We start from the raw sequence: 288,358 nt of genomic DNA, 5'->3' as shown, positions 1-288,358 counted from the left end.
AGCCTGGTTTGGGATGTGGGGTGTCCCCACTGGGTCCCTGGCTGAACCGTGACCCAGGCAGGAGGCATGAAAGAAGTGAGGCCAACAGCTAATTACCTAACCGGCCATCCGTCAAGGCCAAGTAGGTGGGCCCACTCTCCCATACCCCCTTGCCCGATAAGCACACAGTACACCTCATGTCCCCGAGCGGTAGCCTGTCCTTTTACGACTTTCCTTTTCAAGCTGTCTTGGTGCTCTTTGTAACCTGATTTCACTTCTAAAAACATGCTGTGGGGGATGAAACGCCCAAAAGGAATCTGCCCCAGCTCTATGCCACCATCTCTCGCCTTTCCAGATGGTTCTAGCTGCAAAAGCTTACCTTCTGGGCTTTCAGGTGTGTTGATACTCTGCCTTGAAGAGTTGCTGTGCTCTGCGTTCCCCCTATCCTTAGTCCTTCAGAAATCCCCACTCCCCTCTCAGAGGGACCCTCCATGCATGCACTCTCCAGCACAGGGCTATTTACTTTGTCTCCTGGCATCCTGCATATTATCACTTTGAAATCCCAAACCTGAGAATCATGTCCTCTTCTCTTAACTTTAGGGAGAGAAAACCGAGACTTAGAGAGATCACTCAGTACAGAAACAGAATTCTAACTAGGTGTGTCTCCTAATGTTGCCCATTCTACAATAATTTCTCCCTAAACTCAATCCATAATTTTTTTTAAAAAAAAGCATTTTCTAGCTTAAGAAAATAAATAGATGCCATGAATTTATTTTTAAAGCAATGCAATGACATTCTTGGCTGCCTATCCAAAGATCTTTTGACATCTTCCTTCTTCCTAATAAAATCCCAACTTCACTTTCCATTCCACGTAGCTCACGTCTCTTGGGGACGCGGCTCCCACCCTCAGGTCAGTGATGGGACAGTCTGGAAGGAATGACCCAATTCCTCTTGTCAGCGACTGATGCAGAAATGGGCATAGTGACCCAACTCTGGCCAATAAGACATGGAGAGAGATGTGATGGGGATCTTCTGAAAACTTTCTTGCTCTTAAGAAAGAACCACAAATAGTGACTCTCTCACCCACCGAATGTGAACAAGGAAGCCAGCAGCCACAGTTACTACTGGCAGACTTCCTGCCGTAAGAAGAGGAGTTAGAACAAAGCCAACACTGCAAATGTCACAGAAGAGGGACAAGAATAATGACATCACTAAGGTACTGGATCCACCAACCCTGAAGGCAGCCCTCCACCTCTGGACTTCCTGCCTAAGAAGCAAACACGTTTTCATATGGCCTTAGCAGATTGAAGTTTTTGATTCTTCACAGCCGAGAGCAACTTTAACTGAGGCTGGGATTTGTCACATCTCCTACACCCACGTAACGGTGCACTCACCATTCACATCTTGCATGATGGTCAAGAGACACCACATAATCCTCAGTCAACAGACAAAAGTCGGGTTTTGAAGGTGGCAGGTTTTGTGAGGTGCATTAAAGACGGCTACACATTCTTTGTCATTGGGAGGTCATTGAGAGACCGAGTCAGTTTCCCCTTCTCTGGAGTCTGGGCTGGCCGTGGGGCCTTTTGACCAACAAAATGCAGTGGAGTGATCCTGGGTAGCTGTCAGCCCTGGACCTTAAGATTTTTACAGCTGCCACCATGCCACATGGGACACTGTTTCCTCAGAGCCCAGCCACCCTCTGACTACCAGGCTATGAAGAAGCCCCAGCCAGTCATAGTGAGAGTGAGAGAGACAAGAGACACCCTATGGAGCAGCACCCAAGTGCCAGACGGGTGGTAAAGCCTTTTCCAATACAGCCAAGTGAACCCCATCAGACACCATATAGATCTAAATAAACACCCGGTTGAGCCCTACCAAGTTCATGACTCACAAATAAAATGGTTGTTGTTTTAAGCCGCTGAGTCGTGTGGCAGTTTGTTGTACAGCAAGAAATGACTGAAAGGATAGGAAAATAGAGAAGCTCCTTTTTCACAAGCCTCAGTAACAGAAACAAAAGACTTTCTGCTGAACCCTTGTTTATCTAGAAATTGCATTACTCAGGACACTACTCCCTGAGTGCCTCAGCTAATCCTGGTTCTCAGAATGTGAATGTGTGACTTTATAGGAGGCTGTGTATGCATAGCCTGCGAATGTCTGTGAGGAAGGATGGTGCTGTTCTACCCCCTTCCCCTCCCTTCTCCTCTACCATAAGCAGATCTTGGGTTCTTATCAAAGTTTTCAAAACACTACAGAAGACATACAGGGGAGTGTTCCCCAACCAAGGGGAGCCCACTTTCTTGGCCTCACCAAGCCTTCTCCATCTACACACGTACACATCACGTCCCCTAAGTGTGAGTTCTGACGGAACCTGCCAAGTCACTGTGCGTGGCTTGGCAGGACAGCAGTTGTTCAAGGGTTTGTCCCATAAAAAGTCAGAATTTGAATTAGCCACCAGTTTCTTTTTAAGCTGAGCTGACGTTTTGAGCTAAATTTATTTTAACTAGGGATTTACGACAGGAAAGGAATAGTTCTAATTAAATAAGTATTAGCCTCAAACGGTGTGAATAATGACCCATTGGAAGTTTCCCAGTCCCCTAATAGCTAATTAACAGCTCATAACCGGGTTCCCTTTGTGTCCCAAGGCAAGTGTGAAAAGGAGGCCTTGACTGATTAATGAGATGGGCTCCAACCAGATTAAAAATGAAAATTGGCTTTAAGGACTCCAGACCTGCAAAGCCCCTCCATGTGGAAAAGACGGGATTATTTTTAAGGCATCCTGGGCAATCACTGTGGGAAAAGAGAGTGTGCAGCCAAAGGCATTGATCTGTTAACCACCCTCCCTGTGACCCCTTTCACAGCAGCCTGGAGGAAAGACAGACGGGCTGCTCTGAGGAAAATGGCCTCATCCTTGTCGTGAAGGCAACGACGGGGTTTGAGGGGGAAAAGCCAAACAGCCTTTGGAAAGCCCCGCTCTTCCTCTGTCGTGTTTGTGGTTCAGATAAATATTAAGGCAGACAGACAGCAAATTAGAAGCCAATAAATACCAATTTCCATCTCTGCGATTCTGTATTACAATGGGTTAGAAACTCTTCTCCTGCCGCCATCACTGAAGACGGGCTCTTCGTTATTGAGGGAGCTTGTGCTTGGCTTTCCGGAGGCAATAGTAAGGCTGTAGCATGTCGCCTCCCACATAACACTTTCTCTGACGCTTACCAGAAAATGTTTTGGAATAGGGCAGTTCATGGGCTCTGGAACAATACTGCAGGCATTTTCAGAAGCCCCTTTCTGCTGGAGAGAACCACCTGGGTCCCTTTGGATAGTTGTGGTCACACTGGCTAAGCCCTAAACAGGCCCCTGCTTTTACCGCCACCCCCTAGAAACTTTAAAATAGTACATAGAGCCCATATCTATTCGCCCCATAAAATTCCATTCAGTCAGGGCTTGGGAATTGCTTTCGGTTAAGGTGGGGAGGGCAAGCAAGGGGCTCCTGTATTACCATGAAATGTAAACTCCCCTGTGAGCCGCCTGCCCACGCTCACCCCCCATCTAAACTGCGGACAGGATCAAAGGGTGTGCCAGAGCAAGGCCTCACCCGTAAGGGTGTTGAGCTGCGGTCACCATAGAGCAGTGGTGGATCTTCATCACACAGCTAGCCTGCAAAGAGCAGATTACACGTATAAGGTGGAGGAGAAACACCTTTCAGAGTTTATAAGTAAAGTTTATGACCCGCCATAGTCAGGAAATGGGATGCTTTCTCTTTTCCACATAGATTGCCACTGTTCAAAGACTTGGGATTATATAGAATTTAATCTTGATTTGATGATTTTAAAAAGGCATTGGAGACTCTGTAGTACTTTCATTTCTTCATAACAAACCTTATCAAAAGGTAAGAGCTAATTAATAGGGAGATTAAAAGCTTTCATATGCATCCCAGGAGATCCCTAATCTTCCAGTATCTCCAGTTTCCTCCCCTCCATCTTACCATGGCAAGGAGAGAACCACAGCAGGGTTAGACAGTCATTTTCCCTCTCCTCTGACAATATCCCCTCCAGTCTGTGTACCTCACTTTCGTCTACCTGGATCAAAAGATGGATCAGGAATCAAGAACCATCAGAACTTGTGCTGGACCGACGGCACAAAAGACAAATCCACATCCAAAAAGCAATGTGTGGAAAATACCTGGCCTTTATTTAATCCTTGCAAGGCTTAATGCCAATCTATTTGGTTGACTGCCAAGAAAGGTGTTAACTCTCAAGGGATGGTGGAGACACTAGAAATCAGTTAATTAACCCTCTCTCAAGGTGAACAGAAGTGCTCTCCTAGGCTAGAAAGAACCTCATTTTCTTCTAAAACTGTGACTTAGGACTGACACTTCAAATTGTCAACAGTAATTTGGGAGGTGGGAATGTGTCTCTTTAGTTATTTTATTCAGTAGCATGTACTGAGCGCATTCAGTAGCATGTACTGAGCGCAGAGTTCTGTCTGCATGAGTTTCTGTGGGCAGATAAGGAATGACAATCATATCGGCCTTCAATTAATTGATCAGGATAGGTAGGAAGTTAGGACCAGCACAGATTACATCGTAAAGGATATTAGCAAGTCCATACATAACAAGTAATATTAGTGTTGTGCATGCATGGGGTAAAAACGATTAAAGAATAGCCATCTCTTAACATTTTAGTTAAGGTCAAGGATGAGAACATTTTAAAATAGTGTATTGGAGGAAATGGTGGGTGAGGATTAACAGCAGAAGAGCAAGCCAGTAAATTCTGTACAGGGATTGGCAGAAAATTTGATAGAGTGAGAACATTTAAGAAGTCCATGGCTTTATAGCACATGAAATGAAGAGAAAATCACAGTATTTAAAGTTCCAAAAGTAATGAAGAGAAGAACAAAAAAATCAATAGCATTAGTATACAAAATTGGAAAAGTCATAGGGAGTGGGGAGACAGTAGGAACGATCTGATCCTTACCCTTCATAGAAAGAAGACAACAGATATTGTCCAAAGTGAAGAAATCAGGAAACAAAACCACTAGCATATGATTTAGTTATAGAGGTAACTACCAGGACAGCTAAAATTATCAATCGTTGTAAGAAGGGGACTAGGAGAAGAAAGGAATCAAATAAAAATTGATGATTGTCATTTTGAATTTTGCTGTACCAATCGATATTTCACCGTATGTGGGTATTGCCTTGATGATTTATAATGGGCAGTGGTGGGCCCTGATATTCCTAGTATTTTTCATGTTTTTATCATCCCCCTATGATGACCTTCTAGGTATGCTAGGTATGGCCGGCGGGGCGGGGGGGGGAGGCAGTAACTCCTTCAAAATTCAGTACTTAGTAAGAAAAAGAGAAGCTTCAAGTGTTCTTTTTATATTATTCCTGCTAAACAATCCCAATATAGGGTGCCTCATGCCTGACAGTATATTTTTGAAGTCTTTACTCTTATTTACTCTTATTTCCCTTTTAATGGCTCTTGGTTATGGCCCAATAGTAAAATTGGGCACTCTCATTTAGAGCAAAATCAGCAGCATTTTCTGTGGGACTTGGAAATATTACCATTCTAAAATCCTTTATCCCATTAGAAAAACAAATTCAAAGTGACCCAGAATGTTCCATTTTCTGGAGGTCTGTAAAGAGTTGATCTGATGTTTGTTTCTAATCTTTTTCTTAGCTCCCTCCCATATTATATTCCCAGAATACAGAACAGAGTAGAATTAAATAAATAGAATTACAGAGTAGAAGAGAACAAATAGAATTCTAGTATTTAGGAGTTAATTTTAAGGGTCATCTTGTCTAGCTTCCTCATTTTAAAGATGAGCAAACTGAGGCCTCTCCTCGTCAAGAATATGAACAAATTAGTAACTTTAAGCTCTTGCAGGGAGGTGATACCTACAATTCTGTTCCACAGGTCCCTTTCCCCTCCACCCCAATGAAATCCTAGGAGAAAAAGTTTTTAAGAACAGTAAAAATTACCTTCGCAAGAAAGAGGTGAGTCACGTACCAAAATTTCTCTCCCACCCATCACTTCTTATGCACTTCATCTTAAAGCATCACTTTTATTCTGTGAAGGAAAAACAGCCTTTAAGGGTCGGATATTCTTACTTCAGTCAATGTGGAAAGGGGGAGGTGAAAAAGGAGCTCTCCGAAGATAATCACAATGAGAACAAAAGCTTTTCCAAATTATGCAATGCATTATAATTATGCCATAAAATTGCTCTTCAGCTGGAGGTGTCAATGGAGAGCATTACAATTTTTAAATAGTTCTGTTCTTTGATGGGAATTCACGAACATTTGAAATGTTCATGTGTGCGCATACATATTTAGGCAAACCATGGGGCTATAAGCATTCATCCAGAGCTCTGGTGTCCTTCCCACCCCCCACCCCCCCCACTAAAAATAGAAGAGAAAAACAAAACAAAACAAAACACCCCTCCCCCCAAAAACCCAACTGTCTAGATGTACTGGCCAGCATTGCCCTTATGGTGGGTTCCTTGAGGGAAGAGAACCATAGCCCTAAATTCAACACATCTGAAGATCTCCAGGATTTCCCAAAGCTATTTGATTTGAATTTATTTACCCTAAGCTGTCTGTCCACCTGCAGATAAAGCCCACTGAGGAATAAGAAGGTGAGTGTGCTCCATAAGTGAATGGAAAAGAATGCTAGAAGCAGAGGGATCGATGAATGAGAAAATGCAAAGTATTGACGTTAGCTACGTAGCTCTCTGAGCACAGCTTCATGCTGGACACTTTGGGAAGTACAAGAAAGCAAAGCTGTTTCTTATCTGTAGAACGGAGGAAGTCAGTGATTTTAGCTACTGGCTCTTGCCATGCCTCTAACAGGAGAGTCATGATTTACAAAGACTCTATTTTGAAGGGTTGTTCTGTTTTAAATTCCTTCCCTAAGATCTCCCATTTTCTCCTCCTTGCTTTAAGGTTTGACCAAATCAACAATTTGCTGTTGTTAATGTTTTTGTTCTTATATATCAGGGGCACCCAACCTGGTCTCACGTTAGAATCCCCTGGGGAAGTCTTAAAAAAAAAAATCTTCCCCCACCCAACTAATACCAATTATATCAGAATCTCTACATCTGGGCATCAGTTCTTAGAAAAGCTCCCTCACTGTTTCTGATGTGCAGCCATGAGCAAGAACCCCTCCTGTTATAAAGAGTATAACAAGATTCTGTAGAAACTTCAGTTAAAACCAGTTTTGCCTATTGATTCAGTCAAAAGTTCTGGATGTGTGAACAGGCCTTGTGTGGGACATGAAATTAATGGTGCCTATTCCAAGACCTATAGATGTCAGTGGATGAATCTAGGGTCCATAGAAAATTCCAGAATTTTCAGATTTCAAGTCTGGGGCCGTTTTCTGTTACGGGTAATGCACTCTGATTTGTCTCTAGCAAGCGCTGCATGTCTACCCCATTATGTGGTTTTCTAAGACAGTCTCTTGTCAAAATCTTGTCCCAGACTGACTACAAACTTTTCCTTTCACAATGGCCCTGGAACTCTTTTCGTAAAATAGACACATTCTAGCCAGATATACTGGTAATAGATATAATGGATCTCTACCCAGTGGCTCAGTTTTAGAACAATTTAAATTGGCAATTGTTTGCTTCCAGAAGAGGGACAGAGCTCATGTGGTATCAGTTGCTGCCTTCAGTAGCATTTCTCTCTCTACCTTGCCCCTGCAAACTGAGTCTGCACTGAGTGTGGGGATGTAAGACTCTGAGATCAGGCAGGGGCAGAGGACAAGGAGAGCAGTGCTAAAGACTAGGGGCAATAGCATGGAATGGTGGCCCATTCTAGGGTGAGTGGCCATGGAAATCGGGACTTTACAGACTTATAGTAGAATCTTTCTTTAGAATATAGTATTTTTACATATATATTTCTAAACACATATGAATATGTGTGTGTTATATACAATTATATATATATATAATTTCTTTGAAAAATGTATCAGGGTTCTTGGTTACACTCAACAGAAACTGATGCTAACTTAACAAGAGTAATAAATTTTTGGAAAGATATTGGGTACATCAGAGAATTGACAGAAAGGATGAGAACCAGGCTCAGAAGATATAAGCAAAGCATGGTGCTTTGCCAATGCTATCCCTTCTAGACACTTGCTGTCACCACGGCAGGTCCCGTTGCCATGGGACGCTCATCATGATATTTGCTGCTGAGCTTGGGGTTCTCCAACATGTCAGTATCCCCAGTTGTGCCATCAGGAGTCGGTGCCTTTGCTGAAGGCACATCAGAGTTGGGAGCATCAGTAGAAACACAGACAACAGATTGCAAGTTCTTTGAACAAAAGGAACATACCACGTCCATCTCTCCATTAAAACACTGCCTTGCATAAAATGGTGCTCTATAAATACTTGCGAATTTTAAAAATGAGAAGAAATGGGGCGCCTGGGTGGCTCAGTTGGTTAAGCGACTGCCTTCAGCTCAGGTCATGATCCTGGAGTCCCGGGATCGAGTCCCGCATCGGGCTCCCTGCTCAGCGGGGAGTCTGCTTCTCCCTCTGACCCTCTTCCCTCTCGTGCTTTCTATCTCTCATTCTCTCTCTCTCTCAAATAAATAAATAAAATCTTTAAAAAAAATGAGAAGAAATGAACTAGCCTGACATGTCATGACATGAGATGACATGGATGATGTAGCATGAAATATACAGGCAACACATGATGAGAAGCAGACTTTTATTCCAGAATAACCTCTATGGAAGAATGTTAGTCTTACCTCTACAACTTAGGAGTTTCAGACAATGGATAATCATTTACTTCATCTAGGCCTCAATTTCTCCATGGTAAAAAAGAAGCATAATAATGACCCTGCCCCTGTCATAAGGTTGTTTCAGTACTAGGCAAGTGCTTTGAAAATACACATGCCATACTTTATAACTCTACGGAATATAAGTAATTTCCTACTAAAAAGCACAAGTCGAAGATCCTCAAGCAGCCCCCCACCCACTTCATAGCCTCAACCTAGAAAGACATCGCCTGTCTTAAGTGAGTGTACATGCTGATTGCTTCCTAACTTAGGGACGCAATGGGGATTTCTTGGGGAAGGTGCTGAGCTAGGTTGATGTGGGCACCATGAAAGGCAAAGAGTGAATGAAAACTGGGGCAATTTGCAAGAAGCTTATTTCCTCTGGATAAAGTTAACTCCTTCATACATGCTACAACCCACACCTCAACTATAACATTCAACCTGATAACTTGACTTCTGCAGAAGTCTAGCATTGAGAAGAAAATAATCTAGTGTATGTACTATATTTGAAAGGCTACAAAAGTCATGAACTGGGGCTCCTTGAAGACAGGGAATTTCTCTTATATATATATGGGTATTTTTCTCCCAAGCACCTTAAGTAATTTCTAACACATGATAAGAATTTAGCAAATACTGCTGAATTAACCAATGAATAAAGAGTCATGCACATGTGTAGTATGATACAGTACCATTTCCTTAGCCCAGGCTGCCAGTATGCTGTGTAAGGGACCACATGGAAGCTGTGAAAGAATGGGCTCATAGGTGAAGAATAAATAAGAAAACAAAGACCAAGGGAGCTCCTGTCTCCAGTCTTACCCCTACCATCCTCAATCCAGTCTAAAATGTCACTCTGCACCACCACTGATACTCCTGTGCATTAAATCATCTCTAAACGCCAATTTAAAAAGAAACAATTTCCCCTTCATCTCACTTCTTCCTGGGAAGAAACTTAAGTACTGCCTATTCCCTAGGGTTATAAGAGCAGAAGAATGGAGAATATTTGCAGCAGATAAAAAATGTCTTATGACGTCCTGCATTTGTATTATACCTGATACTTTTTTTAAATAGACTTTCTTTTTTAGAGCACTTTTAGGTTCACCACAAAATTGAGAGGAAAGTACAGAGCTATCCCATATATCCCTCCCCCACACATGCAGAGTCCCCCCATTTTCAGCATCCCCCACCTGACTGATACAGGTGTTACAATCGATGATTCTCACTCAAAGGCCACAGTTACCATTGGGGTTCAGTCTTGGTATTTTACATTTTAGGGTTTTGGACCAATGTATACTTGTATACAAATGTATACCTTATACTTTTTCAAAGTATGTTTACCATACCATTGCTGAACAATCCTCAAAACAAGCTTATGAAGGGAGTAGGAATTTTGTCTATGTTGAAATACACAGACGAGTGAAGTGACTTATCTACCATTATGAATGGAAAGAGCCAAGACAAGACCCCATGTCACCACAGTAAGGGGTCTTTTAACCACTGTCAGTCATTGTCTATGGTTTTACTGCACACAGTGATGAACTTAGGTGAGTCTGCCTTCAATCACCACACCAGACATGAAAGCACTCAGTTAGGCACAAAGGCTGAGACTCGGGCCAAGGAGAGCTACTTATAAACAGATTGCATAGAAAATGCTATTTCTGAATTGCTATTTTGGGGAGGGAAGCTAAACAAAATGTAATTTCCCAGGTTGTTTTGCATTTTTTTTTTTTTTTGTAAACTTCATCAGGTAAGATAATTCTGTACCGCAGAAAGAGCTAGAAGTAGAGGGGGAGAAGAGAGAAAGGGAGATTGACAGAGTATAAGAATAGAACATTCTAATTAAAAGCAATAAAGTGAGGATCTTGCAAGGCTTTAAGGGGGAGTACCTTCCTTGAAAAGAGATATAAATTGAAGAATTCAGAGAGAAACAATAGATGTTGGTGTAGGAACTTGACTTGATTCTTGTGGTTTTGTTCACATGTATCACACTAGAAATGCTAGCCACTCGAATCATCTTAGGATTATTGACTCAAGCTTCATGAAAAAGGTGACACAGATAAAGAAGGAAAGAGTTAATGCAGGGTCACCAATCCATCAGCAGAGACCGACAACATGGTCATCTCAACCTCCAAGGAGTTACTGACAATTTGAGAAGTTAAAGAGAGGAAGCACACAGGAACAGAACAATTCAAGCCAACAAAGAGTCAAATGCCCAAGTTCCCCAATAGGGGTCGCATATACTGCAAGGGAGGGATGACCCTAGGATCTTGTGCCTAGACCAGATGCCACACAGTCATGGTCCTGAGGGAAGAATGGAATTCTCACAAGGAGGAAGAGTTGACAGTGGCTGATCTGCTTTCCAATAATTGTGACAAATGGACTTCTGGGTCCCTACTTGGATGGATTTGTCAACTAGTTAGTAAAGACTGGGCAATGTAACTCTCACGAAGTGGACAAAAGCCACGAAATTTTCTTTTTGTAAACTAGCCATGGGTTGAAAATAATCTTAATAACTAGCACAAATTAACCACAAGAAAATGGCAGGGCTGACATTTCCATCTCTTCTGGAACAAGCTCTTCATCAACTTCAATAGGAGATAGACTTAAGGATGACCTTTTCAGATCTGGCAGGGTGTCAACAAATTTTTGAAATTATCAAAAAAGAAGAAGTATTTGCTGATGAGAACAGGAAGACATTACAATTAGCATAATATATTAAAATATTGTTTATTTCATTTTTATCTCATCTTTTAACATTTCTCTCATTTCTGTAAAATGTTTTAGAGCAGTTACATGTATGTGGTTTAAAGAATCAGTAAATGGATGTTATCAGAAGATGCGCTCAGAAACACTCTATTGGTATTGGTAGGGATATGAAAGCAGAAAGGCAGAGATCACTAGGTTAATAGTGAAGCGGCAGAAACTGAGAAGGAGATAAATCAGTTGGAGCCAAAGTCAGGAAGAGTTTCACAGAATTTGGATTGGAAGGATGGGGTTGCAGAAAGAAGTTAAGTCCAGAAAAGGCAAAAAGAGTCAGCAGGGGCATAAAGAAAAGAATGTTAGGTAGAAGATGGGACTGATCTGGGGCTGACACTGAAGAGAAATAAAAGCACAATAGTTCAGTTGGGGATGTAACTGCCTCCTAATAACAGGAAGTCAGAAAATCTAGACTTTTATGTCCAGTCTCACCTTACAACTCTCCCTCAACTCTGTCCTTCCATAACCTCAGCTGCCTCCTATAAAAAGAGCCCCACAGGGGCACCTGGGTGGCTCAGTTGGTTAAGCAAAGGGCTCTTGATTTTGGCTCAGGTCACGATATCAGTGTCATGAGATCGAGCCCTGCCTGGGGCTCTAGCTCAGCACGGAGTCTGCCTAAGACTGTCTCCCGTACTCCCTCTGCCCCTCCCCCTGTGCTCTCTCTCCCTCTCTCTAAATAAATAAATATTAAAAAAAAAAGAAGATAGCCCCACAGATCTGTTTTGATCTCTAGGCTGGCTTTGCCAGGTGCCTGTTGGTTATCTCCTCAAATCTTTGTGACTCCCCAAATTCCAGAAGTTCAAAAACTTTCAACAGCCTGAAAGAACCTCTTCACCAACCTCAATCTTCCAAGATCTTACCTCCTTACGTTTCAATCAAGTAAAGGGAGGGATCAGTTGAACTAGTATTTATTTATTGTTCCCAAAGCTACATTTTACATCTTTTTAAGGAACTAAAAGCAATTATTTCCATCCACGTTGTTGCAAATGGCAAGATGGAACTAGAGGGTATTATGCTAAGCGAAATAAGTCAATCAGAGAAAGACATGTATCATATGACCTCACTGATATGAGGAATTCTTAATCTCAGGAAACAAACTGAGGGTTGCTGGAGTGGTGGGGGGTGGGAGGGATGGGGTGGCTGGGTGATAGACATTGGGGAGGGTGTGTGCTATGGTGAGCGCTGTGAATTGTGTTAAGACTGATGAATCACAGCTTTTTCCGGTAGCGGAGGCTGGAGAAGACACGCAGAAATGGCACCTCGCAAAGGAAAGGAAAAGAAGGAAGAACAGGTCATCAGCCTTGGACCTCAGGTAGCTGAAGGAGAGAATGTGTTTGGTGTCTGCCACATCTTTGCATCCTTCAGTGACACTTTTGTCCATGTCACCGATCTTTCTGGCAAGGAAACCATCTGTCGCGTGACTGGTGGAACGAAGGTGAAGGCTGACTGAGATGAGTCCTCTCCCTATGCTGCCATGTTGGCTGCCCAGGATGTAGCCCAGAGGTGCAAGGAGCTGGGCATCATTGCCCTCCACATCAAACTACGAGCCATAGGAGGAAATAGAACCAAGACCCCTGGACCTGGGGCCCAGTCAGCCCTCAGAGCCCTTGCCCGCTCAGGAATGAAGATCGGGTGGATTGAGGATGTCACCCCCATCCCCTCCGATAGCACCCGCAGGAAGGGGGGTCGCCGTGGTCACTGTCTGTGAACAGGATTCCTCAAATTACTGTTTTCTGTTAATATATTGGCTTTGTGTGAGCTAAAAAAAAAAAAAAAACAACTGATGAATCACAGCCCTGTACCTCTGAAACAAATAATACATGTTAAAAAAAAAAGAAGATAGAAGGAAGGCAAAAATGAAGGGGGGAAATTGGAGGGGGAGATGAACCACGGGAGACTATGGACTCTGAGAAACAAACTGAGGGTTCTAGAGGGAAGGGGTGTGGGGGGATGGGTTAGCCTAGTGATGGGTATTAAAGAGGGCACGTATTGAATGGAGCACTGGGTGTTATACACAAACAATGAATCATGGAACACTACATCAAAAACGATGTAATGTATGGTGATTAACATAACATAATAAAATAAATAAATAAATAAATAAATAAATAAATAAATAAATAAATGCAATTATTTATTCAATAAGTATTAAGTACTATGTGCCGGGCACTAATAAAGGCACTCAGGATACATCAGTGGAAAACAACAGTGGCAAGAACTTCTAAATTTGAGAAGATAAATAAATAAACCTATAGGTAAAATGAAATGTCACGTCCACCAATTAACTGATCTTTGAGAAATATTTATGACATATTTAGCAGCAACATCTTTTACTTTATAGGGGCAATGTGCTGGTTTTTTTGGCGTCCAATGGATCTGGATTCAAATCTCAGCTCTATCACTAATAAACTTATCCTCTTTAGGCAATTCACTTTAAGTCTGTTTTCTCATCTGCAAAGTGGGCATAAAAATACAAAATTGGGGCACCTGGGTGGCTCATTCAGTTAAGCACGTGACTCTTGATTTTAGCTCAGGTCATGATCTCAGGGTTGTGAAATTGAGCCCCCTCCCCCCACCATGGGCTCCACCCTTGGCAGGGAATCTGCTTGAGATTCTCCCCCTCTCCCTCTGGCACTGCCCTGCCCATGCTCTTTCTCTCTCTCTCCCAAATAAATAAACCTCTTAAAAAAATACAAAATTGAGGTATTATAGATTTCTGTGAAATAAAATCTGTAAGCGCTTTATACATAGTTGGTGCTTAATAAATGCTAGATTCTTTTTCTTTAATAAATATGCTCCTGTTGGTTTCACTGAGAAATGGTATGTGTGTGTGGATGCCATACAAAGAAACCAGATTGAAAGGACAATTTGGGTTGGAAGTGCTGAGAGAAGAAGCCCTACCCAACCACTGCTGTCTCCTCTATGGAAGCTTCTCAACTTCCCAGTCAGAATTCATTTTTCTGGACCCACAGTATTGTTTTTAGACCACAGGGACTGTCCCTGGGGTGATCTCTATCTCCACCTCTACACTTTTTGAAGACAGTGTCTTGTGCTTCGTGTTCCCTTCAGCGCCCGATACAGTGCCAACCACAAACATAGGCCGGGTTGAGATCAGGTAGCAATTGAACACATCAGTGAAATATCCTGCTCACTCTACCCTAGTAAGACATTCTGTATGACTAGAGGAGAGAACTGTGGGATGGGCTCCGTATTAGTCAGCGTGGGTTGTCATAACAAAACACCAGAGACTTAAATATGGCTGTTCCTCTGTGTGTGCAGGGAGTCCTTCCTCTTAGAAGGACACTAGTCCTACAGGATTAGGGCCCCACCCTTATGACCTCATTTGACCTTATTTATCTCTTTAAAGGCCCCATCTCCAGTTACAGCCACACTGGGGGTTCTGGCTTTGACATATGAATCAGGGGGTTGGTAGAGAGGGACCATATAATTAGGCCCATAACTGATCCCGAGCTTTAGTTTTTGTCTACAGAGAGAAATGTTAAAGAAAGTAGGAGATTTTTGGTCCTTGAACTCATGAAGCTCACATCTATCTCCATCTATTGAGACGTGAAGACAGAGCTAGAAATGAAGAGAAAGGCAGGAAATAATGAGGACCCGCCGATTCTGCCAATATGTAAATTATGTCACCAAGATAGAAAAAAACATTAATCAGGGAGTTAGGAGTTCAGCACTAAATGGCAACCAGGCCAATGACTTACAAGGCACTCATCTCATGCAATGCATCTAACCTCTTTTACCTGATTTTCCAATCTATAAAATGAGGTTAAGATTTCCTGCTGCAAAAATGATGATTCTGTGATTCAAAAATAAGGCAATATTTTCCATTTTAAATAATCTCCTTTCCCCTTATTAATGTCAGCACACTATCTTTGAAAATATATCTGAACTTGGTTATTTTTTTATTGTTTAACGCTTGGGATGAATTTGCTCCCTAAACACAGGCAATGCCTTTGTGTTTACTTTTGTTCCTTGCCCATATCGAGTATCTGAACAGAAATTGTTGCTCTTGTCCCAGAACAATTAAGAAGCTGCATCTCTGATTTCTTGTCAGAGGAAGGAAAAAGAATACTGCTCCCCTGTGTCTCCTATTTGAACCTCACCTACCTGAAAATGTGTCTTTCTGGGCCTTCCCCTCCACAAAGCGCAACATCGAGCTCCTTTCTATCCCTGGATATAATTTGAATTTACTTCACAACAACAAGCCAAGGTCAAGAATATAGTCACAAGTCCTGTTCACCAAGTTTTCCACCTCTCTGCTTGACTTTTGGGTACATTGCAGAATTGCACTTCCTGGTCATTTTGGGATTGGGTGTGACCAGGAAACTGGTTCTAGCCAATGAGGGGAAGTGACTCGTGTCACTACTGGGTCCATCATTTAGTTGTGAGCCTGTCCAGAGTACTCTTCTCCTCTACGGTGGTGACCACCAGTGTTTCAGACAGCAAACTCTCTCAGATTGGATCAGAAGCAAGCCTGCAGAGCACTCTCTACATCCCTCCAAATCCCCTCTTCACCAGCCCAGGTTGGATGCATACCCAACTTTTGTTGGGTAAAACCACCAACATTTAGTCTATCCTGACTAATAATGACAGCTACATTTCTGACCCTTTCCCACGTTCTTAAAAATCTCCTGAAGGATAGACTCTCCACCTCGGACACCACAGTCCCACACATGGTTGTTCAAGCATATACAACTAAATTTTACGAGAGAAAATAAGCTCTGAAGTTCAGGAAAAACATAGATATTCATGTAATTCAGTGTTTTGGATCCAAATTTAAAGTGCTAAAATGTTCCATAATTTGAGGGCCCTTGTTCTAGACCTGCACTGTCCGACATGATAGCCACTAATCACGTGTGCTATTGAGTACTTGAAATGTATGCAGTTAGTGCAAATGAGGAACCAAATTTTTTTAAGCTAATTTTAATTAACCCAACATTAAAATTAGTGTAAAATATCTCAAATATTACTTATATTGGTTATGTGTTAATGGTAATATTTTGGATATATTGAGCTAAATAAAATATATTCATAAAATTAATTTTACCTACTTCTTACTTTTTAAAATGTGGCCACTAGATGATTTAAACGTATATATGTAGCTCACATTGTATTTCTGTTGAATGGAGCTGGTCTGGAACCTTATCTTCATCCTCAGGGTTGCAATTTCTTTCTTCGAATCCTGATCTATCTTCCAGTCCCATGTAGACTGTGCTGTTAACTCCCTTTAGTGACTAGAGGAGCAAGGTTTCCCCCCAGAAATCCCTCCTTGGCTAGGATTGAAAGGAGGGTTTCCTCTGTTTCACCAAATCCTGAAGAACTTCGCCCTAGGAATTCTATTGTGTGGTTCTCCTCTCTGGGGCCCAGAAGCCCTCTCAGTCCTGCCGATGGGCCCTTCCCAGCTCTTCCTCCTGGGAAGGAAGGTTTCCTGTTTCCCTGTGCGTCTTTTTCTCAGAACTACCACCCAGATTATCCTGCCCAGACATGATTCCTGTTTGCATGCTGACTCTACCACTCTGAGACATCGCCATAATCGTCTCCTGAAACAAGGAAATTACAGACCCCTGTGTTTATTCATGTTTTAACCCTGGGCTTCTTGTGTAATGCGGGTGGGGGGAGAGTGCCTGTCAGTTCACCATCGGGCTTTAGGAAAGAGCGGCATTTATTCTCACCTTCTTATGAAGAGATTTGACTTAATCTACTGTTTTCCTTAAATGGGTCTCAGAAAATAGGATTCTCTTGGATGCATTTCCCTCTGTCAGAATGGCTAGGGAGTAATTCTGTTAACCTTAATGTCACAATCTTGACATTCAACGACATCCATTCTGGCATCTGTCCACAGATTTCTCCTGAAACTCTTATGGTCTCTTGCTCTTCATAGTGAGAATTTAAAGGATCCTGAGTGCTTTAAAGTCAGGTCACTAGAGTACTCTTCCAGAATCTGTCAGAGCCTAGGGAGGAGCTAGCATGTGAAGGCCTGGACCCCTTTTGTTACCCTCCTTTGCATCAGACATTTATGTGGGCTTTGGTCCTTTCAGAGCTGCCCCTCTGAATGTCAAATAGCTGACCCAGTCTCACATTCTTCAAAGATAGTTAGAAAGGTACCGCCACCATGGCCTATCACCTACCAAAGGCCCACTGGAGGTGGTTATCATTTCTGAAGCCTGCAAAAATCAAACAGTTCTTCTACAGTTGCTCAGACAGCCACAGAAAAACTCCACCTCCCTCCCCGACCTAACTTCCTGGCCCCAAAACCCAGAGTCTAATCACTAAACCAATAGTTTTAAGGTTGGGGTTTTGACAGCTACAGAAAGCCAGGCTGCAAGAAAGTGGCTCCCAGACAAGGGCAAAGGAAAATGCACAAGAGGGCCTGTGGGTTTACTTACTTACTTGTAATCTGCTAGTTCTTCTCATATGAATGCTGCTTTGCATACATTTTCAGTTTGAGTACCTTCTCACTCCAACCCTTGAAGTTACTTAGTTTCAGGGATTAAAGCCAGGGAGTTATCTATTTTATGAATTAATCAGCAGGGCGAGTCTGAGTATACCCTTTGTGGCTTCTGTTCCAAACTGAGGGTCCCAGAATACAGTGGCCGACCCAAGGCAGAGATTCAGATCCAAATAGATCGCCCTATGCTCCCGGGCCACACAAAATGTTGAATGTGAATAAGTGAATGAATGAAATGGATGAGTATTTTTATGTTGAGGAGTATCACCAGGCTTCCGACCTAAGCACCTTGATGTAACTTCATACTACACAAATCTCAAGACTTGGAGGCTAAAGCGACCCAGCATGCCCGGGATGGATGGGCTCGGATGGCGTGGGCCCTGGTCATTGCATCTATGTGCCAGTTTCACTCAAATCAAGGTCCTTTGCCTGTCTGCACAGGAGTGTAGGAATCCAGGTCGCTTAACAGGGAGTGTTTTATGCATGTTTTAAATGTGTTTAGGGCTGTTGACTGCTGTGTTTTTGCATACATGTGTAGGTAGCCATTCATATTATTTTAGAATCTAGAGCACCCTCTACCCAAACTATCTCCCATTCATGAATCCCTGATGCCTGTCATGCCCCGAAGAGCTATTTGTCTTAAGGTTAAGAGTATCCCCAGAAGGAATCATACACAAAAGCTCATTAATTATCTATACTATAGATGCCTCTATGGTATTTTTCTATACCATAATGCGAATGCATTCTTATCACTACCCTTTCTAAGAGCTACTTTGAGAGAAGAAAAAACAGGTTTAAGGGACCTGGTGCTGCAAGTTCCCCTGCCGTCTCTGCACCGGGCCCGCTCTGGGTGGAGGGGAGAACTGGAGAGGCCCGGAGACAGGGGAGTAAGTGAATTGGGCAGCTGGGGAGGACCCCCAGTTCTGCTTTCTCTTCGCTTCAGCTTGCTTACTGCTGGAGCGTTGAGGCCAGACCAGGGAAGGTTATCTTTGTCAACTGGAGGGGAAGGAGGTGTGGTTTTAACTTCAGCTTCCTTTGCTTTTTGAGTGCAGTTCTCACAAGTGTTCGCTTGCTTTGCCCGTTGGAGTTGAGTAGTTACTAACTGAGCCCATGTATATTGCAGCAGAGAGAGGAAAAAACTATCCCTTTGAAGAGAAGGTGGGTGAAAGAGAAAGCCACATTAAACAACGAGCCAGTGTTAAATTTGGGTTTGCTCCTATTTGTGAGAGGTTTAAAAATACCCTGGGCCATTTTCTGCTTTTGCACTTTTTTTACCTAGCTACTTGCCCCATTTCCAAGCAGCCCCATGTAAAGGCACTTCCTTTGACTCTCTTACACCTGCCAAGAGCTTTGATATCATTCTCTGAAGGTTCAGGGGCTCTAGAAACTCCTGTTGGAAGCTTGAAGACTCTGGCCCCCGCTAGTGAAGAAGATCTGAATTCAAACATGACAAACGACAAAAAGAACTATCCATCCTGCCCCACCCACCCGACACACACCCCAATCAAACCAAACTAAACCCACACTCAAGGGGTGTGTCTCCCAAGGTGCTTACTCAAAAATAAGTTGATTTAATTGTTATTTATGGGAGAGTTGTGGAGTGCACTCATTTGATGGTGGGGTGGGTGGGGGTATACAACTGTCAAGAAAGTATCTTGATTTGTTTCTGACAACTGAGCAAGTTATGGAGCCATGGAGCCCTTTGTGGGAAATAAAACCCTTCCTGCGTCCTATTGGAATGAGTTCTTAAATACTGCACTCAAAATGAAAAAAAAAACAAATGGGAACAGATATCAGTAAAGAGTGGGTAAAATATAATACGGCATAACCATAAGTGGAAAACAGAACAGTTGCAAGAAAAAAAAAAAAAACCCAGAATGAGGAAGCTCTGGGGGCACTGATATGGAACAATTACCAAGAGATATTATTAAGTGACAAAAAGTAAGATACAGAACAATGTGGGTAGTCTGTTACTATGATTTAAGAAAAAAAAGTCTCCTCTAGTTTTTTCACACATGGATTATCTAGGATCCACAAGGGAAGATATTCTATACTGTCTCCCAGAACTCCAGAATGTCCAAGCCCCAGATCCCCTCAGAGACCCGTCCACTGAGTGCTTACTATTTGCCAGGCACTGTCTTGAACAAATACAATCCAGAAATACTCAACATAACAAACAACCCATAGACACTCAGCTATAAAAGCCCGTAATCATTGTCCCTCTTACTTTATCTATAGCCCCATCCCCTGCCAAACTGCCCCCTGCCTCTCCAACATACTCATACTTAGGATTATTCTGAGGGAAATCACAGACATATCATTTCATCCATAAAGATTTCAATATAAACTTATAAAACCTTGGGGACTAGGGTGTTAAACCTAACCACATTATCAGTGTTATATCTCCAAAAATGAATAGTTCTTTAAAGTCACCAAATATATCCAGACCATGTTCCCTTTCATAGGATGACCAGAGAAATTTGAAGACTAACTAGATTTGCACATAATTTTTAATGTTTATTTTGATTTGTTCAAATCAGGATCTAAACAGAGGACAGTAGCATCTGTTTGATATTGACCTTAAGGCTATTTTCAACTAAACGTGGTCTTTTTTTTTTTTTTAACGCAGTTGTTGAATAAACTGGTTTGTTTGACCTTGGAGTCTCACCTTCTGGATTTGGCTGATTGCATTCTCACGGTTTTGTTTCAGTTTTGTCTATTCAACTTCCTATGTAAATTGATGTTCGACCTGGAAGCTGAGTTCGATTCAGATTTAATCTTTTTACAAGAATACTTCATAGCGGGTGTTGAGTGCACCCACTGGTTGTCTGTCTTTTCGTGGTATTAGCAGCTATTGATGGTTATTACCTAGATCCATTATTTCCATTAGGAGTTGTAAAATAGTGCTATCCCAGTTCTGTCATTCGTCCTTATTAGCTGGAATACTCCTATAAAGGGAAAATTCTTCTCATTAACTACTTGCCTACCCTGAGATAGAGTTGGCTCCTGAAAGGAAAGATAAATGCTTAACTTTCTCCTTCTACTTGTGAGTAATTCAGGACACTGAGTTGGTCCTTCACATCCTCCAAAGATGACCAGTTAGCTTTAGTTGGCTCCTGAGAAAGTTTGACACAAGCCTAATAGTCTTTGATAACTTCCCTGCAATCTAATATGACAAGATACCAGGCTCTTCTTGTCCATTTTCTGCCTTTAGACCTGGATCATCCACTTCTCCAAAAGCCCTGGTTCCTTTTACTGGGAAATGTTCTTTAGATGCTATAGTGTGGACACAAGTGGTGTTTACTGCTATTGGGTTGACAGAACCAGGCAAGAAGTATTTTTTTAACACATCATAAATTCATATCGTTATTTTTAAATCAACTTTCGGATTACAAGACTTTGCTTCTGTGATTTTGTATCCTTTCTCCTCTTACGTGGCAAATCTTAGTTTCTAATCTCTTTAACATCATCATTTATTTGCTTTATACTATAATAGATGTAACCATTTCAGGGAGCACTACAGACAGTGCCATCATTAAGTTGTTTGTTGTTATTGTTTGTTTTTTTTTTTTGCAGTTCTTTTTATCTTCACAGTTTATCACACTAGGGCTATAATATAGTCATATGATCATTTTAAATAACTTTTTTCTTATTTTAAGGAATTGCTTCTTAAATTTTGATTTAATTTTATCATTATATAAGACATTTACATTGTGCCAGTGTTATGTCTACAAAGCAAAGCACATTCAGAAAAGTCTAACTTCTATCTCTGTCCTCTTTACACTCCTCCTTCTTATTCCTTTAAGTAATTATTTTATTTATTTTATGGTTCTTTAATTACCAGCAAGTAAACACACATACCTCATATCACCCTTCCTTAGATAAATGTTAGACTACTATTACACTTTGCCATCTTAATTTTTTTTTTAATAAATATCTTATTGAGCTGATAACTCCATGGCAGTATATAGAGATAACCTTCCTGTTTATAGCTGCATAGTGTTCCACTGGGAGGGCGTACCACAGTTTATTCAATTAGTTTCCAATCTTTTACTATTATAAAAAATTCTACAGTGTATAGTCATATGTAAAAGTGTTTTTTGTACTTTTCCAACATATTATTAGGATAAGTTGCTAGAAGTTAGATGACTAGGTCAAAGGGCAAATGCACATGTAATTTTACTAAATATGTCAAATTCCCATCCGTGGGATCTGTACCATTTTGCATTCCCCCAGCAACGTATAAGATTTTGCCTATTTCGCCACAGCCTCACCAACAAAATATATTGTCAATCTTTTACACTTTTGCCAATCTGATAGGTAAGAAAATTGTATCTCAGTGAAGTTTTTGTGTGTATTTCTGTTATTAAAAGTAAGGTCTTAAACATTTTCCTATGTTCAAAGACCATCTTCCTTCCTTTTTCTGTGAACTGTCTGAGATTTAGAGCACCGTTCTTGTCTTCCCAGGACCTTGCAGCCCTTCTTCCTGGAGGAGAAAAGCAGTGTGAAAGTCACTAGTTCACACATACAAGCGCTCTGCTTTGCACAGAAGGAGAATACACGTTCACACCTGCTAACACATACACCTGGTCTTTGTCCAGCACAGATCAATAAAGATCCCTTGTACCTTTACAGTGACTTCTTGTGCAAAGTCAATCTAGGCACTTTCTAAGTTTCTTGTGGGAATTTTATTTATCTTTTGCACTCTGTGAATTCTTAGGACATTATCACCTACTCAGTAAACATTAGTGGCTGCTTATTTATTAATTTTACTTGTTCAGCTATCAAGAATCCAGTTTCAGCTGCCATGCTGCTCTCACAAGCAGCAACAACAATGAGAGAAGCCAAGAAAATGATTCAAAATAAACATTTCCCATGCTTTATCCCCTCTTCCCTCCAGTCCCCCACTGCTGATCATAAATGAGTCTTTTTCTACCTTTAGAAAAACCTGTAGAATCTGGAAAGGGCACTGAAGGGCTAAATGAATGATTATAAAACAAATTATACATTCTGCCAGGAGTACAAGAGACCTGGGACAGAATTTCAAATGCTGACTCTTTTTTAATAGGATGCTTGTTTAATTTGGGATATTACATATTCTAGTTGTGAAATGTGTTCCCTAAGCACTTTTTATCTTTGGCTATAAATGATATTCCTTTTCTTCCCAATGACGGTTTCTAACTTAGTAATTAATTTTCATTCCAGCAGACACTTATCCTCACACCCAACTGAAGTAACTATTTAAAAAGAAACCCAAAATATAGATGTCTTCCTTAAATCCAATTAATATTTAATAAGTGCCTACTAGATGCCTGATAGTTTCACAAACACTAGTTGATTAAATTTTCTCCTAGAGTAGTTGAGTTTTTTTCAGTAAACATTTATTAAGCACCTACAGGTGCCAACACCCTGCCAAACGCTGGGGATATAGATCAGTCAGGATAGACTTGCTCATATTGTGGTACCACACAAGCCCGCATCATAGTGGTTTAAAACAGAGAAAGTTTATTTTATATTCATGCTAAATGTGCACCATAGGTTGTCTGGGGATCTGTTTGCCATCTTCATCATCCTCACTCTGGGATTAGTTTGACAGAGCAGTCAGTACCAGTATATTGCCAGTCAGCCAAGAGAACAGCCAGAGTATTCTAGAAGGTTTCCAACTGGCAATTCACTTTTCTGGCCCAGAACTTAAACAAATCACTTTCACACATAAATCATTGGCCAGAACCAGTCACATGGCTTCAGAGGGATCAGAAGTACAATCCTACCACGAAGTAGAGAGTTAGAAATAGTCAGTGACCAGCATTAAGGACATTACAGGATAGACAATTAAAATGACATGATTCTTGCATTTGTTGGAGCAACCAATCCAGTTAGGGAGACAGACATACACAGAAATTTTCTAACACTGTGTGCTAAGTGCCAAAATTGAAGTCTTCAAAAGTGGCTATGGGGTCCAGAGGAAGGGTGGTGAGTTCAAGGTGGGAGGTGTGGAGGGTAGCAGAGGCTCCCTAGTGAAGGTAACATCCAAGCGAGTAGTGCACATCAGGTAGCATCTAGCAAGTGAAGAGAGCAGGGGATGGGTTAGCCCTCTAGGCAAGTGGAGCCAAGGCAGAGGAGAGAAATAGCACAGTGTATGGGAAACAATAAGTAGGGTTGGTGCAACATTGCTGAGTGTAGAGTGCTTGACCAAAAAGGACAGTGGAGAAGACTGTAGCTATAAGCAGGAACCAGGTCCTGTCATTGCAGGGAGCTTGAGCCTTAACCCAGGAAAGAGGGAGCCATGGAAGTATTTTAAGCAGGAAAGTACTATGGTCACTGTGTCATCCCTTAGGACATACAGTCCAACGTTATCCCTTAAGTTCTTTGGAAATAAAAGAAGCAAAATTATGAAACCAACCCAAATTTGATCAAAGCTAAGAAGTGGAAAGTTACTGCAAGGAGACAGAATGTTTCAAGCCTTTGCAGACTAGAACCTCTATTAATCAATCTTAAGATACTTGGAAGTAGAAGGAATGGGGAGGTATTGTTCAGCCTTGAATACCTAAAAAATGACATTCACAGACTCAAATGTAGACTCTGCCCATCCAGCTCTGTCCAGACAAGAGAGAAACTTTGCAAATGGACTTGGAGAATTTCCAATCACATTGCCAAGGTCAATCCAACTATGAGACAGTTGCCTCAGGTGTTATCAGAGCCCGATGCTGTGAAACAAAATCATTGTTTAGACAATTCCACTTAGTGTACTTTGGTATGCATTAAACAAACTTCCCCTTAGGACTTTTCTTCCAATATTCTATAAGTCTGAGAAGGTGTCCAACAGCAGGAATATTTAGGTCGCTGAATACTTTTTGCACTGTGAATTGATTTGCTATCAAATCAAAATTTTGAGCCTGAAAGATCTAGGTCCATGGTAGAATCATCAAGATCATGTCGTTCTGTAAAATCCTATAAAAAAGATCTGTTATATCTTCTTCCCTGGTCAACAAACTGACTCTGAATTACCCATGGACATAAATCTAATTCATCTATAAATGTATTTTTTGTTCAATTTTTAAAATATGAAATATTTCAAATATACAAAAGTACAAAAATCATATAACAGCTATCCACACACCTATGACCAGATTTGCCTGTTGATACTTTGCTATATTTGTTTTATTTATTTTTTAGAAATAACAGGACCATTGTTCCGTGTTTTCAAATGACATAAATATAGTATATGCTCCTTTTACAACTGGATTTTTTTTCTTAACATTAGCTTCAAGAGATGTATCCATTATCAGTATATGAAAAAATAGTGTATTCATTTTTTTTCAAATTTTATTCATTTGTTTGAGAGAGAGAGAGAGAGCATGAGTGGGGAGAGGGGCAGAGGGACAACCAGACTCTCCGCTGAGTGCAGACCCCAACATGGGGCTCAATCCCAGGATCCTGAGATCATGACGTGAGCTGAAGTCATTTGCTTAACCAACTGAGCCACCCAGACGCCCCTAGTGCATTCATTTTGTCCAAATTTTTATTTATTTATTTTTAAAATTCCAGTATAATTAACATAGAGTTGCATCTTCATTTCAGATGTACAATATAGTAAACAGAAACACTAATTCGAGAAGATAATATTCACCCCTATTTTTATTGCAGCATTATTTACAATAGTCAAAATATGAAAGCAACCCTAGTGTTCATCCATAGAGGAATGGATAAAGATGTGGTATACAAATACAAAGTGATATTACTCAACCATTAGAAAAGAATGAAATCTTGTCATTTGTAACAACATAGATGGATCTAGAGGGTATAATGCTAAGTGAAATACTCAGGGAAAGATAAATACCATATCATTTCACTCATATCTGGAATTTAAGAATCAAAACAAATCAACAAAGAAAAAAAGAGACAAAAAACAGACTCTTAAGTATAGAGAACAAACTGGTGGCTGCCAGAGGGGAGGCAGGTGGGGGGATGGGTGAAATAGGTGAAGGGGGGTAAGAGTACATTTATTGTGATGAGCACTTGGTACATTCATTTTTTTTTTAAGATTTTATTTATTCATCTGAGACGGAGAGAGAGAGAGAGAGAGAGAGAATGAGCAGGGGGAGAGACAGAGGGAGAAGCAGGTTCCCCGCTGAGCCAGGAACGTGATGTGGGGCTCGATCCCAGGACCCTGGGATCATGACCTGAGCTGAAGGCAGATGCTTAATGACTGAGCCACCCAGGCGCCCTGGTACATTCATTTTTAACTGCTGTTTTATAGTATTTCTCAATCCCAACTCACATTAGAATCTCTTGGGAAACTTTAAAACAACTGATCCCTGAGATCCACCCCTAATCATTTCACTCCAAGTAATCAACTTTTGTAAATGCTACAATTGCCCTTAAAATCAACATATATTTTCTAATTGATGCATATAGGGTTTTATAAAATCCATCAGATCTACTATACTAATTGTATTAGTCAAAATTTCTATGTCCGAACTTGTTTTTTTTTCTTCTTGAGCTATCAATTTCTAAGCAATATATGTGATTAAATTTCCTACTGTGTGGTTGCTGATTTATCAATTTCTCCTTGGAGCTCTTCAATTTGGGGGTTACATACTTTGATACTGTGTTGTAATACCTTTCTCAAAAATTGTTCCTTTCTATTGCTTTTTATTGTAATAGCCTTCATTTATGATAATGTGTGTGTGGGGGGGGTGTTTTAAAGTCTGCTTTATTTGATATTAAGCTTTCTTTGTGTTAGTGTTTTCATGGTGTCACTTTCACCAGCATTTTATTTTCAACTTTTTGTGACATTGTACTTTGAAGCCATCATATATCTAGATTATAGAATTGTGGGGGTTTTTAAATATAATCTGAGCCTCTGTATTTGAACTTGTGAATTTAGCCCATTTACATTTATCACGATTACTGATCTATTTGGCTGGATCTATTTCCATGATTTTATGTTGTGCTTCCTATTGACCCTTTTCATTGCTGCTTTTGCTTTTCTTGAATTCTTCTGGACTTATAGTATTTTCTACTTCCTCTTTTCTTCTGGTTTTGAAGTTGTTGTTTTTTTTTTTATTTCTATATTTTGAGGATTACTCTTAAAATTCTACATACATGATTAATCAACAAAATCTAAATTTAACCAATATTTCTAATTTCCTCATACATGATAGAAGAACACTAGAACTTTTAAATCAGTAAACTCTCCTACATATCATCATTTCCTTCTACTTTACTTCCACCTTGAAATTACATCCCTAGAGTAGTCATCATTTTGTTGGGCTGTTATTGTTTATATCACTGCTTGACAATTTATCACTAAATTTTACATCATTTATTATACATTTTGAATTCCTGGACTATGTGGGCAATATAAATTTGGATATCAAGCCTATGCAAGGCATAGGTCTGTAGTTTCATTTTCTCAGGTCAGACTTTTTTTCACCAAGAACCATATAGAAACAGAAAAGTTTCCTTTTAGAGTCTTTAGCCACTATGTAGATTTTCTCCACTTTGTCTTTTCACCTGAGATTACAGCGTCAGCCTCTGAATGTCCTGGCTTTTGCAGATACATCAAATTCACTCTCCACATCATGTAAACTCTAGCTCATTTCACATACTCTAGTCCTACAAGCCCAAGGCCCTGGTTGCAGGAACCCATATTCTGCACCCCAAGGGCAGCCAATGTCCATTTATAAGCTTACTGATCTGGTTTTCAGATAAATGATCTGGTTTTCAGATAAACTTCAATAAATGAAGTTCCCTCTTCATTTCTGGGATCTAGGGATTTCCCTTTTTTTTTTTTTTTTTGTAGGCTCAGATATAAATTTCAAAGAATTTTTAAACATTTTATTTAGCTTTTCTCAGAATTTGTAGTGGGAGAGTTTCAGGTTCTCTTAGTCTGCTCTTTTTTCAGAAGCCACAGATTTTCTACGTAGTTGTGTGTGTATATATTTATGTATACATCCACATATTTGTACATGTTTTCTATGCTCATGTCATATATTTTCTGTATCTTCTATATGCAAGTATGTATGTTTATATGTAAAATACATATATAAATAACACGTATACAACATACCTATACAACTGCGACAATGACACAAAAACTCCCACAATTGCAGCAGGTCAAATTTCTGTAAAAAAACTCCTTGTTATTATATAATGATCTAGAATTGCTCAGAGTGGTTTTTGTGTCTCTGATTGAACCTTGACTATTACCAAATTTGCTTCTGGGAGTGGTTTGGTTGGTTGCTTCTAAATGCACTGGAGGACTTGGAGAAAGAAAATGATGAAATCAGGGCAAGTTCCCAGCTCAAGATCTGCATTAGGGGCCCAAAATATATGACTTCCCTAATAGAATTCTTTATCTCCTACAGCCTTAGGGCCAAGATTTCCAAAAACCATTCTTGCAGGTGGCTGAATTGTGATGCAAATTGACTTCCCTGTCACACAGCTTCCCCCATTAGAGTATTATTTGGCAAAGAGTTTGACCTTGAAAATCAGGATGGGATTTTATGGGTAAATTCCAATGAAGCTGGGCAACTTGAACCCTTGAACTCTACTGAGCCTCCTTTGCCAGGAGAAGCAGCCCATCAATCCCTGTCTAAGGAGGTTAGTCTCCTTTTGTGTAAAGAACCTGTAATTACCTCCCCTGAGATATTTTGCCTTGTGGGGAATTGCTGATCTTCCTTCAGACCTAATCCTACCATCTCTTACTGCTCCTAGAACTAGACTGGAGTCCCAGAAGACCCAAGAGAGCAAGATACAAAGCATGAGTCATGAGGAGGTACAATAAATACCAAAAGAATTTAATGTTTTTGCCAGTTTACATCAACAGAAATCTAACAACCAATTCCTCGACTTGAGCCAGCTCAGACCCAGAATCCCTTGAATAAAAAGGGGTCCCCTTGAATAAGAACCCTGCTACACACACAATGTATATTGTAAATCTTCCTAACTTTCCCCAAAGGCACCTATGGCCATTTATCAAGGCAACTACATACTGGAGAAGGAAAACTAATCATACTTTTCAAGGATTACTGGACATTCACTAATTTCCTGGAGATCCAAAGCACCACTGTGTCCACTAATCAGAGTAAGATTTTATAGGAGATTGAGTGATGAACAGAGTTTTGACTCAAGTCTGTCTCATAGCAGTCACAGTGACCTTTGACAAAATCATCATTGTATGCCCCTGAAATTTTTGTGGTTGTTATATAACCTTAGTGTGGCAACAGGTAACTGATATAATTGATTAAAGAAAATGTAGGGTGGTTAAATTCAAAGGGCCTGATTTTAAGATGTGATTAAGGTGGCCTTAGCCCTATTTACAAATAATGAGATTAAGGGGTAAGGGAAAAAAATTTACTTGTGTAAAGTCACAAAGGATGATATTAGAAAGTGTCCCATTGTTATTCTCTGGTGTGATGACATGTAAAAGTAAGGTGTAATCATATTGCAGAGAGGTTATCATACCACATTTAACTAACAGACATTTGCAAAGTAGGTGGTAGGATTTAAAAATTATGTTCTAACTTCCTTTACATTTTGCAATAAGCTAACTACCATTTGGCCATCATGTTAATGGTTGGCCACCCCCATCTTGACTTCTCTGCTTAGTATCTCACAGAATGGTTATAACTATAATACTACTAATTTACTTTATATGAAAACATCCCCCAAACTATGAGTAACCTTTCTTCTTTAAGACAAAGTAGTAGGGTCCAAGTGTAGCTGTGTGCTTTGGCAGAGTAAGGGGCCAGCTACAAGGTACAATTTTCAAGAGCACAAGAAAATCAACTTGTCCTAACTGAATTCCCCAATTAGATTCCCTAAGTATATACTTACTACCATTAATCACCCCTTGGGTTCTTATAGTAAAAGGAGCTAGTAATATTCAAATATTCCTTGAGAAGTGTAACATAAAATGTAGGTATGAAAGATTTTCTGCTACTTGGGTAGGTTGGGGGGAAAGGAAAGTATGTGGGGGAGAAAGGTCAGGTCCGGTGATGGGCAACCCCTCTGCTTGGAGTCAGGCAGACCTCCAAGAAACTCCTTAGGATGGAGCAAGGAAGATAGAAGCAGTTTTATCTACTACTTCATTTGAAAGAGGCAGGTGCTTACTTCTGGGAGTCGGAGTGGGATATGATCAATTTCAAGGAGCAGGAACAAAAGTGGTAAAATAGTAAAAATACTTAATAGATTGGAAGTTAGGAGACCTAACCCATGCTAAGTTCCCACTTGATCCCAAATAAGCTGTATGACCTGGGGTAGTCACTTCACCTGTTTGCCCTCACCTCATCCCCAAAGTGAGACACTTCAGAGGACCTTTCCTGCTTTCATGTACTGTAAAAAGTCTCCTGGAGGAAAACCCTGGAGCTAGACAAAAAACACAGCAGAATTTTTTTTAAGTAGACTCTATACTCCATGTAGGGCTTGAACTCACAACCCCAAGACCAAGAGTCACACCAATTGAGCCAACCAGGCACCCGTGGTTTTTTTGTTTGTTTTTTAATCCACACAAGTCCCAAAGTCTAACTGCATTTTGTGAGTACAGTTTTTGTGTTTAGCGCTCAACAACCACATTCAGCACTAACAGACCCTGATTCCTTATCATTGAGGCCAATGTGCACGTGACTCATGGGGTCATTGCCATCACTGGTATTGGCAGGCCTTGTTGACTTAACGGCACTGTTTCCAAAGAAGATCACCGCGAGGCCATCTTTGCTGTGATAGTCAAGGTAACAGGTGGTTGTGGTTTCAGAATGGGTCTTTGTACTCAACCTCTCCCTTACTCAAACTTCTCTTCAAGTCATATCAGTCTCCTAGATGATAGAAACCCTGAATCTTACTACCAGCTGTAGAACTTGCCACTTCAGATCATACCAAAAATACTGTTTCTAATCTCTTTGGTCCCAAGCTTCAGAGTTCATTTACCAAAGAGGCCCACAGCAATCTATAACCCCCTATCTTGGAGAAATAGCTATTATATTGCACCCTCTAGCTGCTGTCCAGTTATCAAAGGTCTTTGTAAATTCTTTGCAAGTGCTGATTAATTCTCTCAACAGACCCGTAGGGTAATTTCTGTAATGAAATATGACAAAACTGAGACATGGAGAGCACGAATTGCCCTTCACTACATCACAACTTGGCCTGAGATTACATCACAAGTGATCTGATAGGATCCTGTGTCTCATGACTCTTAAGTCTCTCACGTTTGGAAATCCCTGATCCATTTACAGGTTTCCCAAACTCCATCTTCACTGTTAAGAATATGGAGTTTGTAATTCTGTCAGACAGATGTGGACTACACCAATCTTATGAATATTTCACATTAACAAGTATCTATTTAGGCTTTGTTGAGCATACTCCCACGTGCAAAAAACACACCTTTGTTCCAACATGTAGGCATAATAATCAGTCTGCAACACCTCCCACCCTTTGACAATAACATGACTCCTCCCAGCTAATACATTAATGTATAGACAATGCCAGATGGATCCAAATTTTGCTAGCCCAGCTTGTGACTTCAGAGTGAGGAGAAAAGTCTTCCAAACCTGTCCTATTTGTAATACTCATTTTAATCCATATTTCGTGGTAGAAACTGAAAAGATTTCTCAAGAAGCCTTTGCCTTATTTCAACCAAGTTTTCTATAGGAAACCTCTGAACTTCATCTGAGAGTTCTTTTACCAAAGAAACCCACAGCTAATCCATACTCCCATAACTTTGGAGGAAATGCCTGGAGTGGAGTCAAAGAGAGAAAGAGAAATTATCTACATGTATGCAAAGGGAATGTTCTCTTGAAAGCAGGGTGGGACACCCACTTGAGGCTCAGTTGTACCCCCGCAGGCTTTTGAACAGTGGATTTGCCCAACATCGTATGGAGTAACTTGAACTTTTTCCAAAGATCCAAGAGGAATGAATAATGAGATCTGCCTGGAAATGCTTTAATCAAGTTAATCAACGCTTCCAATCAGTGGGCTTCCTGGCTTAAGGCAGGCATAAGTCTGCAGTGGGAGACTCTCTCCTAATACATTCCCTTGGTAAACAGAGAAGTTGTTTCAGGAGATAGTCTCAAGTTTAAATTGATCTTCTCCTTTCATTATCACTGCCTGTGCCCTAATTCAGGCCCTTGTCACATCTCATGTGGACTCTTGCAAAGTTTCCTGCCTGGACTTTGGTCTGTATTCTTGCCTTCTTTAATCCAAGCTCTGCACTGTCACCAAAGTGTTCTACCTAAAATGAATTGTTCTTTGGGATCCACAGAATAAAATCTGAACTCTGTAACTTGGTTCTCAAGGCCCTTCCAAATGTAGCCATGACTTGAATTTCCGGTCTCATCTATCATGTCCAATCTTCATGTGCCTTTTCTGCTGACATGTCTAAGGGGACAGCATCAGTCATTTATTGCCACATTAATTCTGTGTCACAATCACCCTAAACTTCATGGCTTGAAACAACAATAATTTGTTCTCAGGCTCCCAGGTTTGCAAACTGGCAGGAGTGGCTCTGTTAAAGTGTGCCCTTTATGGGGCCCAGGCTCAAAGGGCATCAGCTACCAGAACAGTTGCTGCCCGCTCCTCTTCATGGAGGAATATGGAAGCTCCCAGGAATGTGGGCAGAAACACGTGATACACCTTAAGGCCTAGATGGCTAAGAATGGACATACTGTCATAGTTGCCCAATTTCCTTAGCCAGAGCAAGTTACACGACCCAGTTCAACATCAATGGAGCAGGGAAATATATTCTGCCTCTAGTAGGAGAAACTGCATTATTATATAGCAAAGGGCATTGATGAAGAAAAAGGCAAAGAATTGGGAATGACTATATATTGCTGCATAATAAATTATTCTTAAAACAGCAGATATTTATTATCTGGAAGCTTCTGTGGATCAGGAATCCAAAAGCAGCTTAGCTAGGTTGTTCTGGCTCATTGTCTCTCATGAGATTCCAATTAAGCTGTCATCCAGAGCTGCAGTTATCTGAGGCTTGACGGCTGACAGAGGCGCTTCCAAGCTCACCCCATGCTTGTGGGCAGATCTGATCTCCTTCATGTGGACTCCCAAGGCCACCTGAGTGTCCCCACAACTTGGAAGCTGGCTTCCCCCAGAGTAAGTGACCCCCAAGAGCCCCTGAATTTGATCACTTACACTCAGAAGTGATCTTTTGTATTCTATTGGTCACCCAGACCAACCCCCTGACATAGTATGAGAGGGGACTACATAAGGGCTTGGAAACCAGCAGGCAGGGATCATTGGGGGCCATCTGGAAGGTTGCCTGTCCAGTTCTGATTTACAAGATCTTATTTAGTTGTCCCTATAAGCTGCCAAACTCTTTCTACACCTCCGTTCTACAGGGTCTAAACCATTGTAGCAAGCCAGGGTAAAAAGCAGTAGCACAAAATTCTTTGTCAAATCCTGTTAGTTTTTACCAAAAATGGTAGCCATAAATATCAATGTTTTTCATCTTTTGGCTTTTTTTTTTTTTTTTTTGCATATCTGTCTTCCTGTCCATAAGCTTATTTCACGCTGGTGCATCGTACCCATTACTGCTATTCTCCCTCCCCCAGTCAAGCAGATGAGCTCTCAAATAGCACTCTGTCTTTAAACCTTTCCTGGCTCCTGCACACCTGCGCCATTATCCTCCTACGTCCCCACAGCACTTGGTATGTCTCTTGATTAAAAGCCCTTAGCCCACTGCGGAGTATTTATATTCCTCTCAGTCTGCTTCATTAGACTGTGAGGGTTCCAAGGCCCGGTATTTGGTGTGATAGCAACTCAGGAAGAGTTTGAAGAGAGCTTGAGAGGGAGGACAGAACACAGGGCCAAATCCCAACAGGCTTTCCAGACACGGGTTTCCTACCATCTGCTGGTTGAGCTCCTCCTAGGTGCCAGACAGCGTCGGATCCTTTCATAGTCACCCCTCGTTATGACCTTGCAATAATCTAGCACGGAAGAGTTATTTGGGGAGGATTTGGTTTTCAAGCTCAGAAAAGTTAAATAATTTTCCACAGAAGTGGTAAAACCAAGATTTTTTTCTTGATCTTACATTCCAAACCCATGCTCTTCACCCCCCCCCCCCCCCCGGCCCCCCCCCCCCCCCACCGCCCGGCAGCCTCTGTCTGGAAGAGCCCCACTGCTTTTACTGTACTGAACAGTGTATTCACTACCTACTAGAACAAGTTCTCTCACTTAGTCATCTAGCTATGTCAGTCCCCGGAAGTCGTTCCTCAGGCTTTTTTCCTTGACTGATTGTTCTCTCTTCCCTGGTGCCTTGACTGGGTTCCAAACCCAGGTAAAACCTTGAAGTTTCCTTTTCATCTGAGAGAGTGAGCTGTATCTAGAGGAGCAGGCATATTACAAAGGAGCCTAGAGAAACCTGGAGGCCCCCCCCAACACAGGCTGGCAGAGCCTAGCAACAAAGCCCAGCCCTCCCCCAACACTCCCCCACAAAGGCGACTGGGGGAGGGCTGCTCCCAGCGTCTCCCTGCACATATCCATCACTGGGGTCAAGCAGAGAGCCCTGTGGGCTTTCACATTTAAAGGTCACACCTCCCAGAAAGTCGTGAGGATGAAAAAAAAAATGGTATACATAAAAGCATTAAGAATTCTTTGAGAGAAAACAGCAATATAAACTCAAGGTAGCATTAGCATGTTTTTGGAAATCACAGTTTGTGTTAATTTCTTCTTTTACCAGTCAGTTACTACTGGTAACTGTGCACACATATAAAAATAAATATGCACATAAATATAATATTAATATTTTTAAAGTATAAATTAAATCATGTCACAGATATGGGAGTGGGGGTGTGTTGCAGTCTTTTCTTTCTTTTTTCCTTTTTCTGGCCTTCTCTTCCGCACGTCCTCCCCGCAGACTGCTAAACCTGATAGGCATCCTTCTGGATCTTTTCCTCCACGCTGACATGCACAATAGTACGTATATTGAGGATGGGTCATTACTTATTGGACAGTAATGGAAATTCTATTACACAAGCTTTCTAGCATCTTGCATTTCTCAGTCAACAATATGTCACAAAAATCCCCCCAAGTCAAATGGAATTGTCCTAAATTCTTTTTTCAAAATTTTTATTTTTTTTATTTTTTAACATTTTTATTTATTTATTTATCCATTTATTTGCAAGAGAGTGAAAGAGATCACAGAGGGAGAATCAAACTCTCTGCTAAGCAAGGAGCCTGATGCAGGGCTCAATCCCAAGACCCTGGAATCATTACCTGAGCCGAAGGCAGACGCTTAGCCAACTGAGCCACCCAGGCGTCCCTAAATTTTTCTTTTTAAAGTTGTGCAATATGTGATGGTGTGATGGGCCCACACTTTTTGTATCCATTCCCTTCTTAACTGGCCCTTACTTGTCTCCTGATTATTTTAGCAGTACAAACAAGGTTGCAGTAAGAGCTACAAGAAGAGCTTCACATTTGGTGTTTTACTTCTGTGGAATATATACCCAGGAAGGGGATTGCTGGCTGGGAGGGGATATATATTTTGGTTCTTAGAAATTGTTTCCAGTCGGGTGGAACGAAGGAAATAGCTTGTTGTTACTGGTGCATTTCCCTGAGTGAGAGTGAGCACCTCTTCAGGTGTTCGTTACCATTTTTATTTTTCTGTAGTGAATTGCTTTTCCATTTCCTTTGCCATTTTTTTTGTTGGATGATTTGTATCTTATGGATTTATAAGAGCTCTTCAAATATTACAGAGAAAATCTTGCTCTGTCTTCTACATTGGAGCTATTTTTCCATATTTATCATTTGTTTCTGGACATTACTCATGGTCTCTGACTTCGCTGGTGTTTTGTATACATATGTATACATTTATATATTCTTTCATAGTGTCTGGTTTTAGTTAAGAAAGTGTCCTCTATCCTGGATTATTCATGAGGTTTCTTAGATTTTATTGCATTTTTGGTGGGGGGTTTTTTGCATACGCATCTTTAATCCATCTGAAATTTATTTGATTTTTGAACACGATATAAGATCAAGTCTAATTTTATCTCTATCCAGATGAAGAAACAGTTGTACCAGCACCATTTATGTAAAAATCCATCATTTCCCCATTGAATCACCTTTGAAGTATATTAAGTCATCACATATACTTCAATTGTTTTCTAGTTTCCTTATTGTTATGCTTGTCTATTTCTCTATTCCTAAGACAACATCATATTTATACAATTACAAATTGTTCTGATGTCTGGGAATGCAAATCCAACTCTAGAAAAATCCTCCTTTTTAGTCTCATTTTTAAGCTATTTTTGGACATTTATTTTGCAATGTGATATTTAAGATTATTTTATCCAATTCCAAGGGGAAAATCTATTGAGATTCTCATTAAAGCTTGATTAGATCTTTATACTAGGCTTAGGAAAATGTATTTATAATTCTAAGTCTTCTTCTCCAAGAACAAAGTATGCCTTTATAAATCTCTTATAATTGTTACTGCTACTGAGAATGGATTGTTTTCTGCGTATTTATTTTAGGTGCTTATGGTAATATGGGGAAAAGCTCATGATTTGTATGCACTTATCTTATACATAACCACCTACACAATCCTTTTATTCATTCTAGTATTTTTTTCTAGACACTAATTTTCCGAGAATACAACAGCAGATCCAGCAAAAGGGGTTATTTTTTTCTTCTTTTCCAAAGTTTATACAAACTATTTCATTTTTTAAAACATCACTGCACTCACTAGAATCGCTAAGCCGATATTAAGTAGTTAATATTGATGACAAGCAATCCCATCTAGCTCCTGATGTTTCCTGGAATGGTTTTAGCAAGGCTGGATAATTTTGGAGAATGACTTTGTCCCTCTCCAGAAGCTCACTCCCTAAATACTCTTCACTTGCTGAGAGCTGCCCAGGGATGTCCCGAGAGACAGCTTGTTACTGCTTTCCTATAGGTCCATCTAGAAGGGAGACTTGGAAGAAGAGGTGACCAGAGGGAGCACCAGGAGTGGTGGGAATCCTTCTGCCTCCATGGAGGAGGGCTTGCTTCATGGAGCATCATCCTTTGAAGGCCAGAGCACATGAAACCATGTGTGCACTAGTAAGAAATGCTTCAGCTGCCCCCAAAGCACCGGGCGTTCCGCTGCACCCAGTTACAGGATCGCTTTCTTTCTATCAAACTCTCCTTCTCCTTGTCCCAGACCAAACTCTTCATTCCACACACCTAGGCAGGAAAAGCCTGGCCCCAGGCTGCCAGCTCACCGCAGATTTTCCCTTCCATCACACCACAGACTCCCAAAGTCCTACCTCTGCTTCCAAGTGAGACCCACTGGGAGTGGGCTTCACAGGTCTCACTTCAGACACCTTACTACAAACACACGTGTAGTGTTACCTGGCTGCTCAGGCAGATCATCAACCACCGTAAAAGAACTGAATTCCTGGGACAGGGGCTCTCAACCTTGGCACCACTGGCACTCTGTTATGGGGTGCCATCCTGCGCACTGTAGGATGTTTAGCAGCATCCCTGGTCTCTTTAAATGCCAGCAACATCCCCATTTCCAGTGGTGACAATCAAAAATATCTCTAAACATTGCCACAGATTCCCTTTTTGGGGGGGTAGGGTAGGTGGGTGCAAAATCATCCCAGTTGAGACTCACTGCCCTAAGCTCTATTGACCTGAAACACACGACATAGATTTGCCAGTGTATGAAAGAGCTCATTTGCAAATCATTGCCTGTAAACTGAAGCATCTGTCCTTGTCACTTTCAATTTGAAACTTATTTGAAACTACTTCTTTCTTCTATTCAAAGAGCCTTAATACATATGGCTTGCTTCTCTTGATTGGCAGTCATCCAGGCCTCTCGTTGAAGGATGATGGCTCAGAGAGCCTGAAAGTTAATTTTGTGTGTGTGTCACAGTGGGGTCAGTTCCCATCAATGTTATCTATTTTTGGTTGCAAGAGTAGGATCATTTTTATTTAGCTTGCTGGTATATCACTCAGCATGAAGATACATGTACTTCAGTTCCTATTGACGATGGCAATCAAATATGTGCAGCTTTCAGAATGGCAATTTTCAAAAGGAAATTAACTTTCTCCTGAGCAGCCTGGCACTGAGTTTGGCTGATGACATCCCAGTAAACATCCTCCAAACAAACTCTCAACTCTAGAAATGAGTAGGAGCTATTTATATGTAAAAATTGATTTTTACGTGGGGAGGTCAAAAGAAAAAACAAGCTGAGAAAAAAGTCAGCAAGGAAACTCCCCTTCACCCAGCATCTTGAAGTGAGGAACCGTAGGGCCATTCACCAAAATGGAAAGTCTGCGTCACTATTACTAATGGAGGGATGATGTTTCGGGGCATTTTCAGCTTGTTGAAAATGTCAGCTCATTTCGTTTGACACAAACACAGACTCCATTTAAAATGTACAAACCTGAAGACTTCGCCTTAAGATTCAGGAAACAAAGGGATTTCAACTAGGATCTTGGAAACCTCAATCAGATGACAAGTATCCTAGCAACAGGGCTGCTGGTAAAAGGCTCTCTGCCAACTGTGAGGTTTCCCATTCATAGGTCTCCATGTGCACGTGCATGTACAGTCCCTCGGCATTCTGAAAGGGGGTCGTGGCCCTGGTGCTCTCCTTTCTGCTAAGGAAAATCAGAAAACTCCTGAACTGGGCTTGGAGGAAGTCCAATCTGAGCCTGGAGACGGGGTAGCAAGCAGCTCCGAAGGCAAGGAGACAGGGCCCTGAGCGCAGCAGTCCTGTATGGGCTCTGCAAAGGCAAAGGTCGGCTCTTGAGGAAGTTGAGCTGTGTGGTTGGTAGCCGCCCAGGGATGACAATCTTCTTCCCAGTCAGCCTTCCTGAGCTGTGTGTCTCAGCTTCGGCCATTTACGGCTCCTAACTTCACTGAAATTTAGGACAAAGCTCAAGGCAAACAGGAGCTGCTGGTTGATGAGGAAAGTGTGGCTCTTGGTTCCCAGAGGATTGGGACAGATCTTGCTCTCGTTTACGACGCCACTGATCGGGGCACCCAAGTCCTAGGATATATAGATGTTGTTAATCTTGACGGGGTACCAGTGAACTCTGTAAAGAGTAAGGAAGGAAATCTATTTGGCTTCTCAGGCCATTGGGTCTCAGTCGCTACTACTACCTAGGCAGCCACAGACAATATGTAAAAGAATGGGTGTGGCTGTTTCCAAATAAAACCTGACTGACAAAAATAGGGGTGGCCCGCCGGCCCTCATTTGCAGATTCCTGATCTTGATGAAAAACATCAAAGGTAACTAAGTCTCTCCATCTGAAAAGGCCACTCCTGCAAATCTCTCCTTGTCTGTTAATGCTCTTCCTGACCCCAGTCTCCCCCTCTCCCAACAAATATCTTCCATTGCTGACAAAAGTATCTTCTTAGAATATGCAATTAACCCATCACTCCCCACCTTAAAAACCTCTCATAGTATCTCAGTGCTTAGAGTAAAAAAATTAAAGTTCTTCAATACAGCATTCAAATCACTCCACAATCCAAGGTGCCTTCACAAACGCATCCTGAGCTCCTACCTTGGTGGCCAAGGTACCACTCCCCAAACATGCCAGGCACCCCGTCTCCAAACTTCATCTAGACATGTTCTCTGCCTTGTGCAACCATCCCCACGGTCTCCACCTGTCAGTCACTCTCACCCTTACGCTGTCACTTGAAATTCACCGTCCCAGGGACACCTTTCCTTTCTGCCCCATCTATGTGAATTGTCCTTGCGTGGGCTCCCACGGCATGGATGGTATCCCTCTCTTAAAACAACATGCCTTGAATTAAAGTTATTTCCACTTGCTGGCCCCATTCAAGAAATCATGTGCTTCCTGGTCATCCCTTGTTTATCTTGATATATGCCACCGTATGCTCATTTCCATCATTTGATCATTCACCCATTAACAGATATGTTTTGCATACCCACGGTGTGTTTTGTGATATTCTCAGTGCTGGGGAGACAGCCATCAACTAGACAATGTTCCTGCCCGCAGGCTTAAATGGCAGTAGGGGAGGACAGATAGGAAGCGAGTGAGCAAGAGAGAAACCGACATGTAAGATCATTTCAGATGGAAATAATTACCACTGAAGAAACCACACAGGGTAATTGCTTAGGAAGAGCGAGAGTCTGCTTAAGCACAAGCTACTTTTGCTGCAGTGAACGGAAGGCTCCCTGGAGAGGATGCTATTTGGACTGATACCAGGTATCGGGTATCGATGATAAATTGAATACGAATGATGAGAAGCAACGATTTGTGGCTCTGCACAGAGGAAGCTCTGTATAGAGAAAGTACCTTTCAGTGTCCCTTAAGTAAATGATCAATGAGAATATTCCTATAAGTAAATTATAATATGGTTGTTAAAAAATTAGGTCAGTACCTCTACACGTGCATATAGGAAAAGATATCTAAGATTATTGTTAAGTAAAAGTAAAAGCAACTTGCAGAAGTATGTAAAAGTTTTTTTAAATTGAAATTTAAAAAAAAAATCAGGGGCATCTGGGTGGCTCAATCAGTGGAGATTCTCACTTCTGATTTCGGCTCAGGTTATGATCTCAGGGTCCTGGGATCGAGCCCTGAGTGGGGTTCCGTGCTCAGCGGGGAATCTGCTTCTCTCCCTCTCCCTTGCCTGTTCTCTCTCTCGCTAATAAATCTTTTTAAAAAAAGAAATTAAAAAAAATCTTATGTATACACATTAATTTACAAAATTTCTGGAAGGATACACAAGTGAAAGTTAAGAGCAATAACTTCTAGGGGTGATGATGAAAGGTTGTGGTACGTTTGCTTTCTATTTTATACCTGTGTGCACAGCTGGAAATTTTTATAAGCATATATCCCTTCTAAAATTTTACACACGCACAAAATCAATTTCTCACAGAAAAAAAAAATTTCCTTCATGAAGCCTTCTTTGGTGTTTTCAGTATAACTTATGGATGAATTTTTCCCGACATACTGGGAAAAAATTCTTCTCATTCTCTTTACTATTAGTGAAGTTTTCGTCCCTCTCTCCTCACTCCCAATGGCAAATGTCCCCGTTCACACACACACACACACACACACACACACACAGCCATTCACTCTCACAGTTCACCAAGGGCACCTTTTTTGAATATACCATTGTGTCCAGAAGTACTGATTGAGATTCACTATTCTAAAGAGGTGAGGGTTGCCAGACAAAATACAGGACCCCCAGTTAAGTTTGAGTTTCAGATAAACAGTGAATGATTTTTTAATGTATGTCCCAAATACTGCATACTAGGAAGGTATACTAAACAATTATTCTTTGTTCGTCTGAAATGCAAACTTAAGTGAGTATCCTGTATTTTTTATTTGATAACTCCAGCAGCCCTAAAACTGGCACGTGCCCTAAATAAAAGTTGTTCAAATCTTGAATGAAGGACATTAGTTCTTCTCCGTAAGCACTCCCTCCACTGGGTTGGAAGAACAGTGGTGCATTTTTTCTAAATCTTGACTCTGTCTGAACCTAGTTCCCATGGCTCCCTTTTCATTGCTTTCTCAAAAAAATAAAAAAAAAAATAACTACATAGGATAGGGCTTCATTGTATGCTTTAGTGTTGATCCTATTGTCCTTCCTTGAGCCTTGTCCATGTCCATGCTGACATAGAGAGTCCAGCAGAGAGAGCCCTTGTCCTTGTACAGATCCATGTCCTCATGACGGCATATCCAATGCCCCAGAGCCAGGACTCTGCTTTCCTTTGGGCAGTGGGGCTAAGCTCTGATGGCACCCAAGAAACTTTTTCACATATTCCTGCCCTAGATAAATGAATGCAGCATCTGAAGCAAAGGGGCCCAGTCTTTAACATGTTCTAGAGTTCCCCAGGTGATTCTAAGGTACAGACATCCCAGTGAGCAATTGCCTTAGTACTATGCCATCTGTACCCCACCCTCAAGCTTTCAGTCCTAGAAAACAGTGCCTTTCAAACTTCCGGTGCACATGGATAAGCTTGGGATGCTGTTAAAATGCAGCTTCAGACTCCATAATTCTGGGGTGAGGCCCAAGAGTCTGCACTTATGACAAGCTCCCTGGTGTTGCTGCTGCTGGTCCTTGAGACACACTCCAAGGAGCAAGGCCCTTAAAAAAAAAAAAAAATGCAGGATGAAAACACCTTGAAACCAAAGTCATGGCCACTTTATCCTTTATAATTCATATCAGAAGCAGAATAAATACTGTAAAATGAGACCGGTAATAAAAACTTTCTCTGGATCCGCAACGGTCCTAAGACGGGCACCATATGTGCACTACGGTTTCAAGTCGCAGCTTCTCTGGATGCGCTTCCTATCTGTGGGAAGCTAACGAGAGAATAACACTGGTTGGAGTTCCAGCACACAGATTTTTCTCAGATGCAAATAGTCAGAAACCTCGGGCTAAAGCTTCCTGTCTCAGGGTCATGAAACCCCCAAAAGATTGGTCAGACTTAGCTGTGGAATGACTTCACTCCCAAGTGTTTTCAAGTAGGAGCGACAGCACCTTACTTTCCATGTGCAGTGGACAGGGGTGAGACGCACGGGTTCCCTGGGCAAGTCACAAGTCACCCCCCTTCTCCCTTAGATCCCTCAGGTAGCTCTTGTCAAAGGGAAATACAAATGGGCCCATCGATGAGATTATAGCTAAAGTGTTTTGTTAGCCCGGTGCCTGGCACATCAGCCACGTTAAATCTTTGCTAGCTATTGGTACGGGTCCCCCTCTATTTATAGGTTAGATGGAAATGTGAGCCTTGATGTCCCTTGCAGAGAGAAGCTGAATTGTTGCAATCGAGTACCGCACACACCCCGAAGTCCTGCTGTCTTCTGCTCTGGCTTTTGCTTCTAGCCCGAGTGAAGGATATCAGTTGGTGCCCACAAAGAAATACGATAATAACTACATCAAATCGGCACACACGAAGAAACCATATGAAGCTTGAACGCAAACAAATCCCAGCAGGTTTTTCTCCCACCTCATGGAAAAGGCAGCTGGTCTTGTGACCAGGGCTACTTCCTTGTAAGGCCACGGAAGCGAGAACTAGGGACAGCTTGCATTACTCTGTGCGCCCTTTATAGGAGCAGAGCCTTACCGTGTGATGCTATTAGTGGGGTCTGCAAATGGCAGGGGAGAGGAGCCAGTGAAAAGAAAAGTGCCATAGCTTTTTAATATGGATGAGAAGCTGCCTGCTCTCTCCTAAGCTACTGGGGAACAAGAGTAGCAGGAACTTGGCCATATTTACAGGTAGTCTCTGGAATAAAGGGCAGATGGTAGAGGTGACGTTGTTCAGAGCCATGTTGCAGTGGGAAACCTCCCAGTGTTGAGTCTGGCTTCTGGGAGACAATCCCTGATTTGTTTCGGCAAAGAGACAACAAAAACATAAAAATAGCAGATAACCCTTGAAATGCCAGTGTCGGCCCCTAAGAACCGCTTCCAGAGATGAGCAGTGGGTGGACTTCCAGAGACACAGATTTGGATTCTAACTTTAGCCTGGACTTTCTGAAGCTGCTCAGCAGCACCAGGGGAAAGCTTTGGTGTGAAGGTGGCTAAGAATAGCAGCTCAAATCAGGCTGTGGAATTAGAGGAGTCTCGATCAGTCACACTGCCCCCCCTCCCCAGCCTCAGTGGGACATGAACCTCCATAATGCTGGAGAGCTGGAGCTCTGGGACAGAGCTTAGACCCAGAACAGTGACAACAAAAGCTGACAGTTGAGTGATTGGGACTGTAGGCCTTAGGCTAAGCGTTCCACGTAGATTGACTCATTTAAAACTCACCCAAATACTCAAGAGTATCACCACCTTGCAACTGGGGGTATTTATACTTAGAGATATCCAGACAGTCCGCCAAGGTCACTGAGCTGGTTAAGTGGTAGAGCTGGAAAAAGAACAATGGAGTTCTGGGAAACAGGAAGAAAAATGGGAAGAAGTGGAAGATGAAGGATCTTGAGAAGGAGGGCAGACATTCAAGTATAGAAAGGGCTAGACAATGGGGAGATGCTTGTCCTCTGGCTCCGTGAGAAATGAAGAGGGACTTCGTACACTGAAGCAACACCTTCATACACTTAAGTTAGATTCAAGGGAAAACGAACAAACCCCTGGGTTGTGAAAATGTGTGACATAGGATTCATTATTGAGGGACAGTGAGAAATCTGCTAAGTTAATTGCAAACACACATGCACAGTGGTTTTATGTTTCTCCAGGTACGATCCACAGAACATTAGTTCTTGAAGACATTAATAGGTATAACCAAATGCATCCAGGAAACACTGTGCTAATCAGAGTCAAGCAGGTTTCCTGGCTGGAGGATCTCTAAGAGCTTTCCGCCAGCAAATCTATATTGTGAATCTCTAGTAGTAGAATATATAGTAGGGAGTATCTCCCAAACGTACTTGACCAGAACCTTTTTGCAAACTAGTCTTTCCTCAAATACACATGGGTTTTCTACAATGATTTCATTTGGAACTTTCTGGAGGCTGGGGACTGGCCATGCCCTTCAGAGAGCACTCCTGGTGCTATGTTATCAGCATACACATTACTTAGGAGCTGCTGAGAAATACAGAATCTCAACCCCAGTCTTGACCTACAGAATCAGAAACTGCCTTTTAACAGTATGTCCTGATGATTTTTTTGCAGATTAAAGCTCGAGAAGCTCAAAATGTCTTCAGGCCTCAGGATTTGGTTATATAAAATTTCATAGCACCAACAGCCTGACATCAGCTGTCTGCTGCCAAACAAATCACCCCAAAATGTACTGTGTCTTGAAATACTAATGATTTATTTCTCATGATTCTGTAGGTTGACTTGGCTCAGTTGGTAAGTTCTTCTGCTTCAGGTGGCATAGGCCAGGGTCAGGGACTAGGCTGCATTCATGGGCTGAACTGGAAGATTCAAGGTTTCACTCATATATCCAGTGCCCCAGTGCTCCTCCCTGGGTTTCTCTACATGGATAGCTTGGGCTTCCTCAAAGCACACTGTTCTCAGGGTTTGGGACTTCTTACATGGCAGCTGGCTTCCAGGGAGGAGGAAAGAGATGCTGCCAATTCTATTAAGGCCTGGGTTTGGAGGACCTAGAACATCACTTCTGTTGCATTCTATTTGCTAGTCAAAACAAATCACAAGGCCGATTAGATTCAAGGGGAGAGAAAATGGTTTACACCTCTTGAGGGGTCAAGTGGCATGCATACACGAGGAGGGAAGGCATTGGTTGATGGCCGTCTTTGGAGACTATCTATCATACCGGCCCTCTTGGATAATATCAGATGCCGTGCATGAGCTCTCCCTAAACTCTAATAGCTTGAAAAGTGCTCTGGTGTATGTCCTAGACTGGCTCTTTCTCTGAAGTAACCAGGCGCTTCAACCCATTTTACAAAAGGAAAGCTATGTCCCACCCATGAGGCCAGGAGAACAGAAGATCTAGCAACATATAATCTATTTCTGCCTCCGTTGATTTCCCAAAAATCTCTTTTAAAGTTTGCAGCAAGAAGAAAAAGCGGTTTGGGGTCTCAACCTTAATGACCACTTTTCTATAAATTGGTAAGAGACAAGGTACTCAGTTTCCCCAGGAGTTCATCAATAAAGGCAAAGAGCGGCTTTTTCTCTTACTTATTCCTCTGGGAGCTTGGAATAACAGGCATGCTTTTTGTGCGTTATGTTCTAGAAGCTGTTACTTATAAACTAAGGCAATGGGGTTGATGGTCAGCTGGGCTGAGAAGGGGAGGGAAGAGAGAAAGAAGGTGGGGAAGGCAGAGAGGAGAGAAGATGGTTAAATAAGGAAAATAAGAAACAGTGATGAAAGAAGTGATGAAATTAGGATCACAGAATCCCAAACCAGAAGCACAAACTCATTTCTCCAGCCCTCTCTTAAATCATCCGGAGACTAAGGCAAAGTCGCCAGAGGTGGGACCAGAACCTGGCTCTTCTGATTCTCAGAGCTTTTCTTCCTCCATATTTACCTTATTACATTGTGATATTGAGGATTTTGAGAAACTCTGCCTCCACGTACAGCTGTGACATAGCACCTTGTGCTGGGTGGAACTCTAAATATTTAATGTTACGAATCTAGGTAGTGATGATAAGCACAATCATATCAGTATTAGCATGAAGGTTTCTGCAGGCCCCTGAATAGTTTTCAAAAAGGGAAAGTTGATGACAAGGGCGACAGCCAGGGCGGAGAGCCCTGTAAAGAGCTGTGGTTTGGTTTTAGTTTAGGATTCCTCTCACTTTCAGTGCTCTCATTCCATCATGGGCTTTTCTCCCTGCTGGCTGCTCTGTGGGATGCAGGTGGTTGTCAGGAAGACAGAGAGAAATATCTAAAAACAAATGAAAGCATGATCTTCAGCCGCTCAAGGTCAATGGCACCGGCACCAATCTAACTAGTGGCAGCTCCTTGCTGTGGAGCCGGAATCCAAAAGAGGAAGGTCTCTGGAAAACACCCGGCATAGAGCATTCTATGAATTTTTTGAAAAATACACAAATAACCCTTCCCCCTGCTCCATCTCTCACAACACAGCCCTGGGCGCAGAGGAGACGCTTGAACACACAAAAGGAGAATCACACACACACAGATACAAAGTGGAAAAAATAATAATAATGCCTTGGTTCCTCTATTGCCTGCATGTTCAGTTCAAAGGAGATCTATTTTAAAAGCTAGGAATGTCCCGCCTGAAACTGTTACTGAAATATCCAAGAACTGATACTTCAGCACTCGCTGGGTGGTTGCGATCAGTCTGCAACGTGTGGGGCGCCTGCAAAGTAACAACCGGTAAGCACATTAAGCCAAAGACAAACAGAAGTAAGAGCTGCTCCACATCTCCCAAGGCAAAGAGATCTGAGGACCATGCTGAGCTAATGACACCTGCAGAGTCTGGAAGTCCCGGACTTGGTGGAGAAGAGGAGGAGCCAGTGAGAGGATCTTTAATTCCAGGTGGAGATGGGAGCAAAGGAAGCTCTGCCCGCCCCGCCTCCGGACTGCGGTCCCAACCCTGACCTGAGCAGGTAGAGCCCTATGGCAGCCTCTCACACCTTGACTCACATGTGGGAAGGAGAGTGGAGGCTTAACAGAGAAGGAGAAAAGGCAGGGAGTGAAATTTGCTTTTATTAAGAGGCAAACATTCAGACATCCAAGCAGACAGTAAAAAAGGAAACCCAACTTGCAGTACGCGAGATATCCAACACCTCAGTTCTGACCCCTTGAAAACCGGTGGGTTTTATCCAAGGGAGAACTCTATGAGGCAGGAATGTCGATGTACCTCCTTAGCACTTCCATCTCTAAGACCCTCTGCTCTCGCAGTCCTCATGTCATCTCTTCTGAGATAATGAGTTCCTTGAGGGCAGGACTCAGGTCTGTTTCATCTCTGCATGTTTCAGCACGGAGCACAGTTTTGTGCACAGAGAGGTGCTGTTTGTTGGGCGGCTTAACATGGAGGAATGCTAGTCCCATAGACTTTCCCCATTCACTCCATATTTTACTCCACAGCCAGATTAACCTTCATGATACATGATTCTGAGTATGTCCTAACTGTACCCAAAACTGACCACGGTTCCATAGAGCACACAGTTTATCAAGTCCACTGTCACTGGCTGATGGGCACGCCCAGTCTACCGAGCCAGCCTTGTCTCACACCTTCCCCTTTAAACGCCCTCTGCTTTCCGCCCTCTGTCTGCACTCTTCTTGGTTCCCAAACATTCTCGATGCTCTCCAGTTCTGTCCCTTTACTCACGACTTCCTTCTGCAGGAGGAGTCTGGACACTTGGCCCTAAATCCCACCTCTATTAGTTCATTAGCTGTGTGACCTATGGCAATTTTTTTTTTTTTTTTTGCCTGCTGAGTCTCATTTTCTTTTTTTTAAAGATTTTATTTATTTATTTGACAGAGAGAGGGAGAGCACAAGCAGGGGGAGCAGCGGAGGGAAAGGGAGAAGCAGGCTCCCCGTGGAGCAGGGAGCCCGATGTGGGGCTTGGTCCCAGGACCCTGGGATTGGGACCTGAGCTGAAGGCAGACGCTTAACCAACTGAGCCACCCAGGTGCCCTGAGTCTTATTTCTTCATCTTTAAAATTAGAGATAATATTAACCTTGCAGAGTTATTGTACAGAGAAATAAACAATTAAATAACATCTGTGAAAGCATCAGCTATTGTAGGTGCCCGAGAAATGTTTGTCTCTCCTCTTTTGGACCCTTTAAGTTTGAGCACATGCTGTAGGCAGAAGAGCCTCTCCCTGCACCAGACCTGAGCAAGTGGGTCTGGGGGACATTCAGGCAACAGTGAGGGAGGATCCGTCTTTAGTGAGCCATAGGGAAGCAAGTGGCCAACAGATGACACACCCGCATGTCCCTACACACAAAATCCCAGCAGATTATCTAGCCAACGTCCTCTTTCAGAGACAAGGAAACCAAAACCCAATGAGGAACCAAAGCTGGACTCCTGTCTTCTGTTCCTTACTTTTCCCCATGCCATGAAACAGAGCCAAAATTCATTGAACCGACCAGATGCCCAGGAATGCCCCAGGCCGAGGCTGGAACCGGAATCCCAGGCTACAGACCTTCCTCAGAAGTGTCTGGTTCATTGCCTTGCTCCAGACAGGCCTGCACCTACGACTCACTCAGTGCTTACTGGGCTCCTACAAAATGTTAGGTCCACACCTATGAGGAGAATGATAAAATGTCTGAGATGGACATCATCTTGTTCCAACTCACAACCCAGCTAGGAAGGAGTGATGTGTTCAGATAATTGCCACACAGTGTGGGAACTGCGCCAACCCCACACTGGAACACCGACGGACAGAGAGAAGCTCCCTGGTAGAGCAGAAAAATCTTCACAAGGGAGACAGATGAGTTAGGCCTTGAAGAATAAGCAGGTGAAGGGTACAGGTGTTGGGAAGGGCATTGTGACTGGGTCACTGATTTTCACTGTGCCAACAATTATAGTAGCATATGCAGGAGGTGAGGCCACACACCTGTCTGGTGGGAACAATCCGGCTCCGTGAAAGGTAGCCAAGGACTATCCCAGGCTGTACCAGGCTCAGGAACATTTTTGAGCCAAATGCCAGGTACCCAATATTATTCCTAACATATTTGTTTTACACAGATTACTTCCAAGGGTCCCTCATCACCTCCTTGATTGCTGGGCCTGAAGTAGGCCTAGGTCAAATAAATCCGAATCTCAGATTTGGGAGTTTTCATCCAGAAAAGAAAAGAAAAGAAAAAAAAAAAAAAAGCCCAAAGCAAATGGGAGGTCTCTTAAGTGAGAAATAAGTGGGTAACCTCTCAAAAGAAAAGGTATCGGTGCACAACCAACTGGCTGGGTCCTCCAGGAAGCAGACATCAAGACCAAGTTAGGGATCAGAGAGATTTTTGTTTTTTTAAAGATTTTTATTTTTTTTAAAGATTTTATTTATTTGACAGAGAGAGAGACAGCCAGAGAGGGAACACAAGCTGGGGGAGTGGGAGAGGGAGAAGCAGGCTTCCCACTGAGCACGGAGCCCGATGCGGGGCTCGATGCGGGGCTTGATCTCAGGACCCTGGGATCATGACCTGAGCCGAAGGCCACAACAACTGAGCCACCCAGGGACCCCAGGATCTGAGAGATTTGTTGGAGGTGAGACCGTGAAAGAGAAAGAGGAGAGGAAGCAGGAGTGGGTAGGGAAAGGCCTCCGACCATGACAGAGGCCTGACCCCTGTGAACAAGGTAGAGGGCAGAAAGGAGGATTGGGTAAGAAGTTCAGGTGCAAAGACTGGCAGGAGAGATGAAACACCCGGCTCCTGGGCCTCACCGAGCTCGGTCTTGGCAAGGGCGGCCTGGGCAGGGCTAGATCGCTCCCAAAGCCCAGGCGGATCCCCAGGGAACCTGCCGCTGACAGCAGGCCTCACCGCAGGTTCTCGCTGCAAGAAAAATCTCAGCAACACATCTCCATGGCGGCTGCACACGCGCATCAGCCTGGAAGAAAGGAATTTAGAGGGGAATTTACTATGCTGGTAGTTAGAGACTTGTTCTGATCTTAAGATACAGTAATTGTAGGCTCTTTTTGTTGGTTAATTATCGGTGTCTGTCAGAGAAAACTCAAATCGCTAGCATTTATGACAGGCCTGGGTTGAGGGTAAAGCTTTGGTCCTGGAGTTCTTACTTAGTTCCCTAGAAACCGAATTCTTCGCTTGAGCAAGCCGCTCAGCTGTCTGATCACTAAATGGAAAGAAGGATAAGTCAACGCTCTCCGCCAGAGAGCGAGAATGGAAGAGGGAAAGAGGAGTGAGCTACTAGACCTGAAGCACCAGGAGTACAAGATCCCATTGGTCTTTCCCCCCAGTGAATGGCTCGCTGCTCCTAGTATCTGGCACATGGAGGCCCTTACTAAATATAAGATGAATGAATGAATGAATGAATGAACAGATGAATGTCACCCACCACTTCCAGATAAAACAGTTCTCTCTCGCATTTGTCGCTCCTTGTGTTGAGCTTCTCAGACATGCTCATTTTGTTTTCTATATTTTTTACATACCACCCTATACCAACTGGGGTTCAGCAGGAGAGGACAGAATCCTTTCTAACTGGTTTAGGCAGGAAGGACTTCATTTCTGGGTATTAAATGGCTCGTAGACTCTCTCGTTGGGCGGGCGGAAGAAACGGACCGTAGGTCGAGCTGCAGGGACAAACCCCCGAGGCACACTACAGACCCGGCCCAGCCCGGGCACGGCGGCTCTCTTCTACAACCCGGAAGCTCCGTCCGCCAGCACCCCACTGCCGCCGCAGCCATCAGGAAGCAGCCGAGTTCTGGAACCTTCCATGGCCGCCCCCTCTGGATCACACCACACCTGCAGGGATACCAGCGAATGTCCCACGCGCCTCTCACCCCACATGAACGTAACAAATAGACTCTGGAAGGGCCAAATGCCCCCACGTGCTTGTTGGTCCTCAGACGCAGCAAAGGCATGGCCCCTGCTGCAGGTCTGTCTACCAAATCTACGTGAGCGCCACTGGTGGGTCAAACTTGAATCACCTCAGGAAGCCTGGCTTCCAGGGACTTGAGAAAAATGTCGTGGTTTTGTTTGTTTAGTTCCAGCCTCTGCGGGAGATCCAAGTGGAGCCTAACGCAGTGATGGGCCGTCCCACCACAGCGCCCCCGTGAGGAAACCGCGGAGAAGGGCTCATTCCCTACCTCCTGTCTGTTAGAACCCAGGCGCCTTGGGGCCAGTCTGAAAGGAGGGTTGCCTCCTCACTTGTGAAAAGATTGTGAAAACAACTCATGCGTGCATTTTCTAAGGAGACAGAAGAGCAGGAATCATTGATCGTTAGTTGTCTTCCACAAAGGGACATCCTCTGTGGGCTTTGGCTCCCTGGACCCTCTACCTCATTCAGAATGTCATGTGGCCACTGATATCACCCTGTGATTGTGACTTTTGTGAGGTCAAATAGTTAACGATCCTAAATACTTCATAGCAACCCCAAACCACAACTTCTAGGTTTGACTTTCAGTGCTCTTATAACTTCTGTATCTCCATCTAGGGAGTTCTGGTATCATCCTCATTACCTTGTTGCCATTATTGGGGAAAAACACCTGCCGCATGTCAAGCACTGTTTATATATGTAATAGGCACGTTGAATAAGTATAACGCACGATGTGCCCAAAACTGTTTTTGTTTCCCATTGTCCCATAATGTTTTTTGTTCAGTGGGTTAACCTCCCCTGTCCTTGGATAAAAACCCTGGCAGGTGTTTGGGCTTTTTGGCTCCCTTCTAGGTAATAGCACAGTATTGGAGTCACTTTAAGTCACAAAGACATTCTCATTTTGGTCACAATGATGTCTAGTTCCATGTAACAGTCAAGAGGCTGAATTCTGTTTCCATGGGCCAGCCTCAGGCTGGACGCCCACAGTGGGGAAGGAGGCTTGACACTTCAGCTCTCGTCTTCCTGCCACAATCTTGTTCACTCCCTCACTGTCAGATCTAAAGGAGGGGATAGGACCATACTTACTTGACAGTGGCTCTCTGCTCCCTGAGCCTGGCACGTGGTTCAGGCTGGTGTCCTGGGTCGGAGAACTCTTTCTCTCATGAAGTGCTTTTCTAGTTCTTCATGGTTCTCATCTGTCCTGCAGGCCCTTTTGACCTGGGGAAGGCACTTCAACTCTTGGTGGCCTCTTCCAACTCCTCCCTCATCCCCTGGGCATTGGGCATTGGGCCTCTGGCTCTTTGCTGTGCGGTTTCTCCTGTCTCTTGAAACAGGACCGTTCTACCTGGATGCAACCCAAGGTGGCTCCACCTCACGTCTTTCCCAGGTAGCTTTTGTCTAGTCTACAGGAAATGCCTCCCTGCCCTGCACCGATCTTGATCTGACTGAGGGGCTGAGAGACAGGAAACATGTCCTCAGAGCTACTTCTTCTGTAAAGCTGCAGAGGGTACGGAGGTGGTGGGTTTTGTTTTACACATTCGTTCGTAGGTAATAACTGTTGTGTTGGTGTCTCAGTCAAAACAGAGGCAGGAGGGGTCCCACTGTAACATCCTGCAATGCATGGTTGCTAAAGCCCTTCACAGAGGGTTCCTGACCCTCCTTTTAGACAGCGAGTTCCTCGGCAATAGAAACCATGCTTGCGTCATTCCCCCCCCCATCATTATCCATCCCCTTTGCATCCTTCAAGATCCAGCTCATTCTTTACTCCTTTGGTGAAGCATGAAGTCTTTTTAGATCTTTCTGACTGGCTAACGTTTCTCAATCTTTCATGTTTCTCAAGCTTTCACATGTCCCCTCCATGTGTGCCTCCTCCATGAAGTCCTGATCCGCCGGCATGCCCCCCAACACAATTGCCTCCCTCCTCGGAGCTCCCTTAGGACCTTTACATAAACCAATTATCACATTTTGTGTTGCTTTCTCCCCCAACTCTTTGCCTTACAGAGTAGCCTAAGACCTCTTCAAAGATAGCACCCATGTCTTAGCCAGCTCATACCTCTCAGTCAACTCCTACCGTACCATACTTAGCTCATACCCCTAGCACCATACTCAGTCCACTGAAGGCAATCAATTTACACATCCAACACGGGCTTATGGAGCAAACACTGAGGACACCATGGTGAACAAGACAGACAAGGCTTTGCCTTCATGGCGCTTGAAGGAAACTAGAAACAATGGCAGCACCCCATAGAATTTCCCTCACTGAGGTCCTGGTCTGTGCTGGGCCCCTTGCAGGTGCATCCCAGAAAATAGGCACAGTGAGATTCTCAACTACTAAACATGGAAGCCCAGCACACTTCTAAACAGTTGCCACAAATACTGTTGGAAAAGTCTGACCTATTCCCCTGATGTGGATTCACCCATTCAATGACACAGTTTATTCAAAACAAGGCCTGTGAATGACCTGAAAGTCTAATATCGGGGGCTCTTTTACACTTCATGAGAGAGCTTATGCTCTCCAGAGGGATGTGGCCCTCGCATGAGTCACCTGAGCACGCACACTGCCCAGGCTTCCCCAACAAATGACACCAGTTTGTGCATGCAAGAAGGGAGAAAAAAATACGCTCCCATAGCAGATGTCCTTGCCCTCACTTCTCATAAGAGTATATAGCTTATTGAGGTTCTAGGTTATGGGACTACTGTTTCGTTGTATTTCTTTATGTGAAGTGGGGGAAGGACAGTAACAATACGGCAGATCACACCTGAACATCAGAAATGAAGAATATCTGAGTCTGAATCTATAGAGCTAACAAATTCTGGGCAGCAAACTCATTGACAGCAACAGTCTTCTCATAGAGGGTGCCCTAAGGGCCTGGAAAGGACCTTCTATCCAAAACACATTTCTTCCCGCACTCTCTACCACAAAGCAAGAAATTCCCACCATGGAACTCTGCCTGAGGTAAGATGTTTCTAGAAGCTCCGCGTTTACATAGCCATGAAGGGCAGTAGACATCAGAAACTCCAATGACAGTGATTGATGATAGTTTCCCAAGCCCTAAATATTTTGATTCACGGAGCTGTCAGAGCCCAAAACACTATAGGATTTTCTGTTGCTTTTTCTATATTTGTTATAGAATTTACTCTGCATAGGTTCCATTTGTCAAATGCCTGTGCCTGATCTCAAAGGACACAGGATTGGGGAGACCCGACAAGGGAAAAGTTGACAGACCATGTCCAGACGTTGGGTAGACACGAACAAGAGCAGTCCGAGGGAGGCAATGCTGTGGGAGACCAGGCTCTGGAAGAAGGGATGCCTCAGAAAGACAAACTCCACATCAGATTCCGTGCACAAGCTGCTGGTTGCTGGGAGCAAGGGAGGCAGAGTCCTGGGTTCAACATAGAGTTATGTATAACAAAGGCACATGGCAACTTTTTCTTTTAAAATCTTTCTAGTTTCTCAGAAGTCTTCCTAGCTAGGACTCCTCTGTCCTGCATAAACCTTTCTTGTAAAAGATGGTGTCAGTATCACAAACCCAAGTTGTGAGTCAGCCGAGCTGCCAACTTCCTGGAGGCCATCACCAAGCATGAGGCTGGCTCAGATTGGACAGAACTGGCTTTTCCATGTGTCTCAACTCAACCAGCTGATCCAGAACTTCCTTGCAAAGATGAGGTGTCCCTTCAGCAAACACCATTGGTCTTCTCCTTACATTTGGAGCTGGGTTTTGCTTTATAGCACTGACAGTGGAGGCCAAGAATAGAAATGAGACATCCTCAGAGCTAACTAGAGGTTACCTAGCTTTGCTACCAGGACCAGCAGGAGTACTGCTCCACCTACTTTAGAAGAGACTGCTGCAAAAAAAAAAAAAAAAAAAAATAGGCCAAGACGATGCTGAATCTGCAAATGTCAATGCAAATTTTCAGCCTGACACTCTGCCCTCGTGGCTCTCCCTTTGGGACATCCTGCTCCTGTTTCATAGGTCTCCTTATTTCACCCCCCATCCTCTGCCCCTCAACAGGTCACAGAGAGCCCAAATTCCCTGCATTTGCTCCTCCTGTTCCCCTAGTCTGAAATGTTTCCCCCTTTTGTCTCTCTCTCACAGCTTCTAAGATCCAGGTCTAATTTTCAACCTTCCATCAAAGTATTGTTGAGAACCCCAAACTCCAGAAATTCTAACTGTACTTGTAATCTATAGGGGCAATTCCAAAAGGACAAAACAGAAGTTTCTAAGGAGATTTTTAAATATTTACTCAGACTGTATTTGAAATTTGGGAAGTGAGGCTAGAAAACTCTGTCTTTTGTTTTTGGTTTTGGTTTTGTTTGTGGTTTTTTTTTAATGTTCCCATAGACCCTCATTTAAGAGCCATTGGACTGTAAAGAAATATGTCTTACTTGACACATACTATCAAATAATCTTTCAATTGTTTTGAGTTTGCTATTTTGTTTTTTCTACGAACCCATTAGCTCCTCTGGCCAGGGCCAGGGCTACACACACACAGGCGCACACGCACACGCGCACACACACACACACACACACACACACACACACGCCAGAGCCTTATTAAGTACATGGTGAAGAGAATATAAATAATTCTTGCTAGATTGCCACACTTGATGAGGAAAGAAGGAAATGGAATGGTGGGAGAGCAAATTATTTATATTGTCTTCCTTTTGTTGTGATTCTATGAAGAACAAATCCTGCACATGATCTAGACCATTCTCTCAAGAGCTAGTCTTAAAAGGGGAGGGTTGTGGCCAAAATCCAGATCACTGAAAACACCAAATGCTAGTGAAGATGTAAATTAGCAGGAATTTTCATCCATTGCTGGTATGAATACAAAATGGTGCAGCCACTTTGGAAGACATTTTGGTAGTTTCTTACAAAACCAAACATGCTCTTACCACACAATCCAACAATGGCACGTCTTGGTATTTACTCGAGTGAGTTGAAAATTTATGTCCTCACAAAAACCTGAGCATGGATATTTATATCAGCTTTATTCATAATTACCAAAACTTGAAAGTAACCAAAATGTCTTTCAGTAGGTGAATGGATAAATAACTGTGGTACATCTAGACAGTGGAGTATTATGTGGTGCTAAAAAATGAGCTATGAAGCCATGAAAAGACAGAGGACACTTAAATGCATATTACTAAGTGAAAGAAGCCAATCCAAAAAGGCTACCTGCCATATGAGTATAACATGACTTTCTGGAAGAGGCAAAAAAATGGAGACAATAAAAAGATCAGTGGTTGCCAGGGCTGGTGGAGAGGGATGATGAATATATGGAGCAGCGGATATTTAGGGCAGTGAAACCACTCTATATGACATGATAATGGTGGCTACATGTCCCTATTAACTTGTCCAACAGAATGTACTACACCAAGACTGAACCCTGATGTAAACGATGGACTTTGGGTGATAGGTCAATGTAGGTTTGTCAAGCTTTAACAAATGTGGTAACAAATGTACCACTTTGGGGGTATGTTGATAATAGAGAAGGCTATGCATGTGTGCGGGGAGGGAGTATATGAGAAATCCTCGTGCCTTCTGCTCAATTTTGCTGTGAACCTAAAACTGCTCTAAAAAATAAAGTCTATTTTTAAAAAGCGGGGGAGAGGGTAAGTTATCTCTGTACCATATGACAACCCATGCATTCCCATCAAGTCTCACTCTAGTAAAAGGAGGGTTATGATGAGGATACAATGCTGGTATCTTATAGGAATGGAAATTAAGGAAAGTCAGACCTCAGGAGAACCGAAAAGCCATCAGAACGATTAATAATAATGATAATAGTTACCATGTAGTGAGTTCTTAACCTGTGCCAGGCATTGTGCTAAGCAGTTCACCTGATAGCAATATTCCTACTTTACAGATAAGGAAATTGAGTCCTAGATAAGTTAAGTAATTGGCCCACTTTCATAATTAACAGAGTCTAGATTCAAACCCCAGCCTATCAGACCCCAGAGTTGAAGTGTTTGATTGTTTTGTTTTGTTTTTTTTTCCATTTCTTAGTATCCTGTGACTTTTTCTTTTCTCTGGCTTTCTCAGTTCAAGAGTTCTCTCTCCTTCCTCATCTATTTACATGTGACCCAAAATGGCTACCTCTTCCCCAGAGCTTTTAGAGAGACTCTTATCTCTAGGACTCCTAATTCACTTGAAAAAGTATGACCAGCCAATGAATTGGTGGGCTTTGAGACGGGTATCCTTCAAGGATCCAGTCCACTATGGCCGATTGGCTCTTGGATGGATACCTGTTGGCTCACCCCCAAGCTACAGGTAGTCCAGGCAATTTGCCTTGTGTGTCCATCATACCAGGACATCACTTACTATCCTTGAAACCAGAACCCTGGAATGCACGTTGTAAACCTGGTCCTTTCCTCACATATAGAATCAAGCTAATAATGGTACACCCCCATGGATTTAAAGGAGGTAATCTAAGCCAACTGTAGAGAACAGCGCATAACAGACAGTAGTTGCTATGAATGGCATTATTATTCAAGCCCTTCTACACATACTCCTGTTCTGGTCTTCAGGTATGCTATGCCCTTGACTTGCAGCTTTGTTTGCCTGACCCATCCCTTTCAAGAACAATTGTGTCAACAATTGCCAAACTTAAATGTCCCCGGAAACAAATCTTTTTCTAGTGCAGGTTTGATAACACCCTTAAACAACAGTTAAAAAAAAAAAATCAACTGAGTAAATTTGAAGATCTAATTGGCTTTATTAAATGATTGAATCCAGCAGCATCCATCCCTTCTAGTAATTAGAAAGGCCCTCTGAGGAGCTGTACAGAATGGAAGGTTTTCACAGGCAGAAAGAGGGCGGGGCGAGGAAGGTATTAGGAAAAGAAAAGAAAAGAGTGCTTCAGGCCAGTTCATCTTGTGGGAGGAAGGGAATGGCGTGGGTCTTCTTTTACAGATTACCAAACAAGCGCAGATCAGGAAATTTCAGATAGACTGTTTAAAGATTATATTTCTGGGAAAAGGCTTGGTTTGCTGTAACGGGGCAAATAACCCCATTTTGGGCCCATTGTTTCTTTTCCCACACAACAAAGGTAGGTGATTCCCAGTCTGAAAATGTCCAGGGCTATTATTCTAAAATGACCCAAATCAATGCTAGCCTTTTTCTTTGGGAAGGTAGTTATAAAACCAGGACCTTTTTTTTTTTTTTTTTTTTAAGTAGGCTCCATGCCTAGCATGGAGCCCAACACAGGGCCCAAACTCATGACCTTGAGTTCAACACCTGAGCTGAGATCAGGAATCAGATGCTCCACTGACTGAGCCACTCAGGCGCCCCACAAAGTGAGGTCTTAAAGGAAGAAAGCTGAGTTCACAGAAGTGATAGGCAGAAATGCCCTGCAGCAAACTCTGCCCCTGAAGTCACGTTTTGCTCCACTGGTCCATTTAACAAGGAAACGATTAATTAATGACCGTGAATAACAGAGGAAAATGTTGATCAGACTGAGCTGATCCAGACAACCAAAGTGACTTACGCATTTGCATGATATCCCTCACAATGCCCCCACAGCAATCCTGGGAATTTAAATATTTCCAGATGATTGCTATGAATCTTAGCATAGTTCTTCTAGAATCAACTCAAGCAGTGCTTCATACAAAATAAGCATTCAGACTCTTGTTGACTTGGTAAAGAGTAAATAAGGAGCAAAGAGAAGCAGTGCTGCCATGAAGTCTCATCCAAACAAACCAGATAATGGATTTCCCAGCCCATATATCATAACAATTACCAAGTTACATTTATGTTATTGCAGATTCCCCCTTTCATAGTCCCAACTATCGCCTTGCAAGCAAAGTCTGTTATTATTCAGTTTTACAGAAGACAGAATTGAGGCCCAGCAGCTTGCTACTACTTGCCACTGCTAGTAAGAATATAGGATGGAACCCCAGTCCCCTGACTCACGTGTCAATTCCCTGCCCCATGATGGCTCTGTGGTGTGCCCTGGTGAAAGCTGTGGAAGGAAACTTCCAGATGGTGAAGTCAACTAACTGGTTAAGAAATAGTCAGCGTCTCTTAAAGTGTGCTCCTTAAATCCCTAATGTGCCGTGACACTTCGAGAATAAGCTTGGGAATTACTGCTCTCCAGAGATCTACCTTGATGTATATACCACATCTGAGACTCTGAGCAAGCAAACCTACCACATAGAAACATGTACAACATATTAACCCTGTATTCCTCAAACTTCTTTGATCATAAAATTCTTTGTGTGTGTGTGTGTGTGTGTGTGTGTGTGTGTGTTAATATCTCACAGAGGAATATTCTTTGGAAAATATTTTAGATTATGTTAAAAACAATTATTGGGGGACATCAGTAAATTAACTAAAAATTATGCCTCATTCCATTTTGCCTAATCCCTAGTTTCTTAGGCCCTAACTAATTTCTAGAAGCAATACTAATTGTAAGGAACATTTCTGGACATGCAACATGCTATTAGGAAGTGTATAAGGAGGATGAAACTTTCAAAAATTGAAGTAGGCTTTAGGAGGGAGATTAATATAAAAATAGAGTTTCCATCTCCAACTTCCTGGTGGTCTACAGAAAGTCCAGGAGTTTCTTCATTTTTCTTCTCTACCTGCATAACTTTCACGTATCTACAGCTATGTCAGTGGTGTGGGGAATAAGATAGTTCTCCTTCTCCTCCTCATCTTGTGGCTTTCCCCACAAAGAGAACTTTCTCTAATTTGAAGGGAGAAAACTGTGGCTCCTCAGAGAACAGCATGGTATATGTAAAGTAGAAAGGTCACCCTGTGGTTGCCACGAACAATGATTGGTAGCATGAAGGAAAAAGGGACTATAACTTGCATGCCTTTCGGAAACCTTTATCGAGAGTCAATTAACCAACCAACTGAAATCCACTGCACAAACAGAGTGAGCCCTTCCATTATCAAACTACTTTCCAGGACCTTCTTGTCAGTGGCTGCATGTTTTGTTTGGAGGGGAGGCAGATTACGCTCAGAGACCGGATTTGTCTTTCCAGCCATTGGTTTAACAAAGGCTCACTGCGGACATTTTGTAAGCTAACAGTATACAGGATAATGTCTTTTAATAAGCCAAGAAAGAAATAACCCTCCAAACCAAAGACAGATTAATCACACTATTGTTTCAGGCAAGGAGTGATGAAAGGAATAAAGTCCAAATTTGGTTGAGGTGTGCCTCAACCCAGAGCTGACGTCCAGCTGCCAATGCAAAGGGAAAAGTGCGCTGTTGCTAGAGCATGTCGCTGCGGAATGACGGAGCCGGTGTCCATGGGCAAGGTGATTTTTGTGGGGCCACTTCATGGCTTTTGCCTCTGTTGGTAAGAGTCACCTTTACTGCTGCAGGAGGTAATTGCCCCAAGGTCTTCACAGAGCTATTTAGATCAACGAAATGTAGTCTTGCCCGGACAGGACATTCTCTGACGGTCCTCACAAACCCTTGATATTTATAGTATAAATGTCCCCTTGCTTTTTCATCTGTTTTTACTGAGAAGCCCACCGTGGGGCCCTCGGCAGCTGAGCTACTACTGAGCTCTTATCAGCTAGAACAGATGAAACTGTGCTCACTTCGGCAGCACATACTCTAAAGACTGGAACGACGCAGAGAAGATCAGCGTGGTCCCTGCACAAGGATGACACGCAAATCCGTGAAGCGTTCCACAGAGCAGATGCAATGATGACAGCCTCTCACAACTTACTTCATCCTTACATCAAAACAACTTAACTTCTAAACACAACATTTTTGTTCGCCTTTGTCAAAAACAAATGAGTTAAAACAGCCTCTGAAGTCATAGCAAGTAGATTTGAAATCTCATCAAACCAGTACACAGTACACAGGCTCCCCAGTTAACTACTAAAGCAACTTCCCTTGAGAGGATTAATTTTGACTCTTCTTGGCCCACCCCCCACCCCACCTTTATATCCAGATTAAGTCGCTGAACCAAATTGCCACATTATGGCACATATTTCCCTCCCCACCTGGGGGAAACACAGGAGCCTCCTCGCCTGTGGCCATTTCCTGAGGCAGCAGTGTTTAAGATATTTTCTCATCCTTGGCTTTCCCCTGGGCCTGGCGTGGGTTTACCCAACTGGCTGCTTTCTGCGACATTGAGGTTTCCTTCTTATGTGATCCAAAATGGCCTCCCAGAGACTTTCCTCCTACTCGGGTTCTCATGTCTAAGGTTTCTTCTTCACCCTCAGGACACGTCTCTCAGGAAACAGCCTCAAGGCTTAGGACGACATGCCCCAGAGGTCAGCCCCTCCTCCAGCCCGCAGCCTGTGGGCATCACTTCCTTAGTGGCCTCAGGCCTCTCTCCACAAACAGGGTTTCTCAAGAGTGGCAATGGGTTAGCACCTTCCCAAGCGCTAGCTGGGAGACGGATGGGGGAATCCATGGCCACCACATCCACCTGCCCCACCCCCGCTATCTCCCAGCACCGCTGAAGCAGAGCTTTCCCAGTGAGATTGTGTGCTTCCTCATAGCTCCCCTCTGGGAACTTGGGCCCTGGAGCGGAGACCAACCTGCTCCTCATCATTCGGTCAGAATGTATGGCCAACACTGAGCACTCTGGAATCACCTTCCTGGGAAGGCCAGTGTGCTACTGTTCTTTTCTCTCTCTCCTGCTCAAAGCAAGAGCAAAATTAACTCTCTAGGCATTCCAGAGCGAAGCATTCTTTCTTGAGGATTTTAACCACAGAAAATGGGCAGAAAAAAGCATGCCTCCTCAAATGATTCCCCTTCTTAGCTGCTTGTAATGTCCTTTGTGCCATTTACATCACTCTACCTCGGTGAGAAGTGATACTTTTCTTAAAGGTTAAGAACAACACCTTTAAATAATAAAGTTATTTAAATAATAAAAGCAAACACGTGTGAAATACACACAAGTGCTTTATAAATGTTAATGTTTACATTGTATAAATATAATCCATTTTAATAAACTCACAGAACAATGCTATGAGATAGTTACTATTATATCCCTTTTACAGATTGGAAAACCGAGGAAGAGAAAGGTAAATCCCCTGTACAGCCAGTACAGTGAATGGGAGAGCTAGTGTTACTTTTTCCCTCCATTGCGGTGGGGGCAGGGGGGGGTGTTGGTGGGGCTCAACTCCAGATACAACAAGGACATGTGGGGATTTAGGGCCAAGGAACAGAGGGAGGGGTCAGTGGATGGAACATTACTAAGAGGAGACATCAAGGCTAGGGGGATTCTTGCTAAACTGGCTGATAGGCCCAAGGCAGGCTGAGGACCGAGGGGGAGGCCTAGTTGAGACGAACCTGACTAAAGTTTGGTCAAGGAGACAGTCTTGTCAATACATGTACACACACACACACACACACACACACACACCAGGTCTGCCCTCTGGCAGTCCTGCTAGTGTTATTCTTCCTCTAAAACTTGGGGGCGAGTTAGTAATCAGAAAACTTGAGTTCTAGGGCACCTGGGTGGCTCAGTTGGTTAAGCGACTGCCTTCGGCTCAGGTCATGATCCTGGAGTCCCGGGATCGAGTCCCGCATCGGGCTCCCTGCTCAGCGGGAAGCCTGCTTCTCCCTCTGACCCTCTTCCCTCTCGTGCTCTCTATCTCTCATTCTCTCTCTCTCTCAAATAAATAAATAAAATCTTAAAAAAAAAAGAAAACTTGAGTTCTAAACATTGCCTCCCTTTGCTTTCCTTCCGTTCCTTGAACCCTCAGGATAAGTAAGGCTACATCAAGCAAGCATTCTCCTCTTCACAGGACACCTGGAGAATGCACTTACTGGGTGGTGGAGAAAGGCAAGAGAGCAGTCCTGTGGGGTCCCCGCCATTGGCACAAGGTCTGGCCAGGCCCCGTCAGGTAGAGTGCTCCAGCAGCGGCAGGGGGCAGGAAGGTGGAGCAAGCCTGTTGCCCTGCACAGGTTTTGAGGAGAACCTAATGCTCATTTGAACTGGCTTCTCAGCTACGTTACAATGTTCCCAGAGGGGACAGCAGTGCTGTGAAGTATTTCCTGTCATGATCTCAGACAAAGGACGTCTAGCCCCCCTGCAGATTGAAGCACGCCCGTCAGGTCAGGAGAAAAATGTGAAAAAAAAACTTTGAAACGGGCAAGATGATCATGTCTCCTTTCAGTGGAATGCTACATATTGTCTGAAGGACCCTTCCAGGGTGGTCAGATTCATGAGAGGTCTGTGCCTTTCTTGGTCTTCAATGATTGCGCAGCTCTACTTTTTCACTTGTGGAGACCTGAAATTTGATGCAAATGATTTCTGTCCATGAAAAAGCAAACGAATTTGGTCCCGTGAAATTACAATGGATTTCCACCCTGTGGTACAGGTTGTCTTTGCTTCCAGGAGCAAGTGAAAATCAACATTTCTGGTTGCCCATATAAATGACCATCTTTGGCTTTGCCTTTGAAGTAGTTGTACTATCTTCCTAGTTCTCTCAGTATCAGTGAATTAAATAAAATCTTTGACATGTGTTCATTCTACATTTGTATGGGAGTGTCACGCTTGTACTTTTCAAACAATTACTCTCTAACAGGAGACAGTCCACAATTTGATAGCTAACAGTAAAATCCTTTCTCACTCTTCCGTTCTCAGCCGTGACCCTAAAATTAGACGAGATGCCAGATCACGCTGCTTCTCCAAAGGACTCAGCTTTAGAAGTAAGTAAATGAAGACTTAAAAGGTTCCTCGCAAGGGGGACTAGGACCTCATCAGCCATGTTTAATTCACGGGTAAAGACTGCCTGGCTCACTGGGGTTGCACGGGGGCTGGCAGGAAAATACCGACCAGCAGCACCTGGCCGAAGAAAGGGTGGGAAGGGTGTGTCTGCAAGAATACTGCATGTACGCTGGCCCTACACTAGGAGAGCTTGGGCAAGATCTTTTAAAGAGAGGGGTGCACAAAGCAGAAGTGCCGAGAGCAGGAGAGAGTTCTAACTTACATCATTTAAGTGATTTGAGAATTGGGGATTCTTTAGCTGATGGAGTCTCACTTGTGTATTTTTGCTCTTGTGGCTTGTGCTTCTGGTATCATACCCAAGAAACCGGTGCCATAAGCAGCGGGATAGCATTCAGCCTTAGAAGGAAATCTGGCCATATGCAACAATTCTGATGAACCTGGAGGACTCTATGCAAAGCAAAGTAAGCCAATTATTTGGAAGGACAAATACTTCATGATTCCACTTAAATGAAGTCTTTAAAATAGTCAAACTCATAGAAACTTAGAGTAAAATGCTGGTTGCCAGGGGCTGGGGGGAGGGAAAATAGGGGCTTGCCACTCAATAGGTATAAAGTTTCAGTTACACAAAATGGATAAGTTCTGGAGATGGGCTGTACAGCATTGTCTATAAATAACAATCTCATACTGTAGATTTTAAAAATTTTGTTTTGTTAAGAGGGTAGATCTTGTTGGGGAGCAAGAATGTCCTGCCACCTTCAAGGTCCTTCTAGCTGGAGTAAGAGTTAAATTAACATGAGACAGATTCACAAGAGAAAATCAAATTTAATAGTGTACGTGTGGGGGATCCACATAGACATGGAAATTCCAAAGACAGTGAAGCAAAATAAGGCACATGTGTCATCCTGAACTAAGGAGAAGTGGGGGGGGGGGTCTGGGGCATCGGTGGAGGGGACTGCAGTTCACAGGGCAATGAGAAGAGCAGATGTTTGGTAATTAGGTGTTGTCTGGCCATACAGGTGGGTCACTCAGAGAAAACTGATCTGTGGTAATAATCATGATTCTGTGAAAGACCTCCAGTTTAGATGTTTTTATGCAGTTAAGGGAGGGCCCAAATTTCTCTTGAGCTGCAGGGTCTTGATTGCCTTCAGCTCAGAATAACCTACATGCCACAGTGACCATTTTGGGGTGGCCTGCCCTTGGCCCTTACAATGTCATGTTACCACAATAAAGAAAGGTGGAAGGAAGGAAGGGAGGGAGGGAGGGAGGGGGGGGGGGGGAGGGGGAGAGGGAGGGAGGGAGGAAGGAAGGAAGAAAACAGATATGAAACCTAAAGAAGAAAAGAATTGGGGGCTCTTTAAAATTCCAACTTTTCTCTGCGATGTTATTAACTCAACCAGAACATGGCTGTAATGATTGGGGGTAGGCACTGACATTACCTGGGCAGCTACTCCATTCCTTGCCCCCGAATTTTGAGCTCTTTAGTTGTACTTTTACCTGAGAAAAAAGGGTCAGAAGCAGTGAGCTGTGAGTGGTCCACCATTGCCCAACCTCCACGCCTCATTGCCCCCTGGCCTCTACTCCACCCCACAGACAAAACCAGACCAGAAACACCACCACCACTACCACAAGGAGCCTCGTGTCATTAAACAATGAACAGAAACGAGCCCAAAGAATCAGCTGGATTCCTATCATGGTCCAAAGACTTACCTGCATTAGAATGACCTGGAAAGCTTGTTAGAAATGCAGATTCCCATTCTCCACTCCTAAACGTGCTGAATCCATTGATGATTTGTAAGTACTTGAAAGTTTATTTCAAACATCAAACATCAAAAAGAGGGGAGCGTGTTGCTTATTTTCTCTGTGGGCCTTAAAAACCAGCCAGAGCAGAATCAGAACTGAGCTCCAGCTAACCCACCATACAGGCTTTCCCAACCATGCCCTGCTGCCTCTCAGGCACAGTTAAGGTGGAGAAATGAAACTAGCTTGATAAAAGTGTTTTGCTGTTCACCACCTGTTTATCATTTTCAAACCATCTGTTCCTTCCTGTGAACTATTTTGGCTATTAAGGCACTAGGGAGTGGTGATTAGAGCTGGATTCTGGACCTAGAATACCAAGCTTTTTTTTTATTTATTTAAATTCAATTAGCTGACATAGAGCACATCATTAGTTTTTGGTGTAGTATTCAATGATTCATTAGTTGCATATCACACCCAGTGCTCATCATACCACGTGCCCTTCTTAATGTCCATCACCCAGTTACTCCATCCCTCCACCCCCCTCCCTTTCCACAACCCTCAGTTTGTTTCCCGGAGGCCGGATTCTCTCATGGTTTGTCTCCCTCTCGGCTTTCTCCCCCATTCAGTTTTCCCTCCCTTCCCTTATCACCCTCTGTGCTACTGCTTATGTTCCACATATGAGTGAAACCATATAATAACTGTCTTTCTCCAATTGACTTATTTCACTTGGCCTAATACCCTCCAGTTCCATCCATGTCAATGTAATGGTAGGTTAGAATACCAAGATTTAAATTTTGACTTTGCCATGGGGCACCTGGGTTGTGCGGTTGGTTAAGCATCTGACCGTTGGTTCTGGCTCAGGTCCTGATCTCCTGGTTGTGAGATCAAACCCCACAGCAAGCTCTGCACACAGCATGGAGTCTGCTTGAGATTTTCTCTCCCTCTCCCTGCCCCTCCCACCTGTGTGCGCACTCTCTCTCTCTAATAAATAAATGAATCTTTTAAAAAAATAAATTCTGACTTTGCCACTTCTGAGCTTTGAAACCCTGGGGAAGTCACTTAACTTCTCTGTGCCTTAGTTTTCTCATGTATAATTACAGTATCTCTTCTATTGTTGTTGTGAGAGGTATACTAATTAATACAAGTTGTGACAGTTTAAGTAACGCAGGTTGTGTGAATTCAAGTAAGAATGCATGCAAAGAGCCTAAAGAAAGCCTGGTATATAATAAGTGCTCAGTGAGTAATAACTGTCCCTCTTATGATTATTGGCTTCTCTCCTACAATTATTTCTTAAGGTAAGAGGAGGGTTGAACAATTAATTTGGCTATCATGGTGAATACTGAGAGGCAATGATCCTGCTACATTCTGAGCCCACTGGCTTAAACTCCTTCATTTGACCACATGAGTCAAGGTCACTGACCTTGAAGTTCTGCCCAGGTGCAGGTTCAGTGAGGACTGAGCTTGGCTGGCACAGACTGTGTGAGGTAGGGACATAAAGGGGCATCCAATCATGCCTCTGTGACTGTGAGCTATGTCCTTGTTGGTGACTTTTCCCTTGGTTGGCTTTCAGTAGGATTAAAGGTGTGCTTTCTTATCCCATCTCCTGACAAAAGTCAGACAGCGTCTATTAAGACAGGGCAGGGCTCCTTGGGTAAGAACAGTTTGAGACATTCCCCTCCCACCGGGATTGGACCTTGTTCTTACATACCTCACCCCAAGCTCTCCTCCTAGATCCTGGGGAAGAGGACTTTCTTAGGGTGGAGACGAATGTCGGCGATCAGTTCTGCGCAACTGCTGCAGAGAAGGAAACGAGCCTCTTCTTAGGCACTTACAGCGTGAATCTTGTTCTTTAAAAAAAAAAAAAAAAAGGATGACATCGAGAAGTGGCAACTACCAAACCAAAGTCTGTCGTTGAGATGAAGAGCAGGCATGACTTATGACAGAGCTGAGTGTGTTGCAGTATGCCCTAGAAATGAGAATCACTGTAGATCATTGTTCTTCTTGCTTTCAGGAGAACTCAGGAGACTCAGCACGCACCCTGGGTTGGAAAGTCATGAAAACTGCAGCAGCGTGGCGTGCTACCGCGTTCAGTGTCACAGAACCCCTGGACCACCCGGGGGCAACACAGATTGGTAAGCATCACGAGTCTCCCGACGTGCTGCCTGCTCCGTGAACAACCAGCATTTGTTCCCCGGATGCGCCGGGCACTGGAGGCCCACAGGTCACCTATGAGCACCGCTCTGCCTGGCCACCAGCTGTCTGCCTGACTGGGAGCGAATACTGCAATTCTCTCTGAAGTTCCATTTCTTCATCCGGGACACGGGGAGCCAAATACTTAAGTATATTGGTTAGGATGCTTTCTTTGGGCATCAGTTACCCAAGAAGCATGACCTGAATGCTTTGATAACCAGGGGAAGGGCCAGCTCATGGAACAGCAAGTGCGCAGGTATGCCAGGAGCCGGGTCCTGGCCTCCTCCCTCTGCGCTGGCTTCCGTTACAGCTCTAGAAATTCCAGGCAAACATCCAGACACCACAAGGTCCAGAGTAAGGAAGAGGGATGTCTCTTTCTACGTACCTCTCTTGTCATCAACGAGGAAAACTTCGCCCACCTCCCACCCCGCCCAGCCAAGCTTTACTGGGGCCTCTCGGGCTTAGACAGGGTCACATGACTACCTCTGAACCAATCACTGGTGATGGATGCCATGACTGGTTTCTTCACCCCGCGGCTGAGGGCCGACTCACCTTCCCCAAGGACAGGGTGGTAGGAAGACAAACCTAAACAATAGCAGGACTTTGCAGACAAGGAGGAAGCCGGAGCCGGCTGGGGTGTAGACAACCGACAGTGTTTGCTACAATGCCCTATCAAATTCTTACGATGAACAGATGAGATCGTGGATGAAAATGACCCACTCAGTGCCTGGAAAGTGGGAATAATAAAATAGCAGCTGACATTTTTGAGGACTTACAATGTGCCAGGCACTTTACATGCATTCTCTGTCCCCTGAGGTAGGCACCACTAGTATGCCCATTTTACAGATGAGGAGACTGGAACACAGGTGAGTGAAGTAACTTGACCCAGGCAGAGTGTACATCTAAATTCAGGCAGTCCGACTTCAAAGTCCTACTCTCACGCCTTCATTCTCTAAGATTTCCTGCACTGGAATGGTCGTCAGATTCATCACCCCATCTCTTCCCTAAGCTCAAGAACTGTGTAACTTTTGAGTTCAATGGGATTCACACCCATGAAAAATTTAAAAACAATACAGTACAGCAGCTGATAACAATCTTGGTGATATAATAGAGGAAAAAAGTAACCAACCAATGTGCTGAGCATAGGGAAGACAGTAGAGGGTGATGCCATCAGTGAGGAAAGCAACAGGGCCTTGGAGGAAATGAAGAAGGGGATGCAGTGGAGAGCATGCCAGACAGGGGTAGCAGCTTGTAGTTCTCAGGAGTAAAAAGCTGCTCTTGGGGCGCCTGGGCGGCTCAGTCGGTTAAGCTTCTGCCTTTGGCTCAGGTCATGATCCCAGGGTCCTGGGATGGAGCCCTGCGTTGGGCTCTCTGCTCGGCCAGGAGCCTGCTTCTCCCTCTCCCTCTCTCTCTCTATCAAATAAATAAATAAAACCTTAAAAAAAAAAGCTACTTGTATGTGACTTGGGCGAAGGGAAGTGGCTTTGGAATCGACTCAAAGGAGTGGGGAAGCAGAGTAGGACTCCAGCCGCATTCGACTTTAGGAGAAACTTTGAAGGCTGTTTTACTCATGAAACTTTGGGCTCATGAACTGCATTACAGTGGACCTCCTGAGTCATACAGCTATCGTGCAAGGGAAACCAAATCCCATCAGTAAACTCAAGAGTTTTCCTAGTGTTCTCACAACTCATGCCTGTGAGCTCCAATACAAAGCATTGTAAACTTCCAAGACAAGTTTGGCATTGATGGAGAAGGCCTGGAATGCCCCCTATCCCCACCCCTCCCATCATGGCAAGATCTCCTGTAGATGTGAGCTGGATGAAAACAGGTGCTCAAAGGGCGCCTGGGTGGCTCAGTTGGTTAAGCATCTGCCTTTGGCTCAGGTCATGATTCCAGGCCCTTGGATTGAGTCCTGCATTGGGCTCCTTGCTCAGCGGGGAGCCTGCTTCTCCCTCTGCCTGCTGCTCCCCCTGCTTGTGCGCTCTCTCTCTCTCTCTGACAAGTAAATAAATAAAATCTTAAAAAGAAAGAAAGAAAGAAAACCGTGCTCAAGTTCAAACTCAAGGTAATTTTGCACATATCCTCATCTCCCCAAGGATTACATCCCATGCCTGCCGTTTGGGGGCCCAAGTATTCTGAATGACTGGAGATTTGGACCCAAGCCTTACATCTTATGAAGAGTACCTTGAATTTCCCATTCAGAGAGGGCACTACAGTGTCAAACACTAGATGGTATTTCCCAGAGGAACCTAATTTGAGGCAGAGGATTTCTCTTTATGTGTTACACCTTTCCCTGTAGCACCAACTTTCACACCAAGAAAGCATCTCCAAGGACATGTTCTGGGCAGGGTTTCAGGTTATATTCTGTTCTCAAGTTGATGTGTTTGAATCAAATCGCTATGTCTAGATCCTATTTAGAGTTTTGTCTATTATCAGGTCTTGTTTATCATCTTTCACTTAATGTGCTCTTAAAATTACTCCCCAAATTCCTCTGCAATCTGATACTTAGGCAACAGGTACCTCTCTAGGTTAGCAAAATAGATCCAAGTTGGAGAAGGATGGTCTTTGGTGTCAGAGATGGAGTTCAAATTTGCAGCATTATTGCTCACCACTGGGTGCCTCTGGGGCCAGGACTGAAGTTGTGAAGCAAAGCCTCCCCCCCACCCTCCCTTACCCCCACCCGTGCAATATGGCATAATGCTCCCTCCTGGCAGGGTGGATAAAGTTAAGGGAGGCATCGTTCATTGTTTGGCACATAATTGGTGTTTTAAATGTTAGTTTCTTGCCCCCTTCTGTCCTTTTCCCTTTATGGGGAGGGAGGGACGTTCAAATGCAGTAAAAGCAGAAGAGAACTTGGGTAGTTTGCAGGATGCTTGATTTTGCTACTGAGTTGCTGTGTGCCTTGGGACAAAACCTTCACCTTCTCTAGTTCCGTGTCTCTCATCCACAAGAAAAGGAGGTTGGATTTGATATTCCCAAAGTCACCTGTATATTTAGAATTATATTTTTATTCTGTGCTGTCTACATTCCCCAAGTTCTGAGTCACAGGAATTTCCCCAATTCATCTGTCACATCCAGGCTCCCCACTCATCTCCCTCCAGTGGATGTGGCTTGCAGGGACCCCTCCTACTTCTGGCCTGTTTTGAATCGGTTGCCATCTAAGATTAACAAGTACCCACCGACCACTTCTGGGGGTGGGGCACGGGGAGGGGTCTGGCAGGGACCCAGCGACAGTGATCTCAGCATGGTCTAGACTGCTGGCAGTTCAATCAAAGCACCTGATAGCAGAGATGTCAGTGGAAAGGAATGTGAGGTCACCTTGCCCTGTGGTTTACAGACTGTGTGTCTCAGAGACCTGAAGTTTCCTCCAAACCTCTGGCTGCGGAGGGCCCGGGGAGGCAGAAACAGATGGGCCCAGCCCCACTCCACCGCATTGGGTTCACCTCTGATTCATTTGCTTCCCAGTAGCTGCAAAAGTTTCTGCTGGCAGAGTCTATTGGCTGAAAAGAAAAAAAAAAAAAAAGAGCTTGAAAGCCACCAATTTCATCTCACCCTTTCCTTTTACAGATAAGGAAACTGTACTTCATACTTCAGAAGCCTCAGAATGATTCCTATACCCTTGAGATCCAGCAAATCCACTTTCAGGTAAGTTATCTTGAGGAAGTAATCATGGATTTGTGAAAGCTTCAGGAATGTTCATCATACTATGGCTTAAAATGGAAAATTGGGAACCCCAGCAAGAAAGGAGTAGTTGAACAAATATTGGTACATCTCCAAACATGGAATATGGGGAAGTCCCATATATCACAAAAGGAAATTACTTATATGGAAAAAGTGCTCATGATATATTGCTAACTGGAACACACATATGCACATGCGCGCGCGCGCGCACACACACACACACACACACACACACACGTTCAGCCTCTAATATCTCCATTTGTGTCATAGGAGGACTTTGTAGGAGCCTCCAAATGGGGCATCATTGTGCCCATGATCGTCTACCGTTGACCTGTGGCATGTCCCTTCTCTTGCCTACTAGCTCTCTCTCATGCACGAACTCTACCACTGCCTTCAAAAGAACGAGCATGTCCATATCACACTGTCCTATCCAGCTGCCCCCCCCATGCTTCCATCCCTAGTGCATGGGAAATCTGCTGGGTTCTTGACAAAAGACGTAACTCTGAGCCACATTTTTTTCCTGATCCTAAAGCAGGCTTGCATGTGCCCAGAGGCACGGAGTCTTTTTTAAATAGGTCTCTCCATTTCTGGCCATCACTACCTCTCCAGCCAGTCTCAAGTCCAATACTTCAGCCAGAACTAGAATAGACCTCCAGAACCTTCCATTCTCCCCTTCTGCTTTTTCTTTTCTCTTTTCCCACAAAACAAAGAAATCTCCTCACTATTCCTCATATTATAACAATAACCATTTGTATGTACATAAGGGCAGACAAAACAGCACAATGTGTTTTGAGGGTGGGAAGGTGTGATAGAATAGCGGACCCCCCAAAATGTCCACGACCTAATCCCCGGAAACTGTCAGTCTGCTGCCTTACATGGCAAAAGGGATTTTGCAGGTAGACATGAAAGATCCGGAGATGGGGAGATTATTCTGGTAGGCACAGTGTGTTCACAAGGGTCCTCATAAAACGAGGCAAGAGAGACAAAGTCAGAAAAAGGTGATGTGGCAATGGAAGTTAAGACCGGAGTGCTGAGCTGTGAAGATGGAGGAAGTGACCACAAGCCAAGGAGTGCCAGTAGCTTCTAGAAGCTGGGAAGGACTCGCCCCTGGAGACTCCAGAAGGAACATGTCAACATGTGATTTTAGTTTTAGCCCACGAGACTCAGTTCAGACTTGTGACCTGCTCACTGGTGAGGTTATAAATTTGCAGCCATTTAACTCACTAAATTTGGAGTAACTGTTATAGCAGCAATAGGAAATGAGTAGTGGACCTTCAGGAACAGGGCTGTCATGCCAGGAACAGCAAACCATCCTACTGTATACGGTCAGGGCAGAGTAAGAAAATTTTTTCCCCATCTATATTTTATACCTTTACTAAAATGAACACACCTAACTTTTGTAATAAAAAAATGAAAAGTTGCTGTCTTCAAAAAGAAACGTCTGATGACCCATTGCCTGACAGTGCTGGCAGGGAGCTGGCCCCGGGGTCAGGTGTCGGCTGCGGTGGGGAGGGGAAGAGTTAAGGAGAGAGCCCACGTACAATCTGGACCGTCTGTAACACCCCTTGATCTACCCAGGGCAACAAGGTCCAGGAACTCTTGAGAGATGGCTAAAACAGGACTCCAGAGTGCCCTGGCTTCTCCCAAAATGAACTGAGGATGAGTTTAGAAATGAGCAGGCACAGGAAGGAAAAGGAAAAAAACTGAGAAAGAAAAAATCCACCAGGGAGGAAAGAGAAAAAATACATGAAAGTGAATCCTCAGACACTTAACGAATCTATATGAAGGAGGCAGACAGAGCAAAGGTCAATCCACTGGCTAGGCTGAGCAAAAGCATGGCATGGAGGGATGTTTGCAGCACCTTCTCTCAGCAGATTCTTTGGGGTTCCTCCCATCAGGACATCCATCGAGACCCTCCCAAGAAATAGCCCTGCCTGCAGGTTTTTCCTAAAACCACCAAAATATATCTGTCACATTCTAAAGACCACTGTCAAACATTTAAGTCAATGTCATAGGGCAGAAAAGAATGAGGTATATTCTAGAATTGGCTCTGCCCAATAGAAATGCAACGCAAACCATATATGTCATTTTTAATCTACTGGTGGTCACATTTGAGAAATAAATAGATGAAACCAATTTTTATAACATATTTTATTTAACTCAATATAGCCAAAATATTATTTCAACACATTATCAACATTAAAATCATACTAATGAGATATTTTACATTCTGTATTTTTTTGCTAAGCCTTCAGAATTTGATGTATGTTTTGCACTTAAAGCATATCTCAAGGGTGCCTGGCTGGCTCAGTTGGTACAGCATGCAACTCTTGATCTCAGGGTTGTGAGGTCGGGCCCCACACTGGGTATAGAGATGACACGAAAAAAAATTTTTTTTAGATAAAGTACATCTCAATTTGGACTAGCCACATTTCAAGTGCTTACTAGCTACATCTGGCTAATAGCTACTGTACTGTAAATGCAGTTCTAGATTAAAAGAAATTAAAGAAACATAATGACCAAAGTCAGTGAGTGATTCTAGTTTGGATCCTAGTTCTAGAGAAAAGAGCTGTAAAGATATTCTTAGGGGAATTGAGAACATTTGAATAGGACTGGATAATGGGAAAAAAGGGACTGTAGACTTGTTATTAGATATTATTATAGAATTATTATTGTTATAAATGAAAATTATGGGTATGTAGGAGAGTGTCCTTATACTTAGGGGATTAAGGCTGATGTATTTAGGGGTAAAGTATCATGATGTCTACAAATTATTTTTTATTTTTATTTGTTTATTTTTAACAATTTTATTTATGTGAAAGAGAGAATGGAAGCACAATCGGAGGGGAGGGGGTGCAGAAGCAGAAGGAGAAGCAGACTCCCCTCTAAGCAGGGAGCCTGATGCAGGGCTCAATCCCAGGACCCTGGGATCTTGACCTGAGCCAAAGGCAGACATTTAAGTGACTGAGCCACCCAGGCACCACTACAAATTATTTTTTAAAAGAAAGCAAGCAAATAGGACAGACTGTTAATAGTTGTAAAGACTAGGCAGAAGGTAGACGGATGTTTCATGTACTCTTCTTTCAACTTCTCTCTCTGTCTGAAATTCATAATAAAAACTTGGGGAAAACATATCCATACACATCTGCTCTAGACCACATTCTAAATAAGGACAATTTATCTGTTGAAGGCCATTAGTCTGCTGAATTAATTGTGCTAAAATATTTTTTAGGGTAGAATATTTTATGGAGAAAGCAGCTTGGTTAGTAGTAAAAACACTAAAGGTGAAGACAAAAGACCGAGATTTTGGTTCTAGGTTTACCATTTACTAATTCTCTAACTTGAGCAGCTCTTTTTTTGAAGTCTTCAATTCATACACGTAGCCATATGTATTTGGCTTTTTCGATAGGAATTCCAGGCCTTGGAGCCAATGAGTGAGGAAGCTACTTCTCTTTGGAGGAACCCTGATGATATCATTTTGTTTTGTGCCCACTTGGCTCATTATGCTGGTATCCTGGAAAGAGAAAGATTCTCCGAAGCCTCTGTCCCCAGCCACATGCTCCTGAGCTATGGCACCAGAACCTCTGCCTTGCCCAGGTGGCACCCTATTGCTCCACCAGCAAGAGAGGGATGGGCAAGCTGGCTTAACTGAGAGGTGGAAGTGGCTTTGAAACTATGAAAATGCTAAATAATATCTGGAAGTAGAAATACCCCAATAATGTGGGAAGGGGTTATCCCTGTGGACAAAGAACACTAGACTGCCACAGAAAGAATCTGTTTTGGAATAGTGCCCATTCATCCTCCAGCACCGTAGTCAGTGTAAGATAAAGACAAAGCAGGTATGTCGTGTCCCCATCTGTCATTTTTAATCAGTCTCAGAGGAATGAGGCAATTTGCCAGCATCAAAGAAAGAAAGAAAAATAAGAAAGATTCTACTAACTAGAACAAAAGTTCCCAGAGAAGTTTCACATGCCTGTGTTCTCCCTAAAAACTGGTTGAATTGGATTTTTTTTCCCTCATTGCCAGAGTCGGGAATATAATACGGGCCTCTTATACTAAGCCACAAACCTCAAAACTCATTTATTATCCCCAAACATAAATCCTATGCAGATGTAGAAATAACTATCTATCTCAGAAATTCTGTTCTGGTGGGTTCCATTTTTTTGTTCTGTCAAAGATCTTAATACTTCTGATGAAGTTACACGGGTCTCTGACTTCCCTCTCTGTTTTTTTTAATTTTTTTTTTTTTATGCTGCAGTCTCTCTTTTACTTAACTTCAAAATTCCAAGATGAATTCTTTCCTCTTTTCTGTAGGTAACTTCAATTGCCCTTGCTCCCTTCCCTGGGTCTGCTCCCTTAAGCTCCTTCAGCACTGAACATCTATCAGCATAGCACACATACCTGCATGGGTGTACACCCTCAGACACACACACACACACACACACACACACACACACACACACGCATGCACACACACACCTGAAGAGACTTATGGGTTTGAAGACCACACTCAAATCCCAGAGGTTGAGACTGCCCTCAGAAATCGTGGTTCAATCAGTCCCTCCAAACCTTTTAACATTGTAACATCTAGTTAAACTTCTCAAGTTTGGACCAATTGATGTGAAGAAGGCCAATGTCATATCTAAAAAAAAAAAAAGTCTCATCTATAGAATAGCTTTAAGAATGTGGAGTTTTATGTTATTTTTATTTTTTAACTTCACAGGACATATTAATTGAAAACTCTTTTAGAATGTTGCTCAGTCTACTTTGTTCAACGTCTCTGTAATTAGTAGACACAACCTTTAAAAAGTATTTGAATCTTCAAAGAGTTTTCTTCTTAGCAGTGGAGCTCTTTGCTCCTACAATCATATACTTAGGCTTAATAAACAGTTTCTTCATATGAATGTTTTTTAAAATAGTAACCTTCATCTCCTACCTCTGGAATGACTAATCTCTAAAAGGATTGAGTCTGGATTAATGACATTTTATCTAACTGAAGAGCACAGGAGTTCAGTCAAGATTACTACTAACTACGGCACTGCTGGGAAGACCAAGGTTTCAGGAGTGACCTGTCTAGTGTGCAAAGCAAAGAAACAGAATTGAACTAACAACCTAACACTGTTTACTTAAAAGCTGAGGAAAACTCTACAAAACTCAAAGTCTGATGGTCCCTGACCTCTTTGGAATCTAGTTTAAGGGTGTCCAGGCTGGTGCAGCACCAGAGAAGGAGAGGGAAGGGGAGTATACCTCTGAGACCATCTAGCCCCTCCAGAAAGTCATCAGATTTCTGATCAATGTTCTCAGGGATTTTTTTCTTAGCAAAACAAGTTATGAAATTCCACAGATTTTTGACATTTATGTTCATAGTATGAATGTATGCTTCCAGTTTATATATACAAGTCCCCATGAAATAACAAAAATGACACACTCAAGGTCAATACTAAAATTGCTCTTAGGCATTGAGCTGAGTACTTGCTTTCCTAAACTGTAAGAACAGGTGCAGCCCAGAGCAAGGGCTACAGCAGGGGTGGTTTCCAGGATATAGACAATCTTGATATGTCATTTTATTTTTTTATTACATGGATTTCTGTCTTTTTACATGAAACAACTCAGCAGAGGAGGATCATATAAAATAAAATTGTATGATGTGGATCAATTATGAAGGCTAACCAGACTTTTCAAATAATACCTGCTAGAAACCAGAAATGAGATGAACAAAGACAAAGACCAGTGCTTTACCACCTGTGACTTGATCTTTTCAAGAAAGATAATGCTGTTTTGGTCAAGAGACCAAGTTAGACTTTTAAGGCATGGTGCAATTCTCAATTTGTTAATGACTCACCCTGCAGCCCAAGACAAGTCACCTGTCTCGGTGCCTTGGGAAGGACTCTTGTGAGTAATAAAGACGCAAAAATGGAAACTCCTCTGTGAACCAAGAGGTACCACCCATCTACTGAAATCCCAGGAAAAATTCAAGAGGGTTAGGGATTCCCCACCCCGCAGCCCTGAAAGTCTAGAACTGCTCTGTTAAGACAGTCTCCAGTCTTGAAGCCTGAGTCTAGCATGTTTTCAGAGGACTCCCACAACCCTAAATCTCCCCCAACAGACCAGTGCATCTTTAAATGTCCATAGGGTCTTTGGAGGTCTCAGAGTGCTGGGCCTTCCAGCCATGCCAAGAACAGGAGTCACCTCCTAAGGTCAGTGTTACAATTGATAAGTAATCTTGTCTGATCTGAGTCCTCCAGATCAGCACTTGCTCAGATATGAGTTAAACCTCCTTAAGAAACAACTAGACTGGGCGCCTGGGTGGCTCAGTCGTTAAGCATCTGCCTTCGGCTCAGGTCATGATCTCAGAGTCCTGGGATCGAGTCCCACTTTGGGCTCCCTGCTCAGTGGGAAGCCTGCTTCTCCCTCTCCCACTCCCCCTGCTAGTGTTCCCTCTCTCGCTGTGTCTCTCTCTGTCAAATAAATAAATAAAATCTTAAAAAAAAAAAAAGAAACAACTAGACTTCTGTAGCTTTCAAAAGAAGTTAAAGAAAAAAAAATAGGGAAGAAGGAGCCTGGTAAACCGGTAACCATTTCCATGAGTTCTATTTTCTTTTGGAATGATTCTGTTTTGTTTGAAAAGTGCCTGTAACTATAGCCATGGCCATCACGAAGCACAAGAAGAGAATAAATGCAGAGAAGACAGGAAACGGTTATCTGGTTCTTCCCCTTCCAGAAGAAATTTATGCAAAGCAATGAGCACTTCCTATCCGTAAGTGGTGGCTGGCCTGCCAATCAAAGTGCACTTGGCTTCCAGCAAGCACAGTTCCATGAGCTTTCTCCCTACAAAATGAGCAGCCTTGGTTCAGTGAGCAATGAAACCCTGAATACCAGGGACCAAAAGATTGTTTCAGGCCATCTTTTGAAAGCCTAACTTTCTTTAGCTTTCGGCCTATTCCTATATCCTCAGAAGGATATTCACACTGGTTGAGAGTAGATTTTCATGTTGGAATGCAATTCCATTAATAGCTCAGTCGGGAGAACTTAAAAAAGAAAGTGTGATGACAGCTAAAACTCTTTTCACATAAATAAACAAACAAATCAAACCTTTGGGGTTGTAGCAAGAAAGCCCTAAGGAATAATCCTTGAGTCACTTGATCTAATAATCCCCCATTTCTTCAAGAGAAGATCAAAGACCCTTAAAAAAAAAAAAGGAATCATGGAGAAGAGACTATAGTGGGAACCATGTTTTAGCCCAATCTGTTTGGGAACCATTCACATGTATAGACACACACACTCCAGAGCTATGGTACCTGTCACGTGAGAACTGATTTATAAAGGGAGCCAACATATTAGTAGCACATTCACAAGGCCTAGACTTTCCTTTTTCAAATAACTTACATTGAAACCTTAGGGTGGGGCCTGAGGAAGGCTTAAGTCAGTGGCTCTTCCTCCCCACATCAATGGCCAACTCTTTTTAGGGAGAGTTTTAGCTTGAGCTGGGTCAGGGAGTAGCTGTAACCAGACCAAAATTCTGATCCCTGTGATGTTCTGGTTTGTAACTTGTGGTTGATAAGACAGCTGAAAGGTAGCACTTCACTGGGACCATCAACAATTTGGTTAGTGCTGGTTACCTATCCAGAATTTCACAATGGGTAATCGCCAACAAACTCAACTGTTTTGGGGTGCAAAATCTAATATATTGTGAATGGGCAGTGTAGCAAATGGTGATAAGTTCCAGAATCACATTGACTTGAAACCCAGATTCCCCTTCCACTAGCAATGCGTCCCCGTGTGAATTACATAACCTTTCTGAGCCTTAAAGCCTCATCTATAAAGTAGGGACAACAGAGGTAAATCATAAAGGTTTTTTTTGTGAGGATGAAATAAAATAATGTATATTTATTTCTTGGCATAGTGATTGACGTGTAGGAAGTACTCAATATGTTGGCTCGTATAATCATCATTAGGAATTTAGGATAAACTAAAAATACAGAGAAAAAAGTAAAAAGCATTCTACATGATCCTGGGATCTAACTCAGCATAGCTTAACATGGAAGTTGGCCCTTTTTTGTCTGCTTGTTTGTTTCTGCCGCCTACCAATTATGCCCAGTGGTGGAGCCTACTTTCTGCAGTAGCTTGGGGGCTGTCAGGCCCTTTCTGGCTGGACCTCAGGTACAACAACCCCAAGTTCAAGTCTCACATGGAAGTGATAGGTACTTACTTTCTGGTGTAGAACAAGCATTGCTTAGTCCCTAAGCCAGTTGGTCAGTAAGTACTACTGTTTTGGTCCTTCTAGGCTGGACCCTCTGGCTTTGAATGACCCTTCAGAGCCCCTCATTTTTCCTCTCCTCTCCAGGCAAGCCCTCACTTTCCATTCCATTTCTCACTTTACTGCTCTCCAGGTAATCTTTCCTGTGCCTCGCTACTGCATGTCCAAAAGGGACAGGGGGAGCTCCTCCTAAACCTCGCTTTGTCTCTTATTTTACACCAACATTTTTCAACAGCCAGAACCCACTGACTCTCCCAGAGCCAAGAGAGAGCACTCTCTCTTTCATGAAGACAGTCTAACTCCCAGGGCCAACGAATCCAGGAGGTGCTGTGCCTAGAGCCCACAGTACTTAGGCCCATAAAAATGTTTTAATTTAATTTCTTTCAAGATTAGAAGGAAAAAAATTGACAAGAGTGAATATATAATAATAAATCCAGCCTAGACTTTATTCATCTTCATGCTAATACAATCACAAAATACATTTTTAAAAAGATTTTATCTCTTCATCTGAGAGAGAGAGAGAGAGCGTGCGCACAAGCAGGGAAGAGGCAGAGGGAGAAGGAGAAGCAGACTCCCCACTGAGCCAGGAGCCCGACACGGGGCTCAATCCCAGGACCTGGAGATCATGACCTGAGCCGAAGGCAGACACTTAAACATCTGAGCCACCCAGGCACCCCCATAAAATACATTTTTAAAATATATTTTTATGGAGGAAGGGGCCCACAAATATCAAAATATGGCCTCTAATATGGGGAAGGCCTGAGGCAAACTCACCCACCGTTTATCCCCTCAACCCATTACCTCTCCTAGCTGGTACAGGACAAAAGTTGCAATGACTCAGATTTTTAAGAGAACTTTCTCAGCAACTGCCAACATTGATTATATACAACTTGTCTCTTTCCATCATAAGTCTAACCCAGATTCTTCACCCTCCCCCACCCAAATACAAACTTATGATGTCAAAGCAGTAACACTCCAGTGGGATCACACCTGCCTGGGCCAAATTAAGGTCCAGCAAGTGGTGACCTTTCTCAAGGAGCAAAGCCTCACTTCTGGGACACTTGAAAAATCACACCTAAATGGGCGCTGACTGGATTTATCACAACATATGGCAGTGCTTTTCACTGATTAATTTTAAAATCAATTAAGCTGAACACTGAACACCCAGTTGACTGTCTTGGTTGGCAGTGAGGCTCTATCCATACTTATGAAGCCATAATGCGGACTTCTTTAGCTGCACGCTTTGTTCGAAGTATCCTCAGTTTGATGCAAGGTATAGGGGGAAAAAAAGCAATATGAAACAAAAAAAGACAGTTTTCTTTTACAGTAAATTTTGGCTATTGTTTGGATGGATGCTGACAAATTACTTTGACCAAAATGTTTAAGTTAGTTGCCAATTAGGCATGGAGGCAGATCAATCTTGATCAATACTTGCAGCGAATTAAAACTTTGAACTTTGTTTTTAGTCAATGCATTTCTAATTGTCATGATGCTCTTTTGGGTGTGACTCTGTTATTCATGAAACACAAAGTCTGCACTCAGGGAACACAGTTACCCACAAGGTCAAAGATACACCCTTCTTAGTGGGGCCGACAGAGCCTCACTTCCTACTTCCAAAACCAGAGGAACACAGAAGACCGAGTATTCTGTCTCAGTTTATACTTTCCTAAGGCTGCTCTCTGCCCAGAAGAGTTTCACTCTTTATTCCCATGACAAAGAATCAGACTGAATAAAAAGATACTCCCCACATGGGGTGGTGGGGGAAGACTGGGCTTTGGCACAGAGCAGTGGGATTGGATGTTAGAACCCCACCTACTGCTTGTAAGTTGTGCATGAAATAAGTTACTTTAGTATTTCCTAAATATGAGGAAAGTATGACCCCTTTTAAAGGGAAAAAAATTTTCTTTTAGATTCTTAACGATGTGTCTGCAGATGATCCCAGGTTGGAATACACTCACCCCTATGAATTTACAATGATTTTCTCCACTGCTCACATGCAAGTGCATCTATTAATATTTAGGAGTTTTCCTTTCAATACTATACTTATTACAGTACTTTTTTGAGTGCATATTAAACAGTTTTTGTACCCAGAAAACCACATCCTTTGACTGGTCCAGGCCATTTGAATCTTTCTATGAACGGTTTTTTTTCCAGCTTTTACCCACGTAAAACACATGTCTTTGTACGTGTTAAAATCTTAAGTGGCATTAATGAGGGTACGGTGCCGAGTGCACAATAGGAGTTTTAAAAATAGTGGTTGCATTACAAAACTAGTTTTAGCATTTAGTTATTGCCCTTTGGTTTGCAATGCCAGCCATTTGAAAAGGAGCCCAGTGTTGGATTTTAATTAACTCGGTCCTTTTTCAACAGTTCATTTCAAGCACCCAAAGGCAGACTTGAGGAGTGATGTTAATTGAATCACATCTAAAGTGGAGGGGATTTAAAGAGCTCATGGGGAACTCTTCAAGGTGTGAAGCCTCTCAGATTCTGCCGGGGCATTAAGATTAAATCAGACTTGAAAACCTTATTTATACATTAGCAAGGGTGGGGAGAATCAGAGTCAGTTCCTGAGTGTTGTAGTTCAGCAAAGCACTTGATCTTCCTTCTCCTTACTTCCCCATCTTCCTTTTTTCTGAAATATTCTCCCCTCCCACTTCCTCCCCTCCCCACCCCTCATCCTTTCTCTCCTCCCTCTTCTCTTCGCCTGCCTCCCCATCCTCCCCTCCCCTCTCTGTTCAGCTCACTATTCATCTTACCTTTTGCATATTAGCCTAGACATCACTTCCTCTGAGAAGTTGGTTCCCCATCAATCAACAGCTATGGTACTGTCCCTTTGGTGTGATCGCTTAGCCCTTAACTAGGTTCTCAAAGCATTCACTTTGTATGCCCACCACTTGGCACAGAGTCATTGCTCAAAACAATATGTCCTCAGTGGTTACTACATGCTAGGCGTAGACCATGCCATATCATCCTTAGCAAAGTCCCATGAGGTACGCCTTGTTTGTGTCCATTTTTATAGATGTGAAAACTGAGGCTTAGAAAAGTTAACTTGCTCAGGGTCACATTACCAGGAAGCATGAGGGCTGACATGAAAAATCAGTTGAAGTCCAGAGCTCCTACTTTTAACTACTGGGCCATTCCACCTCCCAAATATTTGTGGAAAACATAATGTTCGATTTTTTTTTTTTCATAAACTTGAACAAAACAGATTCACTGGTAACTCACCTTTGCTGGTCCCAGCCTCTGGTTTTTTAAAGCCATGCGGGTCAGAATCAGAAAGTAAGCTCTCTGCCAGAATGATTCAAAATAGGATTTATTTATTGAATAGGTGCTTGCACAGAATACAAAAATAAAAGTTACAAAAGGAGAAACAACGAAAATGAAGATGCCCGCCCCCCATATGCAGAGCTGGCTAGTTCCCTTTTCCAGAGGTAACTATAAAGATCTACTGTTATCATGACAGGTAGGCTTAGGAGCTGTATTTCATAAACTATGATTCCCAACCCAGTACTGGATCAATTTTGTGGGTCCTGACCAGAATTCATTTTTTAATGTCATTAGAAAATATATATTTGAGAGGACTGTGTTTCACATAGCTTGTGTTTCGGTTTCACGCGTAGCGTCAATATACATCTGAGTCACAGGGTGTAAAAAAAGGTAATTTTACACTTCTCAACATGAAGTAATGTTCAAAGCAGTTGGAAAGCCACTGGCCTGGTCAACCTAGAAGTTGGAAATTATGAAGGTCGCCTCCACAGAGAACCTTCCATCCTTCCCTCTCATGAGTCACTTTGGAACTCAGCAACCTGAGTGACATCATTAAAGCAGAAGTCCGATCCCATTCCTCCTCCGTTCAAAGCCCCTTTCAAGGGGCGCCCATCTGAGGAGAGTAAAAGCCACGAGACAACAGGGATTTCTATTTGTTTGTTGTGTTAGCAGCCTAAACTAATCCAAAATCAAAAATATGGGCTGTGTGATAATAAATCAGACTCTGTGGGGGGAGGGGCTCTGGGAAGGACTTCACAGAGTTGGACAGCATCCATCAAAGCAGCTGATATTAAGAATGGATATCCGCAATTAGGGTCTGTATATGGGATGAGCTTCTTTTCTTTTTTTTTAAAGATTTTATTTATTTATTTGACAGAGAGAGAGAAACACAGCGAGAGAGGGAACACAAGCAGGGGGAGTGGGAGAGGGAGAAGCAGGCTTCCCGCGGAGCAGGGAGCCTGATGCGGGGCTCGATCCCAGGACCCCGGGATCATGACCTGAGCCGAAGGCAGACGAGCAACCAACTGAGCCACCCAGCCACCCCGGAATGAGCTATCTTAAAATATAATTTTAGGACATTCATAAAATCCCCTTTGGAGAATTCTGGGGGTGCCTCCAGGAGACAGGATACTGTCCCTAACAGCTGGCCCATAGTCAGAGAGGCTCCCAGGGAGGCATGCTGCTGCATCCATGAGAAGATGCAGAGGAGAGAGAACGAGAAGGAGTCCCACCACAAGCCCCCGACGTACAGGGGCAGAGCAAAATGGGGCTGCTTCTCATGTGGGCAATTCCTCTCGCCTTGGTGCGAGGTGAACGGCAGCAGGGATTTACCGCGTCCGGTGTGCTATTGCAGAGGAGAGCCAGCACAACAGCAAAATAATGAGGCCAGTTCTCCGTGTCTCAGAAATAGGAGCAGCACTCAGCAGGAGAGTAAAGGATGGTTCCGCGTTGGCTCCTTCCCTTCCCTCTCCATCTCTCGTCACTCTCCTCTGGAGCTGTGCGCCCCTAAACATGGCAGCTGCGTCCTCACAGGTCCATGTGGAGGCCTCACTGGGGCCACTTCCTCGTGTCCCCATCAGGGAGGAGCTAACCCTCCTCTGAAGTGGCAGCTCCTGCAAATCAAGAGTGTAAAATCTTGGCGTCTTTGTTCATTTGTTGGCTTGATTCCTGTCTGCTAGACATGTAACACCTTGTCTGTCTTGTTCTCTACCTGAGGCTCAATGCCAAGGGCAGCATCTGATGCTAAGTAGGCAATCGGTAACCATATATCTTAAATGGATGAATAAATGTTAGGCAACATTTATTCAGAGTAGAAGCTGTGGCAGCCAATTAGTTCCTCAAGCACAAGCAGGCAGATCGTGAAAGGTGGGTGTGCACCCCTCTGCACCTGGGCAGTAGTCCTGTATGTGCCATCTGGGGTGACTTGCCAGTTTGACATGCTTTGGGTAGAACTGTGCCTTTGTGTGTTTACCAGGTGAAAAGAGATGGCAGGCGGAAGGAAGTGCACAAGCAAAAGCACAGGGGCTTGCAAGGGCACTGGGCACAGCAATTACCAAGAGTGCCATGGTGCTATCTAAGACGTCAGGTTCCTGGGAGGGCATGGCCAGAGGCTAGGCTGCACAGACGAGGTTCAGTTGTGAAGGGGCACAACGGTAACAAGTTTGCACTTTATTCTGTAGGCAACTGGGGATTCCTTGGCAGTTTGGAAGCAGAGAAATGACATGATCAGGTAACTCTGAAAGTGATATGAAAGAAGGATCAGAGAAGAGGAGGTCCTGTAATTAGGGAAGCCAATTACGAGTTTATTACACATGTCCAGATTCAGACATAATGGGGGCCAAGACCACCACGTGGCCATGGCGATGGCGAGGAAGCCCTCTGGGGCAATTAAAGGGAGGTGACCAGTTGGAAATGTGGGTGTGGATGTTAGATATTGAGGTTGGACGTTCAGATGGAGAGTCATATGGGTCCTGTTGAAGTCATGGAAGAAAATAAAAACACCGATTTTGAGTAATGTATCATTTAGAAAATCTGACAAGAGCAGGTGTTTTTTGTTTCAGAGTCTTCACAGATACCCACCAAAAAGCCAAGTAAAAGGTCCATGGACATCAGTTATGAATACCTGATTGAAAAGAGGAAGAATGACAGAGTCCCAAGGAATGACCTCACCCAAGAAGTGGGCAGAGGAAGACTATGGTCCCCAACCCTTCTCAACTACTATAGAGATGTTGACTACTGCCCATCAGAGAGGTAGGAGAAGCTGAAGAGAGAACAAGAGAAAAGGAGAACTTTGTTCTTGAGGTCAGAGGTGCCTCAGACAACACCAGGAAGACTAACCACATGGCAGAAGATGAAGAAAGAGATAAAGCTCACTTCTAATCTTTTTAGATGTTTGGAAAAGACAAATTGCTTAAGTAGGAATAGCTAGAAAGCCTCATCAAAGAGTTCAGGGTGGGCACAGACAGAGTTGGACGCAGAATGCAGCACTCTCAGGAAGCCAGAAAGAAAGATGCTTTCCAGGCAGAAGTAGGCCTCTTTCTTTAGAAAAACTCAACGAAACTCGGTTACTGAATGAATAATAATTTCTATACTTATATACGTAATGAACTCAGATGTACAGGTGTGTGCAACTGCCTACATGTGTGTTTAGTATTGTGAAATACTAAATAGCCTATCTATTATGTAGATATGAACACATTTTCATATAATTTTGCATTTACAGAAAGGTATGTTCATCCATTTAACATATATACATATGCAAATACAGTATAGTCTAGAAGAGTGTTATAGTTTAATGTCTATTAAATATCCACATGCCCCTTCCATATATATGGCTGCGACTAAAGCTTGGTTCTATTACCCAATGTTCATGAGGATTCTCTGGAGAAATTTCGTAGTGGTCTTACTATTAAGAAGAGTTGATGTTTTTTCTTCTTTTGTCTTGCATGTGACAGAAATTGAGTTTTATACAAAGCTCTCTTTTGAAGATGACTGCTAGAAATCTGGGAAACAAATTTTGGTCCTCTTTGTAGCCAAGTGCTCTATGGGCGTGCATTTAAAAAAAATGACTTTCACTTCTGGCTCCATTTTATATGCTTTATTTTTCACTTTTTATTTCACACTATTTTTTGTAAGTTGTGTACCTTTGTAAGTTACCTTTGTAAGCTTCTTTTTCTAGGAGGTGCCATATAAACATGAAGAAATACAGAAATGAAATCACAGAGGGAGACTTTAAGGTCCAGGACTTTCTGACTAGGAAGAGACCTATTATTGTGGTCAGAATTAAGGCATGTGACAATGATAATGGGTGTGTTATTAGGACAGTCCAGCAGCGATTACAGGGAGTTGGACAGATCTCAGCCCAGGTCACAGTTCTCTCTGCCGTTTACGAGTCGTGTGACGGCAGGCATGTTAGTCCCTAAACTGCAATTTTCCCATCTCGAAAACCGTGACCTCTCGGGATTTGGGGGGATGGCTTAAACGAGGCAACGTATAGAAAGCACTTTAGCACAACGCACTCCATCAATCAGCTACTGCTATCGTCACTATCTTTTGGACAAGCAGAGCTGGGCCACCATTCCTGGCCCTGTCTGCCGTGAGAAAGTTCTTCCCACTCCTCCCCGCATCTCCCACACCCACAGACGCTGGGCAGCTGTCTCCCGCCAGATACGGATCACACCTCCGGCGCGCACCTCCACGGCCGCCGCCTCCCGCAGGGTGCAGGGCGCCGATCTCCAGCCAAAGTCCTGCAAATCGCTACCGAGAAGGCACGGGAGGCGCAGGCTAAGGCAGAGCCACACCTGAGTGTTAGTTCCCTACCGCGCCCCCGGCGGCGCTCCGGTAGACACAAGGGGCCCCGCGAAGGGGCCAGGGGTCTCCGCGAGGCGGGACAGAAGTGCGGCCTCCCCCCCCCCAGCCCACCCCCCGAGCCGCTCCGCGAAGCCCGTGCCCTCGGGCTCACACCGACTCGGCGGCGCCCCTTCAGACTTCAGCTGGGGGCCGGGAGCGGCGGGCGGCGCCGCCGGGCGCTCGCGAGTGATGGGGGCGGGTTTCGCAGAGGAGCCGGAGAGCGCCACACGTTTCCTCCACCGACAGCATCGGCGCGTGTCAGGTGGTTGGTGCGGGCGAGAGTGCGCGCGCGCGTGAGGGCGAGAGGGCGCGCTCACAGAAACTTTGTGCCTGCGGGTGCGCCTCGGGCGGGCTCGCCGGCTCGGAGCGCGGCGGGTGGGCGGCCGGGGGCGGAGGGGCCCCGCGGGCGGCGGCGACGGCGGTGGCGGCGATGCGCCGCGCCCCGCCGAGCCCGTCCCGGCGCGGTAGGTGAGGCGGCCGCGGGAGCGCCGGCCGTGGCCATGGGCACCCTGGGCAAGGCGAGAGAGGCCCCGCGGTGAGTAAGGGCCCGGGCCCTCGGCGGCGCCAGTTTCCTCTCTTGGGGCGGGCGGCCGCCTGAGCCCTCTCGGGGGTGGGAAGTGGGGTGGACGACGTGGGCGCCTCCTTCTACGGGAAGTTGCTGACCCGGGGTGCGAGCGGCAGCAGGCCGAGGGCTCGGCTCCAGTCCGGGGAGACCGGCGCGCCGGGCAAGTGGGGCAGGGAGCTGGGTTGCGCGCGCGGCGAGCTCCGGAGTTGCACCGATCCCCCCTCCTCCCCTGCTGCTCGGCGTCCGGCACCTGGGTCTCCTACTCGCGGACTTTCCGCAAAATCCGCACCTGCTGCGGGCGCGGGGCTCGGGCAGCGCCACCTGGCGGCCTCTCCCGGTCCTGTGGATCCCGGGCAAGGCCCAGAAAGGCCGGTGGCATTTGCGAGGTCCCCGAAACATACAGCCCTCTGGGTGGAAACTATACCCCCCTCTCCCCCGAACGGCGATTCTAGAGAGATGTTTTAGGAGGGTCTTGAAGATGAAGGAAGAGTGATAGTGCAAAGTCTCTTGGCAGGAGAAAGAGGCCTGGAGGGGCCAGGCAACTTGGAGCGTGTCCCCCTAGAGCCGGGGGAGCCTGAGCACAGCATACCAGTTGTGCTCTGCCCAACTCCCTCCACGTGGACCCCGGTGTGACTGCGCTGTGCCCAGCCCTCACAGACAGGCCCGGGAGGGGCAGGAAGCTTTAACCTGCTGGACTTTCTGGAGCCAAAGGTTCTTGGCCTTTTCTGCATTCCCCCAACCAAGGGGGTGTTTGCCCCGAGGGTATAGCACTGCACCTTCAGCTAGATTGGGGAAGGGGGGTGGGCGTCGGTAAATTACACTGCGTCTATACTATGGGGCTGAGGGAGAGGAGAGAACTGGGAAGGACCCTCACCAGAAGCCAACTAAAGCTACCTTCCACTGCAGAGAAAGTTGGGGAAATCTGTGTTCTCTTCCTCCATTTCATCCTTTCCTCTTCTTGGCTAGATTTCATAAAAAGTTCAACCCGAAAGTGTGTGTGCCCTCCACGGAGGCAACGGTGCCTGGACAGGATTTGACCTGAACCCGTTCGGAGTTTTGACAGCTTCCTGCGGCAAACCCCACGCGGCCTTGGCTGCTCATAGTCTCAGAAAACACTTTCAAGTTAATCTGTTTCTCTCGCCATCCCCTCCCTTTTTTTTTAAATTTAGGTGAGGACATTTGGCTACAGTCCTTTAAAAATATGCCTTTGGAAATTTAGACTATTCTTTCTGTGGATTGTTTAATACCTTTAGATATGCCTGTAATGAAACATTTCCTACATCCTTACATGAAGCCATTTCACCAGAAAAGAGAGTGGTTTGCAGGTTTGCCAGGAAGCAGCCAGTCAAGACTGTCAGCAAAAAGAGCAGAGTTTCCTAGTTTATGGTGCAGATAACCCCATTTCCCCAGACCTCTCAGGTTGCAGTTCGGTTTTTAGTAGCATCTCTTCTCCCTGGTGTCTCAGGCCCCCGAGCCTCTGAGCCTGTCTGGCCTCCAGACTCCCAGATGAGGTCTCTCACTTTCCCTTCCTGCCCCCAACCTGAATACTCCCTTCATGCTGCTGCTTTCTACTTGAATCTCCCCTCGTCCCTCTTATATTCTGGTAAAAGCATCTACCTCTGAGAATCACGTTGGGACCCAAAGTGGTTTCCCCTCCTGCTGACATTAGGAGATGTGACTAGAATTAGAGCCGGGGGCAGTTTTCAGAGTCCTCAGTGGTCGATACCACCAACCGAGAGAGAAAATGGAATTTTCCCAGGATCCAACAGTTGAGAGACTGGAGTTAACACCTCCCAGCCCCAGGGGCGGAAGAGGTATGTGGAGACAAAGCCTCCAGTAGCAGTCGCTTCCTCTCCGGGGCCAGCTTCATCTTTCCCCGCTTTGCCTTGGGTGGAGGTCTTCATGGTGAACAGGCAGCAGTGAAGGCAGAGGCTGACCGTTTCCACTGGACACCCAGCACCAGGTTTAGAGAGTTGCCAGTACTTTCAGGAAGGGAAGGGAGCCTGGCTGGGGAGAAAGGCGTAGGGCACAGGAGGCCTGGCTTCTACCAGCCGCCGCACCAGTGGCCGGTGACATTGCCTTTCTGAGAGCCTGGACCTCCCCACGTATATATGAAAGTGGAAAATGACCGTGAAGAGTCTGCCCAGCTCTGGGGTCTGAGGACTGTTCCAGGGGTCTGCAGGAGGAATAAGGCCTGGGATTCAGCCTTTAGGTTATTAGCTATGCTTTTGGAGGATTTTTTTGTCTTGAATTTTCCAGCCCCTCTGTGACCGTCTACTTGCTGATTCTCATGTAGCAAAGAGCGCATGGTTCCAGGCACAGTAAATATTTATTAAATAAAGCCAGAGAGGCACCAGGTACAAATCCCAGATCTAGCACGTATGAGTTACACAACTTTGGCTGTGTCATTTAGTAGCTTTTAGATTCAGTTTCAACTTCATGAAATGGAGATAAGATCATTCTGGGCTATCAGCTTTAAAAACCATTTTTTTTTTTTGCCATATCATAGGTACTCAATTGATTATGCTCATTATTTTCTCTTATTTTCAGATACTGATCTGATCCTGGGGTTATCACAGTGCCTAGATAAAAATCAGTAATGGTCAGAAACTTGATCAAGTCCTGTAACACCAACTTGATCTTTCAGAAATCACTTCCTTGGGTTAGTAGATTCTCAGAAGCCAGTCATTAAGGCAATTTCCCAGGCCTCACCCCAGGTCAAAAGCAGAGTCCAGTGGCCACTGCTAGATAGCGCCCTGGAGCTAGTTTGAAACAGAGCTCAAAGGGCATGGTCTTCCTTCCACTAGTCCTTCCTTCCTTCTACTAGTCTGGCTGTGGACTGAGAGTGGCCCAGAGTTCAGTACACGATCTTATAGCTGGTTTCCCAAAATCCATGTGTGCCCCAACATTTTATTTTGATCTGAGCGTTTCAGCTCCTTCTGGATGAGATGCTATCTTCTTGGAGCTGCTTCCCCCACCACTCTGCCTGGAACTGGTTCTCTCTCCTCTAAGAACATCACACTTCTTAGGCTTGACACCCACAGGACAATTAAGTTTTAGAGAGTTGTCTTTTCATGGTCTAGGTCTGACTCTCCAACTAGATTTTTGAATTAAGGAGCTTCTCGTTCACCCTTATACAACAACAGCAACAACCAGCATAATGAGTATTTTTTTTTTACAGTTTACAGGGACCCCTCACCTCCATGTCTCCACTCTCTCACTGCGGTCCCCCACTCCTCTGGCCTATCACAGTGTCTTGCTTATAGAATAAGCACTTACTAATTGATGCCATTATGTGTTTATCAAAATACAGAGGGAGTAGCTAAAGTTATGGATCTGAGGTACATATTTTTTTTTTTTTTGGTCTCCTCTTTGGTAGTAAACTATGAAATAACCAAAGCCACAGAATTAATTACGTGTTCAAAGAAGTTACCAGCAACAACACCCATCACTATTAAACCTGAAAAGGTTATAGATATGTATCTGTGTGTATGTGTGTTTAAATGGGAAGGAAAGTAAAATGCATAGTTAACTTTCATGTATCCTTTTGCAAACAACTTGACCTGTACTCGTGAGGTCATGAGCAAAGATAAAGCTAAGTGAGAGTGAATGAGGGTGCCCTATTGGACTCCTAAGCCATTTCCAGATCCAGACTTGTCCTTTCACATTCAGTTCTGGAATACAGCTCCCTTTAGTTCTGTTTTTTTTTTTTTAATCAGTAAGGACTTAATAAAATGATATTTGGTGGTGAAAAATTACTCAGTGATTGCCTGTATTATCAGCAATGAAAAGCAGAATCTTAAATCCAAGATTTGTGAGAAAGGTAGGATTAGCTTAAAATCTAAATCCACCACCATGAATCCTCTCCGCTGCACACGAGTCCTTAGTCTTCGACTTGTCCCACAAAGTCCAGAGGTGTTTCTGGGGCTACCTGGCCTTCTGTAGCATCTCTGGCATTGCTCAAGATGAGTGAATTTAGCTGAAGATGAGACCGAATTCGACGATTCTTCAGAACCAAGTCAGTGGACTCCCCACTAAAATCAATTATTGCTAGGAGCTAAGGACTGCCAAGATGGTCTTGCCTCTGCCTCTCCCCTTCAGGAGCTGGAGCCAGCAGGCCAAAGCAATTCCAACCCCATGATGAAGAGCCCTTGTTGCAGCTGGGAAATCTCACCTCATTATTGGCTTGGGAGATCTCTCTTTAACAGCCAACCAGTCCATTGGGTGCATTTGCCAAGTGGGAGGGTCTTCTGTCAGCCCAACTCTCAGGATTAATTGTCTTACCTCTACTCCTTTCCTGTCCAATCTGCCTTCAGAGCTTGGAGCTGCCAGTTTGTCCGTCCCCTGGCTGCTCGGCTCACACTCAGTGCCTCTCCTCTTTTCCCCCAGGAAACCGTGTCATGGCTGCAGAGCTGCTACCAAAGCAAGACTAGAAGCGAAGCCAGCCGGCAGCCCTGTCCCCTCCCATCCCAGCCTGGCCCAGATCACCCAGTTCCGAATGATGGTGTCTCTGGGACATTTAGCCAAAGGAGCCAGCCTGGACGATCTCATCGACAGCTGCATTCAATCTTTCGGTGAGTTGGCTAACTGCCCACATGCATAAAAATCTCTATGTTACTTTGTTCTTCCCTAAAAAGTTGCTTTGTAGAATAGCAACCTAGATGGTATTTTGGCTTTAAAAATATCTTTTGAGCCTTTGAAATGTTGGAGACCGTGTGCAGTGCCTAAGGCACGTGACTGTGTGGGTGTAATAGGTCGTGATGAGAGGTGTGATTTCAAGGGAGAAAAGTTACTGAGGAGAGTTTGCGTTTCCATTTTTCTTGGGACGGAGGTTTTTCTCATGATGAAAAATCTCATAAAATGCTACTGTGCATCTGGTGCTTGGACGTCTTTCCACCCTTGTGTTCTTAGGGCACACAAAGACTTGGTTCCCTGAGCAAACACTGTTATCAGACAAGTTTGAAAGACTTTGGGTCTTGGGGACAGTAAAGTTTCATAATTCCCCTTAGAATTGGAGGCTAGTTGTGATGGACTAGGGAAGGGCAGGGTAAAGCCAGAATGGCTGTGACTGGAAGGTACTGGTTAATAAGTATTGTGCTTGATGGTCAAGGATCTGAGGAATAAGCAGACAGACACACACTGACAGTGAATTATCTAGAATGCTGCATGCTGTCATGCAGTGTGAGGGATGCACCACTTAGGGTAGCTCACAAGCAATTATCTGCAAAGATGCCATTTTTTTAAAATTTTATAAGCACTGTCTTTTGTGAGATTGTTATTTGTGAAATAGTGATTGAAAAGTACTAAATATTGGCTCCCCTCCAAAAAAGGAATGATTAAAATTGATGGAAAATTCATAGATTTCCAGCATCACTGTCCCCCCTAATCTGTGCCCCCTTTGAGTCCCTCTGTCTCCCACCCTGAAGGGTATATGTACAGGTAGTTCAGCTCAGAAGTGCCTCCCCAGCCCAGGCCCTCGTAGACCCTCCTGGGGAGTGTAGGGGAGGCTTGAGCAGATGCCAGGCAGCATGACACGTAGATTGTTTAGAATTCAGAACTAGGGATTGGTTCTAGGGCTGGACATGTTTACTGCTTGGTATACTCTAGTACAACATTGAATGGTTTTGATGATTTCAACATTGGTTTAAATCACATGGAGGTGTTGGTCATTTTTTAATAGATTGCTGGGCCTTGCCCCCAAAGTTTCTGCTCTGGTGGGTCTGGGGTGGCTCAAGAATTTACATTTCTAACACGTTCTAACAGGTGATGCTGATGCAGCTAATCCAAGAACCCACTTTGAGAATCACTGCTTTATTGTAGCCTTTTTTTTTTAACTTGGAAAAGAGGGAACATTTTTGTTATTACTGGGTTAGTCTCAAATTTTAATTCAATTTCTATTTACACTCTAATCGTTCAGTTACGAATGACTTTGGGAGCAAAGTGAGTGGTTTTCTATTCTTAAATAGTTTTAGAAAACACACAGGCAAGGAGGTGAACTAGAATTCAGGAGACAGGGGGGCATATGGCCGTGAGCAGCCTTGTTCATCGTGCACATTACTTTCAACTCACTCCCCACTGGAATAAACTGCAGAGTTCCTCACAGAGTCTTGGGAGTTTTATGTACTATTCTGTCGCAGGGCACTGTGAACTGTTTCAGGAATAAGGATTTTTATTCTTTCTCCATTTCACTGTTGAGAAAACAGGGACGGAGAAATGGTATTTATCATGCTTTCTTCCTCGTGTGCCAATTCAGCAACTGCTGGCTGAGGTCAAGGCTGTTTTCCTAACCTCTAATAATCATGACATCAGCCTGAGAAATCCAGGACCAATTCTGAAGTCCTTCCCCAAAAGAACCAAGCCTAATCCACCACCCTCAACAAATCCTACAGGGCATAAGATCCATTGTTTTCTGGAATATGTTGACCTGAAAAAAGTATGTTAACATCCAAAAGCTGTACAAATCCCATTGAGTCCAGTAGTCTTTCATCCATGCTCAGGAAGCCCCTCATTGCATCTGACACATGCTGGGCAGTGCACAAGGGGAATTATGGTGACCAGACAGACCCCTGTTCCTTTATTAGAGCTTAGAAGACCTGAGAGATGCACCGTTCAGGAAAAAAATAGGATACACGAGGCAAGGCAATAATCAGCTAAGGCGTGCAGGAAGAATAAATTACACACGTAGAGTTTGAGGAAATTTACTTCAAGGGTGAGAACAGCCACTGTCCTCACAGCCCTCTGGCCATGGGATTGCAGTGGGAAAGTAAGATCTCAAGGTTTTGCATAGTACGTACTACACCGTTTCGTGCCGCAGAAATTTATATGAAAGAGGTGAAAAAGAAAAGACTTGCTGTGTCTGGAGGGAGCAGGAGACGCACAGTGATTTTGAGTCCTGGGTTGTCCCAGCCGTGTGTAGTGGGGAAGGGGAGCGGAGCTTGAACTACCGAGGCGAGCCGAGCTGGGGATCGCTAGCAGCCCTTGACAAAGAACAATCCAGGGTGAAATGCCTGCTTGTGCTTCTGCAGGTCTCCTCAGAGGTGATCCAAAAATAGTACAGAGCGAGCCTCATGTTTCTCTCGAACCTTATCTTACTGGTTATTTTCTGTAGCATAAAGCAAATCTAGCTTAGCTTTTTGTTAATGAGTTTAGATGCTTTCTCATTTTAAAACCTGTGAAAAGAGAGGGAAATAGTATGGAAAGGTAGGGAAATTGTTTTGTTGTTTTGGTAATCTCGCACTTCAGACTCTGGCTTCAGCCACTCTCGGACCAACTTGGGGAAAAAAAAGGAAAAAAAGCCTGTTTTGAGCATAAAGACCAATTAGTTAATTTACTTTGTCCTGCCTTCTCAACCTCGCCTTCATGCAGGTCCTTTGTGGAGGTTTGAATTAGCTAGAGCTGAGCTGCCCAATATAGTAGCCATTAGCCAGATGTGGCTACTTACATATACATTTCAATTAATTAAAATTAAATCACATGTAAAATGTAGTTCCTTGCGACATTTCCTAGTAAGCTTCACTAGCCATATTTCAGGTGCTCAGTAGCCGCAAGTGGTAGCTGCTGCTGGACAGAGTGCATGGAAACGATTTCCATCATGGCAGAAAGTCTGTTGGACAGTGCTGGTCAAGGTAGATGGTTGACTTTGAGGGGAAAAGCAACAGAGACCTTCTCGAAACTGGGGGATTTGTGTTTTTCTAGCATCTCTAGGTAATAATCTGAATACTGTCTAAGGCATCATGGACATTTGGATTTAGCATCTTTACTGATGCCGCTCTAGTATTATTAACCATTAATTACCACCCACACTGTTCTCAGAGGAAGGACTTATTACAATGCTTTTAAGGGTGGGTGACCAGCACATACAAACAAAGCATATTCTTGAAGGCCTCCGGTGAGCCTCCCATTGTCACAGACAAGTTTACAGACCTGTGATTAGAAACTCAGAGCCTTGAGTCATAGTTCACTGCTTCAACCGTGAAACAACCCACTCCCACCTTCTGTTGTAATCAGAGGTCATGCTTTATCTTTTCGTCATATTACTGCTCGTTAATCTACTCTTCAGCTGAGCATAATGAGGCAAATCATCACAACCTGGTACATTTATGTCAAACATATGTGAATCACACCATCTGTTTCTGGGATAGAAAAGACCTATGAGATCATCTGGTTTTTAATGTTTTCACTTTTTAAGAGGGCTGCCAGCATTTGGGGCCAAACGGAAGGCTTCACATGTCCAAATTCACAAAACTCTTCCCCTGTTCCATTCTGCATGCAAGACAGCTTTCAGCAGCATCAGAAAGAAAACTGCAAACATGTCCCAGAAAGGGACCCTCAGCAAGGAACCCTCCTGCTCCCAGGTGGGGTGTAGGAGGATATTCAGCATCTTTGTCATACCTGTCAGTGTGAAGGGAAATGCAGCTTAGCTAGTATCTTCTATTTATGAAGTGTTGTTTATTTTTTCTTGGAGTTCCATATGTATTGATTTTCTTTTAAATACAAAACAACTCTGAAATTGTCAGGTCAGGTGGTATTGTCTCCATTGGACGAACGAGAAGATAAATTGAGCCTCTGAGGACTGAGGCCATTTGCCTCATGCCCCCAGTCTAGAGAGAAAACATGCTGCTCATGTGCTTTTTCCTCTGTCCCCAACAGCCACTTGTGACCTGAGCTGGGGCGCACTCAGACCCCTCTCCCAGGAAGGCCTCCCTTCGTGCAGGGGACACAGAACAGGCCTCAACCCTGTGCCCACGTTCTGCAGGCCTGGGCTCCCCCAGATGAGAAATTAAACTCCCTTCAATATGAGAAATATTCATTGGACCCCATGTATCTATGTCTGCCTGAAATTCTATCTTGAACAAAGTGTTGATTAAAATTACCTTAGGCATTGTACTAATGCTGTACGAAGACCTCCCAAACTAATGAAACACTTAGACGTTGAAAGCATTTTATAGACCTCAGCTTATTAATGGCAAAACACCTACTGTTTAAAATCGGAGCCAAAGAAGGCAATCACACATTTGTTGGGACTGCACACAGTTCCCCTCTGCAACTTAGAGCCTGTGCACCGAAGTGAGGTGCCCAGAGGCAACGAGGACAAATGACCAGAAGCCCAGGGCCATGATCTTGAAGGGCATTCAGACCCAAGAATGGGCAGCTCCAAGGAACAAAGCCAAGTGTCAAGAAGGGCCTCAAAGCCCTGTCCATTGTGGACAATAGATCCTTTGTGAAGAAGACCAGAGCTGACCCAGTAGCCTCCTCAGGGGAACCCCCAGGTGCTGGGGTGTCACATGTAAAGAATGGTCCTTGGGGCACCCATGTTGAAGGCTTCTAGGCCACAGAGCAGCTGCCAGACATGACTGTTGTTAGCCCCCTGGAGGGCATTAGCATTCTGTGATCAAGATGCTGTTGATTCCAAGGAGTGTCTTTGCTGTGTCTTCGACAGGCTGGCAGCACCCGATGCCCTAGCCTGATGTGTCTGCCCTCTCATGGATGTGAGGTACAGTGATTGCCAGGCTCAAGAGGAAGAGGTGGGAGATCCCCCTCACTCTAATCTGTGCTCTTCTCTGTGGTGGTGTTCACGGCAGTCCTCCCTCTGTGATAGAAAAATGTCAGTGCGTAAGGTTGACAGTGTCTCAGGAATCCGGAGCGTTTTAGTTCGCTAAGTCCATCCAGAGAGATAAGGGTTACTGCTGAGAGACAGACAGACAGACGGTGGCTGGACACTTACTGTGGGCTGTGTAGGGTGCTGGGCCTTTACCTGAACTGGGCCCGTGAATCTTCACAACAACCCTATTTTTTAATTAATAGGACACTGAAGCTCGGGGATGTTACATAACCCGTGGAAAGTGGCCCACTTCATTAGTGGGAGAGCTGCTGGGATCTGAACTCTGAGGCTCTCGTTCTTTCTACTCTACCGGGGGTTCTCCAATTGAACTTGAGCAGTAATCATCAGGGGGTGTGTTCATTCAGATTCTTGAAGATTAGCTCCAGAGAGTTTTCATTCAGTCCGCAGTCACTGGTTTCGAGGGAGGTGACCCGTGAGTTGATCTTGAGAAATACTGTTCTCTAGCACACTTGCTAGCCCTTCTCAGTTGCGCAGGCTCCCTTCAAAACTTCCTGCCTGTCAGTTGTTGGGCCATGAAAATAAGCAGCGTGGGCGTCTGTGACAACTACACTTTGGTTCTTTGCACTCAAAGGCAGTGTTCCTTGTCTGCATTTCCACCTGTAAGCCACACTTAGACCAGTTTACTGGGGTGCGTTAGGGCCTTGCTCCCTGTTGTATTCTTGTTCTTCAGAGGCTTGGAGGTAGTGGCTATGCTAGGAAGCAGGAGAGGTGCTTCGTCTGAGTATTTCCCAAAAGTGCCATTTTTCTGGGATGCCTGGGTGGCTCAGTCGTTAAGCATCTGCCTTCGGCTCAGGTCATGATCCCAGGGTCCTGGGAGCAAGCCCCACATCGAGCTCCCTGCTCAGCAGGGAGCCTGCTTCTCCCTCTGCCTGCTGCTCCCCCTGCTTGTGCTCTCTCTCTGTCAAATAAATAAATAAAATCTTAAAAAAAAAAAAAAAAAGAAAGAACGTGCCACTTTTCCAACAGGTTTTTTAAAGCCGCATGTTGACATGAAGGTTCTGAAGTCCATGGTGGAAACACAGTAGGAAATGGTGTGAAAGCAAACGCGATGTTGGCAGTATTTGGCCGAAACAGCCGGGATTGGGCAGAGGCCGCAGAGGGGCCCACCCCCAGGCCCATCTCCTGCTCTCAGGATCTACCCTCTTATGCCTGGAGCAGTTCCGGCTGCTGGACTGTGTGTCGTGTTCTGCAGGTAGTTTGGGCTGGCACCCCGTTGGGGAAAGACGGAGTGTGAGCAGGGCCAGCTTCCTGGGCACCACAGTCGATTCGGTGCTGTAACAGTCCTGAAAGTCTTCTTAACCTGCAAAAGCAGTGTTACATTCTCAGGAGTTCTTAAGCCAGTTGTTAGACACAACCACCGTTAAAAATTAAATTATGTAAACTTACAATTATATTAAAAATGAAGGTAAGAAGTCCTCAAACTCATCATTTTCTAATGTATGACCACATTTTACTATTCTTTGGGCTCTTGAGGTTTTGCCCGTTGTATCCACACAGTATGGATGCCGCGTGGTGGTATGCTGTGGTATGTGCACCTCCTCCCGCCTCATGTTCCCTGAAATCAGGCTGGTAGCTGGAGGTTGCCTGGGTTGGGAATATTTACACCCTGGAAATAGACAAATGCTACTCATCAGGATTTCCTGTTGAACCCTACTCCCGGAGAGGCAATTGTTTTTTGTTTTGTTTTTTTAAGATTTTATTTATTTGAGAGAGAGAGAAACAGCATGAGAGGGGAGAGGGTCAGAGGGAGAAGCAGACTCCCCGCTGAGCAGGGAGCCCGATGTGGGACTCGATCCCAGGACTCTGGGATCATGACCTGAGCCGAAGGCAGTCGCTTAACGACTGAGCCACCCAGGCTCCCGCTGGAGAGGCGATTGTTAACCGTTTTTCAGCACACTACCTCCTTCCAGCTACAGAAGGTACCTTACATAGCAAAGTGTCTGTGGGAAGAAGAGCTGAAAACCAGAAATGTTATTTTGTATCACCTAATTAGGAGAAGTAACTATTTACCATCCTTTGTCTTCTTTTGTGTAAGTATCCTATAAAACAACTCCATGTGCTCCTCAAAGAAAAGGAACGTAGAAATAAGGAAATCAAACATCAGTGAAGTTGAAAATTTGTCATAAAGCGACAGTGGAACTTAAAAATTAAAACTCAGGGAGTCTTATTCTGGAGTTGAAGCTATCTGTTTTTGTTTTTGTTTTAATTTACCTCCTCTAAAAATTCTCCATCATTAAACTATCCCTTATTTCTGACCAGCCCATCCTCAGTTTTGTGACCTTTGTTCTTCATGTATTATATGTTGTCTCTTGTTTCTGATTCCATCAGTGTAATCATTTGCCTCCATTTTCCGGCTGTGTGGTAACAGGTACTACTGATATATATAAAACCAAGCTTCTGCTGAGTATGTTTTCATAAGTTTGTTGGCTAACTATATTTCCAGTTGTGTGGAGTGTTCACATCCTTTATTTATCACTCGCTCTTTAATGTTCTTATTATTAGAGGTTTAGGAAAGCTTTTTATATGATAAAGCTATTAACTCTTTGAATACCATTTGCTATTGACATTTCCGGTTCCCCCCAATCCCATTTCCATTTTTTATGTTTTATGTCAGCTTTGGGATTTTAATGTTTAGAAATTTTACATTTTTATGTAGTTAAGTTTGTCCTCATTTTTAAAATCTTTTCCTTTATAAACTCAAACTTGAGAAAAAAAATCCCCATTACAGAGATTTAGTGAATGTTCCATTGTCATTTTAGTCAAAGTTTTAAACAAAGTAAATCCATTATATAATATGTTCCATATCCCACTCTTGCAGGTGATCAATGAAAGTTTGTCAGTAGGCCGAAGAAAAAGAAGCCTCCAGTTTAGTTTCTGAGACTGTCATTGGCTTAAAACCAGGGAGCATTTACAGTCACTTTGTAACTCAGAGCCTCAGTTTCCCCTTACCATGATGGTATTGAAGTGATTCTGATATTGACAGTGTCTGGGAGAAGGTGTCATGTGATCTTGATCATGATGTTGAATGTGAATTTGCAGACAGTCCTTTACAAATGTATATATTTAAAGAAAGTACTTTTGATCTTTTTGAAGTACCCTTAGGGTGGAGACTTAGATAACCAACCAAATCTAAATCCATTTCTCCCCCCTAAATTATTAATATAGAGTGAGTTTATTCTTACATTTTTTTTTACTGTGGTAAACAAAACTTACATAGCATGAAATTTACCACTTACATAGACTTTTAAAATATTATTTTAGTAAATAGTTAACTTTTGAGTATTTACTGTGAACAGCATGGTGTTCATATTAATACATCACTTAATCTGCACCACCCTTTTATTAGTTCTTATATTTATAAAGATCTAACTGTAACTCAGCCCTCATGTTTCCTTTTTAAATTTTAATAACTTTAAAATTATTCATGCTCACTACAGAATATTTAAAAAACACAATCTAGCAAAAAGAAGAAAATTGTAGTCATCCATTCCACCACCAAGAGCAAGATAAGCACTACTAACATTGTTTAGTGTATCTCCCTAGATTCTCTTACATGCGTGTTTACATGTACTATAATCGTGGTAAGTTTTTCTTGGTAGATTCACTGTAACTAACTCTTTGTTTTCCATCATTCACATTTTAAACAGTTATGATCTTACAATCAATGTTAGTATTTGTAAAGAGGTGTGCTAGCACACAGAGTTGCTATTCAATCCTAAAATGGATTTTTAAAGAAATGATTCCGACACAGTCCCTTCAAATGTGGGACATAAAAGTGAAGGTTGTCTGGCAACTAAAGTGAGTCTAATGAGGAATTAAAGGCATTACAAGAAGAGTAGCTACTCATTTCTTTCTAATGCTAAGTGCTAATTATAACCATGGCTGACCATAGTTGTAACAAATCAAGGAAACAAACAAAAATGCTTCCATTAACTCAAAATTCTAGATGTTTGTTTTATTTTAATGCATAGAGAAAGTTAGATGGCTTTTTTTGAAGGGAAGTTTTACTTTCAGAAACAATGAAAAAAATCTTGGTCTTTATTAATAAACTTTCTAAGGTAATCTTAAATAGTAGGAACTGGGAAAGATACATAGAAGAAACAGAGATGCTACAGTTTGGTACATGTCTGATTCTTCTGCAGAGTGAAAGAGGTGGTGGACAGTGGTGTGACAGAGGCCATGTTTGAATACTTTGTTTTTTTTCCAGAGAATGGTCAAAGGCCTTGGGGAGATTGCAGAGGTGTTTACCAAAATCTTCAAGCTTCCAGGACAGAGCTTGGATCGAGGGACACCCTTGATTCATTGAAGTGGGCAAAAGAAGTGGGAACCATGGGCACTATTCTTGGCAGGGGTGGGAGAAGCAGAGATTGCCAGTTTTACAGTTAAGGAGAGAATGGACTAACCAGAGTAGTTAGGTACTCAGAGATGAAGTCATCTGGGAGTTTCTGGGGTGGAGGAGCAAAGGTAGCCATGTCTGGCTTCCCTTCACTGATCTCTCTGAACCATCTTCCAGGACATGTTTTTGTCATCTTGTGAACAGCCCCATTTTAAGAGGGCACCTAGGGCATTTAGGAGGCCAAGAGTCCATTGCGTTAGAATGGAGTACAGCCTACAGAGCATCCTTAAATCTGATGAGCAGTTAATCACTTTGGTGAATTTGGCATCCAGTTACTCAATGCCAGGTGCATAGAGGCTTTTTCATGGGCTCCAGATTTACTCCGTCCAAACCTGCTTTGGTGGGTTCACCATTTACTTCTACTCCCAGGTAGTTGAGGTCACACAGTGAGTCACTCCAGCTTCTGATGTGCTGCTTCCCAGAACGTAGTTGGAGTACTCATGCTGCTGGCTGCCGGCTCTTCAGTTATTGCCAAGGATAAGCAGAGTGCCTGGTCTCAGCAAGCAATCCTGGGGTTCACCTGTTCAGTTCTTCTTTAAGCCCAAAGAAAGAGCTCCCCACACTTACTATGCCTGTGGTTCCCCAACCTCTCTGTCCCCCCCATGGCTTTGAGTCCTCTTACCTACTCAGCAACCACCAGTATCTACCTGAGGTGGACTTAGCTTTAGTTACCTAAGAAAACATGCCCTCAAAATAGCAGGAAAGGTGGAGGAGAACCCTCTGGATTAAAGAGACTTAAGGTACACTTCAACCAGTCATAGTGTGTGAATATTTTTTCTAAAAATTGTGTGTATATATGTATACGTACACACATATACTCATAATTATATTACATTATTATATAATTACTTGTTTGGAAATTAGTATGCTGACTGGGTATTCCATGATATTAAGGAATTACTATTCGTTTTGTTTTAGGCATGTTAATGCATTTTTTTTTCTTAAGAGTCCTTATTTTTAAAAATATATACTGAAATAGTTACTGATGAAATAATCACGTTTGGGATTTGTTTTAAAATAATATGAGACAGAGAAGTGAGTGGGGTACACATGGACCAAAATTGGCCATGTGCTGATCATTGTTGAAGCTGGGTAAATCCATAGAGGTTCTCTACATTGCTTTTCCCACTGTGGTATATGCTTATAGTTTTCCATAAGATCTTGCAGCACCAGGCTGGCTCAATCCAAAGAGCATGTGACTCTTGATCTCAGGGTTGTGAGTTTGAGTCCCATGTTTGGTGTAGAGATTACTTAAAAATAAAATCTTTTTCAAAGATAATAATTTTCCATAAGATCTTAAAAAGAAAGTGTCCTCAAACCTAAGAAAAATAGATTAAGAACTACAGAAAATTCAAAGGAATGTAGTATTCTAATTTTCTTGAATGATGAAATAGATTATCATGCTTGTATTAAAGAGGGAGACAAAGAGTAAAGAATAGGAATGGGATACTTTGGTTCCATACTGAAATAATTTATTCATGTTCTACACTTGATTTTCCCCATTACATTCAGCCCATTCCCTATTCAACACAGATGTTGAATGTCTGGTATCCAGAAAGACAGGAAAAAAAAAAAAAAAACCCTGAAAACTTTGGTCTTCAATCCCACCATCAGAGGTGGGAGTTGTAGTTAAGTGAGAGAATCTAATACTCTCTTCCCCACCCCACCTCACCCCACACACACCCAGGTTTGTTCTGGAAAATGCCATGGTTGTGGCATAGCCTGATTTCAGCAGGGCAGAGAGCAGATTACAGAGGGGGCAATGGGAGACCACACAGCATTCATGGTCTTTGGAATCTACTCCTGACTCTACCATTTACCAAATGTTGACCTTTGGCAAGTTATTTTACTATAGTTTTTCATCTATAAAGTGGATGATACTGGTGAAAAATTGTAAAGGTTTTAGTTCGGTTGGAAACTAAATATGGATGCCTTAGTAGAAAACATTTACATAAAATATCAAAATGCCATTACATAGTAGATACTCAAAAATAGTAGCAATCATTATTACTATAGATTTGAATGTTAGAGTATCATTCCCTCAGATTAACGCAAACTACCTAGGGATCCATAACCACATTATAGAGATGCAAGATGGAGATAACTGGCTGGAATGGCTGTGTCAAAGAAATTACCAGGATGTTGTCATAATAGACAAGCAGGTATGAGCCTAGTAGATAGTGCTATATATATTTTAAGATTTCACATGAATTTAAGCTATATTAACATATGTTGAGTAAAAAAGACCCAAAAAAGTAATTCTCTTATTTTTCAGAATGTTAGGGCAATGACAGAAATCCATGAACTATCTTATGGAATTTATTAGAAGGAATACAGATATTTCATGTAACTAAGGCACAGGAAGAGTATAGGATGCCTGTGCAGGCCTTGGGAAGATCTGAGATTAGAGACTAGAACAGCATCAGGAGACACTAGCATGTCTCTGTCTCTCTCCCCCTCGCTCTTCCCCCTCCTCTCTCTGACTTGCTTCTCTCTGCTTGTCAATTAATCATTCTCTTTTGCTGAAGATTTGTTTCCTTCATGGACAGGAAATATGGTACTAACAGCTTCAAATCTTGCATCTCTTATCAATAGAGATTTATTCCCCCCCCAATTCAATGAAAAAATTGCCAGGGAAGAACTTTGATTGGTTCAAATTGAGGCAGGTGGCCACTGCTTGAACCAATTATCTGTGGTCACAAGGGTGGAGTGATTTAAGAATGAAGCATTTCTAACTAGAATCCCATGAGTGAAGTCAGGGAAGTAATGTTTCCCAAAGGAAGGCTGGTATTCTGGGCACACAACACAATGTCTGCCTATTGCACCAAGGTCTGACCAAACACTAGACTACAAAGTGTTATTAAATTCGGGCTTAGTCCTTGAGTCTTAGGATAGGAATGGAATGCTAGAGAGAGGACAGAGGAGATAAATAGCTAAGAAATGATAAAGAAATAGAATCTATGAGAATGTAAGATGGCAGCCCCTGAAAAGGAAACAAGTAAGTGGCTTTTTCTCTCTTAACAGTGCTAAGCAAATGTTTGCCCTGATAGTGTTAAGCATAGAGGAGTCAGAATGTTATTTACCTCCAAGAGGACAGATAGAGAGTAAATTGGATTTATATTTCAGCAAAGAACCACAGCTTCCCATTTATAAAGGTATTAAACATCAAAATAAGAACTTCTAGTTTAGACCTTAATGAAATACTGGGTACTGGAATTATTTTTCTTTAAAAACTGCATAAAATATGTGAAGCAAGTACTTTCAGGTATTGGAAAACAGGACAGACTTGTGATTGTGGATGTAACCAAAAGATACGAAGTAAACTCAAAATTCATCTCAGCGCTCTGCCTGGGCGCACTTTACAAATTGTGGTACAGGGAACCAGGGCCCAGAAAGGAGCATTTTGCCTGATAGAGGAAACGGACTTTATGCTTCTGGGATGACTGGCATTTGTGGAGCTGGGTCCTGGAGAGAAGGGATCTCCTTTAGTCTTTGGCTAAATACTAAACTATGCATGAATATGGTGGAAATCCATGATACCAAATAGTTATCGTTTTGGAAGTCTGTGAGACAGAGGAAGGCTCATGGTTTGGGAAATACTGCAGTTCCAATCAACCAGAATGGCGAGAGATAACACCTTGGGCATTCAGTTGAAACATAAAAAAAGATTGTTAACAGGGGTGCCTGGGTGGCTCAGTCCGTTAAGCATCTGCCTTTGGCTAGGGTCATGATCTCAAGGGATTCAGTCCCTTGTCAGGCTCCCTGCTCAGAGGGGAGCCTGCTTCTCCCTCTACCTCTCCCCTTCCCTGCTGCTCATTCTTGTTCCCTCTCTCTCTCTCAAATAAATAAAATCTTTAAAAAAATTTTTTTTAAAATGCAACATAGAGGTTGAGGTACTCTAGCCCTAGAATAAGAGCCACTTTTGACCCATTCTAACAAAGCCTAAATCTAAGTCTTGACACGATCAGTTTAAGACTCCCATAAATTAAGTGCCTCTGTAAAGAAACAGGATCCAAATTCTCAGCATTGTCTCTACTGTGCCCAGCATATAGTATAAAATTACCAGACCTTTTAATAAGCAGGAAAATGTGACCCATAACCAGAAGAATAAAGGTTAATAGAAATGAACTCAGAGTTGATACAAATATTGCAACTAGTATATAAGGAATTACAAACAGCTATTAGAAACAGATTGAAGGATTTAAAATAATGTGAACAGTCGTGTAAACTTAACAGAGAAATGGAAACAATAAAAAGAACCAAATGGAAGTTCTAGGAGTACAAAATATACCAAAAGGAAAAATCCACTGGATGGGCTTAATACTACATTGGACACTGAAAAAGCAAATACCTGTGAATTTGAAGGCAAGTCAGTATCTCAGGGAGAAAAGAGTGAAAGTTAAAAAAAACCAAAAATTAGAGTTTCAGGTGACACAACTAGAGCTGATATGGGGATGAAAGGACCTGGGACAGCCACAACAACCTGAAAAAGAAGAATAAAGTTAGAGATTTTACAGTGCCTGATTTCAAGATTAACTATAAAGCTACAATAATCAAGACTGCGTAAGGACAGACAAACATATCCATGGAACAGAGAGTGAACGCAGAAATCCACAGATGTGGCAATTGATCTTCAGCAAGAGCACCAAAGCACATCAGTGGAAAAGGCATGTGCCTTCAACAAATGGTGGTGGAGCAACTGAAATTCATGGGAGAAAAAAAAAATGAACGGATATCTATATTTGGTACAATACACGAAAAATAATCTGACATGAACCTGGGACTTGAATATAAAGTTAAAACAATAAGGCTTCTAGAGGGAAATATAGAGGAATGTTTTTGTAAACTTGGGGTAGGTATTTTTAGACAGGATGCAAAGGACTTACTGTAAAAGATATATTTAGGAAGCTGGACTTCATAAAAATAAAAGACTTATGCTCATCAAAGGATACCATTAAAGAAAGAAATGGCCGAGCCACAGAATGGGAGAAAAATGCTTGGCATTACATGTTTTGTTACAAGAACTTTTATTCCAAATATATAAAGAACCGTTGCAACTGAATAATAGAATGTAATGGCGTGGAAAATTAGGTGAACTCCCACTTCACAAAGGAAGACATATAAATGCAAATAAATACATAAAAAATCCTCAGCATCACTAGAAAACATGAATTATAATCCCGAGCTACCACTCTGCACCCACTGGAAAGGCAAACAACACCTAAAGGCCAACAACGCCAATTGGTGAGGAGGTAGAGCATTTGGAACTTTCAAACATTACAGATGGGGTTGTAAAATGACAGAATCACTTTGAAAAACTGTTTAGCAGTTTTTTTATAAAGTTAAAGGTGCATCTACCCTGTGGCCCACCAAGTCCACTCCCAGGTATTTATGCAAGAGGAAGGAAAACATATATCCACAATCTGACACATACAAAAATGTCCACAGCAGCTTTAGACATAAAAATCCCACACTGGAAGCAAACCAGATTATCACTCAACATCAAAAAGAATAAGAAAAATATGTTGCTTATACAACAAAATACCTACCCACTGATAAAAAGGAATGAACCACTGATATAGTTGACATTGGTTAACCTCTAAAATATTTTGCTTCATTAGGCACAAAAAAATACATACTGTAGGATTCCAATCATATGAAGTTCTGAAACAGGCAAAACTAATCTAGGATATGAAAAAATTAGGATCGTGCCTTCATGGTGGGTGGGGTCAGAGGAACTGACTGGGAAGATTAGGGAATTTGCTGGGTGATAGAAATATGCTAGATCTTGAGAGGAGTCTGGGTTACATGGGTGTATGTATCAGAAGACATCAAACTAGACATTAAGATATGCACCTTTCACTGTACCTCAATTAAGGTAGAAAAAAGTTATTGAAAAAAAAAAACAGCAACACCCAAACAGGCTATGAGAAAAGAGAGCTCCTTTTAACAATCCACATACCTGTGGTAGAGCTTGTTAGAAGGCAGATCAAGACCTTTCAAGGCAACAGCAGATGACCAGTGAAGATGACTAACTTCTGGTTCACCTCTGGATTAATCCTTTGGGTTCCTCTTTGGTTGTGTGTGATCTAATATGTGAGGGCCAAGATCTGAGGGACAAAATGTCTGGTAACTCAGAAACCAGGGCTCCTTTGTGAGGACTCACTGGGCAGGGGTGGGGAGAGGACATCTTTATTTAATCAGCTTACTGGTTGCTAACGAAATACTCTTCAGAACAACCTAAGAACTAAAGAGATGTGGGGCGCCTGGGTGGCTCAGTCATTAAGCATCTGCCTTCGGCTCAGGTCTTGATCCCAGGGGCCTGGGATCGAGCACCACATCGGGCTCCCTGCTTGGCGGGAAGCCTGCTTCTCCCTCTCCCACTCCCCCTTCTTGTGTTCTGCTCTTGCTCGCTCGCTCTCTGTCAAATAAATAAATAAAATCTTAAAAAAAAAAAGAGAGATGAAATGCCAGATTACTTGAAGATGGATTCAGGAGACCACACCAGTCTACAGGAGGGGTTCCCTGAAATTTACCAGGAACCCCACACATTTTGTTTTAATCATTCTTTTGAGTTTATTCCAGTTGTTCTACCAGAGTTGCTGAAATACTATAAAATAAGTAATGTTCAATCCCCCTGTGAGTCCTCTCTCAGGCAGAAGTATTGTTAGTGGTACAAGGCCCAAGAGTTGGGTGGTGAGGAAGAGAAGTATTTTAATATCCTGAATAAAATGCCCCAGTTTAAACAAAGAGACCAGGGTCATCCCCAGGATTGAGATTTTGGTGTCCCTTCATTAATGCCTGGAAGGTGATAGACCCCAGTGAACACTTCCTAGGATACCAGGAGCAGAAGGGAAGAAGACTGCCCACACACCATCATAGACAAAGACCATTAAGGGGGAGGCCCTGTGAAGGCCACGGGAGAACTGACATCTTTGTTTTGGAGAGTATGAAGGGCCCTCATCTCTGGCCTCAGGGATAAAATACCACCTCAGCATAGGCTGTGCAGGCCCTATCAAGAGGAAAGCTTTGCTAGTTACAGTAGGAAACTCCCTGTGGCCCAGATCAGTTACCTTTGATCGTGGGCTTCTGGCTCACCCCAGATTGATTTCTAATGTGCTGCTAATTGTGCTTTGTAAATTAGAACTAACCAAGGCCCACCAGGAACTGGTAATGGTGGTACCAAGTCACCTATGTAAGTACTTCCCTTGTGTCTAGCCCTGAAGACCACTGGAAGTGTCCTCGTGGGGTCATTTAGTAGCTTGTAGACCTACCCCAGGGCAGGGAATGAGCTAAATGGTTTCAGTCAGCCTAATCAAACTCGATTGATCATCAGATCCCAGGTTTTTTTTTTTTTTTTTGTTTTGTTTTGTTTTTTTGAGAGAGAGCAGGCAGGGAGGGGAGAGAGATCCTAAACGGGCTCCACGCTCAGCACAGAGCCCAACGCCAGGCTCAATCTTACCACCCTGAGATCATGACCTGAGCCAAAACCAAGAATCAGATGTTTAACAACTGAGCCACTCAGGAGCCCCAAAGAGATTTTTTAAAATACAAATTCTGTGTCCCATCCATGGATATCTTAATGCCAACAGACCTGAGATGAGGCCTTGGAGCCTATTTTGGGGGGAGGTTATCTGGTTTACTCTTGTTTGTTTTATTTCTAAGCTACCCAGGAGGTCTTGGAAAGTCTCTCAGGTTTGATATATTCATTTGCTTCTGGATAAGCCTGAACGTCTTCATTCTGTAGAGAAAACCACTGATTTCCCCACCCCCTGCCTGAAACTCTCCATTAACGTTAAGGTCTCCTCACTAAAAAAAGAGAAAAAAAAGATTCACCCACCAAAGCCCAAAATTTTACCCTGAATTGCAAACTTTTTCTTTTCATTATGTTATCTCCTCCCAGAATGACTGTTATTATGCAAGTATGAGTTGAAGAATATTGAACTCTCCGCCACCTTAACATGGGTGTGTCTTTCCTATGGTTTCTGTAAGTAACTAGGTGTGCAGAGAGATGGAAGTGAAAGGGAAAAAACTCACCAAGTGGGGAAAACATCAAAGTGTTTACCTGCTTCATGCTCGGCCCTAGACCTATCTGGACTGGTGAAAGGGTGTCATGTTACTTAAGTCACTAGTGTGATTGGGTGTGGATTGGGTGTGGATTGGGTAGCTGTGCCAGGCAGTGCTTAGAAGGTGAAGTGACCAAGTTTACTCCCACTGTGATAAAACTCAGCCACACAGATGAAGTGAAAGCCTTGCCAGCCGTCAGCCCCCCTCCTTGCTGACTTATATGTTTGGCGGGTTTGAATTTGTTTGAAAGTGAGTGACCCAGCATCCCGGTGACCCATCTGGGGAGCCCTAAAATCTTTGCTCCCTAGTAGTCATGGATGCTTCCATTTGGTTCCTCAGCTTCTAAAGCAGGCCGGGAAGCATGTGGACAGGGAAGGAGATGGGAAGTTGCGGTGCTAATGCCAGCAACATGAGGTAGGAGAAATCATAACTGCAAGTAACTGTGCTGCTCGAATAAGAGAATCAGTTTAGTATTTCCTACTCTGCTACAGTGTCACTTACTACAACAAGTGCACACACAGATACACACTCACGCTTCCTAGCCTTCCCTGGGTGGCTGTGTCTCTTCCGGGCCTATGCGGTTAGGGGGAAACATGCAAGTGGAAAATAAAATAAGTTCAATGTTCTTTAGAGATGATCCACTTTGAAAAGAGCCTTCAGGGCGAAGGTTGTAAGATGCAACAACCTGGCAGTTGGAACAGAATGTGGGGTGAGAGGACAGTGCTTTGCTTCTTCTGTAGACCATCTACTCTGGCAGAATTTCAAGGTAAAGGTCAGGGTAAGGGCAGCTCCCCAGCTCAGTGTGTGAGGTTCCCGCCTGCAACCCTGAGGTACATTTCCACATTTTCTCCCTGCCTAACCAGTGCTTTCTGATTCAACCAGACTGGACTTCACATCTTTTCCCAGATATGCTTGGACCTCTCTCATCTCCCACAAAACCATTTCTTCCTCAACCCAGAATACGCTCACCTCCATCTTCATCTGTCAAACTTTGAGCCCTCTCAGAGGCCAGATCTTCATGAAGATTAAGAGATTTCTTCTAGTTAAATCTGGCTTTCCCTCTCCCCCACACTGTCTTACTGTATTGTTCATACCTCTCTCCGGGCCCTTACTGTATTTTGTACCATATTATATCTGGTCATTTCTGGACACTTAACTGGGACAGGATCCTGGTTATCTCTGCAACCCTGCCCCCCACCCCCCTTCCCCCATACCTAGCACAGCACTCTTTGAACAAAACACCCTCGATTGATGATGAGAACATCCAAATCTGAAACCCCAACTCTGCTGTTTGGTGATGGTGTTATCCATGGGCCAGTTGTCTATCTGGGAGTGATATACAAAATATTTCACCAGTATGGTCAGGCCCTCATCAGCCTGAACAGATGCCAGTTGGTCAGATTGAACATCCACCCTCTTGTGCCATCTCATCTGTAGGATACAGTCCCTCCCCAGCTTCCAGGGTGGTTGTGATGGTCAAATGAGATTATGCACGTGAAAGTATTTTATAAAGTGAGAAGTGTTACGCAAATGTAAGTGTGGGTTGTTTAGTGGGACTTCTGGCCCATGTGTGTGAGGTTGGTTACCCTGCCCTTAGCATTTCCTTCTGCTTTGCTCAGAGCAGGATCTCAGGGGCTGACTAGCGAGTTGTTGGTCAGTTGAATAGGACACAAAAATTGAAATCTTGGAATCAACCTGTTGGATCCCACAGAAACTCAGGATGTCAACTCGTTCAAGCATCTCCCCTTACCTTTCAGTTCTGAAAATGTAAATTTTTCAGTAAATAAGTTTTGGAAGACCTAATCAAAATCAAAAGGCTAGAAAATGTTTTTTGAACATTAGTCTAAAGCTATTCTCACTGAAGGTTTCTAATTTTTTATTGGAGTGTAGTTGACGTACAATATTACATTAGTTTTAGGTGTACTACATAATGATTTGACGTTTATATACATTACAAAATGATCACAAGTCCCGTTACCATCTGTCACCATAAAAGTGATTACAGTATTATCAACTGTATTCTCTGTGCTGTACTTTACATCCCTGTAATTTATTTTGTAACCAGAAGGTGGTACCTCTTAGCCCCCCTTACCTATTTCACCCATCCCCCTAACCCCCCTCATCTGGCAACCCCGAGTTTGTTCTCTGTATTTATGAGTCTATTTATGTTTTCTTTTGTTTGTTCCTTTGTTTTAAGGGTTTTTGTTTTCTGTGTTAGATTCCACATATAAGTGAAATCATAGGGTATTTGTTTTTCTCTGTCTGGCTTATTTCACTTAGCATAATACCATCTAGGTCTGTCCATGTTGTTGCAAATGGCAAGATTTCTTTCTTTTTATATGGCTGAGAAATATTCCATTGTGTATATGCACCACATCTTCTTTATCCATTCATCTATCAGTGGACAAGTAGATTGCTTCTATACACTGGCTACTGTAAATAATGCTGCAGTGAACGTAGGGTTGAATATATCTTTTTGAATTACTGTTTTTATTTTCTTCAGATGAATACCCAGAAGTAGAATTGCTAGATCATATGGTATATCTATTTTTAATTTTTTGAGGAACCTCCCTACTGTTTTCTACGGTGGCTGCACCAGTTTGCATCCCCACCAACAGTGCATGAGTATTCCCTTTTCTCTACAGAATCTGCAAAGAGTTGGACGCTCAAGCCACTAAGCCACCCAGGCGCCCCTTCTTATCTTTCTGATAATGTCCATTCTGACAGGGATGAGGTGATAGCTCATCATGATTTTGATTAGCATTTCCCTGATGATGAGTGATGTTGAGCATCTCCTCATGTGTCTGTAGACCATCTGTATGTCTTCTTTGGAAAAATGTCTATTCATGCCCTATGCGCCTTTTTTAATCAGATTTTTTGGGAGGTGTTAAGTTTTATGAGTATTTTATGTTTTGGATATTGACACCTTGTCAGGTATATCATTTGCAAATATTTTCTCCCATTCATTAGGTTGCCTTTTTGTTTTGTTGATGGTTTCCTTTGCTGTGCAGAAGTTTTTTGGTCTGATCTAGTTGCAGTTGTTTATTTTTGCTTTTGTTGCCCTTGCCTTTTTTGGATTGTTGCCCAGTCCAAAAAAAAATATTGCTAAAACTGATATCCAAGAGTTTACTGCCTCTGTTTTCTTTTAGGAGTTGGATGGTTTTGGATCTTACATTTAGGTCTTTAATCCATTTTGAGGGTTTTGGATCTTACATTTAGGTCTTTAATCCATTTTGAGTTTATTTTTTGTATAGTATCAGAAAGTGGTCCAGTTTCATTCTCATGCATGTAGCGGTCCAGTTTTCCCAGCACCATTTATTGAAGATACTGTCTTTTCCCCATTGTATATTCTTGCCTCCTTCATCATAAATTAATTTACCATGTAAGCATGGGTTTATTTCTAGGTTCTCTATTTTGTTCCATGCAGGTGTCTGTTTCTGCACCACTCTCATACTATTTTGGTTATGATAGCTTTGTAGTATATCTTGAAATCTGGGATTATGATACCTCCAACTTTGTTCTTCTTTCTCAAGATTCCTTGGCTATTTGGGATCTTTTATGGTTCCATACAAAGTTTAGAATGATTTGTTCTAGTCTGTGAAAAATGTCATTGGTGTTCTGATAGGGATTGCATTGAATGTTTTGATTCCTTTGGATAGTATGGACATTTAAATAATATTAGTTCTTCCAATCCATGAGCATGGTGTATCTTTCCATTTATTTGTGTCATCTTCAGTTTCTTTCATCATTGTCTTACAGTTTCAGAATACAGGTTTTTCATCTGCTTTGTTAAATTTATTCCTGGTATTTCTTTTTTGATGCAATTGTAAATGAGATTGTTTTCTTAATTTCTATCTGATAGTTTGTTATTAGTGCATAGAAACAAAAGATTTCTGGATATTTGTATCCTTAAACTTTACTGAACTCATGTATTAATTGTAATAGTTTTTTAGTAGAGTCTTTAGGGTTTTCTATATATGGTATCATGTCATCTGCATATAGGGACAATTTTATTTCTCTTTACAATTCAGATGCTTTCCTATTTCTTGTCTGATTGCTGCAGAAAGGACTTCTAGTACTACGTTAAATAAAAGTTGTGAGGGTGAGCATCCTTCTCTTGTTTCTGGTCTTAGAAAAAAACTTTCAGCTTTTCACTGTTCGCTGTGGGTTTGTCATATATGGCCTTTATTTCGTTGAGGTATGTTCCCTCTATACCCATGTTGTTCAGAGTTTTTGATCACAAGTAGATGTTGAATTTTGTGAAATGTTTTTTCTGCATATATTGAGATGATAAGATTTTTATCATTTATTTTGCTAATATGATATAGCATATTGATTTGTAGATACTGAACCATCCTTGAATACTGGAAGAGATCGTACTTGATTGTGGTGTAGGATCCTTTTAATGTATTGTTAAATTCAGTTAATATTTTGCTGAGTGTTTTCGTATATATCTTCATCAGAGATATTGGCCTATAATGTTCTTTTTTGTATTGTTGTTATTTAGGTTTGGCATCAGGGTAATGCTGGCCTCATAGAATGAATTTGCAAGTATTCCTTCCTCTTCAGTTTTTTGGAATAATTTGAGAAGGATAGATATTAGCTCTTCTTTGAATGTTTGGTAGAATCCCCTATGAAGTCATCTAGTCCTGAACTTTTGTTTTTTGGGTGTTTTTTGATACTGGTTTCATTTCATTACTAGTAATCACTCGATTCAGATTTTTTATTTCTTCTTGATTCAGTCTTGGAAGATTATATGTTTCTGGGAATTTATACCTTTCTTCTAGGTTATGCAGTTGTCTGGCATGTAATCATTCATAGTATTGTTTTATGATCTTTTGAGTTTCTGTGGTGTCCGTTATAACTTCTCATTTTTTTATTTGGGTCCTCCCTCCCTCTTTCCCCTGTTGCTCCTCCTCCTTCTCTCTCTTTCTCGCTCTCTCTTTCAGTCTGGCTAAAGGATTATCAGTTTTGTTTACCTTTTTGAAGAACCAGCTCTTAGTTTCATTAATCTTTTATATTGTTTTTTTTTTCATTCTCTATTTCTTTATTTCTCCTCTAATCTTTTGTTATTTCCTTTTCTACTAACTCTCGTCCTTGTTCTTCTTTTTCTCTTGCCTTTAAGTGTAAGGTTAGATTGTTTATTTGAGACTTTTCTTGCTTCTTGAGGTAGGCTTTTTGTTTTAAACTTCCCTCTTAGAACTGCTTTGGCTCTGTCTCATGGATTTTGGAACATTGTGTTTCCATTTTTATTTGTCTCAAAGTGTTTTTTGTTTGTTTTTTAATTCTTTGACTCCTTGGTTGTTTCATAGCATGTTGCTTAGTCTCTATGTGTTTGTTTTTTCCAGTTTTCTTCATTTTTTTCTTGATTTCTAGTTTCATGCTGTTGTGGTTGGAAAAGATGCATGGTATGATTTCAGTCTTCTTGTATTTATTGAGACTTGTTTTGTGGCCTAACATGTGATCTTCCTGGAGAATGTTCTATGTGCATGTGAAAAAGAATGTTTATTCTGCTGTCTCTGGATGAGATGTTCTGTATATATCTCTTAAGTCCCTATGGTCAGATAATGTCATCTGAGGCCTCTATTTCCTTATTGATTTTTCTGTCTGGATGATCTATCCATTGATGTAAATGGATAGTGTTAAAGTCCTCTACTATTACTGTGTTACTGTCAATTTCTCCCTTTACGTCTGTTAACATACGCATTTTATATTTAGGTGCTCCTATGTTGGGTGCATAGATACTTACAGTTGTTATATCCTGTTGTTGGATTGATCCCTTTATCTTTATGTAACGCCCTTTTTTGTCTCTTTCTATAGCCTTTGCTTTAAAGTCTCGTTTGTCTTATCTAAGTCTTGCTATTCCAGCTTTCTTTTTGTTCCCATATTTGTGGAATATCTTTTTCCATCCCTTCACTTTCAGTTTCTATGTGTCTTTAGATCTGCAGTGAGTCTCTTGTAGGCAACAAGTAGATGAGTCTTGTTTTTTTTTTTTTTTATCCATTTAGTCACCCTACATCTTTTGGTTGGAGCATTTAGACCATGTGCATTTAAAGTAATTATTGATGTATATGTACTTGCTGTTATTTTGTTAATCATTTTTCTGGTTATTTTTGTAGTTCATCTCTGTTCCTTTCTTCTTTGTCTCTTCCCTTACAGTTTGATGACGGTCTTTAGTGTTATTTTTGGATTCCTTTCTTTTTTTTTTAATTTTATATCTATTTTAGGTTTTTGGTTTGTGGTTACTCTGAGGTTCATATATAACACTCTGTGTGCATAGCACATAGTTCAAACACATTCTAAAAGCACTACATTTTTATCTCCCCTTCCCCAAATGTTTTATGTATTTGACATCATATTTTACATTTTTATTTTGTGTATCACATAACCAATTGTTGTAGATATTGTTGTTTTTACCACTCTTTTAACCTTCATATTAGCTTTATAAGTGGTTGATCCACTACTTTTAGTATATGTTTGCTTTTACCAGTGATATTTTTTCTTTCATAATTTTCTTCTTTTTATGGCCTTACTTTTCTTCTTAAAGAGCTCTTTTTGATATTACTTGTAAAGCCAGTTTAGTGGTGATGAACTCCTTTAGCTTTTGTTTGTCTGGGAAACTGTGTCTCCTTCAATTCTTAATAGATTAGCCTTGCTGGATAGAGTATTCTTGGTTGTAGATTTTTTCCCTAGCACTTTGAATATATCATGAGACTCCCTTCTGCCCTGCAAAGTTTCTGCTAAAGAAAATCAGCTGATAGTCTTACGGGTGTTCTTCCCTTGTATGTAACTAGTTGCCTTTCTTTTGCTGCTTTTAAGATTCTCTCTTATCTATAACTTTTGACATTTTAATTATTATGTGTGTTGGTGGGGACCTCCTTGGGTTCATCTTGTTTGGGGCTTTCTGCAGTTCCTGGACCTGTATCTCTATTTCCTTCTCCAGGTTAAAGAAGTTTTCAGCTATAATTTTTTTCAAATAAAGTGTCCTGCCTCTTTCTCTCTCTCTTCTCTTTCTGGGACCCCTATAGTGCAAATGTTAGTACACTTGATGTTGTCCCAAAGGCCTCATAACCTATCCTCATTTCTTTCAATTTGGGTGATTTCCACTGCTCTGTCTTCCAGATCACTGATCCGTTCTCCTTCATCCTCTAATCTGCTGTTGATTTCCTCTAGTATATTATTGGTTCCATCTTATATTTTCTCTTTTTTGAAGTTCTTACTATATCCATCCATTCTTCTCGGGAGTTCAGTAAACATCTTTATGACCATTACTTTGAACACTTGATCAGAGGTATTGCTTTTCTCCATTCTATTAGTTCTTTTTCTGAGGTTTTGCCTTGTTCTTTCATTTGGACCATATCGGTCTCCTCATTTTGTTTAACTCTCTTTGTGTCTATGTATTACATAGATTAGCTCCGTCTCTTGGTCTTGAAGGACTGGCCTTATGTAGAAGGTGCCAGTCTTGGCTAAGGCCATGTGCTGGGTGTGATGTGACAGGAGCCATTTTGAGGGTGCACTGTCTCAGCCAAGGCTGCCTGCCAGGTGTGGTAGGGCAAGAGCCCCTTTGGAGGGGTGCCTGCCAACACAGGCGAGTCGGGTAGGGCAGGTCTGCAGGGGAACACTGGAGTTAGGTGAGTAGTGCTGGCAAGGTAGATAGTGTCTGAACCAGCACCCACCAGTGTTGGGCCAGTTAGGCAGAAGCAGGGGGGGGAAAGAGTGGTGTCTGCAAGTACTTCATTCCCAGAGAAACTTCCTGTAGATCCCTGCCCCTCCAGCACATGCCTGAAAACCAGTAAATCTCCTTTACATATGGCCCAGACACTTTTACATCTGCCATCTTTGTGCTAGGTCTTGGAGCGAGTAAGATTTTGTGTGGGCCCTTTAAGAGTGGAGTCTTGATTTCCTATAGCTCTCGAGTTTTTTCAGTGTTTAGCCCTGCTGATTTTCAAAGCCAGACTTTATAGGGGTTAGTCTTCCCAGTGCTGGTCCCCAGGGTGGGGTGTACCCAATGCGGCTTGAGCCCCCCCACTCCTCAGGGAGGACCTTGGTGCCTGTGATATCCCTCGCACCGTGCACTGCCACGCTGGGGGTGTAGGTCCTACCCAGACTGCGTCTCTGCCCCACCAACCCTTCTTGATATCTTGAGCTGTAAAAGAGCTGTTCTGCTCCAGGTCATTTTCAGAGTTGCTCTACATGTAATTGTAGCCTCCGTGTATCTGTGGGGAGAGGTGAGCTCAGGATCCTCCTACTCTGCCATCTTGATTGGGTTTCTCTCTTGAGGACGTATTGTTCTACTGCACAATGACCTTAAAATTAAGGATTCTTACAGCTGTCTGGGAAGCTCTTACTGTACTGTGTCAAGGGGCTGTTCTGTCTAGATCTGTAAATGGAATTCAACACCAGTGACGTTAACACAGAGTGAAAGAACAGTCTAAATCTTAGTTCCTGCTTTGTCCTCATAGTTTCTTGACTCTTTTTACCCTTTCTTTTTTTAAAACTGTGTTAATTTCCTCACCATCACCTCCCTGCATCCTCTCACATCTCCAAGTCCTGGTACTAGAAATCCCTAGCTATTTCTTCCTTCTAAAGGCATTTAACTCTTTCCCCACAGTAAGTGTGCGTGTACTGTTTCGTATTATCAGTGGTTGCTAGTCACTGGCTATTCTTCTATACTGCGATTTAGGTGGAGGAAATGGCCCCAGGATAACGGGTACAGCAGGGGACTAGAGACTGTAGGAAACTGATAGGAAGTGAACACACCCTTTTCCTTATCCTTGGAGGATTCCCATTTAAACAGTAATGCAGGCCCATCATAGACTGAAAATCCTGGAGTCAGAAGGATAACCAGAGCAGTAGTCCCCCTCCTCCCACCTCCTCGCTTTGGGACCCCGACAGAGTTATTTTACCTCTCCTGAGTGTTTCTGCATGCGTGAAACAGAGACGCATCTAGAATGCAGAGCTGCGGTAATAGAATAGATGTCACATGGCGTCACCTGCACCTGGCACACAGGATGTTCAGTCCGTGGTGGTGGTGGTGGTTGATGTCAGTGTTCTCATTTACCATGGAAGCTGGCTCCAGAAACCCTCAGGTGCCAAGGGGAGGTGATCCTCCAGCTCTCAGAATGAGCAGCCATGGCTACAGTGGAGAGGGCAGGGCTTGAGTCAGAAGACCAGAACTCAAGCCCCAACACTGGCACTCATCAGCTGTGTGACTTCAGGTCGATCACATTGCCTTACTCTCCATTTCCGTACCTATAAAAAAAATAAAACTCACACCCGTCCCACAGATTTGTTGTGAGGCTCAAATGAGCTAGCGTGCAGGGAGATTGTAGTCAGCAAGAAGGCACCAATAAATAATAACAATACTTCAGCGATAGAATGAGGGTTTCATGTGCCTACGTGACAACTGTCAGGCAGCCTAGATACTCAGGACCCACAAGTCAACCAGATGTCACATGGTTTGGACTCAGTTCAGGACCTGTTCTCCCCAAAAGATGTCAAAGCTCTTTCCTTATCTCAACAGATCTCTCTGCTGGGTGGCCAGGGGGCAAGACACTGCCAAGCTCTCTTTATGTAAATGAGCAAGTTGAGGCTCAGAAATGATCAGAGCTATCTCAGGCCTAGGCAGCCTGGGTTCAAACCCCAGGTCTGCCACTTCCTAGCTGGACTCGGGGACGTTAGGCCCTTTCTGCCTTACTGTCTTTATCTGTGAGATGACAATAATACCACCTATTGCATAGAGTTAATACACGTAAGACCTCTCTCGTACACAGGAAGCATTTCGTCTATGTTAACGGGAAGATACAGAGAAGGAGACGGAGTCAGGCTAACTTTTGAATATAGTTCATTTCTTCTAGTTAGATGCTGCATTTACTCCAGCATCACCAAATATTCCGCCTGGCTCATCCAGCTGCCAGTTGGTATCAACATGGTGAGTTTCAGTGTTGCATTTGGGCTATTTCTGTAAGATGGTGACAGCACCAGTTTGTGAGTTGGGGTGTTTTGGAACATTCTTATTTGGCTCTTTGCTCCTGAGTGGAGGGAAGCTGCTTCTCTCCTTCAGACTGTAAGAGATTCCTTACCCTCCATGCAGTTCTGTCTGGATAGCAAGGTTATCTAGGTGTGCAGGTCTATTAGAATCAGAATTTGTTTCCCAGGTTCTCATGCAGATTTCTCTCTAGCATCTCACCAAACTCTAAGCTGCCCTCCTGTCTTAAGGGTCTGAGGGGCAGGTGCACTTCAAAGCTAGGATTGTGAAGAAGCTTGGAAAGCCCCCCAACTAACTGTGCCATGGAGTGGGACCATGCTTGAGAGGAAGCCAAGTCCAGTGTCATTGGCCTGGACAGTGTGACATACCACAGTGGACAGCCTCTCTGAGTTGTGGTTACAGTGTTCCATGAAAAATCATAGTTCCATCTGGAGTAGCTGAAGACTTAACAGAAGCAAAAAGAAAACAAAATGGTGCTCCAGATCCAGCCAGAGAAACAAGAATAGTTCACCAACTGTTGTAGTGCTTCATGGGTCACTAAGCCCTTTTTTGTACTTAATCTAATGTAATCTAATCCTAACTACAACCAAGGAAGGCAACGGGAGACTTTCAGAATAACTTCTATCAGATTATTTTGTAATCTGGGTTAATTTTGCCATACATGGTGAAATTATGACAGTTTTGTACAGGACTCTTCATCACAGAGAATAATAAGCCGAGAACAGCGTCTTTGGTGAAAGACTATGCTCGGTGTATTGCTATTTTATGTCAACATATACCAATTGCTTCAGCCCCATCATGCACTGAAACGAGGTGATTGAGGCATGTAGTAGGTCTGTTAGGATCAAGTCACACATTGAGAAAAACTTTTTGAAGAAGGTTGAGTGTGAGGCTACCCAATCCATCTCAGTGAGGCCTTGTATTAGTTCACTGGATGGTATTTGGGAAGTTCCCCAAGTTGCTTCTTAGCCTCTTGAGCCTATCAGTGAACATGCAAAAAAGGCCCAAAATCTAACAGACAAGAATGAAGCGAGAGGAACGTGCTCCAGTGAGCAAAGAAAGAGTGCTGCCCCAGATTTTCCTCCCTATTGTGTTTGCCCTTGTCTCTTTTCCTTTGGGTCCACTCCCCCCTTGCTGGCCTCTCTCCCGGCCACCTGCTGGTAGCTGTGTGTGTCCTCTGGGGAGCTGGGACAGGCCTCTGCCAGGCACATTCCTGTGGCACTGAGCTGGGCTCACTGTGTGAGCCAAGTAGGTTCTGCTGACGGCAGCTCACCAAAGAATCAAATGGCAGCCTAACTACCCAGGCAGATAATCTGATTGTTCCCAGGGAGTTGGGCCCCAGAGAAGTGGCTGCGCACTGTGTTCAGTTGGTGCTACCTTCTGACCACGGCTTGGAAAGTTTGAGGTCATGGTGTTGTCCCAGAGTCAGATCACTGGGCCTGCCTGGAACCTGTCACACCTTTCCCTCCCCTGGCCTTTTAGTGCCAGCCCAGGTCCCCAACTCCCGCCTCAAGAACTGTGTCTCGTCTGCAGAACTGAAGAGGACAGCTTCCCTCACGACTTGTCAGCCCCCTGATTCTTCAGACGTGACAGGTCCAGATTGAGGCAGCAGTCCCCAAGGAAGGCCGGCTGTCTTGTTCAGCAGAGATGACACAGCTAAAAGCTCTTTTTCACATTAGGCAATTCATGCACTTGGTTAGACATTTATAGATTGCAGTCGCTCATCCAAAAAATCTGGGTCATCTTTTACATAGAGCTTCACGCTTTGGAAGAAAAACCGTGCCCAGGGAGGAATGTTCCTGCTGATGGCTTGGCCAAGGGAGCAGAGAGAGCACCTGCTGCGCCAGAGGGGGGAGGTGGGCCAACACAGGAGGGTTGGGAGCTCCCGGGGGCCTTGGCATTTCCACTCACACAGCCACTGGCTTGCCAGGCATTCTGGGTTCTAGTTGTCCCAGCTAAATGGTGCCGGTAATAGCTGCCTTGTGTTGCTGTGATGAAAAGTGGTAGGTTTAAGTGTTAGGGTCTCCAGGGTGGTTTTTAGAGAATGTACCATAATTGCAGTTTGGTCCATATGGGTTCAGGGCTTCTTGGGGAGACAAAGAGAAGGGGGTTAGCCTTGTACTGTGGATGGAGGAAAGGTAGAGCTCTTCCCGGTATAACCAGTCTTCTCCCCATTCACCTAATCCCTGAGGAGTGACTGGTGCCAAGGAAAGAGCCCTGGGCTGGGGGTCAGAAGGCCATTCCTGTCCAGGAGCCTCCACTCACCAGCCCTGTGATCATGGCCAAGGCATGACACCTTGTTTCTTCATCTTTAAAATTGAGCCCACGGTCCCTGCCACAGGACAGAGTTGTGAAACTCCCACGTTCAACACGGGTGATCCTGTTTGTGGAACCTAAGTGCAATAAAAACAAAGCATTGTTATCAGGTGTTGTCATCTAGGGAGGCTAGCGTGGTTCTCCCTCTGCTGGCTTCAGGAACAGTTTGCTCATGTGCACTCTGTGTGTGTGTGTGTATATATATACACACACGCATGCAATATCTAGGTGATGTGCTGCTTGAAATGGCTGCCCTGCTCCCACCCGCTGCCCTGACCCAACAGGATGGAGAGTCAGTAGGATGAAGGGAGGAGGCACAGGTGCTTTTCCTCACTGACTGTCTCCCTGGTCGGCCTCTCTGGGACAGGAGTTGAGGGCCTGATGGCACCAAATCCCCTTTATGGTAGAGGTTGATTAGCCAGGTTTTCTCCTTCTCTGAGTTCCTGGCCTTAGCTGTCATCACCCCCCAGGGGTTGGGTGGGAGCAGAGAGAAGAGTTGAGCCTGGCCATCCCCTTCCCCACTGGGGGAAGATTCTGCTCCTAAAGGCCTGTTGCTGAAGTTTGCAGTTGCAGGTCATGGTTAAATTGAGGCTTATGTATTGTCCGTGTCGTGGTGCCCCCGGCCATTGCAAATAAATAATTAAAAGCCAGTTGTAACCAAGGTACTCAGAGCTCCTGGACGCTCTGTTGGGCTATGGATTAGGAAATACTCTAGCTAGACTGACACCTTTGCGCTCACATGGTAGGCCCCATGCCTTCGCTTGGCTGTGATGTGCCAGGTTATCCCAGAGGGAATAAGATCAAGGCTAGATTTATGAGAAACTGGGAGCTTCCCTCTTCCCAAATTCTCACCTTACATTAAAATGTTTGTCCCTGGGTTAGAGCACCAACCACTTCAAGAAAATCGCTGTTGTAGATATCTGAGCGGCTTCACCCTTCACATCCTTCTCCACCAGAGGAGCTTCTTGATCCAGATTCACTGTTCCGTCAGTCACTAGGCAAAGTCCAGAGGGCGTGAGATGCGGAGTGAGGGGGAGCAGTAAAGTGGGTTCAGGAGCACCTGGTAGGAAGGAATAACGCAGGCTGCTGGGCAAGACCAACCTTGTTGATCTCGGGTGGGTTGCCAAGCCCTGCCCACTGCCCCCCCGTCCCCCCCACCCCTACAGGTAGCTCTCCCCAGCTCCACACTTGGGGTGACTGCATGCTGGCAGCTTGGAAAAGGCTGTAACGGGAATATTTAGACCACGTAAATCTGCCAACACTACATATCAGGGTCCCCCTCGCCGTCCCCCAGGAGAGCTGTGCTCTCAATGCCTAGCGGCCCACCACTGGCAGCTTCACAGACCCTTCGCTCGCTCCCGATTGTTCTCCTGCTCCCGGACTTGCGGGGCCGAGGAGCAAAAGCAAGACCAAGGTGGTGCCCGGCACATGTTCTCAGCTGTGCAGGTGGTTGGGACTTGTGAGAGTTCAGGGTACGAAGCACCCCATTCTTTCTTCACATGGACTTTCTGCCCTGGTGGCAACTGTTAGCGCTGAAAAGCTTGACAGGGAACAGCAACAAACTGTTAATTTATTTTTCAGCTTGCTGATTTTTGTACCCTCTCCAAACGGGATTTACTGAATATAACAATGTTGCTGTCAAGTAGATTTTATTTCTTTAGAACATTTATCTGGTGTTACACATTCACGATTCTCTGTGTATCTGTCAACTTCTCCCCGGATCCTGTCTTCTCCTTTCTGGAGACACTGACCTCCACTCACGGCTTCTGCTCTGCTCTAGGCTCCAGATCCACCTCCGCCCCCAGGGTTTTCTGACCCTAGCATTCCCATTACCATTTTTTCTGGTCCCTGGTTTTGACATACCCACGATAGGCCAGTTTCTGACCTGCCTTCAGTACACTCAAAATCCTTCACATATCAAGAGATGTCCATGGAAACCAAAATGAAGAGGAGTTCTGGAGTTTCTCTGGTGTTGGTCATATTTTATGTCCATTCTGCTGCAAGTCATTTGTGCCTCATCCCCGGATAAACATTCGCTGTAGGAAAGTCATCCCCACCTCTTGTCAGCAAGCAGCAGTACCTGGAATGCAAGCTGATTGCAAGCTTATTCTCATGGGATTCTAATCATTAGGGAGTAGTTCATTGCTGTCAGAGGCAGATAACTTATTTAAGAAAGGAGGAAGAGAGTGTGCGGACCAATTGAGGGACAAAGGGCTGAACCAGATAACCTCTTGAATCTCCAAGTTCTGGGTCACTTCTCCACAGATACCAAGATGCTTCCTAAACCTTCATGACTAGATGGGGTCTCTCCCTCCTCTGAACTTTGCCATCCTTCTGTGGGCTCACTCTTAACATTTACTGCCTGATAGTATGATGTGTCTTGGGTGTGTGTCTTATTCCCTAAGTAGATCGTGGGCTCCTTAATGACAAGGGGTTTCCTTAGAGCTCCTCAGCTCTCCTTTGGCACCTAAGACGGTGCCTCGCACAGAGTAGATTAATGACCAGTATAGGTTAATTGCATCAAAAAATGTTTTTGGTTGAAGTGGAATGAAAAGTCACTCCATAGAATAGTTAGGGAGCCATATCCTTTTCCCTGGAAAGGTACAAGTCGATGCTAGATAGTCACCTACTGTAATGCTGTCATGAGCTAGAAGGTTCAGGTAGAAAATGTCAAAAGTCTTTTCCATCCCAAGATTTCGTGATTGCATAAAGTGTAGCTGTTGCCGCCACTGAGCCTAATGATGGAAAATGGTGTGTTTTTTTTGTTTTGTTTTTGGTTCAGAGACAAATGACTATCTAGAAGCCACGTGGCTTTTCTTTTTGCTTTGTGGACCAAATGGTCCTCAGGTTGGATGGGTCCTTAACTAATATACTTCCCTAGCAGCATACGTTACTCCCCAGGTCCAGTGATAGAGTATAGAAGATTGACATTTTGTACCCCACCGCTGAGGTTTCAACCCTTTAAAGAAGTCTCCCCTAAAGTGTGAGAAGCAGATGGTACTGAGAAAATATGCACATTTTATTATGCATTGCACATTTTACTTATTAGAATTTTTAGTATGACACCCTGCATTTTGAAAAGCCTAAAGAGGCAAACAAAATGAAATTATTCATTGAAATATTTAAATCAGCTTACAGCAATTATATCAAAATATCAAAATTAAATCCTGCAGTCTGGAAGGTAAATTCTCCTTGACCACCCACTTAGAAATCTGACTTTCAAAGGGAGGCTCTTCCTCTCAAAAAAGAAGTGTTTGTTCCGTGAGATGAAGTCAGGAAGGGAAGGCGTACTTGATGAGGTCCCATGGAGGCTGACCATCGCCCGGGGGACAGATGGTGGCAGGAACGAGGGCAAGTGAACACGCAGACTTCCTCCTGGTGGAAAAGGAGAGCCAAGAAGGGAGTTCTGGGTGTGGGTGCCTCACCCCATTCCTGCCTCCCTTTGCTGAGTGAGTCAGCCCCCTCCCCACCCTTACCATTTGCCGGCCCTCACTCCCACAGAGAGCATGTGAGGATTACCACGCCGCAGTGGGGGAACATCATGGAGCTCTGGAAGAGGGGGTGCACGGTAAAAACGGAGAGCAAATATGGTTTTGCATCTTAGGCACAACACCCTTCTTAAGGGCAACTTTAATGATCAGTATCAATCAGCCAAGGCATACATGAGTTTTTCAGAAACCATCAAGAGTACAAAAGCTCTTCTTCCAGATGTGCATTGCTTCCAGCCCGGTAGCCCAGCAGCATCTCTTAGACTCAGCCCTGAGCACTGGAGGAGATCTTAAAGCTGATCTCCCTCAGCCCCCATTTAACACTTGAATTCCCTATACTGGCCGATGACCATGTGGCAGGCGGCTGAGTAATAGTGGAGAGAGCTGGAGCCAGATCCAGATCCTAGCTCTTTGTCTCTTTGACCCAGGACAAATTACCTCATCTTTCTATGCTTTGATTTCCTCAGCTGTAAGTTTTGAGCAACACCAACATTGCTGAATTATTTTAAGAATGAGAAATGACATCGTTAAGGTTCTTAGCGCAGCCCCAGGGATGAGTAGGGCTTCAGTGAATAACAGCGGGTCTGCCCCTTCCGGCTGGAACTAAGTGCTGCTCGGCGGCCCCCTCGTGCGTGTCTCTGTGACGGGAGTCCTTCCGTTGTGGGGCAGTCTTAGCGGTTAGAAGTTTCTGCCCCATGTGGTGTTCCGTCCTCTTTCCGTCTCAGCATCCCTGGTTCTGCCTTTTGTGGCCCCACAGAACGAACCTTCTCCCACAGAGTGTACTCCAGGTATGTGAAGACAGTTCTAATAGCTCTCCTTAGTTTACTCTGTGGTGAACCTATTTAGTTCCTCAAATCCTTCCATATGGCACTCGGTTTTGATCTCACCCAGGACACTTCTGAGCCCCTTTCCCTAATATGTGAGCATCCGTGGAAGGATGCTGGGCAGCCGCAAAGACCAGTGGAGATAACAAGGCTGCCCATCCTAAAGAAGCCTGTCAACTGTGTCCGTAGCTCCTGTGAATAGTCTAATGCATACCCTATAAAGATATTTCATTTTCCCTGCTTTTTACCACAGTATGCTGAAATATGACCCTACTACCTTGGTGAGGAAAGGAGCATTATAAAAACCATATTGTCAGATGCTGAACTGAAAAGTTAGCTGCCCCCCCCCCCCCCCCCCCCACGGGGCACCTGGGTGGCTCAGTTGGTTAACTGTCTGCCTTTGGCTCAGGTCATGATCCCGGAGTCCCCAGATTGAGCCCTACATCAGGGTCCTTGCTCAGCGGGGAGTCTGCTTCTCCCTCTGCCCCCTTACCCCTTCACCCCCTCACTCCGCTCTCTCGTACTCTGTCTCTCTCAAATAAATAAAATATTTAAGAAAAAATGAAGCTAGCCCCCTCATAATTGTGGTAGATTTGATTACGTTGTTACACACCCCCTCTCCCGTGTTTCACCTTCTGTGTGTCAGCGATATTCTTCATGTAACTTTAAAGTTCCCACTCTTTCGCTGGAGATTCGGCAGCGTGACTTGCTTTGGCCAGCAGAATGAGGCAGAAGTGGCAGCATGTCACTTCCAAGCCTAGGCTTGAGAGGCCTTCAGTACTTCCAGTAGTCCTTTGGTGCCCTGTGGTCACCACGAAAGAACATACCTCACTAACAAGCTGGTCCAGGGCGGCGGGGGGGGGGGGGGGGGGGGGGGGGGCTGTGCAACAGAGGCCCCCAGCAAAGCCCAGCCTTTCTCAGCTCACCTGCCAGCCAGTTCACAGACACTTGAGAAGAAATAATTGAGTCCTGTTTTAAGCCACCAAGTTTTAGGGTGGTTTGTTATGTGGAATTTTCATGGCAAGAGATCACTCTTACAGAGGTTGGGCCGGAAAACAGAGAGAGTGCAGCACTAAGCAGTTCCAGGCAATTTCGGCACCGACACCTGCGCAGTAAGCATTTTCCCCACAAGTATTCTTGATGCATAACTAATCAGGTGAAAAACAATTTGGCCATAAAAGATAAAAATCACACAAAAAAGAGGGATATTCATTTAAAAGGACATGAGAAAACATGAAAACTGAATCACAAAATTAAAAAGACTTTATTGCAAAACAGAAAATATTTGAGTACCTTTAAAACGTGCAGTGGCAGTCCTGTGCAGATAACCGAGTGTCTTTTGTGTGTTAGAGCTCAACACAGTCTTCAGAATCTTTCGTACTATTACACATTTTTTTCTTTTCTTTTCTTTTCTTTTTTTTTTTTTTTGCTTATGGATTTGTCTCCTTGCTAAAATTTCCTCCTTCATTAAGAGAGATATCTGTTTCCAAGTACTAAGATGCATACTTGTACATGAGCTCCGTATCGCATTGTGAAGCCCTTCTCCACGGCTGTTTGTTCTGGGCATATTGTCCCGTGTCCACTGACGGACATTCCAAGTTCTGTGGGAAACTTGGGTTCAAAACTCGTTGCCACCGTATAGACCATTCTGAGGGCTGAGCTTCATCTCCTATAGAAATGAGAGTATGGCATCATGGGAAGATGAAGCCAAACTGTCAGCCAGGTACTTTTTTATCTTTTACAGCAAAATTGCCTTACAGCCTGTTAATTATGTGGTGAAAAAGCTTGTGGCAAAGATGCTTATGGTGAAAATACCCAACATGATACTGACCCTGCCTCAATAAGTTGAGAAGAATTCATGAAAGATTAACAAAGCTGGGGTGCCTGGGTGGCTTAGTCAGTTAAGCATCTGCCTTTGGCTCAGGTCATGATCCCAAGGTTCTGGGATCAAGTCCCACGTCGGGCTACCTGCTCAGTGGGGAGTCTGCTTCTCCCTCTGCCTCTGCCCCTCCTCCCCAGCTCATTCTGTCTCTCTCTCTCTCTCTCAAATAAATTTTTAAAAATCTTGAAAAAAAAAAGATTAACAAAACTATAATGAGCCTAACTGAATACTTCATAAAAATGATTTGTCAAGTTGTAAACACGAGTTTTTTTTGTAAACTTTGGCCAAGAAGAAAACACATATTTCATCAGTGAAATATGTAATGACAAAAGAAAGCTCAATATCCAAAGACATAAGAAAAGTTAAGGGGTGTCCTATTTGATAGAGTTCACTCATTTACTCAACAAATGTTTAATGAATACCTGACATGTATCCTCACTGTTCTAGGCCCTGGAAATAAGGTTGTGGGAGAAACAGACAGGGCTGAGGTCTCACGAAGCTTATATTCTAGGGGAGACTCAGAAAATAAAAATTAAAACGATAATTCTAATCATGGTAAGTGCTACGGAGAATCTCAGGTAGGGTAATGGCTACCTCAGGTAGTTTAAGGAAGGCCTTTCCGAGGATGTGACATTGAAACTGAGACCGAATGACATGACTAGGCCAATGGAAGAAAGGCCACATTGCAGGAAATATCAAATGCAAAGTCTATGAGTTAGGAATAAACTTGGAGGGTCTGAGGTATAAATAGAAGTATGGACAGGAGTGATATGGTATGAAATGAAGTGGGAGATATTCGAAGGGGCCAGAACATGTGGAGCTCCACTGGCCACAGCAAGGATTTTGTATTTTATTACAAGGGGAGTGGAATCCATTAAAGGGTACGAAGCACATGACCTGATTTATGGCCTCCCTCCTGGTTTCTGTATGGAGAATGGACAAGAGAGGAAGCAGGGGGTCATTTGGGTTTGTGCATCACAGTGCTGGCTACGAGTGGTCTCTGTAATGGCCAGGATGGAGAGAAATGAACTGGTTTGAGGTACATTTTGAAAGTAGAATCAAGACCCACTGATGGATTGGATGTGAGGGAAAGTGAAAAATTAAGGATGACTCCTAGGTTTTCTGTTTGGGTAACTGAGGATGGTTGGTGGTACCATTTCCTGAGAGGAAGAATGGAGGAGGACTGGACTGGGCGGGCAGAGAGAGAGGTCAGGAGTTTTGGTGAGTTAGTTAAGTTTGAAATTAGACCTCTGTGTTGCTTTGCCAAGGAGGATGTTGGACATGTTAATTTGGTCCTCAGGCTAAAGATATCAGTTGGACAGTCATCAGCAAATAGATGGTGTTTTCACCAAAGGACGAGATGAGTTCACCCCAGAAAAAAAGTTAAAATTTTTAATTTAAAATTTAAGAAGTTTCAAATTTTTAAAATTGTTTTTAAAAAGAAGTGGGAGGACTAAGCCACAGAGCATGGTGACATTTAAATGCTCAGCAGAGGAAGAGGAGACAGAAGAAGAGTGTGAGGGAGAAGCTGAGACAGTGTGGTGTTATGGAAGCCAAGAGAAGAAAGTGCTCCAGCAAAGAGGGTTGTCAGCTGGGCTGGGCTGAATGCAACCTGAATCGCGAAGTCAGACAAAGCCAGCGAAACAAACTATCAGATTTGGCAATGTGGAGCTGGTTGATGACCTTGAAAATAAACTGTTCAGTGGGATGGCAGAGATAGAAGTCAAAATGGAATGGTTGAAAATGGAATGGGGAGGTGGGAAATTGATGAGAGTGAGGATCTGCTAAAAAGGGGAACAGAGAAACGGAGAAGTCCTAGAGCTGGTGAGAGCCCAAGGCTTTGTTACATTGTATTTAAGTGCCATGGGTAAGGAAAGCAGGAAAGAGAGAGAGAGAGGGAAGTGGTGATGCAGGAGAGAATGTGGACAGAGGCAGGATCGGCATCCTTGGGAAAGGAGGAGACGTTGCGCCCAGTGGAAGCCATGGCCTCTTTAGAAAGGCCTCCCAGGGAAACAGGGGAGGACGGGCAGGGGGAGGAACAGCACACGCAGAAATCTGTGGATTTGATGAGGGAAAGGTGAGTGATCCGGGCCATTGAAGTGCAGTTTCTCAATGAACTGTGACTTTAGGTCATCGTCTGAGGGTGATCCAGAACTTCCATATCTGGAACCCAAATGCACGGTGCCCTTCATTTATCGTTTGGTGCACTTGGAAAGAGTGAAAATGACAACCTTGCTTGCACAATGTGTTTTAAAGAGCTTCGAAGTGCAGCAAGTCATGTCCCTTCCTTCCTTTGATACTTTGCCCTGAATCATCCAAGTTCCCATCAGAGACCAGAATTCACATGGCTTGGTTAAATGAGAGCACTGGAGCGAAGGTAGTACTTACAGAGATGAGGGTGGAATTAAGAGATGCTGCACCCAGACGACCAACAACCAGAAGTCATTGCCCTTCCCCCCACCCAGGGGCCAGGGGTCAATGGAGATCAGTAGTGTTAGATCTCAGTTAGAGCTGGAGTCTGGAAGGACAGGCCAGCCAGTGTGATCGTTCATTGAAGAGACCTAGAGCTGCTATCAGGAAGTGGCACCAGAGCCTCCCTGATGCTTCCCCATAGCTGAACCCACCTGGAAGCTGGCTGGCAAGGGTTAATGCACGGTGAAGGACAGAGAATAGATCTGGCCCCAAATAACCAACACAGCCCCTAACACTTCATGCCATAAGTGTTGAAAAGATTTTGGAAACCACTCCAGAGGGAATATTTATACCCACTGCCCATGTATAGAATGCATCTATGTGGTATCTGCTGGGTTTGGAAAACCTAGTTAACCGTGATCTTTGAAATGAACCGTCAGGGATACTTCATGGATACCACCATCTCCAAATGCCATGTTTGCCTATAGTCTTCCTCCTTTATTTTCATCCAGAGGCATTTTGCCCATAAACCTAGGAAAGCTTATATTTCAGGGCCCCTCGCTGGTAGGAATCCCTTCCAAGGCCATGAGAGAGCCCTAGAAATGTATTCCTATGATCACATGTTCTTGTAAATTTTTCAAAAGTAGGATATTTAACTGTAATCTCTTAAGACTATATATTTTTCACTCTGACCCTAGAAAGGACCCCACCCCACCATTATATGCACTTTGGGCCCCATAAAACTTGGATCTGTTTCTGCTTTCAACAGAAACTCGAGTGTATGATGCAAGTTTTATTCCTTTCCCAAGATTCTACTATCTTTCAGGTGGGGTGGTTAATGAACATCAAAATGGACATTTTGGGAAGGGGAGAATGCAGCAGGAGGGTAAGAAGCAAAGAAGGGAGGGGTGTGTGGTGCTCAAGGCAGGGGGGAGAAAAGCACTGTGTGAAGCCACTCTGGCCGTCCACCACCTTCGGGTAATGGAGGGTTGTCAGGTGTCCCAGCAGGGGACTCCTTTCTCTCAGGGGGCCTCGCTCAGATGCTGCTTTTTGTGTTTTCAGATGCAGATGGAAACCTGTGTCGAAGTAACCAACTGTTGCAAGTCATGCTGACCATGCACCGAATTATCATTTCCTCTGCTGAGCTGCTCCAAAAAGTTATCACCCTATATCCTTGAGCACAGTGACTACCCATCCCTCAATGGGATTCATTCAGAAGTATCTTGAAATTTGACATTTGCTTTCATTGCGATTGGTTTGGAATAACTCTGAGTGGTAAATGGGTTCAAAAATGTCCTTTCGGGGGTATGCGGGTTGTGCGTGGGTGTTGATGTGTGTGTCTGTGAGCACATGGGCACACACATGTGTCACTGCGGTTGGGCGGGGCAATATTTTCAAAGCTGATTGCTCAGGCAAATCGTCAAAGAAATGGGTCTTCAGTATGTCTGGCGAGTAAAAATCCCTTTCCCGTAGGTTAGTCAAAATCTGTTTTCGTCCTGTGCAGATTGACAAGGGTGACTCCAATGACAAACTGGCTCTCCTGTCTCCCCCTTTCCCCAGACTCTGAAGAAAGCTTCGTGACACCACAGTATCTGAAGAGTCCCCTTTCATGCTTCAGGCAGAGGCGCTGGCTAGGGGCCAAGCAAACCCTGCTGGATTTTAACCTTCTTATGGGGTGTGAATTGAGTAGGGTGGAGAAGGAGCCTGCCCTCTGCCTCTCGCTGGGGACACTGGAAGTTGTGGCCCCATGAGAAAGGACTGTGGGTGGGAGGAGCCCGTGGAGCACCTGCAGCCGGGGTCCTTGGCATTGAGTCATGACTGGTGGCTCTTCTCATCCTACACCCCCTCCCCTGGCCCCTTCTTTTTCACCTTATGGCATACACAAAAATAAAAGCCACCAGAAGAGACTGAATCTCTTCTCTAAACCTACTTGGAAATCTTTACTTCTCATATCAAAGGATTCCAAGGGCTGAGTGTTGGCAGAGGTCTATATAATAAGAGCTGCAGGTAATAAGTGGGTGTCTGGTCTGCAGAGAATTTTTAAATCATTGTAAAGCTGACTCAGAGTCGGTCAACTTTTTATTAACTCCATGTACCAGCAGTTTTAAACAGTGTCAATAGTTAAAACCTCCTCATTGAGAAACGTGTTCCTCGAAGGACTAAATGGTGCCCCCTGGCTGCCCCTGTGTACGCAGCCCCCTCTCCCTGCTCACTCCTCCGCCCCGCACGGGCTGACCCCTCACATGTCCCCTCTCCTCCACTTTCACCTCTGCCCCTTCAGTGACGCCTGCCCTTCAGCCTAAAACACATTCAAGTCTCCCCAACCTAAAAATTAACTCTCCACCCTGCCTTCCCTCCACTGTTAGTTAGAAATTTGATGCACAAACCTCCTAAAATAGTCTGCACTATCTCCCATCTCTTGACTCCCACTCACTCCTTCACTCAGCTGGGGCCCCCACGCTGGCCCTCAGACTTTCCTCTCAAGTCACCACTGGCCTTCTGGTGGCTCAGCCCCTTGGCTCTTTTCTGTCCCCGCTTGCTCTGGGCTTTGTGGACACCCCCCGCCTCTCCAGACCCTCTCCCTCCCGGTCTTCCGTCTGGCTTCTCATGTAGCCCCTTCTCCGAGCCCCTCTCAAACGGGGAGAGCATCCAGTGTCCTTCTCACTCTGCCTCCTTCCCTGGGTGATTTCCCTCCAGGATTTCCACGTCTATCCCTCTGTGCTGTGGACTTTCAAGTTTGTATTTTTTGTTTTTTTTTTTTTTTTTATGAAGTTCAGTTAGCCAACATAGAGTACATCATTAGTTTTTGGTGTAGTGTTCAGCGATTCATTAGTTGTGTATAACACCCAGTGCTCATCACAACACGTGGCCACCTAATGCTCATCACCTGGTTACCCCACCCCCACCCCCTCCCTTCTGCAACCCTCAGTTTTGTTTCAAGTCCGTATTTCTTTAACCCAGACCGTTTTGTAAAAAATATTTGGACTAGTTTGTGCTGCAGACACTTCCATCTTAATATGCTCAAAACTTAATTTTCTCACCACCTTCATCCCCAGTTACTGCCCATTAATTCTGCTGTGACACCTGCATTTTCATTTTCAATTTCAGTTCGTGGTGTCCTTGCCCATTCACTTAGCCAAACCAGAAACCTCAGAGGCGCTCTTGACTCCTCCCTGCTTTTCACCTCCTATGGAGTCCATTACTCAATCCCAGGGCTTCTACTTCAGAAATGACTCTTCGCTGCTTTCTTCTCTCCATTCCCCTGCCACGGCCTTAGTGTGGGCTTCCATCTTCTCTGCTAGGCCCCTCTCTGTTCCGGACTGCTGTCCTCACCGGTGTGCTGAAAGCACCCCCCCACCCCCCAATCATTAGCCACCTCTGAAGTTACTTTCCAGAGAAGCAGATCACAAAGGCCATTGCTTCAGAGCCTCTGCAGACTGCAGGGTAATGCCCAACTCCTCAGCTGCCAGGCCAGGGCGTCTGGGGTCTGACCCCAGTGTCCCTTATACTCCCCACTGCAGCTCTCCCAGAAGCCCTGTCTCCCCCACACCCAGTTTCCCCATGCACCAGGTGGACCAGGTCCTCTTACGATTCCTGTGCCTGGATCGCCTCTTCCTCCTCATTGCCTGACAGACTCCTTCAAGACCCCTCTGTGAAGTCTTTCCTGACGTTTTCAGCCTTCCACACACCCCTCCCTTTTGAAAACACATCTAGTGTGCTTAGACAGTGCTTTGAAAATCTATCCAATTCCTGTGACTTTAGTTTTGTATTGCTTAAGTGTCTCTCACATCTCTGGTCTGGATGTAATCTGCTTTGAAAAGCTTTTCATCTACGATTGCAGAAAGTGCCAAGTATTTTTACTCTGTTAGCTAAATAAATTGATCTACCCAGACTTCAGTCTGTAAGTTTTGCAGTGTGCTATACTGCTCTGGTCTCTATAGATGACTATTTCAAGTACACTGCAGAAACTGTGTGTCTAGCTGCGTAGTTTGATTTGTGTTAGTAACATAGAAAGTTACAAAGGTACTAAAAATTAATTAGGTTACCTTAAGAAAAAAATATGAATATATTTTTAACCTAGATTTAAAAATGTATACACTGTAACTTACCTGCATACATGTCTCTCCCACTAGTCTGTGTGTCCATCAGCATCAGGAACCAAGGCTTATTTATCTTTGTTTCTCTAGAACTTACCTCAGGGGCCATCTCATGATAGTACATAACGAATGTTGCCTGACTGTAGGTACAAAACACTGGACACTTTTAGGTGAGAAATTCAGGCTTTGGTCTGGGGCAGGGGACGAGATTCTAAGAAGGGAACATGAAGTAAGACTGCCTGTCACTGAAGCCCAGGTTAAACACTGACAGCAGAACGATTTTTTCTTCGCATTTTGTGTCGCTGTTTTCTGACTTGGAAGTAATAGAATTATTAGTTAAGTAAGCTCATAGTTCCCTTGATTCTTCCTGGTGTTTCATCGTTAAAAAGATTTTAAAACACATTTTGAATGGCTCAAGTGCCTGAAAAGTACAGTCAGAATACCGGCTGTGAAGAGAAGGAAGCTGTGTGGAGCCTGAAGCTTCCAGCAAACAGTGACCTGAACCCCTTCGAGGCAGATGCTGGAGCCTCTGGATACTGCATGTGCTGGGCGCTCGCCTCGGCGCCCCACGTGAAAAAGCAGGTGCCCTGCCTCACTCCAGGGCTGCCTCTGCTGTGGCTTAGGGGCTCTGATGAGGGGGAGGCTGTGTCCTCCCGCCCGGTGTCCTGCCTGGCCCTGTGCACGGAGTGCTGGCGTGGACACTGACCCATTTACTCAGGTCCTGCCCACACGCTGGGCCACCGGCTGCCCCGCGCACCACAGGGATGGACATTGGAAGGGACAAGGGATGGGCAGGGAGTGACCAGACGAAAGCTCCACAGTAAAAGGCACCGTGTTGATTTATAGATCTACTTAGCTGGTTTTAAAAGAGAAGTATGTTTTCCGTCCCTTCCTCATTAAAAAGGAAGAATAAAAATTTCAACAAGTGCATCAAATAATAAAAATACAGAATCTGGGCCTTATTTATCTAGAATGTGCCTTGTGCTTGAAGCTCTTTGCATTGAAGGCAGGCATTTTCTCAGCGATATGGCCTAAAGATGCGTAAAGTCCTTGTTTTCACTCTTAACTTTTAAGCCCAAAGGCAGGCGTCAGACAGAGCCTTTTAGTTCATCAAGTTTGCCGGCTACCTAGACTTATTTTTATTCTCTGTGTTGCTGTGCGTGTGTGTTTTCGTGTTTTGTTTTTGTTTTGGTGCTTTTGAGGACAGATATTATAGGCAGTAAGTCTATTAAAATTTAGTTTTTAAAGTGATTTTATTAAAAGTACAAATTTTACAGCCATAGCTCTTCTTTAGGGCTTCAAGTTTAGTTTGCAAATACGATTCTTTCTGTAAGTCTAGCATGTTTCACCAAGCATTTTTAAGGGGCCTTGAAAATGTTTGGTTAATTTGAATAATGCTCATTAAATACTTCTGATGGTTGTAAACTACAGTTACGAATTTTACATTTCGAATGATTTTTAAATACTTCAGATGCCTTCCTGAATTCTAAATAGTTTTTATAACTGTTAAAGTTATAAACAGTTAACATCATTTTAGAAGTTCCAAAGCCATGATTAAACTGAATAAAATTTCAATTTAAAACCACAAGTGCTTTAGCACTTAATTATAAAGGGAAGTTTTGAGACTATCATGCCAATATGCTCTTAAACATTACAGGGATATAAAATCCCCGAATGCTCCGATTCCTTCCTAATCAAAAGCACTGATCCTAAGATGTAGACTTTCACTTTGCTGTGTTTACCTCTACATTTTCTGGGATTTAAGATACACATGCCCACTGAAGGAAGACCACTCCCACCCAGTTACTTGAGCTTTCTGCCAGCTTACTCACTGGACTCCTGGCAGGGCCCCTGCAGGAAGTCACTGAACCCCATACCGAAGTTATGATGGCACAGTGTTTAGAAGGGATGGAGGGTACAGCCTCGCAGGGCCCACGGTGCACGTAGCCTGATTCCTCAGTCTGGTGACCAGAGATGGTAGACCCACCCAGGGTACCAGTGGATTGGATTTTGCATTTCTTTGGCTTGTAAAATAAATGAAATATTCTCTCCACAGATCTCTAAAGAGGTCAACGTAATGGGATCTTACTATTCTCTCATATTTCTTAGGATGGCACCATTCTCATGGAATATTCTGAGTGCCATCTCTGATTGTATTTTGGATTAATCACATGGCTTTGTCTGACTTGCCATCACAACTTCCAAGGCCTATCTGCTTACCTCCTCCAGGCATATATTATCATTTTTCACATTACTGCCCTTAATTATCATGACAGTATATCTGAATATTCATTCATTCTCCTCCTCCTCATTTACTGCACAAATTGTTTATCCATTTCTTGAAACACTTTAAAAGAGAAGGGCTCCTCTAAGTTGTTTCAGTGGGACTCCACATCTCTTGGGCATGGGTAGGAGTTCATGTGCCCCTTTGCCATTCAGATAGGCTGCTTATGCCAGGACCTTCCCACACTGTTGGCTTCCTACTTCCCCTTCTGCAAAGGAGATGTTGGGACCTCCTTCCATAAGGAGGTGTGGGCTCCACAGAAAGTCCCCATCATCACCCTTCCAGGTGCTACTACGCACACAGCTGCACACATCAAGTTGGTTGTTGTCCTATGGCCAAAAAAATAAGAAAATATGGGGGGTGGTTAGCAAATACTGGGCACCTGGGTGGCTCAGTCATTAAGCGACTGCCTTCGGCTCAGGTCATGGTCCCAGGGTCCTGGGATCGAGCCCCGCATTGGGCTCTCTGCTCCACGGGAAGCCTGCTTCTCCCTCTCCCATTCCCCCTGCTTGTGTTCCCTCTCTCGCTGTGTCTCTCTCTGTCAAATAAATAAAATCTTAAAAAAAAAAAAAAAAGCAAATACTTCCAAACATGAGAAGTTGTTTGGTTTCTATGACAGAGGCTTCTATTTCCCTTAACCACAGCCCTACCTATAAGGACGCCTTGGCAAAGAACTCACCAGGGCTTTGTCTGAAGATCTGCTATTTTGTAAGGTAACGTTTCTACGTGTCGTTGGGACTTGTGGAGTGGAGTGAAATGAAAGGCTGAAGCAAGGGATTCTAGTTCTTTCCTTGTGCTCTCCCCCTTTCCCGTCCTGTCTATAGAACACCTCTGGACAGACTGGAAAGGGCAGTGCTGCCCTACTGGAGATTCCTTATTGGAGCACAGTCTCTGCTAGTGTGTCTGAGCTTAATATTTGATACCAACGTTTTCTTCAGTCTGAAAGCATTTTGGTATCAAATGACACAGGGAGAGATACAGAGATAATGAAGGAACTCTCTGTCCTTTCATTTTTAGTCTTAATTATTAAAGTAATATAGCTCATATTAGAGCATTTTAGAAAATACAGTAAACAGTATAATTATAGTAATAATTATTCATATCCCACGACCTATTTTGGAATATTTCCTTTGTGCTTTTTCTAAGCAGTTCTCTTTTAACATAGTTGAGATCAAAATACATTTTTGTATCCTTTATTTCTCACTTAATTTTATATCCTAGGAATCTTCTTTAGTCATTAAAAACTTTTTTGTGGATATTATTTTTCATGGTCCTATATTTGTAAGATATGAGAAAGTAATTTACGGATGCACTGCCCCGTCTTTGGACATTTGGTTTGTCTGTAACCGTATTCCTTATAGTTCTCTCTGATACACACGATTGTGCCTAAATCTTTGCCATCACTTTTTGTGTTGTGCTGTGCCTACCCTGTCAAAGCATGTGGCGTGTGGAGGGGCGGAGGACTGTCGGCAGGTGGTTTTCTTTCCATCCCCCACACCATCACCCCACCCCCGTACATTCTGTATATAGAACATATATTCTGTATTCCCAGGCACACAGAAGGACAAAGCAGCCTCTTTTTCTCATTCCTCTTTGTGGGAAGAACCCACCAAAAAGCATGAGTCCTTGGCTTCAGTTTTGGACTGTTGTTTGTTTTGTTTTTTAACTCCCACCTCGTAGGTACTGGATAACAGAATTCTGGATCATGTTTAAAATGGATGCCAGCTTGACAAACACTATGGAAGAGTTTCAGGAACTGGTGAAGGCCAGTGGTGAGGAGTTACACTGCCGCCTGATCGATACAACTCAAATGTGAGTGTCAAGGTTTTGACTAATCTTTCCAAACCACCTCCCTCCTGGGCTGCTCAGCCAGGCCTCTGACCCCCTGCTGGGATGGCTGAATTCCCCACTTCCAGAAGCCCCTCAGGCAGGCTCAGACTGTAGCCCCAGAGTGAAAAGACTGCCCTTTAGCAGAAAAGCAGAGAAGCCCCACTGGTGATAAAGCTGTGAGTGACTAATGTCAAAGAGCAGGGGGAAAAAAAAAAAAAGTCCCAGTGAAGAAGAAATCGGGTAGCAAGACAGTGACTAAAGTGAATCCAGATGATGAGAAGCTGGAAGTACGGCCACTAGATGCTTCCTCAGCAGCCACGGTCTCGGGAAAGGGGCTGCTGAGAAATGGATTGAGTGGAGGGTTTCTAATTTGTATGGATGTCTACAAGAGACGCGTAGACTTGCAGAGATGGGAAGGCTCTCAGGAATAGTTCAGATTATTCCATATGAGAAAGTGTAATTTACAGACGCACTACCCCATCTTTGGACATTTGGTTTGTCTGTAACCGTATTCCTTATAATTATCTCTGATACACGTCTATGACATTGTCTGTGACGTTGGCCCACTCTAAAAAAATGAGGGCCTTTCCATCACAAACTAATGATGTATGGTGATTAACATAACAATAAAAATTTTTTTAAAAAATGAGGGCCTTTTCTAGTTTTGGGAAAACACATGCACACACACATACTCTCTCTCTCTCTTACACTGTTCGCAACGTGGGCACTTTATTTTGGAATAATAGAAATCCCTAGGATATAGCGTTGTAGGACTGAAGCACATTCTAGGGATCATTCCATGCAACAGCCCGGGAACCCGAGGCTTGGCAAGGTCGGCTCAGGTCACACAGTTAGTAGCAGAGCGAAGCTAGGCTCGGACCGCCCTCCAAGCACTGAGCCACAGCCCCCCAGAAATGACCTCAGGATCACATTGCATCATCCTGGATATCGTTCTGCGGATGCCAGTTTGGATTCTCTGCACTTCTCTGCTTAGAATCTACAACTTGAAAGATAAGAGAAAATTTCAAAGTTAACAGTGTTCTCATTTTAAAGATGTAAAACCTGGGGCACAGGGCAGTTCTCAGACCCCGATCTCCTTGTCCCAGCGTGTCCCTAGCTGACTGACCTCTCCTGAGATTTCCCACAGTACATTCTTTAGGAAGTAGCCAGTGGGATATTGCCTGACCACATATACTTAAGAAATAGTGAGTTAAGGGCGCCTGGGTGGCTCAGTTGGTTAAGCGGCTGCCTTCGGCTCAGGTCATGATCCTGGAGTCCCGGGATCGAGTCCCGCATCGGGCTCCCTGCTCGGCGGGGAGTCTGCTTCTCCCTCTGACCCTCCCACCTCTCATGTGCTGTCTCTCTCTCATTCTCACTCTCTCAAGATAAAAATAAATCTTTAAAAAAAAAAAAAGTGAGTTAAGCTTCCCTTTGGCATTTCACTTTATAACACGTTCACTGGCCAACAGGGCTCCAGAATCTGTAGGCTTTCCCAAACTCACTTGACCACAGAATCCTTTGTCAAGGGACAAGGTTCTCATCAATACCAGTTTGGGAAACAGATCTGTACCCTGCTGCCTCTCAAAATGGCTGCTTCCTTCGTGAAGGAAATTGAAACTAAGGATCAATTCTAGGAAAACTAATGGATCAATTCTAAGAAAATGTGGGGGTGGAGGGCACTCTAGGGTTAGCTAGGCTTCCTTGGTCATTTCCGTGGCTGGGAATGTTTGAGGACAATGCCCCAAGTCTGCCCAGAGTGACCTTCCTGCACGATTCCCTTTAGCGTGGCTTCTCGGTCTGTGGAATGCTACTTTGCTAAAATCTTGAGGTAGCATCCCCATCGCCCTCCTAAGAACGAAAGAACACACAGAAGGCATGGAGAGAGCAGAGATCCCAGGGGCTAGACAAAGGAGCAAGGACCAAAGGCCAGGACACTGTGACCAATGCCTGAGACTTACTTTCCTTCCCACGGCCTTTAAAGTAAACACATCTTACCCAGGTCCCATGACGTGTTCCGAAGGTTCATTGAAAACCAGCAAGGCTTTCCTACTTGGTGCCATAGGGAAAAAATAAAAAGTGGGGGGAAACTGTTTAACGCTTTGTTTTGGCGGAAGAAAGTTAGCTAATTCACGGTGCTTTGTATATCCTTGTGGGAAATGCGAATGGATTTACTTGAACTAAAAAGTAATTTGGGTTTACTTTTCCTCATCTTCTCCCTTTCATGTTTACCCACAAAAGCAATGCCCGGGACTGGTCCAGGAAGCTGACCCAAAGGATAAAATCAAACACCAGCAAGAAACGTAAAGTTTCCCTGCTCTTTGACCACCTGGAGCCAGAGGAGCTGTCGGAGCACCTCACCTACCTGGAGTTCAAGTCCTTCCGGAGGATATCAGTATGTACTTGACGGGCAGGAGAGAAACTTCCTGGGGTTATTTCAGAAAATAAGGCCCGTCTGCCTCCTAACCCTGGAGGCCCCCTCAGAGCCGGTGGACTTTCCCATCAAACTTCGGGTAGTCTAGAAAATGGGTACGCTAGAAATTTCTTCGTAGCTCTGCTGTGCATCCCTTCTCCCATCCTCCATGCCACCCCACCACTCACTCAAGTGACAGTACCGTGGGCACCCGGGGCACCCTGCACACTGATACACACGCGTGTACACACAGCATACACACACTGACGCACACACCTCTTACCCCGCATAACCATTAAGCTTCCAGAATTTTTTAAAAATTTTCCTGAAAAAAAAAGGAAAAAGAAAACGGGGATATGTCTTCTCAGAGTTTTGTTCTGAGATAGGCTTTGAGTGGCTTGGGGAAATCCTAAAATAAAGTAGGGGCTAATGGTCTAGCCCAGAATATAGCGAAGTTCTTGAAGTAGTGCTGGCCAGGCCCAGCAGACACCCATGATTCTAGATCTAAACCAAGCAGTCCCCAAACCTTGCTCCTTAAAGCTCCGTATGTGATACCAAAGAACACTGGATCTATACAAGAGAACCTGTCAACATGTCAGATGCCAACAGAACCCCCCCCCCCCGCCCAGGCCAGTGTGCTTGCTTGCCTGAGAAGTGCCACCCTTAGCCCACTCAGTCCCCACCCCTCCCAGAGGTACAGTCTTTGGCTTTGCTCCAAAAATAGAGCCTACCTAGTTGCTGGATGCATTTCTTGGAATGACCTGGGTTCCCCAGAAGAGGGGATGGGGGCTGCTCAGAAAGTGGCCTGAACAAGGTCACTCAGCTCATCACGGTCAGAGCCGGGGCTGGAGTCACGTGCCTCCTGGTCGCTCAGTTCCAATTTCTGGAGACCTGCTTGTGTCTGGAAGAATGACAAACCAAGTTTCAGAGTTTATTTCATCTTTTCTCCCGTGATGTTGATGTAATCCTGTTTTCACACAGCGGTTGCACCATTCGGCCAGGCCCCTCCCCCCAGCTCCCATGTGGAAACAAGCCTCCAAGCATTAATCCCCACCAGCCCCCCAGGGTCCCCACTGGCACCCCTCCCACAAAACTGCAGGCCCCGGTTAGGAAGCTCCACCTGGGGAGTTTCCATTTGGCAGTGCCTCCCCTGTCCCAGGGAAGGACACTGAAAAGAGCCATTTAGCACGCGGGCAACATGAGCCCTGCGGGGCCCCAGCGGGCCCTGGCAGCTGCAGCAGCCTCCAGGAGGCTCAGCTTGGCAGAGGCAGGAGTGAGAATCCCTGGGACTTGGAGCTAGTGCTCCCCCCAGCTGGAGGCTGTGCTCCATTTGCAAATGAAAACATCAGTGTGAACTTTCATTGCTTTTAGGTGGCATGATCCCCTCATAGAAGAGGATTTGTGTGTGTGGGGGGGGCCATATTTTCATTTTTCCTACACAATTCTAAGTAGCTTTCCCAAATATGTTCCTTCATTGTAGTTGGAGGGAAATTTCTCTCTGCTATGAATGGAGTGGCATTTGATATTTTCTGCTATTTATAGTACTTACTATTATAGTACTAATTCTAAAAAATAAGTGGATTTGATGTTTTATTTACAGTGGAGGGGTAGATAAATGTATTCACTGGAGTGAGTCATGGGGACTTTCTCTCAGAACCAGTAAGATTGCTTATGTGTCCCTCTTGAGTCGTTTTTGCTCATAGTTTTCCACCCATCAGCAGTCACTGGCTCAGCCATGTCACATCTGATTTTAAAGGGGAGTTCGGAAGCAGAGAGCTCGAAATAGCTGGGATACTGCACCAAAAGCTTCCCCAGGCCCCGCTGGAGCAGAGTAGAGGGCTCCTGCCTCTTGGTTCTACCACTTGAACAGAGGATCGTCTGGGATAGGGACGAGATGTGCATCCTTGCTTAGCCAGCGATCTGCCGAGACAGCTCCATTTTCACAGGAGCCGATCACGGTCAGCCATGGTCAGTGCCCTTGGCCCGTTTGAAAACTGTGGTCACTCCATAATGGCTAACCACGTGGCCTCTGCTCAAGCTGGTGAGTCAGAGGAAATCCAAACAGGTTTGTTGTAGCATGAGGTTAATGATTATCCTGTCAGTACCACCTCATGTGGGCCAGCACTCTGAAAAGTTAAAGTGCTTTCAGACATTGTTATGTCTAACAACTTTGTGACCTAGATAGGGCAGAGTTTATGATCCCACTTTTCAGTTAAGAAAACAGTTGGGGATGCAGGGGGTGGGGGGAGAGAAAGAGGAGATTTTTGAGGAGAGGGTTGTCTGTTTTTCCCCTTAACTTCAGTGATGGAGCTAGAACTAGTACAGATCTTACTCAACGTACGATGGGTTTATTGAGCCATAAACCCATTGTAAGTTGAAAATATCACAAGTTGAAAATGCATTTAACACCTCTAACCTACCAACATCATACATAGCTCAGCCTAGCCTACTCTTCAGTGTGCTCAGAACACTTATGTTAGCCTACGGTTGGGCAAAATCATCTGTTGCAAAGCCTATTTGTAATAAAAAGCTGAATATCTCCCGTAATTTACTGAATACTGTACTGAAAGTGAAAAACAGAAGTGAAAACTTTACAGGAGACAGGATGGTTGTAAGCGTATCAGTCGTTTATCCGTGTGATCACGTTTCTGCCTGGGAGCCGCAACTCGCTGCCCAGCATCACGAGTTTCGCACTGCATATGGCTAGTCTGGGAAAAGTTCCAGATTCAAAATTCAAAGTATGGTTTCTTACGAATGCATATGGGGCTTTTGCAACATTGTACAATTAAAAAATCCTAAGTGAAACCATTCTAGTCAGGGACTGTCTATACTGAGATTTCTCTTCTATATTGTATTCTTTAGAAGGGACAGTATCATTATCCACTCAGAATACAGTATTTGGATTAGTGTGTGGACACATCCCCTTGGGCCTGATGACTTTTGATGTAGAGAAACCATGCTTTGGGTAGGATAAGAAAGATTTCCTTCCCACCATTCTCATCAGCCAAGTGGAAGACACGCAGGAGGAGGGCCAAGAGCTCCTCTGTCCCATAGCATCAACTGAACCATCAACAGAGCAGAAGTGATGTGCCTCTCAGATGTCCCAGAGGACCAGAGGGCCAGTCCTCATGGGTTTCTTTTTCCCCAGTTCTCCGATTATCAGAATTACCTCGTGAATAGCTGTGTGAAGGAGAATCCCACCATGGAGCGGTCCATCGCCCTGTGTAACGGCATCTCCCAGTGGGTACAACTGATGGTTCTCAGCCGTCCCACCCCACAGCTCCGGGCAGAAGTCTTCATCAAGTTCATCCAGGTGGCTCAGGTCAGTGACTAGCTTAAGAATTTGACCTAGGCTATGAGGTAAAGTATCCCTTCTTCCCCCCAAGTCAGTCTATCCGTTAGAGCGGCTTCCCCCCCGCGAACCACAGGAGAGTTTGTGTGATGTGAATTGTCCCAGGTTTAGATATGGTGACTTTTCTATTTCCTACATAAGGGCAATATGGTGAGGACCATATTGATTATCTCAGGGGTCAGGATACACTTTTAGAGCTGTTTAGATCTTTTAAAATTTTTTTTACGTATTTATTTATTTTAAAGTAATCTCTACACCCAGTATGGGGCTCAAACTCACGACCCCAAGATCAAGAGTCACACACTCTTCTGACTGAGCCAGCCAGGTGCCCCGAGATCTGTTTAGATCTTTTAACCTATTCAGAAGATGCTTCCCAGCCTACATTGTTTCCCCAAATCTGGCCCACATGGCAAAGGAAAGGGCAGGTTTTACTGGGGCTGGACTACCTCAGTTGTCATAGGTCTGTGAGCCCTTACTGTGTTGAACGGCTGGGTTTAATGTTTGAAGGCAGAGTTTAAGCATTTGATGAGAGGAAAACAGGTAGTAAGAACACATAATTGAAATTTCCCAGAGACTCTAGCTCCTCTCTCCCAGGGACGGTCCGGCATAGGCACTGGCACAGCATAAGAGAATAAAACAGTCTTTGTCCTTAAAAATAAAAGTGGTTATTTGAGATGAAGGATATAAATTATTATTAGTTCTAGAGGTTTAAGACCAGCGTTTCTCAAAGTTTGGTACATGGCCCACTTGCTCTGATATTAACTGAAAGTTTATCCCTCAGCTCAGCCCCAGATCCCAGGAGTCAGAATAGCTGCTCTTGGATCCAGCAGTCTTTGCGTTAAGCAAGTACTTTGGGTGGTTCTTAGAAACTGCTGATGTAGAGGATGGCCTGCCAAACTGGTGCAACAAAGAAGGGAGATATGACACCTTGCTAGATAGGGTTTGAAGTTAAGCCTATAGGGGAAAATGGTCAGAAAAGCACAACACCTGACTGCTAGGCTTTGACCGGTATTAGGAAGACTGGAGGTGCAGAGTGGAGAGGTGCGTAACTGACATGTACATTGACTACTCTCCTCTCTTTTCTACGTCACAGAAACTCCACCAGCTACAGAACTTCAATACATTGATGGCTGTGATAGGTGGGCTCTGTCACAGCTCAATCTCCAGGCTCAAGGAGACAAGTTCGCATGTCCCACATGAAATCAATAAGGTCAGTGTCACTGCCTCCTTCCTCCAGGGCCCCTTAGCAGCATTCCCAGGACCAGCATCGACATTTATTGAGAGGCAACCCAGAGAGCATTTCCAAACCATTTTATCCTTTCTCAGTTAATTAGGCAGAATACTAGAGAGGCAAACCCCCAGCAAACCCATAGGATGTGACTATCCCAGATCTGAGAGTGACTGTGACTCAGTCTGGCCTCGGTGTCACTGCATGCATCCCTACGGTCAGTTGCAGTAACGTGTGCCTCTCTCCTATACTGCCATGAATAGTGAGAGTCACGGTCTTTAGTACCGACTCCTTGCTCCAGCAAATTGTTCCAAATGTTTTCCTAAAAGAAAGTGGCTCAGTTGACCGTAGTTCCATTTATATGTCAAATATGTATAGTGAGTGACACATTAGAAACCTGCCTATTCAGATCTCTTAGAGAATGACATTCTGGATAGTTGAATTTTCCCAGAGAGTTGAAAATGAGCTTTTCAGGTGCCATTTTGTAATAGGGTCTTATTGGGGAATATTTTTCTTAAGTGCCCTATGCACTTTCCTACATTCTTTAGATTTTAGAGACTAGGCTTTAGCTCTTCATAACGTAGGGCTATTAGGCATACAAACCCCTAAGGTATACTGAAGCTAGAAATGCAGCTGTTTGGTGCGGACTAGCTGACAACTGCTCTCTCAGTGTCTCCGCCTCACGTGAGGACCAGCCAGCCCCCCCTTACTAACCTCGGCCCCCAGATCCCCCACCTCTGTCCTCCCGAGCTGCATGGAGGCTCTTCTTCGGGAGACAGGTCTGTGCCCCATTGTCCTGTTGTTCTCAGCTGTCCAGCCTGCTTTCGGGAAGTCTCAGATTCATCATCCCTGCTCTCACCACCCTGAGCTCTGGGGACGCTACCCCACCCCCACCTTCCAGTTCCCTACTAGTTCTGGCGAAACTCAGTGGAACCGTCGAAAAGATTGCCCATGTCTCAGAACTGACAGAGGGAGACAGTCATGGAGATGAACACGCTCTCGTGTTATCTCACTGACAAGATCGAGCTTGCTCCTCTTCAGCTTGGAGCCCCACAGCAGTGCTTCCATGTCTGGAGCTGCTTGACCCTCAGGCTGGTCTGCACAGCCGATTAGTGAGGCCAGAAGTAAAGCGAGAACCCCTTGCTCCTCTAGTAGTTTATTTCACCTCCCAAGGGGAGCAAAACTATCTCATTTTTGCTGTTAGGCTCTCGTCTTGTGAGCCCCCTCCATACTTCACACTCACGGGCGCCGTTTGCTGAGAGCTGAGTGAGAAGGAGGCTCTCTTGCCTGCTCATAGTGATTGAGGGAGGCTAACTCCAAGCCTCAAGTCCTTCATTGGAGAGAAATGGTACTTGTTAGGCCACAGTTTTATTAAAAGAATTTCCAGCAGCATTTAAAGTAGGTATTTTGTGCTGTAACATGATTGGTGGACAATCTTTGCGTCTGAGGAAGCTGGTCGTCATGCATGGGGACTGGGGTTCTGCGAACTGCTTGTTCACTTGAACCTGCCATATTTGTTGAGAACCGCAGATCTGGCCGCTCCCTTTTTGTGCTGGTGAGCAGCCATGCCCCTTCCAGGGCTAGGGCAGGGCGTGGGCTCTCAGGAAGAGCTCCCTAGGCCTTCCGCCTGATCTTCCTGCGTGCCCTCTGCTGGGACTCGGTCTCTGGTGCAGGTTTTCAGTCTGTGAATGCAGTATCCCATGCTTCAGAATCGCTAAGGCCCACAGAGTGCAACGTAGAGTATGAACATGCTAGAGACCGCTGAAGCCCCACAGCTTCTCCCCTTGTTGGCAATAGTCAGCGCTTCAACAGTACACTTCCCATGTGTCTCTGGAAGCGCTCAGATAATAGTAGGGAGGGCAACTGCATGCCTGGGGGACAGAGGTCAGAGGGACACTTACTGTGTACTATATATTCTTGTACCTTTTTAATTTTTATCTCCGGTTTTTATTTTTAAAAAAATAGTATAAAAATGTAAGACCGCACTTAAAATTGTTTAGTTATGTAGTATAATCAAGTAAAGCATACCTTGTGTTTGCAGATACACACTGACATTTGAAATAAACTGGAGTTTTTTAATTTGGGAGTCACAGTATGCAAATTGTAGATGAATCCCCTCCTGCCCAATTCGGGATGGGGTGAAATCATGGGAGGGACTGAGAGTATTGCAGATAATACACGCTGCCAGGTGGGTACCTGTGACCGGGTCTCTTCTATTTTGTAGGTTCTGGGTGAGATGACCGAGCTGTTGTCCTCCTGTAGAAACTATGACAACTACCGGCGGGCCTATGGGGAGTGCACCCAATTCAAGATCCCCATTCTGGGGGTGCACCTCAAGGACCTCATCTCCCTGTATGAAGCCATGCCCGACTATCTGGAAGATGGAAAGGTCAATGTCCACAAGCTGCTGGCCCTTTACAATCATATCAATGAACTGGTCCAGCTGCAAGAGGTGGCCCCGCCCTTGGAGGCCAACAAGGACTTGGTGCACCTGCTGACGGTGAGGCTCCCACAGGAGGCAGTTACTAAGGACGAGCTGTGTGCCACCCACCACTCCCTGCAGCCTAGCAGATACTAGTTCAGTTAATCCTCATAAAAACTCTCGCAAGTAGACACTATGATGATCACCATTTTATGGATGGGGTACTGAGGCACACAGGTATAACTGGTCAGGGTACCACACATGATTAAGCAGCAGAACCTGGATTCAGACCCAGGTGGTGGGACTCCAGAGGCTGTGCTTTTAAACAGTATGCCCTTAGGACTTCTAGAACTCCTTCCCACCCCTCTACAAAAGCAATTCTAAACTCTCCGGGAGGAGCTGATAGCAAATCAGGATCTAAAGCTACCTAAGAGAAGGAGACAGTGTATTCTCATTTAAAAAAGGGTAAGGCAATGAGTTAAAAACAAACAAAAAAAAACCAACAACAAAATGGAGGCATTTAAGTCAAGAATAGGTGAACACTTGTGGTACAGGAGACCAGGATTTGCACTTTCGGTCCAGAGTGAGATCAGATGAAACCCCTTCCAGACCCACGATTCTGTAGTTCACCAGCTCTGTGACTGTGGGCACCTAACGTATCTGTTTTCTTCTCTGCAAATCAGAGAGGAGTCTCTGGGATAACTTGTAACTTCTTGCAGTTCTAAAATGAAACAGTTCATAATCTGCTCTTCTGCAGAATGGCATAATTATTACAGCCTCTTCTTCCCTCACATGATGATTCTGTTGATAGAGCCCCATGGTTCACATCCCAGCCCCTTTGGCAGTTGGCCAGGTGACCAAAGCAGGTCTCGGCCGTAGACACCATCTGTGAAAAGACGTACTGATCTTAACTTTTTTGAATCACAAATCATGGGATGAAAACTGAAAAATATAAAAAATATATAGGAGTTCTGGACCTCTTGAAGCCATCCATAGACTCTAGGTTAAGAACAAGATTATTTCTAAGATCTCTCCCTTCTAGATTTTATGGTTTTAAGATATATGAAACTGATTAACTCTTAGTATCATTTAATAAAATCTGTTCACCAATCACTTAAACTGGGTTCTGTTGTAGAGAACAAGTGAGGCATGGACCATCTGACCCGATGGGGCCTTCTGCCTAAACTCTAAAGGCTTAGATATTAAATATTTTAAAAGAGGACATCTTGACATTTCTTCACAATTTAAAAACACTTTAACAAGAAGGAACTAATGCTTGCCCTATTACAGTAGTAAGTGTTACACCCTCCAAACTTTGTGAATTGTTAAAACAAACCACTAGAATGGCCTAGAAGAGTAGAGAAACACATCAGCCCTGGGAAAGACAAACAGCATCCTAGCAAATAACTGTGTTCTGCTTTGACCTGCAGTTGTCCTTAGACCTCTACTACACTGAAGATGAAATCTACGAGCTTTCCTATGCTCGGGAACCAAGGAACCACAAAGCCCCAGTGAGTTTGTTCATATTTTTATGCTAAGATTACTGCATGTAACAGGTACTTTACAACTGCTCATCAAGGTCATTATCTTAAGGAACAAACCTTTATTCAGTTTAATAAGTATTATGTTTCCACTGTATGCCCAACCTCGTGCTAGGAACAGAGCTTCAACATATGTATCATTAGTTCCTGACCATAAAGAGCCTGTAGTCTACTTGAAGGGATGAGACGAATATAGGAACGGTAAATGACTATGTGCCCTAAGCACATCCCAGTGAGTGGTGCAGTCAGTGATTTACCAAGTAGAGAAGGGAGACTTGCGGGCCATAGTGACATCTCCTTCCTATTATTATAAAGTATCCCCACATCAGTTGTTTCTCTTTGATTTGTCGATAAGCACATGCATCCCAGTTAGAAAAGACGGATCATCCTGTATTCATCTGGGTCAGAAAGAGCAGTCTGCTGGGGCTTTTGACCTCTTGTGCTGGTAAGTCCTCAAAACAGCGCAGTCCCGGCGCTGCCCAGTAGGACCCTCACAGGTCGTCTGGCCCGCCTCTCCTACAGGCAGGTGAAAATTTCAGCCTTCCTTCTGAAGGTCCGGGAACCCCCACCCCCCACCGCCCAGTCTCCTGGGCAGCTTCCCAACCCCCAAACACGTAGTACTCAATGCGGGGAGGTACCTGCGCTTAAGTAATCCAACTTCTCTGTTCAGGTGCCTAGACTGCATTGCCTCTACACAGAAGAATCAAGTTCTAGCTCCTACCGTAATGAAAGCTGTTCACTAAAAATACTTGGCAGGTTCCATCTTCAGGGTGTTAGAGGGCATTTCAATGGAAAGGGTACATTCTCCCATTTTTGGAAGAGATTTTCATTTGGGCCAAGTCTCAAATTAGGAATGGAGCCCGTCTCCAGGTGTCCAAACCTCAGCCTTCTTTCCTTGTGTCGTCCTGCCTGTGTTTCAGCTATTTTTCTCCTCATCTATGGCTTTAGTAAGAAGAGAACAGAGAGGAAATTTAAATGAGCCACTGTAGTTCTGCTGATAGCTCTGACAAAAGGTTCAATAATGCAGAGGGAATGGAGAATTTTGAGTTCTCTGTGATGAAGAGAATATTATGTGAGGAGCACTTTGTCAGCTGTGAAGCACAACATTTGCATTGGCCAAGATGACGATTGTAGATTTCAATTCCACATGGGCTCTCAGCTCCTTGCCCCTGCACAGAGCTGACGGTTGTCCAGTGTGGCCATCAGGTAGTGTGAAAGGAAGGAGCTGTGGGTTGTACTGCATTCTGGTGTCATGGGGATTTCTCTGAATATTTCATTTCAGCCACTAACACCTTCAAAACCACCAGTAGTGGTGGACTGGGCCTCTGGAGTATCTCCCAAACCGGACCCAAAGACTATAAGTAAACACGTCCAGAGGATGGTGGATGTAAGTACAGCTGTTATTTCAGCAGACAAAAGCCGGGCACAGCCTGGCTTAGCTTTATATGCAGAGGGTGGGGAGGGGGTGCCCACAGTGGCAGAAACACACCAACGGGAAACTTGAAACCTGTTCCTGGTGAGCACGGGGAACCGCTTCTCATACTGTGCCTGTAGGACAGTTCACAAGTTACATTTTGCAAACACACTTGGGCCTCATGTTGGGGGAGGTGTGCCCCCACTTGAAGACCTCGTAGGAGAGCATATATTTAAGGGCTGGCAGTTGATTCGGGAGGCAGAGAGGCATCAGAAAAAGCTTAAGTAAGGATAATAAGGAGAATCTAATACTGAAAATTTTGGCCCTCTTGATTCTCTTCGCTGTTACTGTGGAGGAGGGATACCTACTTCTGTGCTTCTAATCCAGTGTAGTAAGAGAAAAGGGAGAGCCAGCTGGTGACAGAACCATGAGCAGTGGAGCACGGAGGGGGAAGGAGCGCTTCCCGCTGGGCTGTTAGCAGAAGCACTGTAAGGGGGGCAGAGCAGAGGGAGAACAGCCCCTGTGCAAGGAGCGAGGAGCACCCAGTGGCCAGGGAGGTGGCACCATCAATGTGCTAAGGGACCCACCAGCCCCTGGCCCCCTGCAGATGTGGGCCCGGGGCAGCCCTGCCATGTGCCCTGCTGCTTCTCTGCAGCAGCTTCAGGAGCACGTTTCCTCGTTCTCTCATTCAGGCTGAGGAGAGGCTTTTATCAGACGTTCCAACCCTTTGTCATTTGGCTCAAGGGAGAAATGACTGGTTTCGCTTTGGTAATCACCAAAGAAACTCCTTTTTTTCCACAGTCCGTCTTCAAGAACTATGATCATGACCAGGATGGATACATTTCTCAGGAAGAGTTTGAAAAGATTGCTGCCAGTTTTCCCTTTTCCTTCTGTGTGATGGACAAAGACAGGTGAGCGTTTGTGTACAGGCATAGGAGGCTCTTGGTGCTAAGGGAGCAGTCATCAAATCAATGCTGGTCTGGTTTTCGTTTGGACAACAGACCATGAAAAACACGTGTGTTTTAAATGCCTCAGAATTGAAGATTTCATAAATCTGCCCGTTAAGGAATAGTCAACTCTAAATAAGAAAACCTGTAGTAGTGTTCCTTCTTGCTTGGTTCTGCAGATTATGAGAAATAATTATTTAATACGTTGTCTATTTACTTTTCAGAAGGTTACATAAGCTCTATGTTGGTTCTCTGTATGAAATCAAAGGGATGGTTGGTGGGCTCCACTTATGTGTCATGTACTGTCTAAAGTCAGAAACCACAGCATAAGGCACTTCTCTCCCTGTACAGTTTCCATTTCTTTTTTGAGTCTTTAAATTGGCTAGGAAAACCTACTTTAGCCAAAGAACACCTCTGTAGAAATGAATAGTGCCTTCTCACCTACTCATGACGTGCTATCCATGCATCCCTACTGAAGAGCAGGGCTCAGGGAAATAGTCCCCAGCACTACGTACTGTACCTGCCACACAAGGGTAAAAACAAAGGCTAGAAGCCACTCTTGTTACCCCAGACCCCACTCACACCTTGTCTGTCCCTTGCTGGCAGGGAAGGCCTCATCAGCAGAGATGAGATCACAGCCTACTTCATGAGGGCCAGCTCAATCTACTCCAAACTGGGCCTGGGCTTTCCTCACAACTTTCAAGAGACCACCTACCTGAAACCTACTTTCTGTGACAACTGTGCTGGATTTGTAAGTTGTTCTCTGAATGCTTTAGGTTAAACTTGGGGAGGGGTATGAGACAATTTAAGTGATTAAGCCAAGCAGAGACCCCACCACCCTTATCAACCACGCCAGCTTAAAGCCTAAACAAACACCTAGAATAAGCTCATTCTCAAATGCATGGTTTTTACTTGAACTCATCTTTACCATTTCTCCCGGACTGATTTCTTCCTCTGGTCTATGAGGCCTGGGACAAATGGTAAAAACCGTTGAACTGAGGATATATTTTTTAAGTAATTATAGTCATATGCTGTTGCCACTGTGAGAAAAAAGAATTATGAGACATCCCTGCCCTTTGCCCGTCAAAAGGAATGGCTTTTAAGAAGTCATGTGGCTCTGCCCCTCTCTGACCACCCCCCCCCCACCGACCCCAGGATTCTGTATGCTTGTTCTTTAGTTTGGAGTCCCGAGAAACTAGTTTGTTCTTTGATTCATCTACTTCAGGCCTCAGGAAGGCCTCCTAAGTCCATGCTAGTGAGCTTCTCGCACATCTTTCATCAGCACAAACTCTTCATGTTTGCAATTTAAGGTCAGGAGAGTTAAGATGGGGAAGATAAAGGAGGTTTCCTTCCCACCAGAGGAAGAAAGCACAATGAAGGAAAATAAAGAATGGATGCCACTGTCTAGCCTCATACCGACAGATGAATGATGGCTGGTACTCTAACCATCTCTCGTCTCTCTCATAGCTCTGGGGAGTGATCAAACAAGGATATCGATGTAAAGGTAAGGCTCAGCTTCGTCGACTGTGTTGTTTTGCCTGGTCTCAGAGGATCTCCTAATAAAGCATTTTTTACCCAGAGGAGTTGTCTATTGAATCCGCAACTTCTCAGCATGGCTCCCAGCCTCATTCCCAAACTGGTTTCCCTAGAGCACCCACTGACAGTGACTACCACCACAGAGAAGAGGAATGCCTGAGCGACAGTTATGAAGCTCCTCCCTGCGAGGTCCTCTCTCTGTGTGGGTTGTCCTGGACCTGGGGATGGCGGGTAGGAGATGATGCTTTCATATGGTCATGGAAAGGTGGGTCTCCAAAGAAGGGCACTTTGGGAACAGAAGTCTTTACATACAAAGGCCCTTGCCAGCTTTCCTCTTACCAGTGGATTCCTCCGGACCTAACTGTCCTTCCTTCTAACTGGAGAAATTCAGGAGTGAAAGAGAGGTGACTTTATGGCAAGGAAGAAAGAGTAAGACGTAAGAGCTGCGAGCTTCCAGGGGGCTCTCTGTAAGTTAGGCAGTATACGCAGGATGACTAAGACACCACTTCTCTCCAAGACAGTGCTTCTGGTTCTGATAAGGGTTGCAACAAGATTGTGAGATCCAGAGTTGACCAAATGAGGCTCCTAGGTTCATTAGGAATAGCAGGTGTCCAGCTCCAGACTAGGACAGGCACGTGTGACGAGAAAGCACGGCACCAATGTGGTTTTGAGACTCTGGAGAAGAAAGAGAAAGACTTCCTGACCAGGGTGTCTCGTCCACAGACTGCGGGATGAACTGCCACAAACAGTGCAAAGATCTGGTTGTGTTTGAGTGCAAGAAGCGAACCAAGAACCCAGCAGCTCCCACAGAGAACAGCACCGCTGCAGGGCCAACATCCAACCTTTGCTCACTGGGAGCCAAAGACCTGCTCCATGGTAAGTAGGCACAGAGAACATTCCTCTTGGAAAATGAAGTGGGAAGGATAAAGTTTTCAGGGAGGAAAGATTACCTTTGTCCTTCCCCCTTAATAAAAACCACTGCAGACACCACTGTGGAAGACACATTTCAAGAATTACATATCACTTTTGGGGACCTCAGTTCTGTCACATAAAATACAAATTTTCATGGGAGAAAGGTGGCAGAGAGCAGCATGAAAGTCTGGTTGTAAAATGTGAAATACAAAAAAATCATCATGCATAATATTCCAAAATAGGGTTGTTCTTTTAGGGTAAATATAACTTAAATATTCTGATACTTCATGTCAATTTATGTTCCTAAGGTTTCTAGTATTAGAACTGTTGGTTCAAATTATAAATGCCAATTTGGATAACTTTTTTTGTTGTCCAGAAGCCACTCTGACTATACCAATCCAATGTCTTGGCTACAAAGTTTAGTAATTAAAAATATGTAACATTTTACTAGATTAAAAAACACTTTATATAATCATTTCATTTCCCCCAAATCCTGGAAGGTAACTTTTTCATCCTTATTAAATGAAAGACTCAACAGAATCTAAAATGTTTCTTTATAAATGATGTGTTTAAACAGCCCAGAATTACTGTTGAGTCATTGCAAAACAATAGTCTTACAACCTACCAATCATCTCAAATATATCCACTCTTTACTTTTCCAAGAAATTACTCCTAATGGTTAATATCCAGGCTGGGTCCTGGGCAAGGGTGTTGGCTGAGAGAAAACCAGAATGTTAAGGGCAACACATTTTGAGATACACTTCCACAAAGCTGGAACTTCCCCCTCACAGTTAAGCTATGCCCACTGTACAAACAGGTCCCAAAGAAAATTCCTACCAGCTCCTGGAGGCCACCTGCAAGAGGACCAAAACTTGAACACTGAGAGCTACCCCCTCCCAATGTCCACAGAAAATCTGTATGGACCATTTCTCTCTATAGCACTGAAGCAGGGCCTTGCTTCAACTAATCTGCAGCAACTGAAATCCTCTAGACAACCTTTGTGCAAATAGAAAAATGTCCTTCCCTCAGGGTAGATGCAGCCTGGCACCAGGGGCCGTGGCTTCGCCAGCAAAGCACCTGCACTTCAGGCCCCTTCACCCCCTGAAGAGGGTGCCTGCAAAGGAGTCCACTTTGGGCCCATGGAACTCCTATAATAAGAACGGTCTCATCTGAGTCTCTGCTTTTCTGAGATAGAATACTAACACGTCCTGTATCTTTCTACAGCACCTGAGGAAGGGCCTTTCACATTCCCTAATGGGGAGGCCGTGGAACACAGTGAGGATAGTAAAGATCGGACCATCATGCTCATGGGAGTGTCCTCACAGAAGATTTCTGTTCGGCTGAAGAGGACTGTCACCCACAAGGCCACCCAGACAGAATCACTGCCGTGGCTTGGCAGTGAGGGTCCTTCCGGGCCCTTGATGCTGTCCTCCCCAAGGAAGACAGCCCAGGATACTCTGTATGTGCTTCCCAGTCCCACATCTCCATGCCCCAGCCCCGTCTTGGTCAGAAAGCGGGCTTTTGTCAAGTGGGAGAATAAAGAATCCCTCATAAAATCGAAGGAGGATCTCCGTCATCTCAGACTCCCAACTTACCAAGAGCTGGAACAGGTACCTTCCTTTTTTTTTTTTTCTTTCAGACTCTCAGAGAAGTGGGGCTGAACCAGGGAAGAACATGTAAGCTGAAGATTCTGACCAGGTTGATTACTAGCAGGATAAAGCCAAAAAAAGAAAAGAAAGGATTCCGGCTTTCTTTCAAACCAGTGGAGGCTATGTCTCATATTACATGAGTAGAACAAGATATACTGGGCTCCCTATTGCCATTTCAACGTGTTGGTGCCAGGACCCAAAGTCTGTTCACAATAGGCGCTTTGAGAGAAAAAGACAGTTTCTACTAATCAGCTTTACTGTGCTGACCCCACAGCCCTGTTTCTAAATGAAACTCAAACACATAAGAGAAGGTGCTGATCTTCTGTATACATTAGACAGTATCTGGCAGATGCACAGTTGAATATAATCTATAAACTGGTAACAACTGTACCAGGAGTTGCTTTTCCTTCTGTTCAACTTACAATGTCCTAATTATAAGGTGCCCCATAAAGGCATTATAAAAGATAAAGTTTACCAAGAAAGGAAGAATAGGAGTTTGGGAATATGGTTCCAAGGTTAGAGAAAAGGGCATAATGAAAGAGGATAAGAAAGGGGACAACAGGCAGTTGCCCTAATATTCAGTTCTGTAGGGCCAATAACTGACGTACTTCCTTCTGTTTAGAGTACAGGGCTCAGGGTGAGGGCTGGCTCCAAGGGGTTCCTACCAGTGTCAGGTAACTTTAAGTCATTTTAGAGAGAGGGAAGCTTAGATCCTTAACGGTTTTCTTTTTTCTAAAACATCAAGGTTGGCAATGTGTTTTTGGAGGCCTAGCAGTACAAACACAAAACCAACATCCACCTAGCGAGAATTCCTTAAATAATTCAACATATTACATAGTGAAATTGCCCAAAAGGGCCTCAGAATCCCCTGCCTTCTCAGTGTTGTACCTTCCCTGTCAGACTCCTAGAAGCTGGAATACAGAAACATGTGAGGAAACAATACATGTGAAACTCTTGGCTTGGTGCCTGAAACAAAGAACATAGTATTAGGAGGAACATAGGAAAAAAATAACAGATTTTCTGGATGAAAGGTATTCTCTGGCTCAGTGTTTTTTAAGACCTGCTTTAAGAATCAAGTCAATCAGAAGGTGACAAAATGTGGCTTACACAAAGCCCTTTCTCTTCAGGGGTAGAAACTGTCAAAAGCAAATTACATGTGTGATGCTAATACCAGATATACTGTGCCATACTTAGTCCTCTGTAAAATACAAGGCAGGATTCCATGCTCTCTATGGTTTGCCTCAGATCGTGAATAATTACTCTATGATCATGGAACACATTTACCTAGCACATAACAATCTAGATAATTTCCACTGAGAAACAACTCATTGTATCCAGATTACCCAGAAAGTGCCTACACTTGCAGGGAGGGAGTAATCAATATGGTATAATGTAAGAACACTGGATTCATAGAAGACTGGAGACATCATCATGGCAATGGGAGTTGTACCCTCCTACTCTCCCCTTTTATTTACAACAAACTGGTTATTCATAACCAAACAAAAAGTGACCTCACGGAATACCCAGGAGATCTGTACCTGCCTGTGCTCCGGAAAGTAGGTGGCTAGGCCTCAGATCCAAGGGAGGTGGTGAGCCTGCTCCACCCCGTCTTGCCATCTCCGTCTTGCCATGAGCAGGCAAGAGCAACACTGGAGAGTGCAAACCAGGTCGGACATGCAAGGAAGATACAGAAGTTGTGGAGGTCCCACTGGGAACGGAGCCAGACTGAGAAGAGTTTGGGGGCAGAGGCTGAGGAGAATCTTAGGAGTCAGCCTCCCTGCCCAGGATGACACTGCAATGCACTGGGCTTCCTCCCTCACAGAGGACAGGGAAAGCAAAAGTAGTGAACGGCCCCCTGGCTGCATAGGCTATAGCTGGAAGGACTCATTTCTCTCCAACGGCACTCAGGTTTCTAAGGAAGGACCTCCAGGACTAGGGGGAGGGAGAGGAAAGGGAAAGAGGCAGATAAGAGTAACAAAGGGCACTGAAGGAACACATCTCCCTCAGGGTTTCACAGCAGGTTTGCCCATGGACCTCTGGGAGTACCCCCACTCGAGGATCCCCCTATCATGCCGTGGGCAGCCCTCCACCTCTACCGCCAGTACTCTATATATCAACTTTTTTAATGCACGCTCCCAAGTGCAGCACCAGAGCCGGCTTAGGTAAAAAGAAACCCAAAACTTGAGCTATAGTATGTGGCCACCTTATGAAAAACAAAAGGACTTTAAATGCCAGTCTGTTGCACTGTAACAGTCAAAGTAAACAACTAAGAAAGGTGTGTGCTACTACTTCAAATACGATGGCAGAGGCACATTTCGTGCGACGCTACGGAAACTCACGGTATCACAAAGAGAAAAGAATTCAACCAAACTCAAAGGCATGGAATATTGGGATCTAACTGATAAAGAATTCAAAATAGCTGTTATGAAGAGATTCAACAAGCTACAAGAAAAACTCAGAAAGGTTATTCAATGAACTATGGAAAATAATGAACAGGAGTTCTTTGTCAAAAAGATTGAAATTGTTAAAGAACCAGACAAATTCTGGAGCTGAAGAATTCAATGAGATGAAGAATGCACTAGAAAGCTTAGGAAATAAGGCAGATCAAGGGCAGAACTAGCAACTTAGAGGACAGAAATTTAGAAATGATTAAGAGGAACTAAGATTTTTTAAAAAGTTTAGAAACCCTATAAGAGCTATCAGTTACGATGGGAAAAATATAGAAGGAAAAAGGAACAGAAAGCATATTTAGAGAAATAATAGCTGAGAACTTCCCAAACATGGAGAAGAAATTGGAGAATACAAGTCCAAGAAGGTAATGGACCACCCAAAATCTTTTAAAAGATTTTGAGAGAGTGAGAAAGAGCATGAATGGTGGGCAGGGGCAGAGGGAGAGGGAGAAATAAACTGGGAAAAAGAGAAACCTATGAAGGAACCCCATTAGCTATAAGCAGGTTTCTCAGCAAAAACTCTATAGGCCATGAGAGAGTGAAATGACCAAGTATTAAAACTGCCAGCAAGAACACTTCATCCAGTAGTCACCTTTCAGATATGAACGTGAAATAAAGGCTTTCTCAGACGAAAACTGCAAGTGCTCACCACCGCTAGACCAGCCTTGCAAGAAATGCTGAAAGTAGTTCTTCAAGCTGAAATGATTTAGTGACATAAAAGCAAATGAAAGTACACCATACTCCAGCAATGATGAGAAATAAGCAGAATCAGAAAACTGTAACTATATTAGAATGGTGTGTTCAACCTCTTAATTGTAGGAGAAAGGCCTAAGGAAAGGAGCATTAAAGATAACTATAGCTACTATAATTTCTCAATGAATTCACAGCATAAAAAGATAAATTGTAATGTCAAAAATTTTAAAAGGGAAGGAAGAGTGGATAGCACTTTATTTTGGTCACCTATAAAATTTCAAGCTAAAAAGGACTATTTTAATTATGAGATGTTTTACATGTAAGCCACATGGTAATCACAAAGCAAAAAGAATGAAATCTTGCCATTTGCAACGATGTGGATGGAACTAGAAGGTATCATGCTAAGCAAAGTCAGAGACAAATACCATACGATTTCACTCATATGTGGAATTTAAGAAACCAAACAAATGAACATAGGGAAAGGGAAGGAAAATAAAGTAAGAGGAAAATAGGGAGGCAAACCATTAGAGACTCTTAACTATAGGGAACAAACTGACAGTTGCTGGAGGGGAGGAGGGATGGGGTAAGTGAGTGATGGGCCTTAAGGAGGGCACTTGATGTACTGAGCACTGGGTGTTGTATGCAATTGATGAATCACTAAATTCTACCTCTGAAACTAATACAATATATGTTAATTAAGTTGAATTTAAGTAAATTAAATTTAAGTAAAACATTTTTTAAAAAGGCTCAAATCACCGTAGAAAAATCACACTTTACAAGAGTAAACAGAAATAGAGGGGAAAAAGAAAATGGAGATAGAAAACAACCAGAAGGCAAATACGATGGCAGTAGTAAGTCCTTACATAACAATAATCACTCTAAAAAATAAATGGATTGGTTTCACCAGTCAAAAGGCACAGAGTGGCTGGATGGATAAAAAATAAGACCCAATTCTATGCTGCTTACAGGAAACTCATTTCAGCTCTAAAGACACATAATGGCTCGAAGTAAAGGGATGGAAGAGGATACTCCATGCAAATAGAAGCCCAGAGAAAATGGGGCATAGCCATACTTATGTCAAACAAAACAGACTTCAAGCCAAAAATGTTAACAAGAGACAAAAGGTCATTATATAATGATAAAAGGTTTGATACATCAACAAGATATAACAGTTGTAATATATATGCACCCAACACTGGGCTTCACTGGTGAAACCTACCAAACATTCAAAGAAGAATTAACACCAGTCCTTCTCAAACTCTTCCAAAAAATTGAGGGAATACTTCCAAACTTATTTTATAAGAAGAGCGTTACCCTGATAGCAGAGCCAGATTAGGACACCATAAGAAAACTATAGCCCAATACTGCTGATGAATACAAATGCAAACATTCTCAACAAAATATTATCAAACTCAAAATTCAAGAACATATAAGAGGATTATACACCATGACCAAATGTGATTTATCCCTTGGATGCAAGCATAGATCAACATATACAAATCAATAAATGTAATACATCACATGAGTAAAATGAAAGAAAAACCACATGATCATCTCAACAGAGGCAGAAAAGGCATTTGACAAAATACAACACCCTTTCAAATTAAAAAAAACAAAAAACACAAAACAGCAGTAGATTGGGTACAGAAAGACCCCCACATAATAGGGGCCCAAAACGACAAACCCATAACTAATATACTCAGTAGAAAAAAAGTTAAAGCTTTTTTCTCAAGATCAGAAACAAGACACAAGGAGGCTTACTCTCATCACTCTTATTCAACACATTACTAGAAGTCTTAGCTAGAGTGATTAAGCAAGACAAAGAAATAGCATCCAAATCAGGAAAGAAGTAGAACTGTCACTATTTGCAGATGACATGAGTCTGCATGTATAAAATCGCCAGAAGAACCAAAATACTGTTTGAACTAATCAAAAATTTAGGTATAGTTGCAGGCTACAAAATCAACATACAGAAATCAGCTGCATTTTTACACACGAAGGATGAAATATCTGAAAAAGACATAAAACTATCCTATTCATAATAGCACCAAAAGCAATGAAATACTTTAGAATATATTTAACCAAGGAAGTGAAAGATCTGTACAATGAAAACAAGATTTTGCTGAAAAATATCGAAGACAGAAACAAATGGAAAGATATCCCATGTTCATGACCAGAAGAACTGTTAAAATGTCCATACTACCCAAAGCCATCTACAAATTTAATGCAATCTCTATTAAAAGACCAATAGCATTCTTTACAGAAATAGAAAAAAAAAACAACTCTAAAATCTGTATGGAACCACAAGAAAACAAAGCTGGAGATATCATACTTCCTGATTTCAAACTATACTCAAAGCTACAGTAATAAAACCAGTATGGTACTGGCACAAAAACTAACACATAGACCAATGGAAGAATAGAGAGAGCCCAGAATTACAACTTGCTTATACTGTGAGCTAATATTTGATAAGGGCACCAAGAGCACCCAAGGAGGAAAGGACAGTCTCTTCAACAAATAGAGACTACATCAAACTTAAAAGCTTTTTTTTTTTTTTATTTGAGAGAGAGAGAGAGAGAATGAGAGAGAGCACGAGAGGGAAGAGGGTCAGAGGGAGAAGCAGACTCCCCGCCGAGCAGGGAGCCCGATGCGGGACTCGATCCTGGGACTCCCCAAACTTGCAAAAACATTAAAATGGTGGTTACAGGGCGCCTGCGTGGCTCAGTTGGTTAAGCGTCTGCCTTCGGCTTAAGTCATGATCCCAGGGTCCTGGGATCGAGTCCCGTATCAGACTCCCTGCTCAGCGGGGAGGCTGCTTCTCCCTCTCTGCCTTTCCCCCCAGCTTGTGTTCTCTCTTGCTCACTCTCAAATAAATAAAAATAATAAAATAAAATGGTGGTTACCAGAGGGAGGATGGGAGGTACAGATGTCGTTTAAGGGTACCAGCTTACAACGAGTGGTAAATAAGCCTGAAAGGTAAAATGCATGGTACAGTGAACAATAAACAATACCGTACTATAATCCTCAAACCTGCTGAGTCCAGAACTTAAATTATTCGTTACTAAAAAGGATATTATAACAATGAAAGGTGCTGATTGTCTTTACAATGGCAGTATTACAACATATCAAAATAACATGTTGTACATCTTAAATTTATACAATGTCATAGGTCAAATATAATTCAATTTAAAAAAGGCAGTAGCCTGGAAGTCAACTGCCGCAGAAAATTAGATAACTAGATCCCAGTTTAGGGGGTAGGAAAAAATTCCTTATCCAAGGAGTCCATTAGTTTTCAGTGATTTGGGGGGAAAAAACTTAAGACTAAAAGAACTATAGTATTTCATATGACAGTATTCTGAGTCACTGTTTTCATACCTCGGACCTGACGAGAGACTCCGTTTCTGCCAAGTTTAGGTCTCCCACTATACAGCATCCAAAGGTTTTATATCCACCTCTTGTCTGGGAATGGTTTATTCCGCCTGCTAGCCATCTTTGATATGATAACAAAAACTAATTGCTGTTTGCACATGCTCACTTGACATTAAACTTGTTATTTTCTATTCAGAGCAAAATAAACGTCTTGAAAATAGTTTTTAATTCTCAGCCACAGTGAATAGAAAATGCCAATCAAGTGTAGTACTCCCAGTATTGTAACTGATTTGCTATTCATTGCTGCTTTATTAACATACCTCATTCTCCTTTCCCTTTAGGAAATAAATACCCTGAAAGCAGATAATGACGCTCTAAAGATCCAACTGAAATATGCACAGAAGAAAATAGAAACCCTCCAACTTGCAAGAAGCAATCATGTCTTAGCTCAAATGGAGCACGGTCACTGTTCTTAGCCCAGAAACTGAAGGAACACAATGTGTAGAGGAGTATATCAGATCTCTTAACTAAAATGAGTAACACAAACACCTGGGGAACCTTAGATCGACCAGTTATTTTAAAAGGGTACTTTAAAACAGAAAAGCAAGTTACTTTTTTTTTTTTTTTACTTGAAAGACTCCTCATGAGCGGAACTGTCTTCTCTCTTCCAGTCAGTTGAGTCAAAGGGTAGGAAAGCTGAAGAATGCAGAATTTTTGCCATTCACACCATAAACTTTTTTTCCCCCTGGGACTAATCCCAACAGCTTCATAAAAATAGGACTACAGATTTCTAACAAGGTTGCTTCTCCTATGTGGCCTGTGTAGCTACTACTTCCTCAGAACTAAAATCCCTGGAAAATTAATTTGCTTCCTTCTGTGGGTTTTCTGTGAACTGAAAGATTTATTTTGTTCCATCCAAAGCTTGCTTACCATGGGAAGAGACTCACATTCCAAAAATAGATTCACTTCCTCTATATTCCAGCATTCTTTTCGAATGCGGTTCCCACTTCACTACCTCAGATAGCTAATCAGTTAGCCTTCTCCCACTCCTTCCTCACTAGGCTCATGCTCATACATGAGGGTATCTATTTAGAAGTAAACTTCTAGAGATGGAGCCACAAATTTGGGGGTGGGGGAGGGGACTAAGACATTATCCAATTATAGGTCAACTCACAGTGTTAGTCTCAGTCATAAGTAGGCAAACTAAACACCTGGAAACATAGCTAATACCACCTAATATACTACCAGCCAGGTAGCTAAAAAAAAACCTGCCAACATGGTATTTGTCCTCATATATCTACATTGGATAGAATTAGGAATTTATGGCCTTTTGAAAGAATCTGTTTAACTTTTCATGTGCCATCTTTTTTTTTTTTGAAGTAACTATTTTGAACTGATTTTGTGCTATACTGTCTTCACTATATTATTTAGAAATAAGCTAATTGGATCAGAGGCTTCAATAAGACCTGAGAACGTGTATATGTGTATATATTATGTATATACAATATCAAGCATGCATGTGACTTGGAATTTTGTTTCCTCCTTCATAAAATATGGAGATGAATTAAACAACTTTGTCATTTACACAAATCCACAAATATAAAGTTAGTTTGTTACAGGATAAAGAAATTGCTCACAATGTAAAATGTATTGTTTAGCAAAATCACAATTAAGAGTCCTATGAGTTTTCTATTAATGAAGGTTAATGATAAATGGGCTCATTTAGTTGTCTGGGCAACTGTTTACAAACTCCCAATCTATGTGATTTCTCTAAAAAGTTCATATAATCATTTTCTTTTGGAGGGGAACTTACCTTCCATGCTTGGAAAGCTTGGTACCAAGCATACTTGAAATTCATACGCAAGTTGACCAACTGCCAAGAACATAATCTCAACAATTAAAAGTTCGAAACCTAGGGCGCCTGGGTGGCTCAGTTGGTTAAGCGACTGCCTTCGGCTCAGGTCATGATCCTGGAGTCCCGGGATCGGGTCCCGCATCGGGCTCCCTGCTCGGCAGGGAGTCTGCTTCTCCCTCTGACCCTCTCCCCTCTCATGCTCTCTATCTCATTCTCTCTCTCAAATAAATAAATAAAAATCTTTAAAAAAAAAAAAAAAGTTCGAAACCTAAAACCAACACCACCAAATCTTATTCAGAATACAAAGTATATACAGTGTAATTTCCTTGGAGGATTCAGACCATTTAAGAAGTTTATCTGATGAAAGACCGGTTTCCTTTTGCATACCTCCTTGTACTGAGCTTTGGTGACAAAACCAGTGAGTGGCTTTCAGTTAGTGTTTTAAAGAATTACTTTACACACAATTTACCCTTTCCTAATTCCAAACTCAGAAATTCCCAGAGCAGGATGCTTAGGTCCATCACCTCGTATATAAGAAGCACTTTGTCCACATAAGTAAGTAGCAAACATGAATTTATGGTAATCTCTAAAATTCATGTTCACTATTATTCTTTCCCTCTGATACAGACCAAAGGTGGTACAGCTCAATTTCTTTATAAACATAGTCATGTAACACAATTTTTCACTCTCCTTACCCTCCATCCAAAATACAGACCCCAGATTAACTCCTGTGTACCTAATCTGTAATCCTAGAATTCTAAAGGTCAGAGCTCCCTTCATCAGTCAAATTAATATGGCTAGAGGGTCTCAAGCATTCCAGAATTTGTCACTAAAATGGACAGGAAGCAGTTTTATCACAAGTTTTTACAGTCCAGCAAGGGCCAAAGACGAATAGCATGTAAATTAATATCTGCATTGAGCTACATGGGATTAGTAGAATCTACAGAAATAATCTGGAAAAAATTTTTGGTTTGTCAAGCCTAGGATACAAACTTTTATGTCTTATACTGACTTGAAATATGTTTGAGCACATATTTACCTGTCAAAACAAGGACAAATCTTGTTTTGTCAACAGCAACATCACTTCTCATTTTCTTTGGTAACTGACTTGCCTTTTTACTGACCGTTTGTGAATTTCTAAGGATCTATAATGTAAAAGAAACTGCAAGGAAAAAACAAGTGTACAGATTGTAAAGGTTTTTTTTTTTTTTGATACCTAATGTAAGTTTTCTTTGTGTAATATTTATATGATAAAAGACATTAGGACCCCTACCACACAGCTGTCTTGTGTTTCTTCTAGTTCATGAGTATGTAGAAGCTTCTCTTAAAAAATCTATAATCGAGGGGCGCCTGGGTGGCTCAGTCGTTAAGCGTCTGCCTTCGGCTCAGGTCATGATCCCGGGGTCTTGGGATCGAGTCCCGCATCGGGCTCCCTGCTCCGCGGGAAGCCTGCTTCTCCCTCTCCCACTCCCCCTGCTTGTGTTCTTTCTCTTGCTGTGTCTCTCTCTGTCAATAAATAAAATCTTAAAAAAAAAAAGAAAAATCTATAATCCACAGCTGACACCACTCCCCTATTCTATTAACCAAATTGGGTTTTCTTGGAAGGAAAAGCAAAGCAATTATTCAGTGTAAGTTTTTCTCAATCTTTTTATAACATGAAGTAACAGTACAGAAATATTCAACCTTTTCCTATCTTACTGCATAAGGACTTACAGCGGTCCCCAAATATTAAGTCTATAAATAACTAAGAGTGAAGGAGACAAATTTAAGGTTGTCCTTTCTCTGTAGCTTTTGTCTTTAATCCAACAGTTCTAAGAAAACTAGCAAGTAAAGAACTTTGAAGTTGTGCATGAAATTGATATAGTTCAGTCCAATGTAGACCACCCAGAGCAATTCATATGTATTCATGACTACTCAGAGTGATTAAGAGATAGCTATGACTTCCTCTTAATCCCCAGCCAACTTCTGTTTAACCAGACCAATGAAGAGTTGGGGTAAATTCCAATCACTCAAATTCCACTATGGAATGCATTCTGGTACATTTGGATGTGGGTGCATCTATCCTTTTGGCAATTCGTAACACTTCATACAAAATAAGTCACATTGACAACCTGACCGTGAAGGAGAGATTAAACTGCCTCCTTTCTTTCATCCCCAGATTCCATCCCAAATTTATTTATCCTGTGCTGCTTATAAGGTATCATCTCATTGCTCAGAACATTCCTGGTCACAAATGTTTTCCGGGTTATCACACCTTCTTTTGACATAAATACAGGTAATTAAGTGTTCTTGGTTTAAAATGTTTTTTCTCCTCAGTGAAGCAAGGTTCCCCTGATCTGCAGAACACAAGGCCATAGGTTCAAACATCTCACCCTTCTGCTGAGACCTATGTGTAAAATGGATGGGGACACACATTCTTTGTAAGGTCCAGATAAGAGATTAGTTACTTTCACCCAGAATCTCAGTAAAGTCAGGTCCATAGGTGCTATGAAGATACCAAAGGCTAGACTAAGGCAGGTAAAAGAAAAAAAGGGGGGGGGATAAATGAGGTAATAGGGGAAAATGAAACTGAGAACCGGGCAAAAAAGAATGAAGAGGAGGCCCATAAAAAGGTTTAGATTGTAGGAAGCAGTAAAATACCATTCATCATACTCTGCATTAGTACTGCACTCAATTTATAAATCATTTTCACATTATGGCTGTTGACATCAAAGCCCCAAATTGCCTACTGCTAGTCTAGCTATTGCTCAGCACACTCTTCTACAAAACAAATTTTTACTTAAAAAAGAATATCATGAAAATCCTACCTTTCAGGGAAGAAAAAGATACTAGGGTCTAGATCACCCTGCTTGTCATTGAAGTGAAGTTTATGGGAATGTGTAAATAGGAGTGGTTCCAGCTCCAATATGATCCCAGGAGCAAGTGATAAAACTGGATAAGGTTTACAGTGAGTATAGTGGATAACTCAACAGCACTCCGGTGAAGGTACAAGGAAATCTTACAGAAATGGATAAATTAATGTTTCTACCATTGTTTACCACAAACCTTGAGTGATAAAAGTTGAAAGTAGTTGTAAACCCCTACTATATCAGCAACTATACTCCAGTAGTCTGATTAAATATTTTTAAAAATTATTTATTTTTCAGAATTCATAGCTATTGAAAAGAATGTTTTAATTACGGAAAGCCTTTTTTTTCCCCCAACTATCACAAATGAAATTAAGTATCTTCATTAAATATAAACACATTTTTAAAATCTATTTTACAAATAACCTAAAGTTTGTTTTCCTGTCCTGAACAAATTTCTTTGAAGAGTTAGCTTGAAAAATACATGGCAAAGACTGCAGTATACACAATATTTACTTTTAAAGTTTTAACATTATTTTAGTTTTCACTACAGGGTTTACTGTAAAGCAAAACAAAACAACAATGAAACTGCCAAATATCAAATACCATGCGTCCACTGGTAACCAGCTTTCTATCTGTTGAGTTTGCTAGATCACAGAAAGTTGTTACGCACAGGTGTCGAGCACGAGCCCACACTGGGACACACATTTTACAGTGGGAATGAAAAAACGTGTGTGACTATCTTATCTAACTCTCTGTACTAAGAGAAAAATGCATTACTTGGCCCACTTCTTAAACCATTCACAACAAGCCCTCAATAAATGGCACTTATACTTAACATCTTTATGAAACAATCTGAGAAGAGTGCAAGTGTAACATTCCTCATTTGACAAATGAGGACAAATCAATCCTTGAGAGCTATGGTCATTTCAGCCCACAGCACCCCTGGGCTAGTGCCATGATTCAAATTCACAACTCTTGATCTCCAAACTTTTACCTGCTCCAACCACCAAACCACATGTAACCATTCCCTAACTCTTGTTTCCCAAATCGAGCTATGAATCAGAAATTCTAAGGGATGCCCTGATCCTACCTCTGATGGACTGAAACTGGCAATTACTGCCCTAATCCTGAGCAATACAGCTCAGCCTGCCTTTTAATATTCAAACACCTAAGGTGATGATACAAATGAAGAGACCAGTTTATATGAATATTTTTTACATCACCATGTAAAATTATTGCTTGTCCTCATACCTTTAGAATAATTCTGACCTCAGTCTTTAACTTTGCTTTGTTAAACAAAATCACAGATTTCAAATCCACCTGGGAAATAAATATATATAGCAAAAAGTAGGCTTGAGCTTCAATTAATGGAACTTTAACAGAAACCTGGTCAGAGGAATCGCTGCCTATAAAAGAACAAACAAGTCATGACAACTACCTATTGAACACAACTATCAGATCAGCCCCTTTCCCTATTTAATAAAGTATAATTATCAAATACAAAACACGGCCACAGGAATACAGATGAGGCAATAGTCTATATTCCTTTCCATTACAAGTTGGGTAATTTATGTGTTTCAAACCTGAATAAAATACAGGTAACAATCTAAATTCAATCATGACAATAAAATACTTTCCATTTTCTAAGTCTGATGGTAATAAATATTTACATTTTTAAAAATAATTTTTGCTCATTCTTTGTTTTTTAAAAAGACATGCTCAAGGGTACACAGAATATGGAAAAAGCATCACTCTAAGAGATCAGATCAGATGGTAGTATAAAACAATGCTCTTACAGAGTAACCCAATTCAAGAATGGCATCAGGGAATCTAACATGGTGTTTACTTCAAAGATGACATTCAAGTATGTTATTTAGAACACTACACCTAATGTCTCTGCCAAGAAGTAAGCACTGCTATCTAATTTTGGTAGTTTTTAATATCTTCTATATCCACCCCCACCCCCTCCATACGGATCTCCATAACCTCTTCCACCATAGCCCCCTCTTCCACCATAGCCCCCTCCTCTTCCACCGTAATCTCCCCTCCCCCCATAATCTCCTCTGCCTTGGAAACCTCCTCCTCTACCACCCCCTCCCCCGCTTCCTCCCCACCCTCCTCCTCCTCCCCCACCTCCCCAACCTCCCCCACCTCCCCAGCCACCTCTTCCACCCCCGCCACCTCCTCGACCACCCCCACCACCTCCACCTCCACCACCCCAACCACCCCTTCCGCCGCCTTCTTGTCTCTTTTGCCAAGGGGGCATTTCAGGGGGTGGTGGTTCTATTTCATTCGGCCGTCCTCCTCTGTCAGGCACCCTTCCCATCAGCACCTGTGTGAAGAAACATTGTCCTTCAGTTTCTAATATTTTAGAAGTTACAACTTACATAAAGGATTCAAATGATACTGAACTTACTGTTCTAATAAAGAAACAGAAGCCAAATATTTAAGGACATGAAAGCAACAGACATGTAGCACAAATTAATACTGAAAATACAAATGTGATGTATGACAAATTCCTCACAGTGCAGATTACTTTTAAACAATCTGGGGAATATTGCTGAAACTTAAGGGCTTGTTAATTTTCTCTTGTTCAAATTTGTTTCAAATTCTGGAACAAATGCAGCACCCACCATACTAAAATATTTTTACCAACATATTTTCAATATACATAAATTATATACCCTATATTCATTAACTTCATATCTATTTATACAACAACTCTGGACTTCCCACAGCCATTCATTTGGTCATGGATTATCCAACAAAAAACTATATTCCTAAACATGTACTATTTTAAAAGTACTAAGTATATATGGTAACATGTGAATTTAATGAGATGTCAGAGATGAATATGACTATAATCCAAGGTATTCCTCTAGAGATACAAGGATTCTCAATGAACTATATTCCTTTCTTACGAAACTTAAGCTCACTAACTTTCAATGATGATACTAGTTACTATATTATCATAGAGAAAATGAAGTCTTGATAGGCCCTCTTAACCATTCTTCACAATACTTGAATATAAACCAGGGAAGAGTTTGGTTTAAGTCCCCAGCCTTCTGTAGAAAGGAGCTACTTTATATGCCCATAAATACAGACAGACACTGCTGAGGAAGTAAGCTAGGAGACTAGCTTCCTGCTCATCTCTTTCAGGAAAGAAGGTAAAACAGTAACTGCCTCAACCAAAATGACCTACAAATCAGTTGGGTTCTACTTCCCTTGATCCTCTAATCAAAACCATGTTTTAGTAATTTATGTCATAAATTAAAGACAAAAAGTACAACATCTTTACTGTGGGGGCAATGTTCGAAGAATGTAAACATTCTCTTAAAGTCACCAATAATGTTCTAATTACCAAATGCAAAAAACAGCTTTTTTTGGTCGTAATTTTCATTGGTCTCTCCACCAAACAAACATGCTATGTTGGTGGCCACGTGGGGACACTGCTCCAAGAACTGATAAGATTGCCTTCAAATAGACTATAAATTATAAACTTAGAAAAGAGATGGGCAATGTCACTTAAAGTAGAACTCTTAATCCCCTAAGACTAGATCATGACCTGATAATAAGATACTAAGTAACATATTTAAAGAGAACAGAATAGGGCGCCTGGGTGGCTCAGACGGTTAAGCATCTGCCTTCGGCTCAGGTCATGATCCCAGGGTCCTGGGATGGAGTTCCGCATCAGGCTCCCTGCTCAGTGGGGAGCCTGCTTCTCCCTCTGCTCTCTCTCTGTCTCTCATGAATAAATAAAATCTTAGTTTCAAGAGGAGGTTGATCTAAAATAGGAGAGGGAGGAACAAACACTGGTAACTTAGTAATAATTAACAAGTTGACTTTATATACAACCATCCCTCTAACAAGATATACTGTATCAAGGACACCTTTTTCACTGAGTAACAATGTTTTAAAATTGCCCAAATCCCTTCTGACTTTTTGCTCTTTCGTAATAAAGTTTGCCATAAAGTGCTCTAAATAAAGAGCAGATGCCAAACTGACAAATCTAGATTACTGTCATTGCTGCTGTTGTAAAAGATTCAATCTCTTTGAGCTTGTTTAAAAGCAATGTTATTAGAGAAATGGATCTACACTCTTAATCAGAAAATGGAACCTCCAAAAGATTCAGTAACCTGCCCAAGGTGACTCCTCTATGTAAATGACAGAACTAGCATAGGAATCCAGACCTATAGGTCTCCAAAGCATGTACTCTTCCTTTACACCAAGGATATAAGGAACCTGTCACTACCTGAAACAACTACTACAGATTTTTACTGACAAAAAATAAATACATTCTTGGAAAGAAGGCAAATAATTCTTGCTAAAGCTACTGATACAATCAATTCTTAATTCCTCTAATTCAAATAGATTTATTTTTTTTTTAAAGATTTTATTTATTTATTTGACAGAGACACAGCGAGGGGGAACACAAGCAGGGAGAGTGGGAGAGGGAGAAGCAGGCTTCCCGCTGAGCAGGGAGCCCGACGCGGGGCTCGATCCCAGGACCTAGGATCATGAGCAGACGCTCAACGACTGAGCCACTCAGGTGCCCCCAAATAGATTTAATTTTCATTTATGAATACAGAGACTCCAATGAACATGCACACACAAAACATAACAAAGCCTGGATGAACTGAAATACTATCATCACTCTGTTCTAGGAGTTTACCAGGGTGTAAGAGAAAAATGGATTGAAATCTATAAAAGCACCAAATGAGGATATTATACATTCATTCTCCACTGTACTGAAAGAAAAACCAACCTTATTAATGGCACATGCCGTCTTCTCACGGCTGGAGCCACTACTTGTTCTAATGATCTTGGACAGATCTTCACGAGCAGCAAGTAGATGTGCCAGTGTAATTGTTGTCTTGGGTGATAAAGCGTAACGCTTAGGCTGGTAAATTCTTGCTATGTCATCTGTTTTTACCTAAATAACAAAAGATAGGGGAAAAAAGAGCCAAAGAACATTTCAATGAAAGAACAATGGCAATCATCTTCAGAAAGAAAAAAGAGATAACGCACAAGCAAAGAAACAGAAAAGAGCAAAACATTTAAATATCTCATCATTTGTATGCAGAATGAAAAAAAGAGACCAACAGATGCCAAAAGAATACATAACTACCAATAACAAGTCATTAAAAAATAACACAAAAAAAATTCCATCAATATTAGCTAACAACAAAATACCTAAAAATAGCCTTAACCAAAAACACATATAGGACCTTTAAGAAGGAAACATCAGTAAAGCTTATAAAAACAAAAAGAAAACTTGAATGAATCGAGAGAAATGCCAAGTTTCTGGATAGGGACATTGAGTATTGTCATTTTCCCCCCAAATTAACTTATACATTTATTGTAATACTAATGGAATGGTTTTTGAGAGGATGCGGGGGAAAAAGGAATCTAAAGTTAATCCAGAAGCTAAATATGTAATTACAACAAAAAGAATTTTGAAAAATAAGAGTTCTACCAGATATTACTATGTAATATGAAATCATCATCACTGTCTTAACAGTTAACATTCCTTGAGTACTTATTAAACGTGCCAGGATACTGTCCACTTAACAGTCATTTCTTTAATCCTTAAAACATCCTTTTAGAGTGGTTGCTTTTATTATCCCCTTTTGCAGATAGAAAAAGAAATGAGACCTGGAAAGCTTAAACAGTTTCCCCAAAATACAGAGTCGCAGTTTTGCCTACCTACTAATAAAGGTTCTAGCTGACTCCGAGGCAAAGGTACAGATAAAAATATACTATCCTACCTCAGTCTAATTAAATGGAACTTGGGGGAAAAAATAGACTGATGAAACAAAACAGGCAATTAAAATTCAGAGCTTCATAAATATATGACTGCAATGACAGAGGAGGCATCAAAGATCAGTGAGAAATGGGGGGTGGGAAGTAAAAAAAAAAAAAAAAAAAATCAGTGAGAAAAGGGATGGATGAATTTTTAAATGGTGTCAGAAGGAACTATTTATAAAAAAAAACGGAACAATAATAAGGCACACCATATAACAAAGAGAATTCCAAATACAATAGAATTCATTGTTTAAGGTTTTATTTTAAATTGAAAAACTTAACTATATTACAAAGATTAAAATTTCTATACATCAAAAACATAAACCAAAAAAACTGGTGAAAATATTTTCAACAAATAAAGCAACTAGCTAACTTCCTTAATATATAAAAAGACCAAAAGGAAAACAGGAAGATCCTAAGGGGGAAAAAAGACAAGACCCAAAAAGAAATTTTGAAACAAGAGGAAATTCAAATGACTAATAATCTTAGGAAAAAAAGTTGAACTTTACCAATAATAAAAATATACAACTTAAAACAATTTAGTCTTTTTTTAACCATCAAGTTAACAATAAAACTGTTAATATTCTGAATATTAAAGAAGCTAAAGTGAGGACAAAATTTTATTTACCTTACTGGTTGGAGTTTAAATTCATAAAAACTTTCCAGAAAACAATTTGGCCATGGGAATCAAGACCATCAAGAGTCATAACCTTTGACACAGTAAATTTCCACTTAGGAATCCACCATAAGAATAGAGCTTGCAATTTACAAATAAAAATTACATACATTAATATTCCTAGTAGTAAATACAGGAAAAAATGTCTAAAATAAATTATGGCATCATTATATGATAAAATATAATGCGGCCATAAAAAGGATACTGAAAGGAAGTACTGCTACATTCAACAACAGTGAATGAACCTTGAAAGCATTATGCTAAGCTGCCAGACATAAAAAGCCACATACTGTATGATTCCACTTATATGAACTGTCAGAATAAGTAAATCCAAAAAGCTGTTACAGAAGCAGATCATAGTAGCAGCTGTCAGGGAAGGGAGATAGGGAGTTTGGGGAATGACTACCAATAGGTTCCTTTTGAGGGTGATGGAAATGTTTTGGAACTAGACAGCAGTGATGGTTACAAAATTACAGTGAATATACTAATAACAACCAATTTGTACATTTTAAGATAGTGAATTTTATTGCAAAACAATTAATAAAAATTAATTTTAAGAAGAATATTAAAATAAACTTTTAGAGGTATGGGACAATGATCACAATACAATCAGTGAAAAAAGCAAACTATAACATTATACTCAGTCTTATCTTAATACTAGCAAAATAATGAAGAAATCAGATTAACCATACCAATAAACTTATATAATCTTTCCAAAGGGCAACTTTAGAGTGTGTGACAAAACATTAAAATCTATTTATATTGTTTCATCAAGAAATTCCATTTTAGGAATATATCATGGACATGAACAAAAATTTAGCTGCTGAGCGTATCATTAAAGGGTCAGACAAAATTAAAGAAAACCTCAATATCAATAGAGTATTAAACTTACTTGATAAAATATTCTGCAGAGTTTAAACGCTGTAGAACAATATTTTATGAGTTATTCAACAATCTCAGACACATGAAATAGGGGGGAAATGATAATGATATTTAAATTTAACAAGAAAACTCAGGGTACAATTGCATGCATTCATATAATTAATTGAAAAGGATCAATTGAAAGGACAAAAATGACCTAAAAATAGCCTAAGAAAAAGAATTTTTAGAAATCACCCAGACTAAGGAATAAAGAACAAAAAGACAACCTCCTTGACCTAAAACATGATGACAAAAAGATCAAGATGAGAAGATAAATATCAAGGTATTTCCTAAAGGCATATTTTCTCAAAGTCCCCAAGTTTAAGGCTAGGAAAGAGTCAACATGTCCATGGTGTTTTAAATGGTGTTGGAAAGAACGGCCACTCCGAACGTTCAAAGAGAACAACATATCAAAACTCATTTTGGATTTCTGTGTAAATTTAAGGTCAATAGTGGAAACATCCTAAGTTAGTATGTTAAGACACTTTTAATGCACTACATTTCACAATTTTCCTTGTATTCTCAAATTCCTTTTTCTCCATTAAAATTCTATCAGGTTAAGGGGCGCCTGGGTGGCTCAGTCAGTTAGCGCCTGACTTTGGCTCAGGTCCTGATCTCAGGATCCTGGGATCCAGCCCCGCATCGGGCTCCCCACTCAGCAGGGAGTCTGTTTCTCGCTCTCCCTCTGCTCTTCCACCCCACCCACACTCGTGCATATGCTCTCTGTCTCAAATAAATAAATAATCTTTAAAAATAAATTCTATCAGGGGCGCCTGGGTGGCTCAGTGGGTTAAGGATCTGTCTTCAGCTCAGGTCATGATCCCGGGGTCCTGGGATCGAGCCCAGCAGGGAGTCTGCTTCTCCCTCTCCCACTCCCTCTGCTTGTGTTCCCTCTCTCACTGTGTCTCTCTCTGTCAAATAAATAAATAAATAAAATCTTTAAAAAAAATTCTATCAGATTAAACTGGAGACCCAATACATAAGCCAGCTCTATTAAAGTTTCCAGAGGTCAATAAAATTGGTATCTCCCATACATCTGAACTTTATTCCATTTCTTGAGGTCCCCAGTCATGTCATCTATTTCTTTGGTAACTCCCAGCTCTTAGAATATCTGAGTTTCTTGCATACAGTAGTCACTCCAGTGACATGGACACACATACACATCTCTGGAGTTTATCCTGGTGCACAAGGAGACTACAAATAGGCTTACCCCATCTGAGAAGCTGATTAGGTATTGTGGATACAGAGATCTTCCAAAAATATTCTACACCTGATCGTATAGGGTGCTGAAATGCTCATCCAGAACCAGGTACCTCATAATGCTTGACACATATGAGGTGCTAAATAAATGTTTATTGAAAGAAAATACATGAATGACAGTCTACAACTCTGCCTTATAGCTAGCTATTCTATTACCATACTAAAAAAATGTTTTCTCAGAGGAGGGTTCGGATAGTGGCATAAAAGGATCCTGAAACTCACCTCCTCCCCTGGTCAAAACAAATACACAGCTACATGTAGAATGATTTCCTCAGAAAAAGTCCTGAAAACTGAATGAACAGAGCCTCCACAAGGAGGAACTAAGAGGCAGCATCAAGAGGAGTATGAATGGCAGAGATCGCCTCTCACCAAAGGAAAAAAAAAAAAACACCAGGCACAGCAATCCACAGTTGGGAAAGAATCTCAAAAAGATGGAATTTCTTCCTGAGGAGTGAAGGGTTAGAGCTCAACACCAGGCACTCCAAGCCTTAAATCCTGCACAAAAGAGGTAAGCCCCCCAAAAGTCAGACTTTGAAAACAGAGATTACATCCAGGAAAATCACAGAGGTACAGGTAACAGAAAACTTGTCCTTAAAGGGCTCACAGGGGGCACCTGGGTGGCTCAGTCGTTAAGCGTCTGCCTTAGGCTCAGGGCATGATCCCAGGGTCCTGGGATCAAGCCCCACATCAGGCTCCCTGCTCCGCGGGAGGCCAGCTTCTCCCCCTCTCCCACTTCCCCTGCTTGTGTTCTCTCTCTCGCTATCTCTATCAAATAAATAAAAAATCTTAAAAAAAAAAAAAAAAAGGGCTCACAGAACCCAGTGATAAAATACAGGTTGGAAAAGTACCCAGACCATGGGTAAAGGTGTCCACTTACTAGTCCTTACTTTAAATGTTAATGAAATAAATTCTCCAGTCAAAACACACAGGATGGCTGAACAGATAAAAGAACAAGACCCATTTATATGCTGCCTACAAGAGATTCACTTCAGATCTAAAGATACACACATACTGAAAAGAAATGGAATAAAAAAAAAAGGTATTACATTCAAATGGAAATAGAAAGAAAGCCGGATACCCACACTTATATCAGACAAAACAGACTTTAAAACAAAGACCAGGGGCGCCTGGGTGGCTCAGCCACAGCATCTGCCTTCAGCTCAGGTCATAATCCCGGGGTCCTAGGATTGAGCCCCACATCAGGCTCCCTGCTCAGCAAGGAGCCTGCTTCCCCCTCTCAAATAAATAAATAAAAAATCTTAAAAACGAAACAAAAACAAAGACCATAACAAAAGACAAACAGGAGTATTACATAATGAAAAGGGGGGCAATCCAACAAGAGGATATAACATTTGTAAATATTTATGTACCCAACACAGGAGCACCTAGATATATATAAGCAAATATAACAGACATAAAAGGAGAAGTTGAGAGCAAATACAATAATAGTGGGGGACTTTAACACCCCACTTACAACTATGGATAAATCATCCAAACAGAAAAATCAACAAGGAAACATTGGCCTTAAACAACACATTAGACCAAATGGACTTAAAAAAATATACATAGAATATTCCATACAAAAGCAGTAGAATACACATTCTTTTCAAAGGTATGTGGAACATTCCCCAGGACAGAACAGATGTTAGGCCACAAAACAAGTATCAAAAAATTTAAGAAGACTGAAATAATACCATGCATCTCTTCCAGCAACACAGCACCAAACTAGAAATCAATTACAAGAAGAAAACTGGAAAAAACAAACATGTGAAAACCAAGCAACATGTATTAAACAACCAGTGAGTCAATGAAGAAATCAAAGAGAAAATTAAAAAATTATGAGATGATGAAAATGGAAACACAACATTCCAAGACCTGTGGGATACAAAAAAGTAGTTCTAAGAAGGAAGTCCATAGCAATACAGGCTTACCTCAAAAAACAAGAGAAACCTCAAATATTCTACACCTAAAGGAACTAGAAAAAAGAAGAACAAAGCCCAAAGTTAACAGAAGGAAGGAAATAATAAAGATCAGAACAGAAATAAATGCATTAGAGACTAAAAAATAAATAAATAGAAAAGACTAATGGAACAATGAACTGATTCTCTGAAGATAAACAAAACTGATAAACCTTTAGCCAGACTCATCTGAAAAAAAAGAAAGAGCCCAAATAGAATTAGAAATGAAAGAGAAGTTATAATCAATAGTACCGAAATACGAAGTACCACAACAGACTATTATTGAACAATTACATGCCAATAAAGTGGGCAACTTAGAAGAAACTAATAAATTCCTAGAAACATACAATCTTCCAAGACTGAACCATGAAGAAATAGAAAATATGAATACACTGAGTATTAGCAATGAAATTGAATCAGTCATCAAAAAACCCCCAACAAATAAAAGTCCAGGACCAGACAGTTTCACAGTTAAGTTCTACCAAACACTTAAAGAATTAATAGCTATTCTTCTCAAATTATTCCGTAAAACTGAAGAGGATGAAATGCTTCCATACTCATTTTTAAAGGCCACCATTACCTTGAAACCAGACAAGGACACTAACAAAAATAAATTACAGGCCAATATCCCTGATAAACATAGATGCAAAACTCAACAAATGATTAGCAAAAGGAATTGAACAATACATTAAAAAGACATAGTCAAGTGGGATTTATTCTACAGATGCAAGACGGTTTAACATCTACAAATCAAACATGATATACCACATTAACAAAATGAAAGATAAAAACCGTATGATCCATCATCTCAATAGATGCAGAAAAAAACATCTAAAAAATTCAACATCCATTAATGATAAAAACTCTCAACAAAGTGGGTAACGTACCTCAACATAATAAAAGCCATATATGACAAACCCACTGTAAACATCACACTCAACAGTGAAAAGCTGAAAGTTTTTCCTCTAAGATCAGGAACAAAACAAGGATGCCTAATTCTTGCCACTGTTATTCAACATAGTACTGGAAGTCCTAGCCACAGGTATTAGGCAAAGGGAATAAAAAAGAAGGCATCCAAACTGAAAAGAAGAAGCAAAACTTCCATTACGTGTAGATGACATGATATTATATACAGAAAATCCTAAGGACTCCACCAAAAAAACCTATTAAAACCAATAAATGAATTCAGTCAAGTTGCAGGATACAAAATATACAGAAATCTGTTTCTAAATACTAATAACAAACTATCTGAACGTTATTAAGAAAATAATTCCATTTACAACTGGAACTGTAATTTTTAATTACAAATTTTATGCAATTTACAACTGCATAAAAACAAAACAAAACAAAACAAAACTTAGGAATAAATTTACCAAAGAGGGGAAAGACCTGTACAATGAAAATTACAAGACAGTGATGAAAGAAACTGAAGACAACACAAATAAATGGAAAGATATACTATGCTCAAGGATTAGAAGAATTAATATTGTTAAAATGTCCATACTACCCAAAGCAATTTACAGATTCAATGCAATCTCTATAAAAACACCAATGGCATTTTTCACAGAACCAGAACAATACTACTAAAATAATACCAAAATTCATATGCAACCAGAAAAGATACCAAACAGCAAAAGCAATTGTGAGAAAGAACAAAGCTGGACATATCACATTCCCTGATTATAAACTATACACAAGCTATGGAAATCAAAACAGTAAGGGACCAGCACAAAAACCAGACACATAGATCACCTTAACACAATAGAGAGCCCAGAAATAAACCCACGCTTACATGGTCAATTAACATACAACAATGGAGGCAAGAATATACAGTGGGGAAAGCATGGTTTTTTCAATAAATGGTGCTGGGAAAACTGCACAGCTACATGCACAAGAAGGAACCTGGACTATCTTCTTATATCATACCCAAAGATAAACTCAAAATGGATTAAAGACTTAAAATAAGAACTGAAACAATATAATTCCTAGAAGAAAACAGTTAGTAAGCTATCTGGCATCAGTATTAGCAGTATTTTTTTTGGATCTGTCTCCTCAGGCAAGGACAGCAAAAGCAAAAAAAAATAAACAAATGAGACAACATCAAACAAGAAAGCTTTTGCACAGCAAGGAAAACCAACAAAACTAAACAACAACCTACTGAATGTGAGAAGTTATTTGCAAATGATGTTACTGATAAAGGTTTAACATCCAAAAGATGTTAGATATAAAGATATAAAAGATACAACTCAGTATCCAAAAAAATTAGATTAAAAAATGGTCAGAGGACCTGAAAGACATTTTTCCAAAGACATACAGCCAACAGACACATGAAAAGATGTTCAACATCACTCATCAGGGAAATGCAAATCAAAACCACAATGACGTAACACCTCACACCTGTCAGAATAGCTATTATCAAAAACACAAGAAACAACAAGTGTTGGCAAGGATATGGAGAAAAGGGAACCCTCATGCACTGTTGGTCGAAACATAACATAAATGGTTCAGGCACTGTGGAAAACAGCATGCAGGATCCTTAAAAAGTTAAAACTAGGACTACCATACAATCTAGCAATACCACTTCTGGGTATTTACCCAAAGAAAAGAAAAACACTAATTTGAAAAGACATATGCACCCCTATCTTCAATGTAGCACCATTTACAATAGCCAAGATATGGAAGCAACCTAACATCTCAGTGGACACTGACAGATGAATGGATAAAAAAGACGTGGGGAGGTTGTCTGTGTGCATACACATATACATAAGTAATGGAATATTATTCAGCCATAAAAAAGAATGAAGTCTTGCCATGTGTAACAACCTGGATGGATCTTGAGGGTATAATGCTAAGTGAATTAAGCCACACAAAGAGAAATACCGTATGATTTCATGGTGAAATCTAAAAAGCAAACACAGCGCTTTTCAGTGTCTTGCTCTTAAATATGAACAACCAAGAACCATCCTGCATTTGAAGAAAACCACCATAAGAAAAAAACTAAGAAAAACCAACAAAAAATTATCCTGGAGGAAGCAGATAATTAAAGACAAAATTTTTTTTAAATGTTTCATCTTTACACTTAAGAAGAGAATACATCCATAAAAAAAGAAAAATATGAAAAAGGGAAAACTAAAAAAACAAAAAGACTCCCTGGAAATTAAACAATGATGGCAGAAACAAAAATTTAATACCAAGAACAAAATAAAATTGAGGACATTTCTAAGAAAGTATATCAAAAAAAGAAGAGATAGAAAAAGAGGAAAAATAAAGCAACTTAAGCGGTTCTATCTACCCAGGATGTCCAAAATCTAAGAAGAATTTCAGAAAGAGAAAACAAAGAAAATAAAAGGGAGGAAATTAAAGAAAAATATAAAAGCTAAGAGTCTGCAGATGCAAAGGTCCACTTAGTGTTTAGCACAATAAAATGGAAAAAGACCCATACCAACACTTACCATGAAATTTCAGGACTCCAAGGCTAGAGAAAAGAGCCCAAAAGCTTCCAAAGAAAAATAAAAAGTCATCCAAAAGGACACAGGATATCAGGTTTCTCACCAGCAGCACCAAATGCTAGAAAACAATGAAGTGATGCCTTCAGTATTCTTCCCCCCCGCTTAGGGGAAAATATTTTCAACCTAAATTTTTATATTTACTCACACTATCAATCAAATGTGGCAAAATAAAATATATTCAGAATGCAAGGATTCAGAAAAATCACCTCCTATGCACCCTTGTTAGGAAGTTATTTATGGATTTATTATAGCAAAGTGAGAGAATAAACAATGAAAAAGGCGACCACAGGATCCAGGAAATAGTGGAATAGCCAAGGATAGCCATGCAAAAAGCCCATGATTGCAAAAGGAGAATAGTATCTTTTGGGAGGGAAGGTATACAGAAAATGGAGAACTCATTAGAATACTTGATTTTAAAAAGTATATTCAGAAAGAAGAAAGCAGCAGCAGCATATAATAGAGAAATACAATGCAAGAAAAAACAAAATCCAGTATTAGGAAGATGACACGCGAAGATGGCCATATCCCAATCCCTGGAACCTGTGAATATGTTCCCTTGCAGATGTAGATGTGATTAATTCAAGTCTCTTCAGATGGAAAAATTATCCTATATTATCCAGGTGGGCCCAGTATTATCATAGGAATACTTAGAGAGACAAAGGTGATGTGAAAATAAAAGCAGAGAGAGAGAATGGAAGACCTTACACTACTGGTTCTGAAGATAAGAGGATGGAGTCAAGAGTCAAGGTACACAGGTGGCATTTGGAAGCCAGGAAATACAAAGGAAACAGATTCTCCCCTGAAGCATCTGGGAGGAATGCTAACTTAACCTTGCTAAGAGTTCTGATCTCCAGAACTGTAAGAGAATAAATGTTTATTATTTAAGCCACTAAGTGTACGCTAATTTGTTACAGCAGCCATAGGAAACCAATACAAGACACCACATGGAGACAGAGACCACGTAAGAACCAAGAAGATAACCAAAGCACCCCAGCAATCAGCAGAACCCAGACGTATGAGACAACCATCTTGAATATTCCAGACTAGTCCAAGCACCAGCTGAATGAAGCTGCATTAATGACTCCAGTTGATACAACGTGGGGCAGAAGAACTGCCAAGTCAATATAAAAAATGTAATAATGATGATGATGTGATGATACCTGAGAGTAAGAGGCACCAGATTTACCCTCCTACCTGAAACAACTAGCAAAGTGGACAACCCATATGAACCAATTTTCAGACACTGGACACCAAAGAGCACAAAACAGTAATCCCTGAAACGAAGGAAGCAAATGTGGTGAGCCCTGTAACTGTCCAAGCTTACTGTCTGGAGAGTTCTAGACTATGATGCAGAGTGGAGCAGGGTACCCAGACGAAGCCTGGTACAGATTAAAAGCATCAAATGGGAATGATGGGAGACAACTCTCTAGGACTGTGTGAAGAGATCCATTGTTTCAGAATGCCCTCCTGCCCGCCAATGTCCTCTTCTACTAGAACACAGTCCACAGCCTTAGGACACTTTGAAGAAGACTTGTTCTGGTTCAGTACTATCTGTACTTATTCCAATATTCTGCTTTCTTGACCAGTTGCTCATTATATCTATCTCACTGTCTCAGATGATGTCCTTTTCTTTATGCATATCATTGCATAAATCACAACATCTAGGAGTTTAAAATAAATGTGAAAGATTTGGAGAGAAATTAAGACATCTGCAGACAGAATTTACAAAAGACTAGGACCATTATATAAGACCAGTAGTTGGCCTGGGCACATGCTTCAGACGGAATGTAAGTGCAAATGTGGCACAGTTACACAGTAACAAACAAGAGGGCCTGAAGAGCTGTCACAGAGTACCACCTACAGGACACAAATGGGAAAACAGTCTTACCTTTGCTCTATCAGACCAACCAAAGGACTGCACGGTCACATCTAACCGTTTCATTAGCATTCGCCGGCGGCACTCATATTCACAAGAAAGAGCATCATTGATTCTTTCCAGTTGTTCCTAAAGAATTCAGAAACAAAAATCATAAACTTTACACTCTTTCTGACATAGCCCAGAAAAGAAATTTGAAAATTGTAGTCAATACTTCCTACTGATTCAAAAGATACTGTATTTGGTGACCACTTTTTGATCCCACGAGACTTGATGGGAATATTTTTTAAATAATAAAGAGTATCTGATAGAACATTTATGATATTCACAAGATAGTAAACATAGGAATTAAACTGTTACACTGGGAGAGTTTACCTCATCTTCAATGAAGCATGTTAAGTAAAACATCTACTTGCTAAGTGGTCTGGACCAGTAAGGAAAGAAAACACCCCAAATTTCTACCTTGCTGACACCGAGCTACTCTCCTTTTCAAATCACAACTAAGCTAACATATTGAGTGCTATACATACTCTTGGCCAGGTATTGTTAAAACTAATTAATAATCTGACTGAAGAAAATGTTAGGACCTATTACTCTAGGGTATCAACCCATTTTAATTCTCCAAAATAATAAACACATGCTACCCATTGTAAAATTAGGTGTCCACTAATAAAATTAAGCCATATTCACTATTCTAATAAAGGGAGGGAATTTACCGCCTGTTCCAGATTTAAGTCAATTTTCAGCAGTGGTTTTCCCACATGATCCTTCTGGACTTTGGAGAGAATATCTTTCACCTAAAAGTAAATATAGAAGATTATGAAAATGTACATCCCTAATTTAAAACAATCTTATTCCTTCTTAAAATGTTGTTTTGAATGCCAAAATATAAATGAAATGTTAAAGTGAAATAACTGAAATTCACCTTCACATACCAAGAAAGACTATCACCACAAAGCAGAGTATCTTTTTCAAAGAAGCATTAGTTATATTAATTCAAACTACAGCATACCTTCTTTTCCAGAATAAGAAATAATATACACAGACGACTACAAGTGTAGCTTCTAAAAGGTTATACTATGAGAATGTGTATGGTCTTATGTGAAATAATTTCTGGAATTTCTCCTTGAAATGGCACACTCTTATGCACACTCTTGTACACAGTACAACTCTAATTAGGCATTCTGGTTTCATGGTTCAGCAAGACAACCTAGGAGAGCAAGGCCTCTAAATTATAGTCACCACATACACATTTCATTACTTTTGCAAAGCAACACTTTTATTTTAGTGAACGTAATATTAGACATTTGTTTTTGCTTTAGCAATTTCAGCCATTCCAATAACCGTAACTTATCCTGAAGAAAATGACTGAAAAATGATAGCCCAAGTTGGGCTCACCCTCCTATGTGAAGTAACTTCCATTATCCAAAGAAATAATTTCAAAACCAAATGGGCTATCTATAGTTTCTTAGTTATAAGATAACTAGGGAAAATAATCAAGAGATTTTGAGGCATACGAAGTTTATTTAATGTTAGGGGCACTCTTTAAGAAAAAGAATTAAAAATTGTGAACACAAAATTAGCTTAGAAATGTGGTGGTGATGGCGAGTGACTGTAAATGGGCATAAGATTGTTTTTGAAGGTGATGGAAATGTTCTAAAATTCTATTTGGATGATGGTTGTACCTCTAAATACACTACACATAGCTTAAAATACTAAAATTATCTACTTTAAATGAGTGAATTTGATATATAAACTATCTTCAGAAAGCTATTTTTTAAAAATTAGCTTAGAAAGAACTTGTGCAAGGGCGCCTGGGTGGCTCAGTTGTTAAGCGTCTGCCTTCAGCTCAGGTCATGATCCCAGAGTCCTGGGATTGAGTCCCACATCGGGCTCCCTGCTCAGTGGGAAACCTGCTTCTTCTCCCTCTCCCACTCCCTCTGCTTGTGTTCCCTCTCTCGCTGTGTCTCTGTCAAGTAAATAAATAAAATCTTTAAAAAAAAAAAAAGAACTTGTGCAAATGAGGGGCCCAAAGCTTAAGCTTTATTAGCTTCACAGCAAATATGCCTGTACAATGATCCAATTCGTATAGTAAAGAATTATTTGCTTAAGATAGACAACTTCTGTAGATTTCCCAACTATTCTAAATACCTCCTTTGATCATTTCATATATTACTATTTGTAACTGCTCACTCAAGTAGGATTCTGAATGCATACTTATAGTTTCTTACACATAATCATATTCAGTTCCATTCCCAGGATTTCAACACTGGACTACAGTTAAGTTTGAGAATTAAGCACAAATAGGGAGTTAAGAGCACAGACTCTGGAGGTTGCCTGAGTTCAAACCTCAGGTCTACCACTACTACTCAGAAACGTGCTTGTCCCATTTATTAAATCTTTCCTCATATGGCTATTGTAGAGAATAGTAGTAACTACCTCATTATATGTAATGTGAGAACTAAATGAGTTATTATATATAAACATTTAGAACAGTAAATGCTGGGGGCGCCTGGGCGGCTCAGTCATTAAGCGTCTGCCTTCGGCTCTTGTCATGATCCCAGGGTCCTGGGAGCAAGCCCCACATCGAGCTCCCTGCTCAGTGGGAAGCCTGCTTCTCCCTCTCCCACTCCCCCTGCATGTGTTCCTGCTCTCGCTGTCTCTCTGTCAAATAAATAAACAAAATCTTAAAAAATAAAAACAGTAAATGCTGTATGTTTGTCATTAATATTACTATAATTACATTAGATTCACATTTGAACAGCTTCAAGTTAGAAAATAATTTTCTTCCCCAATGGTGACAAAGTGTATTCTGGACACATCACATGTACAATAAGGAAATTTTTGCTTTTGATAGGAACTGAATGGGGAAAAAAATCTTAAGTAAATATTTGGCCACAATGGCCAAGTAACAACTACCTTATAATTAACCTGCCGGCATTTGAACACAGGCATTATGGCCTACTTCAAGTAGGGAAACGAGAGGTTTGGGGATATTTTTAATACTAACTGAGACCCATAAAAGGGAAAAGCCTCTTTGGAATCAACATGTAGAAGCACTGGAAGATTAGAAAGAGCCTAGAAATCTGTCTCAATTTGAAATTATCCCATTTTAGCCAATTCCAGATCATTCTTAATCCAAACAAAAAGAGAAAACAAGCATTGAAGATTAACTTGTTAATTCCAGAACAATGTTTTTGAGCGATTCACAGCGTTATTCTTCAGTCCAAAGGTTTCACAAAAAAGAAAATGTTTTAGTTGAAATTAGAGCTACCGTTCGATCCAGCAATTGCACTACTGGGTATTTACCACAAAGATACAAATGTAGGGATCCGAAGGGGTACGTGTACCCCAATGTTTATAGCAGCAATGTCCACAATAGCCAAACTGTGGAAAGAGCCAAGATGCCCATCGACAGATGAATGGATAAAGAAGATGTGGTATATATACACAATGGAATATTATGCAGCCATCAAAAGGAATGAGATCTTGCCATTTGCAACGACGTGGATGGAACTGGAGGGTGTTATGCTGAGTGAAATAAGTCAATCAGAGAAAGACATGTATCACATGACCTCACTGATATGAGGAATTCTTAATCTCAGGAAACAAACTGAGTGTTACTGGAGTGGTTGGGGGTGGGAGGGATGGGGTGGCTGGGTGATAGACATTGGGGAGGGTATGTGCTACGGTGAGCGCTGTGAATTGTGCAAGACTGTTGAATCACAGATCTGTACTTCTGAAACAAATAACGCAACATATTTTAAGAAAAAAGGAAAAGAAGAAGATAACAGGAGAGGAAGAAAAGGGGAGTATGTAAGAGGGGAAAAAAAAAAAAAAAAAAAAAAAAAAAAAAAAAAAAAAAAAAAAAAAGAGGGGAGGGGGGGAGGGGGATGGGTTATCCTGGTGATGGGTATTGAGGAGGGCACGTTCTGCATGGAGCACTGGGTGTTATGAACAAACAATGAATCATGGAACACTGCACCAAAAACTAATGATGTAATATATGGTGATTAACATAACAATAAAAAATTTAAAAAAAAAAAAATTTTTAAAACTGTGTTTTCATCTTAATGATACCAAAATTCTTATGTTCAATGAAGATAAATGTATTTTTCAGTTCATAAATTATCAAAGCAAAAGTATTTTATTCAAGGATTTAGTATACACCACAGCATACCTAAAAATGAAATTTTAGTACCTGTTCTTGAGAGTGTGAATGTTCTTTTCCTTTAAAATAAATCCTGTATTATTCCCCTAGAGGACTCCCAGAAACTAGGCTGGAATTCGGCATGCAAGAGTAGCATTCTCTCTAATATGTGGCTCAATGGGGAAGAAGGGTGTTTAATAACTGAAGAGAAAAATTTCAAAAAGTTTAAGGTATAGAGTTTTGTGGTTGTTTTTAACTCTATCAGGGAACTCATTCATTCATTTTCTATACAACAACATTTACTGAACACCTATCCATCAGAAACTGTGCTTCCTCACTGCCAAAAACAACCACATTACAATTCTATTAACAATATTTTTTTTAATGTAGTTTGCCTTTGACTTTGGAGGATTACTCTACTTCTTTCATTATACTACAATACAACTTTATTTAGGAAAGGGATCCTTTAACTTGCAAAGTGATTTCTATCACAGAAAACTCTCAAAAGGCCTAAGGGCCCTCACTCATTAAGATCTGATTCCTGAATATTAGCTATAGGCAAATTAAGTCACATGCATATTAATTCAAAATCCAAAATTTGGTTTACAGAAAGATACACTTCTCCTGAAATGGAATGTATCTTAAAAGAAATATTTTCATTTTTAATACATTTACATGTTAGCATTTAATTCCATTTTTGGGAAATGAAAAATAAAACAAATACAATACCTTTGATTCCACTTGGTTTAGCATAAGCGGAATGTCAGAAGTTGCTGACTTGGGTACACCAAGAGTATCACAGATAGCTTGAACTTCCTGATAAATTTCACTGTTTTTATCTAATTGAGAATTTTTATGTTTCTTGTTCTGCAGTATCTGTAAAGCTTGAAGCTCTGTACTTAAAAATACTATAATAAAAAAAGGGAAAAACATGTTAAAATATACAAGAACTACTTAAAAATCCCACTTCTAGGTACATATCCAAAGGAATTGAAATCAGGATCTCAAAGGGATTTACACTGCCATGTCCTCCGCAGTACTGTTCACAATAGCCAAGAGAGGGAAACAACCTAAGTGCCCTTCAATAGATTAATAAAGAAAATGTGGTATATACACACAATGTAATATTACTCAGCCTTAAAAAAAAAGGAAATCCAGCCACTTGTGACCACATGGATGAACCTGGAGGACGCTATGCAAAGTGAAGTAAGACAAATACAGAAGGACAAATACTATGTGTTATCACTTTAATGAGGAACCTAACATAGTCCAACTCAAAGCAGAGGAGAATGGTGGCTGCCAGGGGATAGGTAAGGGGGAAAACTGGAAGTTATCAAACATAAATTTTTACAAAACTGGTGATCTGTTTTAATAGGTTTTAAAATCAGAGGGACCTTGGCATAGTACTCATAAGCAAAGTTTGATACATTTTGGTCAGTGACCTCAGGGTCTTGAGGTCAAGCCCCAAGTCAGGCTCCCCCACTTAACAGGGAGTCTGCTTCTCCCCCTCTTCCTCTCCCTTGGCCCCTCTTCCTGCATTCACTTTCTCTCTCTCTAAAAATAAATAAAATCTTTAAAAAATATTTGCTAAGGGGTAGATCATTATGTTAAGTGTTCTTACCACAAAACAAATAATAAAGAAGGCAGGAGGAAACTTTTTTAAAGAGATCATGCCTACTGCAGAATTTAAAGTCTGGTAGGAGAGAACCACCAGTAAATCAATAATTTAAGAATGCAGAATGTGTAAAACTGAAAATATTCCCCTCATATGCACAGAGTGCTCAACTCAAGGGAGAATGTACAGCTTTAATTGATCTATAAGCTGATAGAGCAATATGAACAGCCATCGGCCTTCAGGATAGACCACCTCAGGCTGTTCACAGTCCCCTCTACCATCATTTCGTTTAATCCTTTCAACAGCCATATATAAGAAAATTACTCAAAACTCTTACATGGTTACAGTTTTGTTTTAAATTAACTTTCACTATAGTAGTTAAAATACTGGATTTTTTTTTTTGTTTAAAGTTAGGCACACACACTACAAACACTCCACAACATAGCAGTTTCAACTTCAGCTGAGAACTGAGAAAACTTTAAAAGTGCACTTTAAAACATACCTTGTTTTATTGCACTTCATTTTACTACACTTCACAGAAAATTGCATTTTTTTTTTTTTTTACAAATTGGAAGGTCTGTGGCAAGCCTGTGGCAAGCAAGTCTATCAGTGCCATTTTCCCAACATTTGCTCACTTCCTGTCTCTGTGTCCCATGTTGGCAATTCTTGAGAAGGGGATTAAAAGTGCTATTCCAGTGAACACACAAATAAGAAACTGAAACAGCCTTACTGCTGATATGGAGAAAGTCTGAGTGGTCTGAGCAGAAGATCAAACCAGTCACAACATTCCTTAAACCAATCTAAGCCAGAGCAAGGCCCTAATGCTCTTCAATTCTATGAAGCATGACAAAGGTGAGGAATCTTTAAGATTTTGTTTATTTATTTAGAGAGACAGAGACAGTGACAGATAGAGAGAGAACATGAGCGGGAAGGGGAAGAAGCAGGCTCCCCGCTGAGCAGGGAGCCCAATGCAGGACTAAATCCCAGGACCCGGGGATCATGACCTGAGCCGAAGGCAGACGCTTAACCGACTGAGCCACCCAGGCATCCCAAAGGTGAGGAATCTGCAGAAGAAAAGTCTGAAGCTAGCAGAGGTTCATGAGGTTTAAGTAAGGAAAGAAGCTGTCTCCACAGCATATATTTAAGTACAAGGTGAAGCAACAAGTGTGATATAGAAGTTGCAGCAAGTTATCCAGAAGAGCCAGCTAAGTAATGAAGGTGGCTATACTGAACTGCAGATTTTCAATGCAGATGAAACAGCCCACTATTGGAAGAAGATGCCCTCTAGGACTTCTCACAGTTAAGAGACAAACCAATGCCTAGCTTCAAAGGGCAGGCTGGCTCTTTTTTTAGGGGCTAATGCAGTTGGGGACTCTAAGTTGAAGCCAATTCTCATTTACCCTTGTAAAAAATCCTGGAGCACTCAAGAACTTTGCTACACTACACCTCCTCTGCATGTGCTCTATAAATGGAACAACAAAGCCTGGGTGACAGCACATCTGTTTACAGCATGATTTATTGACTATTTTAAACCCACTACTGAGACCCACTACTCAGAAACAAAGATTCCTTTCAAAATAGGACTGCTCATTGACAATGCACCCAAGGGCTCTCACGGAAATGTACAATGAGATTAATGTTTTCGTGCCTGCTAACCCAATATCCATTCTGCAGCCCATGGATCAAGGAGTAATTTCGACTTTCAAGTCTTATTATTTGAGAAATATAATCCCTAAGGCTATTGCTGCCATAGACAATGACTCCCCTGGTGGATCTGAGCAAAGTCAATTGAAAACCTTGAAAACCTTGAAATTGAAAACCTTCTGAAGTGAATTCACCATTCTAGATGCCATTAAGAACATCCATGATTCATGGGTAGAGATCAAAATACCAACAGGAATTTGGAAGAAGCTGACTCTGACCCTCATGGATGCCTTTGAGGAGTCCAAGACTTCAGTGGAGGAAGTAACTGCAGATGTGGTGGGAACGGCAAGAGAACTAGAAGTAAAGCTGAAGATGTAACTGAATTGCTACAATCTCATGACAAAACTTAACAGATGAGGAATGGCTTCTTATGGGTAAGAAAATGGTTTCTTGAGATGGAACCTACTCATGGTGAAATATTATGAAGATTGTTGAAACTACAACAAAGGATTATAATATTCCATAAACTTAGTTGATAAAGCAGCAGTAGGGTTTGAGAGTATAAACCCCAGTTTTGAAAGAAGTTCTACTGTGGGTAAAATGCCATCATATAGCATCACATGCTACAGAGAAATCATTTATAAAAGAGTCAACTGATGTGGCAAACTTCACCGCTGCCTCATTTTAAGAAAATACCACAGCCACCCAACCCTCAGCAACCACCACCACCCTGATCAGTCAGCGGCCATTAGCACAGAGGCAGGACCCTCTACCAGCCAAAGATTACAACTTACTAAAAGCTCAATGATAGCTAGTATTTTTTTTTTTAAAAATAAGGCATTTTTTAATTAAGCTATGCATGTTGTTTTTTTAAACATAATGCTATTATTGTACACTTAGTAAACTATAGTATATTGTAAATATAATTTTTATATGCACTGGAAAACCAAAAAATTCATTTGACCTGCTTCACTGTGATATTCACCTTGTTGCCGTGGTCTGGAAATCAACCCACAGGATCTCTGAGGTATGCCTGTACAGGTGCCAGGGTCCCGCCCTCAAAGATTCTGAACCAGCAGATCTGAAGTAGGAGTTAAGCATCTGCACGGTATTAGACCCACAGTGATTCTCATGGGCAGGCACTGACTTAAAGACTTTTCCACAAAGTCTATAGGTGACAGTCAAAAGAGCTCACAAAAAGTTAAGACCAATATGTATCAAACTATGCTTATGAGGACTATGCCAAGGTCCTTCTGATTTCAAAACTTCATTCAAACAGATCACCAGTTCTTCAAAAATTTGTATTTTGGACAGAACCTAAGCTGTCTGCCTTTGTTCTAGGAAACGTGTTCTATGTAATACTACAAACACGAGTTCAGTCTAATATTTCAAGTGATAATCCATGCAGACGGCAAACAGTACAGTGAAAAGTCTTCCCGGGGCACCTGGGTGGCTCAGTCGGTTAAGCGGCTGCCTTCGGCTCAGGTCATGAACCTAGGGTCCTGGGATCGAGCCCCATGTCCGGCTCCCTGCTCAGCAGAGAGCCTGCTTCTCCCTCTCCCTCTGCCTGCCACTCTGCCTACTTGTGCTATCTCTCTGTCAAATAAATAAATAAAATCTTTAAAAAAAAAAAAAAAGTCTTCCCACCACACATCTTATCCCCCTCACCAGAGACAATCAATATTAATTTCTTGGGTATCTTTTTAGGCATATGCATATATATACTGAGAATGCATATCCACCATCTACACACTTTTCTTTTATACAAACAAGAGCATACTGCAGATGTTCTGTATATTTTTTAATTTACCAATACATCAGAAATCATTCCATATCAGCACATCTATTTTCATTCAAATGGCTGTATAATGGTATCACTGCAAGGATATACCATTTCTATTTAACTACTATGAATAATGCCATAATAAACATCCTTTTTACATATCTTTATACACTTAGGGAAACAGGTATGTACTCCTAGTCCTGGAATTTCCAAGTCAAAAGGTAGGGGAATTTTAACTGTGATACTAAGAATTTGCCCTTCTAAAAGGCTGTACGGTTATTCTCCCATATCTTCATGCCTATCATATATGAGAATGCTTATTCCCCCCCAATACAATGACCTCTTTTCTCTCTCTTTTTTTTTTGGTATTTACTCACCTGTTAAATGAAAAATGGTATCCTGTCATTTTATTTTTTTATAACTCTTTAAATCTGAGGAATACTGTGCATGTTTTCATGTTTAGAAGCAATTTTTTAAAAAATTTTTCTGTCGAGTACCAGTTCATTTCTTTTGTAATTTACACACTTTTCCAGTGAGTTTTTATTTTTTTCTTCTTGATTTATAAAAGCTCTTCACGTAGTAAGGACTTTGGCCCTTATACATGTCACAAACACATCCAAGAAAATATGAAGAGGCTTATTATATCAGTATGTTTTAAAGACAGCCAAACTCAAGCTAAAGATGGAAGAGATGGTGGTAAGACTGTGAACTGGTATAATATATCTAAAGCAAAATATGGCAATATACACCGAATATTTACAATCTTTGTCTAAGTAAAAGTAATCAAAAATTTGAAATTAAAAACAGAAAAGAATCTAAATACCCATTATATAAAAATGTTATGTCCATAGCATAGAATGTTATGTAGCCAATTTAAATTATTTTTTCAAAAAAATTTCAAGTGACGGGAAAATGCTCACAACGCATTAAATGAAAAGAAGAAAGAGAAGGAATTGTTGTATCTATGATAGACTCCAATCTTATTTAAAATGTATGTGTATAAAGGAAAAAGATGGAAAAGAAAATACACCAAGAAGTTATTAATGATTCTCTCTGGGGAGTGAGATTATCAGTGATTTTTTTCTTTACAATTCTTTCAACTTTGTAAAGATTTCTATGATGAGTATATAATTTTTTAACATATAAAATTTACAATTCTATTTGTAAGCATACAGTGGCATTAAATACATTTGCACTATTGTACAACCATCACCACCATCCAACTTTAGAACATTCTTATCTTCCCCAACAAATACTGTACCCATTTAACACTAATTCCGTTTTGCCCCACCTTCTCTTACAACTCCTCTTTACTTTTACTTGTACCATAAACCTATACTGCTATTATTTCTCAGATTTTTAGCAGATAATGCAAAAAGGGAAACACAGTGGAGTACACAGTTCTCAGTGACTGATAGAGTATGCAAGTTCCTCTAGGCCATTGCTTCTTAGCTTCCTTTCTGTCTCAATATATCTAAGGGTTACTGTGACCTACCATTATTAAGAATGGTTCATTAAATCAGTGACTCATACTAAACGGAAGATGGGGAAACAGTGTAAGAAATGGAGGAGGGAGACACATAATTTTTATCCCTCCCAACACACACAAGGCAATTCAAATGTCAACACTACTATCAGTACCACTCAACATTTATGATTTCTGCACCAATGAAACAAACATTACTAATACTAGAGCCTATGTGGAATATATCACATGGATCTCTTTATAAATGGTATGACCTAAAATAATAGAAATCTTCAATAATAAGGTTGCTAGAAAAATTCTTTCAAATGGCCATTGTCTGTAGAACTTTCAAAACAGCATGAAATTTAACTGAGTTTAAAAAAAATTCAAAGGACCCCAATACAAATAGATATATTATTTATGGTAATTGCTTGGATGTAGGGTAATCAATACTCCAAACTCACCCCTGACAGAAACAGGCCACACTCACTAGAATTCAAATGTCCAGAGAATACAATTTTTTTAAAAAACTAATATAACCCTAGCGCCTAGAACAGTTTCTAGTACAATAATCGGTGATCAGTAAATATTTTTGAACCAACTGTCATCCAATGCCTAATCACTAAAAACAAGATGTAATACTTAGCTGCCTAGTTTCAGAGAGTTTTAAGAATAAATAGGACTCTAAATGACCAACTTTAGTCATTTAGTCATGAATGCTGTGAAATGAATTACATGAAGGAACAATAACTAAAGTAATTTATAAATGACAAACACAGGGCATTCTATATTGGCCAAATAAATCTAAGTATTCAAAATCTTAGCACTTTAGAATTTATACTACATTTATATAAGTATCTCTAAGTCAGCTTCAGATTTTAAGTCAAATGTTAAAAACTTTTTAACATACAAAATTTCTAAAGCTTCACTAATGAAATTTCATAAATCTTGAAAATAACAAAAACCACATCAAACACATATGTTTAAATGTTCAAAGAAAGATAACTTACATAGAAGCTTCAAACAGTCATCCTTCTTTTTTAAACGGTCTTTAATATCTCCTGATACGAGTACAGAATATGGACATGCCATTTCTTTTAAAAACCCACTTATCTCAAGCTGGAAGCTTTCTAGATCATCTCTCCCTTTAAAGAAGAAAAATCATAAAACACTTACTGAATATTTACCATATAATCTGAAAACTATAAAATCTACCTCTAGTTGATTTCAATTTTACATTCAATTATAAATTTTCAATTTGCCTTAAATCCTTACATGTGTGACCCCAACGCTTAGGTAAAGGTAATCAAACAACTTCTACAGAAATAAAGTAACACTTAAATTTAAGAACTTAAGTATCTAATCATGGGATAAGTATTTTTATATTTCAATCCCTGATGAGTATTTTCCAATGGATTTTCCACAAAAGCAGATAAACTGGAAATATTTTATGTTGGTAACTGAAATATTAAAAACATTACTGTGGCTATAATTATTAATTGGTTTCAGAACAAATGATCTATTTCTATTGTATTTCTATAGATTCAGATAATGCAATCATCTAATTAGGCTTCATTGCTTATCTTTCTTTCATAATCTAATTATGTAGAAATTTGTGCCACATGTTTTAAATTCAGCTAATTTTACTTTGCTTCAAGTGAATTCTATATCCTATCAAATGCTCAATTACAAAAAAAATTTTTCATTTTGGTTCTCTATTTGAAATTCTACCAACTGAAGGCCCACAAGGACTCCAGTTACCAAGACAGGAATGAATTAAATAAACATTTCTGAGGTAGCACAGTTTTTTTTTTATGGTATTCCTATGTGAATCCATGTCCTAAGTTACAGGCTTGCTAATACAACTTAAATTACTTTAAAAAAAACAAAAACAAAACCTTAATTTAAAATAAGCAGTATTCAAAAATTAAACTGTTTAAATAATCAAATTCAGACTCTACTTTTTCTAAAGAATACTAAAGACTATACAGTTATTGTTTAGACTCATATAAATTTAAGAATCAATTTTGAATATAAAATTTAATCCAAAGATATTTAATATCACATACTATAGTTCTTCATAACATTATTTTGCTTTGTAGATACAATGTAGGCAAAGCTATAAATCATAACCTATCATTTCACTTTACTATTACACAAAAGTAAATAAAACACAATAAAATACCAGCTGAAGTGATACTTTCTTCCAAGTCGCACAATGATTTTATCTGAGAGCCTAACCAAACACAGAGCTCTGAAAATTCAGGTGAAGACAGTCCACCCTCTGCTGCCTTGGTAAGGGCTTGCTCTTCTAACAGTGGTCCCTTATACCTAGAAAGGAAGACATAAAAGGTTTAAAAAAAAAAAATGATAGTACTCTATATCAAGGCCTGCTGCCTATTTTTGTAAATAAAGTTTTAGTGGAACACAGCCAATAAATATATCCATTCACAGACTGTCTCTGGCTGCTTCCACACTGCAATTGCAGAGTTGATAATATGGTCAGCAAAGCCTATAATTTTTATTATTGGGTCTGTTTATAGACATAGTTTGCCAATTTCTGCCCTATTTAATTAACATTTGGCTTTTTTCCTTTATCATTTCTTAGTAAAACTATCAACCAATTTTAAGATAAGTATTACAACTACCACAAAGTCAAAAAGAGCAGAGTCTAATAACCACATACTAGCAACAAAAATAAAGAATTTTAGCGAAAAAAGAATAGGTGCAAATTTTAAATTAAAAAATTAAAGCTGCGGGACGCCTGGGTGGCTCAGTCAGTTAAATGTCTGCCTTTGGCTAAGGTCATGATCCCAGGGTCCTGGGATCAAGTCCCACATCAGGCTCCTTTCTCAGCAGGGAGTCTGCTTCTCCCTCTGCCTGCTACTCCCCCTGCTTGTGCTCTCTCACTCTCTCTCGTATAAATAAATAAATAAATCTTAAAAAAAAAATTCCTTTCCATGTGATGAAACTACCTACTCAATATACTGATAAACATTTCATTTTGCTTTCAACTTTTAGCAATTTGTCTCTTTGACTTCATTTTATTTAATTTTGCTTTATAATTATGTAAAACATTTACATTGTTTCAAAGTATAATTTACAAAACAAGGTACATTCAAACAAATTTAGTTTGCAATCTTAATCTTGTTCCCTCTACTCTGTTCCCCCTGCCCCCAGAGGTAACATGTTTATTAGTTTGGGGTTGTCATTCCATGTTTTTAAATATAAACATATATATACTTCTTTTTTAGGTAAAGGTAGTCTACAATACACTGTTCTTTTCCTTGCTTTAAACAATACACACACACATGCACATATACATTTACATATAAAGCAGACCCTTGAACAACCCAGGGGTTAGGGGTGTCAATCCCCATGTAGTCGCCAATCTGCATATAACTTTCGACTCCTGAAAAACTTACCTACTGATAGCCTACTGCTGACTGGAAGCTTTACTGATTATATAAACAGCCAATTAACACTACTTTGTATTTGTATTATATACTGTATTTTTACGGTAACTAAAGAAAATCGTAAAGAGTTTTACAATACTGTACATGTTTACTGAAAAAAAGTCCACGTACAAATGGACCCACATGGTTCAAACGCATGTTGTTTAAGGGTCAACTGTACTGGAGAGCAGCAGAGACACTACTCAATTATTTTTTAGGTTACAGTACTCCACTGTCTGGAGTACTATGCCCCTAGTGAAGGATATTTGGGTTATTTGCAGTGTTTGCTCTTATAAAAAAATTTGGCAACTTTTTGCCAGTTTATACCTGGGACAGATTTCTAGAGGTGAGACTCGGGTCAAAGGGTAAATGGTATGTAACTTTGCTAGATACTATTAAATATTCCTCTACAGCGGTTGTACCGTCAAGGTGTAAGAGTACCCATTCCCTCATAACTCACCAAAGTTGTCAAACCTTTAGATTTTTGACCATCTGGTATCTCAGTATAGTTTTAATTTACATTTCTCTTAAGAGCAAGGCTGTACATCTTTTCATATGTTTAAAGGCCACTTGCGTTTCTTTTTCTCTGAATTCTCTGGTCATAGCTCATGAAGGGTGAGTATTTTCAAATCCCCATTTTGCAGGTAAGAAGTTAAGGCTGAATGAGGTTAAGATACCTGCCTTAAGCGGTAGGCTAGGCACAGTAACAGACATGCACGGATACAGATACAGACGTAGAGACCGATAATTGTATTTATTTATAACTCATTTAGTCTTCAGGGCAATGCTTTGAAGTTGGCATGATCTTAATTCTGTAGGATCAGAAGATAATAACTAGGTGATGACACTAGGATTTAAATCCAGAGTTGAACTCACACACTCCATATGAACTCAAACTTCTGTCTATCCTAACGAGGAAAGTTAACCAAATAACCTGGCCAGTTGACACAGCCAGGCAAAGGGAGAGCTGGGATTATTACCACTGTCTCTGCTCTACAGACAAGATTGGTTCTTCTATATGTTACCTTGCCTCCATATCTTACAGTGCCTCCTATTGAGATTTAACAGTAAACATCTTTCCCCTACTTGCTTTCATCTCTACAATAAAGAAATAATCAAACTCTTGAATAAAATTAATTCGTTCATATCATTGGTGGTATGTTATTTTTTTTCTGTTCAGGAAGCATTTTATTGTTGCTCCAAGTTTAGTAATTTTCACTGGCAGAAAATCAACACTTTCAGAAAACCTCCTGCATGGCCCTGCTCAGCTTCTGAATCTTGGTTTTCGCAGACATATCCCAGCATATCTCTCTCCAATACGGACAATCATTCCACCCATGATTGACGGATCAGTCTTAACTTCCAATTTCAAGACTTGGCCTTTACTTAGGAAGCTCTTCAGGACCGTCTTTAATTCAGTAAGAGTGGCTTCATCTAAAGGAGATCCAGTGGTCACTGGGCACGGTACTTCTCCACGGTGGATGCTCATCATGGTCGACAAGGCAGAAATGACTCCAGGGGTACTGTCCAAGTGACCATTCTCAGCAAGCAAACTGATCAGGTTGGATGTGAGAGGAGAGAACCTCTCTTTTGTGCTCATGTCATTTAGGCTTTTTACTTTCACAGAACACTCTATATAGGGAATCATAATGGAAGCAGCCATTTGGGGTTCCTTCAAGATTTGTACTACTCTCAACAATTCTTTCTCTACTTGTTCCAGTTTATTCTGTTTAGATGCAGCAGAATAAAGGGGAGTGGCATAGCGACCTTCAATACCATATACCTGAACAGGTGGCCACATGAGCTTGGAAAACGGCCTGACCACAGTCATACTAAAGCATCGCACCTGCCGGGACAGCCCAGACACTGCTGGGACGGCCATCTTCTCCATCTGGGATGGCTGCAGGTCAAACCCGAGTTAGAGGGGTGATAAGTTATTTTTAACTGAAATGCCAATTATAAAATTCAATAAAATTTTTCAAATCACCAAAAATACTGAATTTAGAAGGGGGGAAAAACCCACAAATCTTAATGTCTCAGCTCAACAAATCAGGTAAAAATAAAAAGAAGAAAAAATGCATTGAACATCCAATAACAATCATAATTAAAATGGCAACTAACACCAAAAACTACTCTTACACTAGGCCAGTGCTGTGTGCTTTATGTATATTACCTCACTTAATTGCCACAATATCCTGTAAGATAGGGATTATTATAATGTTCTTAGTTCATCCTAGGTATTTTTATTTAATTAGGAAAGTGCTACTCTTATTCCAAACACTGGGGACACCTCCCCTAAGCCAACTCCCCCAGGGCCACCTATATGGGAACCATAGTTGCTAGTCTGACACTGCTTCAAGCTCTGGGTGATCCAAATCTTCAATCCACTACAGCCATTGGCAAACCCCCACAAAGACACAGCTGGTGCCTAATTTACTTTCTCTTTTCCATTTCCATCAGCCAACACATAAGATATGAGACCCTTTCCTTCCCCTGTCATTTATATACCCTACTGGCTTGCCTCTGATCCAGCTCTCCACTTCCTGACCCAAACTTATGTTTCACCTATAAACAACAACTGTCCTAGATTGATAATCAGAAAGATTATCCCTACCACCTCTAGCTTTGGTGATTTTACTCTCTGAAGTTCTTCAAGGACTTGCCCTCCTTGCTTCCCAAAACAGCATCCATATCACTGGTCTCCCACCATCTTATAAACACCTCCTTCTCTCTTTAGGCTCAAGCCAGTCAGATTTGCCACTCTCCCTCTTGTGGTTTTCACCTATTAATTGCTTGGACACTCCCCAAAATGCCCTGTGCTCAGTTTTCCTCTCCATTCCTATTTCTGCTATTTTCCTGTATGCATACCCGATGCAATACCCTGAGCTCTCAATTCCTGAAATTTCTCTTTTCAGACCTTTGCCATGACATGTCAGTGAGGCACCCCTTAGACCTTGCCATCACCAGAACTACTCCACCTCCGAAATCACTAAATCAAACACGTTACTCCCTGACACAACCTACTACCTTTTGACCACTCACTTTCAACCATCCTTGGATCTCATCTCTACCTCCATTCCACTGGCCACTCCATATTCTCTGTATTTCCTACCTCCTTGCGGTCTTCATTTTCTTCCCTTTCCAATTTAGATTCCAAGGTGTATCATTTCATCCTGGTGCTCAATAAATACTTACTGAAGAAAGGAATCCTTGATATCGTCATCCCTGTCAGCTCTAATACCCAATCACTAAGTTCTACAGTGTGCACTTTATTCCATACCCACTTCCACTGAGCAGCCATCACTCCTTGCCCTGACTAGTAAATTCTCCAAGCCATCTCCACCTTACTGAAGTAACTTCTCAAACTAGACATCTGATCTCTCCCTTTTTTATTTAAAGTCCTTCAATCATGCCCCATTGCTGTTATGACAAAGAATAAAATCCACAACGCAGCCTAAAAAGCGCTGCATGCCTTGGGTCTCCCCTTCAATCAAATCTTCCACTATCTTGGCCATTGCTCTCTGCTCTCCAGGCGCATGGGCCTCCTTCCAGTTATTCTAATACAGCAAGTTCCTTTCCACTTCAAGAGCTTTCATATTTTGTTCTCACTTTAAGGACCCCTGTCCTCCTTTCCTGTGAACCTCACCTAGTTTACTCCTATCCACCTGTCCTGTCCTGTCTTTACATAGGTCCTCCTGTCATGTCATGTCACCCTGCTCTTTTCCTTTAAAGAGCTTATTACGGTTTATCATGTTTGTGTGATCAAGTCTGTTTCTCCACTGGACTGTAAACTCCACAGGGACAGGGATCAATTCTATTTTGCTCACAAATGACTTCTCTGGACAGTTTTCAACATACAGTTGTGCTCAATAAATAACTGAAAAAAACTTCCTTCCATAATGCTGATTCTCAACTAGGCTGTGAAGCTTTTTAAAAATATGCATGCCATACTGCACCCCTGAAGATCATGATCAGTCTATATGGTACAGAACAGACTGGAACATTTTATTTCACAAGCTCCATACATGATTCTGATGCACAACCAGGGCTGAGATCCACTCTACAAAATCATAGATGGTCAGAACTAAAAAAAAGACTTTTGAAATCATGTGCTCCAGCCTCCTTCTTTCAGACAAGGAAACAAAGTTATGCCCACCCAGTTTTCATGTATATCACCGAACTCTTCTTTCACATAGATTTTCCCTTTTAATTCCTCCCTTTAATTTCCAATTTTACCTTACAGACCAAAGTACTTTCACTAATATCCTAAATGTTTCAGTCACAACAGAAAATGCATTATTCACAAACTAAATGGATATTTTAGAACAGTGTTAAATTACAACACATATTGTAAGTAAATACTACTTTCCACATTTCATTATTATTGTAAGAAAAACCAAACTTCAAAATTTTGTCCTTAGTTATTCCAGGAAAAATCAATTCTAAAGTATATAAACTGTTTTACTTTCTACATTGAATAATCTGAAACTAATTTTCCTTGGTAAAAGTCAAGATTATAGCAAAGTTCATTTTTCAAAATGCCTGTAAAAGAAACAAATTCGAGGCACCTAGGTGGCACAGTTGGTTAAGCATCTCTTGGTTTTGGCTCAGGTCCTAATCTCAAGGTCATGAGATTGAGCCCCTCATGAGGGTCTGTGCTCAGGGTATTGTAGGCTTAAGTTTCTCTCTTCCTCTCCCTCTGCTTCTCCACCCAGCCCCTCTAAAATAAATAAATAAATCTTAAAAAAAAAAAAAAAAAAGAGGGCGCCTGGGTGGCTCAGTTGGTTAAGCGACTGCCTTTGGCTCAGGTCATGATCCTGGAGTCCGGGGATCGAGTCCCACATCAGGCTTCCTGCTCAGCAGGGAGTCTGCTTCTCCCCCTGACCCTCTTCCCTCTCATGCTTTCTATCTCTCATTCTCTCTCTCTCTGAAATAAATAAAATCTTTAAAAAAAAAAAAAAGAAACAAATTCAAGGAATGAAGGAAGAGGAAAAAAGCACTGACTTTCTCTTTTTCATGGACTATTTACAGAATCATACTATTTTTATCTGAAGGACCTGGGATCTCAAGCTATTTGGGGTCTACACACTTCTAATATTTTAACGTGTTTTGCTTACCTCCTTAACCAAGTTAGGTGAAAATTTCCAAGAGATTTCACAGAATAAAAATGCCCCTTAAATAATCACTGGCTCAGTTCTTTCATTTGACAAACATATATCCTGGATCTATCTACTAAGGGCAAGGTTTGTTATATCGCAAAGTAGGTATTACTGGGGTCCAAAGAAGCAACTGATAGAAGAGCCAAGTGCAGTTTTAGAAAAAAATAAAGTGGGGTAGGGGTTTCAAGCTTCCGTATAAGACTGCAAAGTGCAAAGGAACAGCCTATCCCATTCAAGAAACTCCAGCCTGTGGCAAGGCAAACAATTGTGCAGATGGCTCCAATCTTTTTGATCCTAAACTATCTGTCCCTATGTCTATCTCTATGCACTCTCTTCTTTGAACTTCTCTTCATTTACCCATTCATTCAACCGCTATTTATTCTGCCAGACCCCAGTGTAGAAAGTTGCTGGGAACAAGACAGGTAAGGCACCTGATTTCCTGGAGCTGGGGGGGGGGGGGTGTCAGAGAGGCTAAATAAATACACAGGACAAGATAGTTTGGGATAACAGCTGTGAGTAAAAACAGGCTGAGGCTGAGGGAGACTACTCTGCATAAATTGATCGCCGTGCTTCGAAGTATTAACATCATTCCAGGAGTTCTCACAGCACTTGGCATTCTGAATTGTAAATTCCGGTAGACTCTGTAGCCCCCAACAACTACGTGAGCTACTAGTAATCTGCAAACTGTCTTCTTCCTCTGCCTAGCACATAAATATGCATTAATTAATGCATACTAACCTCACGACACTATGTGGCTAACGAACGGATGAAACGGTCGAATGAATGGACCCACACTTAACTGGGACACTTTCTCCGGTCAAGGATGCAGGTGATTCGCTCCCGAGCCCTAATTAAGCCACAGGTTATACATGGCAGGAGACAACAGTCCCCAGCCGCAGTCGGGGTTCCAGCACCCCCCAGCCCCGGGCGCGACAACTACGTCAACACAAATTAGCACCCGCGGGGCAGGGACATGCTCCTCGGAAGGGCTGGTGCTAGCCCCGCTGCTCCGCGCCAACGCCCCAGCTCCTGGCTATGGAGTTTCGAGACCAGGAGTTTGGAAAAGGGGGCCATGCGCCCCAGCTCTCCGGCCCTGCTCCACCCCCCAAACGGATTTCTCTCCCGCCTCCCTCTTAACTCCGTCGGCGCCGGCGGGAGCGCGGTGGCCAAGGAGGCCTCCACTGAGATGCCGGAGCCCAGCGGAGGCCTACGGGGAAGAGACCGCAGGAGCCAAACAGAGGGACAGTTTACGTTTTCAGGGGAAGGGCGTCCCCGGGAATACTCACCCCAGCGCCTCCAGGGTGTCCAGCACGTCCCCCTCCATCGTAGGCTCGGGACCCGACTCCGGCCCTCTCATGGTCCTTCGGCCCAAAGCTGTTCAGCGCTCTAAGAAGCCCGCCGGAAACCTGCGTCACGGCGCCAAGGTTCCGGGCGGAGTCTCAGCCAGGACTGTCTAGGAGCGCCTCTGCCCCGGGGCGTGAACGTTCCGGCCCGAGGCAATCGCCTCGCAGTGACGAAAACCGCTTTAGGTAACAAAGAGAAGTTTTTAAGGTAACAGTAAATTATAGTAATAAAAAAGGTTTCTTTGTGCTGGGTCTTTTCTGTGTGTTGAAATCAATCTTAGCAAACACCGTGATTCTACCCAAGTTGTTCTCAACCTATCAGGCTCCGGACCTCTCTTTTCATAACAAAAGTCCTGAAATGAAATCATTATCTTGGACTAAAATTGGTACATAATACTATATATTAGACATATTTTTAAATCAGTATGCACGGCAATGCTCCTACTTAAAAGAAGAAATAAAGGGAAAGTAATGTATGACAATATTGTTACACTGAATCGTAGATCAACAAAGTGATGGGGTATTTGCATCTATCTGCGGAATCCTCTTAAACACACATACAGGCTATGTGTTGTATTGCTGACATAGCACAGGTGAGTTGTATAAGAAACAAAAATACCATAGGCAGAATAGGGTAGTTAGTGTGATTTTCCAAAATTGTGACTAACTCTCCGTAAAGTTCCAAACAAACAAAACAATATTCTTTCTGTGTACTATTATTCATGGAGAATTCAGACTCTATCTAAACCATGCAAAAAATATTTTAGGGTTCATATGTAAAAGAGAGTCAGGATATAGGGTAAAAATCATTATTGTTTTATCACTGGGCCCCTGGGTGGCTCAGTCGGTGAAGATTTGGGCTCAGGTCATGATCTCAGGGTGCTGAGATCCAGACCCATGTAGGGCTCTGTGCTAGGCATGAAGCCTGCTTAAGATTCTCTCTCTACCTGTCTCTGCCCCTCTTCCCCCCTCTTCCCTAAAACAAAACAAAACAAAAACCAGTTGTATCACCTACATGAATATCCAGTGGGATGTTGTAGAGTTGTACTGTCCCCTCCCTTGCAGAATATAGCATCCCTTGCCCCAGTTCACTAAAAGTAATGTCCTCATCTCTCTATTATTGCTACATATAAAAAGCTTACCCATAAAATTATAAAACACTGACGGATGTTTACCCATAAATTTGAATCCATTTCAATAATGACTACTCTACCATATATCCCAGGCTTAAATATAAAATTATTTGCAGTTTAATGTATCTGAATTCATCCCTAAACCAAAGAGAGAGAATGTATGTTCTCTCTGAATGGTTGTTGCCTCCTTCAAACAGTTGCAGTCAGAGAGAGTACTATTCTTAGTAATCTTGGCAAAAAAGTCTCTACAAACAGCAAATAGAAATGAGGTAACTGTTCTTTATCAATGTTGATCTTGAGTGTTCTGCGATTTTTTTCTTAAAACAACAAAACTGAGGCACAAAAAAAGGAAAGATTAAAAATACAAGGAAAAAAAGCATGACAGATACATGGGAAAGATAAAAGGGCAGATGCTAGAAGAGATTCTAGACTCATTCTTAGAAGAGATAGCATTAAATGTAAATATTGGAAATTTTAAAAAGACAGAAAATTAATTAGTGTGAATCTAGAGTAGCTGAAAAACAAAGCAAATTAAATCCCAGAAAACAAATAGAAATAATAAAGGGATATCAATAACAGACATCATTGAAATGGGAGAAAATAGAGAAAATTAAGTCAAATTTGCATCTTTTTTTGCAAAAACTAATATCAACAAATCTTTAATCAAGTTGAACAAGAAAACAAAAGATGATGACCTAAATAATCAATATCGAAAATGAAAAAGGGGACATTGTTACTGTTCATGAGACATTAGACAGTTAATAAGAGGATGTTAGGAATAACTTTATGCAACAAATTTGAAAATTTAGATGAAACGGACAAATTCCTTGAGAGACAATTTAACAGAAATAATATAAGGAAAAATATAAATATGAATAATTTCATATCTATTAAAGAAATCAAGTTACTGATTAAAATTCACCCATGAAGAACACTTCAAGTCTGGATTGCTTTCCTGATGAATATCTCCAAACATTTAAGAAAGAAAGAAGAGCCATCTTCTAAAAACTTTTCCAGAGACTAGAAGAACATTTTGCAATGTTTTTTATGAGGACAAAATTACCTTAACACAGACACCATAAGGACATTACTAAAAAGAAAATCTGGGGGCGACTGGGTGGCTCAGTTAAGCAACCAACCCTTGATTTCTGCTCAGGTCATGATCTCTGGGTCATGAGATAGAGCCTGCATCAGATTCTCTTTCTCTTCCCTTCCCTCTGCCCCTCCCCCCAAGGCCTTGTGCTACCTTGTGCTCTCTCTTGCTCTCTCTGTCTCAAGTAAATAAATCTTTAAAAAAAAAAAAAAGAAAGAAAGAAAAAGAAAATCACTCAAATCACTATCATAGTTCAGATCTCTACAATACATGGTGCTGGGCCAGTGGGATAGCCAAATCTTGACCTGTACCTCATGCTACACACAAAAATTAATTCCAGATGGACCGTAAGTATAAATTAAAAGATCACACAAAGTTTCTAGAAAATAACATAAAATATCTTCATGGACTTGTGATAGGCAAAGATTTCTTAAACCTATTGATTAGAGCTTTTGCATCTGTCTTAGGAAATTTTTACCTAATTCTACAGGACATGAAGATACTTTATATTACATGGACCACTTGGTCTTTATTAAAATTAAGTTCGTAAAAATACCCCATTACAAAATTGAGAAGATAAGCTACACAAGTGAGGGAAAATATCTGCAATACAGACACCTGACAGGGTTTGATATTCAGATCATGTAAAGAAATTCTTCAAATCACTTAAGAAAAACTCAGACAACTCAAAGGGGGACAAGTGGTCCAAAGACTTGAAAAGGTACTTCACAAAAGGGAGTGTTCAAATACTAACTATATGCAATAGTGCTCAACCTCACTGTCAGTAAATAATGCAAATTAAAACAATACTGTCAACATACATACATAGAAATCTCTATGTACAATCTCTAAATACACAGAAAATGGTTAGAATTACACACACACACACACACACACACACACACACAAATAATTGATGATATCTGGTGTCAGCAAGAATATAAAAACTAGAACCCTCATACAATGGGGATGTAAACTTTGGTGGTGGGGTGGTCAGTGAATTAAACAGTATTTGTTTTGTTTTGTTTTAAAGATTTTATTTATTTATTTGACAGAGAGATAAAGAGCACAAGCAGGGGGAGCAGCAGAGGGAGAGGGAGAAGAAGGCTCTCCACAGAGCAGGGAGCCCGACGTGGGGCTCGATCCCAGGACCCTGGGATCATGACCTGAGCCTAAGACAGGTGCTTAAAGGACTGAGCCACCCAGGTGCCCCTAAACAGTACTTGTTAAAGCTAAATCTACACAGTCCTTGTGGCCCAGCACCAACAGCCATGTACATGAATGTTCAGAACAGCATTATTCATAGCAGCCAAAGACTGGAAACAATCCAAGTGTCTATTTATAGAATGAAGAAATAAATTAAGATATTATCATACAATGAAATGTTATATGCAGTGGAAATGGGTAAACAGTTGCCACATTAACATCAATGAGTCTTACAAACACAACATTGAGCATAATATAGGCATAAAAGAGTTCTTTCTACTACATGAATGGAAAGCAGACAAATGACAGAAATCAAAATAACGATTTTCTTTGAAAAGGGATAATGACTGGCAGAGGTACAAGGGAGGGGCTTCTCTCATGTTGGTAATATTCTGTATCTTGAACAGAAATTCACTGAGCCATACACGTATGAATTCTTTACTTGTCTCTTTGTTTGTTTAACCTTAACTTTGAAGTTACTTTAAAAATAATGTTGTACACCTACAAATGGTTAAAATGACAAATTTCGTATTATATATATTTTACCATAATAAGAAAATAATGTAAAGTGCTTGAAACAGTGTCCAGGATACAGTAAGCACTTCATAAATGGTATCAATGATCTTAGCCTGGGTTTCTTAGAGCTTGAGGCAAAAAGCTTAGGTGCTAAGATATTATCAGTAAATTCAATCCTAGGAAGCAAGACTGATGGAAGAAGGGAATGGGATGGGAAAGGACAGCAAATATATGAAGTGCATTACCAAGTTGACAACAGCTTGGAACAACAATTGGTTTGCTATCTGCACTGATGTCTTATGAAGCGAACATATTTCTCAGACATCTCTCTGGGTGAGGAAGGAAGACTTTAACAGCTAGCTCCTGTCTCCATCTGTCAAATTTGCTCCATGTGGAGGATGACTCCCTCACACTTCCAGGTTACTTGTACACCTCAGCACCTACATGCAGTGCCCAGGGCAGGAAATACCAGGCATGTGGCATGGGCATAACTCTGGAATATACCCACAAGCACAGCCATGACAATGAGGCCTGAAGTCTGGGGGAGCAAGGAAAGTGGCAGCAACGGTCTCCCCAACCACATAAAAGTACAAGCTATTGTTAGGGGCCACTCTGGCCAGAACCCAATGCATGCGCATGAGCTCTGGATGCAGCATCAACTAAAGCCTGTCACTCAGAGCCAGTTTGCACCCTCTTATATCCGGGGCTAAATCCCTCCCTTCTTTCCTGACAGGAGAGATACAAGATAACTGTCAAGGTAGTAGACACTGTAACCTCCCCAAAAGACTTTAAAATAGTTAGCAAACCAAGCTAGAGTCCTTGATGGGACAGCTGGTCCAAGCTATAATGGATGCCCATCATCTTCCTCCTCCAAACCTATGTTTCCCACACTCTTGGTGGCATTTCAGTTCATCTAGGTTGACAGCCCTGTTTGCTGAAATTAACATTTGCAGTCATAAAAAGGACAAGAGCAACAAGAGACGGTCCAGTAAAGATCCTGTGTTTCAGATAAATTCCTGCCTCCACTGTGGAGCAGCGACCTGAGATGCTCATGGTAAATACCTGTCAGTAAAGTAACTATTTTTTTTTTTTTTTTGAGTAAAGCGATAGAAGTTTATTAAGGGAAGATACAGAAAAAGCTCTCAGGAGTGAGGGGTCCCGACAGGGTTGTGACAGAGTTGCCTTTAGTGTTGGTCTTTTATAGAAAGCTAACCAGCTAACTAGGAAACTTAAATCATTTTAACATCTCTATTGATAACACCTTCAACGACTTAATTCCTTTATAGAGGTGGTTTTTCTTTGTTGGTCACAGGTGATTATCATAAAGACACCCACCCCACAGGCCTAGGGCAGGGTGGTCCGATTTGTCTCCTATCTCTGGTTTCCCCACACCTCCACATTTTGGGGATTTCTGTGAGCCTGATCGCTTAGCCCCCTACCTATCTCTCCCTACCTAGCCCCGCCTGTCCCTTACTCATTCCTCCCCCTGGAATAGTAACCCTATCTGCCTTTAGGGAATGGGAGGATGACCGTTCCAGCTGCTTCCTGCTGAAATGTGGCGGCGGGCTATGTGGCAGTTCGAATCTATCCAGGAGTCAGTCCAGGGGCTTGTGGTATGGCTCCATGGGGTCATGAGGGGCAGCAAACATACCTGCATCAGCAGATGCAAAAGGATGAACATGAAAGGGGAACCCTCTTACACTGTTGGTGGGAAGGCAAGCTGGTGCAGCCACTCTAGAAAACAGTATGGAGTTTCCTCAAAAAGTTGAAAATAGAGCTACCCTATGACCCAGCAATTGCACTACTGGGTATTTACCCCAAAGATACAAATGTAGTGATTCGAAGGGGCACCTGCACCCCAAAGTTTATAGCAGCAACGTCCACAATAGGCAAACTACAGAAAGAGCCCAGATGTCCACCGACAGATAAAGAAGATGTGGTATATATACACAATGGAATGTTACACAGCCATCAAAAAATGAAATCTAGACGTGGATGGAACTAGGGGTATTATGCTAAGCAAAATAAGTCAGAGAAAGACAATTATCATATGATCTCACTGATATGTGGAATTTAAGAAACAAGGCAGGGGAAGAGAGGAAAAAATGAAACAAGATGAAACCAGAGAGGGAGACAAACCATGAGAGACTCTTAATCTCAGGAAACAAACTGAGGGCCGCTGGAGGGGAGGGGGCTGGGGGAATGGGGTGGCCAGGTGATAGACATTGGGGAAGGTATGTGTTGTGGTGAGCACTATGTATTTTGTAAGACCGATGCATCACAGACCTGTACCCCTGAAACAAACACACTATATGTTAACAATAAAAAACAAAGAACTATAAAGGAAAATTTCAATAAAGTTTCATTTGACAACAACAAAAAAGGATTAGGCCCCAAATTATGATCACATCCTTTAGATAAGATCCTCAATTACCAATTTTGTCAAACAGATCAGTGGATATCTTGATCTTATTTAATTGATCACAAGTGTCCCCTATTAATTGGGATGCTTTGTAGGAGTTAACTGTAATGTTAAAACAACACATGTGAGGAAATTTTTCACACCCCAAATGGTGTAGCAACAGTAGACAGTCAATAATGGTTCTAATCCTTCTCTGAATTTATTTAATTCTTGGCTGAGTGCATTTAGTGCCTGGGAAGTATCATTTAGAGTCCTGCTGAGCAAGCATACTGTTTTGCTTATTTTATATTGCAGTTCTAACTTAAGTCCTGGAAGTCCCATAGTGAGCACTGAGGCTCTTTTTGCCAGGAGGGCTCTTCTATGCTTGCTTGGTTAAAGACTTTGTTCGCAATTGTTTGTTAGTAGGGGTGGCTTCTAGGATAAAAGCCTGTGAGGGATAGAACCATCAAGAAGCCCTTTATGTTTGAGGTCCAGCCTTAACAATATCCTAATTACAAGGAATTACTGGCAAATGGGAGAAGACTTGTCTCAGGAGTTAAGGGCATCCCCAAGTGCGTCATCTGATCTAATCATAAAGAACGTGGGGCCATCCATTATCTCCATGGGGTACCCTATGGCTTTTAAGAGAGATTTTGTCATCCCAGCCACATAGAATTGGTCAAGGTGATAGCTGAGTTATACAATTGTTGGGGAATCTACCCAATTTTCCAGTTGTTCAAGTAATCATATGCCCCCCCCGGGGTCCTGTTATCCCCACAGAATGACAAGCAAGGAGATTGTCTATACATGAGCTATTGTGGTAATTTCTCTGAAGTTTACCTCAAGTGGTCTAGCTTAGGCAAGCAACATTCAAAGACAATCAGAACTAAAATTTAGCATCCACAAAGGTGTGTTATTGAAACATTTTTTCTGTAATAACCCTCATTTCCATAGATAGCCAAATAAGACTAATTTGTTTGAAAAACAAGTCCAGTTTTAACAAGCGTCATAATTATTTACACAAGCTCAGCAAGAATGATTAATCATATAGATCTTTTAGAATCTGCTTTGCTGGAACTTTTTATAAGGAATCTCTAGTTCGAACTTATAGTAGCCTCTCTGAGCCAGAAGCCAAGCCAAGTACTTGCCATCAGACGTGCCTGCAATACTTGTAGATTTGGGCAGATTCCTCTTCACAAGGTCCCCAAAGTATCCTGAGGTTCCTGCACTTGCCAGGAAGGGACATTCTTTACTCACCTGGTGAGGCTGCTGGGAACTCTGTAAGCAAGGTATAAGGCCAACAGTGCCAAGGGGCTTTATGGCTCCAAGTTTCATAAAGTCAACCTTAGTTCCTGAAAGCTGTTTGGTCATATCTGAGTCTATACATGTTTCTCTCAAATATGACATTCCAGTCAAAGCCTTGGTAAAATAACCAATGGTTCCAATGGTGTCCTGCTACAAGGAGAACAGATTCTTACTGAACTTATGCAAATGACTATGATTGCCATGGAAAAAAGAAGACTTACTGAGACCTTTTCAATTTTGGAGGGTTCAGGTAGAGAGAAAAGTTAAATGCTTTAATTTGTTTACAAATGAATACTTTATCATACTTTTGTAAGTCATAGATATCTTAAGAGAAAGTTTCCTTAATCTGGGAGAACAAACGTTAGAGAACCAGTGTTTCAACCAAGAGTTACAAAAAACTATAATCATTTTTTCCCCAACTCACTTAGTCCCATGTTACTATTCTTGTTTAAAATGCAACTTTAGTTAGTTTTGGAAGCTTTTACCCATTTTAGTTTTGATCTTAAAGATAATGAATACCTGTATTTGTCCTAAAAGTCCTTTTTATGAAGCTCCTTGAAGATGAAACTCATTTTGCAAGAGAATAAGAACAATTATAAATGACAAGGCGTCCCTACATATCAGCTCTCCCCTGTGAATCAAGGTGGCCCATGGTTTCCTACCCAAGGTAAAAGAGTGGCCTAACATCTTGGGTTGAGGAGGGCTCAGGCCGGCAGGAGTAGCCACTCTTATCCATCCATCACCTGATCCTTCTTTTCTCCCTGGATTCCCCTCTCCCCCCTCCAAAATCTGGCCCAATCATAAAGGTTTAGCGAGGTTACCAGCTTAAACTTTGATTCAATTATGTTCCCTCGCCTTACCCCTGGGTGCTTTTTCTGTCTGTATACAAGCATTTCTGTCCATTTGCAAGCATGGCCCTGTTGAAGGGTACAGACCTTGAAATTTAGCATCATCATAATTTCATATTTCTGTTGTTGGAACAAGAAAGCCTTGATTATATGACCCATTGAAGTCCCAGCCGCTAATGCAACCAATCAAGGAAGTGGCTGGAGGTTTGTAATTCCCTCCTTAATGCCTAACGTATTCCAAGGGGAATAAATGCCCAGGAAATAATCAGCGCCCCCAACTTTACATATAAAGAGATAGCTCTAATCCTGCTTGCCAATAACTTGGGTTTTGATCCCTGGCCCTGATTAAATCTAAACTGTACCTGACAGAAATACATAAGTTTTTGCAGGCAGCAAAAATGAGGAAAAGATTCTTCTCCTGACCTAAGATCTCACGAAAGATATCTTTAAATGAAAAAACCTTGTATCTACATAAGCAACACTCTTCCTGACATGAATTCCTGATTAAACGGGCATAGTGACCATTGGAGACTGGACGGGCCCTACTATAGGCAAAGTCCCTGAGGTGCGAGAAAGCCATTTAAGAAAAGCCAATGAACAGAAAGCAGAACTTCCTCTTTCGAGGAAGGGGGATTGACCAAACCTTTGTCTAGAATCCTGTCACCTGACACTTAACACCCACGGCTGTGCTATTCACCTTTAACTGGTGCCCAGTTTTGCTGTTTATGAGAAGAGATCATCTAAGGGAGAGATATCTCCCAGGAAAGAAGAGTCTACTTTTATTCACCCTTCAGTGGAAGGGATCCTGGCTTTCGGCACCAAAATGAAGCAGGAGAGCTAGGTTCTAGTCAAAGAATGAATCTCGTGGACAACGGAGAGTGAGTAAAGCGATAGAAGTTTATTAAGTGAAGATACAGAAAAAGCTCTCAAAAGCAAGAGGGGTCCTTTCAGGGTTGCCCTAACATAACTATTTTTTGCCTCCAAGTTCACAGGCATGAGGAGCCCAAATTTTAATGAGTTAGTTGCTACCCTCAGTCAACAGCCTCCCACCCTAGGAGCCAGGGTCTCTAAGAGCCTGCAGTTGAGGAAATGCTAAGCACAAATTCCATAAGTATGCCTTTGGGAATGATGGTCAGGAGAGCCAATCCTACTTTCTCCCTTTAGTACCTGAGCCTATGTATGCTAGCTAATGGGTACACCACTACAGATCAGCTGTTGGTTCAACCTCATATACCTTTCACTGGAAATAAGCACCTCAGCCTGCAGAATGTTGAGCCTAACATGAGTTAGGTTCAACATTGAATACTCATGAGTATTCAATAGACCATTTTGCCATTCTATCAGGACAGCTGCTTCTCATACGATACAGGTAGTAGCACCTATAAGCACTTCAGTGTTTCACCAGTTGTCTCACCATCTTTGCCATAAAACATGACCCTTATCAAGGCAGTCTTATCATTGGTGAGACATTCTGTGAACCCTCAATTGGTGATGCAAGCAGAGAAACTGTGGGCAAAAAAGGCAAACCCCAATCCAGAATTACAACCCTCTCCAAAATAGAAGATAACCAACCTTCCACCAGGTGGCTGGCTATTATCCCTAAGGAAAAAGCCCTAGTCAGGGCTCTGTGCCTGGCATGTTCACCTTCAGTAGTGCAGTAATGCGCTGCCATCTATGTGACCTCCTTTCCTGCCCCACGTCCCTCTTCCATCATCCTTGCTTCCCTAGAGGTACCAGTAAAATGTTAGGACTTAAGCTTTCACCTCAAACTGTTTTTTAAGGAATCCAAGCTCAGACAATTAATAGCATTAAGTGTTTACTATGTACCTGACACTGTTTTAAACACTTTACCTGATTTACTCATTTTTTAAAGATTGTATTTATTTGTTTGAAAGAGAGAGAGAGAGAAAGAGAGAGAAGGGTGAGGGGCAGAGGGAGAAGCAAACTCCCGCCTGAGCAGGGAGCACAACTGCGGGGGGTGGGGGTGGTAGGGGGAGGGGGCTCGATCCTGGGACTCCAGGATCATGACCTGAGCCGAAGACAGACGCTTAACCAACTGAGCCAGCCAGGTGCCCTGTGATTTATTCATTTTTAAAGTAAACTTTTTAAAAGAAATTGAAAGGAAAACATATATATGAATGAGTACAGAATTCATCAGACTTAATGAAAGGAAACTCAGGTTTTTGGGTGAAACAAGCAGCTAATGGTCCAGAGAGAAATCCAAGAAGGCACATAAAATCTGTGAAAAACATACATGGCCTAATACACCATGCCAGATCTGACTCTTGCCTCTCCAAACTCATCTCCACATCATTCACTACACCGGTCTCTGATCACTTTCTCTGTTGAACTGTGTCCTCATTCCTAGAGAGTGTTTAGTAACAATTTGTGGAACGAATGGAATGGAATAGAATAGAACCATAGTATCCAGAGATACACTGTTTTGGATTCTGTGAATACTCTAACATTTCTGGCCTTAATATTACCTATTATCAGAAGGTATTAACTTCTGTGGCAATTTCTAGATTTCATTCAGATGAATTTCACCCCGAAGACATCAGTAGTACCCCAGAACATGATTTGGCAGCTACTGATGGGTTTGATTAGAGAGAAGAAAGGATAGTCCCTGTACTCAGGACAGATTATATAATGTTCCAGTCCCGGTGCAAAGTGAAAAAGCTAAAAAACTCAAGAATTTCAAGACAGCAACAGCAGAGCATTAAACCAAGCATGGAGCTCTGGTAAGAGCAGGTTCAGTGCAACTGCACAGGTCACATGCCCATTAAGTTGGCCCTCCTTGTACCCATCAAAAGGCCAAGACGAGTGTATGAATTCCAACATTGAACCACTAAAGGCTCTACAGCAAAAACTGTCCTTTTTTGCATCAACCCAGGGAACCTTTCTGACTGATCTTAATACAGACTGATATATTCAGAAAAATGGTCTATGTTCAAACTTATCTTCTGGACTAAGGAAACTACCTCTACCTTACTAGTTGCCAAGAATGGCAACTTCTCAACTGTATGTATAGAAAATCCAAGGAGATTTCTCCTGAGCATCATACAAACTAAAGAAAACAACAGTAGCCATAAACTCTTCTTGATACCAGCTCTGTGGGCTCCTCAACAACAGAAACAAGACTCTAAGAAGGTAGAAATGTAAGACTGTACTCTTGACCAATATCTAGTTACCATGCAAAGGATTTGGAGTGGATTTGAAGTATACCTACACAAAGAGGTCTACACAAGGGCTCTAAGAATCTCTTGAGGGATATTTACAAGTAATGTAATATATAAAATTTATTTAGACACTTGTTATCCTTGAAATTAGGTAAGGGGGGAACACATTTGGAAAACACATTGGCATTTGAAATAAGATCTTGAATTTGCATAATAGAACCTAGGATTTGAGATGGATGCCTGACTTGAACTAACCAGATGTCTGGAGGTGGGAAGTTCTGCTTGTTCCATGACATCACCTGTGATTATTTTCTAGTGCAACTCAAACCAGACCTTCAATGTGGCACCTGGAACTCGATACAACCAATGGCTTTGCAAGTGGATGGAGCAGGTAGCTCCTTGCACCTAGGACTAAATATTCTGTTTGAAATTATAATATCTTCATTTGTAGTAGGAGGTTCTTTACCCAAACTGGGAAGAGGTATTATTGTGAACCCCAGAGGAAAAAAAGGATGGTTCCCAGTTAATGCAATATTATGGTACAGGTTTCCAGTTATGCAATGAATAAGATATGGCAACAAAAGTTACAGCATAGGAAATATAGTCAGTGATTCACTAGTAGCGTTGTATGGTGAGAAATTGTAGCTACACTTGTGGTAGTCACAGCATAACATACAGAGATGATGAATCACTATGTTGTACACCTGAAACTAATGTAACATTGTGTGTCAACCATACTCAAAAACATTTTTTAATATGATGTATGATAGTCAGGATAAACTAATTGCTGTAATAACCTCAAAATCTCAGTGAATTAAGATAAGTTTATGTTTACTTCATGTCATAGTCCAGTGAAGTGTTTGGTGGGAGGGTATGGCATATTACATTTCCAAGGATGGCCATGACAATGTCACCAATAAATACCATATTCTCTTTGGCAAAGTAACTTTGCCACTCCCCCATCAAGAGGTAGAGTTTACTTCGCCACTGAATCAAGGCAGGCCTGGTGGCATCTTTAATCAATAAAATATGGTGGAGGGGTGCGTGGGTGGCTCAGTCAGTTAAGCGTCTGCCTTCCGTTCAGGTCATGATCCTGGAGTCCCGGAATTGAGCCCTGCAAGTTCAGCAAGGAGTCTGCTTCTCCCTCTTCCCTTCACTCTGCTCACGCTCTCTCTCAAATAATAAATAAAATCTTAAAAAAATATATGATGGAAATGATGCTGTGCCACTCCAGTTAAAGTCCTTAACTTGTCAGCTACTTAGAATGTATACTCCCAAGATGCTTCCTCTTGGAACCCAAGCACCAAGCTGAGAGAATCTTGAGCCACATAGAGAGCCACATGTAGGCACTCCAGTGGATAGGCCCAGTTGCGTACCAAGCAGATAGCCAGCATCCATGTGAGTGGACCTTCTTGGTCACCCATCTCAGCTGACCCATTGGATGACTGCAATCTCAGCCAAGAATTGCCTGCAATTCAATGAAAGATCTCAAGTGGGAACCACCAGGTGAGCGCAGCCAACTGACAGAATCATAACAAATAATAATACACTCTTGTTAAAGCCAGTACGTTTTGAGGTGGTTTACTATGCAGCAATAGATAACCAAAACAATGATTTTCTACATAGTAATTCAGGGACCTAGGATCCTTCTTGTTACTCTGCTGTTTTGACACTAGCAACCAAAGTCAGCATAGAAAGGAAAATGAGAGAATGGCAGATTATACAAAGAGTTTCATGGTAAAGCCTAGAAGAAAACACATCACTATCTGCTTACATTGTACAGATTAAAACTCAGTCACAGTCACATTATTCCAACCTCTCTGCAGGGAAGCTAGAAAATATAGTCTTCCTATGTGCCTAGAAGAAAAAAATAAATGGTTGGTAAAGCCACTGCATTTTTTTCTACCACAATACTCTTTCAAAAGACTTATCTCCTCAGTTAGAAACAGCTAGCAGAAAGTATTTGACTGAATCCTTTTGATCCCACTTGCTGGTTAGACATAACTTTCTCATTACTGGCTCTTTCCTGCAAGTTCTATTTTTTTCTAGCACTGTGGACTGTAATATTGGCCTGTGCTGTTGTATCAGCCTCCATATCTCCGAATTCTGTTGTTTAGGAACATTCTAAGTTACAACTCAATAAAAATTAAAACAAATCAGCCACAAAATCTCAACTCAGATTAGCTTAAGTAATAATGGTTTGGGTACCTGAAAAGTCCAAGTCTAGGCCTTACATGTAGATTAGTCAGGGCTCCAGCTCTAATTATCCATTTCTCTATGAATTCCTGTGCTTTGGCCCCATGGCTGGCTTCATTTTCAGGATGACTCCCTTTATGGTCAGTAGGAACCAAGGCCACATGCTTCTTCATTTATATTCAAAGGCAAAGAAAGAATTGCTTCCCACAACCATTGGGGGGAAAAAACTAGAACTTCATCTAATTGGGCTTCCTCCAATCACTCAAGTACATTGGAGATGGTTGGTTGCCTCCCTGACATCCATTCCCCATTCAGCTTTCCCAGTAGAACTTCAACTTAGACACGCACACCCTCTCCATGCAACCATATGCTTTAAAGTAAGCTGGTCTCACCCTCAGTGCAGAGGCAGGGTCACTTGGTCTAATATTATCCCATCTTCCTTGTGAGAAGAACAGTGTGACATAATCTTCATCAGTATGACATAAGGGGCAGGAGGCCAATCCAATAAAAGGATATTATATTTGTAAATATTTATGAACCCATCATAGGATCACCTAAATATATAAACAAATATTAACAGACCTAAAGGGATAAATAAGCAGCAATACAATAATAGCAGGGGACTTTAATGCCCCATTTTTGTCAATGGATAGATCTTCCAAACAAAAAAATCAATAAGGAAACGTTGGCCTTAAGTGGCACATTAGACCAGATGGACTTAACAGACATATACAAAATATTTCATCCAAAAACAACAGAATACACATACTTTCCAAACACAACTGGAACATTCTCTAGGATAGATTGTATGGTAGACCATAAAGCAAGTCTTAATAAATTTAAGAAGACTGAAATCTTATCAAGCATCTTTTCCAACCACAATGGTATGAAACTAGAAACCAATTACATGAAGAAAACTGAAAAACTCGCAAATATGTAGAGATTAAACAATATGCTAGTGAACAACCAATGGGTCAAAGAAGAAACCAAAAGAGAAATCAAAAATACCTTCAGTCAAATAAAAATGAGAATGATACATGCCAAAACTTGTGGGACGCTACAAAAGCAGTTCAAAGAGGGAAGCAAAAGCAGTTCAAAGAAGGAAGTTCATTGCAATAAATGGAGGTGGGAAGTTCTGCTTGTTCCATGACACCACCTGTGATTATTTTCCAGTGCAACTCAAGCCATTAAGAAACAAGAAAGTTCTCAAATAAAGGGCATTTGTAGAAATAAAACAAAACAAAACAAAAAACAATAGCAGGCATTATATTTAATGGTGAAAGCCTTAATTCTTCCTGATAATACCTAAGACTGGAAACAAAGCATGAATATCTACTTTCACCACTTTCATTCAATATTGTGCAGAAGGTTCTAGAAATGCAATAATGCAAGAAAAAGGAAATGGAAGTCTTGCATATTGGAAAAGAAGTGTTCATCTATGGAGAAAATTCGATGGAATACACCAAAAAAAAATCTATGAGAATAAATGAGTTTAGCCAGATATAAAGTCAACACACAAAATTCAATTATTGCTTCTCAAACTCTTCCAAAGAAATAGAAGAAATACTTCCAAATTCATTTCATGAGGCCAGCATTGCTCTGGTACCAAACCAGAAAAAGACACTATATAAAAAAAGAAAAAAGTCAGTATCCTTGATGAACATAGATGCAAATATCCTCAAAAAAAAAAATTGTTGGCAAACCCAATTCAACCATAAATAAAAGGATTATACACCATGATCATGTGGGATTTATTCCAGGGATGCAAGGATGGTTCAACATTCTCAAGTCAATCACTGTGATACATACACTATCAAAATGAATAAAAATCATATGACAATCTCAATAGATGCAGGAAAAGCCTTTGACAAACTTCAACGTTCATTTATGACACAAAAATCTTAACAAAGTGGGTATAGGGGCACCTGGCTGGCTCAGTCAGTGAAGCATACGACTCTTGATCTTGGGTTATAAGTTCAAGCCCTATGTTGGGTGTAGAGATTACTTCAAAAAAACAAAGAACAAAGTGGGTGTAGAGGGAATGTACCTAAACATAAGAAAAACCATATATGACAAGCCCACAGCTAACATCACACTCAAGGGTAAAAAGCTGAAAGCTATTGTTCTAACATCAGGGAAAAGACAAGAAAGCTAGCTCTCTGGCTCTCACCCCATTACACCTGGTGGGCAACCTCAGATGGGATCAGTGCCTTCCCAAAGGGGGTCCTGCCCATGGAGGTGGGCTACCACCACCTACCAACACACGTACAAGAGTCTCAGCCAGGCCTCTCAGCTGGCCACAGTGGGGGCCAGCCCTGCACACCAGTGTACCCAGGGCACTCATGGCCTGGCATTATGGTCAGCAGGGCCTGGGCCAGCCGCACCCACCAGAGCATCTGGAGCAGTCACAGCCCAGCCACAACAGAAGGACACATGCAGCCCACACAGAGAACACCACTAGAGTGCCTGATTCTGGTTCTGGTGACCAAGAGGGATTACACATATGGGCTGCATAGTACCCCTTTTACATAAGCCCATTCTTTCAAGACTGGGAGACATAGATTATCTACTTAATTATAGAAGAATCAGACCAAATGATGAGACTGAGGAATATGTTCCAAATGAAGGAATAAGATAAACCTCATAAAAAGACCGAAGAGAAATGGAGATAAACAATCTACCCGATAAAGATGCTTACCAAACTTGGGATAATATATGAACACAGTGAGAACTTCAACAAAGAGATAGAAAATATAAAAAAGAACCAATCAGAGCTGAAGAATGCAGTAACTGAAGTGAAAAATACACTAGAAGGAATCAAAAGGAAACTAGAGGATGCAGAAGAACAGATCAGTGACCTGTAAGACAGGATAGTGGACATCACCAAGCTGAACCAAAAGAAGAAAGAAAGAATTTTTTAATAATGAGGATTGTTTGAGAATCCTCCAGGATAATGTCAACCATACTAGCATTTGTATTATAGGAGTTCCAGGAGGAGAAGAGAGAGAGAAAGGGACAGAAAAATTATATGAAGAAAAAATACCTAAAGACTTCCATAACCTGAGGAAGGAAATAGACTTCCAGGTCCAGGAAACCCAGGCCTAAACAAGATGAACTCAAAGAGATTCACACAAAAACACATTATAATTAACATGTCAAAAACTAGGGTTACTTGGGTGGCTCAGTCGGTTACGTCTGACTCTTGAATTCTGCTCAGGTCATGATCTCAGGGTTGTGAGATTGAGCCCTGTATTGGGCTTCATGCTGGGTGTGGAGCCTCCTTAAGATTTTCTCTCTCTCTCTCTCTCTGCCTCTCCTCCCTCTAAGAAATGTCAAAAATTAAACATAAAGAGAGAATATTAAAGGCAACAAGAAAAAAGTAACTAGTACCTACAGGGGAAAGAAACCCCATTAGATTATCAGCTGATGTTTCAGCAAAAACTTCACAGGCCAGAACAAAGTGGCATGATAAATTCAAAGTGCTGAAAGGAAAAAACCTACAACCAAGAATATTTTATTTGGCAAGATAATCATTCAGAACTGAAGAAGAGATAAAGAGTTTCCCAGAAAAATTAAACTAAAGGAGTTAATCACCACCAAATATCAAACATACTTCTTTAGGTGGAAAAGAAAGGCCATAATTAGAAAGAAAGAAAATCTCACTAGTAAAAGCAAACAGTAAAGGCAGTGGATCAAGTCCTTATAAAGCTAACATAAAAATTAAAGGCAAAAGTAGTAAAATCAAATATATTTACAATAATCACTTATGGGATACCCGAAATAAAAAGATGTAAAATACGACATTGAAAACAAAACGGGGGAGGGGCATAAAAATGTACTGCTTTTAGATTTCATTTGAACTTAAGCAACCATCAACTTAAAATAACCTGCTATTTACATATACTGTTATATATGAACCTCACGGTAGTCACAAACCAAAAACCAATAACAGACACACAAAAATAAAGAAAAATGAATCCAAACATAACACTAAAGACATCAAATCACAAGGGAAGAGAGCAAAAGGAGAATGAAATAAAGAAATAAATATAAAAACAACCAGGAAACAACAAATGGCAATAAGTACATACCTATCAATAATTACTTTAAATGTAAATGGACCAAATGCTCCTATCAAAAAACATAGGGTGGCCAGGTGGAGTTAAGATGGTAGAGGAGTCAGGGACCCTAAGTTTGTCTGGTCCTTCCGATATAGCTAGATAGTTATCAAATCATTCTGAACACCTGCAAAATCAATCGGAGATCTTAGAAAAGAAATGCTGCAATTCTACAAGTAGAAAAGTGTCCACTTTTTGGAAGGTAGGAAGTGTGGAGACTTGAATCCAGGGTGATATACCTGGGGATATGGTAGCCTCCTGCTTAAGGAGGCTACCCCTAAGTATTGTAAGCAGCAGAGTGTAAAATTGGGACTTTTAGAAGTCTGCTACAGTTGGGTACATCCCTGGCTTAAAGGTGCTTATGTGGCAAAGCCGGGCAGAATCCCAGGTGGAACAGTGTTGTCTCAGGATCCCTGAGGTCACAAGAAGAATGAGGGTGCCTGAGTAGAGCAGAGTTTCCAGGCATAAGAGTAGGGAAGCTGGCTGAAAACAAGGAGTCTGAGTAGAGCAGAGTTTCCAGGCATAAGAGTGGGGAAGCTGGCTGAAAACAGTGAGTCTGGGTGCTGGCTTTCTGCTCAGTGTTGCCATAAACTGTGAATTGCTGCACAGTTGTGTGACCACCTTCTTGGCAGGGGTCCGGCAAAAGGGAAAAACGTGGGGAGAGTCCCCCTCTCTCCACTGGGAGGAAGAGCATGGGTCCACACTGCAGGAGTGGGTAAAATTTGAAGGTTTGAAACTCAGTCATGTGCCCGAGATAAAAACACTTGGTCAAAAGCCAGGTGAACAGAGTTGTGATGGAAACCAGGGAGACAAGAGTGATTGACAGCTTTTCTGTGAGGGCTCAATGAAGAGTGGGAGGGCATGAACTTTCAGCTCCCAGGCTAGAGATCAGGTTACCACCATATTCATCCTGTCCATTGGTGTTGAAAACCTTCAGGGAGCGAAACAGTGCCACATAGTGGAATCCAGAGCCACTTACACTGAGCCCAGCCCCCTGACAAGGGAGGTACATTTCCACAACTGCAAGAGCACCTGAGAATCAGCACAAACCCCTCCTGCAGAAGACCAGCAGGAACAAGTGGCTAGCACCAAGTTTACTGATCATAGAGGGCTACAAAACTTCAACTCTTGGAGAAAACATTATATAGCAATCTTTTTTTTTTTTATTCTTTAGTCTTTTATTTCTGTCAGTTATTTTCTTATCTTTTCAACTGTTTATTCTTTAATTTTTATTTTTATATGTACGTTATATTCTACATGTATGTTATATATATATATATATATATATATGTTTGTTTCCTTTCATTGTATTTTATTTTATTTCATTTTATTTTTGTATATAAGGTTTTCTTTCTTTCTTATTTTGGGAACACACCCAGGATCTAGATTTTTTTTTTTGGTCTTGTTTTTTTTCTTGTTTTGTTTTTGTGTTCTGGCTTTTTTTTTTTTCTGTTGTCATTGTCATTATTGTTTTCTTTCTCTTTCTTTCTTCTATTCTATTCTGGACAAAATGATGAGATGGAGAAATTCACCCCAAAAGAGAGAACAGGAGGTAGTACTCACTGCCAGGGATTTAATCAATATGGATATAAGATGTCTGAACTAGAATTTAAAACAACAATTATAAAGATATTAGCTGTGCTTGAAAAAAGCATAGAAGACATTAGAGAATCCCTTACTATAGAAATAAAAGAATTAAAATCTAATCAGGTCAAAATTAAAAACGCTATTACCAAGATGCAGTCCCAAATGGAGGCTATAAAAACAAGGATGAATGAGGCAGAAGAGTGAGTCAGTGATATAGAAGATAAAATGGTGGAAAATAAGGAAGCTGAAAAGAGGAGAGAAAGAAAACTACTGGATCATGAAGAGAAACTTAGAGAACTCACCAATTCCATGAAGTGAAATAATATCCAGATAATACAGGTCCCAGAAGATGAGGAGTGGGAGAGAGGAGCAGAAGGTTTATTTGAACAAATTATACCTGAGAACTTCCCTAATCTGGGGAAGGAAACAGGTATTCAAGTCCAGGAGACAGAAAACCCCCCTCAAAATCAATAATAGGTCAGCACCTCAACATATAATAGTGAAGCTTGCAAATTTCAAAGATAAAGAGAAAATCCTGAAAGCAGCTTGGGACAAGAGGTCCTTAACCTACAAGGGTAGAAACATAAGGCTGGCAACATACCTGTCCACAGAGACCTGACAGGCCAGAACTGGCATGATATTTTCAATGTGCTAAATGGGAAAAATATGCAGCCAAGAATATTTTATCCAGCAAGGCTGTCATTCAAAATAGGAAAGAGTTTCCAGGACAAACAAAAACTAAAGGAATTTCTGAAAACTAAACCAGCCCTGGAAGAAATACTGAAGGGGATCTTTTGAACAAAAAGCAAGCCCAAAAGTAACAAAGACCAGAAGGGAACAGAGACAATCTACAGGAACAGTAACTTTATAGGTAATACAATGGCACTAAATTCGTACGTTTCAATAATTACTCTGAAGGTAAATGGACTAAATGCTCCAATCAAAAGACAAAGGATGTCTGATTGGATTAAAAAAACACGACCCATTGATATGCTGTCTGCAAGAGACTCATTTTAGACCCAAAGAGACCTCCAGATTGAAAGTGAGGGAGTGGAGAACCATTTATCATGCCAATGGACATTGAAAGAAAGCTGGAGTAGCCATCATTACATTAGACAAACTAGATTTTCTTTATTTTTTAAAAGACTTTAAAAATTTTATTTATGAGAGAGAGATAGAAAGAGCATGAGCGGGATGGGAGCGGGGAGAGGGAGAAGCAGACTCCCCACCAAGTAGGGAGTCCAAATGTGCGGCTCAATCCCAGGACCCTAGGACCATGGCCTGACCAAAGGCAGATGCTTAACCGACTGAGCCACCCAGGAGCCCAAACTAGATTTTAAACCAAAGATGGTAATAAGAAATGAAGAAGGACATTATACCATAATTAAAGGGTCTATCCAACAAGAAGATCAAACACTTGTAAATATTTATGCCCCCAACTTGGGAGCAACCAAAGATATAAACCAACTAATAACAAAATTAAAGAAACTCATTGATAATAATACAATAATAGGGGACTTTAACACCCAACTCACAGTAATTGACAGATCATTTAAGCAGAAGATCAACAAGGAAACAAGTGTTTGAATGACACACTGAACCAGATGGACTTAACATATATTCAGAGTATTTCATCCTAACGCAGCAGAATACACATTCTTCCTTAGTGCACATGGATCATTCTCCAGAATAGATCACATACTGGGTTACAAATCAGGTCTCAACTGGTACAAAAAGATTGAGATTATACCATGCATATTTTCAGACCACAGTGCTTTAAAACTTGGAGTCAACCACAAGAAAAAAATTGGAAGAACCACAAATACATGGAGGTTAAAGAGCATCCTACTAAAGAATGAATGGGTTAACTAGGAAATTAAAGATTTTAAAAAATACATGGAAGCAAATGAAAATGAAAACACGACAGTTCAGAACCTTTGGGACGCAGCAAAGGCGGTCTTAAGAGGGAAATATATAGCAATACAGGCCTTTCTCAAAAAGCAAGAAAAGTCTCAAATACACAACCTAACCTTACACCTAAAGGAGCTGGATAAAGAACAGCAAATAAAGCCTAAATCCAACAGGATTAAAGAAATAATATTAGAGCAGAAATCAATGATAGAAAAATCAAAAAATAGAACAGATGAATGAAACTAGGAGCTGGCTCTTTGAAAGAATTAATAAGATTAATAAACCCCCAGCCAGACTTATGAAAAAGAGAAAGGACCCAAATAAATAAAATCATGAATGAAAGTGGAGAGATGACAATCAACACTAAAGAAATATAAACAATTATAATAGAATAATACGAGCAATTATATGCCAACAAATTAGGCAACCTGGAGGAAATGGATGCATTCCTAGAAACATATAAACTACCAAAACTGAAATAGGAAGAAATAGAAAACCTGAACAGACCCATAACAAGCAAAGAAATTGAAACAGTAATCAAAAATCTCCCAAAAAACAAGAATCCAGGGCTGGACGGCCTCCCAGGGGAATTCTACCAAACATTTAAAGAAGAATTAATACCTATTCTTCTGAAACTGTTTCAAAAAATAGAAATGGAAGGAAAACATCTCAACTCATTCTATGAGGCTAGCATTACCTTGATCCCAAAACCAAAGACCCCATGAAAAAGAATTACAGACCAAGATCCCTGATAAACATGGATGCAAAAATTCTCACCAAAACACCAGCCAATAGGATCCAACAGTACATTAAAAGGATTATTCATCAGGACCAAGTGGGATTTATTTCTGGGCTGCAAGGGTAGTTCAACATCTGCAAATCAATCAGTGTAATACACCACATTAATAAAGAAAGATCAAGAAACATATGATCCTCTCAATAGATGCAGGAAAAGTATTTGACAAAATACAGCATCCTTTCTTGATTAAAAACTCTCCACCATGTGGGGATAGAAGGAACATACCTTAATATCATAAAAGCCATATATGTAACAAAAACTAATGTTTTAATGTATGGTGATTAACATAACAATAAAAATTTCTTAAAAAGCCATATATGAAAGACCCACAGTGAATATCATCCTCTACAGGGAAAAACTGAGAGCCTTTCCCCTAAGCTAAGGAACACAATAAGGATGTCCACTCTCACCACTGTTGTTCAACAAGTCCTAACCTCAGCAATAAGACAACAAAAAGAAATAAAAGGCACCTAAATCAGCAAAGAAGAATGAAAACTTTCTTCGCAGACAACATGATACTCTATGACGAAAACCCAAAAGACTCCACCAAAAAATTGCTACAACTGATACAAGAATTCAGCAAAGTCGCAGGATATAAAAAATCAATGTACAGAAGTCAGGTGCATTTCTACACACTGACAATTAGGCAGAAGAAAGAGAAATCAAGGGATTGATCCTATTTAAAATTGCACCCAAAACCACAAGATACCTAGGAATAAACCTAACCAAAGAGGTAAAGGACCTATACTCTGAAAACTATAGAACACTCATGAAAGAACTTGAGAAAGACACAGAGAAATGGAAAAAACATTCCATGCTCATGGACTGAAAGAACAAATGCTGTCAAAATGTCTATGCTACCCAAAGCAATCTATACATTCGATGCAATCCCTATCAAAATTCCATCAGCATTTTTCACAGAGTTGGAACAACCAATCCTAAAATTTGTATGGAACCAAAAAAGACCCTGAATAGCCAAAGTAATGCCGAAAAAGAAAACCAAAGCTGGAGGCATCACAATGCTGGACTTCAAGCTCTATTACAAAGCTGTAATCATCAAGACAGTATGGTACTGGCACAAAAACAGACACACAGATCAATGGAACAGAATAGAGAACCTAGAAATGGACCCTCATCTCTATGGTCAACTTATCTTCAACAAAGTGGGAAAGAATATCCAATGGAAAAAAGACAGTATCTTCAACAATTGGTGCTGGGAAAACTGAACAGCACCATGCAAAAGAATGAAACATGACCACTTTTTTTTTTTTTAAAGATTTTCTTTATTTGACAGAGAGAGAGACAGGAGAGAGGAAACACAAGCAGGGGGAGTGGGGGAGGGAGAAGCAGCCTTCCCGTGGAGCAAGGAGCCCGATGTGGGGCTTGATCCCAGGACCCTGGGATCATGACCTGAGCCAAAGGCAGATACTTAACGACTGAGCCACCCAGGTGCCCCAAAACTTGACCACTTTCTTACACCATACATAAAAATAAACTCAAAATGGATGAAAGACCTAAATGTGAGACAGGAATCCATCAAAATGCTAGAGAACATAGGCAGCAACTTCCTTGAGAAACAAAAGCACAAATGAACTATTGGGACTTCATCAAGATAAAAAGCTTCTGCACAGCAAAAGAAACAGTCAACAAAACTAAAAGGCAACCTATGGAATCAGAGAAGATATTTGCAAATGTCTTATCAGATAAAGATGTCACATCTAGTATCCAAAATCGGTAAAGAACTTATCAAACTCAACACCCAAAAAACAAAAACTCCAGTCAAGAAATGGGCAGAAGACATAAACAGACATTTCTCCAAAGAAGACCTACAAATGGCCAACAGACACATGAGAAAATGTTCAACATGACTTGGCATCAGGGAAATACAAATCAAAACCACAATGAGATACCTAACCTCACAGTGTTCAGAATGGCTAAAATCAACAACACAGGAAACAACAGATGTTGGCAAGAATGCAGAGAAAAGGGAACCCTCTTATACTTTTGGTGGGAATGCAAACTGTTGCAGCCACTCTGGAGAACAGTATGGAGGTTCCTCAAAATTTAAAAATATTGCTACCCTATGACCCAGCAATTGCATTACTCAGTATCAAAAATATACAAATATAATGATTCAAAGGAGCACACGCACCCCAATGTTTATAGCAGCAATGTGCACAATAGGCAAACATAGAAAGAACCCCCATGTCCAGGAACAGATGAATGGATAAAGAAGATGTGGTGTGTATATATACAATGGAATATTACTCAACCATCAAAAAGAATGAAATCTTGCCATTTGCAACAACGTGGATGGAACTGGAGGGTATTATGCTAAGTGAAATAAGTCAGTCAGACAAGTACAAATACCATATGATTTCACTCATGTGTGGAATTTAAGAAACAAAACAGATGAACATAGTGGAAGGGAAGGAAAGGAAAGAACCGAGGAAAGAAACTGAGGGTTGCTGGAGGGGTAGTGGGTGGACATAAGGGGTAATTGGGTGATGGGCATTAAGGAGGGCACTTGATGCAGTGAACACTGAGTGTTATATGCTACTGATAAACCACTAAATTATACCCCTGAAACTAATAATACAGTATCTGTTAACTAAATTGAATTCAAATAAATAATTTTTTAAAAATAGGGTGGCTAAATGGATAAAAATAAAAAGACCCATCTATATGCTGCCTACAAGAGACTCACCTCAGACTGAAAGACACACAGACTTAAAGTAAAAGGATGGAAATAATATTACACTGTATGTTAACTAACTGGAATTTAAATAAAACAAAAATAAAGTAAGAGGATGGAAAAGATATTACACGCAAACGGAAATGAAAAGAAAGTGGGTAGCAATACTTATATAGACAAAACACTTTAAAACAAAGACAGTAAAAAGAGACAAAGAAGGATATTGCATAATAATAAAGAGATCAATCCAATAGGAGCATATAACAATTTAAATGTCTAGGTACCCAACATAAGAGCACCTAGGTATGTAATACAAATATTAACACTAGGGGAGAACTTGAAAGTAATAACATAACAGTAGGAGACTTAATACTCCACATACATCAATGGATAGATCATCCAGACACAAAATTAATAATGAAAAAGTGGCCTTAAGTAACACATTAGACCAGATGGACTTAATAGATATATAGAGAACATTCCATTCAAAAGCAGCAGAATATACATTCTTTTCAAGTGCACATGAAACATTTTCCAGGATATATCATGTTAGGTCACGAAATATGTCCCAATAAATTTAAGAAGATAGAAATCATATCAAGCATTTTTTCTGACCAACAACAGTATGAAACTAGAAATCAATTATAAGGAAAAAAAACTGGAAAAAACCCACAAAGACATGGAAGACAAACAACATGCTAATAAACAACCAAGGAGTTGAATGTAGAAATCAAAGAGGACATCAAAAAATACCTTGAGACAAATAAAAATGGAAACATAATGTTCCAAAGTCTATAGGATGCAGCAAAATCAGTTCTAAGAGAGAAGTTTATAGCAATACAGGCCTATCTCAAGAAATAAGTCTGAAGTAAACAATCTAACCTCACATGAAAGGTAATAGAAATAAAAACAATAAATAAAATTAGTAAAAGGACAAAATAAAGATTAGAGCAGAAATAAATGAAATACAGAGAAAAAAAGTCAACAGCAGAAAAGATCAATGAAACTAGGAGTTGGTTCTTTGAAAAGATAAAGAAAATTGATAAACCTTTAGCCAGACTCATTAAAAAAAGAGAGAGGGCCCACGTAAATAAAATCAGAATTGAAAGAGAAGTTAGAACCAGCACTGTAGAAATAAAGATTATAAGAGACTACTATGAACAATTATATACCAACAAATTGGACAACCCAGGAGACATGGATAAATTCCTAGAAGCATACAATCTTCCAAAATTGAATCAGAAAGAAATAAAAAATCTGAACAGACCAATTACAAGTAATGAAACTGAATCAGTAATCAACTAATTACTCACAACCAACAAAAGTTCAGGATTGTAGAGCTTCACAGATGAATTCTACCAAACATTTAAAGAAGAGTTGATGCTGATCCCTTTTAAACTATTAAAAAAAAAATTGAAGGGGAAAAAATGTTTTCAAACTCATTCCTCAAGGCCAGCATTACCCTGAAACCAAAACCAGACAAAGGTACCACAAAAAGAGAATATTACAGGCTAATATCCCTGAAGAACATAGATGGAAAGATCCTTAACAAAATATTAGCGAAACGAATTCAACAATACATTAAGAGAATCATACACCATGATGAAGTGGGATTTATTCCAGGGATGCAAGGATGTTTCAATAACCACTAATCAATCAACGTGATACTCCATGTTAACATATGAATGCTAAAAGTCATATGATCATCTCAACAGACACAGAAAAAGCATCTGACAAAATTCAACATCCATTTATGATAAAAACTCTCACAAAGTGTATATAATGGAAACAACCTCAATATAATGAAGGCCATAGATAACAAACCCACAACTCACATTATATTCAATGATAAAAAGCTGAAAGCTTTTCTTCTAAAATCAGAAACAAGACAAGGATGCCACTCTTCCCACCTTTATTCAACATAGTATTGAAAATCCTAGCTAGAGGAATCAGATAAGAAAAAGAAGTAAAAGCCATCCAAATTGATAAGGAAGAAGCAAAACTGTCACTATGTGCAGATGACAGGATATCATATATAAGAAACCTAGACTCCACCAAAAAAATATTAGAATGAAGTTGTAGGACACAAAATTAACATACAGAAATTGGTTGTATTTCTGTACACCAAAATGAACTATCAGAAACAGATGTTAACAAAACAATTCTACTTACAATTGCTCAAAAAGAATAAAATACCTAGAAATAACTTTAATCAAGGATGAAAAAAAAAACCCAAAAGACTATTCCCTGAACACTATAAGGCAATGATGAAAGAAATTAAAGATGACACAAATAAAAGATATACCATGCTCATGCATTGGAAGAATGTTAAAATATCCACACTACTCCAAGCATTCTGCAGATTCAATGCAATCCCTACCAAAATTCCATTGACCCTTTTCACAGAAATAGAATAATAATCCCAAAATTTGTATGGAACCAAAAAGACCCCAAATAGCAAAAGAAATCATGACAAAGAAGAACAAAGCTGGACATATCATGCTCCATGACTTTATTTTATTTTTTTAAGATTTATTTATTCAAGAGCAGCGAGGGGAAGGGCAGAGGGAGAGAGAGTCTCAAACAGACTCTGCACTGACCACAGATCCCGAGGCAGGGCTCCATCCCACAACCCTGAGATCACAACCTGAGCTGAAACCAAGAGCCTAACTGTGCCACCCAGACAACCCCATGCTCCATGATTTTAAACTGCACACAAAGCTATAGTGATCAAAATAATATGGTACTGGCACAAAAACAGACACACAGATCAATAGAACATAATAGTCCAGAAATAAACCCACACTTACATGGTCATTTATCCTATGACAAAGGAGGCAAGACTATAAAATGGACAAAAACCAGTCTCTTTAATAAATGGCTCTGGGAAAACTAGATACCTATATGCACAAGAATGAACCTGGACCACTTTCTTACACCACACACAAAAATAAACCCCAAATGGATTCAAGACCTAAATGTAAGAAGTGAAAACATAAAATTCCTAAAAAAAACATAGGCAGTACAGTCTTCGACATTGGTCTTAGCTATATTTTTTTCTGGATCTATCTCCTCAGCAAAGGGCAACAAGAGCAAAAATGAACAAATGGGCCTACATCAAACTAGAAAGCTTTGCACAGTGAAGGAAATCATCAATAAATGAAAAGGCAATGTACTGAATAGGAGAAGATATTTGCAAATGATATATCTGATAGGGGTTAATATCCAAAATATATAAAGAACTCACAGAACTCAATGCCAACAATTCAATTTAAAAATGGACACAGACTCTGAATAGACATTTTTTTCCAAAGAAGACATAAAGATGGCAAACAGGCACATGAAATGTGATGATGATTACTAATCATCAGGGAAATAAAAATCCAAACCATAATGAGATAACACCTCACACCTATTAGAATGGCTTTATTTAAAAGACAAGAGAAAACAAGGGTTGGCAAAGATGTGGAGAAAAGAGAATTCTTGCATACTATTGGAGGGAATGTCAATAGGTGCAGCCCCAGTGGAAAATAAATGGATAAAGAAGACGGGGTATATACAATGAAATATTATTCAGCCATAAAAAGAAGGAAGTCCTGCCGTTTATGACAATAAGGATAGATTTCTAGAGCATTATGCTAAGTAAAATAACTCAGAGAAAGACAAATACTGTATGATCTCACCTGTACGTGGAATAAAAAAATTTTTTTAATGAACTCATAGATACAGAGAATAGATTGATGGTTGCCAGAGGTGGGGGTTGGGGTGGGTAAACAAAATAGGTGAAGGTGGTCAAAAGGTATAAACTTCCAATTATAAAATAAATAATCCTGGAGATATAATGTACAGCATGATGACTATAGTTAATAATATTGTGTTGCATACTTGAAAGTTGCTAAGAGAGTAAATCTTAAAAGTTTTCATCACAAGAAAAAAAATTATAACTATGTTTGGTGATGGAAGTTAACCAGACTCTTTGTGGTAACTATTTCATGACATATACATATATTGAATCATTATGTTGTACACCTGAAACTAATATGTTATATGTCAATAAAAATTTTTAAATCAATTATATTCCTATAACAAGAAAGAATCAGAAATTGAAATTTAAAACTACCATTTGTACAGCATCAAAATATGTGAAATATTTAGAAATATGACAAAAGATGTATAGATATGTACATTAAAACCACAAAAATATTTCTGACAGAAAATAAATAAGACCTAATTAAGTAGAAACAAATATTCTGTTCAAGAGTTATAATACTCAATATTGTTCAGATGTCAATTCTTTCCAAATTGATCTGTACATTTAATGCAATTCAAAGCAAAATCCCCACAGGTGTTTTTGTTTAGAAGGTGATTCTAAAATCCATACAAAGTACAAGGACCTGGAATAGCCAAATAACTTCAAAAAGAACACATCTAATATTAGCAACCAGACAAGTGTGTCCAATCTCACCACTCTTATTCAACATTGTGCTAGAAGTCTTAGTAGAGCAATTAGGAAAGAAAAATAACAGTCAACAGAACTGGAAAGAAAGAAGTAAAGTTGTCTCCATTTGCAGATCATGATTTTATAGATAGAAAAATCCTACACTCGGGGCACCTGGGTGGCTCAGTCAGTTAAGCGACTGCCTTCGGCTCAGGTCAGGATCCTGGAGTCCCGGGATCGAGTCCCGCATCAGGCTCCCAGCTCAGCGAGGAGCCTGCTTCTCTCTCTGACCCCCCCCCCCTCTCATGTACTCTCTCTCTCTCTCATTCTCACTCTCTCAAAATAAATAAATAAATCTTTGGGAAAAAAAAAAAAGAAAAATCCTACACTCAACCAAAAAACTGTTACAACTAATCAACAAATTCAATAAAGTTGCAGGATACAAAAATCTATGTACAAAAATCTGTTGCATTTCTATACACTAATAATATACTATCAGAAAATTAAGAAAACAGTCTCATTTATAATTGCTTCAAAAGAATAAAATACCAAGGAATAAATTTCACCAAGGAAATTTCTACTCTGAAAACTGTAAGACACTGATGAAAGAAATCAAATAAATGAAAGGGTATTCTGTATTTATAGACAGGAAGAATTAATATTGTTAAAAATGTTAATCACTACCAAAAGCCATCTATAGATTCAATGCAAACTCTATCACGATTCTGATGGCATTTTTTACAAAAATAGAGAAAACACTCCTAAAATGTACTGAACCACAAAAGACCCTGATATATAGTGATTTTTTTGGAAATCATGTCAAAAACACAAGCAACAAAATCAAAATTACACAAGTGGGACTACATCAAACTGCAAAGCTTCGGCACAGCAAAAAGAAACCATCAACAAAGTGAAAAGACAACATATGGGATAGTATAAATTATTTATGAACCATAAATCTGATAAGGGGTTAATATCCAAAATATATAAAGAACTCATACCATTCAATAGAAAAAAATCCTTTAAAAATGTGCAAAGAAACTGAATAGACATTTTTCCAAAATAGATATATGAATGACCAACAAATACATAAAAAGATGCTCAGCATCACTATTCATTAGGGAAATGCAAATTTAAAACACAAGGAGATATCATCTCACGCCTGTTAGAATGGCCATCATCAAAAGCACAAAAGATAACAAATGCTGGCATGAATGTGGAGAAAAAGGAATGCTTGTGCACTGTTGGTGGGATTATAAACTGGTACAGCCACTATGGAAAATAGTATGGAAGTTCCTCAAAATTTAAAATAGAACTACTATATGACCCAGCAATTCCACTTCTGGGAATACACCTAAAGAAAGTGAAAATACTAACTGGAAATACTACTATCTGTAGACCTGTGTTCATGGCAGCATTATTTAGAAGAGCCAAGATGTGGAAACAACCTAAGTGTCCATCAATGGATAAATGGATAAAGAAGTTGTGGTATATGTGTGTACATGTTTATGGAATATAATGGAATATTATTCGGCCATAAAAAACGAGGAAATCCTACCATTTGGAACAACATGGATAGACCTTGAAGGCATTATGCTAGTAAGTCAGATAGAGAAAGACAAATACTGTATGATCTCACTTATATGAGGAATCAGAAAAGAGAGAGAGAGGAAGAGAGAAGGAAAGAGAGAAAGAAAGAGAGAGAAAGAAAGGAACAAACCACAAAACTCATAGAAAAAGATCAAATTTATGGTTGCCTCTGGAGAGGGTTGCAGAAGGGGAATTTGAGGAAGGTGGTCAAAAGATACAAACTTTCAGTTATAAAATAAATAACCAGAGATATAATGTACAACATGAGGACTATCATTTTCACTGTTGTAGGATATATAGGAAAGTCGTTAAGAGTAGATCCTAAGAGTTCTCATCACAAGAAGATTTTTTTCTTTTCTTTTTAATATATCTATATAAGATGATGAATGTACGCTAGAACTGTTGCAATCATTTTACAACATATGTAAATCAAACCATCATGATGTATATATTAAACGTCAATCATTTCTCAATAAAACTAGGGGGAACACAGTTGAAGAATTAATACTACTTTATTTCAGGATTTTTCACAAAGATACAATAATTAAGACAGTGTAGTATTATAAAGATAGTATATCAATAACACAGAACAGATGGTACATAAATAAACCTACACACATATATACACCTTTGTCTTATGACCAAGGTGCAAAGCCAATTCAGCAGAGAAATAGATTATTTTTATAAATGGTGCTGGAACAACTTAAATATTCATAGGCCAAAGAAAAAGTAACTTTGATCTATACCTTCCACTGTATACAAAATTTAACTTAAAATGGATCAGAGACCTAAATGTAAATCCTAGTGATAGAAAACTTCTAGAAGAAAACATAAGAGAAAATTTTCAGGACCTTAGTTTAAGCAAAGATTTCTGAGACATGACACAAAATGGACAATCCAGAAAAGGAAAAATTGATAAATTGTACTTCATGAAAATGAAAAACTTCTGCTCTTCAAAACACACCATTAAGAGAACAAAAAGCAAGCCACACACCTGGAGAAAATATTTACAAATCATACATCTAATACAGGTTTTATATCTAGGACATATAAATAATTCAACTCAAAGAAAAATTCATCTTTTAAAATGGGCAAAAGATAAAATACTCCTCAACCATCAAAAAAAAAAAAAAACCTTGCCATTTGCAACAACGTGGATGGAACTTTATATTTAAATAAGATGATCAATTCAGCTAAGTATCTTGCTCTTCCTTTTACTGAACATTTTAGCCTATGACACATTTAGGACTCTGTGCTGCAAGAAACAGAAATTTCCATCCAAACTGGCTTAAACTACCATGGGAATGTGTTAGCTAAAGTAAATTTAGAGTCCAAGGTTTTGGGGATGGGTTGAACCAGAAATTTCATACTGTTATCTAGGCCTTAGCTCTATTTCTCTGCTTTGACCTCTGTGATGTAGGCTTTGTCCTCAGATGTGTGTGTGTGTATATATAACTGTTTTGTAATGGATGGTAATTAATATATATATTTTGCCTCTTTACATCACAAAGGAGGGTTTCTTCTGCGGATGCTCTCAGAAGGGGAAAGTGCCTGTGAAAGAGAATTTCTCAGCCCCATCTCCTTGCTTCTCACTGGCCCAATCTGGGTCCTGTACCCACTCCTGTACTAATCGCTGAGGCCAGACAGAAAGGTTGTGCTGATTGATTTAAGCCTACTAGGCACAATCCCTGAAGCTGACAGTAGGGTGAGCCTCCTCTGAGCACATGGGCTGTGTGGATGTAGAAAGGGGAGACCCAAACAACTAGGGAACTCTACCTGAGAGGAAGGAGAATGAATGCTGGGCAACCCAAACAGCAAAGATTCACCTTGATGGTATTATATTTACTCTTTTTTGTCAAGTTACAATGCAAATATAGGATATATATATTCATACATGAAGGCAAGCATTACATGAGTAAATATCATGTAGATAGTTGTGTTTTCCCCCATCTGTATTGAGATATAATGGACACACAATAATGTGTAGGTTTAAGGTGTGCAATGTGTTGATTTAATCCACTTAGGTATTGCAAAGCAATTATGACCATAGCATTAGCAAACACCTGTATCATATCACCTAAATACTATTTCTTCTTTGTGTTAAGAACATCTAATTTTTATTCTCCTGGCAACTTTCAAGTATATAAACAGTATTATTAACTATAATGATCATGCTGTACTTTAGATCTCCAGAACTTATTCATCTTATAACTGGAAGTTTGTAGTCTTTGACCAATATTTCCCTCACCCCCCACACTTTGGTAACCACTATTCTAGTCTGCATTTCTATGTGTTAGGCTTTTTTAGATTCCACATATTGGTGATATCATGCAGCCTTTGTCTTTGACTTACTTCACTCAGTACAATGCTTTCAAGGTCCATTCATTTTGTGGCAAATGACAGGATGTCCTTCTTTCTCATAGCTGAATAATATTAAAATATATATGTATGTATGTACACACACAGACACACACAATGCACCTTCTTTATCCATTCAACTGTTGATGTACACTTAGGTTATTTCCATATTTTGGCTATTATGACTAATGCTACAATGAACATGGGAGTGTAGATACCACTTTGAGATCCTGTTTTCATTTCCTTTGGATAAATACCCAGAAGTGGGATTGCTGGATCATAGAAATAGTAATATTTTTAATTTTTAAAAATTTTACCATATTCTTTTTTATTGAGATTTGATACAAAACATTGTGTTAGTCTTAGGTGTACAACATAATCATTTATGCATATATTATGAAATGATTACCACAATAAGCTTAATTACCATCCATTACAAAACAGTTACAAAATTTTTTCTTGTCCAAAGAAAAATGCTAAATCAGATCTCTGATTTATTAACATTGGATTGGTTTTTAGTTTCAACCATTTATGATGATGAGGAGGAAGAAGATCATGTTCATGATCATGAAATACATATACAGAAAATCTTCACGGACAATGTTTTATAACTGTCATCCACTAAGAACTTTGGTGAATTGTGATGCCTATCTTGTGAGTGATAATAACAATATAAAAAGGAAAACAATTTCAGAAATATTTTATCTGATAATATTCTGTTTTCCCGAAGGAAATAATTTTATTATCTTTGTAAAAACAAGTCTGTCATTTCTTCCTCCACCAAACTGCTTAGCAGTTAGAATTCAAAAGCCTTACTTGCTTCTAAAAGTTTTGGATGAAGACCAATAAAAATTCCTTTAACACTAAAGTGGATTGATTCTCCTAGTAAAACACTCCCCTAGAAAGTTCACCAAATACTCTTAAAAATTTTACTGACATTATAAATATACTGAGACTACTAGAATCAATCTCATTTGTCTCTTCTGGAATCTAGTTACTGTTCTTTTATTTCTTGTGTGATCCGAGTCCAAAACCACCCATTAACTGGTTCCATCTTTGAATAATCTTCTCCCACTGCCCAGAGATTCACATTGTCAGAGCTACTGATAGGTAAGCACTTCTCTCTTTAATTAGTACTTTGCTAACAACAAAGATAGACTTCTGTTTTCCCTAAACTTTACCCTAATGCTCAACTAAAAAGGCATTACAGCAGTTCACAATGGAAGCCAACCCCCCATTACTCAAGTTGCTCAATGGGACACAACTGTTTTTTCAGTCCCCAGTTAAAGTTAATATGAATTGAATTCAAATTTTTGAAAGAATACTTTTCTCAGTAAATTCAGTTTTAGTTGAATCTAAATGTAAAAATATCCAAACTATGATCTGTATGTCCCAAAAGAGTCATGGGTTCCAGAAGGAATCCCTGGATGGACACCACTACACCATTGTAATTTATGTCGCATATTTAACCATGTATTGAACATAATAGAAATCACCAGCATACTTATAAAGACAGAGGGTAGCGGTGTGGGGTGAAGGGGTGGGAGATAATTATCTTTGTCATTAATTGTGGCAATTTTAAAACATGCCCACAAATTCTTTGACATCTGTACCACCAAGGGGTGGAAGCTATAGCTTCTCCTTGAATGTGGGAGGACACGTGACTGATAGACCCACAGAATACACTGGAAAGGAAACTATGCTATATTCTAGACTAGGCCATCAAAGGCAACACAGTTGATGACTTGTCTTCTTGAGACACTGACCTTTAGTGCTCTCATCTGTCATGTGAAAAATCTGAGGCCATCATGATAAAAAGAAGCATAGTCCACCCGAAGAGGCATTCTGACCTAGAGCCTCAACAAACAGCCAGTGTCAACTGCCAAACATGTGAATGACAAAACCTCCCCCTGATATTTGCTCCCCAGAATCCTTACCCCCTAACTTTTGAGTCATCTCAGCTGAGGCTCCAAATATTGTGAACAAAGATAAGCCATCCGCATTGTATTCTTTCCTAATTCTTGACCCATAGAATCCATAAAGATGATGAAATAGTTACTTTAAGCTGCTAAGTTGGTTTGATAAGCAGGATAGATAACTTGAACTTAGTAGTAAAGGAAAAACTTCTAGAAGAAAGAATCAAATGGATAAGATCTATATTGGGCTGCCAACAGTCACTCTCTTAGTCTGCCATATTCACTTTTCATTTGACCTTCACCTATCTTTTCACATTCCTATATACATTAGGTTTTTGTGTTGAAAATTAGTTATATGGAACTGGGACTGGTAGGAAAATATAAACTTGGCTTTTGTGTGATGCTAGATATCAAAGGCAGATGTCCTTGGTGATACAAGTTAAAAAGCTTTCAGATCCATGTGGAGAGTTTCCAGTAAAAATGGATAGGTGCATCATATGATCTCACTGATATAAGGAATTCTTAATCTCAGGAAACAAACTGAGAGTTGCTGGAGTGGTGGGGGATGGGAGGGATGAGGTGGCTGGGTGATAGACATTGGGGAGGGTATGTGTTATGGTGAGCGCTGTGAACTGTGTAAGAATCACAGACCTGTACTTCTGAAACAAATAATACATTATATGTTAAAAAAAAAAGAAGATAGCAGGAAGGGAAAAACGAAGGGGCGAAATTGGAGGGGGAGATGCACCATGAGAGACTATGGACCCTGAGAAACAAACTGAGGGTTCTAGAGGGGAGGGGTGTGGAGGCATGGGTTAGCCTGGTGATGGGTATTAAAGAGGGCACGTATTGAATGGAGCACTGGGTATAATACGCAAACAATGAATCATGGAACACTACATCAAAAACTAATGATGTAATGTATGGTGATTAACATAACATAATAAAATAAAAAAATGGGTAGGTGCTGCATAACACAAGAAGTCAAAATCCCACAAGAAAATATAATCAGAAAACATCCTCTAAGAACTAATTTAGGGTAAAAGTTAAACATATAGACTCATTCCTCCTATGTCTCTGTTAAAATTTACTTAGCTAGAGACCACAAAGCACAAACTTATAGTCTGACAAAATCAGATGTATTGATTTGCAATGAGGGAGGGCACTGCATAAGAATGGTATTAGTCAAGATTCTCCAGAAAAACAGAATAGGATTTCTATGTAGGTTTCGATGTAGAGAAGATTCATTACAGGAATTGGCTTATACAGTTGTGGAGGCTGAGACATCCTACAGTCTGCTGCCGGTTAACATGAGAACCAGGAAAGCCAGTAGTATATTTCAGTCTGAGTCTGAAGATCCAAGAACCTGGACCTCAGATGTCCAAGGGCAGGAGAAGATGATGTTCCAGTTCAAGAAAAGAGAGAATTGGCCCTTCTTCTGCTTTTTTGTTCTGTTTGGGCCCCCAGTGGATTGGATGATGCCTGCCCAGATTGGTGAAGGTGAATCTTCTTTATTATTCAGTCTACTGAATCAAATGCTTCTCTCTCCTGGAAATACCCTCACAGACACATTCAGAGATGATGATTTATCAGCTATCTGGGCATACCTTAGCCCAGTCAAGTTGATTAATAAAATGACATCACAGAACCGTGACATGCCACTCAGCAAGAAGAAAACATCTTATGTAAGGTGAAGGTCCCACTAAAGGATTCTGAGGCTGGTCTAGGAAGTGACCATCATTTCTGGATTGGTTGCCGCTTCTGAGGTGGGATTAGGAGAAATGGGGATTGCCAAGGGTTTGGGTGCTGTCATGAGGTGTCCCTTGCTACATGAGTGTAGTAAAGCAGGTCCAGGGCCATCAGACGTAAGAAAGCAGTTGTGAAAGAGCAGGTCACCATGCTGTTGGAAAGCAGCTGTTCTCTGAGATTGCTCATTGTAAGACTGCTTCACCCTGAAGTTGCCAAGGGTTATTTTATCAAAATGTGGAAAGAACTTGTCTGAAGAGGAAATCAACATGGACTAAAATCAGCTGGGACACACTGGAATCCCTAAATTCAGCTGCGTCTGAAATCTCTCTCTTGAATTCCCCATCACAGAGGCCAATACATACTTGTTTTCATTTAAGCTACTCCTTAAGAGCTACTCCTGACTAATAGAACACTGATAACGTTTCCTAAGATTCTACAAATCAGACTGATCTCTAGATACTCTTTCACCTGACCCCAGAGAGAAGCTTGCAGTCTGTGTGCGTGCATGAGCATGTGTGCATGGGCTTGTATGCATGCATACATGCATAGACAGGGGTGCATTCTGCAACGCTTTGCCTTGGTGTAGGAGAATTATCATTACAACCCACATACTCTTGACAATTACATGAGGTTATATTTCTAGGTAACCAATATATAAGCGTCTGATAGTCAATAGATTCTGTGAATTGAGCACACATTTTGTACAAAATACTGAACTATACCTTGAGGAGGAATGAATAATAATCCAATATCATCCAGGTCTTCAAAGATATAGTTGCCTAGAAAGTCTTAGTCAAAGCCAAAAGTCATGGGCACCTGGGTGGCTCAGTTGGTTGGGCGACTGCCTTCGGCTCAGGTCATGATCCTGGAGTCCCGGGATCGAGTCCCGCATCGGGCTCCCTGCTCAGCAGGGAGTCTGCTTCTCCCTCTGACCCTCTTCCCTCTCGTGCTCTCTGTCTCTCATTCTCTTTCTCTCAAATAAATAAATAAAATCTTAAAAAAAAATAGTCTTAAAAAAAAAAAAAGCCAAAAGTCATGTGGGCAGTGAGCCTTAATTACTTCAGTGGGACCAAAGACCATTACAGGCTGGCAGAGGCAGAGGGAACTCACCATCAAGCACAGGATGGTAGCTGGGCTTTACTGAAGGTAAGATTTAAGCATGGGTAATAAAGAAGATATTTTGGAAGAGATTCAGATGAAGAGGTGTAAAACAATTATGGAAAGAATGACTAGAACAGTTTCGGCCAGGAGAAGAGTTCCTAATGGGAGAGGAATGGAACATAAGTTTGGAAATGCTAAGTTCAGATCAGTCTGCGGAGACTCTGAAATACCAGACAAAAGATTAATGTCTTGGGGCACCTGGGTGGCTCAGATGGTTAAGCGTCTGCCTTCGGCTCAGGTCATGATCCCAGGGTCCTGGGATCGAGTCCCGCATCGGGCTCCCTGCTAGGTGGGAGCCTGCTTCTCCCTCTGCCCCTCTCTCTCTCTCTCTCTCTCTGACTCTCATGAATAAATAAATAAAACATTAAAAAAAAAGATTAATGTCTTGTTTGGTAGGAACTGGCAAGCCATTGTAGATTTCTGATTAGAGTAATATCAAAACAAAAAGAAGTGTTTAGAAAAATGTGTTTGGCAACTATATCTTTGAAGTTCTTGACTAGGGAAGGAAATGGAGAACACTGGATTAGACAGCTAATGTACTTACTGAAATGGGGGAAGAGGTGATCTTACCACTAATACAATAGGAGGGAAAAGAAGAAGGAAGAATCATAGATGAAGTAGTACCATTTTGTTAAACTAAAGAGCGCTTGGGGATTACCTAATCTAGACCCATTTTGCAGGTGAGCTGTCAGCTCCAGAGCAGCTGAGTGACTTTTCCAAAGTCACACATGTGATGCTGGTCACTACCAGAGCTGAGGAGCTGCCCTAAAACCCAAGCCTATCCTCCTGGCTCCAACCTCCTCTGGGTGAAGACGCGGTTATCAGGACTTCATAGGTCAGAGTGATGGGAGGCTGGAAAGACCACAGAACAGAGTGGATAGTAATTACTGATAAACTAAAAGTAGATGAGATAATAGCCCAGGGAGAAGAGGCTACAGGAGGTTATACTGATCTAAGTCTCCCCCCAGTTCATTTCTAACATGAAGCCATCAAGATATTAGGGAGTAAAGCCTCTACTAGAAGTAAAGGGATTATGAATACTGGAAAACTGGTAGGACTGAGCCTTCTGAGAGATTTGTGTGAAGAGAAGGCATTTAGAAGCTCACTGGAGAGAGTGAAGCCTGGGGAGAGGCATTTAAAGCTGCTTAGTTTGAACCATCATCTTTCCTTCTATCTTGTCCAGCTTGGTTCACCAGGAAAGATCAAGAGTTAAAAATCCAGGCTGGTGCCTATTGCCTGAGAATAAGGGCCATGTCTAGGGCATCAAGGGCTTTATGTCACAAGAAAGAAGGAAGGAGAAAGGTAGCGGTAATAGGGGCCCCCTAACAGGCAGCCTCCTGACTTCTTGGTTCTGATTCCCGAGAGCAAGAAGAATGGAGATGTCTAGAGAAACTGGGAATCCCCAGTGGGAAAGGCAGAGGGAGAGAAATAAATGAAACGCAGATTTGTAAATGCCCCCTCACAGCCCTGGGGGTTCCTTCCTGGTCTTCTTTCCGCCAGGGGGCAGATGTAGCTCATCTCCAGTACCTCGACCTACCCCCTCACCACCAAATGGAGTAATTCCAGTTTATCTTCTTGCTGTTCTCCATTTTACAAACCAAGCTAACATTTCTTGGAACAAAGATTTCTAACGAATATTTTTGAGGACCACTACTGCAAGGCATCATTCCAACTGCATTTTAGATCCTAACTTCTCAGTGTTATTTGATGAAAAATGTGAAAACACGGAGACTTGACTTACTTTACCTGTGCTGGCCCAGAAGCAGGGATGTCTGCTATTCATAATCACCTGGAGAGCTTTCTACACAAACACGTATCCAGGCTCCATCAGCAGAGATTCTGATCCAATAAAAGAGATGGGGCCTATGGATCTGTATGCTTTTAAAATTCTTCAGATGATCTAATGAAGACTAAGGTTTGGAAACGACCATTGTACTAAATATTTACATACATTTTGAATTTAAACAACAGCATAGATCAGCTAGCTTCCCCTTTGAGTTGTACATTTTAAAATATTAATAGATTTTACAAATATATTCCTAAAGTGTGGGGGGAGCAGGGAAAGGTGAAGAGACTCAGTGAGGTACCTTACATTATGCTCCAGTCTTTTCAGTTCTCGAAAAACGCACACATACATCCTTCTCTCACCAGTTGGTCATCGCATGCAAGTTTTACGGCTTCTGATTCCCACCGCTCCAGTAAGCCACCACTTAGACTGCAGGTCTTCATTACACCTTTAATATTTCACCTCGTCTGGTTCTTTCCAGTCTGAGCCACTGCTCTAACAGCCAAGCTATGGAGTCTCCTATAAGCTAGGGACTCGGCTGCCCGAGCCAGACTTTTAGGGGCTACTCAGGTGATGCAAATGATCAGCCTCAGTGCTATTTTCAATAGTCTACCTTAGCTCTTCTCAACAGTGTTGTCTCCCTTCCAGGTGAAAATACTAAAGGAGATAAATCCTATTCCTTTGGAAGATTTTGAAACAAATCAACAAAACATTAGTTTCACAATATGAAATACATTTTTTCACAAAGATATCAATAGAGATGTGCAAACATCTAAGCCCTGAGTAAGTGTATCAGTTAAAACCTATTTCCCCATGAAGAAAAAAAGGGATAAGACCTTCTTATTGGTGGGTTTGTAATGAAAGAGGGATTCGAGTTACAAGATTTCCTACACTTGAGTTAGGAATAATGTGAACAAATATATTAAAAGCACTCTGTTTAAATTTCACTGGATAGTTCTAATCTGATGGGATTTGTAACTGAAAATTCTATAAAGGCAGCAGTTCCTGAGTTCTAAGTATTGCTTAAAAATGAAACAAGGAAATGCTATCACGTATCAACTGAAATTTGGCCCAGCCAGCAGTAACTTGGAGACTTAACATATCTAAATAAACATTTCTCTCTCTCAGTTTTAGGATGTGGAAGAAAAGATTGACTTTAACAACTAATAGACAATTTGATTCCCTCAACTGAAATACCACAGGATTCAAGAAGAGGAGAAAAAGTACAAGGATTTTTTAAACATTTCATGCTAGGTAAAATAACACTGAACCTGTGCTAGTGATGGGAAAGGTCTGACAGAATTTGGTGCAAGTTATAAAGATATGTACTAATCAAACTCTAGACTAAGGCATTGGTCAAATTAAAAAATAACTGATAGTAGGTCATGATTATTAAGAAAAATACTGTATTACTATTTATTTATAATGTGGCACTGCATGAAGAAGCACTATAAATCTAACAGCAGTTTTTATCAAGGTATGGGATGTATATGTAGACTAAAATTTTCAGTAATGGCAAGATATTTTTAAAAAGTATACATAGCAAAAAAGATAGTTCATTCATAAATTATTAGTCCTTAAAAATCAACATGTTAACAAAAGACAAAAATAGATAAATTGGACTTACACCAAGATGGAAATCTTTTGTGCTTCAAAGGACACTGTCAAGAAAGTGAAAAGACAACCCATATAATAGGAGACAATATTTGCAAATCATATATCTGATAAGAGATTTGTACCTAGAATATATAAAGAACTCTTACAACTCAGCAATAAAAAGACGAATAACTGAATTTAAAAATGGGCTAAGGATCTGTGTACACATTTCTCCAAAGAAGATGTACAAATGGCCAATAAGCACAGGAAAAGATGCTACACATTATTAGTCATCAGGGAAATGCAAATTAAAACCACATCCACTAGAATGGCTATAATCAAAAAGTCAAATAATAATTCCCTTCCCCTATGTTCATGTTTTGTTTCTTAAATTCCACATGAGTGAAATCATATGGTATTTGTCTTTCTCTGACTTACTTCGCTTAGCATAATGGCCTCTAGTTCCATCTGTGCTGTTGCAAATGGCAAGATTTCACTCTTTTGATGGCTGAGTAATATTCCATTGTGTGTGTGTGTGTGTGTGTGTGTGTGTGTATACCACATTTTTATCCATTCATCTGTCGATGGACATTTGGGCTCTCCATAGTTTGGTTATTGTTGAAATACTGCTATAAACATCGGGGTGTATGTATCCCTTCAAATCTATATTTTTGTATTCTTTGGGTAAATAACCAGTAGTGCAATTGCTGGGGTCATAGGGTAATTCTATTTTTCACTTTTTGAGGGACCTCCATACTGTTTTCCAGAGTGGCTGCACCAGCTTGCATTCCCACTAACAGTGTAGGGGGGTTCCCCTTTCTCTGTATCCTCGCCAACATTGTTGTTTCCTGTGTTGTTAATTTTAGCCATTCTGACTGGTGAGGTGGTATCTCATTGTGGTTTTGATTTGCATTTTCCTGATGATGAGTGATGTTAAACATCTTTTCATGTGTCTGGATGTCTTCTTTGGAAAAATGTCTATTCAGTCTTCTGCCCTTTATGTGAATGTTCTTAGGGGCATTGTTCATAGAGCCAAAAAGAGGAAACAAATCCACCACTGATGAATAGATAAAGAAAATGCAGTATGTTCATACAATGGAATATTATTTGGTCATAAAGAAGAATGAAATACTGACACTTGCTACACCATGGATGAACCTTGAAAATATGCTAAGTGAAAAAATTCAGTCATAAAAGACCATGTATGATATGATTCTACTTCTACGAAATGTCCAGAATAGGTAAATCCATAAAGACAAAAAATATACTTATGGATATTAGTGGTTGCCTAAAGCTGCAAGAGTAGGGGAGGGATTTACCTAGAGGGTCCAGGGTTTCTTTTTGAGGTGATAAAAACAATCTAAAATTGATGGTGGTGATGTTTGCACAACTCTGAATATACTAACATACATTTAATTATATATACATTTTAAGTGGATGAATTGTATGAATTGTATGGTGTGTGTGCTATATACCTCAATACAGTTGTTAACTACCCCCCAGATTAAAATGACATGTTAAATTTAAATTGCCCCAAGCAAAAAACAGAGCTGAAAATCAGTAACCTCTATCCCCTAAGCACTCTTTCTGCTGTTTTTTTTTTTATCCTAATTAAAGAGACCCCAAATCATTCAGTAGCCATGTTGGAAACCCTGTCTCCTGTTAGCCACCTTTCATATTCAACTGAATGCAACAGTTTCTGGGTGTTATCATGGTCAAAGGAACATGGTCCAATTACAAAGTAATGGAAGTTCTTTACTGAATTTCTCAAACATCGTGGGGTGGGGGATGCATAATTCCCAGTAACATTCTTAGAAACCCCCCATTCCCCTTCCATGTGTTTTTTTCAGGCCTCATAGCTTCTCCAATGTCCAATTTCCCCAAATCTCCCCCAAATTTCTGTTCATGCTCTTGGCTTTGTACAACACTGTTCCCTGTTTATTCCTAAGTCTGCTTTTTAAAAGCTTTGAAGAAGAGACCTAATGATGACAGAACCCCTTCCACAGGTCAGGTGTGGGAGAGAAAGTGAGTAGTCAGTTTCTCTTAAAAAGGAATCTCTTTTTAGGATCTCTTAAAAAAGGTGGAGGTGAGGAAAGGCTTCTCAGGATGGAGATCTTATGTTAGCTTAGTTTATTAGGAAGACCTATTTAATAGAGCTGCACCTTAATGCTGTCCAGGGCGTGCACTGCACAACCCACACTATTCAACAGATAATGCTCTGATTCCCTGGCCTCCAACTTCCATATGGAGGAACTTCCATTAGGTTCTGGGCTGTCTCCACTCCTTTATGGACTTCTCTGCAGGAATGAGTTACTTGATCGAAGAGACTGTAGAAGGAACTGGATGTGCCCAAGCCTGCCACTTCCTCTTTGTCCTTCCAGCTTTGCTTGCTTACAAGGAGAGTTCATTCTGATTGCTCTTTGCCATGTGGCAAGGAGCCTGCCTTTGTGAGAGAGACCTGTGGTTGCCCAGCTGTGCCGAGGTCCCCATTGTATAAGTCTAATTCAGAGACGGCATATTAGTAAGCTCACTTGGTCACACATTGAAAGCCACACTGTCCAATTAGCTTTATTGGGTGATAAAGATGATTTTAAAAATCTACATCTTTATAAATCCTATATATACCTTTCACCTGCTCCCAAACTCTGGGGAGGAAGAGAGAGGTGTTATAGACTGACCCTTAAAACTCCAGCATATTATTTCAGCTTTTTGTTCAATCCCATGAAGCTATCCGCAGTTGTCCAAAAATTTATTTTTAGTTTAAGTTAGTTTCTTATTTGCTGGCAACCAACAAAGGGAAACATCACTCAATAAATATTTAATTGAAGCTAAAATTTATAGTAAAAACAACATAAAATTTAGGAGTAAATGTTACAGAACAACATTTAGATGCCTTTAAAAGGAAAGAAGGCCTTTATCCAGAGTCCTGTAGCTGCTTCCTATAACTTTGAAATACCCTAGAGCCCAAGTCCTGTGTAAATTATCCTGTTGACAGCAGACTCGTTTTTCATTCCATTCTCATCAATCCTATTTTATTAACTTAAGATGCCAGGTTTTTCCTAAATTATAACCAATTCTATTCATTACTATTTTGTGGTTTATTTCAAATCGATTACAAGACAAATTTAATGATCATTAAACTAGAAGGGAGCATGATTAAGATTTCTGAAAGTAGGTTAATTTTACCTGGAGTCTGGATATGATATCTTCTAAAGTATACTTTTCCTTTCCCCAAAGAAATAATATCAAAATAGTCCTTGCTCTAATAAATTACAGAAAACTATTTTTTAAGAACCAAGTAATTTTCATGTCATTCTAAAGTGCATGCTAAAAATTTGGTAAGATTTAGCACTGTTGGAAATGCAGTAATCTCTCAAAACAGAGTTAGTATCTTTATACCTGAAATATGCAAAAGCATAGGTGTGTCACAGGTCCCTTCTTTCTGTATAATTTGTGACAAATTTCCAATGATTATGTTTTCTTGAAATGCTAAGATAGATGTTGGCCCTATTACTTAGAGTGATGAAGTCATATGGCATTGTTTGCTGCAAACCAGGAGTCAGAAATAAAATGGATAGACTTTGAAAGGACACCCTCGATATGAGATCACAGAAGAATTTGGGAGACATTTTTGAGTCTTGTTTTATATATATATATATATATATATATATATATATATATATATATATATACACATCCTCTATCCAGCTTGATTTTTCACAAGCCGAGAATGTTACAATGTCAATTACCCATGTAGAGTTTGGAAACACTAGGCAGACCCCAGCATTCCAGCACCCTAAATCATCCTTACCCACTTGCTCATTTCTGGAATTCCACCGACGTCTTGTATCAGCGTTTTGGCTTGACATCATGTCAGTTGTTAAAATGCAAAGGCCACTCAGCTCTGGGATTCATAATGGTTTAGGAACGGTACAAGATGACAAGGTGGAAAGAACCTGTATTTTAGTCCCAGCTCAGTCACATGCCAGGCTATAGAAACTTGGCCTGGGGACCTGGCTGCAGAGGCTTGGCTTGCAATAGTACATGCCATAGTACTGAGTATTTCATAAGAGCGCGTTGAAAGAAAACGATCGCCCCAGCATTCTGCTGCCCAAAGAAAGCTTCAGATTCTCACAGACTTCTCTGAGACCAATGCTTTTCCATCACCACCTGGCCACTCCCAGGAGGGTTGAGACCTTCTCAAAGACTCAACCATGCCATCCCTGAGCCAGTGATAGATCCGTCCACCAACCCCATCCTCTTACTGCTCTGGGGCAATTTTACTTCAAAGGATCCATAGCCAGTGTCCATCTCACTGGTCCATCTCAACAGGACTCCCTAACTTTGACTCTTTCAGGACATAGAGTTTGGGATATCAGTTCCTTCTACTCCAGGAGACCCTGATCTGCTTAGGACAATTGTTCACTTTCTCCCCTTGGGGCTTTGCTTTCTGGTTCAGATGGCTTCCCAGTTTTCCAAGGGCAATAACCAACTGTGGTATCTGGCCAAATGAAAGAACTTTATCAGAAGACAAAGGGAGCACTGTGTTGTGACTGGTGACAAAGTTTACTAGATAGTAGAGGGTGTTCTTCCTGTCCTAGCCACTCTTGTCCCCCTTCAGCAAGGCAGCAATCAGAGTGGAGCAGATCAAGACAATGCCAGAGCAGACAGAAGGGAACAGAAGGGGGTTCTTGGGGGAGTCATGCCAAGCCAGGGGTGGGGCATCTTATCTAGCAATGATCTGAGAGCCGTATGGTGGAATAGAAGAGGAAAGTTCACAGTCCTTCATTTACATTTTTAACACTTAAAACAAAAGCTAAGATGATTGGCTCATAAGACCAGAATATTTTAAAATCTAGAGTAAGAATCGCAGACTCCTCTAACAGAGTTGGCAGGGAGCTTAGAGTTTTTCCAGTTCTCCAATAACTCCCTGTGTTGAACTTTACATCATCTCTGACAGAGGCTCCCACAGCCCCTCCTTGGACATCATTCCCTCAAATGGCAGCACATTTTGATTGTCAGACCGAATTGTTGGAGTGGTCAGCTCTCTATAAGACTCCAAAATGGATGGACTCAATGGCTTCAGACCACTATGATTCACAGATCTGCATCCTAGAATTAAACAATGTTACAGCTTACGAGATTTTTAGTTGGTCTCCCAAGAAGGAGTCAAAAACAGGAATACTTTGTTATTAAACAAAGTGTTGATCTCTTCAGGGACCATTTTCAAGTATCCAATGATTCTGAAGGGCGAGTAGCCAAGGGAAAGAATGCATTTGTCCCATGAAACCAGAGTTGAGATGGGGTGTCAGAGACACACGAGTACCTATTCATTGTTTTATCCTATCAACACATATTAAGTTCATCCTATGTGCAAGACTCAATGCTCAGAAACAAAAGAGTCCAGCGTTCAATGAGTTAGTCTACAATTCAACAGAAGAAATTTCTAGGGCCCCGGGGCCTTTAAGGATGCCCAAATTGCTTCAAGAGCTTAAAAGAACTGCTTAGTTCTCTTGCAGGGCTTTGGAACACAAATCAAGAGAGCTGTGCTCAGGTCCCGGGAGTGGACCTGTGGAGGTGCTGTGTCCCCAGTGCTCATCTTCGATGTCTCTGTACACCTCCCTCATGTTCTCTCCGGCAGAACAGGGAAAGGATTCATCTGAAGAGGACAGGTAACTAACAAAAGAGGAAATGAAGAATTTCACTTACCTACTGTTTCCATGCTTCAGGGACCTTTTCTCATCTGAAGCCATGCAACATAACACAAAAAGCCCTGAATGTAACTGATTTCAAAGAGATGCAGAACTTGCAGTGATTCTCTAATTTAAACACACTGGAGCCACCAGCTGGCAGGCGGTGCGGCCCAACAGAATGAGGAGGAGGCTCTACAAGGAGGAGAAACGGCCGCTAGGGGGTACCGCAGCTCCAGGGAGCAGAGGGAGACTCCCACACATGCCAAGAGGCCACAGGGACTGTGGTATTGATTTCAAAAATTTTAACCATGGATTTGTGCCTCTTCTCTGGAACATCCACTAACAGGAGAGTACCCGATGCTGCATGTATACATTAAAAAATCATTAGAAACAAAAAGATGTTAAATACAAAGTAATTGAGGTCTCCATGAAGGGTCAGGAAGTTTAGGGTTTCATCTCAATCTGTCCTTTTAATTCCATCATAATTTTTCTTTTTACTCTTTTTAAATGGAACTATAATTAACATACAATGTTATATTAGTTTCAGGTGTGGAACATATTAATTCAACAATTCGTGCCTTACTCAGTGCTCACCACGATAAGTGCAGTCACCATCTGTTGCCACACCATGTTATTACAATATTGTTGACTATATTCCCTGTGCTGTACTTTTCATCTCTGTGCTATTTTATAACTGGAAGTCTGTACCACTATTTCATCCATCCCCCTCTACAATCCTTCCCTCTGGGAACCAATTTGTTCTCTGTATTTAAGAATCTGTTTTTTGGGGGGCGCCTGGGTGGCTCCGTTGGTTGGACGTGGAAGTCTTGATTTCAGCTCAGGTCCTGATCTCAGGGTGGTGAGATGGAGCCCCACAATGGGCTCCACACTGAGCCTTCTCTCTCTCCCTCTCCTTCGGCCACCCCCCACCCCTGCTCAAGTGCTCTCTCTGTCACTCTCAAAAAACAGAAGAATCTGTTTTTTGTTTGTTTGTTTGTTCCTTTATTTTGTTTTTTAGATTCACAGTGTTAGCATGACCACAAAACAAGAGCCAGATGGGATAGATAGGGGTTAACTATCTTGTACGTTGTTAAGGGGCAAAGATGCTCAGGGGATCATGATGGAGAGTAGAGTCACTGCCCAGCCCTGCTTCACCAAGGTCAAAGACCTTCAAGGCTGCAAACTGTTTGCTACAGACTGGCAAAGGGAATGCTTTAGAGGTGAGAGGCGTTTCAATTCCTTGCCTCCCTTATCAGTCCAAGAATGTGAGGCCTACCTCGCCCTGGGTAGGACAAGTGCCTCGCTGAAAACTCCCATTACAAAATGGGCTCACCTTTCAGAAAATTCAAAATAAATGTGAGATCAGACGGAACCTATAAAATAACAAAATACAGACGTCTATTCATGTCACAGATGTGCTCACATCACAAAAGTGCTATCACTTTTTAAAAGCAGGTGCTCATTGTGGGTTTTCATTTGAAAGAAATCTTCCTCGTACATTTAAGATAGGTGAAGTTGGGGCGCCTGGGTGGCTCAGTTCGTTGGGCGACTGCCTTTGGCTCAGGTCATGATCCTGGAGTCCCAGGATCGAGTCCCGCATCCGGCTCTCTGCTCAGCAGGGAGTCTGCTCCTCCCTCTGACCCTCCCCCCTCTCATGTGCTCTCTCTCTCTCTCAAGTAAATAAATAAAATCTTTAAAAAAAAAATAGGTGAAGTTGCCGAAATTTAAAAGATGTGAATTCACCAAAATTTTAGAAACATACCTTTCCAGCGATGTACTTATGGCGTACTGAATTACACTAAGAACTGTGGGGGAAAGTATATTCTTTATATGAAATCAGTGCCATTCCCACTGCTTTTTTTTTTTTAAGATTTTATTTGTTTATTTGACAGAGAGAGACACAGTGAGAGAGGGAACACAAGCAGGGAAGAGTGGGAGAGGGAGAAGCAGGCTTCCCGCGGAGCAGGGAGCCCATCACAGGGCCGGATCCCAGGACACTGGGACCATGACCTGAGCCGAAGGCAGATGCTTAACGACTGAGCCACCCAGGCACCACTCCCATTGCTTTTTTATTCTAAAGGTAGTTATATGTACAACATAATTGTCTCATAAAGGTGGTAGTTAAAATATTAGAGGCAAGACATTACAATTTAAATTGGGGGAGGAAAAATCAGTTGTTCAAAAAACATGACAGACACAGTAAGGGCAAGCTTAAAAGCAATGGGAACAAAATCTCTACTCAAATTGTTTCCTCCTTCAACCATTTACTGTTTAAATGCAAAGATGTCCATCGTACCACTGAACTGGAAATTGCTGAGATCTTCAAAAATATTGTTTACAAAGGGGAAAAAATTTGCACGAGCCCCACATTAATTAAAGCTATGGATATACATTTTTCAGGAAAGATTTGAGCCCTGGGTTAATAATCTCTGCTTCCAACTGGAGGTAACATGAGCTGTAAGAAAAGACAGAATATGGGGCACCTGGGTGGCTCAGTTGGTTAAGCGACTGTCTTCAGCTCAGGTCATGATCCTGGAGTCCCAGGTTCGAGTCCCACATTGGGCTCCCTGCTCAGCAGGGAGTCTGCTTCTCCCTCTGACCCTCCCCCCTCTCATGCTCTCTCTCTCTCTCTCTCTCTCAAATAAATAAATAAAATCTTTAAAAAAAAAAAAAGAAAAGACAGAATATGGGGAAGCTGAAAGGCCCATCCACCACAAAATAGCATCCGTTCCTCCTGCCCCCAGGCAACCAGAGTATCAGGCAGAGAATGCCTCTGGCAGCGAACCTGCAGGGTCTAAATTTTGCACAGGACTGACCTAGAGCAGCAGTCTTCACACAGGCCTGTGGATAGCTGAACGTCCAGCAGATGGGCCTGTGGGTCTGCTGTGGGCAGCGTGGGTCTGCTGTGGGCAGCATGGGTCAGGTTAAGCAGTGCGCCCAAGTCTCCTGCCTCCAATCCAACCCAAGTAGCTACATCTGTTTAAAAATTGGGACTCCAAGTCCCATTTTCTTGGAAGAAAAGCTTTTTTTGCTGCTAAAGATATTAATTAGAAGACTTGAACGTGCTGAAAAGCTTATCTCTGGGTGGTTTTTATTTTGGAGATCATCAGTGGTTATTTTCCTATTTTTGCATTCTGCATCTGTGGGGCATCCCGATCAGGTGGAGGCCAGCAGCGCCCATGGTGAAAGATTTTACCCGAGGCAGAGAAAAGGAGATAGAAGTTTATTGAATATGCTGCAAGGGAGTGATGAGCGGGACAGCAAAGGAGAGACTGTCCCCAAGGAGACAGTGGGGAGTAGGGGGCTGGAGTTAAGGGGGGCGGTGAGGAGGTATGGGAACGTATGAAATTCTCCTTTTTTGGTACCTAGGCTGTGTTGTAAGTAACCCATTGCTCAGCTAGGGCTTCTGGCTATTTTCAGGTGGGTGGCCTAATGGGTCTGTTTTCAGCCAGGGGTGGGGTTCCCTGTGGGCCCCTCTACCTGACTCAGGCTTCCATTGTTCAAGTTGGTTGCCTAAAAGCGGCCTCTGCAGCATCTTCTAAATTTTCAACAATGAAAAAGTCTTACTTTGGTCATTAAAACACACACAAAGTTATATTAAAATAAAAGAATACGTTTTGCCTACTTCTCCAAAAAAAAGTGCTGAAAACAGGCTTTCTGCTGGGATCGGGGCATTTTGAATGTGAGTTGCAGTTTTCAAACATAAAGCACAGCTGTTTTGTCTCTTATCCTGAAGCTGTGAAAAAGGGGAAAGATTCTGAAAGCAGGAACAGGAAAAGACTATTGAGAAAAGTGGCTGCTATTTCTAGGCTAATGTCTCCCTGGCAACACTGTTCTCAGAGGCAATGCCTTCCTACATGGTCTTATTGGGATTCATGAGTGATGAATCCAGAAGATTCACGGGACCCAAAGTCAGCAGAGACGAGGAGAGATTTGAGCCGAAGCAGAGTCAAAGCAGCTGTGACAGACCCTTTACTGCAGTCGCTGCTGTCTAGTGGTCCCCCGAGACTGGCAGTAAGGCAGGAACAGAAAGGTCCCACTGGGCTGACAGCCATTGCAAGTAAGGACGAGGGTCCTGGGATGCAAGAAGGTGGGAGACATCAGGGACTATAGATGAAGAAAAAGTGCAGCTTCAGGAAACAGTTACAAAGAGCAGAAGATAAGCTTAGTCAACAATTGGCCAGTACAGGAAAACTGCATCATAAAAAATGGGTACTGGAAATTGGGAGTAAGGGATGATTTAGAAGTGAGAAACCCTAAAGCCAACACCACCAAAAAACAAAAAACCTCAAAAACACACAAAAACCTTAAGCCTAGGGCAATTTTAGAACAAAGTGCACCCGATAATAATAGTCCTAGTTTTCCTGACTAGATCACAGAGATTCTCCGGTCAATTGTGTAAAGCAATACATAAATGCATGAATGCAAGGAAACAGAGATACACCAGAGATTTAAAAAACCAAAACAGGAAACTTGCATCAGAAAAGGCATAAAAAACATACATAATGGAAACTGGACTGCAGATGGTACAGGAAGAGCCTGAGTACCCTTCACCGGCAGCAGACATCAAAGGATGGTCCCCAGCCCAACAGCACCAGCAGGACCTGGGAGCTTGTGGGAAATGCAAATTCCCAGGCTCTGCCTCAGACCTACTGAATCATGAACCCCTGCAATGAGGGCCAAAAGTCTGTGCTTTAGCAAGCCTGCCAGATGATTCTGATGCTCACTAAATTTTCAGAACCACTGGTCCAGAGGCATTAAAATCATCAGGAAAAACTACCTATTGAATACAGTAATGCAAAGAAAGGATCATCAAAAGAGCATTATGCCAAATGCAGCCAATCGAGGACTGCAATTCAGCCTTCAGCCCCCATGGCTAGAATGCTTACCAATCCCTCCACCCTAGCTCAAGTCACCACTGTTGCCTGGACTACCATCATAGCTCGGTGACCATCTGTCCTGGCTTGGCCAGGGAAGTCCTGGATTGAACCTATGGTCCTGGTGTAAAAGGTATCATTTTCACTCTCAAAATTGTCCAGATTTTAAACATCATTATATGGCTCCCCTAGTGGCAGCCTTCTGACCATTTCTGCTGCTTCTACTCTTGCTCATCTTCACCATGTTCTCCTTTCAGAAGCTAAAAATATAAATTTTCCATGTCACTCTTCTTCTACAAAACCCTTCAATGACTTTTCATGGCTTTAAGTTAAAACTCAAATGACCGACAGTGGGCCCAGAGTGCCTACATCCATCTTCTTCTAATTTCGTATTCCTCCATGCTTTCTTTGTTCCAAATACATTAGCCTCCTGTCAGTACCTTCCCAAGCCAAGTTCACGGACCTCAAGGCCTCTGCATGTGCTGGTCCTTCTTCCTGCATGGCGCCCAATGGCCATCCCTCTCCCAGTGTCAGGTAGTAGACTCTTGTATTCATTTAAGAGTATTCCAAATGATTTCTCAGATATTCGTTGAAGGTATTATTTTAATGACTGCATAATTTCCCATCATGTGGATGTGACATAATTTATGTAAGCATTCCCTAAGACTGTTGATTAAGACTGTTCCCTATTTTTTTGCTATTATTAACAAAACTGTGACATGAATTAGTTATGGTACTTGGTTGCAACCAACTCAAACTAGCTCAGGCAAAAAGGGAAATTTATCGGAATGATATCAGGGTTTCTCCATAAATGGAACAAGGGTTCAGCAATGAAACTGCAGGAAAGGCGGGGTTAGAGGAATATCTGGGACCAAGGACATAAATGTCACCAGGACACACTCGATAGATGCCACATCAGATGATAGAGAGATAGACAGATAGTATGTACACACACATATATATACATATATCTATACATACACACGTATATATGTATATCATACTCTCTAGTCCCAAGTTCAAAATTTCCCAAGGAAGGATTCTAATCAGCTTAGCTTGGATCAAGTGCCCTCTCTTGGATCAATCAGCTTTAACAGCATTTGTCCAAACCCCATGAAGCCCCCAACTGCTCCATGAAGATGGATGAAGGCCAGAAAAAAGGAACTGTTCTTCCCAGAACAAAGGCAGAGAAATTCTGATCAAACACAATTATGAACATTTACTATAGATGAAGATATTTGTTTGTAAGGAAATGGGAAAGGGGTTTTTTAAAATCACAGGCATATTTTTAAATAACTTAATAAAGACATAAAAGGAAATGGCTTTTAAAACCCCTAAATCCAATCTCTTAAAAATCTTTTATTTTTTGCTATTTCTTTCAAATATTTTCTCACTTGTTTAACTGTTTTATACAGTTGCATTCAAATTAAACAAAAAATCATATATTAAGTCTTTAGCTACTTAACATGTTATTTTTTTTCATAGTTCCGCATTGTCTTTCCTGTTTTTTCTTTTTATCTCATTATAAGAAAAAAGATTTGCTCACTAGTACTACTATTCTACTAATGGCTAAATTTTGTATGAAGCCTCTTGTGTGCTGGATACTGTCCCACACACATTCTTATATTTTAATGCATTTAATCTTGGCCTATGTGCCTTAGTCCTGACCTCATGACAGAGGTGCCATTACTATCGACATTTCTTTTTTTAAAGATGTTATTTATTTATTTGACAGAGACAGAGACAGAGAGAGAGAGAGCACAAGCAGGGGGAGTGGGAGAGGGAGAAGCAGGCCTCCGGCGGAGCAGGGAGCCCGATGGGGGACTCGATCCCGGGACCCTGGGATCATGACCTGAGCCGAAGGCAGACGCTTAACCGACTGAGCCCCCCAGGGGCCCCTGTGATTGACATTTCTTTGGAAGAGGAAGCTGAGGCCCTGAGAAGTTGAGTGCCAAGTGCTCCAAAGTGGCAGAGCCAGAGCTCAGTCCAAGGGAGGCCAGTTCTTAGATCATCCGTAATAGCGACACATAGAGGAAGCTGGAAAAACACCACACATGATCCTGACTCCCTGAGGCCACGTCTACTTACATTTCGGTGTAACTTCCTCACATCTTGTTTTGTTTGCTTTCTTCTCCTTACACACCAACAAGATGGATGGCAAATACTTGGCAGGTATCACACCATTTCCTACCCTGACCCCCATCCCGCCCCAAACAATGACATCAATCACGCCATTCTCCCCACTGAGGCCAGATATGGCCTCAAAATCTACCTGGAAAAAAGCAAAAAAGTACTCATTCACCGTCAGCTCTGGTCGACAAACGGGCTAAAACCATATACAACTCCTGTACTACATCTCATTATGATTCTTGCAGATCCCCATGTTGTTAAAGATCTTTTAAATGCATCACTTTTAAGGCACTCTTCCATTTCCTAAAGATAATCATTTAAATCATTTAAGTATTTTCCTATTATAAATAGTACAGGGCTATCTTTAAATAATACATAATGCTATAACGAATAACATAAATTTTGTCCTGACTTCCATTTTTTTACTTAGAATAGTTTCCAGTAGGAAACATAAATGTCAGACCTTTTAGCTCACAACTTCCTCAATTTTCAGCTTTTCATTTGTACTTACTTCTCTGGCAGCTGCACTGGGGCGGGGGCAGAGGGGCAGGAAAAGGAGGTACAGAACGATACAACAAGGAGAAGAGGGGTGCTTCTTCCTTACTTCTGATGTCACCAGTGGAACATCTGGCCCCTTTTCCCACCCCCTCCCTCACTTTCCTGGGCTGGAGTGGGAGTGGAGCAGTTGGGGGCTTAGAAATCAACCATGTTTGGAACTGCCCCATCCTTTCTGAACCAAGCCTACCTTTAGGAAGCATCCATTCTGCTCAGCCCCCGCATGCTGAATGTTTACCGGGATAGACATCCACATCAGGGAGACATTTGTGGGTACAGCTGTCTAATCCTAGGTTTCAGTTAGGAAATCCAGTAGTCCATAGACACAAGGCATATTCTCCAATAGGAGCTTTATCAGTAACATAAGGGAAATATTTTAGCCCATCTGCCCAACTTGTATTTTTAAATCAGTTCAGAACTTGGGCAGAGAAGATGGGTGCTATTCACTGTTCCCCAAACCCTCAATAAGTTAGAATACTTACAGTAATTTTCATGATATTTTCTAACATATTTTAAACCATCTTTGCATTTTCATACACAGGTATGCTGTGCCTAAACTTACATGTTTCTGACCATTTTGCCTCAAAATTTGGGCTTTTTTAATACATTTTCATCTGGCATTTTTGTTTTATAGGTGAAAGGTCTGTGGCCAGCCTGAGTGCTGTTTCTTTATAGGTAATTTTGCTCCTGCATGAATGTTTTTAAAATCATTTCTAAAAATTACTGTTAATTTTTTAAAATTTCAGGTTATGCCTAAAGATGATTCTCTTTTCATTGATTTTGCCTGGAATGTGGTAAACTAGTTCCTTTTACCTGTCATATTTATTTGTTTTTATATTTTAAGCTTAAGAAAATATCTTTATCTTTGGTCATGTTATATGCCCCAGTTGTCCTTGTTTTTGTTTGTGTATTTGTTTTGTTTTATTTTATCACCAGATGCATCTATTACTGCTGGATTAGACCTCCAATTCTTGTCCTCCATGTCATTCATCTTCTCTGCCTTGTTCATCTCTTTGTTCTCCCTGTATTTTTGAAAATCTACTGAAGTTTGTCTTCTACATCTCTGATTTAATTTTTACCATGTTAACTCTGCTCCTCATTGCTTCTATTTCTGTGCTTGGAACATATGTGAAATTACATGTTTCCTGAACAAATAACAAATGAATGATTACTCCTGGATTTTGGTTTTTCCATTTGCTCTCTTTTCTCCTCTCATGTATCTCTTTTCATTCAATGCCATTGTTTTTCATGGAAGCTATGCTTTTTATAGTTTTTTTGGTACACATTTCACAGAGTCATATCTCTCTACATCCTAGAAGTACCCCAAACAATTTTCTTTTTGTTCTTATGATAAATCATTTTTCAGATTTCAGATTTCTCTGAGTCTTGAGAATGATGCTTTCTTCCTTTTACTTGGTAACACCTTTCCCCATTAGACCCACATTTCACTCTGTCTTGTCATCCTAGAATGAGGTGAAGTCCATTCAGAGCTTATGCTGGATAACACCTACATGGAGTACATGCTTTTCACTTGGCCCCACTCCAAGTGGGGTGGATTGAGTACCTTCTCACATCTACATCTGATGTCTGTGCATGATGAGTTGATGCACACAATTTTTAGCTAGCCCCCAATTTCTAGCAGGATTTCATCTAATAGGGATAAGCCAAAATGAAATAGAATCTTGCCCTGCCATGCTGCATGAGTCCCAGATGCTCTAAACAGATGGAGTTTATAAAGCACGACAGTCCCCATGCGCCGACAATGCTCCCCGGCTGCTCCCACCACAGCTCTTTACTTGTGGGAATCAAACCTCCCAGGATGAAACTCAGTCCTCCATTACTTCCTGCCCAGTTGTTTCCTGAAAGTGTTTTATTCTGCTGAATACAGAGAAAAAGAGGTACAGATGGGAAACAGGGACAACACTGGCTGCTTCAAAAGAGAAGCGCCAACACAGGAGAGGGAAGTCTGCCCATTTTTTCATTTGGTGCAGATCTTCCGTTTCTGAATGACAGATGAAAAGGTGGCTCATCCATCCCATCTTTGTTCTGGTTTGCATAGCACATAACAGATGACCAATGGTGTTCTCAAAATCAGCTACTTGTGCTTTGCAATTGCTGTAAAATTCTTCTAGATTCTGGCACTGGGTTGCCTAGTAGTCGACCAACATTAGGAGGTGGTCTTCATAATGTAGGCTTCCAGAGTCAGAAAGGTTTCCATTTGCATCCTGGCTTCTCCATTCACTGGCTTGTTGACCTTGGGAAAATCTTCCTATCTCCAAGTCTAGTAGACTCATCTGCAAAACGGGGATGATACTAGTGTCCACTCCATCAGAATGTTTATGGAAATAATCCAGTTAAGCCTCTGTCACACAGTAAATGCAGATACTCTTAGTGCTGTTGTGTTTCCATCTTTATTTCCACAGGTATTATCAACTAATTTTCCTATTTCTTATATGATTAATGAATATTCTTGTATATCATTTGGAAAATGTTGCCAAGCAAAAGAGAAAATAAATGTAAACCACCTAGAATCACACCATGCAGAAAAACTGCTTGGACATTTTGTGTGTTTTTTCACTTTTCTTCCCATGAGTGTTTGTGTGGTGGGGGAGATGGGAGGAGAGGTGGGTGCACATAAACAGAAACAAGCCAATCCTATTTTCTGACCATTTTTTCACTGTTTTCTACAGATGTCTTCTTTGTTACTGTTCTTTGACATTACTTCTGATGGCCGCATAATATGCCATTGTATGGATATGGTGGAGCTTATTTTATTTAACTTATCATTGGACATTTAAGATTCCTGAAATTATTTTGCTATTAGCAACACATAGATGGACATTCCTATACATTTTTCCTCTTTGTCTATGTTCATTTTCTTAAACAAATTCCTGTAAATGGAAGTGTTGGGTCTTTTTACTTTTTTAATATGTAAGATATGTATTGATGTCCCTTTTTTCATTCCTATTGTTAATAATTTGTGATATCCTTTTTTCCCCTGATGAGTTTAGCCAGGGGATTGTCCATTTTCTTAGTCACTTTGCTTTTACATGTGTTTGTGTGTATTGGTAGTGTACTGATTTACAAAAGTTTTATATTATTATGTAAGTCCATCCTTTTCTTTCTTTGCAATTACTTTCTTTTCATGTTTTCCCCTCTCAGAATCAGATAAATCATTATTTGTATTTTCTTTTAGTTGTTTTTATTTCTTTTGTAGTTATTAAATTAAAATTGTAAAATAAAAATGTACCCATATTTAAAGAAAATATATCAAATGGTTTGGAAGGGTGGAATCCAAAGAGTTACATTCTCTTCACCCCCACACCCCATTGTACTTCTCAGGATTTGTGTAATGAGTTCTTGTGTATACTTCTAGAATTTATTTATGCCTGGACCAGCGTGTGTGTGTGTGTGTGTGTGTGTGTGTGTGTGTGTGTGTGTGTATTATTATAATACACTTCTGGACAGACATGGGGCCCAAGAATCTGCATTTTTAGAAAACCACCTGAGGCAATTTGTACCACCCTTGCATGTTGTGATTCAGATCTGGGGACCAGACCACTGGGAAAAAGGTTGCTTTTCCAGAGGAAGCAGGGAAAGGCATAATAAAAAAGGAACAAAGAACGGAAATAGGCATCCACCTACAGCCACCAACTGCCATTGATTAGGCACCTCCTATGTGCCCTGCACTCTTTTAGGCACCTTTATGCCTGCTACCTCCTTGTGTCCTCACAATGCTATGATAAAATCAGGTTGTGGAGTTGAAGGAAGCAGTGCTGGTAAGTGGTGGCCCCGAGCCGCGAACCCATGCTTTGGAGGCCTATGTTCCTTTCCTGCTCTGCGCTGCCTTCCTTGGCTGCTTCGCCTGTGTGAATCAGGAGGCGGGTGAGTGCACCCCCCATACATGTACTGACCTTGACTGGGAGGTGCTGGCGGTGGCAGAACTGTTGGTGCTCGTTCCAGGGATGTGCCAAGTGACGAAGGGGCTAAGAATGGCTGAGTCACTGGAGAGGCTGGTGATATGGAGAGCCAGCCTGGACGATGAGAGCTCAAGTAGTTTTCCGTCTAACTTGCTCAGTTTGGCCACTGGTGATGCCTCATTTCTCAGGCAACTCTTTAGTCAACCATCCTGTGAGTCACCATCACTAAAAAATACTGAGTGTGATTATAGAAACCCACCAGGCACCAAGAACAGCAAGGCATTTGGAGGCTGGGAAGGCCCCAGACTAACATTGCCAAGTTCTCCTTCCTTCTAATTTTTAAATCCATGTGTGCTTCTTGGAAAATTTAATCCACATGTTTTGGGATCATTTCTACTAAACCCATCAAAATGTAGTTTTATAAGACCCATGTGATGTCTAAGAAGCCTGATGTACTTTCTCTTTCTTTTTTTTTTTTTTTAAAGATTTACTTATTTTAGAGAGAGAGCTCAGGAGTGGGGGGGAGGTGCAGAGGGAGAGACTCTCAAGCAGACCACGCTGAGCACAGAGCCTGCCACAGGGCTCCATCTCACGACCTTGAGATCGTGACCTGAGCTGAAATCAAGACTCGGATGGATGCTTAACCAACTGAGCCACCCAGGCACGCCCTCTTTCTTTCTTTTTTAATCACAAGTGTCTGAAAGCACACCCCTTTTCCACCCCATCCCTAATTTCTAAAGCTGGAAGTTATATTTTGTCAATAAGAACTGAGCCTAGGACCTAAAAACAGGCAACCTCGGGCCTCACCTAGTGTATGAAAAGTGACAAGTTTGAAGTCTGGACTAATATGTTCTCTCATTTCCCAGAAAAGTACCCCAGCAGCTGTGGGAAGAAAGCCCACCATGCTGCAGACTCGGCCTCCTCCACAGACAGCCCTCTGCGTGGCATGGGAACACAAGATGTATTCCAGACCCTTGGTTTTAATTCAAAGAGAGAGCTCTGCCCACTTTTCTCAGGGTAGCATTCTGGAAGCCCAACTTAGTGATTCATTCCAGTGAAATCCACAGGATACCAAACCATGATGAATAGACTTCAAACTGTTTCTGTCTCACTCCCATGGAAGTGTTTCTTCAGGGAGAGCATCCTAGCATTTGCCAGGTGCTGATCACCCAGAGCCTCTTTGGGGATACCTGAAATAGAAGGAAATTAGTGAGCGTCACCCACAGCACAGTTCCAAGTAGGGAAAGAGTAATTATATCCAAATCCATTGTTCATTATTTATTTCATATGTTCTTTTCCCCTTTGTGCTTTGCTAAGTTGGTTGTAATTGCTATACAGTTTTTCTAACTTGGAGCTACTATTAAATTACTAATATTTAGACTCTGTTTTCAGCAGTCTTTTCAAAAGCAAACCCAAATCCTGGGTGAATTGCTCCCTATCATGAGATTCCATTTTAAGTTAAAGGGAATAAATTGATAGAAAACAGTGTGATGATTCTTCAAGAAATTAAAAATAGAATTACCATATGATCCAGCAATTCCATTTCTGGGTATATATCCAGAAGAATCGAAAAGAGAGTCTCAAGAGATATTTGTACAACAATGTTCAGAGCGGCGTTATTCACAAAAATCAAAAGCAACCCCATGTGTCCATTGACAGATAAATGAATAAAAAAATATGGTGTGTGTATATATATATGTGTGTGTGTATATATATATATACATATATATATATAATGGAATATTATTTAGCCTTAAAAGGAGGGAAATTCTGACACATGCTAAAACATGGATGAACCGTGAGAACACTATGCTAAGTGAAATAAGCCCAGCAAAAAGAACAAATACTGTCTGATTTCACTTATACGTGGTATCTAGAGTACATACACTCATAGAGACAGAAAGCAGCATGGTGGTTGTTGCCAGGGACCAGGGGAAGGGAAATGGGGAGTTAATGTTTAATGGGTAAAGAGTTTTGGTTTTACAATACGAAAAGAGTTCTGGGGGAGCGTGTGGGTGGCTCAGTTGGTTAAGCAACTGGCTCTTGATTTCGGCTCAGGTTATGATCTCCGGGCCCTGGGATTGAGCCCCGCGTTGGGCTTGGCGCTGAGTGGGGAGTTTGCTAAAAGATTTTCTCTCTCCCTCTGCCCCTCCCCCCACTCATGCTCACTCTCTCGCTCTCACCTGCGCGCGCTCTCTCTCTCTCTCTCTCTCTCTCTCGCTCAAATAAATATGTCTTTTAAAAAAAAAAAGAGTTCTGGAGACAGATGATGATGATGGTTGCACAACAGTGTGAATGTACTTAATGCCACTGAACTGTACACTTAAAAATGGTTAGGATGGTAAATTTCATGTCTATTTTACTGTAATTAGAAGACACAATGAATAGATTGAACTCAAGTAGGTAAAGAGTAGTTATTTATTGAAGTTATTTTGTATTCATCAGCATCTGCCTTGGGAAGTGTAATCTGGTTTTGTCCTTCGTCATGGAAATAATTTTTGACAGGATAAGAGCACTAACATGTTTCATGGCTTTTATTGTATCTTTATTGCTATCATCACCATTTCTTAACCTTAATGTGGAGCTGGTAAGGTCTTCTGAGAAACTGATTTTGAGAAATAATAGTTCATTTCCCCCCAAAAGCCTGTGGATAATAAAGACTTCTAGAATAGGGGGGCAGAGTGAAGTCAGATATTAATTACATCCTTCAAAACCCCCCCAAAATTATCCCCAAATAAGCACAACCAAGTGAGAAATATAGGTGCACAAACTCATGCAATAATCTTTAAAAAATGGTAACCAAAAAAAGAGAAAAATGCAGAAGCTGACTTAGTACTCTTACCTCACCCTCCAGCATAGCCCTCTAAAACAGTGGTGGCAAAAAAAAAAAAAAAAAAAAAGGAGTGGAAAAAAGCCCCTGAGTCAATGAGTTTAGGGGTGGGTTGTACTTTTATTTTAGGTGTGTCATCCTTTAAAATATGGTTATACTCTAGAGTTATGGCAAAGAATGATTATCAATCCCTTGATTCTCTTTGACTTGGACTTTTGACCTTCATCCTTAATTCTGAAAAGGCAAGAATTTAGACAGCCCTTGTAGGAGAGAGATATCATGTAGAAGCAGAGCATCAGGTCATTCCAGATCAAAGCCATTGCAAAAGAAGAGCCGTTGTTCACAGAATCAGAAATTGGGGGTGGTGATTGGGGAGTGGGGGGATGTCCAAGTTTAACAATGATTAAAAAAAAAGATGGGGTAGAAGGTGCAGGCAAATTAGGAAAGAAAATGTGTGAGAATATAGGAGGGGCTCTAGAGACTGACCTGTTGAAGAGGAAGGGATTGGCTCAAAGAAAATGCAGGCACAAGTTTTTGGTCATAGATGAAATCCTGGAAGACAAGCATGCAAATTGTTATACTCGCCTTGCAACTACATGTCTGGAAAAGTGAGGTACAGACTGGAGAGACTTGAATGATGATCAGGGGAAACTTTTAGTGGAAATATGAGAATTTGGATCTCTACCATGGGAGAAGTTGAAGGGATGAGCGATGGGAGGATCCCTGGGCCATTCTCTGCCATACAACCAGAGTAACACTGAAGCTCTCCCACAGTGAGTTCCATCTTGGATATCATATCCAGAGAGAGAAACCACAACCTCTATTTGATTCTTAGCCACTGCCTGACCAAACAGGAAGCTTGTCCTAATGTCTACAGAATTCAAACTGTTTGTGGAAGGTGGAAGTCTTGCCAGCACACAGTGAGTCAGCCGCCATTAACCAGAGGAGTGAGTTAGGGCAACCACTTTGGACAATATGTTATTTTGGAAGTGAGGATTTCTTTTACAACATTTGAGGCTGGGAACATGGTGTGCTTTATATAAAGCAGAAAATAAATAAAAGATTTCAAGGAATTCCTCTCCCACATGACCAATTCAAAAACCCAAGCTGACAAACCCAAGTACCAAATAGATTCAATGAGCATGCATTTTACTCCAACTTTAGAAATACAATACACATGAAACTATTTTAGAAGTTTTTTCTCCTAAAAAGGGAAGTTCCTGAAATAGACACAACTGGCCACAATAACTTTGTTTTATCAAGTGTAGGCTTTCATGTGACATCAAAAAGGCACCAGAAAGAATTGGTTTTCTTCTGCAGGAGGATTAGGGGTCATAAGTTTGGTATAGTGTTAGGAAGCAAAATCAGTCCTATCCAAAATAACTGATAATAGTTCAACATTGGTGAGTGAACTATATAAGAGTGTCTTGTTTTGGGGGCCACTGGGTGGCTCAGTCAGTTAAACATCTGCCTTCAGCTCAGGTCATGATCCCAGGATTCTGGGATCGAGCCCGTGTCGGTGTCGTCACGCTCCCTGCTCATCAGGGAGTCTGTTTCTCCCTCTCCACCCCCACCCTGCCCCTGCTCATGCTCTCTCTCATTCTCTCTCTCTCTCAAATAAATAAATAAAATCTTTAAAAAAAAATCTTGTTTTTAATTTGGGGAGGGGGGCACTAAATACCACATTGTTTCTTGTTTGCTGTTATAATGTGGGTTCTTTTGTGGCTGATATTACTTTTTCCCTATTATCCCTCTTCTTCTCCTTCCATAATAAAACCCATGATTTTTAACTAAACCCATGGCTGCTTGGAATAAAGACAGCTAGGTGTGGTCATGTGACTAATTCTGGCTGATACAAAGAGGAAGTGGTGTATGCAACTTTCGAGTGCATCTTTAAAGAGAGGAGGCATACTCTTCTTTGCCCTCTTCCTCCTTTGTGGAGGTCAGAATTCAGATGTAATGAGGGCAGTACTCGTAATCAGTTAGGGCCATGGGATACCTGAGGATGGAAGGCAGGCACAGTGAAGCAACACAGTCAAAGGAGCCTAGGTCTCTGACACTGCAGTGCCACAATTGTGCTGGACTGAAAGTCTCTAGATTCCTGGAACATGAGAGGAATAAACATCCATATTGCTTAAGCCGTTGTTATTTTAAGTTTGTTACTTGCAGCCAAAGCTAATCCTAGCTAATAATCTATTTTAAAAGTGTTTTGCTTTATTGGGGGAGCAGCAAAGAAGTCTAAATTCTCTAATATGTACAACTTAAACTTGGTTTTAAGATGATGTGGTCATAATCAGCTATCCTATCCCTGTCTGTTATTTAGGCATTTGACTCTGTGACTTCCAACACCTACTAGAGACCTGGAAGGCCTTTGAAATGGAGCCATTGAGAGCAGGAGGTTCTCCACCAAAAATAGACACACTGTATAGGCCACATCCTGTGTTTTGAAGTTAAAAAGGACCTGTGATTGCTCACCTTTGTCAGGGAAAACTCTGGTTGAAAGAAAAGTCCTAGGATTCCAGCTTGATATCTCATCACTAAGATTTTATTTTATTAGGTTAAATCTTTAGGTACATTTCCCTTTTAAAATGCAAACTCACTGAGAGGCAAAAGTAAGTCCCTTGCACTTTAGTGTAAAGGTTATCCTATTTCATTCCTGACTCTAGAAAAGTCTTTGGAAGATAAAAGATGTATGTGTTGGGGGAGAGGAAAGAAAAGTATGGAAATTGAGGAGTTGGAAGTAGGAGAAAAAAAGTTACTCAAAACACTATGTTCAGGGATTTCATAATTATGCCAAGGACAATGGATGTAAATAATGTCTAGGACACTCATTCCCTGGGTGTCTAAAACCATATAGTAAATAATGACAAGACAATTCTGTGGAAAGTGAACCACATGCTCTAAGCTGCAGTTTAGCTCAAAAAAAAAAAATGTAAAGAGGTTAAAAATCAGAGTATGAGAAGGAGGGTGAACACAGGTACTTGTAGGTTGTGTGACATTATTCAAAACAGATAATTCACTTGGAAGTTTCAGTATTCAGTTGACAGCAACCATTGAGCAAATGAATCAGCTGTACTTTCCAACCCCTAATGAAATAATGGAGCTAGGCAATACTCATTGATGACTGCTAAAGCCATTCACTGAAAGGTGATAGGGACTATAAAATGGATGGGCCAAGTTGAAAACATCAGAAATCCCTGATCAATCTTAACATCACTAAATGAGAGACAACCAGGCAGTATGTGCTTCCTGATGTGAGGCAGTAGCAAGTTCATGGTACCACCTAGCAAGGCTTCCTGCCAAAATTTGAAACCTAAATCTGATCAAGCTTCTGGCTCTAACTACTCATCTCCTGGGAAATCCAGGAAGTAGAGAAACATGGTGAAGCTCTCTTGGGGATGCAATCAGGAAAATCTAGAATGTGGGAAACTCTAGAGATAAATGAATGACAAGGGAAAAAGACACCAAGAGGAGGACCTCTTCGGTTTAAAGAGTCGAGACTTATACACAGATGCAATTTGTTTGGGTTCTTTGGTCAAAAAAACACCAAGTATAAAAAGACATTTTTGAGAAACTTGAACATTGACTATAAATTTGATAACACCAGGAACTTGTTGTCATTTGTTTAGTTGTAATAGTAGTATTGTGACCTTGGATTAGGCAAAAGTCTTAAATATGACCCTGAAAACACAAGCAACTAAGGAGAAAATAAAATGGAGTTCATCAACATTTTAAAACTTTTGTGCATCAAAGGATACCATAATGAAAGTGAAAAGATGTTCACAGAATGGGAAAAGATATTTTCAAATCATATTTCTGACAAGGGTCTAATATCCAGAATACATAAAAAACTCTTACAATGCAACAATAAAAAAGACAAATAAGCCAGTCTAAAAACAGGCAAAGGACTTAAATAGACATTTCTCCAAAAAATATCTATAAGTAGCTAATAAGCACATAAAAATGTTCAACATCATTAGTCTCTAGGGAAATGAAAATCAAAACCACAGTGAGATATCATCTCACATCCACCAGGATGATGATAATCAGAAAAACAGATAATAACAAGTGTTAGCAAAAATGCAGAGAAATCGAACCAACACACGGCTGATGGGAATGTAAAATGGTACAGCCACTTTGGGAAACAGTTCAACAGTTCTTCAAAAAGTTAAATGTACACTTACCATACAATCCAGTAATTCCACTCCTACATACATGCCTAAGAGAAATGAAAACATATACTCTCACAAGAAGTTATACATGAATCTTTATAGCAGCGTTAATCACGATACCCAAAAAGTAGAGGCAACAACCCAGATGTCCATCAACCGATGAATGGATAAACAAAATGTGGCATATCCATACTATGGAATATTATTCAGCCACAAGAAGGAATGAAGTATTGATGCCTGCTACGATATCAATAAACCTCAAAAATATACATGTTATGTGAAAGAAGCCAGACAAAAATGGCTACATATTATATAACTCCATTTATATGAAGTGTCCAAAGTAGGTAAATCTATACAGTCAGAAAGTAGACTAATGGTTGCAAGGATGTGGGTAGGATGGAACTGGAAGTGACTGCTAATGGGATGCTGGAGATATATTGGAATTTCCTGTTTTCTGTGCTCACCAGTGGTGAAGGACAACATTTGTAAATAATACTAAAAGCAATTGAATTGTATACTTTAAAATGGCTCAAATGGTGAGTTTCATATTTTGTGAATTTTATCTCAATAAAAAAAATTTTAAATAGTATTGTATATTATGTCTTAAAAAAGAGTCCCTCATCCCTTAAAGCTGCATAGTATGTTTATGAATGGGATGATGATGCCTTGGATTTGCTTTTTAAAAATCTAGTGGGGTGGGGCGTGGGGGGGGTTGCTTGGGAACTGGGAGGGTATGGTTGAAACAAGATTGGCCATGAGATCATATTTATTGAAGTTGTGTGAAAAGTACATAAGAACCTGTTATATCATTCTGTCTACTCTTGTATGTGTTTGAAATTTTTCACAAATAAGAGTTTAAAGTCAACCAGTTGGTTGTTACTGGGGCACAAATGGGTTGGCCCTTAATAATGGTGGCAGAATCCTAACATGTTAGGCATAGATGGGTCCTTACAGATCATCTAATTCAGCTTACTCTTTGTATTTGAATGTGGAAATTGGTACCCTGGGAGAAAAAAGTGTTGGCCCAAATGGGCAGATATAGTTTTAGAACAGGGGTCTGCAAACTATGAGGAGACATATAGTAAATATTTTAGGTTTTGCAGGCCAGTTTCTGTTGTAACTAATAAGCCCTACTGTTATAGCATGAAAGTAGTCATTGACAAAAGACCCGAATAGACATTTTTCCAAAGAAGATATGCAAGAGGCCAACAGATACATGAAAAGATGCTCAACATCACTAGTCATTAGGGAAATGCAGATTAAAATCACAAGAAGATATCATCTCACACCTGTTAGAAATGGCCATGATCAAAAAGACAAGAGATAACAAATGCTGGTATGGACGTGGAGAAAAGGAAACACTTGTGCACTGTTGGGGGGATTGTAAAGTGGTGCAGTGGAAAACATTATGGAGGATCCTCAGAAAGTTAAAAATAACCATATGATCCAGCAATTCCTCTACTGGGTATCTACCCAAAGAAAATGAAAATACTAACTCAAAAGGATATCTGCACCCCATGTTCCTAGCAGCATTATTAATAATAGTCAATACATGGAAACAACCTAAGTTGTTCATCAGTGGATGAATGGATAAAGAAGTTGTACATCCAGTGGAATATTATTCAGCCACCAAAAAATGAGGAAATCCTACCATTAGCAACAACATGAATGGAACTTGAAGTGAAATAAATCAGACAGAGAAAGACAAATACTGTATGATCTCACTAATATGTAGAATCTAAAAAAAACAAGACCAGAACCCAAAGTCATAGAAAAAGAGATCAGATCTGTGGTTACCAGAGATGGGAGGCAGGGATTAGAGGAAGGTGGTCAAAAAGTACAAACTTCCAGTTCTAAGATAAATAAGTACTAGGTACGTAATGTATAACATGATGACCACATTGTATGATATATAAGAAAGTTGTTAAGATAACATGTCCTGAAAGTTCTCATCCCAAGGAACATTTTTTCTTTCCTTTCTATTGTATCTATATGGGATTATAGGTATTAACTAAACCTATTGGGGCAATTATTTCACAATATATTAAACCATTATGCTGTACACCTTCAACTTGTACAGCAATGTATGTCAATTATTTCTCAATAAAACTGGGGAAAAAAAGAGAAAGAAGCCATAGACAGTATGTAAAGAATTGAGCATGCCTGTTTTCCAGTGAAATTTTCTTTACCTACTACATTATTTATAGCTTTATGTATGTATTTACATGGGGTGCATGAGCCAGATTTGTTTGGCTCACAAGCTATAGCTTCAAACCTCTGGTATAGAAGAACTGAATTCTCCAGACTCTAAACCCTGTTCTCTTTTCTCTGGGCTAAGTTACAAATAAATAAGTAGAGTAAACACAGTAATTGGCTTGTGCTCACAAACAAGGACTCAAAAGAAAGAAAAACACCATCCTTAAACCAGAGCTTCCTTGCCCCATCCATTCCTCACATCTCCATTTGGATCTACAGATGACAGGGGTATGGCATCTTGAAATCTGTTCTATGACATAGATACCATTAAAAGCAGCACATCCTAACTGTAAATAAACATGACCTCTAATCAAGTTTAATAGGGGGGATGGAGACAAAAGGTATTTCTCAGAAACAATTTTCAAAGGAAGACATTATCATACATGGTCCTGGACAGAATTGTGGGTGGTGGTGGTTGTTGTTGTTTAATTTATTTATTTGAGAGAAAGAGAGAGCAAGCGAGTGAGCATGAGGCAGGGGAGGGAAAGAGGGAGAAGCAGACTCCCCACTGGGCAGAAAGTCGATCCCAGGACCCTGAGATCATGACCTGAACTGAAGGCAGATGCTTAATGGACTGAGCCACCCAGGATCCCAGTCTTACAGTTTTAAATACTTCAGAAGCAATTTGACATTTCTTATTAATGTTGGTAAATAGATTAATTAACCAAAATGTCAGGCATTCTAATACAACATACAATGTCACATTGAATCCTTGCAAAAACCCAGAGAGTCTCCCAGAAAACACGCCTATAAACTCTGGACAGAATGTGCGGAGCAATGATCTGAAGACTCCGAAGGTAAATGGTTGCAGATGGATTGAGGAAGGACATCAGAATTCAAAGGACCACCAAACTGGTGATGTTTACCATTTTTTTTCCTTTCTGAGATCCCTGGACCTGAACTCAATGAAGCCTGGAACCTGGAAGTGGGCATTAGTGTGAACAGACAGAGTTCCTGAAGAAGCTCTCCAGATTTGGCTCAGAAAAGGGCATTCTTAAAGCTCAGAGAAGATTCAGAGGTCCTCCTCCCTCTATTTTACCTCTGTCCATTTTCTTGTACCCCACAATCCAACAGCAGCCCACCATCACAGAGGCCAAAATTCAACAGGAGCCAGAACTATGAGAGAAGGAAGCTTTCCTCTCCAGCTGTTGGAGCTGTGATCCCAAGAGAGTGGGGTGAATTAGGTTGCCAGTTTTCTTCTTTCTCTCTCCAAACTTCTACCATTTGGCCCTATGGACGGCAAAGTGGGATAACTAAAGACACTGCATTCTGGCCAAAGGATCAAAATGTGAAGCCCAAGGAACTGGATATTATAGGAAAATTGCACAGAGGAAGGAGCTTGGCAAAGTGAACCAGTAAAGTTTTTTGTGAACTCCTGGGCTCACACTCTAGTGGTGCTCACAGGGGTTTGATCCTACCGGGCATACCAAAATGGTCTAACAATAGACCACTACCCATGGTGTATACGTGGGGCAGTAAGCAGGTGTGACTAGAAAGAAATAGCGGGAGGGAGTGCTTCTTGGTATGGAACTGCTCTGTAACCTGACTGTGGTGGTGGTAATATGAATCTATGCAGGTATTAAAATTCTAACATTGTACACCAAAAAAACAAAACAAAACAAAACAACCCCACCCCTATTTTGTATGATAATTTTAAAAATAAAATCAACAGTAACAAGAAAATCACAGCAAGATAGTATGATCTCTCACATTACTCAGATGGAAGCCTCAGAAATTACTCTAGCTAACTTAGGCAGAAAGGATTTTATTTGAAGATTGTTGATTAGCTCATGGAGTTAACAAGAAGGGCAAAAAACAAGCACTGGGAAGGTGATACTAGAGAAACCTCCTGCTAGCAGTGGGTGTTTAGTTCTGCCCAGAGCCACTCATGTCTAGCTGCCCCCTTAGGCTTCCACAGATTCCCACATGGGCAGAGGGACAACTGTGAACAGGGGGGAGGGGGGCGGAGGTGTGCGCTCAGATGTCAGGTGGCAACAATAAACAAGCAGCCCCTCCTACAGATGAGAAAACTGAGGCATGCAGAGTTCCTATAACTTCCCTGAGTTCGCACACTTTGCCAGGACTCAAAACTTGTGCTCCTAACCACCATACAGTGATGGCTGAAAATGTCTCTAGCCTCAGGAGAGCTCTGTGGAAACCATACTGCCTGTCTAAAAACAAAGAAGAGAAGTAATTTGAAGCAGAAACTCCCAACTTCCTCCTGGCTCTGCAATTCAAGGGACTGCTAACCCAGCTGTTTGTTTTTCTTTATAACCGTTTGTTTTATTTTTGAAATATAAACACTGAAGTTTTTTAGTATATGCACTGCCTCTGATATATTCCCTAGAGCAGTAGTATCCAAACTTTTTTGATCACATACCCATCAGCAAACATTTTTGAGCATTACCCCAATATATGTAAGTATATTTATAAGTTATATATATACTACAACATTTACATATTGTGTGCATTCTAAATAACACCTAAAAACTGGGAGAAAGGATAAAATAATAATATTTTAAAATAATGTTTATTAAAATAGTACAAAATTATTTTTATTTCATTAAAAAATTATGAATGTGAGTGATGTTACTGAATTTGCTTCAAACATCTGATCTCAAATTCAGCTTTTATCCTTGATTTTAATGGAAGCTATAATTAGAAAACATTCACAAAGATATGTAAATCCACATGGAAAAAGTGCATCATCATTGGCTATGTTTATTAAACTATGGTTGCTATTATTTAAAACTCATCTACCAATTATGCAAAAGCTTTCTGTGTGTGGGAGGAAAGAATCTGATTAGTAAATTTCCATTGCTGTTGCTATTGGGCAAAAATTGGAAGGTGTTTCATTTTTAAAAAATGGCTTCAAGACTCACCAAAATTTTTTCAGCTAGAAAAATTTAAATAGGTTAGAAAACCATGATTTCCACTTTTAAACTGCTGTGCAGATGAGAGATTTTTATAAGTGCCAACCTGATACCATTTGCAAAAGCAAAATCTTAAGGTGATGGAAATGTTTTTCAAACATTTCTTTTTAAAATTCTCCAAAGCACAATTCCTTGCTTACTGTTAAATATCACCTTTACTTTAAAGGAATAGACCAAGAATATTAATTTAAAAAGAAAAAGCTGCTAGGTAATGTATAGACTTGTCCAATCACTATGCTGTACACCTGAAACTAATGTAACATTGTTTGTCAACTATAATTTTTTAAAAAATCTGCTAGGCAGCATACTATCAAAAACTATATGTCATCAGAAAAAAACATCAACACATTTAGTACACTTCATCTTTCACAAAACAAATCTTGTAGTTTGTCCTTCCCTTTCAATGGAATTCTGCTTCCATCTTCGGTAGGCTAGGTTGTTTCAGAACTACATTCCTATTTAAAACAACTAGAAAAATTTAACAAAAATGTTAAAAAATTTATTTGAAAGCATTAGAGAGCTCCTAAGGTAGTGAGGAATTGTGGTCCAAGACCCAAGAGAGAGTGGAGCCCAGAGAGGTGGGCCCAGGATTTAGAGCTGCTTTTTCCCTCTGGGCAATTGCCAGTCTAAAAAGTGAGGGCTGAAAGGCCAAACAAGCTTCCAAACAGATCCCCAGAAGGAGCCCTGGTAAATATTTCATGGGTTAAACCTATAAGTAAGGTGAACAGAAACAAATCATCCCTCTCAAAGACTGAAGCCCAGCTTTGAAGCATGTCAATTCCTGTTAAAATTAAAGTTATATGAAATTGCTAGCATCCCTTGCCTAGATAACTGCCTAAGCAAAAGTAAATCTTCTTGGAGGAAGGTAACATAATCCAGAGCTTTAGAACATTTCTTCAGTGTCAAGATCTCAAAAAAACGAAAACAAGAAAAACCAGGCAAACAAGAAGACAAGGCTTAACTGACAATCAAGAGAAAGAGCACACTATAGATACAAATGAACAAGGGATCCAAATAATGATATTTTCATATATAACCTTAAAATATCTATGATTAATATGTTCAAGTAATTAAAGACAAATCTGACAATGATGGCAGGGAACTGGAAAGTATAAAATGTAATCAAATAAAAATTATAAAACTGAAAAATAATAAATGAAATTAAGACTCCAAAGGGTGGATTTAATAGCAAATTAAGCACAGCTTAAAAAAAAAAAAAACTTGTAAGGGCGCCTGGGTGGCTCAGTTGGTTAAGCGACTGCCTTCGGCTCAGGTCATGATGCTGGAGTCCCGCGATCAAGTCCCACATCGGGCTCCCTGCTCAGCCGGGAGTCTGCTTCTCCTTCTGACCCTCTTTCCTCTCGTGCTCTCTCTCATTCTCTCTCTCAAATAAATAAAATCTTAAAAAAAACTTGTAAACTGGAAGGTAAGTCAGAAGAAAATATCTAGACTGAAGCATGAAGAAATGAAAGGATAGAAAACAAAGAAAGGAGATCGACAGTTCAGGCATACTTTGGAGATATGGCTGGTTCAGTTTCAGACCACCATAACAAAGCAAATACTATAAGAAAGCAAGTCAAATTAATTTTTTGGTTTCCCAGTGCATATAAAAGTTACGTTTATACTCTATTGCAGTCTATTAAGTGTGAATTGTGTAAGACTGTTGAATCACAGATCTGTACTTCTGAAACAAATAACGCAACATATTTTAAGAAAAAAGAAAAAGAAGAAGATAGCAGGAGAGGAAGAATGAAGGGGAGTAAGTCAGAGGGGGAGACGAACCAGGAGAGATGATGGACTCTGAAAAACAAACTGAGGTTTCTGGAGGGGAGGAGGGTGGGGGGATGGGTTAGCCTGGTGATGGGTATTGAGGAGGGCACGTTCTGCATGGAGCACTGGGTGTTATGAACAAACAATGAATCATGGAACACTACACCAAAACAAATTATGTAATATACGGTGATTAACATAACAATAAAAAAATAAAAAAAAACAATGTACATACCTCAATTAAAAGGTACTTTTTTGTTAAAAAATGCTACCATTTGAGTTTTCAGCAAGTCATAATCACCAATCACAGATCACCATAACAAATATAATAGCAATCAATACATTTGAAATATTGTGAGAATGACCAAAACGTGACACAGAGACATGAAATGAGCAAATGCTGTTGGAAAATGGTGCTGATAGACTTGCTTGATGCACGGTTGCCACAAAGCTTCAATCTGGAAAAAATGCAGTATCTACAAAGTGCAATAAAACAAGATATGCCTGTATGTGGTAAATATGAACAACATCTATAATTAGAAAAGGAGCAAATTGGGGCAAAAGAAATGTTTGAAGATATAATAATGGAAAATTTTCCGTAACTGATGATAAACATTCAACTACAGATTTAAGTACTTTGACACAGGAAACACACAAGCTTCTGTGAGGTACAAAAGGTTTTTAAATGGTTTTGTTTGTATAAAATTAATGGCACCTTGGGGCTCTCTGTAAATGTCTGGATTTTCCCATTTCTTTCAGCAATAGCCTGCCTATGAATCATGTGGAGAATGAATTTCATAGACGGTGCTATAACTGTAACTCCAGAATCCTTTATCTATTTATTCTGGTCAAGGCAGCCACTCCATTCAGTGGGGTAACATGTATAAAAACTTTCTATAATATTAGTGTTTTTTAGCTTTAAAATATCATTTATTATTGAGCCCATATATTCTGTGATATAATTGTACATAGAAGTTCACACACAAAAGTAGGTTTTTGTATATTTCATTATTGAAATAATCTAGGATTATTTGATATATTAGGATCACCTAAGTCCTGATTAACTAACTCAGATGTCAGTGAACTTTTTCTGTAGAAGGCCAGATAATAAATGTTTTGGGCCTTGAGGGCCACTTATAGTCTGTCATAACTATCCATCTCTGCCACTGTAGCATGAAAGTAGTTGTAGGCAATACATAAGCAGATGAGTGTGGCTGTGTACCAGTAGCAGAAATAAGCAGAAGGCCCGTTTGACAAGCAGGCCATAATTTGCCCACCCTTTGATCTGACTGGATAGCAAATCTCCCATTCTACATAATTTATCTTCATATGATCAGCAATGATTTCTGTCTTCCAGCAGTATGTCCTAACAACACAACGTAATTTTTATCTTTGCCATGTTGATTCCTATGCCATAGTTAACAATGTGTTTCTGAATTACATTTAAAACCATCTTTTATTAATAGCAAATAAAGGAGTCTTCTAAAAATGTATTATCGAGTTCAGAGAAATCTATCTGGTACTGGACTGAGTAATACAGCACATTCATTATGCTGTGCAACCGTCACCACCATCTTCTACCTTAATTCTTTCCGTCTTGTAAAACTGAAACCCTGTACTCATTAAATAACAGCTCTCCATTCCTTCTCCTCCTCAGCCTCCAGCAACCACAATTCTACTTTCTATCTCTGTGATTTTGACTACTCTAAGTACCTCATATAAGTGGAATCATGTAGTATTAGCCTTTTTCTGACTGGCTTATTTCACTTAACATCGTGTCCTCAAGGTTCTGCCACATTACAACATATATCAGAATTTCCTCCTTTTTTTAAGATTTTATTGATTTATTTGAGAGAGAGAATGAGAGATAGAGAGCACGAGAGGGAAGAGGGTCAGAGGGAGAAGCAGACTCCCTGCTGAGCAGGGAGCCCGATGCGGGACTGGACCCTGGGACTCCAGGATCATGACCTGAGCCGAAGGCAGTTCTTAACCAACTGAGCCACCCAGGCGCCCAGAATTTCCTCCTTTTTAAGGCTGAATAATATTTCATTGTATGTATGTATCACATTTCGTTTATCCGTTTATCTGTCAATGAACATGGACTGCTTCCTTGTTTTAGCTATTGTGAATAATGCTGCTATGAACATGGTGTTCTTAGAATCTTCAATAACCATGCCAGGAAAGGGGCATTACTGAGGACAGAGGATAGAAATTCATACTTCAAATGGTCTCTTGGCAGTCTCTAATCCTTTGGGCTGACTTTAAGCCACCATTGTTTCAAGCTCATGTTGAGCTTGTACTGGCTATTGCCACGCCTTATCTACCAATTCCTTTATAAATATGTGCTGACATTAATAGTATTATCTTCAATCTTAATTTTCTTTGCAGGAATCTTTTAAAGCCATTTGTCCATTTATCATAGTTTATTTGTTCAAAGTAAATAATATTATGGGTAAGTCCCCTCAACTGAGTATACACAAATAGCACATAGTTACAAAAAAATGTGGGCCTCTGAGGTGGCGAGCTTCTTGCCTGATCTCAGAATGCCTTGGTTAACATCTGTATAATGTGATTCACATATACACCTACCTGTTTTAGTAAATATTTATAAAGCTTAATTTGTTTTTAAATTTTTAATTAAAAGTAAAAATAGTTAGAAGTTCCATTATTTTCTTCTCAGACTCTAGTGAATCGTTACTTATTACTTGAGTGATTTACTCCCACTTTAACCATGGCCCTAAAAATTAAAGAACATCTGAGACAATGGCACCCTGTTATTTTAAAATGCTTTTCTTATCTGAGAACTCCAAAACATTCAACTATGTTCCTACAAGCTATATAAGTGGTAGCTCTCAGCATTTTTGAGATCTGGATTCTTTGGAGAATTTGATTAATTCTATAGAATCCATCTTAAAAAAGGACTCCCCACTCAGTTGAATGCCTCTTCCCTGCCCTTACCCTCAATCCTGTCTCCTTCCCTTGAGTGGGGGTGGGGGACAGGCAGAATCAGTGTTTTAATCTGATTTATCAAAAACGTTTTAACTCTTTGTACAGTTACCATCTGATGTAAAGATGAAATTTGTGTTGAGTTCAAGATTTTCATGGAATAAAGACCATACAGTACTTCAAAAAAAAGGAATATAAATCTTTTCTTCCTTCCTTTCTCCCTCCCTGCCTCCCTCTCTTCCTTTCTCCCTCCCTGCCTCCCTCTCTTCCTTTCTCCCTCCCTGCCTCCCTCTCTTCCTCTCCTCCTCCTTCCCTCTTTCCTCCGCCTCTTTCTCCCATCCTTCTTTCCCCCCTTCTCTTCCTAGTTTGGTGCAAAAAAATCTCTGGAGTCAGGGGTCTGGGTGAAAAAGATGCATATAGTATCCCTGGGGAATATTAGGGACCTGCATAAGAAAATTCTGCCAGTGTGGGCAGGGACATCTCAGAGGCAGGGAGAGGGCCTACACAAAGAATATATGCTAAGTGGGATAGAGAAGGATTGAGCAAGTAGGTAGATATATTGAGGAAATGGGATCTAGGCTTCTCACTGTGGAAGAAGGGACTTACAACCATGGGAAGAAGGAAGGAAAGAATGAACCCTGTGGTGTTATATTGGAATCAGAGATATCAGATTGAACATGTGTTTTTAAAATAGATAGATAGATAGACAGACAGACAGACAGATAGGGATGTAAATGTGTGCATGCATACACCTGTGTGTGCACATACATACATACATATATTCCCAGGTATGTCCACTGAGAAGGCCTGAAAACAGCAATACCTCAATAACAGTGAAGTACCTGGTGCCCAGATCTACACTTCTAACAGCCATCCTCCACTAATAGGTCCTAGAGCTTATTCGAAAAATGGCCAGTTCCAGGGCTGGGACAAAGAAAGTACAAGATGAGCCTGGAACATCTTTTAGGCCAGAAAATTTAAAAGCACTCAATAAATGATGGGGATATATCAGAAGTTAGTTTGAAGGGGCTCACACTGGCCAAATCTAAAACAAGAGATCATCAACATAAACAATGGTAATAATATATCATAACTCCTTGAAATACCAGGAGTCCACACTCACATAATGAAATAAATAATAAGCAAATGTGGAAAAGGGAAAGCTCCATCTTACAGTAGAATGTCAACAATAAATGTAGAAAAGGATGTTAAAATCGGTAGGAGAAAATTTGATGACTTTAATGAATGAATAAACAATAGTGTAACAACAACAACAAGATAATATTGGGAAAGCCAAACCACTTGATTTTCCACTGATCAAAGATAGGACAATTTGAACATCATAAAGATAATATCAGTCATGGATTAAAGTACATCAAGTATGTTTAAGTCCACAAGTTCATGGATTTAAAAAAATACTCAAAAAGCCTCATTAGCTGCTTCTGAAGGATTCTAGGGAACCAGCTCACTATTTTGAAAATCAGTAAGTTGAGGGAAAGAATCAAGCATTTATCCTGCCTGTTCCAAATGATATAAGCCTCATGGTAACCAAAATAGTTGCCGAGAGACCTTCTCCTTTATGGAAGCACCCCAGTTCATAAACGAAGAAGGAACAGAAGAAATCAGAACAGCATCATTTTGTAGCACTTAATGAATTATTGGAACCAAACAGTGAAAACTGATGGCTAATAATATCACAAAAAGAGAAACAACCACACATTATCTCCTCATAGAAGCATGCCACCCATGAACTCATCTCACCAAGGAAAAATAAACCTGTATCTGACCAAGACTCTTGATTCAATTTCCAATTTCCACAAAATACCAAGTTCATACTGGGAGATGTTAAATCACCAGAGATATAATCAGTAAAATCCAGACTTTGGAAACTACAGAGCAAACAACCTCGTTCGATCTTCAACAAAAATTTGCAAGGCAGAAAAACAAAAGAAATTAAGAAAGATGTAAGAGACATATCAACTCATCACAGTGTATGAACCTTAAATGGGTCCTCATTGAAGCAAGCAAACTATTTTAAAAAAATATGAGACAGACAAGAAGAGATGAGCAACAACTTGGATATTTAATTTTTAATATTAACTGTTTTTAACTGTTTATAATTGTATTGCTTATATTTTCATAGAAGTCCTTATTTTTTAGAGATACATATTGAAATAATAACAGATGAAATGATACAGATCCAACACAATCATTTTAGAATTTTCTTTAGAATACTTGATATGAGGAGAAAGTTAAAGTATATATAAATAAGATTAGCCATGAGCTGATAATTGTTGAAGATGGGTGATTAGTATTTTGGATGCTTAATCTTATTCTTATTCCATCTATTTTGCATAGGTTTGACATTTTCAAAGAAAACATTTTTTTCCGGGGCACCTGGGTGGCTCAGTCATTAAGCGTCTGCCTTCAGCTCGGGTCATGATCCCAGGGTCCTGGGATTGAGCCCCATATCAGGCTCCCTGCTCGGCGGGAAGCCTGCTTCTCCCTCTCCCGCTCCCCCTGCTTGTGTTCCCTCTCTCGCTGTGTCTCTCTCTGTCAAATAAATAAATAAAATCTTTCAAAAAAAAAAAAGAAAACATTTTTCCCCCCAAAACTAGTGTGCTATCTCAAACACAAGGCCTCCACAAATGGTATTCACAGAGCACCAACTAGGCAAACAGGATGACTGGGGACAGAAGTCCATCCCTGCCTCTCTTGCTAAGCCATGTGCCTTAGAGGACAGTGGTGTCAGCAGGAAGAAGGAATATATTTTTTTAAAGGGTTCACTTAGAGAGGTCATCTTTTTGCTCTTCGTAGGGGGGAAATTATTCTTGAAAAGCTTGCATAAAAGTGACTATCAGGAAGCTCTAGAAAGGGTGGCATTTAAGAGCTGATACCACTGAGTACAGCCTCTTCTCTCTTTGGAGAACTGGCAGGGGAGCTCTGAGAGCAGCACAGACACCAGCACCGGAAGCCGAAGTAAGACCAGATGAGAGAGGAGTGCACCAGTTGCATTCTTCCAAGGAGCAGTGTTTGCAGAAGGGGACCTGGCTCTCAGGAGCTCATGACCACTAGGAAGTGCATTATGTTCACCGTAGCCTCAGTGATAGGTGGAGTTAAAAGGCATTCCTAGTTCCGGTGATTGCTTTGGATGAGGGTCAAAGCACCCACCTTGCAGTTATACTGAAGCCCATGTCCTTAGGGTGGGGGTAGCCTCAGGAAACATAGGCCTACAGAACACACGCACACACATCACCCTGTCCCAAAGCATTCATAAATTCTTGATACCCACAGGATGCTGGCTAATATCCCGAGGGGGCCATTCATAGATTCCAGGCAGCTGTGTGAACCTAGGTCTTCCCAACCTAAATCTATGCTTATTAGGTGACTAGACATTAGGAGCCTAGTTTTCAATAGGTGTACTTCTAAAAGATGACTGGCTTTGCTTCAGGTCTCTATTATTTCAGAATGGTTAAAAATGTGTTCCAATTGCAGGTGGTCAGTTGATTGGAAGTCCGTGTCTTCAAAAGGTAGCACACGGTGACGTTCTCCACACCACGCCTCACACTCAAGCATGGACACACAGCCTCCACACATTCCCACATTGCATGTGTACTGACAAGAACATGTCCGTTCTCAGACTCGCTGCACGGGGAGCCTGACTTCTTGGCTTCCTCCCTGGTGATTTCCCAACTTGGCTTCTGCAGGAAGCAGATCTGCTTTTCTCCCAGAGGAGGCCAAATGTCATAATAAGGGAAAAGGCTGTGAGCAACAAGGGGGCCCCAAATGAGAGAGCAGGAGAAAGATTGGACCCAAGATCCTGAACAGATCATTTTACTGGAATGGAGAGAGAAAAATGGTTTTTCTAGGACTGATTCATTTACTCCAGACACTTCTTGTCCTGATGCCTCTGTGTTCCTTCCTGGATTCTGTCCCCCAGCCCCCATATATCCCCTTCATTGCTAGTTTTGGAAATCAGTGAGTGATAGGTTAGCATGGTGCTCATCCCATGGTGTCACCTAGCAACATGATGTTCATAAATAGCCACAATCATCTTTTCTCCAAAAACGGCTAAAACTTCTTTTAAAGACATCAGGAAAAATGCTTAGCTCTTTCTGAGCTGGTGTGAAATATTCCCTTGTCTCAGCCCTCCCACTCCCAGCCTTCCTCTTCCCCTTCTCAATTTGACCTCCCAGTATGTTTATTGTTTATACTCCGCTTTTTTTTTAAATGCACATTTCCTCCTACAGGGTCACATAACAGCTGTTCATGGAAGAATCTCCCAGTAGTTTTGTGAACTTCATTCAGCTCAAAAACAACTCAAAAACCAAAAACAGTCCTACTTAATCCACACCCCTTGCATTGTAGAAGAAATCTACCAGTCATAGATTACCAAAGCTGAGGGAGAATTACTTCTAGGTAAGTGAAGACCATATTGATCAGATAAAAGTTTTACACTTTTGTTAAAAGTTTAAATATGAAAGAACAAAAAGGGTCCTTTTACCTAGACCAGTAACCAGCAAACCTTATTAACTCATATATCCAACATATCTATATTTTGGGCATCTACTATATTTCAAATAATGTGCTAAGTAATAATGCAAAGATGAATAAGATTACACCATTGAAAGGCTCATAGTGCAGGGAGAAATGTCAGGAAATTCTCATTTCAGATGGGCTACACAGCATTCAGACAAGCCTCAGTCTTCTAATTCTGCATTCATTAGAGATAGAGAGCCACCGATGAGCAATCTCTACATAAAAACTGTGAAGACCCAATAAAATGCCAACACTTCATAATAGCATCGAGTGTTGGGTTCTTGGCTTAAGGAAGGGGATGAATGCTGGTACCATGCTCTGTGGTGGGAGGACTGAGGTCTAGGAAGGATGGGAGTCCTACTGGGGTTGTGTAACCTTTGCCTGGTGGTCATATCCATCCAGATCAGGCAGGAAACAGATGCACTCTCACCAGGGGCACTGCAGAGTTGTCAATGAACGGACTGTTCCAAGAGCATAGGCAAGAACAGCAGGCAATGGTGAAGCTCCCCAAGACCAAACACAGCACAGAAGGGTGACCAGCTCTGGGCCTGAAGGGAGAAGGGGAGGAAAGGTGGGCTCACCAGAAGCCAGAGAGAAGAGTTGTGGCCACTGGGGAGGGTGACCCCGACAGAGGGAGATGTCTGACCCATGGTGAGCAGGCAAAGAGGAAGACAAGGGAATGCACACTAGACCTCACTCTCCTCCTACCTTCCCATCTATTGCCAATGCCTCCCCTTGGGCAAACCCAACCGGAGGCCAGAAGAAAGACAGCTTGGTGATGCTGTACATCATGGTCAGCCTCAGAGAGAGGGCACAGAACAGAGAGGAAATGGGAGGAGAGTGGGTCTGGAGGGGAAAATGGAAAACATCCAGCACTACATCCAAATGGAGATGTGAAGAAGGTTCTTTTGGTTAGGCCAGTCTGGGTGTAAGGGGAGGGTCAGAATCAGACATATAAATTTGGGAGCTCTTCAGTGAATAGATGGTAATTAAAGCCATTTTCCAGATGAGATCACTCAGAGGAGACAGAAGTGTTGAGGCCTGAGCCTTGGAGCACAATATAGCAGCTTAGCAGAGGAGGAGGTGCTAACAAATGGGTCTGAAGAGGAGCAACCTGAAAGTTTAGGGAAAAACAGAAAGTGATATCCCCAGAGCTAAAGGATGCATGTTTCAAGAGGAGGAGGAGAGGTTCAGTGTCCTGAATTGTCTTTCACATAGACATAAAAGGACAAAAAACACTCCACAAAAATGTACTCATTCCATTGAATAAGTGGAACTTCAGGGCACAACAAAAAACCACTTAATCCCTTTCTCATAATTGCCTTAATAATTCTTTTGAGTGGGCTAATTTTGCCTCACCCACAAGCATAGAATTTAGGCCAGGCCCATGATTTTTCTGGTCACTCTCAGATATAATTACTTTAATTACTCATGGCTTTCTGAATGTTCTTTCTGTTGGTTTTCAGAACCGGACAGGCCCTTAGAGCCTAGTGGGGACCAGTGGGGACCAGTGGGCAGATGCGCTCTGTCCTTGCAGGATCCCCAGGTAGACAGACCCACATTGCAGAAGCAATCCCAGATACTAGGGGCAGCAGGGACATCCTACCTGATCTTCACCTCTCCTCATTTCCCCTCCCAGGGGTCACTCGCTCTCTGCCACAATACTGTGTATTAAATGATGTCCCTGCCCTTCTAGGTGATTACAGTCACTGAGGAAAACAGATCTACCAACTTGAAGAGTTCTAGTCCTGAGGTACTTGGGCCTCAAGGGAGAACCAGACGAAGAGGGTAATGCTTAACAGTATTCATTTATTTTAAAAATATTTAGTGAGCTCCTACTCTGCTAGGTGCTGGAGATTCAAATGATGAACAAAAACAAACATAGTTCCTGGTCTCATGGGAATTACAGCTTCTGATTTATCAAACAATCACATGAGTAAATGTCAAGTGCATGTATAAAGCTGTGAGAGAGCCTAACCAGCCAGGGAGTCCCGGGAAAGATTTCTTGAGGAAATGATGCAGGGCTTCTTGAAAGGTGAGTAGGAGTTCATCAGGAGAGGAGATGTAGTAGGAGCTGTCAGGCTGGAGACTGCACAAGCAAAGGCCTTGTGGTGACAGTATGGATGGAAAGAATGAAAGAAAGCCAGGGGAGCTGGAGCTCTGAGGCCGAGGGGCCTGTAGAGAGCCTGCAGCAGTATTAAGGGGCCAGTGAGAAGCCATGGAGGGGTTCAGAGCAGGGGAGGCACTTGGTCAGACCTGAAGTGTAGAGAAGGGGTTGAGGGAGATGGGCCAAGGCACAGATGGGTGTAGGTGGCATAGCCTAGTGCCAAGTCCAGGCAAGAGGTGATGGCAGCATGGACGAAGGAGGTGGTGCTGAGCAGCAGCCCCAGTAATGGGAATGCAGAACAGTGTGGGTCCAGAAGGATGCTGGGTTTCTAGCTTACAGACTGGTCAGATAGTCATGACAATCACTGATTCACGGAGCAAGGCAAGGGCAGAAGACCAGGAGGAATGTGAGGAACATTTTATTCTTTATACCATCTCTCAGTAGAACCTGCTTTCAGCCATTTCTCTCCTTTGTGGGCTACCATCAGTACAAAATAATCACCAATTTTGTTAAGGAGATAGCAAGCTGCTGAATGTAGTGTTTCACTCTTCAATATGGGCAGGACTTTGCATAAGATGCCTAAACATTTTCAAAGCATGTTCACATCCAGCATTTTATTTTATCCTCACCATAATTTCATGAGTTCCCCCTACTCATCCTTATTTAAAGATCAGCGCGTTCACAATCTTGATCCAATTGTGGTGTGTATTTCTGGGCTCATCATCAAAAACCTGCAGCTGCTAAATCCATTATGAAATCTTAGAATCTCAGAGGTTTAAGGGAACATTAGCTCCCAGTTATTTCCAAACCACTCATTTTACTGAGGTCCAAAGAGCTAGCTAGAGGCAGAGCCAGGATGATAGTCAAATAAAACAAGGACACATCCAATTAATACTCACAATCTCTGATAGTTACTATGTTACTTTCATATAGGGTTTTAAAAAAATACATAAAAAATTTAAGACCCACCCTAGCATGTCTCCATCATGCTAACATGACAATCCAGTTCTGCTAACAAGCAGTCCTCATCAATCAGCAAAAGTGTATGGCTCCATGCAATGTGCTGTGGGCACTAAAAGACAGAAAAGTTTCAGTCCCCTCTCCTCTGTCCCTCCTTGGTGGGGATTGATCCACACTAGGCATCAACTGTCCTCTTTCAGAAAGCTGCCCCTAGCCCTAGAACTTTGATAGAGACCCCTAAAGTGTGAATAGGTGAATCAGAAATGTCCGCTCTTGCAGGGACCCAGGGTAGTTCTTTGAAGGTATGTTAGGGTATTGTAAATTGGGTGGTTGCCTGGAACTCATTGGTTAGGGGATCTGAGGACAAGAAGACGGAGACAGGGATAGGAAATGATGAGTCAGTCGCGTGGTGGTGCTAAAACCAACCAACCAACCAACCAACCAACCAACCAACCAAGCTTCGTACATATAAAATCAACTCCAAAACTCCTAAGACCACAATAGTCTTCAGGATGAATTTTTGTTACTCCTTTACCTTTTGAGCTGCCCTTGATGTTTATCTGAATCTGATATGTTCTGCAGGAAAATGCTGGAGGCAAGAAATGAGAGTGTTCCAGAGGATTTGCCCCAAATTTAAATCTTATCTCTTACTCTCAGGACTCCCTCTGCCTCAGGTCACTTGTTCAGCCACGGTTCTTTGAGTTCTCATCAGTGCTAGGCTTCATGCTAGGATCTGGTGACTTGATATGAACATGGAAAAGATACTTTTCCTGGCCTTCAGGGGAGTATAGTCTAATGGGGACTCAGACTGCTAAATAGATAATCACCGTACAAAGATTGGCGCTCATTGGCTCATGAATAAGTGCTGGAGAAGGTACCAGGAGAGACATCACAAAGGAGATGGTGTGATGAAGCTTTGGAGTACATATAATTTGATAGGCAGCCACGGGCATTCCAGGAAAAGGAAATCGTGTATGCACAGGGCACAGAAACACAGAACCACTGGGAAGATACTGTCAGGTGATGGCAGGAGATGAAGGACCAGAGGCAATCCACCACAGTATATTCTCTATATGCTCAGGGTGTTGGCACACCCTGTAGAAGCTTGTTTTGCTACAGTGATGCTGAGGAAC

The 288,358-nt window shown here is 41.4% G+C and overlaps 2 protein-coding genes, 1 long non-coding RNA gene, 1 other non-coding gene and 2 pseudogenes across 4 annotated transcripts; 3 read left to right on the top strand and 3 right to left on the bottom strand.

The window, feature by feature from the left end:
• The first annotated feature begins 12,723 nt into the window (after positions 1 to 12,723).
• Positions 12,724 to 13,289, top strand: LOC112833314 (small ribosomal subunit protein uS11-like; annotated as a pseudogene).
• A 36,046-nt stretch (positions 13,290 to 49,335) lies between these two features.
• LOC112833315 (uncharacterized) lies at positions 49,336 to 65,415 on the bottom strand. The gene is made up of 3 exons (XR_003210587.2): positions 65,165 to 65,415; positions 64,894 to 64,951; positions 49,336 to 49,860 (listed from the first exon to the last, which is right to left on the bottom strand). It is a non-coding gene; the product is annotated as an uncharacterized lncRNA (long non-coding RNA).
• LOC112833514 (U6 spliceosomal RNA) lies at positions 60,355 to 60,462 on the top strand. Its single transcript, XR_003210665.1, has one exon. It is a non-coding gene; the product is annotated as a U6 spliceosomal RNA (small nuclear RNA).
• Positions 65,416 to 87,259: 21,844 nt separating the features above from the next.
• Positions 87,260 to 163,496, top strand: RASGRP1 (RAS guanyl releasing protein 1). Its single transcript, XM_025884605.2, has 17 exons — positions 87,260 to 87,474; positions 91,894 to 92,078; positions 131,562 to 131,667; positions 137,531 to 137,593; positions 138,561 to 138,692; positions 140,949 to 141,102; positions 144,269 to 144,442; positions 145,566 to 145,682; positions 147,925 to 148,200; positions 149,553 to 149,633; positions 150,946 to 151,050; positions 151,879 to 151,988; positions 152,631 to 152,775; positions 153,492 to 153,528; positions 154,284 to 154,436; positions 155,697 to 156,082; positions 162,975 to 163,496. Exons 1-17 carry the CDS (start codon positions 87,440 to 87,442, stop codon positions 163,107 to 163,109), a joined length of 2,394 nt encoding a protein of 797 aa, XP_025740390.1. The 5' UTR covers positions 87,260 to 87,439; the 3' UTR covers positions 163,110 to 163,496.
• Positions 163,497 to 167,607: 4,111 nt separating this feature from the next.
• FAM98B (family with sequence similarity 98 member B) lies at positions 167,608 to 204,024 on the bottom strand. Its single transcript, XM_025884389.2, has 8 exons — positions 203,900 to 204,024; positions 196,185 to 196,330; positions 195,010 to 195,144; positions 188,222 to 188,400; positions 184,059 to 184,139; positions 183,355 to 183,471; positions 172,103 to 172,270; positions 167,608 to 169,669 (listed from the first exon to the last, which is right to left on the bottom strand). Exons 1-8 carry the CDS (start codon positions 203,968 to 203,970, stop codon positions 169,274 to 169,276), a joined length of 1,293 nt encoding a protein of 430 aa, XP_025740174.1. The 5' UTR covers positions 203,971 to 204,024; the 3' UTR covers positions 167,608 to 169,273.
• On the bottom strand, positions 198,642 to 199,336 carry LOC112833310 (ATP synthase peripheral stalk subunit OSCP, mitochondrial pseudogene; annotated as a pseudogene).
• Positions 204,025 to 288,358: the final 84,334 nt, after the last annotated feature.

Source organism: Callorhinus ursinus, unplaced genomic scaffold (genome assembly GCF_003265705.2).
Source record: "Callorhinus ursinus isolate GAN/ISIS: 27379988/994484 unplaced genomic scaffold, GSC_fseal_2.0 scaffold25, whole genome shotgun sequence".
NCBI lineage: Eukaryota > Metazoa > Chordata > Mammalia > Carnivora > Otariidae > Callorhinus > Callorhinus ursinus.
Note: the sequence above shows the minus strand (reverse complement) of the source record. Positions and strands in the feature narration are given on the sequence as shown.

What these genes read in the sequence shown, in the direction of transcription:
- FAM98B (XM_025884389.2), bottom strand. Translation starts at nt 203,970, where the DNA reads ATGAGAGGGCCGGAGTCGGGTCCCGAGCCTACGATGGAGGGGGACGTG. An exon ending in GACACCCTGGAGGCGCTGGG is followed by an intron (nt 196,331 to 203,899) that starts GTGAGTATTCCC and finishes CTTCCTTTCTAG; the next exon opens with GTATAAGGGACCACTGTTAG. An exon ending in AGAAAGTATCACTTCAGCTG is followed by an intron (nt 195,145 to 196,184) that starts GTATTTTATTGT and finishes TCTTCTTTAAAG; the next exon opens with GGAGAGATGATCTAGAAAGC.
- RASGRP1 (XM_025884605.2), top strand. Translation starts at nt 87,440, where the DNA reads ATGGGCACCCTGGGCAAGGCGAGAGAGGCCCCGCG. An exon ending in AGTTCATCCAGGTGGCTCAG is followed by an intron (nt 144,443 to 145,565) that starts GTCAGTGACTAG and finishes TCTACGTCACAG; the next exon opens with AAACTCCACCAGCTACAGAA. An exon ending in TGTGTGATGGACAAAGACAG is followed by an intron (nt 151,989 to 152,630) that starts GTGAGCGTTTGT and finishes CCTTGCTGGCAG; the next exon opens with GGAAGGCCTCATCAGCAGAG.